Below are 270651 nucleotides of genomic sequence, written 5' to 3' on the forward strand. Positions count from 1 at the left end.
AATATATTCTCCAAAAGTAGATATTCGGTTGATTAGTTATAAGGGAATAAGTTAATAATCTTTAATTCATTTGAATTTAAATAGAATAGATGTAGATAATTCTGTTGCAACTGAATGTAGATATTCTCAAATTGTTAACGACGTAAACAGTGCACTAACTTCATCTTCTCCAAATGCATGTGTTCAGTAAATTATTAACATATTTTCAGAGCTTACAATCAAATAAAAATATCATGGGAAATACGTATATGAATGTCAAACTTGACACATACCAAAACTGAAATAATTAAATAATATGGGAAAGACGTAAATGAATGCCAAACTTGACATGAACTTCATATTTATTACAAATCAGAAACTGGATTTAGATTAGATATATAGACATGTGGATCTGAAAAACAAAAGCACTCTTGATTATTTCATATCTTTTCGTAGGCAATGTTATATATGTGAAGATGATATTAGTTCATTTGGATTTAGATTAGATATATAGTACATGTCGATCTGTATATTTAATTTTGTCTTTTATTTAATATAACTATTATTAAGGAATGAAAATGTATTGTGACCAACTCTAGTAAGTAGTTCATTTTTTAAAAAAATCACACATGAATCAAGGTTGTGACTTCTCTTTTAATAGAGAAGATTGGTATATGTCATTTTTCACAATTATTTTTGTGTGTTAATCCAAATAAAGTTAGACATTCAACTTAATGTAATTGATTTCTTATTATTTTAGCCTAGATAATATTTTTCATTGTTTCATATTTCGCTATCCAAAAAAAATGTAGATCTTTAAATTTTTAATGTTTTTTTTTGTTTTATGTGTGTTTAAAACCAAATAGAACTATATATACAAAATCATTGTGATTATATGTCTTTGTTATTACCTTAGTTGCAAAAGTTGTATTTTTAAACAATATAAAATATATTGGAATTTGATCGCGAATAAAAATATTTTATCATGAAGTCTGCCAAGGAGCTATGCACTAGAAAACTTCATAATGAAGTATTCTAATTTAGGATTATATGACTTCTTGAAGAAGTCTTATAACCTATAATGCACTAGCAAAATTCTCATAGAAGTCTTCTACAAGATGTAGGATGGTCTTGTCAATCATGTTTCAGTTTCATCTACTAGATGTAAAGTAAGAAAACATGTAGAGAGATGTTCTTGTGTTGATTGTTTATATAATGATGTAAACTATATATACACCCACTTGGTCTTCAATCCAATAAAAAAAACTTTTTGTCTAATGTTATTTTGTTTTAATTTTTTAATAATGTTTTAATAATATTTTAACTATAATATCAAAATTAATTAATTAAGAGGTCTAAATAATGTTTTTGCCTAGGGGCCCTTCATAACCTTTAGCCGGCCTTGGATGCAATGAATAGATGTAATGTTCACTTTGTAATCTTTCATTTTCTATTTAAACCTTTGTTGTTATGATGTACAACAACAAGTTAAGATTTCTATTCTATTAATAAAAAATGAAGTTCTTGTTCCTTTAGTTTGCAATGAACACAATCATATAGATTATGAAAAAATTATTTGTTCTCTCTTTCAGATATTAATCTCTTACTCTTTGTTTTATTCTAGAAACTACAGTTTCTTTTACATGTTATCAGAGTCAAAGACCAACTAAAGCACAAAAAGAATTAAATATTTGCAAAAAAATTCAAGAAAAAATTGAAACGATGGAAGCAACAATGCAACAAGTGATTCCCATATTTGATGGGAAAAAGTATGATTTCAGACAAATTAAAATGATAACAATTTTAAAAACTCAAAAACTGTGACAGCAGTGGAGAATGGAGTTTTAAACCAACCGGCACAAACAGATGAAACTCCGAGAGTGTTACAGCTGAGAAATCAATGGAAAGAAGCATCATCAAAAGATACGATGGCACTACAAGTTCTTCAAACTGATGTGTCTGATCTTATATTCTCTCGCATAGCACCATTGGTTTGGTTACTTCAAAAGAAAGAAGAGAAAATGTACATTGATGGCTAGGATTTCTAATTTCTTTGGAACTCTAAAGGGTCGCTATGGATTTTTGATGGGAAATAAGAAAGAAATTAGCTTTCTATTTATAAAAAAAAATGAGTGAAATCTTTAGGGTTTAATCCTAACAAGATTTTGACCCGCGCTTTGAAAGTGCGAGATATTTTATGATGAAAAATTCCATCCATAACTTTAAAAATATTTTGTTAATTTGGACGAATTTCGCTTATTTAAATTTTTTTGCATTAAATTAGCGTTTTTCTTAAATATGACCCAAACATGATGTCAAACCAGTTAATCCGGTGTTCCGATGTGTAATTCAGTTTTGGGTTTTGAAAATATACATATTTAAAAACCCGATAAAACCCTTAAATCCCTAAAACCTGAAACTAACCGTCTGAACCGATGGATGACTGATATGTAGTCCAGTTTGATTTATATTGTTATAGTTTCATAATTTAATCCAAATATTAAAGTTCATTTTTTCAATTTTATGATATTAGAATGTTTTTACAAAAAATTGATAGAGAAAATGATAAATATAAAACAATTAAGAGCTATAGAAAAGTCTTGATCATATTAGTCTCATACATATAATTTGGAAACATGCCTTATTTTATTGCTTTTGATTTTGTTGTTGGAAATATATGATGCAAATATTTAGGAAACAAAAGGATTTTAAAAAGGACCATAAATATAATAGTGGCATAACTTGTTATATTATTATAAAATTATGGAGATGTAGAAAATAATATTTCAGTTTTAATAGAATAAGTACAAAAAATTTGATAGATAAAATGATAAATATAAAACAATTAAGAGCTATAAAAAACCTTGATCATATTAGTATCATAAATATATTTTGGAAACGTGCTTTATTTTGTTTTGTTGCTCTTGATTTTGTTGTTGGAAAGATATAATGCAAATATTTAGGAAACATAATATATTTTTAAAAGACCATAAATACAGCAATGGCACAACTTTTATTATTGTTTTATAAAATTAAAGTGATATAAAAAAAAACATTTCAGTTTTAATAGAAGGGAAATTGCACTCTCTACATACTACTTTCTTCGTAATTAGGTGCATACACGAAAACACTGTGTTGACTGTTTAACAATATTTCAAGACACTGCTCCTCCTATCAATGCAATCTCCATTCTATAACCTAAAATATTTTGTAATCTCTGCGTAAGAATTTATTTAGATTTCCATATCTTCTTGTCTGACATAGTGAATCTTCTTTTTTAATTACACAAAACTTTTTTTTTTACAAGACTTCTTTTGACATCCAAAATCCTATTTCGTTGATTAATCATCCGTTTTCTTTCATTCCAACTTCGATTCTCTTTGATTCGGTGTATCCCTTTTCCTGAGTAGTTTTTGCATCGAAAATGGATCATGGAAACTAAACGCAAGAGACTCAAACAGAAGAGAAAAATAATATATTAGAAACTAAATGTCTAAATTTTTTTTATGAGATATCAAGAACAATACAAATCTAATACCCATGAACTTGAGATAAGCAAAATAATTGAGCTGTTAAAAGATATGAAATCTATAATCATGTATAATTTGTAATAAGAAATTGGTGAAACCATTGCGCTCCATGATCAAGATCATGTGAGCTACAGAGCGTTAAAAAGATGAAGTTGCAGAAAGTAAAAAAATTCTTAAGCTTTCCAACAAAACCCACAAACAAAGAACAAAACTTTAAAATTTACGAAACCAAAAGAGGCTCGAAATAAAATGAACACTAAAATCATAATGTTTATTAACTGAATACTTCTGTTTTCCAGGGGGACTTTTCTCTATTTCAATTGATAGATAGAGAGTGGATTTTGAGTTAATAAATGGAGAATATAAACGAAGAAAAAAATGAATAAATCGTTAGAGAAATTTTTGTAAGTTTTCCATTTGTTGTAGAAAGAAAGAGGAAAATAGAAAATATCTCGTTCAAATCTTTTAAAAAATTTACAATATTTTATATAATCAGCTGACAGCTATAATCGTACTTGCCATGCAATTGCCTCATTTACAGAGGGATCAAATTGCAATTCTACCTTTTCATATAACACTGTACCGCACATATTATCATGGTGGTAGGTAGATCATTAATTATACATAAGTTTTAGAGTTTTGACCCAATTGACTTTTAATAAAATAGATAAGCACTGATTCTAATGTATTTTAACAAAAGATACTTTTGGCTGTGGGATAGGGATGTTACACGTATTGGTGATCTCATGATTCACGTGCATTGATTCGATTGATTCGAGTTGTCGGATCTGAAACTATTTACCAAGATAGAGACCCATATTAAATGTTAAAGAGATAAGATTAACATTTCTTTTCTTTTTTTGGTAATTAAAACTAACATTTTTTTCCTCCGCTATCAATGGATCTCAAATCTTATTTCAAGGAAAACAAGTTTTAAATGGCACACTTAACGATATGCTAGTTTCGTTTTTACCATCCGCAAACGCAGCTTTTGCGATTGGTACCGATTGTTCGCGTTTTGCAACAATCAATCAAACAACTTTAAACCACTTCAAACTATTTTAAACTTCTTAATTTAAATTTAAAAGCTAGTTCCAGGTAGCGTTTACGATTACGAGATGATAATTTTTTTTAAACCAATATAAATTCGAAAATAAAAAGAAAACATTTAAATTGAAATAGTAAAAATACTAAAATAAATTTATCATATTTTAATTTATATTATAAATTTTAAAAATAAAAATATTTTCTATACTTTAAAAAAAATTAAAGTACAATTTTAGAATATAATTTTTATATTTATTATAATATTATGATGTTTAATATTTTTATAATTATATAAAATGTAAATATTGTTAATTTATTATTTAACCTTTGTTATATTTAGTGGTTAACTAGTCATATATATCTCGCCAACGCACCAACTTTTAACCATAGTACCAGTCCTACAATTTTTTTAAAACCGCTTAAAACCGCAACTACTTGTATCCACAAACTTCCACAACCGTAACCGCTCCAGCTACACTTGTGAAGTCTTTAGTGGGAGATTTTATGTACATATTATTTAAAAAAAAGTTTCTTAATTCTTATTATATATATCTAAATATTTTTCATAATTTGTTATTAAAACTACTCTAAGAGCACCTCCATCGATGATATGAGGTGGAGGTTCTAAAAAGATGATTAGTTGCTAGTTAAAACAAAAATGATTGATGGGGGGTTCTAATACCCATCCACTAAAAGTCTCAAAAGTTTGCTCTAACGCTACAGTTAAATATTTCAAAACAAAATTATTGAATGGAAACATATTTTAATATCAGTTAGGACAACGTACATTTTTACAGCTAGATTCTTAAGTTTAAAATCATATTCTAATCCATTTTAATCAAATGATTCACGTGTATTGGTTCCATTTGTCGGATCTCAGTTGTCGGTGATATAAATATATTTAGCAAGATAGAGACTCCTATTCAATGTTCAATAAAAAAAAAAGGAGACTATCAATGGCACTAAACGTGATCGAGAACGTCCGAGTCAGGCCCGCTACCAAACCGTCCGATGACTCAGTGGACTCCTTCAGTCTCCCTCTAAACTTCTTCGAGTTGCGCTGGATAAAATTCCATCCTAATCAACGAGTCATCTTCTATAGACTCACCGAGTCATCATCCGAGACATTCCACTCTCACATCCTCCCAAAGCTCAAGCTCTCTCTCTCCCATGTCCTCCACTACTACCTCCCACTTGCCGGCCTCCTCACGTGGGACCCACAAGATCCAAAGCCGTCCATCACCGTTTCCAAGAATGACACGGTGTCTCTTACAGTCGCAGAGACCGACGCAGACTTCTCCTTTTTAACCAGCAATGGACTACGTCCTGCGACCCTCTTTCATCCTTTGGTACCTGAGTTAGAAGTCTCTGATGACTCGGCGACCCTTCTTTCTCTGCAAATCACGTTGTTCCCCAACCAAGGCTTCTGCATGGGCATTGCATCGCACCACTCCGTCAATGACGGTACAACGTCAGCAATGTTTATTAAATCATGGTCTCATATTTGCAGATTGCATGAACACAGCAACGCCATGGAGTTTCCTCTTCTTCCGGAGGATCTTACTCCGACTTTTGATCGTACGGTCATCAATATTCCGTCCGGACTCGAGTCAAAAATGATTGACCTTTTGTCGTCTCGATCAAAGGACAACTTCAAAACCCTGAAGCCACCACCCCTCGATGAGATAAGCTCCGACGTTGTCCGTGTCACTCTTGAGTTAACTTCGGAGAAGATAGAGAAACTCCGGGAACGAGTCAGGAACGAATCAGCTCGCTCTCCGCTCGAGCTTCACTTGTCGGCCTTCGTCATCGCGTATGCTTACTCATGGACGTGTGTAGTGAAAGCGCGTGGAGGCAACCCGAACAGACCAGTACGCTTTATTTATACAGCAGACTTTAGGGCTCGTTTAGACCCGCCACTTCCTGCTACATACTTTGGGAGCTGTGTGCTGCCCTCAGGTTGGTTCCAGTACGAAGCGGGAACATTTCTGAAAGAAGGTGGTTTTGTTAAAGCAGTCGAGATTCTAGGTGATTCAGTCAAACGTTTAGGTTCGCAAGGGATAGAGTCGTTCTTTGAAGACTATGTGCAGAGAGGGAAGAATATTATAGCAGATGCACAGGCGGGGAGTGTGGCAGGGTCAACCCGATTAGCGATAAACAGGACAGATTTTGGATGGGGCAGACCTGTTAAAACCGAGTTTGTGTCCATTGACCGCAATGAAGCATTCTCTATGTTGGAAAGGAGGGATGACTCGGGTGGTGTGGAGATTGGAGTGTGCTTGAAGAAGGGCGAGATGAATACTTTTCTTTCTTTATTTAAAGATGGCCTAAGCGATTAGGCTTTAATAGTGAGGCCTAATTAAGCATCATCTCCCCAGACATATCGTGGACTACATCGCCTTGGATCTATCGTATTATGGTTGTATGGTTCTTATTTCGATTAGTTACTTTTTTTTGTTTGTTTGTTGGGGCTTTAGCTTCTATTTAAGTTTACATTCATTGTAAGCTTTCAGTGGCTTGATTAACAAAGAGAACTCCTTGGTCTCTACAAAGTAGATTTAGATATGTAATTTCTCCAGGCAGCTCTGGTGGTTGCTACAGTGTTGGAGACGTGCTTCTCTTCTTCTTTGTTGCGGGCCTTTCTGGGTATGTGACATGCTCAGAGTTTTCATCCCTGCAATAATTACTACAAGCACCAAACAATCACAATAGTATTTTGGGATGGGTTTCGAGCGAGTCCATAAGGTTTAAATCAAGCTAACACAAAACAATTTTTTTTTTTTGGTTTTAAAGAAAGTGTGAAATTAAATTAAACTAAAAAGGTATGAAAACGAGTAAAGACCGTTTTGGTTCGCAGAATAATAAATGCATAAATATCGATATGTAGGGTAACGGGTTCTAGAAATTCCAGAGTTTTGGGCGTTCATACAAAGGGTTTTTGCCAAAACTAACCCACAACTTGATTTTAATCCCAAACATATACCCAAACTTGAATCAAATGCAAAACTAACCTAAAAGCCTAGTGAAATTACAGCTCAGCCCCTTGTGACCAAACAAAAAAACAGAAGCCATTTTTACGAATATAGCCCCAGTAAATCGTCTGAGTCGTCTGAATTGTTGGAAGTCGTCTAGACGACTGAAGTTTCAGTCGTCTAGACGACTGAAGTTTCAGTCGTCTAGAAGACTGAAGTTTCAGTCGTCTGGTACCAGCTTATTTTAAAAATAATTTATAAATCTTGTAAAAAATATTTTGATGCGTGAAAAATAAAAATCAAGTAATTATAAACAGTTTTAAGTGATATAAATTAAGATATGATAAAATTGATTTGTTTTGAAGATAGATGAGTGGAAGTAGTGTATCATTATATTCTTTGGTTTAGGAGTTTGGCAAACATATGTTGTAGTATTGTATGTATTGTTAGGGTTAGATCTTGGAAAACTAAAATGTTTTTTTCAAAAATTAGTTTTCACCAATATGTGTTTATTTCTGTGTATAGTAAACACTTTTCAAGTTTGATTTGATTTTATGAAGTGTTTAATTAGATAAATAAGTTTAGGGGTTATGTTTAGGGTGTGGACGACTTATATTTCGGTCGTCTGTTGAATAATTTACACGGACGACGTATATTTCAGTCGTCCACATCGTACCGAACCTTTAATTTTACCAATGTACGTTTTAACCTAACCGGATCATTTACCGGACATATAAAAGCTATTTTTTTCACTGTTTCACAATTTTACGAAACCCTAGCGCCGTTTCTCTCCAACGGCGATTTCGAAGGCGATAAGACGAAAACCCTACCGTGGTCGTGTTCCGCCGTTATCTTCGCCGGTAATCTCTCCGATTACGACGAATCTCGTTTCTCCTTCATGCCGTAGAGTATTTTCGTAGTTTAAACTGACCGTCCGCTTCTTTTTTTCAGATCTGAAATCTCGTTTGCCAAACTCCGCCGCCGGTATGTTATTTCTCATGTATTAAGGCGTTTAGCCGCCGGAAAAACCCTAAATATTTTAGTATTGATTCTTCTTTTCCCTTCGATTTGCAGATCTGTAACGGCTTGGGGCCACATCTTCTCCGACCATATCTTCTCGGACAATATATTCTCCAACTGTAAGTCATTCGTCTTTTGTTTAAAAGATTTTGAGATTGTTGTAGTCTTTTGCTGAAAGATTACCCAGACGACTTCCAGGAAGTGAGAAGACTACTCAGACGACTTCCAGGAAGTGAGAAGACTACTTGGACGACTTCCAGGAAGTGAGAAGACTACTCAGAAGACTTCCTGGAAGTCGTCCAAGTAGTCTTCTCACTTCCTGGAAGTCGTCTGAGTAGTCTTCTCACTTCCTGGAAGTCGTCTGGAAGTCTTCTATAGCATTTGGCATAGTGCGCAACCTATGTGTTTGAGATGGTTGTTTGTGATTATTTGCAGGCCTTTAAATGGATTTACCAGAATTCCCGCCGAGGATGTTTACATTAGGAGAAGAGCCTGATGCAATCAGGAGCATTTCGTATCATTCTGATGACACGAAGTTGTTTAAAGCTCTATGTGATTGTCTCACAGCTGACGAATATGAGGATCTGAAGGCGTCGAAGTTAGGAGTGTTCATCAAATTCAAGGAGCTTGACTTTGGTTGGACTTCAAGGCTGGTACATTTTATGCTCTCTTTCCAGCTAGACATCAAGAAGAAGTTTGAGCTCTGGAGTCTTGTCGTTTCACAACCTGTGAGGTTTTCACTGATAGAGTTTGAATACCTCACTGGGCTGAACTGCGATTACATCAAGGACCTGGAAAATCCAAGGTGTGAGGTTACGACGGAGATGGCTGCTTTCTGGGAGAAGATGGGTGTTGATATCGATACTGGGCCAAGTATTGATCAGATAACAGAAGCATTTTACAACTGCGACGAGTGGTCTCGGGATGATCGCATGCGGCTGGGATACCTTGCCATCTACGCAGGGTACATCGAAGGGAAAAAGTTCTCATCCGCTACATCAGCTAGTCTTGCAAGGCTAGTGATGGATTTAGAAAAATTTGAGAATTATCCATGGGGGAGAGTGGCGTTTAAGGTGCTGATGGATTCTCTGAAGGCAAAAGACTTGACGCAAACTGGTTACACTGTTGATGGGTTCATACAAGTGCTCCAAGTGTGGGCGTACTATGCTCTGCCAGAATTGGGTGCTAATTATGGGTCTCCCGTACCAAACAGACCGTCTCCACTGTTGCTGGCTTACAAGGGTGGCAAAAGACAACGCAAATTTTTTAAGGCTGCTATCAATAAACAGGTACTTAACTTCACTCCTAAGACTTCTCAGACGACTTAAAGTTAAGTCGTGTGGAAGTCATCCAACAAAAGACCACTCAGACGACTTACTTATAAGTCGTCTGAGTGGTCTTTTTGTTGGAAGACTTTCAGACGACTTAACTTTAAGTCGTCTGTGATCAAAATACTTCTCAGACGACTTAACTTTAAGTCGTCTGTGAACAAAATACTTCTCAGACGACTTAACTAAGTTTATATCTTTTATTTATTGCAGACTATCGTGAAGAACTTCGTTCAGAAGGATTTTGATGAAATGTTTCCAAAATGGGACGGAGACGTAGATGACCCTGCCGCGGATAACATAATTAAAGTCATGTTTAATGATCCTGGATGGGAGTGGACCATGGAATGCTGGCCAGTCACCGGTACTCGCAAGGTTGTGAAGATGGAAGTGATTCCAGTGAAGAATGAAGTGAGTCCCGTGAAGTCAGAGAGTGTTGTGAAGGAAGAAAGTAGCAGACCTCGGAAGAAAGCTCGTAAAGGGTCTTCTGTTTCTGCTGAGAAACCTGCGGCGGGTAGTGAAGGTCAGCAGATTGAAAAGACCTTGAAGGACATATCTGATGCCATTAATCTTGGCTTTGGGACGTGTCTTAAGGAGCTCAAGTTACTGGCGGATAGGATTGAAGCTGTGGAGAAGAAGGTGGGAATCACCAACAGAGGGGGTTCATCTGATGATCGTCAACTTACAACCACTTCAAATCCACCAAAACCTGTTGACGAACCCGGGGTTAGTACCAAAACCTCTCCCAAAATTGCAGAGAAGAGAGTCACTAGGCAATGTGTTAGGAAGAGTCAGGACTGATGTGATTTGTTTCTTGTGTGCTTTGATGAACATGTGTGCTTTGTTTCTAGTGTGCTTTGATGAACCACTGTATGCCTTGATTCTGAACATGTGTGCTTTGTTTCTAGTGTGAATTTGATCTTTTGTTAATAGTTTTTAAACACACTGTGAACTCGAAATTGCAGAGTGAAAGTGTGAATGGGGCGAAAGCAGGACAGAAGGAAGCCAAAGAACCGAGTCTTACTACAGAACCGAGTTCCTCGAGAGAGCTCTGTCTTGTGAGTCCTGCAGACGACTTACCGAGTGAAGATCCTAGCCTTCTTATATTGGACAAACAAGTTTCGACCGCTTCAGATTTACTCGTTGAAGAAGCTAGAAGGCAGACAAAGAAGGAGACTGCTTTGGTGAATCTCCGTAAAAAAAGTGTGCGAGAAAGGAAGCTTGCTCCCACACAGCAAACTCCTTTTAAGGGAAACAGCACTGCCAAACAGATCATTCCAAACAAACAGGTTGGCGGAGGCTATGATCCTTTTGCACCCATTGACAAGATGAAGTCGAAGGAGCTCACTGCATGGGTGCAAAAAGATCCGTAAGTTGCTGTTAAAAATATGCTTACTTATATTTGATTAAGAAAAGCTTCCATTTGATTATTTACATTTTGTGTTTGCAGTTCTTATAAACTGCCTCTGAAAAAAAAACCACGTAGATGTCGAAGTCGATTCTATCAGGTCCTCCGAACCCCCTTAGAATGGCTAACCGACCATGTAAGTCTTCTGCTATTTTCTTACTCTTATATAAGTCGTCTGGTAGTTATCTGGTACTTTTCTGATTTGTATAAGTCGTCTGTGAGTCGTCTGTGAGTTGTCTGTCAGTCGTCTATGAGTCGTCTATAAGTCGTCTGGTAGTTATCTTACGTAAGTCGTCTGTAAGTCGTCTCTAAGTCGTCTCTAAGTCGTCTGTGAGTCGTCTGGTAGTTATCTTACGTAAGTCGTCTGTAAGTCGTCTCTAAGTCGTCTGTAAGTTTTTTTGACTTGTATTGTTTTATATGCAGCAAATGGATGCTTTTATTAATATACTGAGGCAACGGTACCAAAACCATCCAGAACATTTCAGGAGCGACAGAATGTGCTTTCTTGATCATGTCTTTTCTCGGCAGTGGAGGGCCTCCTACCCTGATTTTAAGAGCGACGCTCCTGATGCCAACGGTTTAGGAAGAAGACTCCCTGGTGGGGCGTGGAATTATCATGCAGGCTTGATACCTTCTTTTTGCCAATCTAAGAAGGTTTGGGGGGTGGATGTGGATGATATCTATGCACCTGTGAACTTCAAGAACGAGCATTGGATTGCTATATGGATATCGATCCCTAAGAGGCACATCGTCGTCTGGGACAGCATTGTCTCTCATATTAGGCCTGCAGAACTCGATGAGGTAATGGAGCCTTTTGTCACAATGGTCCCTTATCTGCTTGTTGAGTGCGCGCTCTCTGACGAACAAAAGGTTCAATACACATTGGAGCCATACACATATGCGAGACAAACCGTTGGAGTACCTCAGTGCCGAGCTGGTGATTGTGGGGTTTTCACTCTGAAGTACATCGAATGTCATGCTCTTGGGATAGAATTTCCCACCGCGTTTGACAAAAAACACGGGAAGACCATCAGGGAGAAGATGGCGCTGGATATATTTCGAGAGCTTCCTAAGTGCCATGAATGGGAAAACCAAGACAATGATGAGAACCTGGCAACGTATGATTAGATATTGGATGTGTTATTGCGATTGTATTTGAACTTGATGCTTTTGTGTACTGTTGTTAGGTAGATTAGGGGATGTTAACAGGGTCAGGATAGGATGATGTTTTTTGTAACCTATCCTCACACCAAACTAGAATTCCGTAGGAAATTAGTTTGGTAGTGCAGTAACCTTTCGGAATATGTAATGTTTAACTTGTATTTTTTAAATTGCACTGTTGGAATTAGTTTCGGAATATGTAATGCTTAACATAGAAGGTCTACAAAGAAAAGTTCATAAAACATATAAATTCATAACATAGAGTCTACAGAGAAGTTCATAAAACATAGAAAATCATTGGACGACTTACTTAAAGGTCTTCTGGACGACTACAGAGAAGTTCATAAAACATAGAAAATCATTGGACGACTTACTTAAAGGTCTTCTGGACGACTACAGAGAAGTTCATAAAACATAGAAAATCATTGGACGACTTACTTAAAGGTCTTCTGGACGACTACAGAGAAGTTCATAAAACATAGAAAATCATTGGACGACTTACTTAAAGGTCTTCTGGACGACTACAGAGAAGTTCATAAAACATAGAAAATCATTGGACGACTAACCAGAAGGTCTTCTGGACGACTTACCAGAAGAAAATTCTAATTAAGACGTTGGACGACTAACCAGAAGGTCTTCTGGACGACTTACCAGAAGAAAATTCTAGTTAAGACGTTGGACGACTTACTTAAAGGTCTTCTGGACGACTTACTTAAAGGTCTTCCACGTCAGTTCTTACATTGTGGACGCTTATGGCCAGTTTCTTTGCAGACTGAGCACCTATAAACCCTGTGTTGCTTCCGGGGTTTGCGTCCTCTCATCCTGGATAGCTCCAACCAAGATTGCCATCTTGATTTCTTCTGTCTCCCCGGACCACGCTTTACTTCCGGAGGAAAGCATGTGCGTGCCTCAACAAGTTGTCCAACACAAGGATATATATTCTCTGAGTATCCTGCAAACAAAGTATCCTTTGAGTAGACCGGCCACACAAGTGTGGAGATATGCACACCAGCTGCTGTTCCAGCTGCTATAGCATGAGAGCAAGGTATTTTCTCGACTTGATAGACACCACAATCACACTTTTGAAGTTCCAGATCAACATTACAGTCCCTATTGCCACCTTTCACAAAGAACTTCCATCCATCAATTTGTTGGACTCTCAGAGTATACGCGTTCTCCTCTCGGACAGCAAGCAAGTGTTCAACACCCCGACTATGTTGAGTTGTAAGACTCAAAGCATCTCCTCTCCTTTTCCAGTACCACCTTCCTAGCTTCTCCCTTATGAACTCCAGCAGGAACTGAATAGGAAATCCTCTTGCTCGCTTCAGTGCGGAGTTAATTGATTCAGCGATATTGCTCGTTTTTAAGTTGTACCTGTCTCCCTGACAATGAACCCTAGACCATAGGGTCACATCGGCTTCCTCCAGATACTCAGCAAGATCCGGATTTGCACTCCGTATCTCATCCATGTACCGATCAAAATCGTAAAGTGTATGAGCATAAGCAGCACCTTTCACCAAGTACAAGAGATGCTTCCCTTTATACTTTTTGACAATATTCTCTTGAAGGTGATAATAACATATTCCTCGGGTTGCCCAAGGAAACACCTTTTCACACGCATTTATAATGGAGGCGTGCCTGTCGGAGACTATCACCAGAGGATACTCATCAGATACACAGCTCGCCAATTTTGTGAAAAACCATTCCCAAGATTCATCATTCTCACCATCTACGATCCCAAAAGCCAATGGATATATCTGAAAATTACCGTCTTGTGCGGCTGCAACCAACATAGTACCCCCATACTTCCCACTTAGGTGAGTCCCATCTACCACAATGACCCTTCTCTGATACTTAAATCCTCTGATTGAAGCTCCAAAAGCAAGAAATAGATACTTAAATCTATTCAGAGAATCAAGTTCTATAGCTGTGATAGAACCCGGATTTGCTGCCTTGATTTGCTCCAAATATGAAGGCAGTCGCTCATACCCGTCTTCCGCTGATCCTCTCACCATTTCTTGCGCATATAACAATGCTCTGTATGAAGTGGTGTAATCAAGTGTCATGCCAAACATGTTCTTCATTGCATCTTTGATATGCTGCGGATTCAACCCATCAATGATTCCAACTCGATCTATGAAAAGTCGACCAATGTACTTCGGAGTACAACGTTTCCGCTGAGCGATTCTGTCTGGGATGGAACATGTATGAGTTGCCAAATACTTGGTTACCCAAAACGTTTTAGTCCCATGTTTCACACTTGCTCGGACCTTCCATTGACAACCACTAACACGACATGTTGCCACAAACAGAGTTTTCGTTGACTTGAATATTCTGAAGGAGAACCTACGCCTCACCGCTGTCAACCGCAACTCTGAAAGCAGTGCATCCTTACTAGCAAAACTCTGGTTGACATAGATTCTGTCTGCAGATGATCCTTCTCCTTCACAACCATATGCCCCTTTGTAATCATCAAAACAGATTTCATCATCTTCTTCCTCATCCTCATCTTTAACCTTTCCATACTCACTATAATCCTCAGCATCAGCAACAACAGGGATGTCAGCATCCTCCTCCCCATCATGATCCTCAGCTTCATCCCCCTCTTCAGCTTCATGCCCCTCCTCAGCTTCATCCCCCTCCTCAGCTTCATCCCCCTCTTCATCTTCATCGCTCACATCAGCTTCATCCCCCACCTCAGCTTCATCCCCCTCCTCAGCTTCATCCCCCACATGATCTTCATCCCTTTCCTCTGAAACCGTTCTCATCTTGCTAAAGCTTGATACACAAAGACGTACTTCATGCGTTTTAGTTATCTCGAGCAAGTTCCGAACTTGTCTATCACTTGTAACATGAATAGGAGGAAGGTCTGGAGCCATCTGTTGTAATGAGTAGGTTAGCTCCACAGACTCTGTGTTCATGTCCAGGTTATAATCTTCTTGAGCCATTGCAACAAGATCAGCATGTGTCGAACTTTCATTCAAAAATAACATTCTCGCTCCTTTGAAATGATCAACCACAAAATTCCAACATCCATCTTTCAACAACCATTCTCCATACACTGCATGTAACTGACGCATCATCTGAAAAAGTCAAAATATAACACATTAGCAAACTTAGAACAAAGAAAACGAAAGTTTATTAAAGACTGACGCGGACGACTTCAATCTAAGTTGTCTAGACGACTAAACTATATGTCGTCTGGTCAACGCAGAGGTTATTTTTGCAATTGACTTTGAAATCTGTTATTTCGGACGACTGAAAGTTAAGTCGTCTACTATTGTTTGGTTAAAAAAAAACTCCAAAAAAGCTAGACGACTTACATTTCAGTCGTCAGAGGTTAGTTTTGCATTTGACTGGATTATTTCAGAAGTTTGACTTTTTGGACGACTTACATTTCAGTCGTCTAGTGAAAATTAAAATAATAATATTTTTTTAAAAGTAGACGACTTACAGTTAAGTCGTCATAGGTTAGTTTTGCAATTGAAAAAAAAAACTTCAAGATTTAATTATATACAGACGACTTATAATTCAGTCGTCCACGAGACGACTGAAATGTAAGTCGTCCAGGATTTACGAGGTTTGACCAGAATCTCGGAAAAAAGTCCTGGACGACTTACAATTAAGTCGTCTGGTGGACGACTGAATTATAAGTCGTCTGTGTATAATTAAATCTTGAAGTTTTTTTTTTCAATTGCAAAACTAACCTATGACTACTTAATTGTAAGTCGTTTACTTTAAAAAAAATATTATTATTTTAATTTTCGCCAGACGACTGAAATGTAAGTCGTCTGGGGAAGTCAAACTTCTGAAATTATCCAGTCAAATGCAAAACTAACCTATGACGACTGAAATGTAAGTCGTCTAGGTTCTTTGGAATTTTTTTTGAAACCAAACAATAGTAGACGACTTAACTTTCAGTCGTCTCAGGTTACAGATTTCAAAGTCAATTGCAAAAATAACCTCTGCGTTGACCAGACGACTTCCAGGTAAGTCGTCTACAGCCAGACGACTGAAAGGTAAGTCGTCTACAGCGAGACGACTTCCCAAGTAAGTCGTCTGACGAACAGATCTGGAAAAAAACTCGATTTCATACCTTAAATTGGTGAGATAAGTTCCTTAGCATACATAAGGCTTCTCCAAGCACACAGAATCACAAACGAAAGTCACCCACCCATAATCGTTAGCTTCTATGACTTTATGAACCATAAAAATTTTAGAATCAAAATCTTGGGTTTTTTTAGCTCATTGTGGAGAGAAAGTGGGAGATATGTTGTGTTTAGTTCACAAGAATGGAAAAAGAAGAAGGGTAAATCGATTTTGGGAGCATTAAGAGCTTCAAATTGGTTGTTCATGGTGGTTGTGGTATTGATGACAATGGCAATCTTGTAATTACTTGAAGATGATGAGGGTGAGAGAGTAAAAATGTCATTTTCGAAAAAAAAAAAAAAAAAAATTGATGGCATTTTCGTAAATTATATGAACTTGTGGGGTGAATAGGGCAAAACCAATTTTCAAAAAAAAGGGAGGTTAGTTTTGTGTTTGACTTTAAGTTGTAGGTCAATTTTGCAAAAACCCCTTCATACAAAACGTTATTGTTTATTCTTCAGCTAGGACACTGCAAAGAATTTCCATAAAGTTCTTTATTTTGTTGATTGTTTGACTCCAATCTGGGATCGAGACCGCCTTGTGTTTAAGTAATAGATTTTATGATGTAAAAAAACATCAATCACGAATACTGCATAATCTTTTCAAGTTCGTGTCTCCAATCACTACACCTAACAAATCAAAATAATTTAAAATTTCACATGTTACTATAATTTAAAGATTAAATTGTTCACAATACATAACAGTTTGAACACTGAAGGTGACCGACCATACATTACCCATCAAAACCTAGCTCATGAAACATACGGATATTTTGGTGAGTATACAAGCGCGACTCATGGCATGGACAAAATAAGCAAAGCATTAGGGCTAAAATATTATTAATATTTTTTTTTGATAACCGTGGATAGTCTTGGGCATTCGGATATTCAGTTCGGTTTCGGGTAGGAACCATTCGATTCTGGGTATATCGGATAAATCATTCTTATACCCAATAGGTATTTATGAGATTTCAGTTCAGTTTAGTTTCAGGTACCCGTTTAATATATGAATCAAGTACATATATACAAAATATATAATTAACACGTTAATCTAAGTGGTCTTTTGGTTACATACTTACATAAATGTCAATCCAACCAGAGTTCGTGTCATTAAAATGCTAGTTTTATAAGTATTTATTATATTTTAATACAAAAATACCACATATATATGTATAATATAAAAGAGAAGATAAAAGATAATGTGGTTTGGTGTTAACAATGTTCTCACTCTTCCCGTCCAATCTGGATACGAGTCTGGTTGATGGCATTTTACTTTATATTAAAAAGCTGAAACTTGTTTTTTCGGATATTTGGGTACCTGTTCGGTTTTCAGTTGAGTTCTGTTTCCGGTTCGGTTATACGGATATATAAATATAGGAACCATTAGGGTATTTGAGAATATTGGTTTCGGTTAATTCGGTTTGGTTCCGGTTCAGTTTTTTTGGTTTTGTTTTTTTGCCCAGGGCTAATCGTAGGGATCCGGCGACCGAAGTCAACCGACTAATACCACGAGTCGCGCTGCATCCACATATTCTTACCATGTAAAACAGCCCGGGTGGCCAGTGGAGATCAAACCAGGATTAGTTTTTATTCTCCTTTATAGCCACTGGACTACTGCCGCTGATTATGTTATTAATTTTTTAGTAAAAAATAATAAATTTTTTGTTATATTTATATTTTGTTTGACATATAATAGAAAATGACACATTTAAAAAAAATTGAGTAGGGCATTTAATTTGTTTGAACCGTTGCTGAGAGTATGTTAACTAATATATGATGCTAGTTGGTTATAAAAGAATGCATTTTTAAGAGTATTTCTAACTTCATTCTATATTTTATTTTAAAATTGAGAAAATGGTGTGAGAAATGGAGTAATGAACAAAAAATAAAAGATTACTCCATTTATAGCGTAATGCTTTTATTTTTTTGTTCATCGCTCTATTTTCCACTGTATTTTTTATTTTTATTTTGGAGTAAGTAGAGTTGGAGATGTTCTAGAAAAAATAAAACAATAGAAGTTCCTAGCTGATGCGTGCATGAACCAATGATAAACAAGCCATTGCTTTAACCGGATAGACAAGTGCATGAAACGGAAGGATAAACGTGTCCGGTTTAGATAATGATCGAGATGCTAAACTAACAAGGATGCGCTGCATCAGCTTTTCATCCGTTACTGTTCTGATTTGTGCTAAGAAGGACGTGGAAGGAGGAAAACGAAAAAAAAAATAGATTTTGGTCAATTTTATTTAAAATTTAGAAAGAAATTTTTTTCATTAATAATTCTTCAATATATGCGGAAAAATGAAGAATGGCGTGAGATTCATGTACCAGAAACTTGGCAATGGTTCATTTGTTAAAGAGTATATCATTTGAAGAATGAAATAATTCATTTTAAAATCTTTCTTTAAAAGTGGTCATCTACTGAGACTTTAGTAGTCACTAATTTGAATAAAAGATTGACTAATTTTACCAATGTATATAATAAGCATTCTAGATAGGTTACTAATTTAATATGAAATGTAAGGAGACCCCAAAAAAAACTTAAAAATTGAATTACACCCTAGCCCGCCATTACTAGCCTTCCATAAAGATTTTGGTAGTGACGGAAAAGGTAAGAAATCTACAGATTTCGGATTCACCTTATCTAAAATCTACAGATTTCGGATTCACATTATCTCAAATCAAAGCCACATAAACGAAAAATTAACATCTGTCTTCGTTTTGTTTTTCTTATCGGATTTACCTTTTTATTTTGGGTTTGGGTGTGTGTTTTGTCGAGAGTATGGGCGACGAAATCATGAACAACATCTCTGAAACGAGGATCGAAGATCAAACCCAAATTAGACAATCGTCGTATTGCCACCAGGTTCAAACATTTTTTTTTTAACTTTATGATATTAGGTTTGTTTTTGCTTCGATCAACCTATCTTCAATAGGCACTTTTATATTCTCAATTGCTGTTATCCTTATTGATCCGAAATTGGGTGACTTCTTGGTTGCTTATTGGTATCGAATTTGATTTGTTTTTTTTTTGAGTCATTGTTTGAATCAGTGATCTTTGTGTTTTAGTGTCATCAAAGGAGATCGGATGTTGTCGGAAATTGCGTGACAAAGAGGCCAAACACGACATGTATGGTGAAGTATTGTAGTAGTTGCCTATGGAACAGGTTTGATTTGACGTTCTTGAGATTTGTATAACCTCTAGTGATTGTTTTATATATGACTACGGCTCTAATTTAAAGGTACAAAGAGATCCCAGAGGATGTTTCATCGAAAGAAGACTGGCTTTGTTACAAATGCAGGGGAATTTGCGATTGTAGTAAATGCCTGTAAGTCTAAATCATTCATTACATTTTGATTTTTTTTTTTTTGTCAAAAAGGACTGTGTACATGTTTTAGGGCTCACTTTGTAAATTTTAAGAGAAATTAAATTTTCTTTTTATTTTCCAGAAAGACACAAGGTAAGAAGCCAACTGGGTTTCTTAGAGAAAATGGTTCCAGCTCCTATGCCGTTAAAAACCCCAAAAATGCCAAACGCCAGCTGAAGTTGAATGATTCAAGTGAAGGCTACAACGAGGAGAATCCTGCAGCCGGAAAAAGAACAAAACCCATTCTCAAGAAGAAAGAGAAGTCTCAGCTTGAGGAGGTTAAGCTACCTCAGGGCAGCGAGTCAATCACTGTCTTCGGCATTGACTTGCCCTCTGAAAATGCTGGAAGAGTTCTTCAGTTTTTGGAGTTCTGTTCGAAATTTGGAAAGGTGTCTTCTATGTACTTTGTTTTTTTCTTTAACACTGGAAGTGTTTGCTATTTGCTCTTCTCTAATGCATATGACCTTTTGAATAGGCTCTTGGCATGAGAGGAGGGGAACCTCAACTTGTTGTGAGTGAGATTGTATCAGGGAGAAACAGAAGGAGCCATGAGCATTCTACCCTCACCCAAATGATAATCCAATTATTGACTCTTATATTGGTAGACACAGGAGACAAGTACGTATTGTTTTCTTGGAAAGTACAATTTTTTCTTTGATATATAGCTGATTGATATTATTTTTATGATAATTTAGATCAGTTGGCCTGAGTGCATCAGACGATAGGTGGTTCAATGTTCTTGGAGACTGTCTTGCCGAATCCGAAGTTAAGCTTGATGACTTCCCTCCTGAGATGTTTCAAAAAGGCATTGCTGAGTATGAGGAGATGGGTTCATCGGAAAGGCTGAAACTTTTGAATTTCTTGTGCGATGAAACGCTTAGCACAAAGTAAGTTATATTGTAATATATGTATCTATATATATATGTATATGAATCAGTTTTTCTTATTTTTATGTGCTTGAGAGTTAACATGTTGTAAACAATCTTTCAGGGTGCTGAGGGATTGCTTTGCTAATCCTGAATTTGTTGAAAAGAAAAAGGAAGCAAAAGAAAAGTTGAATGCAGCAAAAGCTAACGTAACCGTAAAATCTACTTAGGTCTTTACTATTTAAGTTTGACAATTCATATTAAAACCTTTTTGTTGTAGGAGCAAAAACTATATCAGAAGTTAGAAGATGAGTTCTCCAAAGCTCAAGCAGAGAATAATGGGGTTGAGTTGACAATTAAACAACGGCTTGCAATTGTATCACAAATGGAAGCTGAATCTGAACTAGTCTTTGCCGGAATGCAAAACGCGTTAAAAATGCAAAGTATAATTCTGAATTCATGTGATTGATTGTTTATAACAATGGTTTAGGAGCTTATTTTTCTAATTTCTTTCGCAGATGTTCAAGAATATGATAATGTTCTTAGAACCAGTCCGGTCGAATTGGATGACAATGGTCTTACTCTCTGGAAATTGAAGTCGTACAACAAAGAACCAAACATTTTACTTCAAGGTGTGAAAAATATAATAAACACTTTGCTTGTCTTAACAAGTATTATGTAGTAATTTTTGTTCTCTTACCATTGTTTCTGTGCAGATTTAGGAAGCTGGAGTGACGTATGTCCTCATGAAAGGTGGTTTGCGTTTAGCCCTGAGCAAAAACCACAAGTAGAGAAGTACATTGCTTGCAAAAAGGTAGATCATTTTCTCTCTCTGGCTCTCTCTAATAATATAATGTCAAGGAATTTATTATGGTTTGTAGGCTTCTAAATTAATTTTAGGTTAAAGAATTTATTAGAACTTCTTAGGTTTAAGATTACTTTGGTGAATGAATTCATTAAAAACTGTTTAGGTCAACGAATTTATCAACGCTTTTTAGGATTTAAGTGTTCTTTATTAATCTCAAATACATCTTCATATATGTCTATACAATACTTTACACACACACACATATATATATATATACTTGCAACTAAAGCATTTATCCACAGACTTTGGAATCGATGTCATGGTTTACATTCAAATACTAACTTAGCATGAAACTGTATACAATCAAATACTAGTTTTGCATTAAAATGTACTATGATTTTCTTGAAGTCTCAAGACATGTTTTGTTCATGAGTATGCATTTTCAGCTTTGCAAATCATTTCCTCTTTTGAATACTATGTACGTCGAATGACTCTAATTTGTTCACAGGTTTTCATATTCTGATGTGCATCTTAATTTTTCTTTTGATTTCTAATTTTGTAGAAAGAAAAGGCTTCTCAAAAATGGAAGGGAAATACTGCTCTTGAGTCTTAGCGATAATTTGACTTTTTTTTTCTGTGAGAACATAATAGAAAAATGATTATGATCGTAAAAAGGCTGACTCATTTGCACTGGATATGATTTGTTGTTTTATTTACATTTCTGAACAACCAAAAAAACTCTGTTTCGTAATTTCTTTTTATCTTAAAAACCATTTAGACTTTGGTCGTTGAAAATTGTGTAAAGATTTATATTCAGTAACATTTCTGAATGTCCGAAAGTGAATAGATTCTAGGGAAAATTGCTAAAAGAGAACAAAAAAACAAAGTTATTGTCCCTTTGGTATAAAACCAAATTTGTTCATTTTTTCTCATTTTTACCCTTTTTATTTCTGAAACCTAATTAAATAAATAATTTTGTTAATCAAAAAAATTATTAAAAATATAAACAATGAATAAAACGTCCATATACACAAGTTGGTAATTTTCTTTTGTTCAAAAACTTGGTAAACAAGATTTTTAAAATACGTTCTACTAAAAATAGAATGCATCTTCTAAGAAAAATAGTATAGTAGAAAACGATTTCTAAAATAAACACGTTCATCTACTTCTTTTAGAACGCTCATTTTACTATTTACTAAATTTCTAAAAAAGAGGAATGCGCATTCTACTAATCGTAAATATATCCACTTTCCTTCCGAATGCATCTTCTACTTTTATAAAGTATTCTAAATTTCGGGGAATGTGTTTTCTACAATGTACTCTTATGTCTACTCAAAGTAGAAAGTGTATTCAGAATTTTTATCATTCTTCTAAACTTTTAGAAGTCGTTTTCTACGGATAAAAATACCTGATTTTTTGCGAAAATTAATGAAATTTCAGTTAAGAAAATATTCTAAAAATCTCCTAAAAATATTCTAACTTCCTAAAACGTGTTATGGTCGATTTTACTTGAATTTTTTTAAAAAAAATGATTCTCCCTTCTCTTCTTCATCAATCTATGGTTTTTCCATAGTTTTTCTTTTGATTCTTCTCACAAACTCTTGTTCTCTATGATGCATATATATACCCTTTTTCTTTTTCTTTTTGTTTTCGGTTGCCTTTCAAATGTTTTTTTTTTCTTTTTTTCCATTAACTTTTAAAAAAAAATCAAATTACCTTTTAAATTGTGTTTAATTAGATTAAATATAGGGTTCGTTTTGGGATTATGAAAAAAATTATACTATTGAGACAACTTCATGTTGGTTTTATACCAAGGGGACAACAACCTTGTTTTTTTGTTCTCTTTTGGTAATTTTCCCTAGATTTTCTATAATACAAACATTTGTAATTTTGGATTAGTATCATTTAAATCTTTTTGGGTTTGTGTTATGGAAATTGAAACATGCTTTTTGTAGGTAAAATGCATTTACCACGACGCACCACAATAAATATTTCCTGCACTTGTATGAATCTTTAAGGAAAACATTTAAACAATGGCAAAATATAATATAAGCAATAAAGTAAAAGAGACTAAATTTCTTTATGTGGAGGACCCTCTAAATGTAAAAAGGAAAGCCATGAAACCATAATCCATTCAAAAATTCATTTATAAATTATTATAAATACAACCACATCCTTTTGTTCAACACGAATATGTCAAAAGACTCAAGGTGCCAAATAAAATCCCGAACAAAAGAAACAAAAACAACAAGAAAGCAATATGAGAGCTCAAAACCTACCTCAGTTCACTAGGATTCCAGAAATTAGAGACTAATCCCACCATACAAATCAAAGATGAACAAGTCAACAACATACAAATCCAGATGAACAAGTCAACAATACATCTGCAAAATTTCAGCTCAGTTATGAAATCTACACGACTTAATTTAGATTGGCCTTAATTCAATTCTAACATATTTCTTGAAAAAAAAACACTAACTTTGATCCATGCTTGATTAGGCTTGGATGCAATTCAACCAATTGATCTTCTCCCCTTTAACCTTCGCTTTGGTGTTTTCTTTGATGGAAAGAAAAAAACAAACCTTTCTTAATCTATCCTTTTGATAAACACTATTATTAGGGTGTATTTAGAGAGATTTTGTTCTTATTCATATAAAACGATGCACTTGTCTATTTATATTAATCATGTGTAACCAACACAACTCCTCCTTTTAACCGCACCACTCTTCGTACATATATATTAAATCTTATGGTAATATATTTCATTATTATTATACTGTATATACATGTATATAATAAAAGAATTAAGGATATTTATAAATTAAGGTAAAGAGGAAAGTTATCAATAAACCGTAAATCTAACTCATTAATCGAAACATTATATGAACTTGAAGTTTATATTGAACCTATATACACATAGGTCATATAAAATATAAAATATTCTTACATTCTTCTACTTGATCTTTGTGTCGACGTAAGGGTTTAATAACTTTAATTTGCACTTTTACTTCAAGTTCATTTGATTTTACTAAAATTAGAATTGATCGTATCATGGCGGTTGTATGTCATTAAACGACATAGTCCCTTCCATGTACCACAAATCCAATTTTATATCAATCCTTATGTACTCAAAGGACACTATACATCGCTGAACTTCTTCTTTAACAAAACAGTACTTTAACTCCATGTGCTTAGCACCCTTCGAATACTTGTCGTTCTTTGAAAAGAAGACAATTGCAAAATTATCGCAATAAATTCTCAGCGGCTTGGTTATAGTATCGACAATCCAAACTCCTAAGATAAAATTTTGCAGCCATAATGCATGAATTGTAGCCTCAGATCATACCACAAATTCCGCCTCCACAGTGGAAGTAGCAGTGACAAACTGCTTTCCACTTTTCCATGATATTGCTCCCTCAGCTAACATGAACAATTAGCCAAACATTTATTTTCTGCTATCAACGCTTCCGGCATAGTCTGAATCTGAATATCCATTGACTTCTAACTGATCGGATCTCTTATATGTAAGAATGTGCTCATTGGTGCCTTGCAAGTACCTGGAACCTTTTCTGGCATAATTCAAGTGGTCCATTCCGGGATAACCTTGATATTGACCCAACATTCCAACAACAAAGCTGATATAGGGTCGAGTACATGTCTGGACATAGTTCAAAAGTCCCAACCACCAAGGCGTAGGAAATTATTTTCATTTTTTTACGCTCCAATTCATTCTTAGGAAATTTCATTTTACTAAACTTGTCCCCTTCTGAATTGGAGCGTAAAAACTATTGCAGATACACTTTGCCTTCTTTCTTATTTCCTATCAACCAATGTCAAAAGTGCTTGAAATAGCTTAGAACCTGATCTTTCGTCCTCTTTGGAAAAAAACTAAAACTTTCTTAAATGATCATAAATAAAAGTGATAAATATGATGCACCACCAAAACATTTGGTCTTATTGAACCACACGCATTTGAATGCACCAAATCAAGTACCTCAAGTTTCCTCTAAGGCAAAGAAGACTTGAAAGACACTCTATGTTGTTCCCTACAATACAATGCGCACAATTCTGCAGGTATAAACCATAGATTGTAGAAATCACCTCTTTATTAGAGGACATAGATATTTCTTTTATTAGATATAGTTCGGTTAATGATAAGTCATGCAGATCTTCCATTTATCTTTTTGACGATACCTTCTAGAAGCGTCTGAATTTACGAGAAGAAGATATCCATCAAAATTAGTTGAGAAGACACCATTTGAGATGTGGACTAGAATGTCTCATATTGTCTTCTCTTAAAATTTGATGATTCTTATATAAAATGTATGTTTACTGATAAAATTGGAACCAAATTTGATAAATTATACTTCTTTGAATAGTCCAAAAAAACAAAGGTTGTTACTTTTTCAATTCTATTGAGAACAAAGTTTTTGTTTCTCGTAGTGGTGGTTTTGTAGGAAAAAATCTTTCAAAGAATAACCGTGGGAGTAATGTACAATTCAAAGGAATTCGAGAACTTGTCTAAGAAATTATCGAAAAGGGAAAGCTTAAGCTTCAAGCAACTATGGAAAGTGTATGTTTTATTGATAATAAGACCAAGAACAGATAATGAATACAGAGAGTATCTAAGAACAAAGGAATTTGAATGTATTAAGACTATCACTTAGCTGTGGAGAAGATTGGATCCCTTCTTATTGGCCTATCATCCTCCTTTTATAGATCTTCGGATGTGAACTCGATCTCCGGCGTGGATCATGCGTCTTTATGGTGATCTTTAATGCTTTTGATTCATTTACGTTCTATTTCGACTCGCCAAGTTTTGTATGCGAGACTCTTCCAATTAGAAGTATGCCTTGACCTATGTAGACTTATTATTCCTTCTTGGACATATGTGACACTTAATTTGGGTTTTAATTTGGGTTTTATATCCAATTGTTAACACGTAAGTTTTTGTATCCAATTGTATTCAACTTTCTTTTCTCAGCACAAATTCAGCTAAATGACGAACTTTAAAATTTAGTTCTCACAATTCACAATATGATTAAATCTCCCGGTAAATGTTAAATGGATATTACGAGTTTAAAGACAATTTGATTGCTGACTAAAGAATGAAAAAGACAATTTGATTTGTTTTGAAATTTTGCTCCCAGGTGGTGAGTTATCTTTCACAAGCTCTTTCTCTCTCTAGAATCGATGGCGTCTCACCACCACCTCGACTGTGACTGCCGCTGTCTTCACCAGCGTGAGAGCAGTCCTCACATACCCGCCACGTCATCACCATGTTTCTGTGCAGATTCTACTCCTTGCTGTACACAATGCTCGCCGCCTAATCTCGCTTCCTATCTCCAAAACCAACAGCCTTGCTTCGAAACTGCGTCCACGAGATTCAACTCCGTTAAACGACAACGTTTCGTTAACCAACAGAACACTCAACGAGAATACGACAATCTGCTCCAGAAGATCAACGATCTCGATTTGTCGCTCAACCGATTCTCCGCTCGTCGCGAATCTCACTCTACACTGAAGGACTCAGAGGCGCGTGTGGTTCAGACCCATTTCCGGTCTTACCTGGTTCGCAGATCCGTTTCACTCAAGGAGCTCACAATGATCGAATCAAGCTTCGTATCTCTCATCAGATCTTCGGTTTCTGGTAAAACGCGTTTCCCTCTCAAGGAGTTGTCAAAAATGTGAGCTTCGATGGGAATGGGAATGGATATAAGGCTTATGGAGATACGCCAGAGGCGAGTGGGGGAGATGACGGTTCTACAAGTGGATCAAACCATGAAAGTGGTGGAGATGGTTACACTGAGTCCTCTTCTTCACAGGGAAGCAAAGGGGAAGTACAAGTTTCAGGAAATGTCAGTCAGAGGGAGGTCCATCTTGGAAAATTAAGTTTGATGTTCTCTCCTCCGTTGCCACTGGAACCTTGAAACGAAACGATGGTGTCTTCTAATTACTAGGAGGGTTTCTCTGCGACATTTGTGAGGGTTTCTCGGTTTGTTCGTTTGGTTTTCTGTTTATAGCGTTCTAGTCTTGGTGGTTTTTCTTTTGAGAGAGGCTCTAATTCTTTTGCGTGTCAGTTTCCTTAAGATCAGCTTGCTTAGATAGATCTGTTTCTAGACTGTAATCTTGTACGTGCTCTCTTCCACAAGAATCTTCTGTTGTTTATGGTGCTTCTGGTTCTTGCTTTACTCGTCTCTTTGTATATATAAAAGAACTCATCACCTCCGTTGTAACATGTTCTCGAATCATACCTCAGTACTGTTGTAAGAATATGCATGTCATTCTATCAGCCTCATTTGCACTAGTTAGGCTTATGACATGCACGGACTCGCATGTTCTGTCCCACGTTTCTGACATTTACGCTAACTCACATTATCAAATTATGAGTGCACGTCTCTCACAAGATCTTGTTCACAAGTAAGGAAAATAACACTTTTTGACAAATAACAGAAGAGTTTTGCTACAAGGGCGCCATGACATGGATTTTCTTTATTTTTTTTTGTCAACTACCATGACATGGATAAAAGTCTTAGAAAATTTTGTTTATTGATAATTCTTTATTTGCGTATATACTCTTTGACGAAAAAAATGTTGGTTAATTCAGCAGGTTAAAGAAATGTTGCTTCAGTGTTCTCAGATCCGATCTAAAGATATTTATAGGGGATATTGCGGTGGTAACAAACTTACCCTACCAATACCATGACCTTAAAAACTCACACATAAAGACATATTTTGAAAAATCTAGAAAAAAACTCTACACTAGTAATGGTGAGTATCTAAAATAATAAAGCTGAGTTTTCTCTCACCACAGGCTTCCACGACATCAAAGAGAGGGGTGCTTTTCGCGACACGTGGCAGCTCGGCAGTGTGTCTGTGTTTCCCACGCTCTCTCTTCTTTCTCGCGCGTCATGGGGTTGTGTACTCGCGTTTGTCACACCAGCAAATAGTTGGGCTTCTAAATAAAGGCTCCTCTTTTGTTTCTATTGTTTTGTGGGCATATCGCGTTTTTCTGTTATATTATTTAGGCCGAACTCAGCCGTCGCTTCCTTTCTCTTCATGTTTTCTCTTCATGTGATTCCGTATCCGTTTTGATTTTCATGACCCGTGACAGATTAAAATTTTTAGTTTTCGAATGGTTTGGTTACTTCTGTTGGACTGGGCCTTTTTTATCTTTTGTTTCTATTTAAAATTTTATTAATATAACGAAGTCCAATCTGACAATTAAAGAAAAAAAAAACTTAACAATCAAGACCTTTCGTTGTCGATCTTCCTCTGCTCACATCCAGTAGACTCCAACACTGAAAACTTAACTGAGTTGTAACGCTTTCGTCGTCATTGAAACCTTCTCATAAAGTTTGGCCATTACTCTCTCATTCAAGCTTTCTCCCACGATGTTGATTTTAATACCCCTTTCTTTCATAACGTCCATCGCCAACCCCTAATTTCGATGAAGGGATGAAGAAAACTCGAACTCTCCTTACTTCACCAGATTCAACCCTTCTTCTTCCTTACACACACAGAAAGTAAGAATGGTTTCATCTCATATTTTTCTTTTTAATTTGAATCCCGGTTGTTGCTCTCTAACAGTGGTGATGTGTCTTCTGCATTTCTGGGAAGCACAAAGTGTTAAGAAAAAAGGCAAGCTGATGGGAGTTCACATGCTTCTGCTTAATGAGAAGATTTGGCTCCTCTTTTTACCTTGACTTTGTAGTAACAAGATTCGACAGATCTGCACTTTCTCCTTTTCCCTTTAGGCTATGAGTTTTTGAGCTATGCATCGTGGTTTAGATTTCTATTTCTTATTTGTTTTCAACTGTTTAAGAATCTCTCAAAATTCATTCCGCAAAGTCAAAAACTTTCTCCAGATTTTCAGGTAAAGTAACTTGCAAAATCTTAACTTCCTCTGTTCTCTATGTCTCTTTAATGTTTGATTGATATTTTTGCAGCTGAGGCCTTGCAACAACTTAATCCTACATTGAAGAGACTCTCAAGAGGCCCTTGCTGCTTAAAAAGCTTCTTGAATAGGTCTTTGATGCTCTCAATGTTGACCTGGTTTTAACCGTTCATTCTACTCAATCCAATCATTGGCCTTTGCTCCAAAAGTTTGGGAGGTCTGTAGACCTTTTTCTGAATGTCTATGCTTCATAAATGATGTGTTTTTTCAATGTTATCAGGATATGTGATTGTTTTACATAGTTATATGTAAAGAACTTTACTCCTAATGATAAAAAGAACTCAATGAAGCTCTGCAACAAGAGGTATACAAAAACAAAGAAAGCTTTCTTTTCCGCAGTAAATATACTAAAACTTTGTATTTGTTGCAACAGATTCAAGATGCTTTTCTCAAGGATGAAAGCTGAAGAATTCCAATTTCCACCTACACCACAAGATGAAATGAGTGCGGGTATGAGCTACTTCCATGAAACAAGCTGGAAGGAAGTTCTGAAATTCTTGAGACGTGATTACACGGCTCTGAAGAACATTTGAATCAACGAGATTTTTCTTCTTGCATGGGTGGAGACCATGATGGTTCACTCTTATTTCTTTCTTTTCTTAGATCATGAAAAGACAGAATTGTTTTAACTGTTCACATTTTTGAATCCATGAAACCCCCAGGTAAATGAAGTTACAAAAAATATATGCTTACGAGCCTGGTTCGAGGTGGGGGAATCGGTTCACTAACGGTTCTGTATATAAATGGCAAATTGATTAAAGGGGTGTTAGTGGGATATGGATTTGTAGTGATTGTTAAAATTCTCAAATTCTATTGTTATTGGTTGGTGGATTCTAAGATTCTTACTAAAATCTAGTGTTATTGGTTTGATGATTGTTTAATGACTTACAAAATCTCTTGTTATTCAAAAAGTTTGGTTTTTAATGATTCTAAGTTTCCATCAAATCTAGAGTTATTAGGAATTGAATTCTAGATAATTTTACTCATAAGACAAAACTTCAAAAATCTTCCATATTTCCTCTAGATTCTTAAAATCCTTGAATTAGAACATTTTCATAAACTTTTAAAATATGAAATACTCTTTATAACTCTTTACAAATTTACCAAATCTCTTGACTTTTAGAATCAACCAATTCTATAAAAATTTTACTCCCACTAACCCCCCTAAGTCTTTTTTTAACTACTACTGGATCACAATTTTATTATTCTCTTAGCCGTACAGTAACTACAGTTACAGTAATATATTACGGCTATAAAGTTCTTAGCAAATAAGGGGGTGTTAGTGGGACTTAGATTTCTATAGAGTTTGTTGATTTTAAAAGTTGAGAGATTTGTTAAATTTGGAAAGAGATGTAGAGAATTTTGTATATTGTGAAAATCTATGAAAATAAAGTAATGTAATGATTCTAAGAATTCAAGGTAAACATGTAGTATTCTCAAAATCTTAATTTGTGAGTTAAAAGGATAAGAATTCAACTCCCAATAACACTTACTTTAATAGATTTGTAGAATCATTAAAATCTAAACTTTTTGAATAACAAATGATTTTGTATAGAGTTATAGAATCATCAAACCAATAACAATAGATTTCAATGAGAATATGAGAATCTATAAACCAATAACACTAGACTTAGAAATTTTAAGACTCATTATAAATCTCATCCCCACTAACACCCCCTAACAATGCTATTTAGACATTTTCTCAACTTCCTGTTTATGATTGTATCTTGCCTTATGTTCCATTAGCAGTACAGTTCCAGGACCAATACAAGTTTGTTTCATTAGTAACAATAGATTGTTGTTATTGTGTAATGGAATTATTACTAATTCACAAAACTACTTGAAAATATCACTTTTGTACATTTAACATTTCCAGGTTGATGTGTTCATGTCCAATCAAACAGAGTGCGAATGATTACAGATGTAGCAAATCAAACATGATCCATAAAAACAATGGAGGCAGAGCACAATGTCAAATATACACGAGCACTGGTTTAGAAATTGCCAAATAGATCCACTCTTTATTAACATCATTACTTCTTTTTTCCTGAAGAAATAGAGCGTTTTTTAAAATGAACTACGTGAGTTTCATAATGTAGTGAAAGAAGGGCCAAATTGAAAATAGACAATGCTACTACAGATACGTTACTTCTACGTGAACTAATTCCTTGAAAAAAGTTTTAAGGGAAAATAAATAATCACTCCAAATAAAGACACGTTTACACAAATAGCAAGAATTTATTGTATCCACAAGTGAACTAATTCCTTGAAAAAGAAAATAAATAATTACTCCAAATGCAAGACACATTTACACAAATCTCAAGAATTTATAGACTCCATAAATAACAAACAGACGCCATGATCAGTAAAATTATCCCAAGAAAAACAAAGGACATAGAACAAGGTAAAAGATTTTCACAAGCAGTTGTCAGTAACTTGCCAATAAAATCCAGTTGTAACCAAAGAACCTTTCTTTCGATTAAAGAGAAAGAACTTTTAATAAATGCTTTTTATTCCAATAAATCTGTAAAACAAAAAAGATACGACAAGAATTACATAAAAAAAATAGAGATTTCTATTATATGTGAAAGAAATAGAGATATATTAGAATAATTTTACCTCTAAAAATTATTATATAAATAAAAATAGAAATGAGTTGAAAATACTTTAAATAAAACATCAATTTTATTTTATATATAAATTCTAACTAAATTAACTTTGATACGACTATCGTTTTTTTATTCTACTTTTATTGGATCTATTAGTCACAACCACTTATGCCATTCTTTTTTGAACTAAATAAATTTAAAACAAAATAATAAATACACCATGGTCGTTAACCGCTATCAAATGGATCGGGAAAAAAATATCATTCTTTTTCAACATATTCTCATTTTTATATTTTTGAACATTTTTTTTACTAAAACTATAAAATGAATTTATAATTTATTTAAGAATAAAATATAAAAACCCGGCGCGTAGTCTATATATATAAAGTTGGCTTGTCTGGCTGCTCCTGCTGCCACGTCAATCAGGTAGGAGAGGGCAACAAGGACACGTGTCCATCCATAACTCCCGTACGTTAGTTTTCTTGCTTCGATTTGGGCTGTTTATTTCTGCAAGCCCAATCTCTCATTTCAACAAAAAAGCCTAACTAAGATGTCTCTCCTTCGTTTTGCTTTTCCGTTTTGATCTCAGAAACCCTGGCCGTTCCGATTCCTTTCCCCATGCGAGCCAGCTGAGCAACGACAGTTTACTACATTAAAACCAAAATTTCCACTACTTGAACTTCAATGCTTCTTTACTTTTTCTTTGGCGTATACATATATGAAGGGTTTGTGAGTCTTCACATCCATCTATTGGTCTGCCTTTACTCGCATAACTCTAAATCTCTCCCAAAATCCGGTAATGTCTAAGCAACAACTCCATTTCTTTGAGCTCAGGGCAGGCCGGAGTAGGAATGTCAAGAAAGGTGGAGATTTGATGGGTATGGATCTGGTCCTGCTTGATGGAAAGGTAACTGAGACATTCTCTTTTCTCAGTTCTTGTGATTGAAACTCTGTTTTTGTGCTGTTTTGTTCAAATGATTTGTTGCCCATTATCCCTTTCCTCTGTCTATGATCTTACCATGCTATTTCTCTCTCAGTGTTTATATCGTTGATTTTGCTAGAGATTTCGATGTTCCAGGCTGTTGTAGTTTCGCAGTGAAAGTGAAAGTTTTCCTGAGTTTTGCTTCTTTATTTTTATTCTCTAGAGGTTTCTGCTGGTTGCCTCTTTTTTTAATGTACTTCTAATGTACTTATAATATTTTATCTCTTGATTTTGTATATGTCTGAAAATGTATCACATATTACTTTTTTGTTCATAGTAAACTCTGATCCATAGGTCAATCAGTGTGCACCAACTCAATACCTTCAGACATATTCTCAAAGAAGGAGGTTTTTATGAGCTAAGTCTTTATATTAGCTGATGCGCATGTTGCAATTCAATTCATAGAGCAGGTAAAGCTTCGCATATATAGTTGGTGAAATTATGGGTATTAAGACGACATACAATGAAGAAACACAAAAATTCAACGTCTCATGAATCATGGCAACCATACACATTCACAGGTCATACTAACTTATGTCCATTTCTATTTCAAACTCTCTACGATAAATGGGTTGTATTGTTTTTTTAAATCAGTTCGTTTCAAATCCTTGACAACGCATGGCCACTAACGTATGTGTGAGTGCTTTTGACGGGATAGCTATACAACTCCATGATAAGTTGTTTGCGGCTGGTGTGGCCAGCCACTGGTTTTTGTAGCCACTAATTTTAATCATGTCTGCTTGGCTTTTTGCTTTACATTCTCAGCCACGAACAATACACATCATCAAACCATTTTTTCTTTGTACGCTGGCTTTTCCTTGATGCCACCTCTGGAACTCATTTATACTTTCACAATGAGTGTGACGTGAGCTCCAGTTACCTGCAGGGGTAAGGGTTTCTCGGTAAGATATGTTTTCTATATTTGTTAATTTGGTTTCATGCTCACCGCCCTAACGTTGAGCTTTCCACGAGGTTCAGCGACAAGGAGAGGGTTCGTCGTCAAGAAGATAGAATCATTGACAGTGTCAGAACTGAATTCATATGTCCTCAACTTCCCACTGCAGGTAAAACTCAAGTCAGTCCCTTCCATTAAATATTTTCCTGCTTATCTTTTACTGAGTCAAAGTATCACAGGTTGCAGAGTTCCTCTTCACTGGAGAAGTATGCAACCTTGAAACAGCCAATGCGTGGTGCTATATCGCATGATCAAAGTGCTCACGTTAACTGCTACGGGGGCTTTCATTCTTTGACATGCGCTGTACGTAATGATGACAAGGCTTCCGGAGTTGTTAGGTGGTCCACTCCGCATTCCCTTTTGCATTAACATGTATAATTAGTAATAATCCAGTCCTCATCCTCGCTGCCCCCTAACAACTCATACCTGTTTTTTTTTCTTTTGCAACAAGGTACCGTGTTGAGATGAATATGTTGGATACTTGGATGTATCTGACTCTGTGTTAGTTGGTTTTGACATGAAATGAGCAAGGTGACAAATGTACCTGATGCTGCAATTTCAAAACTCATGGTAGCAGTTGTAAAATCTTCTATTTATTATGAGTTTTACTTCAACAAACTCTGAAGTACAGATACTCACAGCTTCATGTTGCACAGGCTGCTGGATAGGAAGACCCACATAACATGGCGCTTCCACAATGCCCTGCTGATATTGTGGGGGAGGACCTTCACATTCCAGCTCAAGCTTAAAGATTTTAATTTCTTACCAAAGATCGTTGACGATCTCATGCATATTTGATTGCAACCATCCCCTACCTCTTCCTAATTTTGAGAATCAGGTTTCTACATCAACTTCACTTTATAGGTTGGGTCTGCCATACATGGATAAGTTATCTAAATGTTGTTCTCTTTACAGAAAGGTCACAACAACCCAGGCGATGATATGCGAGGAGCTGGTCCGGTTTCACAAATTTCTTCAGCTGGTGTTCACATAGTTCTTCCTGACACCAGCACGGTGTTGACAATGTTGTTCCTGCTAACAGCAGAGGCATCACTGGAGTGGTCGTCGATGAAGGCATCCCATGAGATTGGTGTGAGCGCTGTGTCCAACATGTTATTACCGAACTATCTTCAGAGGATGCCTCAGTTAAGGAAGGTGGCTTCTCTGCGAAGAAGCAACGTCGTGGCTAAAATCTGCAGTATTGTACTCCATCTAGATAAAGAGTGGTCTTACAAGTACTCTACCGTCCCTTTTTAAAATTTCCGTGAAATAATAAAAGCATTTCTGCAACTATCTGCTTCCGTATTATTGATTGTTTGGTTTTCAAAAGTTTTATGTTCTCTGGAAGGAAAGTCTTTTGTCAACCTCAAACAATATCGATATTGAACCCATCTACTAGATCTTAAAGTATTTTGAAGTTCTCCGGAACATATTAAGTTAAGTACAAGCCTTAACTTTTAACTGAGCCTATAGGTGTTAATATTGATGATTGGCCGTTTACCAACAATTAAGCTTTTTTTCTTTTAAAGATTGTTAACATGTTTCATGTACATCAACCCAAATTACAACCTCCGACCAACAATGAAAAACACTTCCCAAACATATTACAACCTCCGACCACATATAAACATAAACATAAAATACTCACCAAATAATACAAATTCACAATCCTAAAAACCTTTAAAAAACCCATCACAAAAGTATTCCACACAAACGAAAAGACACATTTTAAAATAAACTCACCCAATAAACAAATAAACGAGTCCAAATTTATAACCTTTAAAAAAATATATATAACCTGACCAACAACACATATCACCTACACACCAATACAACCACCAAGTCTAATTTTCACACAAGAAAAACCCACCAAATCTAATTTAAAAAAAAACAAGTGTACAACTATTAATCTATTATTCTGCACCCACGTCGCGGCGAAGCTATAAACAAAAAAAAATGCACTGCTGACATATCAGATAGATCGTTAATTATTTTTTTTGAAAAAGTACATATCAGATAGGTCGACACCTAAAAACAAGTACCAACCCAAACCTTGCTATTTCACTTCTACAAACTAACTAAATATATTGAAAATTAATTTAAGCTATTAATCTGAACGTTTTAAGTAAAAAATTTGTGGGAGCATTCTTTTAATTATTTTAAAATATTATAGAAACTTAGTTGGATTATGATTAAATTCTCTGGATTATAATTAAATGGTGAATCAAGTAGTGCTCTGCATTTGTATATCTATCAAGGTATTTAAAAAAAAAAGATGTGTTTGTACATATATTCAAATGTAGTGAATTAAATTCCAAATAATTGGCTTCTAAACTTCCCATTACAGCATTCCATTGAAATAAATTGGAAAGTAAATACATTTTTCTTTTTCGAACATTAACTTTAGTTTATGTTTAAATTTCAACTAAATTAACTTTGTTACCATTATCTGCTTTTTATTCTATTTTTATAAAATCAATCAGTCACAACCTCTAATACTATTTCACTTTGACCTAAACAACTCAAAATAAAATAACTATGATTGCTAACAACTATCAAATATATCGAAAAAATATTATTCTTTTTCAACATATTTTTTTTACTAATACCATAAAATAAATTATAAATTTATTTTAAAATTAAGGATACAAACCCAGCGCGCCGGAAGACCACTAGTGTCAAATATAAAAATCACAAAAATTTAAGTTTGCCCACGGATAGCCTAATTATTTTTTCATGTTTTGTGACGAGTCGTTTGGTTTATTTTAAATTTTTATGTACCATGATCATTTTATTTTGTTTGTGATAAAGTTTAACTATTGGCTGGAAAATTAAATTTTTACATTTTTGATGAAAAACAAATTTGAGTTTTTAATAACAACTTTGAGTTTATGTTTGGTGAGACATTAACTTTTTAAATAGATCCCATAAAAAATGCAGTGTTTCAAAAATCAGACCATGAACCGGTTAAGTAGTTGACTTGGTTTTTAAAATTATTAAATGGAGAAAACCAATTAAGACTATTAAACATCCATGAACTGAATGAAAAAAATTAGTTAATATTTCCAATATTTTCTATTTAATGTATATTCTTATTCTAATTATTTATCATATATACTGTTATTATTTTTGAGTATATATTAAAATTAACACATATAATTTGTGAAACATGTTCATATTACTATATTAGACTTTGTCCTAAATAATTATGAACTAACTGTAACTTAAATAATTATCCGCTCCGGTTCCAGTCAGGTTAAAACATCGAAAAATGGTGACTCGTCTTTCTACAACAACAATGGTGAACTTGAATTAATAACTAACACAAATTACAAGAATCTGCAATTTTTAGGCATTGATGTTCATTTTTTTTGGTCAAGCCTTGACGTTTATTTTGAATTAAAAACTAAAAATTATTTCTTTTCTAAGGAAACAACGAAAAATGATGCAAATTTATCGAATACAAAGTATCGTCTGTTCAACAAAATTTGAAACACAAAATTACGAGAGCTTATATAAGAAAACAAACAAACAAAGGTAGAAATTATATGAAGCAAAAACGCAAAAACAGAAACAATCAAAGGTAGAAAGAAAAAGAATAAGCAAGATTATCATTATTGTTACCTTGTCCTCGTTCAGACGAAAGCAGGCATGTCCTTAAGCCATGCATCAAGTGGCTTACCAATGGAGTAAACGATGAAACCAATCTCTCTCAACTTGTCCACATTCAAAACGTTTCTCCCGTCGAAGATAAAAGCTGGTTTCTGCATATTGTCAAAGATCTTCTGGTAGTCCAACGACTTGAACTCATCCCACTCGGTCAGAACGCAGACCGCGTGTGCGTCTTTTGTAGCTTCATACGCATCCCATTTCACACTCACTTGTTTCACAGTGGTCGGGCTCATTGGCTGCAAGTGAAGCGGATGGTCCCAGTCGAACTTTTTCATCGCAAGGTCTCTCTGAATCTGCTCTTCAGTGACTTGAGGATCATAGATGCTGATCTGCGCCTTGTCTCCTAACAAACCTTTGCAGACATCAATGGCTGGTGTTTCCCTCGTGTCGCCGGTGTCTTTCTTGAACGCGAAACCGAGGATGGCAACCTTCTTGTTGGAGACGGTGTTGAACATAGAAGACACGATTCTGTTCACAAACCGGTTCTTCTGGTAATCGTTGATCTTGATCACTTGTTTCCAGTACTCCGCCACTTCCGGAAGACCATTGCACTGACAGATGTAGACAAGGTTCAAAATGTCCTTCTGGAAACAAGAACCCCCGAATCCGACACTAGCGTTCAAGAACTTGGGACCGATTCTTGAATCAGTACCAACGGCGTAAGCCACTTGAGTGACATCAGCACCGGTGGATTCACACAGAGCGGACATGGCATTGACAGAAGAAATCCTCTGAGCCAAGAAAGCATTTGCGGCTAGCTTGGAGAGCTCGGCGGACCAGAGATTGGTTGTGATGATCTGGCCTTCAGGAACCCAGTTGGCATACACTTCCTTAAGCGTCTGAACAGCTTTGAAACCTTCAGGAGTCTCTCGTCCCCCGATGAGAACACGGTCAGGGTTGAAAAGATCAGCGATTGCAGTGCCTTCCGCAAGAAACTCCGGGTTGGAAAGAATCTGGAACTTGATCCCTTTACTGTTATGCATCAGAATCTTCTCGATGGCTTCAGCTGTTTTCACGGGCACAGTGGATTTCTCAACGACGATCTTATCAGAGGCGGACACATCAGCGATCATGCGAGCAGCACTCTCCCAGTAAGTGAGATCCGCGGCCTTTCCAGCTCCAAGACCAGTCGTCTTGGTGGGGGTGTTGACAGAGACAAAGACGATGTCAGCTTCCCTCACGTGTTTCTCAACGTCAGTGCTGAAGAAGAGGTTCTTGCCTCTGCATTGCTTCACGATGTCTTCAAGTCCTGGCTCGTAGATTGGAAGCTGGTCACTGTTCCACGCGTTGATACGTGGAACAGAGATGTCAACCACTGCTACTTCAATGTGTGGACATTTGAGTGCGATCACTGCCATTGTTGGACCGCCTACGTATCCAGCTCCAATACAACAGATCTTCACCATTGTTTCTGAATCTCTCTCTCTCTCTCTCTGCAAAAATTGGAATCGTAACAACAGATCGCATCAAGATCGAATAGCAACAGAGATCCACGTTCGTATTTCAAAATGAAAGTCAGATCTGGACAAATACTCGAGAATCAACGTAGATCTACGCACAATCTAGCTTGATTTCGATAAAAATGAGCACGATTAATTATGGATCTATAAATGGATTTTAACACACGGGATGATGCGATCAATGAGATCTGAGAGATCAGCTAAGAATCAATTACAGTCTCGCGAGAACAAAAAAATTGAGAATGCAGCTCATAGAAATGTAAATGATCAAAAGTGGAGAGAGAGATCGGCGGTATTACCTCCGAAGATTAGCGGTGAAGGAATTGATCTCTTGGAAAAAGGAGAAGGAAGTGTCAAGGAGCGAAGGAGGAAGAAGACGAAGAAGAGAGGAGTACAATTTATAATAGACTCATTTCCGATTTTGCCCTTTGACGTCCCACCTTATGGTGGAGCAAGAATTCGATCACACGCAAGGGTAAAACAGAGAGTACGTTGGAAGTATTGCTATAGATGACGGGAATGCCCCTGTTTAAAGCAGACCATGTTTTTAACCCGTTCATCATGCAGTGTTATCTGGCACGACGAGCTCACTAGCAAACCTTCGTCTTCGCCAAAAAAAAATTTTCCCTGAATTTTTGGCTTTATAAATTTAAAATATTTGCTCTTTGAGAATTCATTACATCTGTGTTATTTTTTTCTGATAACCAAAAACTATTTTATTACTCAAAATTGAGGTGGTTAATCAAATTAGAATAAAATAACCAATATAAAACAATTCTCTATGAAAAGATCTTGGACTCTTAGCTAGAAAATCCGAAATTCCATTATGCACTCTTGTTATATGAGATATCTTGAAATACGGGAAACATATCTTCAACGTCTTTATCGCATCCAATTCAGATACAAAACTTGTCCATGCGTGAGGCTTCTTTATCTTCGCGATCAGATCCGTGCAATTCATCACAAAGTTCTGACATGACAAATATTGTAGCATATTTTTCATTGCCTATTGTAGTGCTTCCACTTCTGAATGTAAAGCGGTCTCTCACCGTCTTAAGTTCCGCATCTCCATAAATTGAATCTTCTCCCAAACTATCCATTCAAATCTAACCACAACCACTGAACTGTACCGAAGAGGTCCATGAACCATGCACCATACATATATTATCCAAACTTATGGCTTGGAATTCCTACATATTGTGTTCTTGTGGAATGGTTGTTATCATTTCATTTGCGTTAAACCAAGATTTGACATTCATTTTCTGCATATCTGACTAGCTGCAAGAGATCCTTGTCTATCCCTCTAAAGAGTTTATCGTTTCGAGCCTTTCAAATATATCAAATTATCCAAAGATAAGGATCCCTGTCTAATTATGGTTTGACGAAGCTATTCTTCCTCCAGAAAAAGTAATCCATGTTGGCATAAATACTTGGTAGCAGAAAGATATTAAGACTAGATGGTGTCATTGATAGAGACCATACTTGCATAGCTGGAAGATATCCGAATATGGAATGAGTAACATTTTCTTTTGGTTTGCCCTTATCTTGGACAATAATTTCAATGGAATTGGGATCCACGGGCTGAGTGAGCGGGCGCGGGTGGTCCATTAGCCGTGGACAATCAGAGCGTTACAAGTGGTATTAGAGCTGGTTAGTCATCTCTGTTCTGATCCGAGAGTCGTCTTGAGACCTGTCGTTGGGTGCAACGAGGACGTTGCGTTCTTTGGGAGGGGTGAATTGTAACATCTCGAGTTGTGATATATTGAAAAGTTTAAAAGAATTGATTTGGCTACCTATGTTACCGAAATTGACTTATTTTTTCCGTCACATGTCCGTTTAGAACTCCATGGTTAAGCGTGCTTGGGCTGGAGTAGTGAAAGGATGTGTGACCTTTCGAAAAGTGATTCGCGATACCGTGCCAGTGAAACCAAAATACAGAGTAAAGTCATGGGGTGACTACAGAGCCAGTAAACATGACTTTCGAGTCTCGGAAGAATTAATGCACCGCTCGTGGGATAGAATGGGACCCACGAGTTGAGTAAGAGGACGTGGGTGATCCATTAGCCGTGAGCGAGTCGGACGTTACACTAACGCTCTCAACGTCTCACCAGACGGATTCACCTCAATCTCCGGCAACTATTTAAAAAAAAAAATTCTTCGCTGATCGAGATATCGTTCGCTCAAAGTCGGAGAGTTGTTGTATTCACACATCAGGCCACTAAATCCTAAGTTCGTGGTTATAAAATTTGTTGGTTTGGTTTTGGCTCAAGTGTTGAGGATTTCAAGTTGGTTTACCGGGGTCCGTCTTTTGCGATTAATGTCATGTTTTCTTGCTAAGAAGAATTTATTGGTGGGTTCACCAGGCTCAATTCTGTTTTGATCATCCTCCTCTTCTGAGGAGAGGATTTCATCATCATAACTTCTTCCTAGGGAATTAGTTGTCTCCTCAGACTCGTTTAAAAATTCCCACCAAAACTAACCGTACCTAGAGAGAGAGAGAGAGCACCCTAAATTAAAAAAAGAAATGCTTTGCTAAATTTCAGGAGCTCCAAAAATGGAATTACGTAGTTGTTCATCGTTGCCTTGTATGATCATTTTCTCCATTTTCAGGTAAAGCAAACCCATTTTTCTCCAAAAAGTTAAAAAAGTTCTCCTGTTTTGTTTCGCCTTCCGACCTCTCTTATCTTTCTTTCTTTCTCGGGTTCCCATCTCCCTCAAATTGGGAACCTGAAAATCGATTCCTCAACTTCAAAATCATTTCCTCAGGTAAAGAAAAAACCTTTTCCCTCCTTCTCTTGCAACCTACGGTACCTAACCTAATTTTTATATCTTTCATCCTTCAGAATGGGTCTAAAGCTCTCAAGAGGTCCTGGAAAAGAGAAATCAGCTCTAGAACTAAGGCCTCACATTCTGACTTACCTAACCACAAATTCTTACCTACGTAACTTGGTGTCCAAGAAACGAAGACGGTTAACCATGGGTGGATATGATCTCGACATGTCTTACATCTCTGACAAATTGTTGGCTATGTCCTTTCCCGCTGAACGAATGAGAGCAGTTTATAGAAACCCTCTTTGGCAAGTCAAGTCCGTGCTTGATATGCGACATCATAATCACTACAAGGTCAATAAGACAATATAATCAAATCATTACCGTTTATATAAACAGATTAACCAAATCTTGTTTTGGTCAGGTCTACAACCTATGCATAGAAGAATGTTATGATCCAGAAAACTTTTACGGCCGCGTGGAGAGATTCCCATTTGATGACAACCATGTCCCAACTCTTAAAATGATCCAACTCTTCTGCGAAAGTGTTCATTCTTGGCTCTCATTAGATCCCAAAAACATCGCAGTGGTGCACTGCATGGTATTCTACAAATTATAAAGATTCTATCACGTTATTTAACCATATCAGATCTCATCTAATGTAACTTTTGCAGGCAGGAAAAGGCAGAACAGGACTAATGGTGTCAGCATACCTTGTCTATGGTGGGATGTCAGCTGAGGAAGCTCTAGAGATGTACGCAAGCAGAAGAACCACAAACAATAATGGAGTAAGTCCTCTACGAATAGAGAAAGCTTCTCTTAATAAAGCAAACCATTAATCTCTTCCTTGACAGGTCTCGATACCAAGCCAGCGCCGTTATGTGAAATACTGGTCACATTTACTCTCGTTTTGTAAAAGAATTGGAAACAGGCCTCCCGAGGTTAAATTACCTCAAGAACATAGCAGAGAGTTGCTAAGAATTAGACTTTACGATACCGTCAATGTCGATTCCGTCTTCTTTGTGGTCTCAGAACTTCAGGAGGTAAAAGTAACTACAGGCTCTATCTCTGCTTGATGTATACATTTTGAATGCATTTTAGAGTCTGTTTCTGCTTAAAATGTTCATTTTGGATGCATTATAAACTTTGTTTCTGCTTGAGATATACATTTTGATGTAAAGCAGACTCTATTTTGTACGTCATTTATATATGCATTACAGACTCTGTTTCTGCATGATATATATAGGTTCTGATGCATTGTAGATTTGTATCATCTGTTTCTGCTTGATATAAACATTTAATTTGATGCATCACAAACTCGGTTTCTTCTTGTTATACAGTCCAATGCTGATTCTGTTTCTGATGTTAGGTTTCCAATGAGATGTATCCACCTTCTGTAGAACTTTCAAGAGGTTGTTGTAGACAATTCAAGAAAGGCTACTGTAGAAGCTTGAGTCCGCGTTATTATATATCTCATTCCCATATGAACTGTGATTCCGAAGAAGATGAGGTGCTAAGAAATAGACAAGAACCGCGTCTTGTTGTTCAAATGGATACAGAGAGTTCCATCATCGACGAGAAAACATGCCTTGACTTCTACTTTGACAAACCTGTCAGGGTAAGTAACAAAAATAATTCTTTCGGGCAGTGTTTGATAAGACCTTTGATAAGTATATGGTTCTTGGATAGGTGAGTGGAGACATACGCATCACATTCTATCAGAAAATGATTGGAAGCCGTCTCTTTTATACTTGCTTCAACACAGCCTTTATAACCAATGGCTTGCTTCAGGTAAACTTCTCCAAAGCATTTAAGACAGTTTCGTTCTCCTTGAACATGCTTATCAGTCTCCGTTTTTATTTATGCAGTTTTCCATAGGAGAGCTAGATAAAGTTGGTGGTAATGGAAGATCAATATCTGGTCCTGACTTTAGCTTGGAGTTGCTTTTTACTCCAGCTAGTTCCAAATCAGGAAAGCTTCTTTCCCGAGAGGACCTTTGTCTCCCTTGAGGCCTCTGTTTTCAGCTCCTTCAAACCCGAGTTGTTGAAGCCAAAAAGAGTTATGAATACTCAGCTGATGCTACAAACACCTCCTCCATTGCTTACACCGGCATTTCTCCTGTACAAAAGCAGAGGCAAATGAGAAATCTTGAAACACTAGCAGCAAGTAGCTAATGCAAATGGCACATAACATAATAGTTTTCTCAACAATCTTTGTTTTTTTGGGTAGCAGGGACCGTAATTTTGGTAAATGATAGACATTAATGTAATATTGTTACTATCTTGCCATCCATTTTTCACTAGGATGGTCTGTTTCCAGTTTAATATTACTGAATAAATTTATCATTTCCCCCACCAGATATTCTGACAAGAGTTATGGAAACGGTTTATACTATCGAATACAACTTAACTTTAAACTGTCTTCATCCTGTCTGTGAATTTAAACAGAAGGGAAAAGCATGAGAAGAGATCTATTTTTGGTCATGAATCTTGTTATTTGAAATCACCTCAAAAGATATGCCATTGTCGTAGAGTCTCTGCTGGATATCAGTTGAACCAAACACACTGATGGGTGTGTCGTTAATAGGTTATGTTTTAACCCGATTATGTGACTGCAAGTGCAAAGTGAAGTTGATGAGATACAATGTGGAGAAGAAAATGACATGGCCTTGGATCAAAATAATGGTTTCAAACGTTTATCTTTATCTAATGTTTTGTTTAGTGGAAGGGTTTAGTGGATGTGTTAGTTGCCCTTGCCCATGCATGTTTCCGTAGTAGTTTGTTTGTTTCTTTAGTTTGGTATTTAAGCATGAGTTGGAAAGAGAATGAACAAGAAGAAAATATTGTGGTAACTTGTTTTATTTTATATTATTTGTTCTTTCACAAACTCTCTTAGGTTTGAGTAGGGACTTTAATTGGCAAAATCAAACTTGTGTTCTGAGGTAACAAAGGAGTTATTTTTTTAACATGTGTATGACCTATACAATGAAGATGTGGTGGTGTGCTTCTGTGGAGATGTAAATAACCTCTTTGCTTGATAGATCAATAAATTTGAAATTTCATCAAAAAAACTACTATCAAATACAATTTTACAATTTTGTTTTTTTTTTGTGATTTTAGAAAGAGGCAAAATACAATTAAATAATCTTCTGAAATTATGTTTTGCTTAGGATTTTAGAAAAAATCAAATTACTATCAAATAATTATCAGTCACTATTTAAATCATTACTATCATTACTATTTTTACAACTTGTTTTTAAAATTAAATAATCTTTAATATTTTTTTTAAGAATTTAGAAAATTAAAATTACTATCATATAATCTTATACAAATATCTATTTATTTAGGACTTCATAAATTACTATGAAATGACTATATCTAATTACAATTAAATAATTTTAACTATATTATTTTTATTTAGTTTTTCTTAATGTCATTACTATTTTTACAATTCGTTTTTTTAATTAAATAATTTAAATATTTTTTTATGTGTTAGAAAAAGGAAAAAACTACTATCAAATATTCTGTTATAATTTCTTTTGCTTAAGGTATTAGAAAGCAAAAATTAAAATCACATAATCTTGTACAAATATCTTTTTAGGATACATAATTTAATAAAATATTTATAATTAGTTTTTAACACATGTTACAATTTCATGTTTCTATTGACATGTATCACAAACATGTTAATTAGCTATTTTGAAGAACAAGACTTTATATAATAAGATCTCTTATTTAGGATTTTATAAAAATAAAATTACTATCAGATGACTATATTTAATGACTAATAAAGTATTTGAAATTTACTATTTTATTTGATTTTATTAATGTAAATACTATTTTACAATTCGTTTTTGTTAATTAAATAATTTTAATATATTTTGTTTATATTTTAGAAAAAAGGCAAACTACTATCAAATACTCTTTTATAATTTTTTTGGTTTAATATTTTAGAAAAGGAAAATTACAATCATATAATCTTGTACAATCATCTTTTATTTTAAGTGACATGTTAAAAAAATTATAAAATAAGATCCGTATACATTTTTAGAGCATTTTTTCTGGGATTAGCCAGCTTCTGTAATAAGACCAAGATTTATATAATAAGATCAATATACATTTTTGGAGCATTTTCTCCGGGGTTAGCCAGTTTCTGTAATGTTAAAGCAAGATGTGTTCAAGGAAAATTAAATCTGGAAAAATATCACCAGGTTTGTTTATCATGTAGTTAACGGGATGCTAAGCATGAGTATGAATTTGATAAGCTTTGTGTTGATTAGCCTAATGCATGAGTATTGTAATTACCCTACGTGGTTTTTTTGATAAAAGTACCCTACGTGGTTTGTAATGTTTATAAGCTTGTAGCTGTGTTGGCAGCATAATAGTCTTATAAGTTTAGTTTCAATCGTGACAATTTATACAAACTTCTTTTATGGTAAATGATCATACAAGTTTAATTTCAACCAGGACATTTTTCCAAAACATCAAATGTAAAAGACCTTACAGCCAAATTGCTCGAGGTGCGCAAAAGTTTCTTAACATTTACACCAAAAAAAAAATTGCTTGAGCTGCGCAAAAGTTTCAATCAAATATATATGTTCTTGTACTGTTAGTAATGTATGTAGTGGTAATAAAATTTATTGATATTATAAATTTTGATCTCCAATAAAAAATGCATAAAGAGTATACATTTCTTTCCTGCTGCTGAATTTATATAAACTAAAGTTCCTTTTGACTGAAGAAGACCCCTTTAAAGTAATGAACCTGAGCAACAATTACATTGTAAAACTTAAATAAGCTTTAGTATCCAACCCCACCTTCTGGTATAAGATATAAAAACTTTTTGAGAGCGGTTGTTCTGTACATTAGAAGATTCAAAGGCCAGTGATGATTTTCATTATGAGAACTCTGTTTTTTTTGTTAAGACATCTGAACAACTTGGGAAAGATTAGCTAACTAATCTACCTTAATTATTTCTTCTTTTTTTTAACCTATTGGTTAGGCCTTTTCTAAAACTTAACAGATTTGATTGATCTCTCTGTCAGACAGGTGACAAAGTAAAAAAAAATGGAGGAGGTGACAGAGCTAAATATGTCTTTTTCACTTTCTCTCTCTCTCTTTGTGCGGTTGTGTTTTTGCAGCTTCCCTTACCTCTCTTTCAGAAGAAGACTCAACCAAAAAAAAAGTTTCCTTTTCCTTTTAATAATTTTGTCATGTGATTTTTTTTCTTTTCTCTTTCCCTCCTTTTTTTAATCTTTGTTCTTTGTTCTTCTGTCTGCAATCCCATTTCATCTTTTTTGGCCTCATGAGGGGTTGAACAATTAATCTCTAAAAATGGGTTGCATCAGCTCCAAGAACGTCTCATACTTAGGGGACCAGAGTGCCTCACCGGTCCAAGACAGGGAAAACACCCCTGGACCGGACTTCTCCTCCACGAACCAGCACCATCGAGTCTTTGTTGATCATTCATTGGAGGCGAGTCAGAATATTAACAGACGGTCAAGGAAATCGAAAAGATTGGGCGGTTCTGATTCAAGGGTTTGTAAGAGCCTGCTTTCCGGGCTGTCTCATAGGAACATAGAAGCTGAGCATGCGGCTGCTGGTTGGCCATCTTGGCTTTGTGAGGTTGCCTCTGAGGCTGTTCATGGGTGGGTTCCTCTTAAGGCAGAGGCGTTCCAGAAGTTGGAGAAGGTTAACATTATGTTTCTTGTGATGGAAGGTACCACTAAAACATTTATGAAAAAAGATTTTGATGAATTTTTTTTTTTTGGGTTGTAGATTGGACAAGGAACATATAGTAGTGTTTTTCGAGCACGGGAAGTAGAAACCGGGAAAATGGTGGCTTTGAAGAAGGTAAAGTTTGATAATCTTCAACCAGAGAGCATTAGGTTTATGGCAAGAGAGATTTTGATTCTACGCAAACTCAATCATCCCAACATCATGAAACTTGAGGGTATTATCACGTCTCGTGCGTCGAGCAGCATTTATCTTGTTTTCGAGTATATGGAACATGATCTTGCCGGTTTGTCCTCAAATCCGGACATCAGATTCACCGAGTCACAGGTACTAAATCTGAAATATGTGGAAGCCAATAAATTTTGTGTCTTTTTTCTCTGACATTATATATAGCTTAATTTTGAGATTCTTTCTTTTTGATTCTTGTATACAAGATCAAATGTTACATGCAGCAACTACTTTGGGGACTAGAGCATTGTCATATGCGAGGCGTCATACATAGAGACATTAAGGCATCAAACATTTTGGTCAATAACAAAGGAGTTTTAAAACTTGGAGACTTTGGGCTAGCAAATGTGGTCACAGCTAAGAACAAACACCAATTGACAAGCCGTGTGGTGACTTTATGGTATAGAGCTCCTGAGCTTCTTATGGGATCTACTAGTTATGGAGTATCAATCGATTTATGGAGTGTAGGATGTGTTTTTGCTGAAATCCTCATGGGAAAACCAATCCTAAAAGGCAGAACCGAGGTAATATTACAAATATCTTGCACATGAAAACGATGCTTCTGTGTTTCAAAAAAAAAGAAAACGATGCTTCTAAAATAATTTGTTTTATTGCTGATTTTTTTCTTTAAACTATGTTTTTGGTTTTGTAGATTGAACAATTACATAAAATCTACAAGCTTTGTGGATCTCCACCGGATAGTTTCTGGAAAAAAACTAGGCTTCCGCATGCAACTTCCTTCAGGCCTCAACATACTTATGAAGCCACACTTAGAGAACGATGCAAAGAGTTATCAACAACTGGTGTTCTTCTATTAGAAACTTTACTCTCTATGGAAGCATATAAGCGTGGGACTGCTTCATCTGCACTTAACTCTGAGGTGAAGAAGATTTTCAGTTTCCCGTTGCTCCTTTTCTTTCTACCTCTCAATTTTTTTTTTTCTGGTTTCCTTTTGACTCTTAGTATTTCTTGACGAGGCCTTATGCGTGTGATCCTTCTTCATTGCCTAAATATCCACCAAACAAAGAGATGGATGCTAAAAATCGCGACGACATGCGCAGGTCAGAGTTGTTCTCTTTACTTGTATCCATTTTGTTTCAAAGTAAAATATTAAAGCCAAAATACCTACATTGGAGGACTCTGGTCTTGTTTTAGGAAATAGTATGTTTTAAGACTATAAATAAATATGTTTTTTCAGGAAAAGAGCAAACCTCAAGCTTAGAGAATCTGGAGTTGGCAGGAAACACAAAAGACCACATGGAGAAGAACAAGATCCAAAGAGTTACGCTAAGCTGCCAATAAGACAGGTTTTGACTGTTTCACTATATCTAAAACTCCTCTTTCAGCTTAGTTTCTTAAGTCTCAAGTAAGCGGTTTGCCTTGCAGGACACGTTTGAGGATAAAAACATAACAAATGAGGGTCCTCGAGCCACTACAACAACACATGGAAATTACTACAAACTCTCTGACCTCCCAATGACGACAGGACCGGCCAGTGGCTTTTCGTGGGCTGTGAAAAGACGAAAAGATCCTGATAATATCTCCACTCTTACCTACTATCAACCAAGCTCAAGGAGCCAATTGAGCGAAACAAGTGCCGCTTTTGCCAAGAACACTTTTGGTTTGAACCTCAAACCCGAAAATGAATCAGCTTACGAGATTCAGGGAGACAACGATGATCAGATTATGGAGGAGTTACCCAGTGAGGACAAGCTAAGCCGTACTGGTAAACGACACGGATCACTTGATGGGTCTGGTTTGGATTTCAGCCAAAGAGGGGAGGACTCTCCATTAAAGAAGAACTTAGTAAGTAATCTTGTGATCATATATGCAATTCTATGTATAAAAAAAAAATATGTGTGTGAATTTAAATGCTTGTGATTGTTGTTGTTGCTACAGGAGCATCTACAGTTCGGAAAACAGAGCATATCAGGACCGCTGATATTTAAATCAGGCAAGATCGACGAAATTTTGCAAAGGAACGAAAGTAATATCCGGCAAGCGGTCCGAAAATCCCACATCAAATTGGGTAAATAAATTAATAACTCAAGAATAAACCAAAAATAACCTGATGGTTTTGTAATTTATGAAACCACTTCTTTTTTTTTCCTCTCTTTGGCAGAACAAGATGACAGATAAACCGGAAACTCAGAATTATCGAGAAGCAAAATTCCACATTTCATCTTTGTTAGAAAAAGGAGAAAAAAATATACAATAATACGGAAATTTTATGAAACCGATTAATAATGTTTCTGAGCCTAATCTATGAGTGACCAACCTATGGAGGTTGCTAAACAATTGATAAGCATTCCCAGTTAGTACAAATGTAGTTTGTCCTACTTTTGCATCGTCATTGAACACTCTTTGATCATGAAAATAGTCATCATAAGGTCGAAACTCCATTCAATTGCATTTGTAGTACCATCATAAGGTGGAAACTCCATCTTTGATGGTGGCACCACACGCATGTCTGAACTGCTGCCTCCACCATCTTTGGTATCATAACTATCTCCCCAACAAACTCCTCCTTGAACCCGAATACTTGCGTGAGATCCACTTGCGATTATGTTAACAGAATTATGTTATATGTCACTCATCTTTGGTATCATAACAGATCCACTTGCGTGAGATCTCTCAAAATTATGTTAAAAATATTTTAATTTTTCTTTATTCTTTCAGTTGAGCAACTCATTACCAGTAAGACATTTCTCATGTTAATCTGTTTCATTTGGTTATGAATCTCTCCTCTCTTATTGTTTAATAATTTGTTAACTAAAATAAAGATGAGAACATGTGTTAGAGATCCTGTTCAAGTAAGGTCGTAAACATTAAGCTTTCCTCATAACATTAAGTTAATATAACAAGTCAAACGATAATACTTGACAGATTTGTTGGTGATACTCACAATTTAAGTTTGGCAATCAAAAAGAAACTTTACACACAAGAGTAAAACTTTTCACTCACACATCAAGAAAAAATGATATTTTTAATATTTTATGTAGTTTTTCTAATGTATCACAAAGCAGATGTCGAATGAGTATATCATCGACTTCATTACATTCTGAGTAATGAACGATATGAGAAATATATATCATATTCATTAAGTTTTTCAGAGTTTCAATATTGCTTTAAGATTAGATCACCTGTTGAATGAGTATATAATCAGTCAAGGTTGAAAGTTAATGAATGTCAGATGGAAAACTAGTAATAAAATATCATCTTACTGATCGTAAATAAATCTTATTTGGACGTTAGATATCATAATAAACGATTTGAAATTAACATTGACAAAAACATTCAACAATAAATGGATTGGGAACACATTTAATATGACACCCTTTCTTGCAGTGAATTTTGTTTGGGTTGATAGCCTCCTGCGAAGAAGCTTCATGGTGCAACAACACAGTTTGAGAAGCTTCATCTTGTAGTAACCGGTTCGCTCCAGTTTCTGTGATACTCATCACTAGAAAATCATAAGAAAACATATGTTAGCAATAATACACTATTATAAAAGATCTTACACATGGAATATGTAATATAAATATTTACCGGAGCTAATAGCTATGAAGATAAAGAATGCAAGTTTCATTGATATTTTCTCCATACCGTTTTAGAGATTGAAGAAAATATGAATGGTCTTCATTTAATTGTGAAACCCTATTTATAGATTAATAAAGTAACGGTACTTAATTTAGTCAAATTAAATTATAGAAAGAAAATCAATAAAGCTACTCCCTCCATTTTTTATTACTTAACGTTTTATACTTGCGCACACAAATTAAAAAAAAAATTTTATTACAGTTTTTTTAGAAATAAAAACATTATTAACTATCCACCTAACCAAATTTTAATTCATTAATAACAAACTGTAGGAAATAAAAGTTATATAACATGTAAGGTTACAAAAATTGCATTAAAATTTAAAACGTCATCTAATTTAATGCAAATAAAATTTTCCAAAACATAATCTATTAAAAGTATAAGAGAGTATATTAAATTTTGCCCAAAAGTTATAGGATTGATTGACAAATGATTTTTGGAGCATTACATAGCCCAAACAAATATACTGTTATTATATTGACTCGATCAAGCTCAAGTGTTCTTTTTTTTCGCTAAATCCAAATATATGATTTTAGTTTGCTATAAATGCACTTATTTAGAAAAAGAAAAAGATCCTCCCGCAAATACAGTTCTAAGAACATGATTAATGGAGGTTCTTACTTCTTAAGGTGGGGTTCTTATCGGAAAATAAAAAAAAACTGTCTCTTAACTTTTAACTAAAAAAGCTAAGAACTGGCTCTTAAATAAGATATTTAAAAGCTGGTTCTTAGCTTTTCTAGTTAAGTTAAGAGACGGGTTAAGAACCCTAACTTAAGAACTTTTCATTAATCATACTCTTAATTAGGGTGAGGTTCTTATCATAATATAAGATACAATCTCTTAGCTTTTAACTAAAAAACCTAAGAAACATCTCTTAAATATGATATAAGAGATCGATGTTTCTTAGGCTTTTTAGTTAAAAACTAACAAATTGTATTTTATATTACGTTAAAAAGTTCATTCTAAGAGACATGCATTAATCTAAAGCACTACAAAGTGATGCATCACTTTAACTCAAAAGCATATCTGCGACATGACGGTGAGTATTCTTTGGTCACCATTTACTTACAAGAAAAGTGACGTTGGAGCACATGCATGAAGCAAGGGAGTTCAATGGAAGTGGCTAAAGTAACCAAGAGAAGAAATCAGAGTGTTCACTATTATTATGCTAGTATGTTATGTCGACAATATATTGTCGTTTGTTATTTCTGTGTAATAAAGATGAGAACATGTGTTAGAGATCCTGTTCAAGTAAGGTCGTAAACATTAAGCTTTCCTCATAACTTTGAGTTAATATAACAAGTCAAACGATAATACTTGACAGATTTGTTGGTGATACTCACAATTTAAGTTTGGCAATCAAAAAGAAACTTTACACACAAGAGTAAAACTTTTCACTCACACATCAAGAAAAAATGATATTTTAATATTTTATGTAGTTTTTCTAATGTATCACAATGCAGATGTTGAATGAGTATATCACCGACTGCATTACATTCTGAGTGATGAACGATATGAGAAATATATATCATCTTCATTAAGTTTTTCAGAGTTTCAATATTGCTTTAAGATTAGTTCACCTGTTGAATGAGTATATAATCAGTCAAGGTTGAAAGTTAATGAATGTCAGATGGAAAACTAGTAATAAAATATCATCTTACTGATCGTAAATAAATCTTATTTGGACGTTAGATATCATAATAAGCGATTTGAATTTAACATTGACAAAAACATTCAACAATAAATGGATTGGGAACACATTTAATATGACACCCTTTCTTGCAGTGAATTTTGTTTGGGTTGATAGCCTCCTGGGAAGAAGCTTCATGGTGCAACAACACAGTTTGAGAAGCTTCATCTTGTAGTAACCGGTTCGCTCCAGTTTCTGTGATACTCATCACTAGAAAACCATAAGAAAACATATGTTAGCAATAATACACTATTATAAAAGATCTTACACATGGAATATGTAATATAAATATTTACCGGAGCTAATAGCTATGAAGATAAAGAATGCAAGTTTCATTGATATTTTCTCCATACCGTTTTAGAGATTGAAGATAATATGAATGGTCTTCATTTAATTGTGAAACCCTATTTATAGATTAATAAAGTAACGGTACTTACACTACAAGAAAACATCGGGATACTGAGGGAAAAAATCGTCGGTATGTCGTCGGAATAACGCTATTCCGACGACATACTGACGAAAAAAGTCCTCGGAAATATCTCCTCGGAAATTCATACTTCCTCGGAATTCCGTCGGAAATTTCCGACGGAATTCCGAGGAAACAAAATTCCGAGGAAACTCCGAGAAACATATGTTCGTCGGATGGTTCCTCGGAATATACCGATGGAATTCCGATGGTCAAATCCTCGGAAGTTTCGACAAAACATTCCTTGGAATGTTTATCGGAAAATTCCGAGGGAAATATGTTCCTCGGAATTTTCCGAGGAACATATTTCCCTCGGAATTTTCCGAGGGAATGGAGTTCCTCGGAAAATTCCGAGGGACAAAACTCCCTCGGAATTTTCCGAGGACTCCATTCCCTCGGAAAATTCCGAGGGAAATATGTTCCTCGGAATTTTCCGAGGGAAGAAAGTTCCTCGGAATTTTCCGAGGAACTCCATTCCCTCGGAATTTCGAAAAAATTTATTTTTTTTAAAAAAATTTAAATTTTTTAAATTTAAATTTAAAAATTTAAAATTAAAATTGAATAAAACATTAAATAAAACATAGTAGATAATATTCAAAGTTAAATAAAACTTTCAGAGTTTTTGGTAAAAAAAAAAAACTACGGGTCTTGGATGTTCGGGAACACCTCGTTCGGGTACATCCTCTTCATCATCTCCATCATCTGCTCGTTGAGCCTCTTCTGGGTCTCATAGCCCGCCTGTTGAGCTGCCATCTGGGTCTCCAACGCAGATATCCGATCATCCTTGTCCTTCAGCTGAGCCGTAAGAACTTCCGGATCAACATATGGCGGTGGTGCAGAAGAAGGAGCAGCCGACCGGGAGCGACGACCCAAACCGACCATACGTCCCTTCTTCTTTGGAACCGACTGAAATATAAAAAACCAAATTTAGATAATATAAATTGATGATAAAATAAAAATCAAGAAATAAATAAATTGAACTTTTAAAAAAAAACTTACCGATTCAACGATTTCGTTGATTCGAACCCGGGACAAGTTGGTCGAAGCCGTCGAATCGTCATCATCGGTTTGAAGCTGAGACACTTCGTCGTACACCTGAGTTTGGACCAGGTCGACCACGTCCCTCACAAGACCATCATCAATCTGACCGGTCTTCTTGTTGGTATACGCCCTTTTCATTAGGGCGAGATCATCAACCGGCTCGCCCTCATTTTCTTCCGCCTTGAAAAAAAATAAATTAAACAAACATTAGAAATTTGAAAAAATGCATAAAAAATAAAATTCTGAAACTTAAATAATTAAAGAAAAAGCGGTTGAACTTACCATGCGATCCGCGAGAGTGGCAATAGATTGGGCACCCAAGTTATGCTTGTAGATGCCCTTCCCTTTACGGTCGCTCCTGCGGTTGTTGGAGTTGGTGGAAGAAGTTTCTTTCATCTCTTCCTTATCCCAATGCTCACACAACTCCTTCCATACCGTGTCGTTCATCGACTTTGGGACCTTTTAATTAAAAAAAAAAGTTTAATAATTTAAAAAATAGTTTAATAAATTAAAAATTGTTAATAAATTAAAAACTACCTTGTTTACTTCCCACTTCTTCTTCCACTCGTACATCTGCTTCCCATAGTTGTCCATAACTTTATGGACAAAATGGTTATAGATAGAGAGCGTATCATCGGAATTCCAGTTGAATTCTTGCTGAAATAGTTTAAAAATAGTTTTTAAGCACAAAAATATAAATAGTTTAATAATTACAAAAATAGTTTTAATAAATAAAAAATAGTTTAATAAATATAGAAAATAGTTTAATAATTACAAAAAAAAAGTTTTAATAAATAAAAAATAGTTTAATAATTAAAAAAATAGTTTTTAAAATATTTAAAATGTTTAATAAATATAGAAAATAGTTTAATAATCACAAAAAATAGTTTTAATAAATAAAAAATATAAGTAAAAAATTTGAATACTTACCGCAAACTGACGAAACCACAGATGCTGCTTCTCGACGGGGAAGTGAGTGAAAGTCGGATGTCCCTTGTCGAGGGCAGAGTACATCATACGGTTGATCCATGCGCTGATCCCGTTCCCGGATCGGTTGAACCTAATAAAAAGAACAAATTATTAATAATCAATCAAATTTTAAGGAAAAAAAATAAAAGTTTAATTACCATGTTTGACCATGTCCATGTGGATACTCAGTGAGATAGGGAAGATGGTCACGACCGGGCTGTCGAACCAACTCCGCAACACTCATCACTCCCGGAGGACCCGTAGGAGCAGGAGCGGGTATAGCAGCGGGAGCGGGAGCAGCAGGAGCGGGTAATGGAGAAGGAGATGTATGGTAGGAGCTGTGGGGCGAAACGGAATCCTGAACATGGCTGGACGAACCCCGAGACTGGCTCCCCATACCACCCCGGCTACGACGCTGGCGAGGCCGGATCTGATCATCATTAGACCTGTAAATTAAAAAAAAATAGTTTTAATTAAAAATAATTTTTAATCACAAAAATATAAATAGTTTAATAATTAACAAAAAAAGTTTTTATAAATAAAAAATAGTTTAAAAATTAAAAAAATAGTTTTAATAAACCCCAAAAACAGTTTAATAATTACAAAAAATAGTTTTAAAAATATTAAAAATGTTTAATAATTACAAAAAATAGTTTTAATAATATTAAAAATGTTAAATAAATATAAAAATTTATATTTTATATATAAAATACATAAAACGTTTTATTACCACAAAAAAATGATTTTGAATATTATATATATATGATTTTTAATCACAAAAAAGTTTTATAGATTTTAAAAATCATTAATAAATATATAAATGATTTTAAAATGCAAAAAATAGATTTTATATACAAAAAACGTTTTGAATATATACATATATAATTACAAATTCGATTTTTATAACCACAAAATCAATAAAACCAAAAAAAAATCCAAATCAAGTGAAATACATAATCAAACTCGATTTTACACAATCCTACCATTCAACCTAACAAAAATCTATAAATCTCATTCCAAAATCATCAAATCTACTTCAAAACCATACAAATCTACCCTAAGAGAGTGGGATAGGGTTCTTACATGATTATGGGAGTGGAAATCGCGAGGGAGAAGAGAGAAATCGCCGGAAATCGCAAGGGAGAAGAGAGGAGTCGGCGGAAATCGCAAGGGAGAGAAAGTGAGGCGGAGAGAAATGGGGAAGAAGATCGCGTTCGACCTAATAAAATGACGCGTCCGACGGAAACTATCCGTCGGAATTTCGTCGGAATTATTTAATGAATCCATCGGAATTTCCTCGGAATTCTTTGATTCAATTTTCGCGAAATATTTGGCGGCTTGGTTTACCCGGTTAAATGAAAATATTCCGAGGAACCATGATTCCTCGGAATACCCTCGGTAATTACCGAGGAAATTCTGAGGAACCAGGGTTTGGGGTTTTAAAACATCGATTATTTTCGCCGTATTTCATTTCTTATACAATTATAATGCATACCATTGAGGATTCTTTGTATAGATGATCATAAACCATGAAATAACACAATTTCAAAAATAATTGTAAGTATTCCCTTTACCGTTTATTAAAGTGTATAAGTGTTTCTCTTATGTTGTGTGGTTTTCGTTCATGGAATCGTAAAAGTGTTTGTTATTGGATAAAACACCAAAGTTCCTAGTTCCAAACATCATAATCTGGTTAAGACACTTAATGAAGGTTATATACATGTTATTCAATCCGTAAAACGTTGTTTTCGGTTTAAAACCCCAAGTTCCTCGGAATTTCCTCGGAAATTTCCGAGGGAATTCCGAGGAAACAATTATCTTCGTCGGGATTTCCTCGGAAAATTCCGAGGAGATTCCGAGGAAAAAGAATCTATAATCAAATGCCCATGTTCCTCGGGATTTCCTCGGAAATTTTCGAGGAAATTCCGAGGAATTTCTTACTTCGTCGGAATTTCCTCGGAAACTTCCGAGGAGATTCCGAGGAAAAGGAATCTATAATCAAGTCCCTAAATCGAGAAGATCTATTCCGAGGAAATTCCGAGGAAAACCTATCTGTCCTCGGAATTTCCTCGGTATTTATATTTAAAAAAAAAAAAAAAAAAGTCGACGCTAGTCTGTTTCCGAGTCGTCATCACCAGATGAATCTGAATCTGGATCTTGGTGAAACTCTCCAATCACTGGTTCATCCTCTACGTGAACGGCGGCTTCCTCTCCGAAGTCGGTTAAATCGACTACAAGGCCAACTCCACCTAAATCTTCTGCTGCACTTAAGTTGCCGGATGTGCTTGGTTGTAGTGGGTCTTCCAGCTCAGAACTTCCCTGAACTCGGCCTCTCGGGTTGAGTCTTGTAACAGTAACCCATGGATCATCTCTGTTCCTTACCCGGGGGTACTTGATATAACAAACCTGATCGGCCTGAGAAGCAAGAATGAAAGGATCATAATATTGCAGCTTCCGTCTTGAATTTACTGATGTAACACCAAATGCATCTGTTCTCACACCTCGATCTGGAGTGTTGTCGTGCCAATCACAATAGAAAACAGTACAGCGCAATCCAACCATGCCCAAATACTTGATTTCCAAAATCTCATTTATGTGTCCGTAGTATACATCATCTCCTGATGCAGAACAAACACCAGCATCGTAAGTCGTACTCGAACGTCTCCTCTTCTGAGTTGTGAATGCATATCCTCGAGTACAAAATCTCGGATATGACTTCACAACAAAGTTTGGTCCAACGACCATCTCGCGTATCCAATCGTCAAATGTTTCACCTCTTGCCAAACCATCACTCACATAAGTAAACATCCATCCACCAAATTCTCTCTGCTTCATTTCTTCTAGTTCGTCCTCTGTGGCGTATCTATATTCGAACCGCTTTTCTGCCATGAAAATCCTTTCATATTGAAGAACATCTTCGCAGTTGGTGAGTAAATATGTTTGCAAATGACTGCGCTCCTGATCAGTAAGTCGACGGTCCTTTGGTTTTCCGCTAAGTCGTCCAACGTCTGTGAAAATGTCTGGAACCTTCCAATGATATGTTGCCCGTTCGCCTCTATCATCATGCCGAGCAGGTCTTCTGTTTTTGGTCTGAACTTCTGCTGGAAAGTAGTACTCGGCAAAGTTTGAAGTTTCTTCATTGATCATCTGTGCGACTATAGACCCTTCCACCCTACTTAAATTTTTCACCATCTTCTTCAAATGGAACATATACCGCTCATACAGATACATCCATCTATACTGCACAGGACCACCAAGTTCCAATTCTCTTACCAGGTGAATAACAAGATGCTCCATAACATCAAAAAATGAGGGAGGAAATATCTTCTCAAGGTTGCACTGAATCACAGCTATGTTAGTCTTCAAATTTTCAATACCTTCAAGAGTCACTGATCTTGTGCATAAATCGCGGAAGAAACCACTTATCCCTGCAATTGCTTCATGAACATTTCGTGGTAATAGTTCCTTGAAGGCAAACGGAAGGAGGCGCTGCATCATTACATGGCAATCATGGCTTTTCAAGCCAGTAAACTTTCCTTCCTTTCTGTCGATACAGTTACGCAAATTAGATGCGTAACCGTCTGGAAATTCCACATCGTTTGAAATCCAATCAAAGAACGCATCCTTTCCCGCTGCATCAAGTCGGTATATGGGAAAAGGAGCCCTACCACTCTCATCAACATGAAGTTCTGAACGATCACATATATCGACTAAATCGAGTCTTGACTTCAAATTATCCTTTGTTTTACCTTGAACATTAAGGATCGTGTTCATGAGATTGTCAAAAAAGTTCTTCTCAATATGCATGACATCTAAATTATGCCTTAGTAGATGATCCTCCCAGTATGGCAGATCCCAAAAAATACTTTTTTTGTGCCAGTTATGTAGGTTTCCAACACCATCTACCGGAAAACGCTCATGTCCACCGACGTCTGGCGTCCTTTCTGCACCAAAATCTCTAAGTTGTGTCTTCAAATCTTTCCCACGAATTTCCGGAGGTGGACTGTCAAACACCCTCTTGTTCTTCGTAAACAAATTCCTACTTCTACGATATGGATGATCTGGTGGTAGAAATCTCCTGTGACAGTCAAACCAACACGTTTTCCTTCCGTGTTTTAGTTGGAAAGCATCAGTGTTATCTTGACAATATGGACATGATAGCCTTCCATGCGTTGTCCATCCAGATAACATACCATATGCTGGAAAATCACTTATTGTCCACATTAGTACTGCCCGCATTTGAAAGTTTTCTTTACACGAAACATCGTATGTTTCAGCACCTTGAGCCCATAGTTGTTGCAACTCATATATTAGTGGCTGAAGAAACACATCAAGTGATCTCTTAGGATGCTCTGGTCCGGGAACGAGAATCGAGAGAAACAAAAACTCTCGTCGCAAGCACAAGTTTGGGGGTAGGTTGTATGGTGTAAGAATGACTGGCCATAGAGAATACTGTCTTCCACTCTTGCCAAACGGGCTGAAACCATCAGTACATAATCCAAGGTAGACATTTCTTCTCTCATACGCAAAGTCGGGATACTTTGATTGGAAATGCTTCCACGCTTTTGCATCTGAAGGATGTCTGATCTCACCATCTGTTGAGTGCTCCGCATGCCATCTCATTGGTTGCGCTGTGCGTTCAGACAGATACAGCCTCTGCAACCTTTCCGTCAAAGGCAAATACCACATCCTTTTATATGGTACTGGAACTCTTCCACTCGTATCTTTATAACGAGGCTTCCCACAAAATTTGCATGAAACCCGCTGTTCATCCGCCCTCCAATAAATCATGCAGTTGTCTCTGCATACATCTATTACCTGATACGATAAACCAAGACCAGCTACGAGTTTCTGAACCTCGTAGTATGAGCCAGGAGCTACATTATCTTCGGGTAGAATACCTTTTACATAATCAGCAATCGCATCCACACAGTCTTCAGCCAAATTATAATCCGTCTTAATGCCCATCAATCTTGTAGCAGATGATAAAGCTGAATGACCATCTCTGCAACCTTCGTACAATGGTTGCTTTCCAGCATCCAACATATCATAAAATCTCCTAGCTTCGGCATTGGGTAAATCTTCCCCTCTAAAATGATCATTTACCATCTGCTCAGTACCTACACCGTAATCTACATCCGTTCTAATTGGATCTTCTAATCTAACCGCTGGCTGAGGTTCGCTAGTACTACCATGTTCATAATCAGTTTCTCCATGATGATACCAAATTTTGTAACTTCGTGTAAACCCACTCAAATATAGATGAGTCCAAACATCCCATTGTTTAATAACTTTTTTATTTTTACAATTAGAGCAAGGACATCTTAACATACCTGTTTTTGCTTCCGGTTGTCGGTGAACTAACCCCATGAATTCGGTTATACCTTGTTGGTATTCTTCCGTAAGCAATCTCGTGTTCGGATCCAAATGAGGTCGATCGATCCAAGAACGAAAATAATTTGAAGAAGACATGTTTTTTATGAATCAAATTCGTGTGTAAAGAAAGTGAGAGGGAGGATGAAGATATGGAGTGAATGAAGAGGAAGAGGGGTGCTTGTATTTATAGTTGAAATCCTGCCGACAGTCCGAGGAAATTCCGACGGAATTCCGATGCAAACGGCTAGTTCGTCGGAATTTCCTCGGAATTTTTAAAATCCCCCAACGGCTCTCCAACGGCTCTCTAACGTCTATAATATTTCCTCGGAATTCATCGGTTTTTTCCGAGGAATACTAGTTTCCTCGGTATTCCGTCGGAATATTCCGACGAGATGAATTTTCCTCGGAATTCCGTCGGAATATTCCGAGGAAATTCCGAGGAAGCCAAATTTTGTGTTTCCTCGGAATTGCCTCGGAAATTCCTCTGTATATTCCGAGGAATTCATTTTCCGTCGGAACGTCCGTCAGAATACCGCTGTTTTCTTGTAGTGTTAATTTAGTCAAATTAAATTATAGAAAGAAAATCAATAAAGCTACTCCCTCCATTTTTTATTACTTAACGTTTTATACTTGCGCACACAAATTAAAAAAAAATTCTTATTACAGTTTTTTAGAAATAAAAACATTATTAACTATCCACCTAACCAAATTTTAATTCATTAATAACAAACTGTAGGAAATAAAAGTTATATAACATGTAAGGTTACAAAAATTGCATTAAAATTTAAAACGTCATCTAATTTAATGCAAATAAAATTTTCCAAAACATCATCTATTAAAAGTATAAGAGAGTATATTAAATTTTGCCCAAAAGTTATAGGATTGATTGACAAATGATTTTTGGAACATTACATAGCCCAAACAAATATAATGTTATTATATTGACTCGATCAAGCTCAAGTGTTCTTTTTTTCCGCTAAATCCAAATATATGATTTTAGTTTGCTATAAATGCACTTATTTAGAAAAAGAAAAAGATCTTCCCGCAAATACAGTTCTAAGAGCATGATTAATGGAGGTTCTTACTTCTTAAGGTGGAGTTGTTATCGGAAAATAAAAAACTGTCTCTTAACTTTTAACTAAAAAAACTAAGAACTTGCTCTTAAATAAGATATTTAAAAGCTGTTTCTTAGCTTTTCTAGTTAAGTTAAGAGACGGGTTAAGAACCCTAACTTAAGAACTTCTCATTAATCATACTCTTAATTAGGGTGAGGTTCTTATCGTAATATAAGATACAATCTCTTAGCTTTTAACTAAAAAACCTAAGAAACATCTCTTAAATATGATATAAGAGATGTTTCTTAGGCTTTTTAGTTAAAAAATAACAAATCGTATTTTATATTACGTTAAGAAGTTCATTCTAAGAGACATGCATTAATCATGCTCTAAAGCACTACAAAGTGATGCATCACTTTAACTCAAAAGCATATCTGCGACATGACGTTGAGTATTCTTTGGTCACCATTTACTTACAAGAAAAGTGACGTTGGAGCACATGCATGAAGCAAGGGAGTTCAATGGAAGTGGCTAAAGTAACCAAGAGAAGAAATCAGAGTGTTCACTATTATTATGCTAGTATGTTATGTCGACAATATATTGTCGTTTGTTATTTCTGTGTAATAAAGATGAGAACATGTTTTAGAGATCCTGTTCAAGTAAGGTCGTAAACATTAAGCTTTCCTCATAACATTGAGTTAATATAACAAGTCAAACGATAATACTTGACAGATTTGTTGGTGATACTCACAATTTAAGTTTGGCAATCAAAAAGAAACTTTACACACAAGAGTAAAACTTTTCACTCACACATCAAGAAAAAATGATATTTTAATATTTTATGTAGTTTTTCTAATGTATCACAATGCAGATGTCGAATGAGTATATCATCGACTGCATTACGAGTGGCCAAGGTAACGAGTTGAGAAATATATATCATCTTCATTAAGTTTTTCAGAGTTTCAATATTGCTTTAAGATTAGTTCACCTGTTGAATGAGTATATAATCAGTCAAGGTTGAAAGTTAATGAATGTCAGATGGAAAACTAGTAATAAAATATCATCTTACTGATCGTAAATAAATCTTATTTGGACGTTAGATATCATAATAAGCGATTTGAAATTAACATTGACAAAAACATTCAACAATAAATGGATTGGGAACACATTTAATATGACACCCTTTCTTGCAGTGAATTTTGTTTGGGTTGATAGCCTCCTGCGAAGAAGCTTCATGGTGCAACAACACAGTTTGAGAAGCTTCATCTTGTAGTAACCGGTTCGCTCCAGTTTCTGTGATACTCATCACTAGAAAACCATAAGAAAACATATGTTAGCAATAATACACTATTATAAAAGATCTTACACATGGAATATGTAATATAAATATTTACCGGAGCTAATAGCTATGAAGATAAAGAATGCAAGTTTCATTGATACTTTCTCCATACCGTTTTAGAGATTGAAGATAATATGAATGGTCTTCATTTAATTGTGAAACCCTATTTATAGATTAATAAAGTAACGGTACTTAATTTAGTCAAATTAAATTATAGAAAGAAAATCAATAAAGCTACTCCCTCCGTTTTTTTTATTATTTGACGTTTTATACTTGCGCACACAAATTAAAAAAATTCTTATAGTTTTTTTAGAAATAAAAACATTATTAACTATCCACCTACCCAAATTTTAATCCATTAATAACAAACTGTAGGAAATAAAAGTTATATAACATGTAAGGTTACAAAAAATTGCATTAAAATTTAAAACGTCATATAATTTAATGCAAATAAAATTTTCCAAAACGTCGTCATCTATTAAAAGTATAAGAGAGTATATTAAATTTTTCCCAAAAGTTATAGGATTGATTGACAAATGATTTTTGGAGCATTACATAGCCCAAACAAATATACTGTTATTATATTGATTTGATCAAGCTCAAGTGTTCTTTTTTTTGCTAAATCCAAATATATGATTTTATTTTGCTATAAATGCACTTATTTAGAAAAAGAAAAAGATCCTCCCGCAAATACAGTTTTAAGAGCATGATTAATGGAGGTTCTTAAGGTGGAGTTCTTATCGGAAAATAAAAAACCGTCTCTTAACTTTTAACTAAAAAACTAAGAATTGCCTCTTAAATAAAATATTTAAAAGCTGCTTCTTATCTTTTCTAGTTAAGTTAAGAAACGGATTCTTATATTCCGATAAGAACCTCTCATTAATCATACTCTTAATTAGGGTGAAATTCTTAGCGTAATATAAGATACAATCTCTTAGCTTTTAACTAAAAAACCTAAGAAACATCTCTTAAATAAGAGATATAAGAGATGTTTTTTAGACTTTTTAGTTAAAAGCCAACAAACCGTATTTTATATTACGTTAAGAAGTTGATTCTAAGAGACATGCATTAATTATCTAAAGCACTACAAAGTGATGCATCACTTTAACTCAAAAGCAATTCCAAAAGCATATCTGCTACATGACGGTTAGTATTCTTTGGTCACCATTTACTTACAAGAAAAGTGACGTTGGAGCACATGCATGAAGCAAGGGAGTTCAATGGAAGTAGCGAAAGTAACCAAGAGAAGATATCAGAGTGTTCACTGTTATTATGCTAGTATGTTATGTCGACAATATTTTGTCGTTTGTTATTTCTGTGTATTACTTAAGGAGATTAGTCTCCTATCTGTTAGGTATCAAAACTATTTAAAACAATAGCACATACATTTGCTAAAGCTCTCATCTCTCTCAACTCTCGATTCTATTTTTTTTTTTTTTGACCAAAATAATTTACAAGTTTAACAAATGGAATCAGAGCCCATGAGTCCTCTCGACCATGGGAACGAAGCGATGAACAACGTGACGTTTTGCTCTGAGCTGCGGAGGTTGTGTGAAATGTTGGATTGATCTTGCGATACCTTTGCTCGACAGCAAGAGGGTCAGGATCCAGGATATCCTAAACTGGAAGGAGTGAAGACATTAGTCACGACGCAAAGAAATCCGGATCTGGCAGCAACTCGCGATGGTCAGGTATAGGTGGAAATGGGTCTTTCTTGTTCAAGTGAACAAGTGGTGGAAGAGTTACCAACTCATGATCCTGATAAGGTTGGTATGGTGATGACACTGGTTTTACTCCTTAGTGTTGGAGCGAGACCTTGAGAGCAAAGGTCGATCTGAGTTTTCAAGGAAGGGGTTTAGTGGAAAAGATTGATGTGGTGTCTGTTTACGGTGGCGATGTAGAGACACGGTTGAGAGCTCAAGATCGTAACAGAACCAACCTTTTGAGAATGCTTATTGAGGTAAGACAGAGCCACAGAGGCGTCATGTTACAGGAAGAGCACCTCCATTGGATTCTGTGCTACGATCATTTGAAGGCCACAGGTCAATAAAATAAATCATGGGGGCCAGCTGGCCCCCCCTTCTCCTCACATAGCTCTGCCACTGCTCTTGCTTATTGTATGTCTTAATATTAATTATCTGCGTATGTAAAAATGGTGTTCTCATATATGTTTTAAACATACTTAGGAGTCTATCTTGTTATTTAAAACCATATAAGTCCGCAACGAACACTGAGTAAACATACGTAGGTGCCTATTTTCTTAATAACAGCCAAAAATCTGTAAAATCGGATCGTTATAATCAAACCCATCATTTACATATAGACATTTTTGTTGGTCCAAAAATTTTTTTTTTTAAGGAACGTAAAAAATAACAAACAAATATAAGATATTCTTTTATGCATAACTAGTATTTTATACTTTTTAATATTTCGCTTGCACAGGTCCAAACCTAGTACTTTAATATTTCTACTAATATCTTTTCATGTTCAAAATATTTTATCCTAAATCGACATCAATAAATATGATTCCTAACATGTTCATTGATGCATGCTTAAATTAACTCTAGAGTCAACTCTCTCAAATAAAAGATCGAATATAGCACTTAAGGATCAAATCCAAACAGAGCGGAGACAAACAACAGCTCAGATGAATAGTAAGATCAAACTAAGAAAACAATTATTAAAATAGTAAATATTAAATAAGCAGTAAATAATATAGATGAGATGTGTAAATGATGGGTTTGATTTTTGTTGGTCCAAACTATGATTATCACATGCACTTAGCAACATTTACTAAATCGTAAACCAACTATTAACAACCTAGCTCAACATAATTATTATCAGGTATGAGCCTACTCTCGCAGTTGTCACTTCTTTACCAGATCTGTCATCTACCATCGATGTTGTCAGCTACGCCATCTGCTGTCCTCCTCCATCCTCCACCATCACGAACTCCTCCACCATTTCTCTTTCCCGTTTCACCACAATCGATGAAAAATTACATAGGTAAAAACATAATTCAAAGACATATTTTTGTGAATAAAATAATAACTTAAATCAAAATATAAAAATATATTACATTTATTGTCATTTAATTTTTCTCTCCATATAATTATTTTACTAAATAAAAAAACTCTTTCGATTTCACTTAATTGAGCCAAACACATAAAAAGAGTCATTTTTATTAGTTTATAAAATCAGTTAGACATGAACACTGGCTATCCATTTATGTACGGGTTATTCTTTTCTGGTATCGTTTTTTTTTGAAGTTACCTCCGCTTGAATATTATAAATTTATGTGAGAGTTTTGAATTGAGTCTTTCTGGATCTGGAAGAGTTCGGTTTTGATAAATAGGAACCTTAAAAATATCTAAATAACAAATGTATCTGAAACGAGTTCGGATATTTGTACTAAAATACAATATTACCCGATTCGGTTCAGGTCTTTTTAGTTATATTACAACCCATCTTAAATATATAATACTAATTATGAAAAAAAATCAATGTATAAAAATATAAAAACCATTACTTGTGCGGATGCGCGGTCAATCTCTAGTTCATTGTTAAAGCTGCAGTGGTGAGAAAAGGAGGGCATGTTGTGTTTTCTTTGGGTCGGAGAAGAGAGATGGTAGCTTTCGCAATTCCGCAACTACATAAGAAAGAAGGAGATCTAGATTAATCTATAACATAGTGTTTATAAGTAGATTGGAAAGGTAAAATAAGTTCAGATTTGTTATACTTTTCAGTGTGATTAACTACGTCTTGGAATTCTCAAGGTGAGAAAGAACAAAATGTCGGCGTCTAGGGATTATATGATATCAGGGTAATGAGGAATTAGATGACGAGAAGGTAAAAAGATAACTAATCTCTTTTTAGTTTCAGGGGGTAATTTAGACTTTAACACATAAAAGGTCCCTGACATGAGAGAAGTACGTTAAAGTGATATGGAGTAAAGATAAAGTACGCCTAAGTAGAGATGACAATCAAGGATCTCGACCGCGGATCTGACTCGTAAAGACTTGCTGCGGGGCGGGATTGGTCCACCATTTGGTAAGCCCGCAAAATTACGGGCTTCGCGGGATGGGCTCAAAGCGGGACACCAAAAGCGGGATGGGCTACAGGTTAACCTGTGGGATTTTGAAGACCCGCAACCCTAAGTCTCCATTTCTGCTTTCACTTAAAATTTTGAGAGAGAGAGAGAAGGCGATTCGACGCTATGGAGCTCTGATGATGGTGGTTTCAGGGTCGATGATGCTTCCGGTCTCCCAAGCGCCTTCGATCTGCACTGCTGGAGTTTCTTCGAGCCATCATAAGAATTTCGAAGAAGAAGATCTAGTTCCCACCATGTGTTCTTCATAGTTTTTCCTATATGTATTTGTTCACATTATCATACATTTTGGAGTTTTAGGTTTCAATATATATTTAATTAACTTCTATTATTCTTATTTGCAGAAGATGAAGTTGATGGTGAAAAATAGAAATCCCATCTTTTTGTCGCTTGTTGGTGATAAAGTTGAAGAACAAGAAGCATGATTTGGTGTTTTCTTTTTATTTACTTTTGGGATTAACATCTTTGATTTGGTGTTTAGTTTTATTTAATTTTTGATTCAGAAAACTAAAGAATTTTTTATGCACTTATGATTTATAATATTTAGATTCAGCAACTAAAGCATTGTTTATTTTTAATATGTTTGGAGTGTAACAAAAGTAACTAAACTAGTGTTTTGATCCAACTAAAATCTTCAACTAACAAGTGTACTGTCTTATCCAGTTCAATCCTCCGACTAAACTCACTTACTGATGCATCATGAAGTTGAGCGTCATGAATCATGTCTTAAAGCGTCCAAGAGCCATACATCCATTTGTAATTCTATGTCCCGCAGGAGGACCACAGCCCGCGCGGCCCTGACCTGTCGTGACCCGCTCGAAGATGAGCTCGCTGCGGTATAGGACGAGACGGGACGGATCAACCAGTTTGACATTCCTAGGTCATAAGCGTAAAAAAGTTTCTTTTATTTTTGACCTAAATCATTTCCAAGCTTAACAGTTGATCGTATTTGAGGCCCATGAGATCCATGAGTCTGTTAAGAATTAACTGCAAAACCAAGCCCACGATTCGGCCCATCTCGCTCTTAGCTTCCACAGCCTTTCTCTTGGATCATCTCTCTCTCTCAGAACATCCGATGCTTCTCCGATCTCCATCATCGTCACACTTCACGGAGCCAATTCCAGCAAGGATCCACGTGTGATGCGTTGCTGGGGATCTTATCTCAGTTGAATTTTGGTGGGCAAGCTCTCACGCTACCGGATCGGCTCGTGCCTTCACTGAGAGCTTCTTCTTCCTTCACTACATACGCCACAGAAACACTTCATTATCTTTCTGTCTTTGTCGCTTTCAAAGAGTAGAAAGTGAATCTCTATTCAGATCCCGATCTCTCCTTCAGCCAGGTACACTGAGATCTTCTCTCGATCCAAGAAGCTTTTCAATTTCTCTGTAATGTGTGATTAGCTCTTATAGTTTTCGTTGGATCTGAATTGTTTGGTTATGCTATTCAATAAGCATAGGTGAAGTTTTAGTTCACTTACACAATGACTCCATTGAGATGATAATAACTTTTCTCTGTTTGTCAATGGAAGTTGTTTGGCTATTGTTACTACTGTCAACGTCTTTCTAAGCATGAAAGCTTTCAACTTTTGTTGCAGCTCTGCATGCTTCGTGTGTGTTTCGGTGTTTGAGCTAAGACGCTATGGAGCATCATCCTTCGGGAAGCAACTCGTTCCATGGAGGAGAGTTCAAGAGTTGTCACTCCAAACCGTCCAAGGTGGCTGTGGCGTCCATGATCAATTCCGAGATTGGCGCAGTTTTGGCTGTGATGAGGAGGAATGTACGGTGGGGTGTTCGCTACATTGGAGATGATGATGATCAGTTGGAGCATTCTCTTATCCATTCTTTGAAAGAATTGCGTAAACAGATATTTTTGTGGCAAACCAATTGGCAAAACGTTGACCCAAAGCTGTACATACAGCCGTTTCTTGATGTTATACTATCTGATGAAACTGGGGCTCCCATCACTGGCGTTGCTTTGTCCTCTGTCTACAAGATCTTAACCCTTGACGTCTTTACACTTGATACCGTGAATGTGGGAGAGGCGATGCATATCATAGTTGATGCTGTGAAAAGCTGCCGTTTCGAGGTAACTGATCCTGCCTCTGAGGAAGTGGTTCTGATGAAGATACTTCAAGTTCTTCTGGCTTGTATAAAGAGTAAGGCAGCTAATGGGTTGAGTAATCAAGATATTTTCACCATCATCAACATTTGCTTGCGTGTTGTTCATCAATCAACCTCCAAAAGTGAATTGTTGCAGCGTCTAGCGCGACACACTATGCATGAGTTGGTTAGGTGTATCTTCTCTCAGCTTCCTTATATCAGCCCGCTAGCTAATGAAACCGAATTAAATGTCGGTGATAAGGTAAATCGCGTTAAACTTGTATGTCAGCATTATTTTGTTTGTTCTATGGATAGAATTTTTAACAAATTGTACCATGACTAAGTTTTGAGGTGAATTTTGCTGACCATCTTTCCACAAATTTCATACGGTGTTCTTTCCTGTGTAGGTGGGAACAGTGGACTGGGATCAGAAATCTGGAGAAAGCAAAGTTGAAAATGGAATTATTGATAGCGTATCTGTTACTCTCGGCACTGACAAAGATCCTCGAAGTTCTGAGATGGTTACTCCAGAAACAGAGCTTAATAATGATGAAAAGGAAACTGAGGTCAGCGATGACTTGAATGTTGCTGCGAATGGTGAAAGTGCAATGTTGGCACCTTTTGGCATTCCATGCATGGTAGAGATTTTTCATTTCTTGTGTACTCTGTTGAATGTTGGAGAAAGCGGTGAAGTCAATTCTAGGTCCAACCCTATAGCATTTGATGAAGACGTTCCTCTTTTCGCGCTGGGTTTAGTTAATTCCGCTATAGAACTTGGAGGCTCTTCTTTCCGTGAGCACCCAAAGTTGCTGAGTTTGATTCAGGATGAGTTATTCTGTAACTTGATGCAGTTTGGTATGTCAATGAGCCCTCTGGTTCTTACTACAGTTTGCAGCATCGTCCTTAATCTCTACCTGAGTTTCCGTACTGAGCTTAAGGTGCAGCTTGAAGCTTTCTTCTCATGTGTACTTCTGAGAATTGCACAGAGCAAACATGGCTCTTCTTACCAGCAACAGGAGGTTGCTATGGAAGCTCTGGTTGATTTTTGCAGACAACATAATTTCATGGCTGAAGTGTTTGCGAATTTTGATTGTGATATAACCTGCAGTAATGTGTTCGAAGATGTTTCAAACTTGCTATCGAAGAGTGCATTCCCAGTGAATGGGCCTTTATCAGCTATGCATATACTTGCGTTGGATGGGTTAATTTCCATGGTTCAGGGAATGGCTGAAAGGGTTGGTGAGGAATTGCCGGCGTCAGATGTTCCTACACACGAAGAAGGATATGAAGCATTTTGGACAGTGAGATGTGAGAACTACGGAGATCCTAACATATGGGTTCCCTTTGTCCGTAAGTCAAAGCACATCAAGAAAAGGCTGATGGTTGGGGCTGATCATTTTAACAATGATCCTAAAAAGGGTCTGCAACAACTCCAAGCGTTGCACTTGCTGCCGGAGGAACTTGATCCAAAGAGTGTTGCGTGCTTCTTCAGGTATACATGTGGGTTAGATAAGAATCTTATAGGAGATTTCCTGGGAAATCATGACCAGTTCTGTGTTCAGGTGCTTCATGAGTTTGCCAAGACGTTCGACTTCCAGAACATGAATCTTGATAATGCCCTGCGTCTCTTTGTGGGTACATTTAGATTGCCTGGCGAGTCGCAGAAGATACAGAGGGTGCTTGAGGCGTTTTCTGAGAGATACTATGAGCAGTCACCACAGATACTGATTGATAAAGATGCTGCCCTCTTGTTATCTTACTCGATTATCTTGCTGAACACAGATCACCACAACACGCAAGTTAAGAAAAAGATGACTGAAGAAGATTTCATCCGTAACAACAGGTGCATAAACGGAGGCGCAGATCTTCCTAGGGAGTACCTATCTGAGCTGTATCATTCAATCTGCGACAGTGAGATTCAGATGATCCCAGATCAGGGAACCGGTTTCCAAATGATGACATCCAGTCGGTGGATTAGTGTGATTTACAAGTCCAAAGAAACCAGTCCCTATATCATATGTGACAGCACATCGCATCTGGACCGTGACATGTTTCATATCGTGTATGGTCCAACTATTGCAGCTACATCAGTGGTTTTTGAGCAAGCAGAGCAAGAATATGTTTTACAGAGATGTGTTGATGGGTTATTGGCCATTGCAAAACTTTCAGCGTACTATCATTTGAATAGGGTATTGGATGATCTGGTTGTGTCTCTCTGCAAATTCACGCCATTCTTCGCTTCATTATCTGTTGATGAAGCTGTTCTTGCTCTAGGAGAAGATGCCAGAGCTAGAATGGCTACTGAAGCTGTTTTCTTGATTGCAAACAAATATGGTGATTATATCAGCTCGGGCTGGAAAAGCATCCTGGAATGTGTCTTGAGCCTCCACAAACTCCAGATCTTACCAGCTCATATAGCTAGTGATGCAGCGGATGACCCGGAGCCATCAACTAGTAACACAGAGCAAGAAAGACCTTTAGAAAATCCCGTGTCAGTAGTAGTATCACAGGCACAACCCTCAGCAGCGCCTAGAAAATCCTCTAGCTTTATTGGTCGGTTTAGCCAGCTTTTGTCTTTTGACATGGAAGAGACAGAACCATTACCAACTGAGGAAGAACTGGCAGCTTATAAACTCGCTCGTGGGATAGTGAAAGATTGTCACATTGATAGCATATTCTCAGACAGCAAGTTTCTCCAAGCTGAGTCTCTGCAGCAGCTTGTTAGCTCTCTCATAAAAGCAGCCGCGAAAGATGAAGCTAGTGCGGTCTTTTGCCTTGAGCTTCTGATTGCAGTAACTCTGAACAACCGAGACAGAATCCTACTGATCTGGCAAACTGTTTATGAGCACATCTCGGGTATTGTTCAGTCAACGACAACACCTTGTCCGCTTGTTGAAAAGGCTGTTTTCGGTGTCTTGAAGATTTGTCAGAGATTATTGCCTTACAAGGAGAACCTAACAGACGAACTTCTGAAGTCACTCCAACTTGTTCTCAAGCTTGATGCAAGAGTGGCTGATGCGTACTGCGAACCCATTACTCAAGAAGTTGCTCGTCTTGTAAAAGCGAATGCATCTCACGTAAGATCTCATGTTGGTTGGCGAACAATCATATCTCTGTTATCAATCACAGCTCGGCATCCAGAAGCTTCTGATGCTGGATTCGAAGCTCTCCGGTTTATAATGTCAGAAGGAGCTCACTTACTACCATCAAACTACATTCTCTGTTTAGATGCAGCTAGACAGTTTGCTGAATCCCGAGTCGGCGAAATCGATAGGTCTATATCAGCCATCGACTTAATGTCAAACTCTGTGTTCTGTCTTGCGAGGTGGTCTCAAGAGGCGAAAAAATCGGTGGGAGAAGATGAAGCTATGATGAAACTAAGCCAAGATATTGGAGAAATGTGGCTCAGGCTTGTGAACAACCTCAAAAGAGTTTGTCTTGATCAGCGCGACCAAGTGAGAAACCACGCCATCTTGATGCTGCAGAGATCTGTAGCCGGTGCAGACGGGATCATGTTACCGCAACCTCTATGGTTCCAGTGCTTCGACTCCGCAATCTTCCCATTGCTAGACGAATTGCTCGCTGTTTCAGTCGAGAATTCAAGAAAGACATTCAAGAAAACGGTTGAAGAAACGCTTGTGGTCGCCACAAAGCTCATGTCAAAGGCTTTTCTTCAATCTCTCCAAGACATCTCGCAGCAACCATCGTTCTGCAGACTCTGGCTTGGTGTATTGGAGCGTATGGAGACTTACATGTCGACCAAGTTCAGAGGAAAACGAAGCGAGAAAGTCCATGAACTCATACCGGAACTGCTGAAGAACACGTTGCTGGTGATGAAGACAACGGGTGTTCTATTACCAGGTGATGATATCGGAAGTGATAGTTTCTGGCAACTTACTTGGCTTCATGTTAAGAAGATATCTCCTTCTTTGCAATCTGAAGTGTTCCCTCAGGAAGAGCTCGATCAGTTTCAGAGACGAAACGCAAAGCCTGAAGATACTCCACCTGCGGTGGTGGTGGAGTAGAAAGAACTTGTGTTCCATACAGAAGAGAAAAGCATATTAAAGAAGTTTTTTAGACACTATCCAAGTTTTTTTTTTTTTGCAGTATAGCTTTTTGTTTGGTTATAGGGAATTATTATTATTATAATACTTTGGAGTTTTGAGCTTTGGACTTTTATGGAATGCACGTTGAAATTATGGATTTGATTGGAAATATATTTTGGAGGCAATTCAGAAAAGTGTTGGGCACAAGCCCCACAAACCCTTTATTGAGTTGCGTATAAGAAGATGGATAAAATGAGCAGTTGAATTGCGTTTGAGAAGAACTTATTTACCGGTTTATTTTGGATTTCAGAAGTTTCTGATTGGTGAGGCCTAACATATTTAAGGCTTTGGAGTTTGTTATGTTAGCTATGTTAGCTAAAGAAGCAAGAAGAAAAGACCAAAACTATGTAATATCTTCAAGTTGTACTTAGGTTAGTGGCACTGTGGATGAAATGTGAAGTATGTAAGAACTTTCACAAGTTACTTATTATATTGGTTTGACCAAAAGAATTGTTCTCCTTTATCAACGAGTGGGGGCACACCAAAAAAAAAAGTGTATGTAGAATAATGCTTGCTCAAATCCTATAACATATTTCCGACGATCCCTAGAAAATACTAACTATTCATTGTCGCCTCATCTATTTTCCGATTCCGACACCGTCCGTTTCTGATCAGGTCTCATCTGACTCTTTTCTGATTGTGAATTCCACTTTACAATCTCTAAATTTATATTCCTAATTTCGGCAATGTCTCTTCAATCTATTGAGATCGGTGAATGCTTACTTTTTTCAATTCCTTTCACACCCGTAAACCTCGTGTTGACATGTGTTTCAGAAATACAAAACATATTAGGAAGATTCTCATTGATTGCTTTTAATTAGATATCAATCTTGGATCCTCGCTGAAGGGTGTGTGTTGTTTGATTCTGCAGAGAGTATCTAATCTATTTGGAACAATGAGTGAGGTGTTTAACGGATACGAGCGCCAATACTGCGACCTCTCTGCCACTCTTTCCAAGAAATGTTCCTCTGCTCTTTCCCTTGACGGAGGTAAAAACTATAGGATACTTGGTTTGTGTTTGTGTTTGATACCTTACTGATTGATTTGCAGAACAAAAGAAGCAGAAGCTCTCCGAAATCAAATCCGGCCTTGAAATTGCAGAAGCATTGGTATGTAATAATTAGGCATGCATGCATTGTCCTTCCTTTTTGAAGTTTTGACGGTCCCTTTGTACCAGATTAGGAAAATGGATCTTGAGGCGAGGAGCCTCCCACCCGGTGTTAAGTCCAGCCTCCTCGTCAAATTAAGAGAGTTCAAGTCTGATCTTAACAACTTCAAAACAGAAGTGAAGAGAATCACGTCTGCAAACTCGAACGCTGCTGCTCGGGACCAGTTGCTTGAAGCTGACACTAAAACGGTATCTAAAAGGACTTGGATCTTTTCTAGTAAAACATATTTTGATTGATACACGCCATTTTGAGGTTCAGGCTTCAGCTGATCAAAGAGCAAGGCTGATGATGTCGACAGAACGTTTGGGTCGAACCACAGACAGACTCAAGGACGGTCGTAGAACAATGATGGAGACTGAAGAGATTGGCGTTTCAATCCTCCAAGACTTGCACGGTCAGAGGCAATCTCTCCTACGTGCTGGAGACACGGTATTTGCTTTTGCTTTTGCTCTCTACAACATATTATTATTTTATATACTACATGATTGGTGCTCTTTAATTTTGAACTCTGTTACATAACAGCTTAGTGGAGTAGACGAGAATGTTGGAAAGAGCAAGAAGATCTTGACAGGCATGACGACGAGGATGAATAGGAACAAATGGACCATTGGAGCTATTATCGCCGCTTTGGTCGTCGCCATTATCATCATCTTGTACTTCAAGCTCACCAAGTAAGCCTCTGTAACTGAACGAAAACTCTTCGTTTGTGAATCTTTGATTTTTCCTTCTTTTTTTTTTGAATTTCTGTGTGGAAAGTTGTCTTTGCCACCTTTTGTATTACTGCCTCAAGAAAGTAAGGCCTCAGATTGTTTGGTTGAGTTTGCAAATGCATTTATTATATATATTTAGTTTATTTTTTTTGTCTAAATGATGCCAAATTACGATTTGCGGAGGCATAAATTACATTTAAATAATCAAATCGACATAAGAAGCCATTTGATAAATCCTTTGTTCATGTGGTGGGATTGAGAAACTGTACATAATTGAATATTTCGATAACTTGTGTAATTCTCTCTCATTCTTGAACCTGCTGTAGTCAGCGAGCGAGCAAGCTCCCATTAACCTTATGCTTCACATTCTCCACTAAACTGGTCAAAACCTGTAAATTTGTGTTCAAATCAGATCATGTGTACACACAGAGTCAAATAAGATTATTATATTTGACCAAAAAAATAAAATAAGATTATTATACAAAAATGTCTTTACCACATTGGCCAAGTTTCTCCTAACATCTTTGGGTACCAATTCGAGAACCGGAGGAAGAACAAAGCTTATGTTCATTTCTAGCTGACCTCTGAGCCTTGTATTCATTCCTCTTCGGTCTGGGTACAATGCTCCTTTCACTCCCAAGCTGAAATCAGATGGCTCCATGCCTCCATCACTCGGTAAAGCCCTTTAAGTTCTCATCTCGTCTGAAATGAAAGCAATGTAAAATATTATTAAAAGAAGATCATTTCTAACTTTTACATTTAACATTTTACCAAAAAAAAATATAACTTTTACCCTTTATGAAACACTAATAATTACAACTGCCATTACTATTAAACATTCATTAATGGCAAAATGATATTTTGGTTTCTGAATTCTGAGCCTCAACTATACAGTCTATACTTAACCTCAAGAAAAATCGGCCTTATTGGTTTATTTTAACCTAATTAATCTGTCGATATGATTTCTTTCAATTAACACAAGCATAAAGATTTACATGCATTTCTATTTTTTCAAATGAAACACATATACTGCAAATCCTTTATTAACAACATACAAACAACACAAAATCATTAAAATAATTACTTCAAGGACTTGCATTTGTCAAAGTTTTGCAACATAGCACACGGTTAAGCTGCTTTACAACAATTTCATCACATACATAAATAATAACGGGTTTATTTTAATTGAATTTTAATTCCAAAACTTACAAAAATAACTTTAAATAATCATTACAAAACCTATAAATTAAAATGTATAACATAAATTCAATGCAGTTACCTTATTTGAAAAGTTAAATAATGTATTTAATTTTATGTACTATTAAAAAATACATGAAAAGTTTAATCAAACTTTAAATAGATATTATCATATTTTCTAGGTTTTTATTGGGTCAACCAGTGTCAATTCATGGATTAGTGGCAGAGCTTTAGGTTTTATCATATTTTTAATTAATGAGTTTTTCATTAAATCAAACCAGATTATATAGTATATACAGTTGCCGGGTTACCGTTTTGACCGTCGATTCAGATCGGGTATAAAAAAATAACTATATCTTAATTTTGTCTGTATACCAGATATGTACTCCTATAAAAAGATTTATATAATATGTAAAAGATAATGATTACCAGATATGTACCCCCTCAACATTTGGTTTCAGTTCGGGTTAAATATATTTTTCACGTTTATATGTTTTATTTGTCTTATTAATACCTAATAAACCTAGTAATCCAATTTTTTCTTTTTAAAAAATTAGTATTACCTTGTATTCTAGTAGTCCAAATGTGTTACAACACAAGCATACAATAGTCTAGAAACCCAGTAGTCCAAATCAAAGCAGATGATATTGAAGTTCAGAGACAATGATATTATTATTAATCTCAGTGGAAGCAAAACTAAAGCATCTCATTTCTTTCGTAGAACAGAGAGTCACTTTGCCACATTTAGAGCTCGTTCCACCTTGGGACCATATACACCTAGTAACAAACAACAAGCCTTCCCAAGTTTGAATTAGAAAGGGCAAAAGGATAGAGTGTATACAAAACCTGCTATCATGACTGACCATAAACCTTAAAAAGTATGTTCTCCTAAATAAAGCCAGCTCTTTGATTATTGGTATTGAGGAAATTGCTGTTCGGACAAGAAGACTTCGTCCATAAACTGGATTCAAGGACGTGGAAAGCATGAGAACAATATCAAGTTGATATTTGATCTCATTCTCCTGAAAAAGCACAAAATCAAGTTGTTAGTTTGTTTTATCCGGTTGTTCTCAGCACAATACTTTTTCTTTTGTTTTAGTTTACCTATTAAACAATTATTATATATATTTTTGGTAAAATATTATAGCTTAAATATATTGCCTATGTTGCAACCAAAGGAAGACAACAAACATAACTTAACACATCAGATGGTGCATCACACGTTATATTAGATACATGGTTGAAAATGCCAATTCATTCAGTTATGATAACATGATATTCAAAAAAAAAAAAAAAATGATAACATGATATTCTGAACCAAAATAAGTGCATGACATTTCCTGTCGTAGTATAGATCATATTTATTTATCCATGACTGTGCTGGCTAAAGAAAGAAGCTAGCAAAGTCATGATTTTCTTTTCTTTCTCTAGTTCAGTTTGAATTAGTAAAGTGCTAATCATGTTTGGATCAAAGTTTATGGCGGTCCTCTGCGTTTTATTCTGTATTCCCATCTCTATCTAGCTCCATAGAAGAATTTTCTATGTGTTATGGGAGTAATATCGTGTTTGCTTCATCCATCAGTCCTAAGTGGGGTGGAACTAAGGTCTCCGAGTAGGAACTTATCGGAGATAACGACACGCTTCTCATCGCTAGAAGAAAAAGATTGGACAAGAGAGAAAAAGACGATCGAAGAGGAGCTCTAACAGTTGGTGTCGGAGAAGGAAGCCATGAAGTTTCTCATTAGAAGGTGAAACTTTCAACAACGACGAAAAAAAGAAATAGAGAGGCGATCTCAGAAGGTTCCGGTGATGGAAGTTTCACGGCGATCAAATACGCTGCTTTGCATGAAGGGCACGTGTCATTACGCATGTTTTGTTGTCGGAGAAGGAAGCCATGCATGAAGTTTCTTATGAGAAGGTGAAACTTTCAACGACGAGAAGAAGAAACAGAACGGCGATCTCAGAAGGTTCCGGCGATGGAAGCTTCACGGTGGCCGATTATACGCTGCTTTGCATGAAGGGCACATGTCATTACGCGTGTTTTGCTGAAGCCCTAGCCGACAGCACGCGGATGAATACAAGTCACTTACACCGTTTATTCTAGTTGGGTTTTAATTGTATTTTTCTTTTCGTTCGTTTATGGGTCTTATGTAACCGAAACCAACTTATAGCCCATTTGGGCTTATCAATGAACGTTAGTCGACAAAAAAAAAAGGATGGAAGTTTGATTCTTGTTAATCCCATTTGGTATTCAGCAACGTGTCAATTGTGGAGTTGGCTGTATTGGTGACGTGTCCAAGAGAATGGTTGGCGTTGGCGATACGCTTGAAACTCTTGCCGTTTCAAAGATAGAAGGAACACGTGTTAGGCTCACCACAAAATATAGAATTCTTTATATTTCCTGAAAAGGAAAGGACTACCAAAAGAAAGGATTAGCTTTAGAAGTATCAATTTCATAGCAAATGAAGCAACTCATCATCATTAGTAGCCAAAAATCCCCTATATATTAATTGAGGAACATTTGAAAAGATGTAACCTCAATTTTGTATTAATTAAAAGAGGTTCCAATGCATAGGTAGCACTCAATTAGGTAGTCAATTACATTCAATTAAAAAATAAATAGGTCCACATTCGATTTTTATATGTTGTTAGATACATAAGTTGGTCAAACTATATGATATAATGATATGATATGATATTTTCTTTCCTTAAATAAAACCTACAGAATTACCATAAATGACTAATATATATATATGACAATTAATGATTTTAATAATAAAGATTTGATAACAATTTATATCTCCTCCATCATTTTTTGTTTAATTTTATATTATTAAAATAAATTAAACAATCAAATTAGCTATAAAAATAAAATTTAGATTTTTTCGTATATGTTATATTTTGAATTTTTAAAAACGACAATAAATGACTAAAACTATTAAAATTATTATGTTAAAAATTAATGATCAATGGTTTAACATTTTTATTATAAGAAGATACACATGATTTTAAAACCATATGAGTAAAAAAATATCATTCAATAATAAAATAAATATATATATAGATTAAACACTATATACCATAAGATTACATAAATATTTTAATATCAAAACTTTCAATGAATTTTCAAGAACATTTATAAATTATAAACTTATTAAAGATTTCAGATTGAAAATTTTATTATCGATGATTTAAATATTTTGTTATAAAACGATATGAATGATCATAGAACCGTATGATTATAAATTCTTATTTAATAAATAACTATACAAAATATACTATTCTTAGAAAAATAGGTTGGTCCATCTTAACTTATATTACACTTTTTATTAAACTAACTATCGAATTGATAAATAACGTACCAAAAAATGTTTTGCACTTTCCTTAAATAAAAGATACGAAATTACCTAATATGATTAACGTATATGTGAAAATTAATTATTATGAATAATAAATATTTGATAACAATTTTTGTATCTTAGTTCTTTTTTTTTAATTTTATATTATTAAAAGATATTTAAAAATCACATTAAATATATAATAAAAGCATTTATATTTTTTCTTATATGTTATATTTTGAATTTTTCAAAACGTCTATAAATTATTAGAAATTTGAAGATTCCCACTCTGAAAATTTTGTGATCAATAGATTATTTTCTTGTCATAATAAGTTACAAATGATCATAAAATTGTATTAATATGAACTTTTATTTAATATTATAAGAAGATACACATGATTTTAAAACCATATGAGTAAAAAATATCATTTAATAATAAAACATATATATATATAGATTATACTATATACCATAAGATTACATAAATATTTTAATATTAAAACTTTCAATGAATTTTCAAAAACATTTATAAATTATAAACTTATTAAAGATTTCACATTGAAAATTTTGTTATCGATGATTTAAATATTCAGTTATAAAATGATAAAAATGATCATAGAACTGTATGATTATAAATTCTCATTTAATAAATGACTATATAAAATATACTATTCTTAAAAAAATAGGTTGATCCATCTTAACTTACATTATATTTTTTATTAAACTAACTATCGAATTGATAAATAATCTACCAAATATGTTTTTGCACTTTCCTTAATTAGAAGCTACGAAATTACCTAATATGATTAACGTATATATGAAAATTAATTATTATAAATAATAAATAATTGATAACAATTTTTGTATCTTAGTTCTTTTTTTTAATTTTATATTATTGAAAGATATTAAAAAATTACATTAAATATATAATAAAAACATGAGAAATTGGCGAGAATGACCCTAATTGCAACTGTATTGTGTCATATAACCTTAGTGTAGACATATACTTTTAGTAGACGGTTTTGCCCCTCCCAGATACGCCGAGCTACACACCATAGGCCTGTGTCGCGGTCAGCAAAATGTCTGAGCACTCCATTCAACTCATCGGACAAAGGAAGGGGTCACGACTGTTCAATTTCTGGAGAGGAAAAAGCATGAGACTACTCTGTTTTTTTTTGAACATCGAACAGTTGCATTTATTCCCACATCCCCAACTACTCATTCGCCTCATATATACCTAATTTTGTTCACTTTTCATTCTCAGCATACTCAATTAAACCCTAAAATACCCAATCCACCCAATTCTTCCCCCATATCGTTGCGATGGAAGATCTGTTGCTTCCTCCTAGAATGTTCGCCGCCGGCGAAGAACCACTTGGTGAGCGCGTCAACACGTATCACAAGATAAAGAGGACCGAGTTACTAATCAAGGCTCTTGAACCGGAAGAGTTAGTGTTTCTGAGAAATTCTACGTTTGGCAAGATTCTGGCGATAGAGGAGAACCCTCCGTTTTCGGGTGCATTTGGCCAATACGTCGTTGTCAGACTTCTGAAAGTAAACAAAAAATACGAGGTTTGGTTCATCTTCTCCGGAAACCCAGTCAGAATGTCACTCCGGGAGTTCGCTATCGTCACCGGATTAAACTGTCGGAAAATTCCAGAACCAACAAAGAAGAGAAAAAATCCTCTGAAAGAGAAGCTTTACTGGAACGAACTCCTTGGCTCGTTAAAGTTCTGCACTGTTGACACAGCCATCGACATGCTCAAGAATAAGGTTGTGAAGAGCAAAGAGGCGCGCATCAAGTTTGCTTGCCTTGCAATTACGTCGTCGATTCTATTCCCGTCCTCTCACACACCCCGCATCAGCCCTGAGCACGTCGAACTGATTCGAGATTTAGACGACTTCCTCGCATTCCCGTGGGGCAGAGCCGCATACCACACGCTTGCTACCTCTCTTATTTCAAAAGATGAAATAGCATTATCGCAGGCGTCTGTTGCGATCCGCGGTTACGTTGATGCTATTCAACTAGTTTTTCTTGCCGCCATCCCTCAGTTGAAGGAAGAAATCACACAGTCTGAGCGCACTGTTATTGTGGATTCCGAAAGCGAGAGCGACAACCCGGACGAGGAGTCAGCGTTAGAGGTTGACAACGCGGTGCCGCTAGCAGAACCTTCAGAGGCGACCAAGTATTGTCTTATCCCCGGGCATGCTAAGAGCATAGACATCGAGTGTCAGGTAACCAAAAATCCACTACCTTAGATTTGTGGGTTGGGAACTATGTCTTTAACTTGGTAAAGGTTGTGTTACTGTTATAAAATCGATAGTTACTACTAACGTAACACTAGTCACACGACGTAAGGCTTGGTAGCTCTCCCCTGTTATACTTGAGCGTTAAGATCATTTGTTTCTGTAAATCGTGTTGTTAGAGATTTACCAATTGTTGTAACGCAAGTTGTGTGTTTGCTTTAACGTACCCGTTTTGGGAAATTAAAAGACTTTGGTGATGAAGATAGATTGGCATATGTATTTGTGGGCAGTTAACTTATAACGGTGTCGCTTACATGTTTGTTTACGAGATGGACTTAAATTGCTAGATATATTGCTAGATATATTGTTAACCGGTAACGTTTGAGTTTGCTGGTTACCTATAACATTATAGTCCACTGATTAGTTAACGGGTTAAACCAATTTAACACGCATCTGCTTCATGGTTGTTCAGGTCACTGTTAAGTCTATCATAGATGAGCCGTACGAAGAATGGTCTGCTGGTTTAGATTTCTCGTGGGTCGATGAGTCCGAAGATCTCGCTGTAGATAACCTAGTTCGACTGATTGGTGAGGGTTATTCATTTCGTAAGGAAATGTTCAAAGGTGGTCTTAACGCAAGTGATCTGTCGCGTCTGCGGGGAGTGAAGAAACTCAAGGAGAAAGAACCGACGGAAAAAAACGACAAGGATCACGCCGCGGAGGCGACAGATGTGGAGGGTGCTGACTCTCAAACCCACATTTTAATAGCTAATTTGGTTGCGTCTCAGCTACTTGACAAGTCCAGATCTCCCGCCTCTGAGTTACGTGATGAAATCAGCTCACTGGAGAAGCGTATTTATCAAGCACTGGACGCCAAGATAGGGAAAATTGCCTCTTCAACTATTCATTCACAGCAGTTCGCTAGCCTTCAGACCACAATCGCTGTATTCCTACAGGACATTGATAAGAAGATTGGCGATGCTCTTGTTGGTCAAATGAAGATCATGCAAGCTTCGATACTGAACAGTGTAAATGAACTCATTAACCAGACCATTACAAGCCGCCGTGTTTCTGTGGAGCATACAGTTCCCGCTCTGTCTCCTGAGTTGCTTACACAGCAAGCCTCCACTGCCCCCCCTGTCAACGAAAAACCTCCAGCCGCGCCCGAGACTCGCACCCCATACGAAGATGCTGATATTCGCATCAGCGAGGTGCTGCGTGATCTGAACATAGGACCCGACCATTCTCTCCCTGCAAACACAGTTGATAATCTCGATGCTGAGCTGGTAAGATATTTCATGGCTAGCTACTTCAGACCTTTGTTAACCTGGATTCCCAAACTTATTTATTTCTACTTTTTATTTGACATGACCCTGTTAGGACACCGCCAACGGAGCGTCGTTGCAAACCTCAAATGCGGCTGAGTCTCAGCTCCCGGCCGACCACAGAGTTTTGCAAGTACAGGATTTAGTTTCAGCCAACGACACCCCTGAACAGGTAATTGTATGAGTTAGCAACTACAACCATACTTTGCTGCTAACAACTTCACGTTCTAATAACCATCTACTGTTTATACACGCTACTAATTTCCAAACACAGGGAGTTTCATCTTTCGTTGCTGAGAATCCTGTCTCAGAAGATCCTGAAGATAAGGAGGTAATTTTCTGTCTGTAATGGTCTCATTTAAGTATACATGTACATATCTAGGACCGACCTTCACATCTTGCTAATGTTTAATGTAATCCACAAACACTCAGATGCATATACCTTTTTATCTACACGATATGCCGTCTTTCTCACTCGGGCTCTCGCAGGAAGATGTCCCCGGTGCGGATGAGACGCCCAACCCGATTAACTACGTTTCACCACCCAAGGCACATGAAGAAGAGGCACCGGAGCTGAGGAAGAGCAAAAGGTCTAGGATAATCCCTGCTGGACTTCAGGACTACAAATGTGATCCAAAGGTCAATGCAGGGCATTGCCTTCTCCCTGATATTGACCACCGTTTTACGCTAATGGAGCAGAAGGTTATGAAGGAATCGTAAGTAACTCCCAACTATTTCGTTAGGCGCTAACAAAAGGTCTAGTTCATAATTCATTCTTTTTTTAACCCGTTAACTATTATGTTACAGGTCCATTATTCTGCCTAACGGATACTCTATGTCATCGGCTGAGTTCTTAGACATTGCCTACCGCAACACCATATTACCGACGGGGGTAAGCAACACTACTAAGATGTTGTGCTTTTTTTCACGCTCATGCTTAAATGCTTTCTTTCATCTCAGGTCGTTGACGCCCTTATCGGATTTGTATCTCGTGGCCCCGCGGTTGGTCCCAATGTTGTCATATACGACACGACCCTACCAGTTGCTCTGATGAACCACCACAATCGGTTTGTCAAGACCGCCGTCAAAGACCGTCCGAAGCTTAAGTTCGCTGACGTCCCGCTGGAGAAACACTTGGAGAAGTCGCTGGAGAGGTTATATTTCCCATTTAACATGGACAAACAACACTGGGTTGGAGTTTGTATCGATACCAAAGCGTCCACTCTCCATGTCCTTGATTGCAACACCTCGTTCCGCAGCGACAACTCCCTGAAAAAAGAGCTAAACCCTATTGCTACCCTTCTCCCATACTTTCTTAAACAGTTTGGATTTTCAGGAACCAATGCCGGTTTCAAGGCCTTTACCGTGTCCAGATGCAAGGGAATACCGCAAGTAACTACTCAAACTGAGTCAGGTGTCATGACGGTACTTTTGATCCAAGCTCACGCTGGGGATGGAATTGGTGCTTGCAAGGCAATCACTCAGCGTCTGCTTCCTGACGCAGCCAAACAATTGGCGGTCAAATTCTTCGATGCCATCTCGATCTAACCGTTGCGTTTCCCTTTTCCTTCTTACATTAGGCCTATGTGCCCGTCTTATGATGTTGTTTTAAAACTTTTCTTTTCGCACACTACCTACTTTATGCGAAGTTTGGAATTTAACGCCCGAAGTTAACATACAATTTCTATTGGGAACCGGTAATACCGTGTTCACACAGATAACACAAAATGTTACACTTTCTAAATACAAAGAAATACACATCGTTAACGGACAATGAATATAGTTAACGACCAAACAGTTTTGATCATTGATAACACCCAAACTAAATGACATATTGACTTAGGCTATGGTTTAATATAGCTGTTCTACAGTTCTTAGACTACACAAGAATAATTTTTTACATTGATAACATCCAATGAATATTGTTAGCAACCATGCAATTTTTTACATTGTTAACACCCAAAGTAAATGACATATTGACTTACGCTATGGTATAATATAGCTGTTATACAGTACATAGACTACATAAGAATAATTAACTTCGGTGATTCAGACATGACATGGTTATAGAGCAAATATTTTTAAAATTGCTAACACCCATTACCTTTAAGGACGTGGAATCAGGTATCTTACCATTTCCGTCCACGTCTCACTACTTAGCATTCTCACATATCATTCATTTCGTTTGCTTATTTCATTATCATGTTTACAGATAACAGCAAATGTAACGCGTAATATCATTTATACATAAAATAACACTATAGTTAACGGACAAGTTCTAGAAGTTAGCGTCCACCATACATTTTACCCCGGTCACACCAATTACCTTAAAGTATGTTGAAGCATTTTTCCAGCCGTTTTATATCTTAACTCGTCTACAAACATGACCACTTTTTCTTTAGTCGACATAAGTAGTTTACTACCATGACAAGTAACACGCGAGTTAACAGACAAATTCTCGAACTTAGCGATTAACAAAACAAAAACATAGATTTTATAACATAAAATGGGGGAGTCTTTATTCATACTCAACATTCCGCATACACATGCGTCAATGTGAGAAGCTTAGGGGAACTTAGTTTTAGTACATGATAACAAAAAAAGGTCGCCCCAGATCTGACCATTACAAAAGCATCACAACCACTCCACTCACCCCTACATACTTAGTCTTCATCTCGATCTTCAGATAGGCATCTTACAAGTGACCTTGTTATGGTCAGTTCCTCCACATCTGCTGCAGGTGCGGCGGCGCTTTAAAGCACCACCCATCTGCATTTTTTAAGGTTATTACATGTTAACAGTTTATTTAGTCCGTATTATACAGCGTAACAAGTTAAGTATGAAAAAAAGGAACAAAGATACTTACCTTGAATTCCCCACGCGATGGAATTCTTGCCTTTCTCGGTCTACCAGGTGGGCGGCGAGTTGCTGGAGGGAGAAGGTGTCCATCCTCTCCGTCCACACCAAACTTGTACACCTCAATGTTTGCTTCTTCCGCCGGGTTAATGCTTCCACTGTACGCTAATCCCCAGTACTTGTTGCTGTAATACACAGCCACCTTACTATCCACTGACTCCCGTGCAAATATGGCTGCAGCCACTGCATGCGCACAAGGGATGCCCAGCGTTTCGAACTGCTTGCAAGAACAAGTTGTCTTATCAAGATCCACACGATGAAACATCCCATTCCCATTAACAACTTCGTACTCATTAGTTATGATGTGTTTCACGGCATATCCTGTGGAGTCAGTGAAGTGGCTCATCACGATACCAGTAACTTTCGGAGTGAGCGCCCCTACATTGCGGGCTGCTGCTTCACGTCTTGAAGAGAACCATCCCATCATCATTGACCTAATATATTCCAGGAGCGGGACAATGGGGTATTCTCTAGCCTCAGACAGAGCTGCGTTCAGAGACTCAGCGAGGTTACTTGTCATTATGTTGTACCGTGCCCCCTCAAAATGCGATCTAGCCCAGTGCTCAAGTCCAATGCGGGTCAGATAATCGGCACAAGCGCCGTCAACCACCCTGAGCTCGTTGAAGTGCAAGTAGAAATCCTCTAGTTTGTAAGCTCTTGCTGCTCTCCCCAGAAGGTACCCCAAATGCTTCTTCTTGAAGATAGTCTGAACGTTCCTCTGGAGATGTAGCAGACAAGCACAATGCTTAGCCATCGGATACACCTGTTAAATGAAATGGTTCCAATTAGCTACTAAGTCTATACTTAACTGTTAATTAGACGTGTAGAGTGTTTGGCTTATACTACTACCAAATTAAATAACCGCTAACTGACCCAATCTAGTTTACACTTTATAAAAACACAAATAGGTTGAAAGTATGTGCTTACTCTGCGGATTCCAGAGTATATTGCGGTGTGTCTGTCAGAGACAAATACTAAGTCAGCAGTATCAGGTACGACAGCAAGGAGCTTGGTGAAGAACCATGCCCATGATTGGTCATTCTCGCTGTCTACTATGCCAAACGCGATGGGAAATATCTGATAGTTCCCATCTTGTGCACTAGCTGTTAGCAAACACCCTGCAAACTTCCCCTTCAAGTGCGTTCCATCGATTATGACAACTCTCCTCATGAAATCAAATCCTTTTTGGCTTGCTCCAAACGACAGGAAGAGATACTTGAAACGCCTGCCACTGCCTGGTCCTTTGTTTGTCTCCAATGCGACCAGAGTTCCAGGATTCGCAATGGCCAACTGTTGGAGGTAGGAAGGTAAAGTATTGTATGCTGCCTCAGCATTTCCACGCCCATTCTCTATAGCAATCTCTCGGGACTTCCACGCTGTCCAGTAGGATATCGGTACACTGTGATCCGTCCTCATCATCTCTCTCAACGCTCCTGGCCTTGGGCCACTCCCGGTACCAACGTACTTGCTCCTCATCATTCCCCCAACAATTGATGCTGTTGCATGTCTCCTAAACTCACCCCGCTCGCTAACAGTGCAACGGTGGTTACTCTCCAATGTCTTGATTTCAAACCGCGGACACCCCATGATTTTAGTTGCGTACACCCGCCATGGACAGTTAACTCCACTGCACTCCAGAACCATTTTGCCGGGCTCCGACTTCCTCACGAAGTATCTATACTTGTTTGCCAATGCATGTAAGGACATGTGAACCTTGAAATCATCTCGGTCGACAAATACTTGCCCCACAAATAGCTGACTATTGCTCCCAATTTTCTCTTCCCCTAAAATTAGCAATTCATATAATTTTAGTCCTTACAATTTTATCTACCGACTAACTTTTCAATTAATCGGTACAAATAAACTTAACCATTACGAGAAAATAAACCAATCTTCTTGCTCACCAGCATAACCAACATCCTCCTCAACTTCCACCTCATCCTCCTCACTGTTTACGTTGCCGGAACCAGAACCCCTCTGGAGCCCGAAGACCTTTTCACCAGTAATGTCTGGACCCGTCATTAACCCCTTGCCTTTTCCATATGAGTCTACGCGCCACCCATCAACCTCGCTCGTTGTAGCTACGAATATAATTACCAGTCAAACACATCATGTATCCGCTAACAACAATTATATCAGTTACCATTAAATTTACAACTAAACACTCTACATACCTAGCGCCAAGGTCAGGTTCGCTCCAGCTTGAGGTTCTGTCCCTATTTCCTCCAGCCGTATCATCCCTTCAGCATTGGGTGTGAACATATCCATTTCATCAAACGAATCGGTCTGAGATGAGTTCTCATCCATCACCATTAAGGGCTGAAATATCTCATCCCTTGTCACCCGCACGGCGTTCCTACGGATTTCCACCATCTGCTCACTGCTGCAGATGGTCATCATCTTTTCCTCGCTAACTTGCAGGTAACCACCAGTACGGAATCCTTTAACACGTTAAAGGTAATGTTAGCATATACATAAACATCTTATCAACAAAGTCTTTTCATATACAACAATGCTAACCTCTCCACGGTATTGGCTTCGGTGGAACAACATCTGTCCCGTCTTCTGTCACCCCGAACTCCTCCCTCCTCATGGTGTGGTAGCGGCCAACTTCCACGTTTCCATAGGCCACACACAAAGTCAAGTTAACGTAGTCCATCCTGACCGCCATGAAGAGCTCCACATCTTTGTCTTCTAGTATGTCAACAGGCGGTATGGTGTAGTCGCCAGGAACTTTCATCCACTCAGGGAAGTCATACGTCAATGAAACTGGTTCTGAAGGGAGCACTTGGTATTTACTCCTCAGCATAGCCACCAAATCGGCGTAAGTCTCATTCTCTCTCAACACAATATCGTACTTCACTTGTGTGTGATCCATGTCGAACCTCCAGGTCCCGTGGGAAAGTCTGTGCCATTCACCAACAACGACTCTCACCAGTTGCCCCATTGCTTGTTTCCTGAAAAAAAAAATAGAACACTTCATGTTATTCTATACTTTGTATCAGTGAACAGCACACATATTAATCATCAAAGATTTGTTTACTGAACACAAAGACACAAGACAAAGACAAAACTCTATATAGATGAACATATGACAATAATATACATACCTCTCTACTAAGAGATAACGAACACTGTCAAACGAGTTCCTAACCTCTAAACTCTCAATCACAGTTTTCGTTTTCACTTTGCCTCTCACACCAATCTCTCAACCCTCTGCTAAGTATATATATTATATTCTATGAACCCTAGTACCCAACCCTCAACCCAATACGCAACCACCGTTCCACTTACCGAAGCAATTGTCATCATAACAATTAAGGAGCTCCTTATTACCCAGCAGATCCTCGCCTCCGGCGCCTCCTTGTGTCAGTCACGCTCTTCTGTACACGACTCAACCAAATCTCAGTTTCTCTGCTTTCTGACACAGATGCGCGCTTCTCGGCGTACCCACGAGGTAGAAAGGAAGGGCATTTTCGTCTCACCCTCGCCAAATTGTCATGGCTTTTGGGCTTATACAAACACAGGGGCAGACATCCAATTTGGGCCTCATATGGGTATATATCGCCCATTAACCCTAAAAACATTTATATTTTTTCTTATATGTTATATTTTGAATTTTTTAAAACGTCTATATATTATTAGAAATTTGAATATTTCCACTCTGAAAATTTTGTGATCAATAGATTTTTTTTTTTGTTATAATAAGTTACAAATGATCATAAAATATAATGCATATGAATTTTTATTTAATAAATATTCAAACTAAATAATATATATATATATATATATATAAATACTAATGATTTAAAGCAACAAGATTGGCTGATCAATTTAGTCGTCCAGTTGAAATCTTTCAAAAGTATGTGAAAGACTAAAGTCAAAGTAAATATGGATTTAGAATAGTAGTTACATTTTACTAACCGAAATACCGAAAAAAATCGAACCAAACCGAAACCAACCCGATATCCGGATTGAACACCCCTAATCCAAATGAAGCCAAACTATTGTTTCATTCTCCAAAATATAATAAAAATAATAACTTAATTCCGCGCAAGGCGCGAATCTTATCCTAGTATCTCAATAAAAGTCCAACTGTTAATTACTTTTTTTACTTAGTGGCAATTTTATCTAGGTCAAATGATTTTACAAGAGTGTTTTTCATTGATTTTATATACCATTACGTTATTTTTAGTTTCAAATTAATACTTCAGTACAAAGTATTGCTAGAAGTGTTCTAGCGCAAGACGTTTTCAGTCTTATTTAGAATTTTATTTTTGAAAAAATAAAAGAACACTCTTATTTAGCATTAGAATGTTCGGTTATTCCAATGTTCTAAAATACATCCAACGCTGCTGTTCAAGCGCGCCATCTATACGTTGTGCGGAAGCATGCTATACTGAATTTCATAGTCCTGTTTATTTAGACGGCATAATCTATTTTGGAAATTTTGATTTGTATTAAACATGAGTACGGTAGGAACCAAAATTCGATTTTAGTTAATGGAAAAAAGTATAGCTTTTATACTTTTTGTGATGATTCAGTTTTCTGCGAAACAAACGACAAATGATAAATTATGAATGAAAAACAAAGTACAACAATACAAAGGAAGGGGTGTGTAAGTATACATTTTATATCCAATATGGATCAAAATTGAAGATTCATTTCATAAATAAATTTAATTGAAAAATACAAAGAATCAACGTATATATATATATATATTATATAAGGATTTATATTATTATTTTTGTCAAATATAAGGATTTATATAGAAATACCATAAATCAAAATAAGGATAATATTTTCTAGAGAATAATAAAGTGCACATGTTGTAGAAGTGACAAATGAGTATGGCAACCTCGTATGCACAAACGCGTGATTTGATCATAATAAAATAAGCAAATAATTCACATATGATATGATATGGTTAAGGTTGTTCAAAATGTCTTCACATCCTAACAGATTTTCATCATCACAACCTCATATCATCATTATCATTATTCATCTTCACAAGGGAAACGTTATTCTTCCAAGTTTTTTCCACGGAAATTCTAATTAGATATTAATATTATAATTTATTATAACGGTAGACAAATTATAACGGTAGACACTGGAATAGGACAAAATAAACAGGTCCTTTACTATTAAAAATCAGCTTTCCAAGGTTCATGCATGCAGCATGCATACTATTTTCATGAGATGGATAGCATTTGTTAAACAAATAAAACAAATTCTATCTTTTTTTTGCCAACTGGAAATTTATTAAACAAGGATCCAAATTTACAAGAGGCCCAACAAACAGAGCAGACAGTCCAACTACAAACTAAATACATTAAGGTCCAAAGAAAGACCACAAGGTCAACACAAGGTCAGCCCACACCAGGGAGAGGAAACGAAGCAACCTGACCAGCAGCGACCACGTGTACACCAACTTTGTGGAAACAGACACGCGTCAAAGAAAAAAACCGTCGTTTCCAATCCACCGCCGACCAAAGATTCAAGCCGGAGCTCTGAGGAACCACCGGAGACAAACTCATCGGGGGTGAGAGCATCAAACGCAGCTAAAATCTGAGTCGGTTGAGCATACCGCCGAGACAACCACTTCTGATAATCAGAAAATCGCTTGATTCAATCGAAGCCACCACGATCTAAACGCATCTAGAGCTAACCAATCCAAACATGCATAACCATCCATCTTTATAGATCGATATAGGCACGAAGATGAAACGACCCTAGAGCAGGAGAGAGGTTGAAAGCGGAAGATTCCGGTGAAAAAAAAAAAAAAAAAAAAAAAAAAAAAAACAAATTCTATCTAACCATGGGAATTTTTTTCTTATAGTTATCCTAAATACCAACACCAATAATAGTGACCCGTACCGTAAGCGTAAATGTCAAAGGTCATTCTTCAACCATTCAGACCAAGTTTTTATATGTAAAATATTGATAAATGTATCATGTATGCTTAAGCTTGTATATTAATACCAAATTTATTATTCTAAACTCTATAATACGTCATGTTTCTAAACCAGTAATCATAGTAATACTGATATCTTTTCGAACAACTATAATAATTAGTTAAAGAATGGGGTTAAAGAATGGACAATTTACATCATGATTTAATGTGATAAGAATGTGAGAAGATTGTACTTATCACATGAACCAAAAAGGGACAGGGAGCCACAGGTGAAGTGTTCCTGGTCAAATTAAAACTTGGAAATATTAAAGTTCTTGAAATAGAAAGGTTTATTTTTAATGAAAAGATTCTTGAAAATTACACATCTCAAGTTGCCTAACAATCTACGCATCTTCTTATTTTTCTATCCTACTAAGAACTAGTTATAGTATGTGTGGAGAGTCTGGAGACCCATGTTCTGATTTATAATATGATCTGATTGTTGTACGAGATTTAAATCTGAAACCCCATAAATATATATATACATACATAACAAACCATTTAGATAGAATATAGTGTTTTTTTCTTTATAGTAGGTAAAAATCTTGAATTCGTTTTAGCCAAAAAAAAATCTTGAATTCGTATTTTTATTTTCTTTATCGTAGGTAGAATCTTGAATTTCAATACGACCAATTGTTTGAAAGAAGAACTTCATTTTTTTTGGGCAAAAAAGAAGAACTTGATAAACAAAAGAATTGACTAATTATTGGTCAATATTACCAATAAGAATATTTTTTTTCTTCTTATTTCTCTAATGGAAATTTAGTATATAGAGGGGAGCTTCGTTGCTCAAACCCTTTCCTCTTCTTTCTTTAAACCTCAGCTTTCTTCTCTTTCTTTCTCTTCGAAAACCCTTTTCTTCATATCCAAAAAGAAAAATCTAACAAAAGAGATAATAGCTTGGATTGTTTCTGAGAACAATTAAGATAAAATGGATTATGATGCATCAAGAATAGTTGAAATGGTAGAAGATGAAGAACACATTGATCTACCACCTGGATTCAGATTTCACCCTACTGATGAAGAACTCATATCTCACTACCTTAAACCAAAGGTCTTCAACACTTTATTCTCTGCCACTGCCATTGGTGAAGTTGATCTCAACAAGATTGAGCCTTGGGACTTACCAAGTAAGTTTCTCAACCTTTCCATATTCTTTTTTTTTTATTTTTACAATTAGAGAATTCTAAATATGAATATAACTTAGGACCTCATATCCTTCATAAAAATCTGCACAAACACAACAAATGGTTTAAGACCATTATTATTGTTCTGTAATTATAAGCTCCCAAATTTTATTGGTATGGCTTTTGGTGGAATAGGGAAGGCTAAGATGGGGGAGAAAGAATGGTATTTCTTTTGTGTACGAGACCGGAAATATCCAACCGGTTTAAGGACAAACCGGGCAACTGAAGCCGGTTATTGGAAAGCCACAGGCAAAGACAAAGAGATTTTCAAGGGAAACTCACTTGTGGGTATGAAGAAAACTCTGGTTTTCTACAAAGGAAGAGCTCCTAAAGGGATTAAAACCAATTGGGTAATGCATGAATATCGATTAGAAGGCATATCTTCATTCCAAAATCTTCCCCAAACAGCTAAGGTAATAGAGTTTATGTTTTGCTTTCTTTTTTTTTTGGTGGACTTGAGTTTGATCTTTTGTGTGTTTGTTTTTTTGTGTGTGAATGTAGAACGAATGGGTTGTTTGTCGTGTTTTCCAGAAACGTGCTGATGGTACAAAGGTTGATATGTCCGATTTAATGTTTCTTGATTCAAATTTTAACCGAACTGAACCGACAAGATTACCTTCATTGATTGATTGTTCTCAAAGAGATTCCTTCCGTGGTTCGTCGACTCACGTGACCTGCTTCTCCGACCAAGAAACCGAAGACAAAAGACTCTTTTATCACGAGTCCAAAGACGGTTCTGGTACTCTGTTTTACTCCGATCCTTTGTTTCTTCAACACAATTATTCGCTAATGAAGACGTTTCTTAACGATCAAGAAACCTTATTTCCCGGTCCTGACTCCACCGGTTTAGGCGCCGGTACGGGAGAATTGGATTGCTTTTGGAATCCTTGAGGTTTAATTTCTGCTGTAGACTAGAAAGTCAATTTCTTTTGCAATGTGCAATTAATATTTTAATATACTTGATAGACTTGATAATATACTTGATAGACTTGTTAATTGGATTGCTTTTGGAAGCCATGTACAATACTAGACCTAACTCAATGCACATAAAAAAAATTATTAATGATTTTTAACATTATTATCTTGAAACTAGAGTAGTTAGCAACAAAATTGTTTACTGTTTTGTACCCAAAAAAAAATTGTTTACTGTTCTTCGCAATGACGAAAGACATGTGTTAGGCCACCAACCAAAGAGTTAATACTACGACTTATGAGTATTAAATAAAATTTGAACTTAACATGTTTAGGTGAACATCTTGTTTTCATACTACCTAAATTTTATGTTTTCCCAATTTCTAAGTTGGATATTTTTCGTTTAGCGAAACCATAACCGGCATTTTCAAAAAATAAAAAAAATATAAAACCATAACCGGCTGCCCCAAAACAATCCTGAGATCGGTAACCTGTTTCTGAAATAAAATGCTTATGTCAACGGAAATAAATAGAATGGACCTCTATCTTTCGTGGCCGTATTGTCTTTTTATTTGGGCCATCGTGTTATTGGTACGGGTTTGGAGTTGGGTTCAATATATTTAAACGTGTATTGTATAGTAGTTTGATCATTCATCGGAAGGTTTAGATCTGTAGTTTCTGATCTTAATTTAAACGACAGCTTGGGAATAATGGCTCTCAAAAGCGCTCTATCATCGGAGACACGATGCTGCGATGACCTCCTACTCAACCGACCAAATACCCTTGTAGACGTTCTTCATCGAGCTTCTAGATATATAGAGATGTAGGAGTAAAATAAGGCTTTCACCGGAAAATATTTCTCAACATTAGACTTGCCGGACAGAGGTCAATGTAACAAACACAAACCAAGGAGGCACATCAATCCATGGGAACCAACAAGTCATGCAACCGTGACATATATTCCAATATAAATCAGGATTGGAATTTCTATAAAATGTTGGACATTCAATTGTAAGGTGTCGTAGTTTTCATATTCACATCCTAACCAAGTATAAAGAAGAGAACCTATTCCATAGCAATAATATGCCCACAAAGAATCTCAGTATCTATAAACCAACGAAATGAGATCGGAAAGCAACAAGTTCAGAAGTATCTCATGTAACCCAAACAAGAATCAAGATGAGATTTGTTTCATGCAATTTAACTAACTTTCTCAACCTTTAATCAACCTAAGATCAATGAACTCAGTGACTGATGAAGTTCATGCATAAAGAACAATTCAGGTAAAGAACTCTACTATAAATTCTCTTATATATCAATCCTAAACATTTAATCTCTTTAATTCCATTGAAAACCTTCAACCTAACAGTGGATCTACTCAGACGTAGAAACAAAAACACAAATCATCATGGAAAACATAATCGGATTAAAAAGAATCTTATGGGGTTCAAAGAATAATCACTCGTCTCCCCTCACTCAAAAACTTAATAATCTGCTGCAAAAATAAAGCTTTTTTTTCTAATTTTCTTCCTAATATGTATTTATAGACCAGAGACAATTTTGGTAAAAAAAGCCAAACCAAAACAAGAAAAAATGTAATTTCAAGTCAGCATGCGCGGGTCCCATCAATCGATCCGAGTTTTGGATCGATCAATCCATTTTCGTCCTTATGATTCTTTGGTCGTCAGCTCGACCTATCAATTGATGCATAAGTCCAATTGATCGACCACATTGTTTGGAGTGGTCCAATCGATCGATTCCAAGTTACCATGCACTCTAATCGATCAACCAGTTGTGTGCCGATTCCAATCGATTGATGCAAGCTTGTTGGTCGATGGCTTTGCTTCTTCATGGGATCAGGGGATCGGTCGATCCGTCGATCCGTCTTTGCCATGGAATGTGATCGATCGATCCCCGGCTACCATGCACTCCTACTGCTTCAAATCATCACGGAAATCCCTTAAAATCCCTGCAAAATATCAACAAAGTCTCCCAAAGCATTCAAGGACCTATAATACATGAAAACATAGATAGAAAACTCCAAAAGCCTAGAAAACTACTAAAAATCATTTAATAAGTATTAAAAACTAGGATATATCACATCTCAATAGAACGGTATTGTAGAGAAAAAGAACCACACAATGATGAATATGGTGAGGTCTATGCTTTCAACAAGAAAGGTATCCAAGAGTTTTTGGCCAGAGGCAGTGATCTAGACATTCTATTTCCTCAATAGATGTCTGGTGAATGATGTGTAGAATGTTACAAAACAAAAGGCATGGAACAAGGTTAAGCCAAATGTAGAGGATTTTTTTGTATGGGAAGATGTCCATATTCTAGATGTAAACTATAGTAAGCTTAATTACAAAATTATATTGTGTTTCTTATTTTCTTTCTCAGAAAAACCAAGGGGTTACCGACGAATGTACAACCCAATCCCTAAGAAGCTTATTACAAGCATAGATGTGTCGATGTGGTGTTTGAGGAAACAAAAGGCTGGAACTGTGAAGGAGAACAAAATCACCATTCTGATGTTGAGTTGACATGTAATGATGAAGACAAGACTTGGGAAGAAAGAGATGATGAGGACAATGATGTGGGAGATTCAGGTGATGAATTTAACATTGAAACTCAAGCTGAATAGCAAGTATACATTGTAGAAAGAACTCAGAACGAGCTACACCTCAAAATCAAGGAGGGAAGAAGAACAATCGGACCTCCATGCTATTTGAATGACTATGCCACAAGAAGTGAAATCACAAGAGAAGAGGATGAAGTCAGCATGGTGGATTTTAACTCTTGTGATTCTGCAACATGTGAAGAAGCATAAAGAAGTTCAAAATGGAGGGAAGCTATGAATGAACAAATAAATTCCATTGTCAAGAATCAATCATTGGAACGTTAAACCTTATCAAGTGAAGAGAAATACATAGGAATAAAGTGAATTTACAAAACTAATCTCAATGAGCTTGGATAAGTAACCAAACACGGAGCTCGATTGGTAGCTAAAGGCTACACTCAGGATCATCGCATTGATTATGCAAGGATATATGCACTGGTTGCTCGGATGGATACAATCAGATTGATTCTAGCTACTATATAACAAAATTAATGCTTGCAACATCTACCAGATACATGTAAAGTCAGCCTTTCTTCTTGGAGTTCTCTTGGAAGATGTATACATACAATAACCAAAGGGATTCATGATTAGAGGGAGTGAAGACAAAATCTTTCAACTTCACAAGGCTTTATATGGGTTAAAGCGGACTTAAAGCAAACTTCATGTTGTATAGCTTAGATAATTTTGTTGGATTTTGAATAAGTAACCTGAATCTTGTGGTGAAACTAGTTACTAGCTACATATCTTTTAGGAGTCTTTGTAGGAAGTTTCAGTTATTGTAATGGTTATATAAGCCGTCATTCTATGATGAACAAAGATGTACATTAATAGTCACTAACAACAGAGATCCTTTCAGTTACCACTATCGATATAATAAATACAAGGTATTTCTTGTAAGAAAATAACAACAAAAACATTAGTTCAGTTGCAAATTTACTTAAACATTACATGTTCTTACTGAAAGGAACATGGTATATTTGTAAGTAAACTTATCTCACTCCGTAGATATCTGTGAACTTTTCTTGAACTTTATGCTACATTGGTATCATAAAAAAATGCTACATTGGTATCATAAATATAATAGACTATCGGATAATATACCTTTTATTCTATCAACCAATCCAAAGACGGTGCATTTTAAAATGAAAATCATCCTGAAGTAAAAAAAAATCATTCTCAAGGGTACGCCAGTTTTCATGATTAAAATTTAACTTCTACAAGAGGAATATTCTATGATCAAATTCAATGTAAATGATTAACATAATCAATTTACAGAAACAAACAAAAGAAACAAACAAACCCAACATGTTCTGCAGTCGTCAACGCGCGGAGCCAGCTTAGAAACGCGCTTTTCAGTTTTGAATTGTTAAAACGTCAACATTTATACAAACAGTGTAGCCGATTACATTGACTTCCACGTTATTCTTCGACTTCTCTTAATATCTTTATAAGTTGCTCACGTTCTGGTATCACTTCACATGCATCTAAGCAAACTCAAACACACACTTGAGAACTTTTCTAAACATGTCAAATAGTATGTTTAGAATAAAACTCTTGAATTGTATTGATGATCTAGGTGAGTTTATATACTCACCAAAGAGGGAAAAAGTCTAAAGCTAAACATGAATAGGAGAATCTAACATAATCTTTATCTAAACGTAAAATAGAAACCTTATCCTAAGATATAGAGGAGTTATCTCCAATACCCTCCCTCAAGTTGGAGCATGAATGTTGTTAATGCCTAACTTGAGAAGAAATGAATCAAATTCTTTGCGCCCGAGAGCTTTGGTTAGGATATCTGCAAGCTGATCAAGTGTTGAAACATGAGTTGTTCTGATCACTCCTTTAGTAATCTCATCACGGACGAATTGACAGATGATCCCCATGTGCTTCGTTCGTTCATGTAGAACAGGATTGGCGCTGATATGTAGCGCTGATTTGTTGTCACAGCAGATAAGCATCGGTTCCTTGTGTTCAATGCCCAATTCAGCAAGGAGCTCTTTGATCCAGATCAGTTCCTGAGTCATTGCTTTTAGTGCTCGAAACTCAGCTTCAGTGGAAGATAAAGAAACACAATCTTGTTTACTTGTCTTCCAAGCCACAGGAGACGACCCAAACTGTACTATCAGGCCAGTGAGAGAACGACTGGTTACGGGACATCCACCCCAATCTGAGTCACACCAACCAGTTAGAGAGAAAATAGCCGTCACACGAAATAAAACCCCCTGTCCGATAGTTCCTTTTAGGTACCGAACAACCTTCAAAGCTGCAAGCCAATGTTCCTCTCTAGGCTTTTGCATGAACTGAGTAAGAATATGTATTGAATAGGCAAGGTCCGGTCGAGTAGCCAAGAGATAAATGAGTCTTCCTGTCAGACGACGGAATCTTTCTGGATCATCAAGAAGAGGACTTTCAGATCGAGCTAGTTTGTGATTTTGATCCATTGGTGATCCAGCCGGTTTGCTACCGAGAAGACCACACTCCGTAATGATGTCAATCGTGTATTTTCTTTGGCAGAGATAGATTCCTTGTGGTCCTCGAGCTACTTCAAGACCAAGAAAGTATTTGAGAGCCCCCAAATCTTTCATAAAGAAGCATGTAGATAAATATGTCTTAAATGATTGTATTGCGTCTGATGAATCTCCAGAGATTATTAAATCATCCACGTAGACAAGAATACGAAGCATGATATTGTTGCGTGAATAAACGAATAGTGAATGATCCGAATGAGTCTGAGAGAACCCATACTTTACGAGTGCTGCAACTAGTTTAGCGAACCAACATCTAGGTGCTTGTTTTAACCCGTAGAGCGACTTCCTTAGACGACACACTCTATTATCGCCTGGAGATGCAAACCCAAGAGGAACCTTGATATATACTTCATCGTGAAGATCACCATGAAGAAAAGCATTATGTACATCCATTTGATGTATCTCATGATTTTTCTTTGCTGCAATGTCAAGAAATATACGGACCGTTGTCATTTTTGCCACCGGAGAGAATGTTTCTGTATAATCAAGACCTTCTTCTTGGTTATTGCCCAAAACAACAAGTCGTGACTTATGTCGTTCGACCTGTCCATTCGCCAGGAGCTTAATGGTGTATATCCATTTAGTTCCAAGGGCCTTTTTTCCTGGTGGGAGTTCTTGAAGATCCCACGTATGATTTCGTTCGAGAGCATCCATCTCCGATCTCATTGATGCCCTCCATACTTCATATTTCATTGCTTCCCGAAAACCCTTAGGCTCGATGTTAGTTGTGAGAGCAATAAGATAGCTAAGATGTGAAGGTGAGAAACGGTCATATGATATATGATCAGATAAAGGAAAAATCGAACCTGAGGAAGGCTGAGGTGCAGATGAAGGAAGAGAAGGAGTAAGAGCAGGGATTGTAGTGACGGTATTGACGACATAGTCGCGAAGTTTGGTCGATGGCATTCGTGTACGCTGGCCACGTCCCATATCTGCAGGTTCTGCGATAACTGGTTCGTTTGTAGAAGCTGTCGACGTCTCTGTTTCATCGTCAGTTTGTTCTGTTCTGACTAGTGGCTCAGGGTCTGATGTGTTCTGATCATCATCATCTAGAGTTCCTTCATGCAAGTTCACAGGTGGTTCGATATTTGAAGTTTCTTTAATCTGTATTGCCGGCTGCTTAGCAGAATATGGAAACACATCTTCTTGGAATTAAGTTTATCAGTGACTTGTCCCACAAGAAAGTTATCAGTAACGAGTTGACCGAAGGAGATAAGATTGGTATGAAATCCTTCAACATAGTACACATTCCGAATTTTTAATTTCGGTGTGAGTACTACGGTCCCTTGTTTTGAGGCTATAGCACCAGATCCTGCTGGTAATAGAACTGGAATGCTCGGAATATCTCGTATGTCCTCCATTGATTTAAGTTGTCCTGTCATGTGATGGGTTGCACCTGTATCCAAGATCCATATACACTCATCACTCTTACCCTTTAGATGATCTGTTGTTGATCCTTTGTTGATTAGTTTCTGCACAATGTTCCATTGGTCGTCGGTGATACCACTCAACCCGAGCCGATCTGCATCTGTAATAGTGATATTTGCATGAATCTCCTTTGGATTATTGTTCAAAACCGTTGCTGTATTTGCTTTTGGTGTTGTACTTTGACCATTGGAGTTGTTGTTTGTCGGCTTGAGATTGCGGTTGGTAGGTCGGTTCTTAGTGCTCCCTTCCCACCATTCAGGATAACCAATAACAGTGAAACATCCCGCAGCTTCATGACCTGTGCGTCCGCAAACCGTACACTGTCGATTTGGGTCTTTGTTTCCAGGTCGTGTATTAGAACGAGATATATTTGAAGGTCGAGCTTGTGATGCAAAGCTCATGACTGCTGGTTCTGTTTTTGTTGTTGATTGAAGAATTTCGTTTTGCGAGACGGTCTGATAGACACTATCAAGATCAGGAAGAGGAGAGATTGCACAAATCTGAGAACGTATGACTCCATGTGTGGCATCGTCAAGCCCTGCAAGGAAATCATGAACCCTCAGAGTTTCTGCTTCTTTTTCTTTTGCTGTATTCAGGTCGCATTCACACTTGCCGCAACTGCATTGTTTTGAAGTCATGCACTCTGCAATCCCGTCCCATAATTTCGTAAGACGTCCAAAATACTCATCAACTGGAGAGCCATCTTGTTTACAATTTGCGAGTCCGTTTCTTAGTTGTTGCAAGCGAGCTCCGCTTTTCACTGAATACCGCTTTCTAATGATGTCCCATAAGTCTTTTGCGACTTCTCGGGTAGATATGGAAGATCTTATCTTCGGTTCAATAGTTTGTTTTATCCATCCTACAATCAGATGATTGTTTGCAATCCAATCTTCAAGGTAGGATGAATCGGCTGCCGGTTTAGGAAGACTGCCGTCAAGAAAACCATATTTCTTTCGTGAGCTGAGCGCCATACGAAAGTTGATGGCCCATTCATCATAGTTTAACCCTGTGAGAAGTGGTTGTGAAATCACAGCTCCAGGATTATCGTTTGATGATAAATCATATGAGGATATTGTTTTGTATTTGATGTCGGTTGTTGCAGGGTTGATTGCCATTGTTGATGATGAGAGTTTTGGAGATGTTTTGAATGGATGTTTTGTGTATCAAAATATGTCGAGACACAAAGATTTTGAAGGATGTATTGTTTCTGCGATTTTTGCAAGAACAATGAAAGAATAAGGATGTTTTTATGTTTGTTTAGGCTCTGATACCATGTCAAATAGTATGTTTAGAATAAAACTCTTGAATTGTATTGATGATCTAGGTGAGTTTATATACTCACCAAAGAGGGAAAAAGTCTAAAGCTAAACATGAATAGGAGAATCTAACATAATCTTTATCTAAACGTAAAATAGAAACCTTATCCTAAGATATAGAGGAGTTATCTCCAATAAAACACAGAAAGAAAATATGTGTTTGGTCGGATCATTATTCTCGTTCATAGTCTTCCTTAGCTGTATCATTGCGGTTTGTGGCCAAGGTACGAGGATCGGGTTCTACTCAACCACATGCCCTGACGCCGAGACCATTGTTCGGACCACTGTGACATCTCATTTTGGTTCAGATCCAAAGATTGCACCTGGTTTACTAAGAATGCACTTCCATGATTGCTTTGTCCAGGGCTGTGATGGTTCAGTGCTTATATCAGGACCTAACACCGAAAGAACCGCTGGTGCAAACCTTAACCTACGTGGTTTTGAAGTCATTGACGATGCCAAGACGCAGCTTGAGGCCGCGTGTCCTGGTGTTGTCTCTTGTGCCGATATTTTAACCTTAGCCGCTCGTGATTCAATCGCCCTCGTAAGTATACAAAAGAATGAATTATGCTTCAAATTATATTAGAGCACCATTATCGCATCACTTTTTGCGTCTCTAAAGGGGTGGGGGGCCCATGTTTTAGAAAAAACCGTATGCAAAGTGGGCAGAATAAGAGACGTTTGCTGTGTGTGTTTTGAACTGTTCGCGGGCCCCACCGACACGTGGCGGCCCGCGATTGGTTCGAATTTTAATTTTTTTTTTTTTTTTTTTTAAATCAGAAAAAAAGAAAAGTTAAAAAAATAAGAAACCTTTATAGGGTATATGGGATAAAGATGGTCTTAGATGCCAACTTTGTGTTTCCTGTTTTAATGTGAATTAATCTTTATGTTATTATAGTAAAACATTTTGTTGGCAAATTGCAAACAGAAAAAAGGGTTTGTTTATTTTGTATATGCGTTTGGCGTTTACGTTTAGAATTAGAAGTTGGTCTTTTGGTTAAAACACTAAAAATTTGTAGAATCCTTTGAAGGGAAATACATAGTGCATGCAAGTTAAAAGCATCTGAAAAATATGATATGTAACACTAGAGATCTTAGTTAAACAGATGTATATGAGATACTTATTACTTATAAGTTTATATGACGTTTGCATGGGTGCATGTAGACGAAAGGACAAAGCTGGCAAGTCCCAACAGGACGCAGAGATGGACGAGTTTCATTGGCAACGAACGTTAACAATCTTCCTTCTCCAAGTGACTCCGTGGTTGTTCAACAAAGGAAGTTCGCCGCCTTCCGCCTCAACACTCGCGATCTTGTCGCTCTCGTCGGTCAGTAATTTTTACCAAATTCAAGATTCTGGTCCCAGACAACTAAACAAGTGTTTCACTCTTTTCACGCGTACTTTGATTAGGCTCATCATCTTAAAATTAACTTCATCTTATAAATTAGTTAACTGAATATCGATTTAGAAAAAAAAAGTAAAATTAGTCTAAACAATATACCAAGTCTATAAAAGATTTTCTAGATATTATTTAAGAATTGATTTGACATATGTCTTCTCTACAATCACTTTCACAAAAAATACGACATGAGTACTAAAATTGATGACATGGTTTACGGTTAAATATGATATGAACAATATAAATAAAAATTTATTTTTAAATATAAATAAAATTTTAAAAAACTTTACTCCACATGTGCAGGAAAACAAGCGTACTATGATATTAGGAAGTCCATCATATGATCAAGCGTACTATTTAGTTGTATGTTTCGTTGACATTTTTTTAGGAAGTTCATTGACACTTTTCATGTCGGGGTACTGTGATATCAGGAAGCTAGGCGCATAACCAAATATAATTTTGGTTCACTTTCAGCTTGAATTTTATGTTTTTAAAATTTCATTACCAAACTAAAGAGAAGTATGGATCGGTTAATACAGTTCCGGTCCAATCTTTTTAAAGACTATTCTCGGTTACATTTACCTATATATTTGTAGTTAAAGTGAATATATGGCTGTATGATTTTAATAGGAGGACACACGATTGGAACAGCAGCATGCGGGTTTTTCATGAACAGAATATTCAATACGACCGGAAACAGAGCAGATCCAACCATGGACCAAACATTTGTACCAGACCTCCAAAGACTTTGTCCTCTAAACGGAGACGCATCAACTCGAGTGGATCTTGATTTCGGAAGTGGAAATACTTTTGACACTTCATTCTTCAACAATCTTAGTCGCGGCAGGGGAATTCTTCAATCCGATCACCTCCTTTGGACTAATCCAACGACTAGAACTATAGTGCAAGAGTTTTTAGCTTCTAAAGACAGCTTCAATGCTCAGTTTGCGAGGTCGATGGTGAGGATGAGTAATATTGGTGTGAAGACAGGGGCGAATGGGGAAATTCGTAGAGTTTGTTCGGCTGTTAATTGAAATGTTTCATTAGGCAAACTTATTGCCTCGAGTGTTTATTAATTTGTTTAGAGTGTGCCTTTTAATCTCAGTACTAGGTGATTACCCGTGATGGAAATTTTATGGAATGAACGTTTCATAATTGGAATTATTATGCATTTGAAACTATCCAAAATCATTCTAACTACACAAACTCATTAAAAATCGTTATTCAGAAGCGTAGTGAACCAAATGAAATTTATTTGGGATTGAATTCATGTCATATCATATCGGTTGTCTCTATTCGATATTTTCAACAAGTTATATAATCTTCAAGCTTATACAGAACTGACCATGGAGAATTGTCCATGTTTATATGCCTCCAACTATATATATTTATTTTTTTTCTAAAACTATATACAGATCATATATATTATTCACAAACATAGTAAACGAAACCGAAATCAATTTAGAATACCGGATCACATTAAGAATCCAAAATAGACGTGAATCATATTGTGAGTTATGCCCATACATTGTTGGACAATAGAGAGGTTCGTAATGCTCAACAACGTGTGCTTGTTGAGTATCTCTTTCGTGAGATTGAAGTTGTAATAGCAGGCACTGTCATATTTGTTTTCTCGTTTAAAGATTGATTTATAATGTTCAAGCTTATATTTTGTGGCAGGGATTAACCAATGTAATTAATTAATAAATTGCAATGACGTGATGAAGTAGAAGAAGCCAGAAGGTGATCTAATTATAAATATACAGTGCACGTGTACCGGTCAGCATTTAACAAGCCAGTTTGCAAACAATTGAGAATTGATAACCATATAAAGTGGAGTTGATCGTATATAATTATTCAGTGGCATATTTCGTACATCCTTTATATATTACAAGGTGTTTTTCTGCACGATCTACAGTAGTAAAATTATAATTTTAAATTATATTTAAAATAAAATTTGTTATTATTTTATTGTTTTCTTACTGAAGTTTTAATATAATTTTGATTTAATTAAATATAAAATTAGGTTTTAAAAAACAATTTTTTTTTATTTTAAATTATATCTAAGAATAGATATGTAATATTTAAAACTATAATTTTAGATAGATTTTCTTATCTATTTTTTAGATAAAATATATTAAAAAATTGTATAAAATTAATAAAAAAATTGATATAAATTTCTATAATTATTAAAAAGTAACACTAAACAGTATTTCTAAAATTTGTAGATATATAAAAGAAACTAATAATATTAAGGTTAAAAATTTGTAATTTTAAAAAAATTGTTAAAAAATGAAAATATTTTTAGTAAAAAATTTGTATGATTATAAGAAATAAAAATAAATAATATTTCGAAATTTGTAAAGTATTCTTATATTTCTATTATTATATTATTTAATTTTATGTTTGAATGCAATTACTTTAATGAATATAATTTACTACCATATTCTAAAAAGTTTACCAAAAATATAATTAAACATTACATGTAATTTTCTTGTCATATTTAACCATAAGAAATGTCATCATTTATATCATGCCATATCACATTTATTTATTGAAAATGATTGTACAAAAGAGATGTGTCAAAATCACTTTGCAAATAATGTCTAAAGGATTTGAAAAGTATTACAATATCTGAAGAAGCCACGTGTCGTCATCAAAATTATTCAAAGAAATAGGTTGGTTCATCTAAATATATACTATTTTTTATAAACTAACCATAAATTCAATTATCAATGTTCTTCATACTTTTCTTAGATAAAAATTACTAAATTGCCTAATGTGATTAAACTATATATGACAATTAATGATTTTTAATAATAAAATCTCATTTAAGAATGCTTTGATCAAAAATACAACTAATTATAAAATCATATAAGTAGAAAGTCTCATTTAATAAGTATTCATATTAAAAGATATATATAGGATTTTTAAGTACATAAATATTTTAATTTCAGAATGCTTTGATCAAATACCGAGAACTTCATATTTCAATTTTGAACTTTTTATAGGATTTTTAAAAATGATAATAAATTACTAAACTATTAAACTTCACACATTGAAAATTTTGCTATCAGTGTATTAGAGTTTTTTTTTTAAGATACAAATAATCATAAAACCAGGTGAGTAAAAATCTTCATTTATAGATCAGCCATATTAAAAATACACTATATCAATGGTAATATCATTTAATTTTAATTATATACCATATAAAATAGGTTAAATTATTGTTTGAATTTATAAAATATTGTAAATAAACAAAATTGATTGTTTTGATTTATGTACTCACACCAATTTTATTATATAGGTAATAGTTACTAACTTCTTAAAATTTTAATACATATTAATTATTTTATTATTTCTTTTTGACTTTATTATTTTAAAACACACAAAAAGCACACTGTCATCAGACATGAATTTCTCATTACCAAATGTAAACTTAAAGACAATAAACAACAATGTCAATATACACAGAACCAAACACACACAAAGCACTACATAGAACGACATACATAAAACCAAACAACAATGTCGACATCAACGCCTAGCTTGCTACATCTTCCTTGCAAATGTCACAATACAAACACACACAAGGCACACTGTCATCAAAACTTTCTAATTCCTGATTTCTATCTTGCTTTTTGGTATTTGTATGTGAGGAGGTTGAAGATGCTATTCCTTCAAATTAATCTTCAATCAAAGTCTTTAACTCATCAACTTCGGTTATGGTAGTATTTTCCCTGTCAATGATTTTGAGTTTGGGAATAACATCTTCAACCTCCTCACATACAACATCCTCAATCCACTTAAATAAATGCTTTTAATTCATGATCAAATTAGATATCTTTATGTCTAAATAACATAAACAACATCTAAGAAGCTTACCTCTTTTTTTCTTATACAACTGTAGAAAGGTCTTCATGGATTATCTTGTGTCTTCGATAGTAAAAGTACCACACGTAATCCACATTCACACTTTGTTGGGAACCTACTCCAGATTGTACCTCTGAAGATGAACTCATCATGAAATCGAGACAAAGCTTTGAAGAGATTTTTTAGTTTTTGATTTTTAGAGAATTAGAGATTTAGTTTTCGAGAAAAAAGAATTTTGCGAGTTTTCTAATTTACAAAATGACAGAATTTTAGTTTAACAGAGATTATAAACGAAGATTAATCCGTATAATCAATCTGCTATCTCGGTAACAACGTTTTAAAATTGGTTTTGGTCAAATTAACTCAGGGTTTTAATTGGTTAGTTAAGATAAGTTGGTGATTTAAATGGTTCAAGAGAAAATACATGTTTTTTTCAACCAAAATTTGAAAGCTTGAAGTTTAAAAGATAAATTTCTCAATTGTTATGAGATAAAATTAGTAAAAAGTAGAAGTACAAAAAAAAGAAAAAAGTGCTGACCAGATTTAAAAGAAAATAAAAAGCCAAAATGAGAGGAAAAAAGAGAAAGAAATTCCCTTTTTATTTGTTTTTTTCAAAAGAAACTTGTGGCTGAGAACCCTAAAGACTATTGACGTGGCACACTGGGCGAATCAAAAGGTTGTACAAACTCGCGAGATCACAGCTTAACTGTAATCTTTTCTCTCCCATACACAAAAAGAAAAGGGAAATTAGGCTCTATAGCCACACAAAAACGCCTAATTCACTATCTACACAATTGCCCTAACAGATCTATACACGTCGTTACTTTTCTATATTAATACTGTTTTGCCCCTTATGTCAACCGGTGAAACCTGCAAAACAAAAAATAATTTTTAGTGTTAATTATTAAGCGTAAAACAGTAAATTGTGGCTTACCTTTCTCCACATCCTCTGGCACCGGAGTAACCCCGTCGCCTCCGTCTGCATCTCTTCAATTTTTGACATCTCCTTCACTGTTATAAACATCCGTCTCTACTCCGCTTCTGAAATCGGCTCCCAATCGGCGGCGTTAAGTCCGCAGCGGCGCCTTCCAACAACCCGTTAAGTCCGCAGCAGTTGCAAAAGATTTGATCACCTCCATCTATACGAACGACACCATCATCGCGTCACCACCGTATGTTCTTCTCTTCTATTTACTGTATCAACAACAAAATCTGTCTCTTTGATGCGGTTATATGTATTACCTCCACTAATATCGCAAGATACACTTATATTTTGTCGCCGTGGATGACCTAAGTTGATCGGAGAAGATGAACAATTTCTGTTTATTTTGTTCTATTCTATTCGCATATAGAATAGAAATGTATTATGTTTGTTATATTCATGTTATGAAATGCAATATATTATGCTACTTTTCTATTTTATTATGTTCCATTCTATTTGATGATTACTAAAGAGTGTTTTATTTTGTTTAGAAATATAGTTTTTGAACAAGTAAATATCATACTATGATCTAGATTGTGTAGTTTAATATTACATAATATAATTTAATTTACATAATATATGTTATTTTTTAGATTTTGATATTTGAGTTTAGGGTTTATATTTAGGTTTAGTGTTTATATTTGGGTTTAGGGTTTAGTGAATATAGTTTACGGTTTAGTATTTAGAAGGTGAGGGGATATGGTTGGGGTCAGCATTAACTTCTTCGATGAAATCATAGACATTTCATTATTTCACCAATATATACCATGCTATTTATTTTGTTCCATTCTATTTGGGTTTAGAGTTTATTTTTGGGTTTAGGGTTTAGTGAATCATATTTAGGGTTTAGTATTTAGAAAGTGAGGGGTTTTGGTTGGGGTAAGCATTAACTTTAATTTCTTCCATGAAATCATAGATATTTCATAATTTCACCAATATATAACATACTATTATTTTGTTCCATTCTATTTGGGTTTATAGTTTATATTTGGGTTTAGGGTCTAGTGAATAGGGTGTAGGGTTTAGTGAATATGGTTTAGGGTTTAGTATTTAGAAGATGAAGGGGTATGGTTGGGGTCAACATCAACTTTTTCCATGAAATCATAGATATTTCTTACATGCAATCGTATACATTTCATAATTTCACTAATATGTATTATGTTATTTATTTTGTTCCATTCTATTTAGGTTTAATATTTATATTTGGGTTTAGGGTTTCTATTTGGGTTATGGTTTAGTGATTAGAGTTTAGGGTTTAGTATTTAGAAGGGTTTATATTTAGGGTTTATATTTTTCGTGTAGGGTTTCGTGATGATTGGATAGGGTTTAGTTTCTGGAATATTGGGTTCACCATTGGGAAAGCATTACTTGTTTCTATTCTGTTTGGATATGGAATAGAACACTTCTGAACTTTCATACCATGTGTTTTAATTTTGGTGATATATTGGTATATTACATAATATAATTTAATATAACATAATTTAGTTTAATATTACATACCATTATGTATTTTTTAGATTTTGATATATGAGTTTAGGGTTTATATTTGGGTTAGGGTTTAGTGATTAAATTTTAGGGTTTAGTTTTTATCTGATATGGAATAAAACTTAGATGATATGGAATATAAATCTTGATGTTTATGTATGTGATCAATAAAGTTATACGTGGATAGCTTTTTCTTCTTTCAAAAAACCACAAATACATACTTTCAGTATTATAAGAGGTGTTACTATGGTTCACAAAATGACCACGTCGTTTTTTTTATGTGATCAATAAAGTTATACGTGGATAAGTTTCTTTACAAAACCTAAAAAAAAAAAACAAACGTAGACAACTAAATAATAAAATACTAACTCAATTTAGTTCAAACTCTAATCGATGCAATTTTCTTTGATGTTGATTTAACATCTTACTAGATTTTGACCCGTGCAACCGCACGGATGTTTGTTTTCACTTTTTTATACATAAATTATTGTTTTAGAACATAAATGATATATATTTTTAATGTTAATCATATACTTAAATATTTATATAACTATTTCAAATATAATTATTTTATAATTTACATGTTATAATTAATTAATTGTTTAAACCTTATGTATTTGCCACTTCTTATTATATATTTATCTTATTGTATTTGCATTTAGTTATTAAGCAAATTAATATATTCATGAGAAAATATATTTAAAAAATATTTTGTATTTAATTTAGGCTAAATTCTGACCCGTATTTCAAAACTGGATTTTTTTTACCAATATTTTTATGCTTATTCATTTTAGATAATCTATTATTGTATATATAAAAGTGTAAGATATGTTAATTTTTAGACATGTATTATATAGTTTGTTAATTTTAAGCCGTTCTATCATCATATTATATTTTAAATAAATAGTTTATATTTATGAAAATAAAATTTATAAATTTATCAATTGAATATAATTTTATCATATTTATTTTAGTATAATAATTATATTTTAACATGATCATGACTATAAAAGTAGATAAAATAGGATATAATTTATTTATTTTCATTTCTAAACGATAACTTAAAATACATTAAGTTATTGTTTAAATATTTTTACACAGATTTATTAGAATTTTTAAAATATAATATATAAATATATATTATATTTAAAATGAAAATATATTATGATTAAAGTAATTACAAAGATTTTATATTATTAACTATAAAGAAATACATGTTAATTTTTATACATGTATTATATAGTTTGATAATGTTAACCCATCTTACGAACATATTGGATTTTATTTTTGAACATAAATATTTTATAATTACGAAAATAAAATATATAAATAAATAATTTTAATACAATTTTATTATATTTAGCTCAATATAATAATTTTATTTAGCTCAATATAATAATTTTATCTTAATATGATTGATTATGATTATATAATAAATAAAATATTATAGAATTTTTTATTTTATTTTATTTTATATAACTGAATATATTAATGTATAATAATATTTCAAACTAATTTCGAAATTAGTAAAAATATTTAAATATAATTTCGAAATTGAAGATCTTGTAAAAATCTTTTCAAACAGATTTGTTTGACTTTTAAAATAAATATATTTATATTTAAAATGAAAAGATATCAAAAGATATTATGATTAAAATATTTTAAAAATTTTATTTATTATTAGTCTGAATTAAAATGTAGTATGAATTTCTATGAATATGTCCATTAGGTCCATTTTTAAAAAAATCACACATGAATCAAGGTTGTGACTTCTGTTTTAATATATAAGATTTGTTTATTTTGTAAAGAAGACAGCTCAAAAGTCAGCTGTCTTCTTTACAAAATAAAAAGAAAAAGACAACTCAAAAGTATATCTGTTTCTGAAAGCGGTTAGGACATAGTTGCGTGATATGAAAACCATACATACGACGTAAAAGAAAAATCAAACATGGAAATTTGTAAATTTCTGAAACTAGTATTAAAAAAAACTGAAATGTATCCCACGGTAGGAAGTAGGAACACGATTAAGCGAGACGTAACATATCTATTGACAATCGTAACTTTATATATATGTATAAAATACAGTTTTCCAAAAAGAAATACTAAATATAGTTTAACTTCATAGAAAAATACAAAAAATAGTATACTACCATGAATGGTGCACAAGAAACTTCCTCTCAACTTACTTTGTATTCTTCTTTCTTATATTAAGTTTCTATGTAAGTTTCATCTTTTCCTATCCGTCCTAATCTCTTCTTGCAACTGCAACTTCCTCAGTTTTGCATCTCCACCTAAAACTCCGTCCACATTGACTATATATATAACCTTATAACACAATTCATATCTCCCACATCTCTTCGAAAACATTTACTTCATTCATTTGCTAAGCTTTTTAGTTTAAGAATCTAACAAAAGTTATGACTGCAAACCACTTGTACTGTCTTATAACCATGGAAAAGAGTTCCTTGTCCCAATGCAAACACTCTTCTTCTTCTTCTTTCCTGGTGGAATTTTTCCTGATCGGTTTTTTCAGATGGGTTTCTTTCGCTCAGATCTTTTTCTCCAGGTTCTGTCATCTTCCTCAACACCAGCATTGTGTTTCGGAGAAGAAGAGCAAAGATCTTGAAATCCAGAGTTTGATCAAATATGGTAATGGTCTTTGTATAGAAGATGCAGAGATGGTGATGCAAAGCTTAGGACTTTTCACCGACCAAGAAAGCGAGGGACTTCAGAAACATTACAGTTCAGAGGAACTATCGAATCTGTTTGAAGAGCAAGAACCGAGTTTGGAGGAAGTGAAGCAAGCTTTTGATGTCTTTGATGAAAACAGAGATGGGTTTCTTGATCCCATAGATCTGCAGAGAGTTTTGTCAATCCTTGGTTTAAAGCAAGGATCTAACCTTGAGAACTGCAGAAGAATGATCAGATCATTCGATGGAAACAAAGATGGAAGAATCGATTTCCATGGATTTGTGAAATTCATGGAGAACAACTTCTGCTGAAATCATAGTTTCTGGAGTAAGAATCTATCAACTTCTGTTTTTGTTAATGTTGTTGTCGCATTACCTTTTTGTAAAATATTACTATAACTTTAATAATTATCACATACCTAGATAAAATTAAAACCAAAAGCTTCCTATAGTGTGAACTGTGAGACACTATTTACACCTAAAAATGATAACTAGAGAACATTAAGAAAATGCTAACGATGATCAAAGCTTGTGAGGCGGCAAATGATCGGTTTAAATCATCACCAGTAATCACAACAAGAACAGTGACCGTCTTGAAAATGATGGAACCGGTTGGAATCCCTGACAACTATTAACCGGTCAGAGAGCCTTGAGATAAGCTTGATTGCAGAGTGACAATCATCACATATCCTCACGTTTTTAGTCACGTACAACGGTGACTTGTCAGGCGTTTTCATCAGACCGTAAGCCACAGCTAGCTTCTCGCTATGATAAGAGAGGTTGTTCTCTCTCTGCTCTTCGTCTACATCATGGTAAGCTCCAGCAACATCAGGCGCATACCCTAACGGCCTGATCTTTGCCAAAACTTCCTTCACCTTTTCGTAAATCAGCACAATCTCGGCGTGTTGATTATCCTCTGAAAGAAACACATGGGTTTTGTTTCGTATACCTATCCAGCTTACTCCTGGCTCCTTCTTAACACGCCTCTCCTTCATCAAAGAACGCACTCTAGCCACACCGTCCCATTCCTTGGACTTGGCATGGATATTGGACAACAATATATAGATCCCTGAATCGTTCGGATGCATCTCAATGGCGTATTCCGCCACCTTCTTTCCTAAACTGTAGTTCCTGCGAACGTAGCAAGCGTTTAGCAACGCTCTCCATGCAACAACATCCCATCCTATAGGAGCTGTTCTCATGAAATACTCAGCGTCTTCGAACAAGCCAGCCTTGCTCAAGAGTCCAACAACGCATGTATAATGCTGTAGATCAGGCTCAACACCAAACTGCTTCATCAAATGGTTAAAGTAGTAATGACCTTGCTCCACGAAACCCATATGGCTACAAGCTTGCAACACGCCGATGAAAGTTATGCGGTTAGGGAACTCTCCCGCAGACATCATTTCCTCAAAGGCTTCAAGCGCTTCCATCCCCAGTCCATGATGTGAGAAGCCACATATCATTGTGTTCCAAGTAACTATGTCTCTAAAAGCCATGCCTGAGAACGCTTTCCACGCATCCTCGATGCTGCCGCTTTTGGCGTACATGTTAACTAACGCATTGCCAACCATTACATGGTTCCTAAAACCAGATTTCACGACAAGACCGTGTAGAAGATCTCCTTGTCTTAGAAGAGAGAGCTCAGCGGTCGAGTTTAACAAAACAGCAAAGGTGAACTCGTTAGGTGGAACCTCTTTGGTTTCCATCTTTGCAAACAGATTCAGAGCCTCCTCATAAGACTTGTTCTGGAAGTAAGCATCCATGATCGATGTGTTCAAGACGATGTTTAGAGTTTTCGTACCATTGTAAACTCTCTGAGCATATAAAGGGTTACCACATTTACCATACATGTTAATGAGTGCACCACTAACATCATCATGACAGTCGAAACCAAGCCTTACCATTCGGCTATGAACCTGCCGAGCCAACTCCAAATCTCTGAGACTGGAGCAAAGCTTTAAAGAAGACATGCACGTGAACTCGTCCCACACCAAATCTTCCTCAGCCATCCTTCTCAAAACATCAAGCCCTTCTTCTAAAGCACCATGCTCCAAATACCCACTAAGAGCCGAGTTAAAAGCAAGAAGATCACAACACGGAAGATCATCCAAAATCTTGATAGCCTCTCTCGTTCCAGAACATGACGCGTACATGTAGAGAAGAGTGTTCCGTACATACTCATGTGACATCAAACCATGTTTAAGAAAACATCCATGACACTGCTTACCTTCTTCGATTCTCCCAGAGTTCGAACAAGATTTAAAAACTATGGTGGCTACAAACTCATTAGGCTGCGATTCGCCAGAAAAAACCATACTTTTGAAAAGCTTCAAAACCTCGAAATCAAACCCAGAATCTTGATAACCTTTCATCAACGAACACCAAGAAACCACACTTCTCTCAGGCATTGAATCGAACAGCTTGTGTGCACGAACTGTCTTCCCGCATTTCATGTAGAGATTGATCAGAGATGTGATTTGCCATGCGTGCTCAGCTCGAGACGATTGGTTCCTTATGATCAAATGAGCGTGAATCGATTCACCAGTCCTCAGATAACTTGATTTGGCACAGACTTTTAAGTGAGCACAAAGGTGATCAACCCGTGGAAGAGCTTCTATTGGTTTGGGTAATAAAGACGTAAGCTTGTTCAGCTTTACCACTCTTCGTTCGAGTATAGGCAAGACGGACATGGCACCAAAGTTGCTCCTTATCCCAAAATCACCAAAACCCTCAAAAGGTTTAACGGAGAAGAAGAAACTCAGTCTCTTAAAGAGGTGTTCGATAAAATTGTCGGGTTTAATTTCGGTTTCAGTTTTTTGGGATTAAATATTCAATTTGGTTAGACCGGAAATCTGAATTCCGGTATGGTTTCGGTTTAACTTTGATTGAATATCATCGCAGCTGCTTCAAAAGGGTGAGTGACTGAGTGTGAATAGAATCAAGGGTTTAGGATTTGTGAATTTCGTTAAGCTTAGAAGAACACAGATCTGCAGCAGTTTTTCCTCTGCTAATTGGTATATATATATATCTTCAACGATGGAACCAATATTTTTAAGCTTGCAAGCTTATCCAACAACATTCATCCTCTTAAGCTTCAAGCTTGACCTCTATATCCACGTCCACTTCTGCCATGTCCTTTTTGCCTTGTGATGTAGTGAAACATTGCTGGTGAGTGTTTGCGTATAGAAGTTCCCCTTGTGTTTCTGCATTGATATCTTCATTCTTGATTCTCTCATCGTATGCCTTCAGCCTTCCAATAATATCTTCAAAACCTGTTGTCTTAGGACTTGTTCAAGTGAAGGTATTATGTGAATGAATTTGTTTCTAGGAACACTATTGAGAAACTTTCGAACAAGCTTGGATATATCTCATGTCCAAGCAAAGCCGATTTTGAGACTAGCTCTGATAACTTTCCCGCAAAGCTATATTGTTTATGAATCCTTTATCTTAATTATTTTGAATTTAGACATTAGGGTTTGTAATCTTGCTTCCTTGACACGATCAGCTGATAGGTTTCTTGATTTAATTTCGTACCATATCCCCTTAGGTCTGTCTTGTTCAACAACTTGCATAATAAGACCCTCTGGAATGGCTTGAAACAATAATCATTTTGCAATATTGTTTATATCGAAATCATCCGTACCTGGCTCAATCATATCCAACACCTTGTATATCTTCAGCAAGATCTTCATCCTCATAGACCACACCATGTAGTTTTTCGTGCTGCATTGGATCATCGGTGGTGAGAACTCCTTTGAACGTGTTGCAAGTTCGTCTCCCATGGCTCGTGATTAATGAACGTCGATCATACATCCAGTTGACCCATCAATCATATTTATCTGTGTCAAAAAATTTTTTTTTTAAAATTGAAAAACATAAGCGTATATGGAGCACCGAACTTGAGTATAAGGGTGTCAAAGCTTTAAAAATACCATGTGGACTGATGATTCTATAGAACTTACAATTAAAAAAATATTTTTATCGTTTCACCTGTGTCAACTCACACCCTAACAGAGCGGAAATAAAACAGAGGTAACTTTAAATTTTCAGAATACCTGTTATCTAAGTCTTTTTTGATCTGTTAAATTCTTATAGAATGCTCTAAATTTTATAAATATCAAATCAAAAGTGTCTTTGACAAGTCAAGAATTTCACTATATATAACACAATGAAAAGCCCTAAGTCGCTAGGGATTATAAGCTAATCTTTTATCTTGAAGTCTTACTCCTAATTAATCCTAAAAAAAACATATTAATGTTTATTTAAAACAATAAAGGAAAATAGAAAGCCAAAGCTTAATGAGATAATGATGTATGCTACGTCAGGATCCCTCCCCTACGAAAAAGCATCCACGAATCCTGAAAGTAAGTCATCGATTCGGTTCATGCTTGAAGAGATGCTTGACGTTGAAGAGTCTGTGGTGTGTATGTGTGATGGCAACGGTAATCTGTACGCATTTGGATTGATCTTCTCGAGTACTTCGACGGGTCCAATCTTACGCAGCTTTAACTTATTGTACTGTTCTGTTTGAAACCTCTCCTTACTATGCATGGCCCAAAGGTAATCTCCCACCTGAAAATGTATTTCGGGCCGAAGTTTATCTGCTTACTCTTTGTACTTAAACGAAGAAGCCTCTAGATTACCACGAGCCAAAGCATGGATGTGCTCGAGCTCAGTAACGAGGTCTACTGCTCGCCCATGAAACTCACCCGACTGAGGTCTATGAGGAACAAACCCATACACGACCTTGAAAGGACTGAAGCCTAGACTCCAATTATGAGTGTGATTATAGGCAAACTCTGCTTGACACAAGATAGAATCCCACGACCTGAGGTTATTGCCAACCAAACATTGTGGAACTCATGTTCAGACTGATCTTCAAAAGCTTCCACAAAGATTTTCAAAAGTGGCTTATGAAGCGAGAGTCCCTGTTGGATACAATCGATATGGGAATACGGTGTAACCTATAAACTTCGCGAAAGAAAAGTTGTGAAACTTAAACAGCATATATTTTCTTTTTGCAAAAAATAAAGCGAGTCATTTTGAAAAAAAAACGATCAACGCAAATATGGAATGGTTACCACGTTGGGCTCGCGGTAGACTAACAAAATCCGTACTGATATCGCTCGAAAACTGCGTAGGGATCGGCAGGCAACGGTGGAAAAAGGCCCGCGTTGGAAGCATAGTTATACTAATTTATATCTAGACAATGATATTACTTTAGACAATGATATAACTTGGTAAAACTATAATTCTAGTTATGCAAAGTTATACTATTATCAAAGTAAAATTTGGTATAACTAAATTTATACTAAGTTATAGCTGATATAATTTAGTATACTAAGCTTTATCTCGATGACTAAAGTCTAAATTTTGAAAATTTTAGTTGGAAGAAAAGGAGGAGGAAAACCATAAGGATAATATTAGAATATTATTATTTTATTAAGAATATGAGAGTGTATTGATTTAAAAAGAATAAATGTGGTTAACTTTTTCTTATTAAGAGCATTTGAGATTGCTATCCACATTTCAGTCAATGTGTTTTTTTTTTGTATGAAAGGTTGTTATTAGATAGCTATTGCCATTAGAATAACAGTTAAATTAAATTATGTGTATCATAATTGCCGACAAAAGAAAAAGAAAAAATCAAAAAAGACTATTAATAACTAAGGTTGTCGTAAGAGAATCCGTACCACGTGTTTCACCGGCTTCGTGTTCCTTTTTAAGATTTTCTTTCTTCCTGTTATAAAGTCTGATCTCTGATAGAGAGAGAACCAACAGAAGCAAATAAGAAAAGAAAACAGAGGAAAAATGAGTAGCTCCGGTACGCAGCTTCACAATGTTTTTGTCTACGGTAGCTTTCAGGAGCCTGACGTCACTTATGTCATGCTTGAACGTACTCCTGAAAGTATCTCTGCCACACTCCCTGGCTTGTACTTTTCTCTCTCTCTCAGTTTCTGTTAGTTGATTAAGTCTTTGTCGTTTAATAATGGCTCCACTTTTGTAGGAGTTGTTGCTTAGTTGTTACTAAGGACACGTTCAGTTCTGTTTCTTGTTGTAGAAAATCCTTCGTATGATAAGGAGGTGCAGTTGTTTTGCTTTGGCTATTTAAGAGCCTTGTTCAATAAGATCAAGAGTAAGCTTTGGTCCTGAAACCGTTTGTTCAGTATTTAACATCTGGTATCAGAGCAAAATTCCTTTCTGAGAGTTGTGAGTTTACGTGTTACAGAAGAAACAGAGTGAGAAAACATGTCGGGTGATTCAGACATGAAGGTGGTGACGACGATACCGAAGTTCGACGGAGATTTCGAACATTGGAGTATGCTGATGGAGAATCTCATACGGTCCAAGGAGTGGTGGGATCTGATAGAGGAAGGCTACGTTGAGCCAGCTAGAGGAGTGATTCTCACTGGAGCACAAAGACAGGAGCTTGCAGAGAAGAAACTCAAAGACCTGAAGGTGAAGAATTACCTGTTCCAAGCAATTGACAAATCCATCCTCAAGACAATCATCCAGAAAGATACCGCCAAGCAGATGTGGGATTCTCTGAAAACAAAATATCAGGGAAATGAGCGTGTGAAGCGAGCTCAGCTTCAACGCCTGAGAAGAGAGTTTGAGGTTCTAGAGATGAAGGAAGCTGAGACTATCACTGAGTATTTCGGAAGGGTGTTGCTGGTAGCGACGGACATGAGGAACGTCGGAGAAGATATGCCAGACAACAAGATCGTTGAGAAGATCCTACGTACTCTCTCTGAAAAATTCACCTACATCGTTTGTTCTATCGAGGAGTCCAAAGACATAGAAAGTCTTTCGGTGGATGCTTTACAAAGCTCATTGCTATGTCACGAGCAAAACATAGTGAAGCACTCCAAAGGATCCAGCAGTAATGACAACGTCCTGAAGGTGACCTCAGAGTTCAATGATTGGAGTGGAACTCGAGGAAGAGGAAGAGGAGGAACATTCCGAGGCAGAGGCAGAGGTCGAGGAAGACAAGGATTTAACAAAGCTCTGATCGAATGCTTCAAGTGCCATAAGCTGGGACATTATCAGTTTGAATGTCCAGAAGCAGAGAAGCAAGCGAACTACGTTGAATTCAATGAAGAAGAAGAACTTTTACTCATGGCGCATGTGGAGCTTAACGGGTCTAAGATGGAAGATTTGTGGTTCCTTGACAGTGGCTGCAGCAACCACATGACCGGTAACAAGAAGTGGTTCTCCGAGATGGACGAGAACTTTCGACACTCTGTGAAGTTGGGAAACGGTGCTAGAATGGTGGTGCAAGGAAAGGGTAGTATAAAGATCAGAGTGAGCGGTATGATTCAGATCATACAAGATGTTTACTATGTTCCTGAGCTAAGCAACAATCTCTTGAGCATAGGCCAGCTGCAAGAAAGGAGTCTTGCAATCCTCATACAAGACAATGTATGTAAGATCTATCACTCTGCAAGAGGACTTATCATCGAGACTGCAATGAGTACAAACCGAATGTTCATAATCCTAGCGCAAGTGGTAGGAACAGACTCTTGTTTCCAAGCTGAAACCACAGGAGATGCACACCTCTGGCACTGCAGGTTTGGACATCTAAGCTACAGCAGCCTACACATGTTAAGCCAAAAGAAGATGGTGAGAGGTCTCCCACACATTGAAGCAACGAAGAAGGTGTGTGAAAACTGTTTGGTGGGAAAACAAAAGAGAGGATCCTTTCCAAAGAAGAGCTCATGGAGAGCTTCAAGGAACCTGCAACTGATCCATTCTGACATTTGTGGACCGATAACTCCCGCATCAATTGGCCGCAAGAGGTATATCCTTACCTTCATCGATGATCATAGTAGGAAGATGTGGAGTTACATCATCGCAGAGAAGTCAGAAGCCTTTGGAACGTTTAAAGATTTCAAAGCTAGTGTGGAGAAGGAATCTGGCGTAGCTGTGTGTTGTCTCAGGACAGATAGAGGAGGGGAGTTCTGTTCCAAAGAGTTTGATGAATTCTGCAGAACAAATGGGATCAAGCGACAACTCACTGCAGGCTATACTCCCCAACAAAACGGAGTGGCCGAAAGAAGAAACCAAACAATCATGAACTTGGTTAGAAGCACGCTTACTGAGAAGAAGATGCCGAAAGAGTTTTGGGCTGAAGGAGTCAGATGGATAACGTATGTTCTGAATCGCAGTCCCACTACAGCCTTGGAAAATCAAACACCTGAAGAAGCATGGAATGGGTTTAAGCCAGATGTGAAACACTTCAAAGTGTTTGGATGCATTGGACACGTTCACATACCTGAAGCAAAGAGAACCAAGCTAGATAACAAGAGCTGTAAGTGCATCTTCTTAGGCTTCAGTGAAGAATCAAAGGCTTACCGTATGTACAATCCCACTTCAAAGAAAATTCTGGTGAGCAGAGATGTTGTTTTTGAAGAATCCAAGAATTGGGATTGGGGAAGGAACGATGAAGATGGTGCAAATACAGAAGTGCTTGTTTGGGAGAATAATGAAGATGGAGAAGAAGAGTTCTTGGAGGAAGAAGTAATGGCAAACGAACACAATGAAGAAGCGGTTCCAGCAGCTGCAGCTGACTCTGGTAATGAAGAAGATGATGGTGCCGTTGATGAAGTTGATGAAGAACAAGTTGTCAGAAACAGACGAGACGTAAGGCGCCCTGCTTACCTGCAAGATTATGAGTGTGGTTTAATCTCAGAGGAAGAAGCCATGGCTCACTTCATTGGCGATACAATGGCGTTCCAAGTTGTCACTGCAGTTGGAGATCCTACAACGTTTGATGAAGCAGTAGCATATGGGATATGGAGAGAAGCCATGAGAGCTGAGATAAACTCAATTGAGAAGAATCAGACATGGGAGCTTGTTGATCAACCTGAAGACACAAACATCATTGGGGTTAAGTGGGTCTTCAAGACGAAGTACAACGAACATGGAGAGATAGACAAGCACAAGGCAAGGTTGGTTGCAAAGGGATATGCACAGAAGTTTGGGGTTGACTACAATGAGGTTTATGCACCGGTTGCAAGGTGGGACACTATTCGGATGATCATTGCAGTCGCAGCCTATCAAAACTGGAGCATTTATCAACTTGACGTCAAAAGCGCATTCCTACATGGAGAATTGGAAGAGACTGTGTTCATTGATCAACCTCAAGGTTTCATGAAGAGAGGAAATGAAGGAAAGGTTTACAAGCTGAGAAAAGCCCTCTATGGATTAAAACAAGCTCCAAGGGCTTGGTTCAGCAAGATAGAGAGTTACTTCATCAGGGAAGGATTTGAGAAGAATGAATCAGAGCACACTTTATTTGTCAAAACAGAGAAGCAAGGTCAAATCCTCATTGTAAGTCTCTATGTTGATGACCTGATCTTTACAGGAAATTGCGAGAAGATGATCAACAACTTCAAGGAATCAATGAAGAGAAACTTTGACATGACTGATCTTGGCAAAATGAGGTACTTTCTGGGTGTTGAGATACTACAAAGAGAAGAGGGGATCTATATCTGTCAAAGGAAGTTTGCCAAAGAAGTCTTAGAGAGGTTCGAGATGAGTACGTGCAATGGAGTAAACAACCCCATCGTTCCAGGGGTTAAACTTTCTAAGAAAGGAGGCGGAGCAGTTCTTGACACGACTCTCTACAAGCAGATGATTGGGAGCCTGATGTACCTCACTGTCACACGACCAGACTTGACTTTTGTGGTGTGCTTAGCAAGTCGTTACATGGAGAATCCTACAGAAGCTCACTTTCAAGTTCTGAAACGAGTTTTAAGGTACGTGAAAGGCACTACAGAGCTTGGCATTATGTACAAGCGTGGGGGAAACAAAGGGTTTCATGCTTATACGGACAGCGATTACGCGGGAGACTTGGATGATCGTAAGAGTACATCAGGGTATGTGTTCATGTTAGCTGGAGGAGCAGTGTCATGGAGTTCAAAGAAGCAGTCAATCGTTGCACTATCTACCACGGAGGCTGAATACATAGCAGCTGTATCATGCGCAACTCAAGGAGTTTGGATGGCTAGAGTGCTTGACAAAATTGGAGAGAGTCTTGAAGAGTGCATCACAATCAAGTGCGACAACAGTTCAACCATTCAACTTTCAAAGAATCCGATTCATCACGGTCGTAGCAAACACATTGAGGTTCGTTTTCATTACTTAAGGGAGCTGACTGGAGAAGGCAAAGTGAAGTTGATACACTGTGGCACACAAGATCAATTGGCAGACATTATGACTAAGCCACTGAAGTTGGAGACGTTCGTGAAGCTAAGGAAGATGCTCGGGTTGGTTGAAGCACCGAAGTAAACTGCTCTTGCTTGCAGCAAACAGTTTAGGGAAGGAATTTGTTAGTTGATTAAGTCTTTGTCGTTTAATAATGGCTCCACTTTTGTAGGAGTTGTTGCTTAGTTGTTACTAAGGACACGTTCAGTTCTGTTTCTTGTTGTAGAAAATCCTCCGTATGATAAGGAGGTGCAGTTGTTTTGCTTTGGCTATTTAAGAGCCTTGTTCAATAAGATCAAGAGTAAGCTTTGGTCCTGAAACCGTTTGTTCAGTATTTAACAGTTTCTCTCTTAATACTCTCGATGATTACACTCTTGTATAGATGTGGTATTTTGGATTTTTGTCAGTACGAGGAAGAGGCTTAAAGGATGTTTGTATCCATGTATTGTGCCGTCTGAGGAAGGAGAAGTCCATGGAAAGGTTTGAATTTTTGATCATTTTTGTGACATCCAGCTGCTCTTTTTTCGTGGGTTTTACTTTTTGTGTGTTGTTTAGATTATTAGGGTTTAGATTTTGAGAATTTTTGGTGCAGGTAATAATGGGGTTAACGGATGAAGAACTTAGGAACTTAGATGCAGTTGAGGGTAATGAATTTGAGAGAGTGACAGTTGGTGTTGTACGAGAGGTGAGTCTTAAGATTCTCATCTTAACAAAAACAACGTTTAGATGAGATTGATTCTATTCTTTTTTGCATGTACAGGACAACTCGGAGAAGATGCCTGTCAAAACATATATATGGATCAATAAGAATGATCCTGATCTTGATGGAGAATGGGATTTCGAGGTTTAATTCATTTTCGTTAACTCAGCATAGGTAAGGTAATGTGGTTTGATCGGGGTGTGTTTTGGATTTTGGTTTTGATAGGAATGGAAAAGACTACACAAGAAGAAATTCATAGAGACTTTCAAAGAAATCATGGAATGGATGAAGGATCCTCAGGGAAAGGGACGGGATACATTCAGCCATGCCCTCCGCGAAGATCAAGTGAATCAATCGTCTTGAATATATTGTGTATGTTGAGTATGTCCTATACATCACCTTTGTTTCCAAATTCCGAATAAAACAAAAGGTACTGTGAAGATCAGTGAAAAAATAGTAATGATGACATGGGGTAGTGTAAGATTGATCATGGGGGTGTGGTATTATTCTGTTACACGTCTTTTAGAGATTTTGGCATATATATGTATGTGTTGTGTATGGTCTCGTTGATGCTAATGCTTATGGCTTCTATAATTACATTTGATAAGAGTACGGATTAAGGAACCAAAGAAAGTAGTAGATCACTGAACTAATCAGATAAAATAGTCCACAAAAGTTTCGTAGCATTGTCCACAACTGATAGATTTTAGGAGTCACGTGCATTGATTCCATGGCAATATAATCTTGACAATCATAATTCCTTGATAGTGATTATCATAAATCCTACCAACTTATATTAGTATATATTAAGTTTGATAAGCTTTCAGTTAACCCGTATTATTTACTATTATTTAAGATCGATGTCAAACTTATCTCTAACTCTTGGGATAATATTTGGAAAATGATAGATGAACAAATATTGGATTAGTAGCTTGTTACTGGTCAAGAGAGCAGACGTATTGGATAATAATGTAATTCTATAGTCAAAGTCTCGAATAGTTAGATCTCTTGTTATAGGGTTTGGGTCATTCCTTTATAGGTTCTCTTTAGTCGAAAATAAGGTTAAACTTTTCCATATCATCAAATATAAAAAAATTCTTTTTATTAAAAGTTTTCTATTTTACCTAGAGACAGGAATGAATCCGGCTCTAAAGCCAGAATTCGTTTAGACAGAAATCAAAAATCGGCATTAAGCGCGGAACAAGGAGTAGTGACTCCCTAAATTAGTTATTCCCAAACTCTTTATCTTTTTTCATGGGTGGCATCGAGAGATAATGCACTTTGGTTGACCACAGTCGTACTTTCTCAGCATGTCAATAAATAGTAGGAGCAAAACGTCGCTTCTTTAGGTTTTTCAGGATTATTTTGGCCTAGACTATGTAGGAACCCGATAGTAGATATCTACCCAAGAGTAGTCATGAGTAGTCAAAGGATATATGTTTTTCCTTAGGTGATTTAAGCTCCAAGCCAACATAAGATCGCGTGGTCGCATTTTAATGATTAACGAGATCCATTTTTTGGCACAGGCCTTGGTGGCTTGTGGTCTGAGAGCATCTGTATTGGTGGGATGAGGAGAGAGGGAGAGAAAGTCCCTTGTTCTGGTTTTTTTTTTTTTTTTTTTTTTTTTTGGTCATAGAAGAGTAAGGGACAGCCCTTAATTAAGGGCTTTTCCCTTCTCTTTCTTCCTCGGTTCCCACCCCCTTCCCCTAAGGGATGCCTTAAGGGCCTTCCAATACAGATGCTCTCAGAGGCATGTATCCTTCTAGGCATATAACCTAATAATATTCTGGAACGAATGGCAGGATCCGGCAAAGGAACTTTCGATGTACTTCAGTGGTACTTTGTTTTTCCAAATATTGTAGATGGATCCTGGCCTGAACCCGGAATTAAGTAGTAGGATGCTACAATGCACATACATTTTTGTCTGGCTGATAATGATCGTATAAATCTGCCAATGTCCTTCAAAGATCCAAGCAGGGGATTCCCAAGAAATACACACACACACGAGGAAGACCAGAGAAAGTTAGTTTAGTGACCCGCTTAAATATATCTGCTGAGGAAAGTTTATCATCTTTGCTCGAAAGCAGGGATTTCTAGTTTGAAGGTCGGAGCATGGAATTTGTGCCTTCGGTATTTTAGGAATGTGCCTTCCTGCTTCGTGGTAACTTTGGCATTTTGCTGATTATTTTTGCTCTGATCCGCTTTCTTGGTTCTTTGCGTTGGTGCTTGATAGCACTCATTTGTGAACGAGGGATTGCTTTGTCTTTATATTTCTACCATTTCCTAACATCTACTTATTCTGGCCAAAATATTCTATGGTAAGATGAGGTAAGTTAGTCTCCATCCTTGATTTTCTTTCAGCTCCGCACCTTTATTGGGCTAATGTTACTATGTCATTTTACATTTTTCTGACCAATAAAATAGGTTATCAAATTTCATATGATGATCGTTAGTACAAGAATGATTAGATAACTAAAATTTTTAGACCAGTCCTACCTATCAAATTAGATCATGTTTTGTTCAGTGTGAAATTAAAAGAGAAAAAGACATGTACAAAAATAAATGCTCTTTTAACTACTTCTCGTTTTGATACCCCATTTTATTGATTTTCAAATCTCAAATACATAAACCAACAAAAAGAGATTATGGTTCCTATATATATATATGTGTGTGTGTGTGTGTGTTTGTTACTATTATGACTGCACCGCCATTTTTTTTGCATGTTGCCATTTAGATGTTATAACCTGACCAAAATTTTATTCTGTGTTGAAACCTCCATTTTGGTTTGCTACTTGTAATGGAAAAAGAGAACATTTTTCTTCACCAAACAATTGGTCTCTTTCTCAAATATTTTTCCGCTACCTATAGAATTATAGGTTTTTACATTTATAGTGGATTTGATGATGACAAAGTCAATTTGAAGACATTAATCAGATAAAAAAAAATAGAGACACATCTATTTAGATAATTTCCAGACTTTACTTTCTTTTGAGAAAAATCGGTGATCATCTAGATCTATGCAATGATTACAGTTTCTATCAAGTGCCTAATCAACACATTCATCTCGAAGCTACATCATGTGGAAATCTACGGACTTAATCTGGATATCGAAACTCTATCATCTTATTTTTCATTTCTGCATTTCTTCTTTATTCCTCGTAGTCTGAACTCTATAGCTGATTCCAATCAGCGGTATGTAATCCTCACTTTGCAATGCCGTTTTAAGGCCTTAATTAAGTATTTGGTTGTTCAAAAAAATATATACTATTTTGCGGTTTTCTAAGCTGGCATTTTAACCATCTCCAATGATACATGAAAATGATCAAAAAATAAAAATATATAAAATTTCTTTGATTGGTATATCATTTTCAAAAAAATTAATAAGAACATAAAAACAGTAGTGCATCAACTAAAAACAATATTCACAAACTCATTTACACTACACTAATCCCTAAAATTTTGGACATTTTTATGTTACATATAAAGGTTAACGAATTTGTTAATACTTTAACCAAAAAATTTAGTACTTCCATTTAAAACTTAATATTGACACAAGTTGTTCCGCTAAATCCTTAAAATTGATTTTCTTTTCAAAACCGCAAATGTGAGTTTTTCCAAAACCGCACATATGAGTTTTTCCTCAAAATGTGTTTCCCGTCAAAACCGCAAAAGTGAGTTTTCCTGCAAAATCACAAAAATAAGTTTTCTGCAGTAATCACTTCAGATTATAAACTAGAAATATTTTAATCAAAAACCATTTACTTTGATTTATATTAATATATGAAATAATATTTTTTGCCAGAGATTATATAACATGTATTCACATTATTAAAAAAAAAAGATAAAGGGTCTAAAGAAGGTTGAAAAGGGTTCAACCCTATTTTACTTTTTTTATGGGTTCTAAAAGGGTTAGGGTACATTTATGGTTGAGCTTAAGTTTAAATAGGGCTTGGCTGGGTTGGATAAACCCTATATAATATCCCTAGACACAACCATTGGAGATGTCCATAGAGAAACTCTGCCATCTTGAGTTCTCGACTTTTGTGTAATACCGATTCATTGAAATCATAGTAGACATAATCTTAAGCAAAAGTTTTTCACAAATAAAGAAAGTAAACCAAAGTTACATTGTCCAAGATTAGGTTACTTCTAAAGGCCGAAGGCTACAAAAAGCAAAGCAAGTCTTAGTTTTTTTTCTTTCTTTTTGGTCTCCAAGAAACAAAAACTAAAGTAACATTAAAAAGGTAATTAAAAACTAACACATATCAGCGATGTCCTACACTAGCTAAGTGGTAATGGTACAACTTAAGTGTTAGGAGGGGAATACGTCGCCGACATCTCACTAGCGGTCGTCTCAAAACCAGTCTCGACCATTGATCTTACATTCGGAAGCTCGTGAGTCAATCCTCCGGCCAAGTTGTGAAAGTAGTTATCCTCATTGTTGCTAGGAAACAGAACATTCTCTGTTTCACTGTTTCTCAGAAACATAGCATCCCCTGTTCCGTTGTTTCTAGCTATGTTGTACGGAACTCCGAGCATCTGAGAAGCAAAATAAGCAGCAGCCGACTCTGTGAAGCTTGCGGGTTCGTCTACTGGAGAAGAGATAAGGTTTTGTCTTGTTGGTATGTTGCTGAAAACGTCTGTTGAAGCAAAAAGAGTTGTGGTTTGTGGCACTGAGTTGTATTGGCTGGTTTCAGGTATTGCCGGATGAAGCCATGATTGTGGGACTGATCTTTGTGATGATACTGAGTTCGTCTTCTTAAATATTCTGCAAATAGCCCAAGCATCCTACCCAAAAAAAAAAAAACACAAACACAAACGAAAGGTTATTTCTCCCGCGTGTAAAGCAAGTTAGGGAAAGTGTGGTTACTTACGCTTGAAGGAATCTCTTTATTGTTGATGTTATGGTGTTGCTTCTTGTTATTGTAACTGGGATACGACGATGAGCGATGAGAGTCAGAGAGAGAAGGGAGGCGAAATTCGTGCATCATCCAATCGGTTTTGGATCCTTTAGCAGCTCGACCACGGTAGAACACAAGCGACTTCTTCAAACCAATGCATCGAGTGGAGTCCAATGAGTATATAGGCCGGTCTGTTCCGGTTGCTTTCCAGAATCCACCTCCAGTTACACGGTTAGGCCTCGTGCTGTTTCGATATTTCCTGTCTCTTGGACAGTAAAAGTACCACTCTTTCTCCCCCATCGCTGCAAGCTCTTTTTAAACATTGATTCAAGAAAATGCATTCAAGGCTTTAGTGTCCATAAGTTTGGAGAAAAGTTAGTAATAAGAGTTCAGTGTGGCGTACTTGGGAGGTCCCACGGATCGTATTTATAGATATCGACTTTTTTGATGAGTTCAAAGGGAAGAGATCTGTGTAGAACCTTCCGTTTCAGGTAGAAACTTACGAGTTCTTCGTCTGTGGGATGAAACCTAAACCCTGGCAAAACGACGTCATCGAATCTTTCTACGTTGTTGCTTTCTTCATCATCCATAATTTAGTACTATTGTGATTATGAAATAAATCTACCAAAAGAGAATGAAGAGAGTAAGAGAGATTTATAGAAATTGTGTGTGAGAGAGCCTTGGAGCATGAAGAGAAGAAGACAGAAGTTGCTTAGATATCAAGAAATGTGTTCATGGGGAAATGATAATTGGACCAGAAAGTTATGCATAGCTATAAGACCAATGTCTCTAGGAGAAGTGGAGAGTTTTGCAAGAAAGATATGATCTTTGTTTTCTTCGTCATTTTATATATTTTCTTAAAATTTCGGGCGTGACGCAAATGAAAAGTGTACATTAATATTAAATTATAAAAGGTTATGGAAAAACATTTTCCTTTACGACAATTTTTATGTACGTATATTCGACCGACTTTTCGTAACTACTGATTGGCCTCGTTATCGTTTCTTGCTGAAGTGTATTGCTGCTCTGTGTTCGGAATTTCCTGTAGTCATTAATTTGCCAAACAATCATCAAAATCCAATATCGTTGCTCGAAAGTTTGGTGTCTTCTGCGATGGCAGGTTCTAGTTTTATCTTGCGTTAGGAAGATTTGCTTCATGACAGGATTCGCAATGAAGCATCGATCAATGGTTGACTCATTGATCTTTTCGTTAGGACTGAATCAGGGCTGAGGCGTTGCTGTTTTGGTGTTGTGCTTTGTATCAATTTTTGTAGCCATCTTAGAGCAACATTATTGGAGGTTTCTTGATCTTAGGTTCTTAAAATACATGTATGTGTATGTATATATTATATATACGTATGTAATTGCAGGGTTCTAAGCTTTACAAGGAAACCCAATCGAAAGTTTTTAAATAAGAAACTTTCGGTTGAGTTTCCCGTAAAGCTTAGAACCCCGCAATTATATACGCATATATAATATATATATACACATACATGTATTTTAAGAACCTAAGATCAAAAACCCTCCAATAATATTGCTCTTAATGAGAAGCTATCCCATTGCCCTCATAACTCTCATTCTATTTTGATAGCCATTCGTTTACCTCCTGAATTTGTTCTTAATTTATGAAATATCTCTTGAAATATCATAATATTGTATGTGATCTGTCTACCCGCAACAAAGGCTGACTAAGTTTCCGATATATGTTCCGGTAAGATTTTATTTAGTCTTTGACACAATACCTTGGAGACGATCTTATAGCTCACGTTTCATATCTCTAAATTAAAATGCCAAAACTGGGCTATCTCAGTTGGCTTATCTTTCTTTGAAATGAAATAAATGTTTGTGTCATTCAATCATCGAGGAATGAATTTATCGAAAAAGAATTCAGTAACCATACGGGTTAAATTCTTTTTCCTATATCTCAAAAATTTTGGTAAAATAATCTTGTTATCCCGTCTGGTCCTAAAGCTTTTTCTAGATCGCAAATAGGACTAATTTACACCACCTTCTAGAACTGAGGCTGTGAGGTCTTGATTTATCGAAGCTGTGAGGTCTTGATTTATCGAATTTCTCGTTAGTAAGCAAGTAATCAACAATTTAAACGTAGAAATATTTTAAAATTCAGTTAAACAACTTCCAAGTTAAGCCTAAATCAAATTAGGCATCGGTTAAATCGAATACATTACTTAAGCTTGCTATGTGTGTCTCCAAGTTTGAGACATGTAAAAACATAATGTAGAAATGAAGATCTCGTGGTAATTTATTTTTAAAGAAAAATAAACAAACAACGTTCAAGATGAGATAAATCCAAAAAAGCATGGGTTTATTAACCCACGCAACACAAGTTCAGAAGTTTGGTCAATTGCTTTCAACCTAAGTTTTCTCTTTCTCTTTATATGTGAAAGTCCATTAATTTCAGCAACCCATATTTTAAAAACTTTATTTACTAATACTGTGATTATCAAAGTACATGCATATATATAGTAGTACTAGCACATGCATGTTAAATAAAAAAATCCATAGGTAGTAAATATTAAATATAATGGTTTAGGTTTGTGCTCAAAAAAACAAAACAAAAAAGAAAGTTGACGTACTAAACAAGTGTTCAGTCTTGGGCAAGTTGTGAAATTTTTTTCTTTTTCTTTTTCTTTTTCCTTTAGAAAGTTACGTGTTAATAAAAAAAAAGTTACGTGTTAATAAACTCTCTAGTTTGCGACAAATGTTCTCTGACGGAAAATATATGAAACTAAGTCCAAAATTCCTTGAATGATTTATTAACGTGAATTATTGTCAAATATGAATGTAACAGGATGTTAGATATATGTAGGTGAAATTATTTACACCTTCGACCATATTTTGTAGCAATGGCTAACATCACTACGACTATATATCACAGATTCGATTAATCAGGATTTCACAGCTCCAATAAAATAATGGGAAGTAAAACTTTGTTTCCATATGGTTAATGAATTTCTATTTGATGGTGTCAATATTGTTTAAGGATTGAATGATACAAACATTTGTCTCATTTCGAAGAAAGATAAGGTCGTTATAGTGGCCCGTTTCGAACTATCTGTGCAATTTGAGTTATAAAATTGTTTCCAATTTTTTAATGCCAGACACTGAAATAGTCTTAGATGCGCTTATCTTTGAAATTCAATCAGCTTTTGTTACTGGTAAATAGATCACATATAATAATATGATCGTTTAGAAGATGTTTCATGCACTAAAAGCTAATCAATGTGGGAGAAATAAGGGGATGGCTATTAAAACAGATATACACAAAACATATGATCATATGTCATAGAAACTTATTAGATATGTTATGAAGCATATGGGTTTTTCAGAAACGTGGATCGAGTGGATAATGCTATTTGTTACATCTGTGTAAGTATCGAATCCTCATGAACGTCCAGCCCAAGGGGAATATTGTCCCATAGAAAGACATATGTTATGGAGATTCTTTGTCTCGTTTCATCTTTATTCTATTTACAGAAGCGATTGTTAGCCTTTTAAATCATGTGGAGAGTCAAAGTAAGATATCGGGGATGTGGGTAGCACATACTAGCCCTCCGGTGTCATACTTAATATATATTCCCTGATGATAGCCTTTTTGTAAGACAGATTCATGTGCTTGTGGTGAAGTTATGAAAATAGTTTTGTTATATGGGAAAGCATCAAGACCTAGTATTTATTTTGAATCGTCTTTGAAAGGCCTCTATATCCTTCGGTTCTGTTTAGATAGCTGGTCACGCTTTAGATTCTTAACGCTAGTTATTTATCTAATTAAATTTTAACATTAAAAAATTGCACAGGAAAAACAAGGACATTTATAGAGCTGGTTTGTCTCTGTTTGTTCAGAGTCACTATAATAAGAAACGTCTATCACTTTTTTTTTTTTGGTAAAAGTTTAAATAAATCTGTCTCACACAAAAAAAAAAAAATCTCTCATCATATTTCATATAAAAAAGTCTCTGAAGCTCTTAGGAGATCACCAATAAAAGTGCTCAATTAGTGGTATGTGTATTTAGATTCATCTCAGATATAAGTTAGAGATCTCTTTAAAAAAAAATAGACGCATCGGTGTGAGATTGGTATGATCATAAGAGCAAAGGAATTGTCACGTGAGAAGCTAACGAGCTGTCCACCTGCAAGTGAGAAGAGAAGAAACGGTTACACTAAGAAAGTATAAATAGATGAAATTGTAATTGGGAGAGGAGTTGGTTAGTAGGAGCCTTGTGGCTTGGGATTGTTTCTCCTAAGAGATTCAAGATAGATTTCTCTGTAATTCCGTTGTAACCTCTGTTTTTGGTAGAAATATACTTGAGTTCTATCAAATTGGTGCGGTGAGCGTGAATCAAACACGATCATGAATAAGTAGTACGCTTGAAGAAACATTCATAGTGTTCCCCTGACGAACAAAAACCAAATCTCATATATTTTTTCAACAATCTAAAGAAAGAAAAAATAGAGCATGAAACTGAAACTGTGATAGAAGAAAATTGGGGGGAAAATGGAAATTAGCAAGGTTATATAGTTCATATTTACAGAAAACGATATTAAACTAGGGAAAAAATGGAGATTATCAAAAATAAAAAGGTTATATAGTTATACTTACATAAGATGCTCGCGGATGTCTTTCGCTTGGGGAAGATATGTCTCTTGAATACAAAAAGCTATTTTTTAAGATATGTGAATATCGACTTTTCACTTCTCTTTTCAGTATTTGTATAGAGTAGGTTTAATAATTATATCAAGATATACGTATCGACATCTTCTTATTTCTGACAGCAAATCTATCATAGGATTACATAGGATTATAGGGAGAATAGGGGTGTTAAAGTGCATAGAGGTCTAAACAGGGAACGGGTATTTAGCTCTTTTTTTTTGGTCAAAGGAACGGGTATTTAGCTAATTTCGGCTTCTTTCGTGTATATCCCACCTAATTTCTCTATATAAAAGTGTTTTTTTGTGTTCATGCAGGGACATATATTTTTACAAAATAAATATATTAAAAAATTATTAGTATCTAATTTAAATTTTAATTATTTTATGAATAATATTATATTATTTTAATTAGATATGTAATTTGAATATATAATATCTAGTTGAATTGGTTATTACTTGAATATATTGAATTGTATTTATTTCTCTAAATTTAACCGTAATATTTTTTTGTGCTGAAATAGATTTAAATTTTATTAGTTTTTTTTTGCATTTAGACTTTTGATTTGGCCATAAAAACTTAGATTGTTTAAGTTGCTCATTTTGCGGGTTATACTGAGTTACACATATTTTTTTTTAAATCAAAGCACTATTACTTTTAATTCTAGTTAGAACTAAGTTTTATTAGTTTTATTTCCTTAATTTAGTTCATTTGAAATATGTATATATCCATATTTCATGTGTACTTCCCATTAGGTGAAGTGTCATACATCTTTATCTTTTGTCTTTGTCCAGCTCAATGGTATGCTTTCTATAATCTTTACATCATTGGGATCCACAAAAAAAAACCTGAATTGCTTGTAAATTCAATGTTTGCGAAGTTACATTGATAAAAAAAAATTCACTGTAAGATCAGGGTAAAGGTTGTGTTAATTTCTATTTGATGGTCTTGGGCGATTGGTTGGAAGCAAAAGATTATTCCATACTGAAATAGATGATCTTGATCCAAACTTTTTGATTAGTCTTTAGCTAACCAGAGATCTAGCAAAGACGATACTGCGCCAGCCATATGACGGTGAATATGATCTAATTGGTTTCCGGGGGAGGCGTTCCTGGAGTACTGTCCTTTGAATACGCGAGGAAATAATGCAGTTGATTTCTTTATCAAGCGCCAAAATTGCTTTCCAATTATGGTCTTGTTTAAATTTGTAAGATCTTTAAACCACATGCTTCCTTCATCCTTGGGATTGCATAATTTTTCCCATGATTTCCAGTCATGCCTTTTGTATTTTCCTTTAAACTCAACCAAAATTGTGCCACTGCACTCGTCAATTTATTTGTTACGACCTTTGGTAGACGAAAACAAGACATTATGTGATTTGGTAAAGCAGTAAATACTGATTTTAGAATCAATTTCTTTCCCCATTTGGTGAATAATTGAAAAGTTCATCCATTAGCCAGATTATTTAAACGGTCTTGGATAAAACAAAAAACTTGTGTCTTTGATCCCCCAAATTTTTTATGGCATTCCCAAATATGAACCATCCCATCTATGTTCTAAATCCCTAAAATATCCCCAAGCTTCTGCCGAATGGATTCCTCAATCTTCTGTCCAAATTGAATATAAATTTTTTGGAAATTTATCATTTGGCCCGATATTTCCTCATACTCTTATAAAATCCTGATAATAGTTTGACACTCCTATTTTTGTGTCTTACCAAAAAAAGACTATCATCTGCAAATAGCAATCGAAGGGCATACCCTTGCAACCTTTATTCATGTTAGTTGTTTCTCTCCCTCAACATTTTTAATGTTCGCAATTTGGGACGCTTATATGTTTTTATGGTCATAAACTTGTTCTTGCATAACTTATTAGTCATTAAACCATGAAAAATCTATTGTGATATAAGGATTTTGTCTGAAATCAACCTTCCAGGTACAAAACCAAACCCGATTGTGTTTCCGAAATAAGTGTGGGTAGGCAGGTCTTAAATCTCTGGCATAACACCTTAGAAATGATCTTATATTTTACATTGCATAGACTAATCGGCCGTAGCTCCGTCATCCTTGTAGGCCTCTCCATTTCAGGAATGAGAAAAATATTTGTAATGTTTAAATTATTGACCATACCATGCAGGCAGTGTTTTGAAACCCGACCCGGACCCGCGGTTGAACCGGTAAACCCGGTGACCCAGAAAAAATCCAGTTTGAATTTTGTGAAAAACCCAATATTTAGAAACCCGCAAAAGCCCAGTAAAACCCGAAACCCGATACCGTATTATGTTTTTAGATTATGTTTTATATTCTAAATTTCCAATTAAGGTATTAGGTGCTGACAAAAAAAAAAAGAGGTTAGGTTTTTCCTTTTTAGTTTTATATTTGTGATTTTTAGATTTTGATGAAGATTTCACTATGCCACCTGAAAAAAATGAAGAGAACGATGGTAGAGAGAACCAAAATTAGTTGATGTAATTTGGTGTTAGTTTATTTCCGTTATTGACAATTTAGTATAATGATCTTTTACTTTTGGTTTATTTTGTATTTGAAGTTTAATTTATTATTCACATTAGATATTTAAATATTTATAAATTTTATGTCTTGATATTTTTAGATGTCATAACTCTTACCTTGTAAGAGAAAATTTTAAATAGTCTAAACTATTTTTTGATATTTTGTATGTCAAATGAAAATAAAAATATAAAAACTAAAGTTAAGTATTTTCTAAATGTTTTTAAACATAAAATATATACATATCCAAACTATTATCTTATGTTTTAAAAAAATTAGAAAATATTAAACTTTAGTTTCTATATTTTTATTTACATATCTGATATATTATTATATAATAAAATTAATTCATTTATTAACCCGTGGTTTATCCGCGGTCGATCCAGTGACCCAACAACCCGGTATGTCGTCCGATTCAGTGTCCGGATCGGGTTTAAAAACATTGCATGCAGGTCATTCTTTATAATAGGCCAAGAGTGCTGGAAGAAAAGTGATGTCATGCCATTCAATCCAGGGGCTTTATCTGGGTGCATTATAAACAAAGCTTGTCTTACCTCTTTCCTCCGTTGCTATCCTGATCAACCGCTGACTCATCTGATAAGTGATGCTTGGTGTGATCCCTTCCAAAAAACTTTCAAAGTATGAGGGAGAAGTGGTACTGAATAGATTATCAAAATAGTGCACTGCAACCTTTTGTACTTCTTTTTCCCCTGTTATCTAATGTTTGTCTGCGTCGTGTAAACTGACAATCCTATTGCGAGTACGATGTTGTTTCCTTAAAGCATGATAAAAGTTGGTGTATAGATCCCATGATGTATGCCACATAGTCCTACTCTTCTATTGCCATTACTCCTCCTCATCATTGTACAGTTTCTGTAGTTTCTTAGAGACATCCATTATTTCCTCCTGATTTCTACTGTTATCTGTTTGTACTTCTTCCAAAGCTTGTTGAAGCTTGCTAATTTTCTCTTTTCCCATATGGTGGATTATTCTTATGCCATCTAGCAATTTCATGATGAAAATTACAAATTTTTGTAACAAAATCCTTTGAACTTTCTTCCTCTGAATCTACCCAGGCTCTACCAATGGATTTCATTAAACCATCTTGTCGAATACATCTTTTATCTAATGAAAATTAACCCTGTCGCCTGGGTACTTTATCCTCAAGATAAGCCATTACTGGCCGATGATCAGATCCTATCAATCCTAAATATTATGGAAATCTATTTTATCATTAGAGAGAATTTCATGTTTACCACATTGTTTGTACTATTATTCATGTTTACCTTCATTAAATGAACATTTTTACAAATATCTCATCCATTAAAGAGGCAAAACACTTTTATACCCATTGCTTTATTAATTTCTAAATATATAATTATTTAAATAAATAATATTAAAAATAATAAAAATGAAATTATAATAATTTTTATATTTTTTAAATTTGAACTTTTTATACTTTTCGATAATGTTTTCAATTTTTTTCTAAGGTGATGATTGTTTCAATAGTTTTTAGTTTTAGTTTTTGGTTTTTAGATTTTAGTTTTTGGTTTTTAGATTTTGGTTTTTGGTTTTCAGTTTTTGGTTTTTAGTTTTTAGTTTTTGGTTTTTAGATTTTGATTTTGGCTTTTTGTTTTGCAGTATTTTTTTATTTTCAAAAATTAATTAATAGATTACTTTAAAATAATACAACAAAATAGCCATAAATATTTAGATTTTACAATTAAAACTTATCAAAATACTGTGATTATTATTTTAAAATAAAATACAATAACATATTTTAATTATTATATTTTTATGAAAATATATTATATAAAATATAAATTATAAAATATATATAAATTACACAAAATTAAAAAAAAATTTAAATTTTGAAACTACTTAGAAAATTTTCTTATATAAAATATTTAATTTTAAAAACTTGAATAAATAGTTTTTCTTATATAAATATTATAAATTATACAAAAATAAAAGCACATAAAATTATGAAATTAATTAAAAATAACAAATATTATAAAAACATAATATGTTTTATTCATACAATATATTGTATAATCCTGAAATATAAAAAATGCCATTCAACTTTAAGAAAATATAAATAATTTATATAAGAAAATTTATAATTAATTTCATAATTTTATGTGTTTTTATTTTTGTATAATTTATAATATTTATATAAGAAAAACTATTTATTCAAGTTTTTAAAATTAAAATATTTTATATAAGATAATTTTCTAAGTAGTTTCAATTTTTTTTTTTTTAATTTTGTGTAATTTATATATATTTTATCATTTATATTTTTTATAATATATTTTCATAAAAATATAATAATTAAAATATGTTATTGTATTTTATTTTAAAATAATAATCACAGTATTTTGATAAGTTTTAATTGTAAAATCTAAATATTTATGGCTATTTTGTTGTATTATTTTAAAGTAATCTATTAATTAATTTTTGAAAATAAAAAAAATACTGCAAAACGAAAACCAAAATCAAAATCTAAAAACCAAAAACTAAAAACCAAAAACTGAAAACCAAAAACCAAAATCTAAAAACCAAAAACTAAAATCTAAAAACCAAAAACTAAAACTAAAAACTATTGAAACAATCATCACCTAAAACTAAAGCAAAAACTACAAACAATCGAGCTCTAATTTTCTTTTTGAAATTATTTAAAAAAAATTCTAAAATTTTTAAATATTTATTAATATCCTAAACCTCACCTTCCAAACCCTCACCCCTCAACTATAAACCATAAGTCTAGATTAGTTAATCCTAAAGTTATAAATGTATGTTTACCTTTTTAAAATTGAAAGTAAATATGGTTAAAGTAAACATGAAAAATGGTATTAGAAATGTGGTTGTTTAGAAAATTTCCTAAGAATTAACATATTATTTAGGAAAATATAAATCATAAATAAAACAAGGTATTTTCCAAATTATCTCTTTTATCAATGATACCAATTTCATAAATAACTAAACTGCTCAAAAGATTGGGGGACACGTGGCGTCTATATCAAAATTTCTCAAACGATAAATCTTTCTCTCCGAAAAAGCAGGTGGAATACGTAATACCAACTATTTTATCTCCGTATAAATTAAAAGAACAAAAGTTACAAACTTGTTTCCTTTTTAAGTGGGATTTTCCTCTTCTTATTTAAATCGACTTTACTTGTTACCATGTGAATAAAAGTTCACTTGTTTCCTTTTCTATTAATAATGAATTGACATATTATTTTAAATAAAAAGAGGATATCTCAACAGTTATATATAGAGAATATATCCAGAACGACTTTAGGGTTTTGATTCTCTCTTGGCATATCTCTCGGCCACAAAAGCTCAGCCGTTGCACTTTAATTTCTGCATGATGGCCAGGACGATTGACTTTGCGCAAGGATGGAGAATTATGCAGATTGGTATCACTAAGCTGGAAAAGCATGTGGAAGGACTTCCTGGGAACTCAATTAATAGTGAGCAATATATAAAACTTTACACGACTGTCTACGTTATGTGCACCCAGAAACCTCCTCATGATCACACAGAGAAGCTTTATAACAAGTACTGTGAAGTACTTGAGGAATATACTAAGTCGACAGCTTTGCCTTCTCTAAGGAAGACCTATGACGATGAATATATGCTGCTGCGAGTACTTCTTGAAAGATGGTCTATCCATAAAAAGATGGTTAGACGCCTATCCAGGATCTTCCACTATCTTGACCGTTACTTCGTTTATCGCAATTCACTCCTATCTCTGGAAGAAGTTGGATTAGCATGCTTCGTTGACATGGTTTATAACACGTTGCAACGCAGGGTCAGAGAAGCTGTGATAGCTATAGTTGATAAAGAACGAGAAGGTGATGATACTGGTATTGATAGGGCGTTACTTGAAAACATTAAAGACATTTATGTAGAGATTGGAATGGGTAATATGACAAGATACGAACAAGATTTGGAGAGCTTCATGCTTGAAGGTACAGCGTCTTACTATTCTCGCAAGGCATCAAGATGGATTCAAGAATATTCTTACTTTGATTACATTCGGAAGTCTGAAGAATGTGTAAAGAAGGAGAAGAAGAGAATGTCTCACTACCTTTACGCAAGCAGTGAGCCAGAGCTGGTTAAGAAAGTAGAGCATGAGTTGTTTGTAGTGTATGCAAACAAGCTTCTTGAGAAAAAGCACTCAGAGTTCAGGGAAATTGCGGGAGGCTTGGAACCTATAACAAACATGTTCAAGCAGCATGTTGAAGACACAGATGGTCAAGACACGGCTGCAATCAGAAAAGTGATTGAGGTACATGATAAGTACATAGTCTATGTCACCAAGTGTCTCGAGAATCAAACCATCTTTCACAAGTCCTTGAAAGAGGCATTTAAGTTCTTCTGTAGCAAAGCAGTGTCTGGAAGCTCTTTAAGTGCTGAATCACTGGCAACAATTTGTGACAGAATTATAATTCTCAAGAAATGGGCAAGTGAGGAGCTGAGTGATGAAGCTATTGAGAAGGTGGTCAAGTTTCTTGCGTATATAAGTGATGACAAGGATCTTTTTGCAGAGTTTTACAAGAAGAAGCTGGCACGTAGGCTGCTATTGAATCGTGATGCTAGTGATGATCATGAGAGAGGGATCATTACAAAGCTCAAACAACAGTTTGGTGGGAATTTTACTTATAAGATGGAGGGAATGGTGACAGATTTGACATTGTCAAGACAAAACCAAAACAGCTTCGATGAGTATGTAGCCAGTAACCCTGCTGCAAAACCAGGGATTGATTTTAACGTCACTCTTCTTACAACTAGTGTTTGGCCAAGTTACAAAACGTTTGACGTGAATCTACCTAGTGAAATGGTCAAGTGTGTTGAAATTTTCAAAGTGTTTTATGAAGCCAAACACAAACGTAGGAAACTTACTTGGCTCCACTCACTAGACACTTGTCACATCAACGGAAAGTTCGATCAAAAGCCCATTGATTTGATCGTGTCGACTCACCAGGCTGCTGTGCTTCTGCTTTTTAACACAAGGGACCAACTGAACTACACTGACATCCAAACTCAACTGAACCTAAGCCATGAAGATCTTGTGTGGGTGCTTCATTCCTTGTCATGTGCTAAATACAAGATTCTTATCAAGGAGCCAGCCACAGAGACTGTCTCCAAGACTGATGTCTTTGAAGTCAACTCCAAATTTACCTCTAGAATGAGCAGAGTAAAGATTCCTCTCTCACATGTTGATGAACGGAAGAAAGTTGTTGAATATGTTAATAACGACAGGCGCTATGCAATTGAGGCTTCTATTGTCAGGATCATGAAGGGCAAGAAAGTATTGGGACATGAACAACTTGTTTCTGAGTGTGTCAAGCAACTTAGTGGGATGTTCAAGCCTGATGTTAAAGCGATTAAAACACGCATAGAGGAATTAATAGCGAGAGATTATTTGGAGAGGGACAAGATGAATCCTAACATGTTTAGGTACTTGGCTTAGGGAACAAAGCATATATCTGGTAGTGTTATCCTCTTGTTGTTTGCTTAATTTTGCTTTCCTGTTTTTTTTTTTAAACACGGTCATGTTTTATTCTTGGGATGCAATTGACCTTATGGCGGTTTGTTTCTTGGATATGATGGGAACTGGAGCTGGTTCTAATAAAAAGTAGATTTTTTTTTCTGAGTCTTCATTAGCTTTAAAAACTATGTTCTATGATTCTTAATCCTTTTGTTAATAGAGTCACAACTGTATGATTTGGGTTCAGAAACTACAATAAGCTACTTATGGAGATCTGAGTTTTCGATCGACCTGATGTTGTTCAATCGATTTGTGTTGACTTTCTCGTTCGCCCTTTTGTCCGTAAATCTATACAATACTAAAAGTAACATATCCTCACCGTTGAGGGTATCCACGTTGGAAAAAAAAAATAGACCAATGAGACTTTTAAATTGACAAGTCATTAAAAAAAAACACATCACCAAATCACTCTTTTCTCGAACCTTTTCAACATTACGCCGATTTTCCAATATCTCTTTGGTCTTCTCCCGATTCATCTACCTCTGCAAAAACAATTTTTCTCAATTTTTTTCAGCTTTCCTCCTTCTCTCCTTACTCACTATATAAGACGGTGGTTGATTTACGAAAGATTCCTCTCACTAAAACCACCAGATCTCTTCATGGCCTCCGGGGAAAACTAGTAGTTAGTAACGGCGTTCGGTTTTGGTTCCATCACTTTACCTCTGTATACAGTTTACTGTAAAAATAAATTATTCCTTCATATTTGGTGAGTCACTGAACGCCTTGCTCCTGGTACATAAAAAACATTACTTAACTTTTGTACACTTTTCTTTGAAAAGTGTTCTTCGGAGTTGTCTGTGATTTCTTTTTTTTTTTGATATTTTTATCATATTGTGAGAGAGATGGAGGACTTCGAGTTCCATCACTGGTGGAGCCTACGGTTAAAGTTTAGTTCATTATTTCACTTCCTCTGTTTCAGATCTTTGGTTTTGTAACTGGTGAAAGCTCTTGATCTGGTGTTTAATTAGGTTGTTGGAGATTTAAAAGGAGGAGATGACGCTTTACAGGAGAGGATTTGTCATCTGTTTTTTCAGGTTTTGTAATTCTCAATCTCTGTTTTGATGATAAAACAATCCAAAACCGAATTTGAGCAGTTCAGTTTGTTTGCTTTGTTTCTTTTACAAAAGTTGTGATCTTTTGTAGAGTTTGTTATACTTATAGCTTTAAAGTTTTGGGTCTCTAATTTCAAAACTATTGACCTCTAAACTCATCAGAATCATACCGATTGTTTCTTTTTCCTTCCTCTTACGCTTACGTTTTCTATTGTTATGTGTTTCAGGGACCAACGGAAAATGGGCAAATTGATGTTCACTTTCAGGATCTGTATAGCGCAAGAACAACGTTCGAGCAGGCCCGACTTCATTTGGTCATCACTTTTTCTTATGCTATGAGAATTTCCAAGATATTTCCTTTGCTTCAATCTGCGAGTCAACACCATCACATGTAGCGCAACATGAGTCATCCTTGGTATCGTCCCGTTATCTAGATCCTGAATAGAAACTAAATGGTTAGTTGGTTTAGCACCTAAATCTAAAACTGTTATTTTGTTTGTTTGTTTAGCCATAAGCTTTCTCTTTGTGTGTTTGGTATAATCAGAGGATCATGGTGTGTATTGCCTCTCTCTCTCTCTCAAATACTTGAAACAGAAATCTTTAGCTCATTCAAGTCGAAGGCTTTATCTAGAGTTCCCTAAATGAGCTTTTGCTACAATATATGTACAGTATGCTCTTCACACTTGCTTATCTCTCATAAAATCTTATGCAACTTCTCTTAACTTATGAAGTTTGTAGTGTTTTGTTTTCTTACAGGTTATATCGTTTTTGTTAACGGCTTATGCTCAAACATCCATGCGGCAGATTTTCCTCTTCCATGTTATTCTCATAAGAAAGGTAACCCTTATTGTCTCCTAGCCATAAAGCTGGCAGAATTACTCTGCTTTAGATTTCGTTTAACAAGTAGTGCTCAAATACTAGAAGGGGATGAGAAAATATGACTATATATATTAGAAATGAGGGAGGAGAATCAGTTTACAGTAATGGACCCTTTTGATGAGTTGGATTTGTCTTCAGATGAAATCTTCGATTTCTATTCGTCTGAAAGCCCAAAACAAACGTTGATCTCGAAGTTTATGTGCAGCAGATGAGGTGAATACATAAACTCTTTATCTGTGTATACATCTTTTCTACTCAAAGATAATATTTTGTTGTTGACAGAATCAGCAGGGACTATCCATAAAGATATAAGGAGATGGGCATTCAACTTCTTCCACGCTGATCAACAAGAAACCAGGTTTCTATGGAAGCATAAACCCACGGAAACTGATCACTTTAAGCTGATATGGATGAATGCAGACCTCTGTGTAAGAGGACATAGCGTTTGATGCGTTGTGTTATCAGATCGTGAGTACACTCATTGCAGTCACTCAACTTCTCTTTGTTGAGCGTTCTAGAATTGTTTTGGGCCTTATGCTAACTTTTATTGGTTGCAGTGGTTGAAGATTTAGAGGATGGGGATCGTACTTCTCAGGTAGGATCCTTACACTACAACACATCCCTTTTGACTCTTGAGCTGTAATTTTTTGTGGCAGATAATATGTTTTTGCGTCTGTATGTGAAAAGAACTAACTGTCCAACTCATTTTTGCTTATTCATATTTGTAGCCAAAGGACAAAGTTGTGACATGGAACCTTCCATTTCGAAGTGATACCTCATATTTGGTCCAGTCTACAACATAAGGTTACGTGGAAGATTTCAACATTCAAATATTGAGCTGTGTTAGTGATTCTGATTAGATGTAGAAAAACATTGTAGAGAAGTACGGAGTTAGGTACTCGAGGCTGAGATACTTACATGATGCAAAAGAGGTTATCATAAGCCATGGGGCGGATCTCATCTCAGGTATTATTCCCTGATCTCCACTCAACGAAACCTGACGCGTAACAGAAGGAATCAGAGGACAACAAGGCCAGTGGTGGATCTGATGAGAGATTTTTCGTATAGCCATATACAGAGCGGGTGGGATATGAACCAGTAGCTGTAATGTTTTGCATTATCCTTGCATTATCAGTAAATGACAATTAGAAGTTACAGCTACTTGCCTTTTTCTTCTACGGTTAAGTTTATAGTTGTTTTAACGTACAAGATAAATCGGAAGAGTAGACGTGTTGATAATTCTGTAGTAGAGTCTTAGGTGTATCTCTTTAGTTTGAGGGTTAGTTTCAGTAGAATCTATGTGCCATCTTTTGGTTGTATCTGGTGAAGCTGAAGTTCTTGGTGGGAATATGAAAAAGCAGATAATGGATGAGTCTGAGAATTTGAGTTTGAACTGATTGGTGCCGCCTCATCCTCCACCGCTTCCACCATCTCCAGGATATGAATCAAGAGAGGTTGAGGGAGACAGCATAACCTAAAAACAGATCAACAAGTTCCCTCATCCTCTTTGCTGCTATTGAGGCTGCAGCTCAGAGGCCTAATCTCCTTCTTGGTTTTGACAATTCTTGTGAAGGTTTTATATCACTGAAGAGGAAAATCAAAATTTTCTCGAGTTTTTATAATCTTCTGCTATAGATTGGATAGAGCCTCTTTAGATCAAACTAATTATGAAGGTCGATATCAATATCTATTGGTGTCTATTGGAGATTCAAATTTTTATGTACGGTTACAATAATATGAGTTCAACTTTCAAGTCTAGGAAACTTTGTTTTCGCAAAAAAACTAACAATTAACTGATTAGTCGAAGCTAATATACTCTTTGAAAGTCTATGAGAACATTGAAAAATATGCAAAAGCATAGATTTTTGTTTCGATGACAAAGTTAAGATATGAACTAAATTTGGTCGTCCTGAACTGAGCACAAAATATTTTCACATACGTGTTCGAGTTAAGTAAGAGTAAGTTTAATATATTATTTTAGTTCCTATTTAAAGTTTAAAATTTTGACAAAACAACTCAAGGATATAGTTCTCTAAAATCCTTAAAAGAATATTATTTAAAGATGCATTAAACATATCAATTCAATAACTTTTACTAGCTTTATATATAGATTACATATACGTAAATATATATAATATAACAACATAAGTTTGCTTTCCGCGATTCATTTGAAGACTTTTTAAGTTATCGACCCAAGCAAATTTTTATTAAATCAATCAAATTGTTAGAAAATAACATGTCTTCTATATTAGAACTGGGTATAAAATCCGGCTCCAAATCCGCGATTCAAAATACTAGAACTTAAATTTGGTTAGATCTAAAAAAATAGTGCAACAAATATTAAATTGAAAGAGATTAAATAACTGAACCCGATTAGATAATACACGATATCCAAAATTAATCCATAACATATCCGAAATTATTTAAAGTGCCAACCTTGAATATATTTATTTCCTCAATTTCAGATATTATGTGTCTTTTGTTGATATATTAAGTGTTTTGATAATTTGAAAATAAATTTATTTTTGGATATTTGTGTTAGTTCGAGCACAAATATGTTAGTCCAATATATATATAAGCTGATGGAAAAACAAGATATCGATATTATATATTTTGAATATTTAATACACAGTTTGGGTATATCCAATAATATATGAATGTGAATTTAACCCAATCTTAATAAGAAAAAAACATGAACGGATTATAGATCATTAAAAATTGAAAAACCCAAATATTCAAATATTAATGAACGGGTATATGAACACCACAGCGACCCTTATATATAATATAATAATTAAAAATACCAATAAATACAGCAAATTAATATTATAATTTTATTTTAAATTTTATTATTTAAAAACTGTATTTTCATAAACAAAATTATTTAATGGAAATTCACTTGACATATATATATATATATAATATATATATATTAACTCTTTGAAAGAAATAGAAAAATTAACAAAACAAACTAAGAAAAAATAAAATATGATATTAAAATATCACTTGAAAGCTTCTTAGATAATATCAATAAAATATTTAAACGGTAATAAAATAAGTCCAATTAATATCATATTTTTCGTATTAATAAGTCAAATTAAAAACAAGTTTGATTAAAAAGTAAGTAATTTTCAATTTTAATTATTTTATTACAAGTATATAATTATTTACTGATTATAAAAATTAGAGATATTCATCTGTCACAAATATTCATAAAAATATGTAAATCAAGTACAACAATCAAACAATATAATGATATCCAAGAAATTACAAAGAAAAATTGCAAACTATATTTGTGCTTTATAGTCTTCTTTTAGATATTATTTAAATAATGTAAAAAAATATTATACATTAAATTATTTGAAATGAAAATATATATAATATCTTATCCGCGCGTAGCGCGGTTAAAAAATCTAGTTATTTAATAAAAGTGATAGACCGATCTCGGAGATCGACCAATCCTGACTTAAAAGTGTTGGATACAATAATAGCCATTAGGCTTTTATTAATAATGTGAATACAAATGACATTGGACCTCAGATGCTGTGAGCCCAAATGAATATCAATTTAATGAAATATGGCTAAGGGGAAGAGTTCCACATCGGCCAAAAGGAGAGAATAGGAGTGATATAAATATACCTTCTCACTATAGGAGCTTAAGCGGCTTGGTGAGAGAGAAAGGCTCTCCACGCGCGCCGCCACCGTTCGGCTCGGCTTGGGCTTGGGCCTTTGGCCTTTGGCCCGATAAGAATTATTTTTTTTGGACCAAGTTAAGCTCAACGTTTTGCCATTTATTTCGGAAAAAAACAGCATACAATTTTATTTAAAACGACAAGTAGTTTGTCTAGAAAATAAAAACGTCATGCATTTTATCCTCTCGAAAGTTTAAAACGAGATAAGAGAGAGTCTTGAGGAAGAAGTTTCGGAACTCAACTTCCCTCGATCTCGGCGAGATTCTCGCCCACGTGCAGCAGATGTTGCGGAAAGTAGGTCATCTCCGTCTCTTTAAATATCGTCTCTCCTCTTCCTTCATTTCTTAATTTTTTCGGTATCAAAATCCAACAGCAAAAATCCCTCTGCGTAAGTCTATATTGCGAGAGTGTTTCGTAGAGTTTATAGTTCGATAGGGCGATCACGAGTGAGGCGTGATTCGTCTGCCATGGTTTTATCCTGGGACTCTATATTCGTACAGTTTCGTCTCACTAACGGAGCGAATATTTTGAGTTAAGGAAAGAGATCATATCTCGACTCCATGTCTCTTTGAGAATACAATTTCTTATCGTTCTTGTATTCGCTTTATACATTCGTATATTTTTCCTTAACATCGCTTTTATTCTATCGTTTTATATCAGTCCGGTTTTCCGGCTTCTACAAAAAGTGCCACTTTTGCTCCATTTTTCTCCAGTCCTTGCTTCTTGAGCCCAAAACTCCATCCTAACGTATTCCAACCTGAAAAGAATTTAAAGACATCAAGAAGACTTGAAAAAAAAATGAAAACACGATAATGCAATACATCAACTCCTCTAGACTTAGTTTTTTGCTGGTCTCCAAGCAAACTACCAAGAACCAAGAGAGAAGTTTGGAAACAGGGAACTCACAAAACTCTCAATAACCATATCATTGACTATGACCTACAGACCACATAAATTACAAACAAGAGATGCACATACTAACCAGAGCACAACCAAAATGTTCTGACACAATTCCATACTTATGATCCCAAAACCAAAGAAAATCTCGACTTCCAGACAATCAAATCTCTAGGTTCATTCGTAATGGCATGGGATTCTTAATACAAGTGCTACTTGGGGTATACGACGCTTGGAATTAGGGAGGCTAATTTGATGGTGAAGCTAAGAGTGTTTAGGGATGACCAAATTTTCGTAGAGAATGCTAAAATTATGTAGAATAGCAAGAGGGAATGGACTCATTGATGTATACAGCCTGTAACTACTCTCTTCTTTTGATGTTATTTTCACTTCTTTAGGTGTCTTTCTTTCCAGGGGCTCTTTAGTACTGAAAGATACAATTTGATCTTATGGTTTCACTCTTCACAAAGTCTTTTTCGTCAAAAACTTGTGTACTTAGGTTTTACCACTAAAACCAACCGCAAGTGCATGGACATGCGCGGTAGTATATAAGGATCAAATTCCTCAGAGAACAAAGTTACAATATGAGTATACGAGAGAAGAATCAAGCTAGAACGAAAATAGTTTGTTTTTGTGGTTTCCATTGCAATAAATGTAATGACATAATGTAAACGAAGTTTCACTTATGAATAAAAGTGCCAGTCAATGGGAAACTTTCAGGAAAAACATCAATCATTGAAAAATAGATAAGGAATATGATTTAAAGCCGTTCTTAACCTCAAAAAATGCAAATAGTTTAGTATACTTCCGCAGTACTAAACCCTATGATATAGAATTCTAAACACTAATTTCCATTGATTTTAGTATCCTAATCATGTGATCTAGCAGGTTTGATTTTGTTCACAAGTTCCCTAATAAATTCTGTTGGCTACTAATACTTGTTCATCTAGATTCGTTTCAGGAGTTTAAACGTTCACTTTCGGTGCATTTAAACAGCCTAGAGATAGATGACAAAAAAAACAGCCTAGAGATAATGAACTAGGTGCACAGTCAAGTTCAAGCAATGAGATTAATCTAGATGAAAAGCCGAATGATTTGTTCCATATCAAACATATTGGTTTCAATAATTCATGGATTCCCTTGATTCACGCTAGCCTAATTGATAGATTACGAGCTCATGGATTGAAGAACACAAAAAAATATTTGGATAATTTATTGAATAAAAGAAAAAAAAATAGGGTTCATAAAAGCTTCTCTAAGAAGAGTGTAGATTTCGTCTCCATAACGCTTACAATCTCCCAAAGGAAAACAATCCAATCTAAAAGTAATGTAGTCTGAAAAACTGCTGAGAAAACATGAAAATAAATGTCTCTAAACACGTCTGGGTCGAATGCCTAGGCTAAACCGGTTTAAAACTGAATTAAACAAAAAATCTATTTTTCCACGCGCAAAACTGGCTCGACGATCGACCGATCCATGGTTTTCGATCTTGGACTGGACTGATCGAACATTCGGCGTGATCGATCGATCTGATGTTGGTTGACATATTTTTGTTGACTTGCTCTTTCATCTTTTGGTCCGCAAATATCTTAATGAAAGTGATCGACCAACCCAAAAGGAGGTCGGCCGATCCAAAAGGAGGTTGGCCGATCCTGACTCAAAAATGCCATTTTGCTTTATTTTTCTCGAGTCCTTGCTTCTTTAGCCCAAAACACCAAGAAAACTTGAAAAACACTTGAAAACATGAGTTAAACTGCGTTGAAGAACGCAACACATCATTTATCATCATCTAATCCCTTCAAAGCTATTTACTGTCAGCAATTTGAAATTAGAAAGAAAGTAGCATCACCTAGCAAAATTTCTCCCCAATCATGACTAAAGCTGACGGCTGCATGAATATATCGATATAGATGTATCACTGTCTCCTTAACTGTCATTGTGATAACACTCCATAAGTATACTGTTTATAAGCAAAATATTTTACATATGCACACATTACGTTTTAAAGGATATACTCATCCAATTCAGGATCTCTGATGCTAAGAAAAACATGGTGCATCAAATTTATAATAACATTTTTAATTTTTATGTATATTCCGAAATGAACAAAAATATTATAATTGAATAATCCGAATCTTCGAAGTTAGAGCATAGAATAGAAGATGCTTTTTGACGACTTTTATAATGGTTTTTATTTCACTGCGACAATATGATTGGTGTTATTAATGCACATCTTCGTACTATATAGTGTTTTTGCTATTCATTGAAAAATACACCCTCAACTTTTTCCAAAAGTAACTTTAATTTATGAGTGTTCACATGTTACTTATTTAACTAGTCGTTCATTTCCAGATGATTAGTCGTTTTTACTAGTCACAACATGCATTTTTTTGTGAAGATGTGAAATCAATTGCAGAAAATCTAGACATAAAAACATCGTGGAGCCTATGAGACCAAACATTTGGTACCCGAACCCACATGGACTAACATGTAAAATCTCCCTTTGCAATTTATTAGAATGGTCAAGTTCTTTAATAATCTTGTATATTTAAAACACACGCAAACACACTTAAATTTTTATTTAACTTATGTTCACATATCTTCAGTTATGTGCATTATTGATGTAGAAGTATGTGTATTATTTTAAGAAAACAATATAAATAAAGTTTTCTTTTAATATATGTGGTAGCAAGATCTTTAGTGACTTATGAGTGTATGATCCACATATCATTCTCTTATCAATGCGAATTTCTTGTCAGATGATATCAGCTAGAGTAAATGAAAATTTTGGTAATAAAACAAACTTGAAGATAATTAGAACTTTACATAATACTAAGTGAGAAGTGCTTTTAATAATTCACATTTCTTTTGTTGTAAATTACAATTAATGTCTTAACTTTGCAAGTCTTTTTACTAAACATGTCATTGAAATATACTGTATAAATATATTCAATCCATTTCACGACGCGATACTTTGACACACTCTACGTGATTTTAAAAAACTCTAAATATACTACTATGCCTTTGTTTAATATATATAATTAATTAAATGAAAATAATTTAAATAAAATTTTATTAGTTATTTAAAATACAAAAAAAAATAAAATAATATTAGAATGTAGAATAATTTTTTTCCGAAACAAAATCTTTGATATTTTTGTGAAACAAATGAAGTATTATATAAGCCTTATAAATTAAATATTATAAGGGAGAATTAGGGATTTTAATTTTCCGAAAATGAAAACGATATAATATGTCCACTTAAATAATTATATTTTTGAGTGTTACATACTTGTCGGATTTTTATCGATAATGTTATTGGAGAACAAGAGATCTAAAGTTTTGATTTATGGACCCTGAAGGCAGCATGTAGCATGAGACATGGATGTGACACGTGTTACAGTCGATTGTTATGAGATTTCTTTATTAATTGCACAACCAAAACCAATAATAGACCAATCCATCTCAATTCTTAAATTTATATGAATGCTACATTATATATAACCAACTAATATCACTTCAAAATCAGACTTTAGTTATATAATTAGTTTAATATTAATACTAAAATATGTATTCGACTTCAATATAAGTCCAGCTTAGTTAACAGTTTTCTTGATTAGTTACTTAGTTGAGCTGATTTTCTTTTAAGCATAATAAGAAAAAAAACTGAGGGGGCGATTGGTTTTCCCGCTACCACCCGCAAACGCAGCTTTTGCGGTTGGTAGCGGTTGTCGGCGGTTTGCAACAATCACTCAAATCGCTCTAAACCGTTTCAAACCGCTCCGAATCTCATAAATTCAAAAGCTGGCTCCAGCTAGCGTTTGCGGTTGCGGGCGGTTGCGGGAGGGTAAAATTTTTTTTTTTTAAAACAATATATATACAAAACTAAAAATATTTAATAAAAAATTTAAAATTGAAATTATTAAAATATTAAAATATATCTATTAAATTTTAATTAATATTATAAAATTTTATAATAAAAACAATTTCAATAAATTTTCAAAAATTAAAATTATAAGTTTTTAAATATATATTTTATATTTATTATAATTTTATGATTTTTGATATTTTTATAATTATATTAAATGTAAATATTGTTAATTTATTATTTGACTGTTATCGCATTTGGTAGTTAACCAGTCATAAGTCACCCGCAAACGCACCAATTTTTAACCGCAGTACCAGTCGTATAAATCTCTTAAAACCGCTAGAAACCGCAACCGCCCGCATCCACAAACTCCCGCAACCGCAACCGCAACCGCTGCGTTTGAACCAGTCAGGCCCTGAGTCTCTTTTCTGCAATTAATTTGGTTGTCGCACCTTTTTTAAAGTTGATTTTTGTTTTATATATTCACTAACTTTTTTATATCTATTTATTTCTTTTCTTAAAATATCAATACACAATATTCTGAATGTGAACTGAAGCTACTATATATGGCTTGGCAGCAATGAATGTTTCACATGAGTGTCACATATTGTGGTGCCTCCGTCTAAAAATTGCTTATATTTTAATTGAGAATCGTTACAACTTTGTTTCGTAAACACATGTTATTATTACGATGATTCTTAAAATTCCTTAAAAAAAGTAACTATTACATTGATTAGTGTTGTACAAAATAATAGTTTATATTATTTTTTAAATAAATGCAACGAAATTACCTAATATGATTAACATATATATGACAATTGATTATAATGAATAATAAAAATATGATAACAATTCATATATGATATATTTAAAAATTTTAAAATGACTATAAATTACTAAAAATGTTAAAATACTACTTTGAAAATTCTGTGATCAACATTTTAATTTATTATTTTTATAGCAAGATACAAATGATCATAAAATCATATGAATATGAAGTTTCATTTAATAGATATTCATATTTTATATATATATATAGTTTTTAAATTAACCTATGACCATATAAAAGTACATAAATATGTTAATTTTAAAATTTGTATTGAAAAAATATCACATTGATTTTTTTTATAAATGGTTATTTTTTTTACAGAAAATATACAAATATTGATAAAATAATATGAGTAAGAAGTCTCAATAATAAATATTTATTTCAGACTGGGACATCACTCTGTCTACAATGCTGTCCAGACCATATGACCGTTTGACGTTCATACTCCTCCGATTGGTCCTGCAAGTCACCATTTATTTCATCTGGCGTGAACGCAACGAGAGGAAGCACGGTACGAGCCATAAGACAGTTGAACAGCTTGCAAAGTTGGTGGATAAAACAGTTCGGAATCGCATCTCCTCTACAAAGTACACTCTCAGCCTGCGACTGCAAGGTTTAATGATCAGGTGGTTTGCAGCTCATGACACTGCAAATTAGAGTTTTCAATTTTTTCAGAGATAGTTATATGAACTACTCATAGTTGTACATATACTCATATATTCTTTTAGCGATGATCAATAAATTTAAAATTTCATCAAAAAAAAAAAATAATAAATATTTATATTAAAATATACTATATATCTATGTCAATATTATTGAAATTTAATTCGATACCATACAAAATAAATAAAACGATTATTTTGATTTATTTACCATTAATATCATAAATAAACAAGAGATATTTTTGACGTATGTGATTATTTTAATTTAATTTTATATATAATACGTAAATAAACACAAAATAAATAATAATATGTAAAAATCATTTGTATACATCATGTTCATCCCGTGCAAAGCGCATGTCTTAACCTAATATATATTTAAAAAGGGAAATTTGTCCCTTACACAAAAAACTCAAATTCATTATCTAACAAAAATCAGGTCCTCTCTCCTCTTTTCTCTTCTTATCTCTCTCTACGCTTTCTCTACAAAACAAATTTATCTTTTTCCGTTATCTCACAAATAAGCCCACAAAAATTAGTTTGAAAAGGTAAGATTAACATTTTTCTCTCGATCCTATTTTTTATATAATTTTGATGCAACTTGAAAGCTTCCATGAGTTCCTCCCAATATTCAATTTCACCATCAACCGAGAGAGTGCAATGGCAAGAAAGCTGGATTAGTTCAGAATGGATGTGGTTGATTTATTTGTTTATTTGATAAAAATGTAACTTTGGAAAAACAATGTAGTTAAGGTGTTATAAGAGCATCTCCAATGGTTTACCTCATTTTTTCCTTCAAAATGAGTTTTTATTTTGCACCAATGGTTTCTTTCATTATCTCCCTCAAAAATAATATTTTAAGTATATTATATTATTACTTATTATTAATTCCAAAATACTTATTATTTTATAAGAATTATGAATTTTAGCCAAATAGAATTTTATTTGAACTAAATCTTTCATTATATACTTATAAGTTTAGTTCTAAAAAGATATACTAATTTATATAAACTTATAATTGTATTAATAAATTGTTAATATTTTTTTTAAAGTATAAAACATAAATATTGAATCTTTTGTGATATAAAACAAAATTATAAAAGGTATAAATAATAATTTATAAATATAAAAGCTAAACACTCAAATGAGTTTGTGAATAGTATTTCCTCAACACTATTCACAAACTCATTTTTCTTCAAATGATGTACCATTGTAAAGGTTTTTCCTCATTGTTTGATGTTTTCCTTCAAAATGAAGGACTATTGGAGATGCTCTAATGTGCGGGTAAAGAATTGTGAAACAGATGTGAAATTTGTCCCATAGTAAAAATAAATAAAATACTTGGAAACAAAAAAATATCTGAATTCTCAAAAACTTCACCTTGTAAGTATCCATAGCAAGAATATGAACTTGAAAACCCGAAAAGAAGATGCTGCTCAGGTGGACACGTAGGAGAGGCAGGAAATAGAGGTGTTAAACACTTGCACAAAAAAAATCGGAAATTGTTTCATCTGGGTACAAGAACAAAGAACCATCCTCAATAGACATGTGAGGCTCAATTGAAGACTCCCCTCAAAGTCTAAGACACAACGCCAAGACAACGATACCAAATCCAGAAGTAGCACAAAAACAACACCAACTAACAAATCTTAATAGTAGGAACTCACTCACAAGCCGAGCCATATCACCACTCAAAGACTAAAATGTAATGGTGTTAATAGCAGGATCTCGCTGACTGAGTCGAACCCCATCTCCACTTTGAAGCCATTGAGTAACAAATCTTAACAGCAGAAACTCAGTTATTAAACTGAGGTGCATCACCACTCCAAGACTACTAGCTAACAGTGATTAACAGTAGGAATTCGCTGACATTGTCGAATCGCATCACCAATCTAAAAGCCATTTAGTAATTTTCTATAGCCACGACATGGCCACCGCAAAAATCCTGGCTATGTAGAAAAAAACCCACTATATAGTTTCGTGGCTAAAAAACATTTTTTAATCGTGGCTTTTTAACCACGGTTTTTCCACTACAATTTTATGGCTATTTTAGCAACATTTTTTCCACTGACTAATTGGGTACCTATAGCCACTATTTACTCACAGTTTTTTCATGGCCATTTAAGAAGAAAATCAATAATTATTTATAGAAATAAATATAAATTAATTTTAAACATGTATAATATACTTATACATGTAAATACACACATTCATAATCAGTTAAATATAATCATGTAATATAAAAATACACAAATAAAAATATACAAATACATAAATAAAAAATACAAAAAAAAAAAGTTGTCAGTGACATCCCGATGGAATCACCGGCGCTTAAACAGATAAGGCAACAGAAGCACCGCCACTCCACACATCCTGAAGATGTATATATTATGTATCAGTTCGTGAAGTACTACAGGAGGTAGTACATGTGTATGTCATGAAGATAGGCTGAGTTGGAATTCGTATTTTGTGATGTCTGTGGGCTTGTTAAGCTTAGAAAAGAGATAATATATTTATTGGGAAGTCTACATTAAGCGTAAATAATATTACTTGAAGAGAATAAAAATGGAGTTATTCCATGAGAAAAAAAATTGCTTAAGTTGCATTTGGAAGAACTTTGGGAGCAACTTCTGTTTATGTATAAAAGGAGGATATGCTTCTATGAAGAACAATATCTCTGCAAAATAAGAAAACCGAGATATGTTTGTTTGGTACTTGTGTGATCAAGCATTTGGGGTTAGTGGTCGTGAAGTACTTTTTGATGAATTTCCAGAGTGTTGGAAGATTGAAGTCTAGATTTAGTGTAATTTTGCTCAGGGTTAGGGTTCTGTTAAATCAAAGACTGGACTCTATAGTGAATTTTACCTTAGGATTGGATTATCCTAATAAATTATTGTAATAAAAAGGATGATATTTCAGGAGGGTTGTGCATGATTTATGCATTAGCATATTGGTGTATTTTGCTTTCTTTGTTAATTCGGAAAGAGAAACTTGTGTCAATTACTTTCTGCTGTTTATTTTCTAGTTTCATATGCTCTTACAATTGGTATTTGAGAATGTCACCTAAGTTACTAGTAAAATAATGAAGGCTAAGGAGAGAAACTGGTCCGGTCAGTTTTATTAGCATATGCGCGAATTTCCCAATACTATGATACAAATTTGGTAGAATTTTCTTTAGATTGAGAGTAATTAGTCAGACCATAATATGAATTCTAGTGCTATGAAAATTTTAAATGAAATGAAATGAAATGAAAAGTCATGTCATCACATGGTATTTGCTTTATTGTGACATCGCAGATGCTGGGCCACAATGTTAGATCAACATGAAACACTTATCTTAAAACCCCTTGACGTTCATCAACCCATCTCTGGGAACTCTTCGTTTTATTTATTTAACTATTCAAAATCTCCTTCAATTATTCAACACATTTTAAATATTACAACCTTTTTAGGACCCCACTTATTTATTTATCATATATAGGAAACTATATTAGTATAAGAACTAAGAATCTCGAACTAACATTCATATAATGTTTTCTTATATAATTTCATTGTAAAACTTCTAACAACGACTAAAAGCATTTCCAACTTCATTTCAATTTTCATTTTCCATTTTGCAATGGAATAAAAATAAAATTTACTCCGAAGTAGACTAATCATACACATTACTCAATTTTTATACCTAAATTAGTGGAATTAGAATAATGTGTAGTTTAATTTTGAAATTACTCATTTTTAGAGAACAATAGAGTAATACACTGTAGATGCACTAAACATTTGCAATTAGTAGTTTTTGATATAATATAAGAGTTATTCTTGAGTTCACGCTTTAGGATGAATCTTTAGATTTACCAACCAATAGGATTTCGTTATTTCATATTTGAATTTTTTTTTTAAAAAGAAACAAAATATTGTCAGATTATATTATGTTTTTAAAATAAAAAAGTAAAAAAAAATTAATAGTAGTTACAAAAAAATATTTTTTTAAAAAAATATTTTTAACATCGTCAGCAAAACACTAAACCCTAAATCCTAAATTTTATAACCCTTGGATAAACTCTAAACCCTTGGATAAATCTTAAACCCTAAACATTAAAACACTCAAGGGTTTAGGATTTAAGATTTAAGATTTAGTGTTTAGAGTTTAGGGTTTACAATTTGCCTAAGGGTTTAGGAATTATGATCTAAGGTTTAGGGTTTAGTGTTTTGCTGAAAACGTTAAAAATATTTAAAAAAAAAAAATTCTAACTAATACTATTTTTTATTTATTTATTTATTTTAAAAACATAATATAAATTTACAATATTTTGTTTTATTTTTTAAAAAATATCGAATATAAAATAACAAAAACGTATTGATTGGTGAACCTAAAAGTTCATCCTAGGGTGTGAACCTAAGAATAAGACATAATTATAACCAATGAATATAATCAGATTATGGGTTTGATTAGTATTAAATAGTTATCAGTTGGAAAAATATAGCAACTGATAACAAGAGAACTAATTTTCAGAACGTATAGATATCATCTAAGACACACACTATGAGTATGAGATGATTGAAATGTAGTGGAAAAACTTCGACACTGTCGTTGGTACTAAGATCCGTTAAAGTCGACTTGATGCGAAATGAAAACGTAAGGCTCGGAAATATGTGATTATAGAAAAAGAAACAAAAATGATTTTGAGATTTGTGGTTTAAGTGGCATTGAAACATATCGCTTTCTTCCCCCGTGACATCATTGTCGAGGTTTATTGCTCTCTCTTGTGGTCCTTTGGGACTATTTAAATCTCTCTTATCACAGTCTCAGTTTCTATATATTTCAAGTGTGTATTCAAAGACCCCAAAACACTCCCTCTTATATTCATCCTCCTCTCTTTTTTTCATCTTAGTCTTTTCTTTTCAACTTTAAACCTTATCAAATCATAAAGGCTATATACCTACTTGCCACGTAACTCATTTTTCAATTTCTTAAACTATTCTACAATCCAGTCAGAATATATAAACAAACAACTAAAGAGTTGTTTTGCTACATTGTTGAATATGTCAAACAGAAGATCAAGGCAGTCTTCAAGTGCTCCCAGGATCTCCGATGATCAAATCATCGACCTTGTAACTAAGCTCCGTCAGATTTTGCCGGAGATTGGCCAACGTCGTCGTTCCGATAAGGTATCACACATAGATTATACGTTAACATATTCACTTTTTTGTGGTCAAAAATATTCATTTTTTGGGTTAAAAGATAGAGTAATATATTCATTTTTTAAGACCATTTAACATTATCCCTCATCTAAACCTCTTTTATCAAAAACAAACGTTTTATATAAAGAATACAGGACACAAAAATGAAACAAAAGAAAAAAAGAAGTCGGAACTTTTTGACCCCGGGCATCAAAGAACATAACAATACTCGCAAGATTTTCCTTCCACATAGACATACATTTCCATCAAAACCATCGACATTATCTACATATACAAAACATGCATGGATGTAGATATATATACATTAGTCACAGTGCCGGCCCTGGATTTTTTTCAGACCGGAAGCAATAAAAGAAAACAAGGTCTATTATTAATTCACCTTTAATAAAAAGGGATATGTAAAAAATATATATATTAAAAGAAATTCTAGTGTAGAACATCGAACTCTGCACCTCCGTCTCTACTTATAGCTTTCAAAATTCAAAAAACCACTAGACTAAAAAAAAGATATTTACAAATTTGTGGCCAATTATTTACTTAAATCAATCGAGGCCGGAAGCCTAAGCTTCCATAGCTTCGTTCAGGCCGTTTCTGTTAGTCATGACACTTTTTGATTAATTATATAATAGGTGTCAGCCTCCAAAGTTTTGCAAGAGACATGCAACTACATACGAAACTTGAACAGAGAAGTTGACAACCTCAGCGAGCGTTTGGCTCAGCTTCTCGAATCTGTCGATGAAGATAGCCCTCAAGCGGCCGTCATTAGAAGTCTACTCATGTAATCTGTTATGAGTTTCCATATAATATATGTAAGCTAATCTTCCTTTATTTTATGAACTTTTAAAAGAAATGAGAATGATCTTTAGACCTAGAAGCAGAACCGTTTTGACTTATGTTTCTTTACCCGCCATTTTGGCTACATTATAGGGAAATGGTACTACATTTCGATAATAATATAAACATAAAATGTTACAATTAAAAAAAAATGAAGTACAAAGACTGAACAAAATTTAAGCCGCACACCATTTCTGTTTGGATTGGACATATTACCTGTTAATTTTGATTTGATTTTTTTTTTTCGATTTGATTTGAAAAAAATCAGATATCAGTAAGTCTTCAAAGCAAAGCAAATATTAAAATTTATTATCCATTAGAAACAAAAACATAACAAATACTACAAAATTTAGAGTCGGATATTCGCTTGCTTCGACTTTTATACGAATAGATGTATATCTACAATTGAATATATAATTTTAAATGTATGATTTATGTTATTATTTTAACATATAATTTTATTTAGAAAATTAATTATACAATTGTTAAATTTAGAAAGGAATATAAGATTTTCAGTTTTCTAAAAATTTCTGTTTTATAAAAAATATCTAATTTAAAATTTTTATGAAACTTAAATTACTTATACAAATATCTAATTTAAATTTTTTTATGAAACTTATAGTGAAATCAAATTGCTTATAGAATTATTAAATTTAGAAAGGAATATAAGATTTTCAGTTTTCTAAAATTTTCTGTTTTATAAAAAATATCTAATTTCAAAAAATTTATGAAACTTATAGTGAAATCTTATTACTTTCCTAAAACGTGTACCTGCAATTGTCTTGTCAAAAAAAAAAATTGTAATTAAGCATTTTTTTCTTCTTCAAAACATGATTTCTCCATTGTTTTTTTTGTGATTTTGACAAACTCTTCTTCTATGATGATTATATATACGACATGTGGGGCTTTCGAGGCTTTTGTTGTTTTAATTTCTTTTTATATCAAAATTTATTTTAAATTTTTATTTATGTTTATCCCTAATACGTTTTTAATTTATAAACTACTTTTAAATTGTATTTTATTTGATTAATCATTGATTGTTTTGGGATTATGAGAAAATCTATACTATAGGCACAAACTAAGGTTATAGGGACAAAAAGTGTGTTTTCATTCTATTTTGGCACAATTCCCTTAGTTATATAATGAATTTTGTAAAACACATCATCATCATCCGGTCGGCTTCGAGAGGAACATATTTAGTGTTACAGATTGGACTTGATACCATATACAGTGAAAATTTGAAATATTACATCTACTGAATATTCGAAATGTTACATACAGTGAAAAATTCGGAAGTCACATTCAGTGAAAATTCAGATTTTTACATTTAGGAAAAAATTGAATATTTTACATTTTGTTATTTATTAAACATTAAATAGGAAAAAATGGAAATGTTTACGTATATGATGTTTTATTGATTGTTTATCACTCATATACCTTTAGATATGTACACTATTACATTATTTCCCCATCAGATCAGCCGTCACGAGTTGGCAGTCTCTCTTCCGTTCAGAGGATAAAGAGAAGCGTGGAAGTGTTGTGTACTGAACCAAGAACGTTCGATCAGACCATTAAGCACCAAAAGTTATAAACATTAGATGTAAGGGTGGGTGTTCGGATACCCATTCGGTACGGTTCAGATCTATTCGGTTTCAGGAGGTTAAAGATTTCAGCCCATTCGAGTATTTCTAAATTTTAGTTCGAGTTTGGTTTGGATCTTTGCGTGTTCGGATTACCTATTTAAATTATTTTAAAATTTTAAAAATTCATTATATACTTTAAATTTCTCAAACTCTATAAAAATAATATATTACATATAAATTTAATATATGTCAAAATACCTAAACTTAACATATAATTTAGTTTGGTTTGAATATTTTGGATATAAATCAATAGATATTTCAAGTATTTTTGGTGTTTTGAGCATTTTTAAACTATTTAAGGCATTTACTTTGACTATTGGTATATAATTTCAAGTATTTGGACAACTTTAAAGTATCTTATATATTTTGAATGTTTTTAAGTAATAAATTAAATGTAAAAATAATTAATATATTTAGGTATATAAAATCTTTTTTTGGATATATTCGAGTACCCAAAATACTTCGGTTCGAGTTGGGTTCAGTTTCGGTTTTTTAGATACTAAAATTTTGAACCCACTCAAATATTTAATCAATTTTGGTTTGGATTTGGCACAACTTTTTCGGATCAGGTTCGTTTTGGTTCTTCGGATTCGAGTTTTTTTTGCCCAGCCCTAATTAGATGAGCGAATTCTGTCTTAAACAATTACGCAAAGCAAGACCAACGACATCATTAAGATCGGTCCACACCCCCGTTAAGGTAAACCAGTGACTGGAGTACTCATCAATACTATTAAAACAGAAGCAATTTTTATCTACTTACAAATAGTCTAGGTTGCACCATTATATTTAATTATATTTTTTTATTATTTCTACTCATATCTAATTTAATTGTTAAATATACATCATACCTAAAACTAAGGAACTAACTAACTAATCTATTATTTTTTAAACTAATGAATTTAATTTATATTAATTCGAAATTCAAATAACTAATCAATTATATTTTACTTATTAATGTAATAAATAATTATATATATATATATATATCTATTCATTCATATATATACAACTATATATTAATCCAAATGCTAAAAAAAACAAATTGTTCAAAACCCTCGCCAAATACATAAAAATATAATTCTTATAGTTAGAGTATTAATATATATATATATATTATAAAATAAATATTAATAGTAATTATATGATGAAACATGTTACTATTGATAGTTTAATGAATATATTTTTTACGGGTTACTCAAACAAACATGTAATATATATATCAAATATAAACCAATTGAACAAATATATTAACACAAATATATCATAAAACATTACATTACAAAGAGTTAATATTTTAATTGCTTAAAAATATAATTATATCTATAAATTATAAAATTAAGAACTAAATATAATAAAAATATATATCAAAATTAAAATAATAAATATTTACATTTCTAATGCGAATAATGAAATTAACTTTTATATTTAAAATAAGCCATAGACAAAACATCAAAAAGTATCTAATAATATGTGAATAACAAAAGTAAACTAACTAAATAAACAATTATATTTTTTTTTGCAAATGTAAATCATTAATTTGTAATAGACGTATACACATTATTGATGCTCAAATCTATTTTATTTTTTAGTATGCATCCACTCAAATATTAATCCATTAACAAGATGGAATTTTAGTTGGACTAAAATTGTATTAAAATTGGAATATCAATTTCATAATATATTCACTATTCATTTGAACGTTCATGAATATATATTACAATACTCTAAATATAATAATAAATCAAACCGGATTACATATTGGGTCATCTATCAGTTCAACCGATAACCAGATCTCGGGTTTTAGCGGTTGTTACGGGTTTTATAGAATCTTTAAATAACAGTTTTTTTTTTTGAAAACTAAAATGGATTACATATGAACCATCGAATTTGGCAATTTAACTGCGGGTCGGGTCGGATTTCAAAACATTGAATATAATTTTTCATTTGTAATATCTAAGTGTAGATACAATTAAAATACAAATTTATATCAAATAAATTTGGAATGTGAAAATAATCCCGCGCTTTAAAAGCGCGGGTCAAAATCTACTAACTCATTAAGTCATTAGTAACTGGTTTACCTAAACCGGATGTGGTTAGGTAAACCAGTGACTAGACTACCCGACTGTAATTTGCAACTAAGCTAGAACAAAATATGCAATCAATCGCCACTGCTAGTCTGCCACTATCCCAGAGATGTACAATAGTAAATTTTCCATTGCTGCATCGGTTGAGTTTGTCATTAACAACAACTATTGGTTTATTTGGTTACAGAAATTGTAAGAATAAAAAAAAAGAAACTTCTGAACGGTTTTATAATTTTCCAAAAAGAAAAATCTTGAATTGCATAAATAAACTAGTACCATATGATTTCAGTCTTTTTGTCTTCTAAGAGACTTTGAGTATTTGTTGAAAAGCCTCATGTGGTATATCAACAGAACCAACTCTCTTCATCCTTTTCTTCCCTTCTTTCTGCTTCTCAAGAAGCTTCTTCTTCCTAGTTATGTCTCCTCCATAACATTTCGCAAGCACATTCTTCCTCATCGCAGAGATTGTGTCTCTCGCAATGATCTTTGAACCTATAGCAGCTTGTATCATCACTTCAAACATCTGCCTCTCTATGAAGTTCTTAAGCTTCTCAACAAGCTCTTTACCCACACGGTAAGCTTTCTGGTTGTGAACAATAGTAGCTAACGCATCAACTGCTTGACCGTTCAAGAGGATGTCAAGCTTCACAAGATCAGATTTCTGATACTCTGCATCCTCGTAGTCGAAAGAAGCGTAACCTGATGTTATGCTTTTCAACTCATCGTAGAAATCAACAACTATCTCCCTCAAAGGTAGCTGGTACTTCAAGAAAACACGTTGCGCGTCTATAAATGTGTACTCTAGCTGCTGGCCTCTTCGGTCAGAGCAGAGGTTGATCACAGCTCCTACGTACTCACTAGGAAGGATGATTGTGGCGATCACCGTTGGCTCCCAAGAAGCTGTGACTCTGTATTTGGGGTTTGAAGGTAATGCAGCAGGATTCTGCACTTGCAACTTGCTCCCATCTGAGTATTCGAAGGTGTAAGGAACGGTAGGGATCGTGGAGATCACTTGTGTACCGTACTCTTGTTCAAGCCGCTGATGAAATACATCCATGTGAAGCAAACCGAGGAAGCCACATCTGAATCCCATCCCAAGAGCTGCGCTTGTTTCCTTAGCCACCGAGACACTTGCATCGTTACACGTCAGTTTCTCTATTGCATGAGTAAGTGCTTCAAAATCAGATCCATCAGCAGGATACACGCCTGAGAACACCATATGCCTCACCGGCTTGAAACCTACATTCCACCCATAAGCTCATCAATATTCTCAATTCTCAGTTCCAAGACTAGCATAGGAGAGACACAAGTACCTGGAAGAGGCTCCACAGTGGTTTTTGTTCTGTAGATTGTGTCACCAATACGTGCCTCTTTCGTAGTCCGCATGCCGGTTACTATATAACCAACCTGTCCCGTGAGAAGCATTCCCGTAGAGGTAAGCTCAGGGTGCATGATCCCGACATCTAACACTTCATAAGACTGGCCAGTGGCAGCGAACGAGACCTTATCTCCTTTCCTCAGCATTCCATCAACGACAGAGACATAGCAGACGACACCTTTGTACTCATTAAAAAAGGAATCGAACAAAAGCATCCGTAGAGGAGAGTCACTGATCCCAGGAGGAGGAGGTATCCGTTCTATAACCGCGGGAAGCACATGCTCGAGCCCCAAGCCGGTTTTGGCAGAGACTAGAAGAACCTCATCCGTGTCGAGATCAAACATGGACTTCAACTGAGCTTTGACACGGTCAGGATCAGCCGTTGGTTGATCGATCTTGTTGATAACAGGTACAATAGTGAGGTTAGCTTCAAAAGCTAAGTAAAAGTTAGCCACTGTTTGCGCTTGAACACCTTGAGCCGCATCAACGACCAAGAGAGCTCCTTGACAAGCGGATAAAGATCTAGAAACCTCATAGCTAAAGTCAACATGGCCTGGTGTATCAATCAGGTTCAGAAGAAAACCGCTCGCTTCTTGATCTTTAACTTTGTTTTCATAGAACATTGTCGCTGTTTGAGCTTTCACAGTGATTCCTCTCTCCCTCTCTACCTAAAACAAACATCCACAACTACTTCATTTTATGAAACATTTTCTTCTAGAGCCTAACTGTACGAAAAAGACCAGGTTCTTAACTCATGATTTGATTTTTTGGTTTCTTTTTTTTTTTTACATTTTTTGGACTGGGGTTCTTATATAAGAGACTATTCTTAGTTTTTCTTAGTTAAAATAAAAAAAAAAAAGTTAAAAACCATTTCTTAACCGAAACTAAGAAGCTAACCTCACTCTCGTACCTGCAATTTATCGAGATATTGAGGCTGGCCATGGCCTTTCTTGATGGTGCCAGTAAGTTCCATGAGACGATCGGCCAAAGTAGATTTGCCATGATCGATATGAGCAATGATGGAGAAGTTTCGGATCTTGTCGGAAGGAAACTGTGTCAGATCAACGGCGGGTTCTTTTTGCTTAGAATCTGAGCTGAAGCCGTAAGCTTGTTGCGATCCGACACGTAACGGATCTCTTCGGTTGGGTTTGGCTGGATTGAACAAGAGTGAGAATGCTTGTCTCGATGACTTTAGGGTTTTAGAGGCTCTGTACATAGAACCCATTTGGGGGTTTTGCGGAAGCAGTGAGATTTGGGGAGTTTCAACTTTCAACACAAAGATGTGTTTAGAGAACTCATCGTCTATACGACACCGTTTAGAGGCATTGCAGATTTACAATAAACAGATGTTAATGTAACAAGTCATATTTTATAAAGTCACACCCTTTGGATCATCACAAGTCATATTTACCATCTTTTGAGTGGATGAGGATATGCTCTCTGCTAGAACTCTAGTTAAAAATGACTAATCAAAAGAATATGTACAAGGAAATCCATTTCAAGCTTTGATTGGTACAACTAATGACAAAATGATAGTAGAATACTATAGAAGTTGTATGCTCTAAAAAATGTGTTAAATAAAGTGACTGGTATCGCAGTAAATGATTCATATATAAAAATATTATATAAAATTAGTATATGATACATAATTTTTTTATTTCTAAATAATATAGATATATTTATATTTATAATATGTATATATATATATATATAATTTTATTTATTTACAGTACTTAATCATATTTTCATATATATTTAATTATATTTTAAATGTAAAATATTATTCTTAGAAAGTAATAATTTTAGTATATATATATAAATTTTAATACAAGTACAAATTTTTGATATTTAAAATAAAATAAAATAACTTTATCAAAATTATTTGAAATTCTTATATATTTTTAATGCAAATTCTCTACAAAAAGTTTCATATTAGAAGATTAGAAAAAGAGCATAATCAACCCTACAATATGGACAAATCCTTGGATTCTTGCTCTTCACACGAGGTCAACAGTATTAAAACATTAAATCAGTTTGAACCACCTACTAAAGATTAAAAATCTCATTAATCCAGTAAATTTTTCTAGGAACATAAATTTTCTAAATGCATACATACATCAAGAAGATGTGAAAGTTATCAAAGTTTGGGTGATAAGTCGCATATCTAAACCAAATACTAATAGGTGAAATTTTACAGTGTCAAGTAAGTATACAATTAAATCGAGATATATGATAGATGTATCTGATAGGAGGACTAGATTGGCTTTTTATGGACCAAGTACAAAAACATTAATGGATTTTGCGTAAAAACTAAAGTGCCCACCAAAATTACATCATTTTGTTTGACATATCATATCGGGTATTCTATCGGTGACTAAAAGATTGCAATCAGGTAATTAGGTTATATTTGAATGTCCACCAGCTTTCCAGGCATGGGCGCTATCACAAATACTTTCAAATCGAGGAACTTTTTCAACGTCATGAGTTTTCACCATTATGGATTATTTGTTTCAAAGACTGTTGAAAGAGTATGAGTTTAGATACTTTTCTTAGATTATGTGGTATATTTGGAAGAATATGAATAATAAGATTTACAAATAATAAAAACAAAAACAAACAAGATATTTTAAGTATAACGGAAATTGAAATAGCTTTGTTGCAATTTGCAGTTTGATAAAAATTTGTCCGGAACAAATCAGAGGAGTGTCGGTGACGGACCACAATTCTGATTTGTTCCAAACAAATTTTTTATCAGATTTTGTATCACCATCTTCGTTAATTTAGAACAATATGTGTGAAAAGTGAAAACAACTTCCGAAAACTATAAGGTTTTCATGCACTCTATGCACCACGTGAAGCTTTTTCCGTTATGAATCTCATATGGACAAATTTTGACGATTTAAATAATTTTTCCATAATTTCTCAATCATGCATATACAAAGAGCAAAAAAAATATAATGAAGGAAAAAAGCTTCACTTGGTGCATAGATTTCTCCTTATGGTTTGCTATATGTTGATTTTGTAGCTCAGATATTATTGTCAAGAACAATTTACAGTATTGCTTTTTTCTTCATGAGTAAACGGTATTATCAAAATTTAGAGCTCAGATGACACAATCAAATCAAGAGTAGATGCATAAACTTAATCATCATAAAGAAGAGTCTAAAACATTTTCAACAAACCATTTCAATCAATCACAAAGAAAGGACAAAGAGGAATCAACAAAACCATTTATTAGTATAGGTTTTACACAATGGCTTATTGGTGAGGTGTTAACTTAATGGATTACTATGCCCTGTGTTTGAGAACTTTCTTCTCAAGTTCATCTTTCCTTGCTCCAACGATCCTTTCAATCTCTTTACCATTTTTCACCAGCACAAAAGTTGGCATCCCCGTCACATTGAACTCTTTAGCCACATCCTGAAAACATTGAAATTGTAGTATGTTTTTAAACCTTTTTTCTCATAACAAAAACACAAATGAATGTGGCTGAATCCATCTCAAACAACTCGACTGATCTGCAGATGTACCATACCAAAAAAATATATATATATCTACCAGACACAAAAAAAACAGTGAATACTGGAGGTCAATTCCAGTAATGGTGGATACAAATGTACAGAGAGCAGAAAGTTGAAACCTTGGTCGTATATTACAGTATAACAATAACAAAATGCAGTAAAGTTTCAATCTTTATCTCACTACAGAACCAAGAAAGTGCGGATAAAGAAGCAGGTGGCTAAACCCAATTCCACAAGATCATATCTTATATAATCAGAACTATATCTACCTTCATCTTCCCAACACTGGATCAAAATGAAAACTCCTTACCAGACACAGAAACTGTGAACGATGGAGATCTACCCCAGTAATGATGGATACAAATGTCGAGAGAAACCGAAAGTTGAAACCTTGGTCGTACGTACATTACGACAAAATGCAGTAAAGTTTCAAACTTTTTTCTCATAACAAAACCAATAAAGTTCAGATGGGTAAACCCATTTCATCAAACCCGTATCATATATCATCAGAACTCGATCCCATCTACAGCTATACTATAAAGCTACCTACTTTATCAATGGATCTATTAAAGTTTATTAAACTTACGGGAAGTTCATCGACATCCAATTTGACGAATTCAACATCAGTGAACTTGGCAGACATGGCGATGAACGCAGGCTCGATCATCCTACAAGGTCCACACCACGATGCTGAAAAGTCAACCACCAGCTTCTCTCCCACAGTTCAAAAACCCAATATCAGTTAACTCGATTTCACATCTAACACGAATCGGATCTGATCGGATCGGTACGTACCAGTTTCGAGGATTCTTTGATCTCGTTGAAGTGAAGCTGCCACCGAGCCGATGAGCTAAACTTCATGACGCGACTTTGCTCGGATTCATTCCCGGCGACTGCTTCATCTCCACCACCACCTCCTAACACAGATGATAATACACCTCCCATTTTCTCTCTTCTCTCTTCTTTCTAAAAGAGTCTTTTATGAACAAGTAAGCGGCGGAGAATGTTATTCCGCTTAAGAACCACGCTCTCTTCCCTGGTCAACGATGGTATGCCCACACACATCCTGCCGTTTTATGTTTTTACTTTTGATTCCACACGGATGCACATCCTGACGTTTTTATGCTATCTCTATTATTCTCTAAGCCAGGGGTGGGCGTTCGGGTCGTTCGGGTCGGGTATTTCGGTATAGAGGTGTAAAACCCGCTCGGGTATTTATCGTATGAGCCAGCTATTGTATTCACTTTCACCATCCAAATTGAACATTTAATAATCAAATGCATGTGGATCCTGTTTATCCAGAGCGACGACTTAGAGGACAAGATAAGCAAAGGTTAATTTCAAGCACCATAATGTATTCACTTCTTAAGCTTCCTTCGCATTTCGATTTGCAAACTTCTGGTCATGCTATCTTCACTCTTCTACGGTTTTATTACATGATTTATACTGATTAACAAAATTTCATGGCCTCAGTCAACATTCTTAATCGGCTCCCGAAAACACCAAATTTTAAACATGATATATTAAAATAGCAAATATTACATCCATAAACTGACTTATTAAAATTAAACACCAGTAAATAAAGTTGCAATATTATACAGATGCATATATATAACATGCTACATATAAGGCATATATCCGTCATATGCAACGGTTTATTGTGCAGTTAATAGAATACTAAGTGGGAAATATTTAATAGCTCCACATACTCATTTTTTTTTCATTTCTTATTAAGCTGACGCTGGTTCTTGAAGTGATCTCTCGGGTTGGCTTCGAAAGGTGCCCTAGGAATAATCAAACCATTCCCACCAGGAGCCTTCATCATCTTCTCTTTCGGGCCGTTCTCATCTGAGCCTGAGGTCATCCACGAGAATAGACTAACGGCCGCTCCAATGGCTCCAACCACGCCTATGACTTTGGTCGCGGTATCGTAAAATGTCGAACTCTCATCTTTGTCATCTTTTCTCTCGGTGCTGTTCATATTGATATGGTCTCTATATGAGTGTTTTGATTTGTTGAGTTTAAAGAGGGGACTCAGGAGTGAGTTATATAGAGTGGCAAGCTAGTGTACCTTGCCCCTCAGGAGTAATGAAGACTTTAATTACATAGTAAAGGGAGGTTTAAACATTTCTACTATTATTATTTAAAAAATGAATGAATTATTTTACATTATTGTACTACTAGGTTAAAGCCACTTTCTTGCTATCGGTCAGAGGAATCTTTAGTACAAGAAAAGCTTTTTGTTTGTCTAATGGTTAGAATGAAGATGCTTTCGTACGTGCATCATGTTTGGATAAATTTTTCAATGGATTGCAAATTTGAATTATTACTAAAGTGACAACAACTTTGAATCATTGAATGCAAATTTCAGTCGCTAAAATTAAAACCACAAATGGATTTAATAATTTCAGTGTACCTTCCCCCTCCGGAGTAATAAAGACTTCAGTTAATTACATACTAAAGTCTCTATATTTATCTTTTGATCAGAAAAAGTCTCTGTATTTAGCTAAAGGGAGGTTTAAACATTTCTATTATTATTATTTCAGAATTAATGAATTATTTTACATTGTACTATGCTAGGTTAAAGCCACTTTCTTGTCTTTAGTACAAGAAAACCTTTTGCTTATCTAGTGGTTAGAATAAGATGCTTTCCTACGTGCATCATGTTTGGATAAATTTTTCAGTGGATACTTTGAATCATTACTAAAGTGACAAAAACTTTAAATCACGGAAAGCAAATTTGAGTGGCTACAATTAAAACAACATAAATGGTTTTAATAATTTCAGTTGCAAAAGGAACTACTGCCAACAATTAATTAATACTAAAAAATTTCGGTGGAAGTTGTGGGAATTAAACAGTTTTTGTTTTGTTTTCGAGAACTGGCAAGGGATTTAAACAGTTAAAGAATATGTTCTGTAATTATATCAATAGTGAGTATCTTTTTTACATTATATTATACTCTCTCTAGATTTTAAATCTTGATGTTTTAAGATTTGTATATATTAATAAAAATTAAATATTATTTTAATTTATTAGTTTGTTTAATTCCCAATAAATTTGTACCACTCAAATTTTTAAATTTTAATTTATGTTATAATTTTAAAATAAAATACATTAACTAAAATTAAAACTTCAATATTTTGCATAGATAAGTTAAAAATTAATCGCTTATAGATGGAGAGATCACTAGATTAAAGCCGCTGTTTATCTTATTTAGAGCCATTTCTTACTTAAGATTCGTATTTTTAATGTTAAGAATAAAAAGCATTCGGTGTTTAATAGGATTTTACTTTTTCAGTGGACAACGATTCCTATAAAGAAGATAAGTTAGGCGCATGTCTTTAGGAGAAACATAGTACATAAAGTTGCACTAGTGGTACTGGTATCTAATCTATTAATTTATGATCTTATTTTTATCTATCATTAACAAGTCATGGTAAAATCTATTTAAATAATTAATTAATATGACATATTTGATTATTTACATTAATAATAAATCAATTATAATTTTTTTTATTTATAACAAAATCCGTTGACAATAAATCTAACAAAATCTTATTTAAAATTTTAAATATTTTTATAAAATAACATATTAATTAATTTCGTAATTAATAATATAATATTGTTATAAATAAATGTTAACTAAAATTTTATTATAACACAAGAAAAAAAAATACTATTCTTTACAAATTCTATAATTATATTCTATATAGAAAATAGAAGTGCTATATAAATTAAATATGATAAAATTATATTAAATAGATAAGTTAACAAACTTTATTTATTTAAATTGAAAAATAAATTTATTAACACAGGTTAAACTTTTATATCTACAACTATATATTATCTTTTTATTTATTTTGAAACTCTCAACAATATATTGTTTAAACTTTTTAATACAAAAATATAATAGTATATAATAACATTTAGTTCATATACTATTTAAAAATATGCTATTAGTATGAGATTTTAGTGATTCATTTAATTTTTTTTATATTTTATTTTATTTTAATTATAACAGATCTGTTGAGAAAAAAAATAGAAAATATTACCAAAAATTAAAATATTTTCTTAGAAAATAATGTATTAATGTAGTAACAAAAAATGGAAAATTTATGTTTACCACTTTCATGGTACCACTTTTCATCTTTACCACCACTAAATGGACATTTTTAAAAATATATTATTCATTAAGTGGCAAAAGACTCTTATACCCTTGTTCTCTATATATATAATATAAACTAGATTTTGACCCGCGCTTGGAAAGCGCGGATTTGTTTTTGTAATTAAATATATTGTAAACGAATTTATATATAAGATAGTGTATAAGTTTGAGCACATTTATCCAAAACCACGGACCAAACCGTACCAAGCTGAAAAACCAAAATTGAATTGAATTGCATAAATAATATAGCAAATCATAAATCTATGACCGAAAAATTGAAACCAAACCGAGAACCAAATGAGTACCTGAATTTTTAAATAAAAATTATATATTTAAAAATATTAATTACATTCAATTTTTAAATAACCATATATCCTAAAAATACTATTTATAAACCGGATAACACGAAAACTTGAATTACCCGAATATTTTTATTTGGTTGATAAATAATTTAGTTAACCAAAAGTATAATTTATGTATATAATTATTTATTTCAAATATATATAACTATGTTTAATATAACACATAGTATCAAAACTATTTTCAAAATAATATTATGTTTTAAAATAAGTAAATTTTGTTCTAAAACACAATTCTACTGCTAACATGTTTTAAAGTATCGATATAGTGTTAATAAATAACAAAGTGTTTTCAAAGTTTTAGAAGTTATCACTAACCGATTTATAATTGGTTAGACTAAATATCTAACAGAACCGAAGATAAATAGTCATTTTCTGAAAATATAGCAGATGGAAAGATTGAACCGGTTTTATGTAGACCATAATCATATATATGGATTTTTATAGGAACTGGTTTGGTATTAAAATAATACAACCAACTTGGAATATTAAGTTGTGACAAACATCTTTTAGTTTGTGAATGATAATGTTGAAGTGTTCATATATATAATATGGTTAATGAAATCAGTTTAGTTAATAAGGTTAGTATAAAATAATGGTTCATCTCTGTAAAAATATATTTTTTACAATGGATATTATATTTTGTTTATAGTCTTTGAAGGTATTATCTATTAAATAAATCACAAGTAACCATATACTATATAAATATAGGGTGGACATTATTTAATATTAGCTCAAAATATTTATGATGGAATAATGCGTATATAGTAAACGTATAAGTAGATAATTAGGTTAGTACCATTTTTTATGACTAATTTGCTTTTAATGAAGAATAATTAAGTTAGTAGTATGAGAAATAATAGGAATTCTAGTTAAATGAAATGGTCCAACTATGACTTGTTTTAAGTAGATTTTTTAGGACTCCTTCCCTTTTAATAGTATTGATAAAAAAAGTTTTACCACTAAACTTTTTTTTTATGTTTTCAAATTATACTTTTACAAATTCAAACTTTTTTATAAATTTATTTTTTGAAAATCGAAAATTATGTTTGAAACTAATTTTTTTTGTCAAAAAAATAAAAAACTATTTTTAAACTTTTTTTATATGTTTAAATATTTATTTATATATTTATTAGAATCTTAAATTTTACATTCCAAAAACCTACCTCACCTCCTAACTTTAAACCCTAAATCTACAAACATTGTTATTTAATTCTCTTTTTACTGCTTTCTAAATTACTTTCTAGTTTTATTTAAAAGACAATAAGTGGGGCTTATTGGAATGATGATTTGTTAGGATTTCATTTTTTCTTTAAATCACACCTTATTGGATCTAGTATTTATAAAAATTACCTCAAATCCTTGCTTATTGAACTTATCATTTTAAAAACTTCCATCAAATCCTCCCTTATTGGAAAATTAGGATTTCATCTAACAAAATATACCCAGGATTATTTGGAATTATTTGAAAATGATTTCTAGTTACAATCTAATGAAAATAAATTCCATCTCATGAGTTGGTATTTGAAAAAATTATAGTATTTTTTCTCAATGAACTTTCGAATGGTTTAAAAAAGTCTTACTCTTCTCTCAGCCTTTATGTTTCTTCCTATGAAAAAAAAAAAAACTCATTTGAGAACTAGACCTAAAGAATGAATACGAAAATCCACAAAGCTAGATAATGAAATGGAACAGAAACGATAGTCTTACCGTAAGTTTCTGGGTTCTTCAAGTTTCACTTTCAGACAAAGCTATAAGGCTTTAGAAGCCACTTGATGATCAACAAGGGACATAACCAGAGACGAACAACTATGTTCGTAGTATGACGCATCAACCGGATCCGGGAACAGCCATTTTGTTAATTCTTTTTTTTAATTAACGAGTTTTAACGATGTCGTTATGTATAAAGATAATCCCATCATTTGAACAGAATCCTGCCAAAATCCCCCATCAAAATAACTACCAAAATCTTCAAACCCCTATCAAAATCTTCAAATTCTATCTAAATTCTACTAATTTAAAAACTCCCAAAAAATTTTCAAACCCTCGATTCAATAAGCCCCCCTAAGTATATTGTGTAATCTTAGAGTCTATGTGGAGAAGAACCCTAAATATTATAACTGAACCTTTTACATTGAGCAAATCTCTCCCGCCAACATTCATATCTTATGTTTTAATGTACTATGGTTATTGTTCATCTTACCATTGAGATTAACACCGATTGAACATGGCTCCAGCTGTAACCACTTAAAATTTTGAGTTTTAAGATATTTCGTTGACAAAAAAAAAAGAGTCCTCGGAGTTCATTGTAGTCACGGGTTGTGCCTAATTTGTTTTTTCTCACAAGTCAAGTGTTATTAAGAATACATAAGACGTGCTACAAAATCAATAGGAGAAGCTGCTGAATGTTGCTCAAGAAGTCAAGATGCTACCATGATGAATGTTTAGCCTTTACCACTATAAAGTGGAAGTGTGGAATGTAAGAGTTAGACAAAATTAAGTGCAGGTGATATATTGAGCGTATATGGACGAGAGTAAGAGAGATTTGTGTAAGAAATTAGAGAAAGAGAAACTCTGAGGAGAGAGAGAGTGTTCTTGAAAGTGAAAAAAAAGAGGAGAACTATTTAATCTTTCATTGAAGATCAGGTTACAATATTGAAGAAGAGCTTGCGACATTAGGTTACAAACAAAGAAAGACTAAGCATGTTGAGTCAAGATAGAAGGAGCGTCCCACTCCAATTTGAAATACTTGAGCCTCAAATGCTCATACGCTTTGGTCTTTGGTCAAATGGGATAGCTAATAGGGACAACTAGGCTTGGACAGCTCACGGACCATACTCCACCTTATCCTTGCAAATGGTCACAAGGAAAAAGAAGCTTCCCACTGGTTTTCTTCTTCTTTTCCCTAAGTTTTCACAAGTGTTATCCGAGTAGAATGATAGCCGCACAGTCGACCCTAAGTGTCGTCCGTACACTCCGCCCTATTTTTGCAGAGCGTCCATTTCACTTAACAGGTCGATCTTGAACTCTTTGAGTCAACCTTCATCCGTACATGCTTACCGTACGTAACGTCCGTACCACTTGCTCATTTCTCACTCCTTCTTATCATAAACTTTGGTCAAGCCTCTTTTTCTTTATTCTTCGTATGCAATACTCCTCTTCAAACTTGACCATGAGAACCTGTCAAGTTTGGAAATCATGAAGATCTTCCTCATTCAAAACCTCATTGGAAGTAAACGTTGATGAGAAAAAAAGAGTGGAGACTCCATGACTAAGAAAATCATTTACAGGAGAGGTCAATGCCAAGTCTGGTATAGATGGGCTGAGTCACATTGATTCTTGCGGATTTGGTAAAGACATCCACAAGTTGGTCTTTACTTCTTGTGTAGCATGGTAAGATCACACCCAAAACAATTATTTACCTAACCTTGTAACAATCAACCTCAATGTGCTTTGTCCTCTGATGAAATATTGAACTTGAATCACTATGGATCACAGTTTGGTTGTCACAATGCATGGTGATAGGAATGTTGATTTCAATCTCCAAGTTTTTTGAGAAGGCCCTTAATCCATACCATCTCGTTGGTCAGCTCTAGGATGGCTTTATACTTATTAAATCTGTCGGTTTTCTGATTTCAGATGAGAATCGTTCGACACTCATGTGGTGTCGTTCGACACTCATGTGGTGTCGTTCGACACTCATGTGGTGTCGCTCGACACCTTTCAACAACCTCGACAGCTTTCTCGAGTGTGTCAGACCGACCACTTTTCAATAAAACGAACATAACTTTTGATCCAATTGTCTGATCGACCTCAAATCGATGGCATTGGAAAGTTAATTCTTTATTTTGTGTCTAAATATAGGCTCAATTTCACTGTAGGAAATCTTCCAACCATTACTAAACTTTTGATGCATCTACGTAGTTCTGTATCTCAAATAGTTCTAAAATCTCTAAGGTTGTCGAAAACGTACATGAATCTGAAACGACTCTGAAACGCTCGAAATAAATAATAAAATTTATAAAGAAATTATTACCATGGTCAAAAGGTGGTAAAACCATGGTATATCATCGCATAGTTGAAAGTCTTGAAGAGGTTAAAGAATCTTTCGAAGTTTTTAAGCTTTGGAGGAAGACTTAGGTCTGAAAATCAAGGTTATTCTAGCATCTTATTTTAGTCAACATTTGTTTGCGCCAATAATTCATCCTAATATTATTTTATTGGCGCAAACCTATTTGCAGATTACATAATTAAAGATTCGGCTAGCTGTCAACTAAAAGATCTCCATTCATTTTTATATGTATCATCAGTTCTTGTCTGGAGCTATAGTCTTCTCTTTGGTTTCTTTCTTGGTAAGAGTTACATATCTGTGGAAGCAACCTGTATGAGTTATTTTTATATCTCAGATCCTAAACGTATTGCTGAAAACTAAAAAACCAAATTATTACTTGTTGATGAAGAAATGAATTCTCTCTCTTCAGTAGCAGTCTTGCTTTCTTGCCTTGTGTTGTTTCTTGCCAAAGAATCTTTGTCACATCCATTATGTAATGATTTGAGTAGGTGTCTCTTTTCTTTGTTTCTCCTGTTATCAGATTGATGATAACTATGTGTTTTGTGTCATTTTTTGTTTCTGATTTTATTTGGTTTGGTCAGCTGCTCTGTTTATTTACAGTTAATTTTTTTTCTGATTCTTTGAAATTGTTTTGGTCAGCTGCTCCGCTTAAACGGAAGCAGCCGCTCTCTTTTTGTCAAGTCAATGGAAGTGTATGCTGTAACTCCCATGAGGACTTGAAGTTGCAAAAGCAGTTTAAAGCAGTCAATGTATCTGGTAGCTGTTCTTCGCTTCTCAAGTCATTACTTTGCTCGGTAAGACCCTACACAAATGTTCATTTGCTTTAGCCTTTGCTCGGTAAGACCTATCTTCATGATTACTTTTTTCTGGTTGCAGAAGTGTGATCCTTTCGCAGCAGAGCTTTTCCGTGCTGAGTCAGAATCTAGACAAGTCCCTGTGCTCTGCAACTCCACAGTTTCTTCTCACAAGTCAACACAATCTCTTGCCGGCATTGATTTTTGCACAAGGTTTTGGAGTGAATGTCAGAATCTCTCTGTAACCAACACTCCTTTTGCATCTCAATCTGGAGATGGAAATAACTCCACAATATATGAGATATGGAAATCAAGAAATGACTTCTGCAAGACCTTTGGTGGATCTTCAGATGAATCCTCTGTGTGCTTCGATGGCCAGGCGGTTTCATTCAACATTTCAAAAGCTACTAGTCCTTCTCCTTCAGGCATGTGCCTTGAGAAGCTTGCAAACGGGTCTTTTCTCAACATGGAGCCTCATCCTGATGGCTCTAATCGCGTCTTCCTCTCTGATCAAGCTGGGATGGTATACCTGGCTACAGTCCCATCTCAAGGCTCTAGAGAAGTTTTAACAATAGACGAGACTAATCTGTTTCTTGATCTAACTGAAGAAGTGCACTTTGATGCTGAGCTTGGTCTCTTGGGAATAGCTTTTCATCCTGATTTCTCGAGGAACGGTAGATTCTTTGTTTCTTTCAACTGCGATAGAGTTAAGTGGCCAGAATGTTCTGGCAAATGCGCATGCAACTCAGATGTTGATTGTGACCCTTCAAAGCTAGATTCTGATGACGGAGCAACCCCATGTCAATACCACAGCGTCATATCAGAGTTCTTTACCAATGGTATCAAACTATCTTTACCTTACTTTTAATTAAGCTTATAGTTGGTCTCACTGAGATGTTATCGATATGTTTTCAGGGACTTATGTTAAACCGGTGGAGGTAAGGAGAATCTTTACGATGGGTCTTCCTTTTACAACACATCATGGTGGACAGATCTTGTTCGGGCCTAAGGATGGGTACTTGTATTTCATGATGGGAGATGGAGGAAGCAAAGGAGATCCACACAACTTTGCACAGAACAAGAGATCTTTGCTTGGGAAGATCATGAGACTCGATGTGAATAATGTTCCAGGTAATAATAACATGCTACACATTAGAAGCATCTTCACACATATGAACATGGAGTTTGATCTCGGTTCTTGTTTATTAGATGCAAAAGCAATGAGCCAGTTTCAGCTATGGGGAAACTATACTATACCAAAAGACAATCCGTTTACACAAGATAAGAATATGCTTCCTGAAATATGGGCCATGGGAGTTAGAAACCCATGGCGATGCAGTTTTGACTCAGAGAGGCCGTCTTACTTCCTATGTGCAGATGTTGGAGAGGTATCACCGAAACCGAAACCAACATTTTCTTGATATTCACTGTTCAGATTCTTGATGAAGTTAACTTGCAGGACAAGTATGAAGAAGTGGATATGATCACCAAGGGAGGAAACTATGGTTGGCATTACTACGAGGGACCTTTACCATTTACCTCTTCTAAAACCAGCAAGAACTCAACAAAGATTACAAATCCGATCTTCCCGGTTATGTGGTACAAACACTCGGACGTAAACCAGAAAGAAGGATCTGCTTCAATAACTGGCGGATATTTTTATCGTTCAACTACTGATCCATGCTTGTATGGAACGTACGTTCACTCATTCCTCTTCTCTTTATATATTTGCTGATTTTCGAGTGATTTAAAATTCAGTGTACCAGTAAAATGATATATGGGTGATTAGGAAAACCAGATTTAGTAGATAAAGATTTATAAATATAAGTCTAACTAATTGTCAATTATTAATTCAGATAATCAATATACAAATTCTAAAACGGGTATTTGCCTCAGTTGTATTTTTCCTCGAAATAAATGTTCATGCCTTTTTGATGTTTGATTCACGTGTTTCACGATATTATTTAAACCAAGATTGTAGATGAAGTTTGCGATGATGTTTGTTTTGTTTATATAGGTATCTCTTTGCAGACTTATACGCTGGAGTCATTTGGGGTGGAGCTGAAACTCCACTGGGTAGTGGAAACTTCACGAGCTCTCTTATTCCATTACAATGCACTTCGGATTCGCCGATCTCTTGCTCATCTGATACAGACTCTTCTTCATCATCATCTCCAGCCCTTGGCTTTATATTCTCCTTTGGACAAGACAACAACAAAGACATCTACTTACTTGCAAGCTCTGGCCTTTACAGAATCGTTCGTCCGAGCCGCTGTAACTTCCATTGCTCTCTTGAAAACGGAACTTCATTGGTTCCTTCACGACAGCCTGATCGTTCTCCGCCATCTCCATCATCTTCTCAACGACTACACAACAGCGTTAGTATTCTTGTAATAAATTTCTTAGCTTGGTGTTTTCTTTTGTTTGTAATACAAAGAAAATGAATATGTTCAAAGATCCGTACATACTAGAGAAGCAAATGGCTGGGACTATTTCTATTGACACAGTATCCTGAGGTGCACCAACAATCAAGAGAACAATACATATCAAAAACGTGAGACATCTTCAATAAGCAAATTTTTTGTTACTTAACTAGTATACACTCACTACGGCGATCACTTTTTTGCTTATTTACATAATTGAGGTTGACATACATTCTATTATAGCAGCCGATGTCGCAATTGCGGTACTTCACCTTTTCTGGTCAGATGAAAAAATTGACAACCTTTTTTTTTTTGACACAAAAAAAATTGACAACCTTGTTGATAACATCAAGGTTATATTGTTGCTCAGTTTAAATTTTGACTATTGTTAATCTGTCTAAATGTAAGCATATTGAAAAGTGGATTAGCAAGTAAATTGAAAATTTAATGTACAACACATTACTTAATGAGAAAACCAAAATAAGAAGATTGTAAGTCATTTAAGATAACAAATAAGTTCCCCTGTTAAAACGATAGCAATACTATGATCATGAGGATACATTACAAAAACTAACATCATTTATGTCACAACAAAACAATTAAAATATTTTTGGAGTATGCCACATGTTAAAGTTTTTGTGTGTATGCTCCGAGTCAGATCACACAATCTGATCGAACAAATGGAAAAAATGGCGATGGAGGTTTGTTTATGGAGATGGGTAAACCGGCTACTGGACAATCCGGTATGCTCTGGGTGATTGAAGATGGAATTGATGGTGAATCTCAAACAGATGGAGATGGATGATGTGAACCTGAAGACTGTTCAACTCTCTTCTTCAGGCTCGTTAAATGGTTGATGGAAGGAAGTGATCGGATGGGTTTTAAGTGAGTACTACATTTTGACCCGTGCAACCGCACGGGTGTTTGTTTTCACATTTCTATACATAAATTATTGTTTCAGAATATAAGTGGTATATATTTTTAATGTTAATTATATACTTAAATATTTATATAACTATTTCAAATACAATAATTTTATAATTTACATGTTATAATTAATTAATTGTTTAAACCGTATGTATTTACCACTTCTTATTATATATTTATCTTATTGTATTTGCGTTTAGTTATTAAGCAAATTAATATATTAATGAAAAATATATTTAAAAATTATTTTGTATTTAATTTATGCTAAATTCTGACCCGTCTTTCAAAACTGGATTTCTTTTTACCAATATTTTTATGCTTATTCATTTTAGATAATTTATTATTGTATATATAAAAGTCTAACATATGTTAATTTTTAGACATGTATTATATAGTTTGTTAATTTTAAGCTGTTCTATTATCATATTATATTTTAAATAAATAGTTTATATTTCTGAAAATAAAATTTATAAATTTATCAATTGAATATAATTTTATCATATTTATTTTAGTATAATAATTATATTTTAACATGATCATGACTATAAAGTAGATAAAATATGATATAATTTATTTATTTTTATTTTTAAACGATAACTTAAAATACATTAAGTTATTATTTAAATATTTTTACACAGATTTATTAGAATTTTTAAAATATAATATATAAATATATATTATATTTAAAATGAAAATATATTATGATTAAAGTAGTTACAAAGATTTTATATTATTAACTTTAAAGAAATACATGTTAATTTTTATACATGTATTATATAGTTTGATAATGTTAACCCATCTTACCAACATATTAGATTTTATTTTTGAACATAAATATTTTATAATTACGAAAATAAAATATATAAATATATAAATTTAATATAATTTTATTATATTTAGCTCAATATAATAATTTTATTTTAATATGATTGATTATGATTATATAATAAATAAAATATTATAGATTTTTTTTTATTTTTAATTTTATATAACTGAATATATTAATGTATAATAATATTTTAAACTAATTTCAAAATTAGCGAAAATATTTAAATATAATTTTGAAAATGAAGATCTTGTAAAAATCTTTTTAAACAGATTTGTTAGAATTTTAAAATAAATATATTAATATTTAAAATGAAAAGATATCAAAAGATATTTTGATTAAAATATTTTAAAATATTTATTTATTATTAGTCTGAACTAAAATGTAATATGAATTTCTATGAATATGTCCATTAGGTCCATTTTAAAAAAAATCACACATGAATTAAGATTGTGACTTCTGTTTTAATATATAAGATGTCATTCAACTCTCTTTATTTGGAATAAAAATAAATTAGTTATATTTGATCAAAAAAACAAAAATAAATAAATTAGTTATATTATGACACATCTAAAATATATAACACTAATTATAAAAAAATCAATATTAATGTATAAAAATGTAAGAACGGATACCACGCGGCGCGAATCAGTTTATAGTATATTTCATCTGTTTCTTATTACTTGATGTTTACTCTAATGCACACATATTAAAAAAAATTATTGTTTATCAAAAGTGTCACTAAACTACAATATAAAATTAGTTTATTTAATTATAAATAAAAATAATAAAAATCTAGTTGGTTACACAGTTTTTGATAAAGTTAAAGTTACATAAATTTATGCAAACTTTATCTACTATGAAACAACAAAATTGCTCTAAAACATCGAGTATATTGAAATAGAAAGAGTATATTATAGGTATTAGAAACACATATTTGTAATTATGCTGGAAAGGTGATTTGGATAGGGGTTGTCTCTAGAGCCAGGCAGCCAGCCAACCCAAATCCTCGCAGGCTTTGTGATGAGATTGAATATTGAAAAATTTACTCTAAGAGACACAATTAAAGTTTCCAATTACGCTAAAAGACACATTGGATATTGAAGGCATTTTCTCATGTTAAATTGACCAATAAACCCTTTAACTAGTATGTAAGTGAACTTGGTTACATCTCCTAACCAGAAATAACTGATTAGAAACTGAACCATCCAATAATTCATTTTTCTTTCTTTAAAAAAAAAAATTCAAGTCTTCTTCTGGAAACCAACGAGACCAACTCCTTTCTTTTTTTAAATTCAATTCTTTTGCTCTAGATCTAGAAATTGTAAAAATGGAATGTGCTAAATCTTCACCTTTATAATTTTTATTTTGTTTTCGTATTCTTTTTTTCTTGTATCATGATTTGAAATTTAAAACTTATATATATAAGAATCAAACAAGTTAAACGACAGTGACGGTGATGACCACCACAAGACATCGGGGCCGGTGAGTCAGGCTTCGTTGCTTTAACAGCCATGAAAGAACATTTGTCTCGTCAAAAGCTTTTTTTCTTCATCCATGACCATCTGCTTCGATCTATACTCCACGCTACAGAACGCTCTACCATCTCTGATGTATTCAAACCAGAACAAAACCACATCTGGAAAACATAAACACAAGTCGTATAATAAAGAGAATTGTGGATGAGAGAATTGTGGACGTCAAAGTTGTGGAAGAAAGATTTGTGGACAAGATAGTTATGGACAAGATACTTTGTGAACAAGAGAATTGTGTTAACAATTTTTATAGAAAAGCTATGCAATTGGCTGTTTTTATTTCAAATTTTTGTACAATCAAGTGGAAACTCAAGTACGCAATGTCTTAGACTTTGTGATCTTACGAACCATGCATGAGAGCATGTGTACTGATTCAAGGATATCTGGAAACTTTCCTATCATCTATAAGGCTCATGAACGGGTGATATGTGGATGGTGGTTATAGATGAATGTATCGTGGATGGATTTCTCATGGATAGTGTGTCGTGGATGGTGTCTCGTGAATAGTGTATCGTGGATGGATTTTTCGTGGATAGTATGCTGGGTAGTTCATGGATGAATATATCGTGAAGAGTATAAACATAAGTTGAGGAAAAACAAGTTACTCACAATAAAAAATATTAAAAAAACATTGAATTATTAGAAAACAGAGCTTTTGTGTGGAGAGTATGAACATATGCTCAATCTCCATCGCTTTCCACTGTTCACCATCTCTTTCACTATAGCTTCCAAGATAACAAGCTCTGACGAAAACTTTAAATTCTTCACTAACTTTCTCAACCTTTGCAACCCATTAATTACACTCCATAAAGCATGTTTTCTTCCAGCTGTTGATCTACTTTCATCAAAATGATCCGACGTACACGATCAATTCACGTAAATCCACATATCTAACTTTTTGCTTTATGACTTTATCATTAATTGTAACTACAAAGAAACTGAGTTTCCTTACATTTGCATTTTTAAAACAAACAATATTTTCTTTACCAAAAGCAAGGTTATTTCTGTCATGAAAAAGACAGCTGTCAAACTAAAGTGTGTCAAAGTTACATTGTGTCTTATAGAGTAAAGTAAACTCAGAAAGTGTCTTTTTATGTAAGTCTCTCTTGAATATTCCCTGATATTGCTACGAAACCTGCTCTCTCAGATCAGAGGATTACTCTGATAGCTGTGAATATCTGTCGAAAACGGCGTCGTCGAGTTGACAACAATTTTGGGATTATATATGAAAAAGATAACGTTGCTTTTTGCGAAAGGTTTGCAACTCTTCCTAGGTGGAAGATGTACATAGACATCTGCTCATCATCATCTTCTCCTTCTCTTCCATCACTACCCTTAACCAGACCTCATATTCACACCTCCATACCCTTCTTCACCATACCTCCTGAGTCAACACAACATCGCAGTCTCATCTTCACAGTCTCTGCATCATCTTCACAAACTGATAACGTATGGAGAAAACAACCAGAGAAGTCAACATCGTCGAAGAAACATCGGAGGTACCAAAGATCCACTTTTCTCGACCACAAAGTCGACATGGACGAGCTTCTAGCTTCAATTCACCAAACCCATAACGAGGAAGACCTTTTCTCTCTCCTCTCTTTGTACAAAGACAGACAATTGTCTATACGCTTCATGGTCTCGCTTCTTTCCCGAGAACAAGACTGGCAGAGATCACTCGCCTTGCTCGACTGGGTTCACGACGAAGCTAAGTATACACCTTCCGTGTTCGCCTACAACGTCGTTCTCCGAAACGTGCTGCGAGCTAAGCAATTCGAGATCGCACACGGACTGTTCGACGAAATGCGTCAGAGAGCTCTTGCTCCCGATAGGTATACTTACTCGACGCTTATTACTTCGTTTGGTAAAGAAGGTATGTTCGATTCGGCTTTGTCTTGGCTTCAGAAGATGGAACAAGACCGTGTTTCTGGTGATCTCGTCTTGTACAGTAACCTCATTGAGTTGTCTAGGAGGCTTTGTGATTACTCCAAGGCTATTTCGATCTTCTCGAGGTTGAAGAAGTCCGGCATTACGCCTGATCTCGTTGCGTATAACTCGATGATTAATGTTTATGGAAAGGCTAAGTTGTTCAGAGAAGCTCGTTTGCTTATGAAGGAGATGAAGGAAGCTGGTGTGGAACCAAACACAGTTAGTTACTCAACTCTTTTGAGTGTTTATGTGGAGAATCAGAAGTTTCTTGAAGCTTTGTCCGTTTTTGCAGAGATGAAAGAGGTGAATTGTCCATTGGATCTCACGACTTGTAATGTAATGATTGATGTTTATGGTCAGCTTGATATGGTGAAAGAAGCTGATAGGTTGTTTTGGAGTATGAGGAAGATGGATATTGAACCAAACGTTGTTAGCTACAACACGATCCTCCGCGTTTATGGTGAAGCTGAGCTTTTCGGTGAAGCTATTCATCTTTTCAGGTTGATGCAGAGGAAAGACATTGAGCAGAACGTTGTTACTTACAACACGATGATTAAGATCTATGGGAAGACTCTGGAGCACGAAAAGGCAACGAATCTTGTTCAGGAGATGCAGAGCAGAGGAATCGAACCTAACGCCATTACGTACTCAACGATTATCTCAATATGGGGTAAAGCTGGTAAACTAGACCGAGCTGCAACGCTGTTTCAGAAACTGAGGAGCTCAGGTGTTGAAATTGACCAAGTTCTGTATCAGACAATGATCGTGGCTTACGAAAGAGTTGGTCTAATGGGTCATGCTAAGCGCCTGCTACAGGAGTTAAAGCGTCCTGATAACATACCTAGAGAAACCGCTATCACCATTCTTGCTAAAGCTGGGAGAATAGAAGAGGCCACGTGGGTTTTCCGACAAGCTTTTGATTCTGGGGAGGTAAAAGACATATTTGTTTTTGGCTGTATGATCAATCTTTACTCGAGAAACCAAAGGTACGTGAATGTCATTGAAGTGTTTGAGAAAATGAGAAGCGCTGGTTATTTTCCGGATTCAAATGCGATAGCTACAGTGTTGAACGCTTATGGGAAACAAAGAGAGTTCGAAAAGGCGGATACGGTTTACAGAGAGATGCAAGAGGAAGGATGTGTTTTTCCTGATGAAGTTCATTTCCAGATGCTGAGTTTATACTCGTCCAAGAAAGATTTCGAGATGGTTGAATCTTTGTTTAAGAGATTGGAGTCTGATCCTAACATCAATAGTAAGGAGTTGCATTTGGTCGTGGCGGCGTTGTATGAAAGAGCAGATAAACTAAACGATGCTTCAAGAGTCATGAATCGAATGAGAGAACGGGGACTTCTAAAGCCCTTTTCTAGATGAGATCATGTAACATGCTTCGTCTTGTGTTAACTTGAGTAAAACAATCTGGATGTTTGTCAGCTTCAGTTTTACACTAATTTATGATTTTAATTTGTTGATTAGATTATCCAGAGACCAGAAGCATACTACATTCGGGACCCAGTAATTTATTTATCTTTTGTCTATCAAGTATGAATATTGTTGTTGCACACACAAAAAAAAAATCAAGTATTAATATTGAAAGTTCCAAACAAAAACAAAAAATATTTATCTTTTTTTTTTGCCTGTTGTTGCTTAATGTTGTATTAGTTTGTATCCTCCTATGGTTTTCTCAATTTTCCCTACTCTTCTTATGAGGTCTCAACCTTGGAGAACACATGGTTCAGAGGAAGTCTTTTTATTTGTTGACAGTTAGTTTCAATTTATTTTTGTGTCTATTATTGAATAAATATCGATTAATTTCTTTAAACCAAAGTCTGGGAATCAATTTCTTCACTTCCAAAGTCTGCAAATCAGTTTTGGTTTATTCGAGAGACCAGACCAGAAAACTCAAAAAAGTGAACCGAAAACCGGTTCGGAACTAAACATTATCCAGATTTGACCCGCCCGTGACCCTCTCGCTTTAGATTCACAAAGCAAGTTATGAACCCTAAAATCGATTTATGATTCTCTTCTCCCCTATTTTCCGAAATTGAGAGTTAAGCAGTGATGTATGGGTCTTCACAAACTGTGTCTGGAGCTTCTTGTCATTGGACGTATGATTTTGTGTCTGAAATTGAAAGTAAACAAAGATGAAGAAGATGATGGCTGTGTCATTGGATGTACGATTCTGGTTGGCGTTTTGGTGATCTTAAGTCTAAAGAAATGGTGAAGAAGGTGCTGAAGAATGGTGAAGAATGTGTTTGTGTTTGATTTTTTGAGAACTTGAATCTATTCTCAGCTTTTGTAATAGTCCTATCCATGTGTTTGTGTTTTCTAGTAATGTAAGAATGATTTTGAAATTTTGATGACTTGAAGCTTTGTGGTCATAACATCGAAAAGAGACAATTAATATATCATAAAGAAAGATTTGTACCCCCACAAAGCTTTGTGGTCAAATCCATTCAGCTCTACCTTCTTCTTCTTTAATATCTTATTTTCTCTCTACCTTCTTCTTCTTCAATCTCTTTGTTTCACCCTTTTGTGATTAGAGATTTTTCGATTTAGGGTTCTTAACTCGGGTTAAAGGGGTTCTTCGGTTCTGGGTTTTAATTAGTGGTTTAGCAGGTGTAATCGGATCTTAATTGGGCCATAAACCGATTAATTTCATTTTGTGTGGTCTGAGATTTTGATCTTTTATTTCGTGGAGATATGAGACGTAATCATAAGTTTGATGGAGAAATAGGTTTCTAACTTTAAATTTGGGGACATCTGGAACGAGGTCATAGTTTGATGGAGATTTGGTGCTATACGATACTTTTCGTGGGGAAATAGCTCGTCTTCCCGAAGCTTATTCCTATTTTCGCAGCTCCATTGTGGTGAAGAAAGAAATATGGACAAATAGAAGATTAACTCCTAAAGAAGCACTTTATGAAACCTCCCACAATATGGCTGATAAAAAAATAAATGATGACTTTACAACTTATAGAAACCGAACAGACGGTTCGGGAGCAGTTTTCAAGAGTGTAAATATATTTTCTTTTTATTTAAATAAATCTCGACCACATGTGAGAAATAGAAATCACGGTGCGTCAAATCAAAGGTGACAATACTTGACTAATGTTAATACCTTGAAACCGCATGAACCAGACTGTATATCTTGAAGATCTCGAGTTAACGACGAACTGATCAGCTGGATAAGGACCTGGATGTTCACCCCTTTTAGATGCGGATTGCGGAAAGTCACTAAAAGGGGCTGGGGGACAATTTTGGAACCCTGAACCAGCATCAAAGTTAGGTTGAACAATTGAGCTCAGAAACAAGTGACTGGGCCAAGATCAGGAGTAAGTTGTCAAGCTCAACAATAAGCCTCGAGTTCGATGTCGACCAAGTCCAGGAAACCCCAAAGAATCCAAAACTGTGTGAGAAAGAGGAGTTGATATTTGAACGAAGGCAAGTGTAAAAAGAGAAGAAGACGAGTAAAGAGAACATATGCAACCGCATTCATACACATACACATCGATCATGCATCGAGCTGCATCACAAACATATCGACCTCGCTTTATTCATTTTACTTGGGCAATCATACCGATCCTTTGTGCCTCCTATGCAATCAAGCTCCGGAATCCAGAGACCATCTCTTCTTTCAACGCTCCTTCTCAAGGACTCTATGGAGAACAGTCGCTAACATGTATCATCTGCATATTAGTTTGGGATATGAAGATACAAACCATGATAACTTTAACCCGAGACATCTGTCGAGGATACCTAATTTTATTCTCTTGGCAAGCTCACATTTATGAGATATGGAGAGAAATAAACAATCATCCCCACAGATTGACGCATAACAACAAACTTCATCTTGAAACAAGTTATATGTAGCAACTTATGCATGCATGTTGTCTGGCACTTTTAAATTTTAATGCACCGAAAAGCTCGAATCACATTCCAACCTAATGAATATCCAAATATGGTTAAATTTCATGTCCTTCAAAAAAATCAAAACTTAATTCAATCCGAACCGTACGCCCATTTCTATCTTTTTTTGAGTGCACCGACCCTTTCCATCTTTAACCATTCATTACGTTGACTAATAAGTTCCAAGATTAATGGGCTTTTAGATTGGCCCGTCATCTAGATTCCAGATTTGTTTTTCCCTTTTTTTCCCATTAAGATCTGAATCTGATGACATTAATTAATGCACTTGACCAGTAAACCTTACAGTTTTCGTTATTTCCACATCTTCGGTCTCTGTCTCTGTCTCTGTCTCTTCTCCACTAACGTTACTTCTTCTCCCTCATTGATCATCCCAACAAAACAAAACAAAACCCTAATTACATTCCAAGTTTCAGTTTTAAAAAAAAATGGGTTTTAATTTTCCAAAAAGACAATGAAACTGTGTCGACTTTGAATATTAGATGCGATGAAGAAACTGAGAAGCTATTACTCGAATGCGAGGCATCATCATAACCATCACCACTCAGAGAGGAGATGGATTCTCTTCCCTATAGTGATCGCTTCAATCTTCGCCGTCTTCTTACTCTTCCTCACCACCCTCACTTCCCCAACCGGAGCCCGTCTCCTCCCTTTCACCCGACCCGTTTTGCTAACCGGATCTGGGTCATCGGCCTTCGTCGAGTCCAAGATCAAACCCAGACCCGTCTCCTCCCTCCCCGATCCGCCGCGGTTCGCTTACTTGATTTCCGGATCCGCCGGCGACGGGAAGTCTCTCCGGCGAACCCTTTTGGCTCTCTACCACCCTAACAACCGCTACGTTGTTCATCTGGAAAGAGCATCTTCCCCCGAGGAGAGAGAGGATCTCCATGGATACATTCGAAACTCGTCCTTGTTCCGAAGGTTCCAGAACGTTCACGTGATTGAGAAGGCTAACCTCGTGACGTACCGTGGGCCTACGATGGTGGCGAATACGCTTCACGCGGCGGCGATTTTGCTCAGGGAAGGAGCTGAGTGGGACTGGTTCATCAATCTCAGCTCCTCTGATTATCCTCTTATGACTCAAGATGGTGAGAATATTCTGAAAGAGTCGAAAACTGCTTTTTTGGTTTGGTTCTTTTATTACAAGATTTTGAATTTTTGTTGTTTTTTTTTAATGAGCAGATTTGTTGCATATATTCTCGCATTTGCCGCGGGATTTGAACTTCATTGATCATACTAGTAACATTGGATGGAAAGCGTAAGAGAAGAGAGAGTTTCAAGTTTACATCTTTTGTATATCATTTCGTAAAACTCGGGTTTTGATTTTTATTTATTTATTTTTATTTCAGATCACAGAGAGCAAAACCGGTGATTATAGATCCTGGACTGTATTTGAACAAGAAGTCTGATGTTTTTTGGGTTACGCAGAGACGAAGCATCCCAACTGCATTCAAGCTCTTCACAGGTTCTTGATAGACTGTAGTCATCATCTCTGAGCAAGTTCTAGACTTTATTGTTTTTGAACTGTTATTACTAGGCATATGCAGACTTGATTGGTTATCTTTAGGTTCCATAGCTGTTCTGTTCGGTCGGTATTTCTCAAATTTACTCCTTTTCAGTAGTTCAACAACACTGAATCCTTGTGCTTAGATTGCTAGGGAAAAACTTTCATGATTTACAAAATGTGTGGACATGATCTTTAAAAGTAGTTTGTTGTTGCCTTTGATTGTGTGGAGGACTTTTGTCAGAATCAGTCAGCCATTTGATTCTCTTGAAGCTAACTTGTGTTTCTTGGTAACAGGCTCTGCTTGGATGGCGTTATCCCGGCCATTCATCGACTATTGCATTTGGGGATGGGATAATCTACCTCGGACCGTGTTAATGTACTACTCGAATTTTCTCTCTTCTCCGGAAGGATATTTTCACACAGTTCTCTGCAACGCTGAGGAATTCAGAAACACAACTGTAAACAGCGACTTGCACTTCATAACGTGGGACAATCCGCCTAAGCAGCATCCACACCATCTCACTCTTGCAGACATGGATAGAATGGTCAATAGCAATGCCCCCTTTGCTAGAAAATTCAGAAGAGAAGATCCTGTTCTTGACAAGATTGATGAGGAGCTTCTTAACCGAGGTTTTGGGATGCCTACACCTGGTGGTTGGTGCATCGGGAGCCACGAAAACGGGACTGACCCTTGTGCTGTTATTGGTGATACTGATGTTATCAGGCCTGGTCCAGGTGCTAGACGGCTGGAGAGTCTTGTTACTTCGCTGTTATCTACTGAGAATTTCCGACCAAAACAGTGCAAGTAAATCACATTGCAGAACATCACAGAGATTGATCTAGCAGCTTTTTGGGAATATATGTGATTTAGGATCTGATTGTGTATCTCTCTTTTAGTCAAGAGTATAAGTGAGGACACTGAACAATTTAGGCTTTGGCTCTTGGGAAGCATATTATCACAGATTAATGTATTGTTGTTGTCACATTTTCACAGATTTCCATATTACAGTTTTGAGATTTTCAAATATTATACTTCTCTTCTAACTCTCTACTCTGGCCAGGCCACAAGTTCTCCGCAAGCTGGAGAAATTTTTGTAATTCAAATATTATACATCCGTGTAATTCCTGGCAATAACCTCGAACATTTACTCTCATTATTGTTTTTTTTTTCAAACGGACTCCATGAATTAAAGAGAAATTGCAAGCTATATGATGCAAAAAAAAATTATAATTCAGTGTACTAAAGAATACATCATATATTTTATATACATTATACTAGGTGATTTTTCCGTGCTCATGCATATGTATAAATATTTCTAAAGTAAATATACTATAATAATTAATTGCTATTTATTTTTAATTTTAAATTAGTTTATAATTTGTATGCATCATTTATATTAATAATATTATATTACTTTAATTATACATAAGATTTTATATATGTTATATCTAATCGGTTTTGTTGTTTTTACGGTCGATTTAGTTATTATTTGGATAAATTAGATTGCATCTCTGAATTCAACTGTAATATTTTTTATTCTATATATTAAAATTTTGATTAATTTCTTATTTGAATTTTGGTAATTGTTGTTTAGAGATGTAAATATATTTTATGAAGATTATGTATAACTTAAGTTGTATTGTGTTTAGAATGAAATAAAAATAAACTAAAGTGTATTATTCCAAATTACATAAATTAATATAACGATAATATTCTAAGTCTCATGCATATATATATATATATTTTACAATAAAAATAAATTGTAATAGTTGGTTAATATTTTATTTTCATTTTTAATATGTTTTACGTTGTCCTATGATTTATATTTATAAAATAAATTAATATTCTTTTAAAATTATATATTCTTATCGTAGTTAAATATATGATTTTAGATATAAGTTGGATTAGTCGAGTCACTCATGTTGTGACTATATTGAGTTACATATATTCTTTCAAATTCAAAATGAATTATAATTATTTTTATTATAATTAAGTAAAATCAAATCAGTTTTATTTATTGTTTAAATGTTCATGTATTTTCATAATATTTATCAAATTACATTTTGATGTTTAAAAAAAATAATAATAATAAAGAGATGATCAATAAAAAGTTACATGCATAAGTAGCTGATACATTTTTGGAAGCTCGTGAACATATATCAATATTTACAATAATTAAAATCTTTTATAAATTCTAAATAACTTTATGCCTTTGGTATTTTGATTATGGTTCTATTAAGTTCCACAAACATAAAAACATAAAATTTAAAAAAAAATTTAATATTAAGAAAACAAATAACTTTAATAATGATAAAATATAATATATCTCGCTCATAAACTATTTTGTAACTATTTGATCAAACAATGTTTATTTTAAAAAAAAAAATTAGTTTTTTAATATATCTCTTAAAATAAGAATACTACATGCATTTAACACAAGTATTAAACCAAATCGACCCAAAATTTCCATATCAGCGACATGAACATGTTGCCCTCAAGTTTATAAACAAGAAAACATAGGTTAGAAGTTCCCATAAATCTTGGAGCACCAAGGATGATATTACACAATAAGCCCAAGTAAGAAAAATTTGAAGAGAGTTCAGCCACTTGCGTCAGTCATATCATAATGGTGTGGGTAAGCAACAAAGGTGACTGCTCAGAACCAGCAACAGTTCTGGTTGAATCCTCTCTTGATTTACCCCAAATCACAGTGTAGAAGCCTAAGCTCAAAATCACTGATCCAACGACACTGCATATGAAGTATGGATGCAAAGTGTAACTTGGCATAAAGAAACCATGTAACTCTTATAAGATTTAATTCCTTAGATAGACACATGAAGATCAATCTATAGATAAATTCTTCTGAGTGTGCAATTAATTAAGGATGATTGTGAAAGATATAGTACCTCCCTAAGTAAAGTGCATCACCGAGAAAGATAGAACCCATAGCGACTGCAATGACAATAGACAAAGGCTTGAACAAGGATATATAGACTGGACCTTTCAGATGAAGACCCCAAGTGTGTATAACTGAAGATGAAACTAAGCCTCCCTGAAACAAAGTGCTAAAATCAGAGCTGTGACTACTTGAAGTAACATACAAGGTTTGATTCTCACCGAGAACATGACTGAAGCGAGGGGGAGACCCGGTTTAAGCAGAAAAGAACTCAAGTCTTTTGTAGCAAATAGACACACAGGTGCTGAGATTAATGTTGCGCATAAATTGTATAAGAAGACTACATTTATTTCTTCAGGGTATACCTCCATGATCCGAGTCTGCAATCATATATGAGCCTGAATTTAGAAATAGTTTTATGTGTCACCTACATATCCAAAGTCTTTTTCATGTACCTGAAGAATCAACCAGATTGAAACAAGCAAATATTGTGCAGCGATTAATAGACCTCCAATGATCCAACTTGACTCAGATATAGTCAAATGCTGGTCATGCGAGACGGTTGTTGATGAAGCTAGAATTTTGGGGCCTTTATAAAGAACAACAACCAAAGCACCAGACATAGATACTATCGTGCCAATGATTTTAGCCTGAGTCGCAGAGCTTCTTAACACGACTTGTTCCATCCTTTACAAGTCATCCAAAGGAAGAAGAACCAGTTAGTGCGAAATGATCGGATGCTAGTAAGCAAACCATATCTTTATCACTACACACATCGAAAGATAAAAAGGTGTAACCTGAAGATGATAGCAAGAGTGAAGGTAAAAGCTGGCGTGAGGTTACTGATAGCAGAGGCAAGCGTCGGGGAACTATATTCTAGTCCTTTGCAGCCAGCTACCACCGACATGAACCTGTTCCCTCTAAGTCAGAAAAAGTGTATAATATGAAAATACTCATAACTCTAGGAGTATATAGTTAATTACCCGACAAGTGCAAGTAAGAAAATCTTGAAGAAGACAGAAGATTTGGCTGAAGGTAATCTTCTTGACCTGCACATTGTAATATATGTTCACATTCTTTGAAATTTTATAACGATTTGGCTCAAGGTAATAAAGAGTAGTGTTAGGAGATCAAGTACCTTCTAAAGAGGAGGGAAAGTGGAAGAAGGACAAGTGTAGCAATGACATAATTGTAAAAGACAAAGACATAGAAGCTCAATCCTCTCATGGTCGCAGCCTTGAACAGTGTGTTGGCTCCAACCGTGACACACTCCACAGCCACCATTGCAGTGAATGGCACAACATCTCTGCAAAAATATCTCCATGCCACCTCTTCTTCTACTCCTCTTGCCATAAGATCTGATGTTCAGACTTTCTAAAAATCTCAGAAGTCAAAGCGACTTCATCAGCAACCATAGTAATTAAACCCAACACGTTTGCTAAATGCTAAATTAATTATTCTCAACTTGACCATACAACTAACATATTTATGATAAAAGGTCCCATTTTTTCCTCCATAACATATTATCATCATATGTTTGGTCATATGTCCCTTTTCAAAATCATTGCATGAATCAAAAAACATTAAACAGAAGATTTTTTTGACTCAAATTCTTATATAACCTCCAAACAATACTAGAAAAAAAAATAACAGAAACATCTTATACTGTACGTAAAATATAGACATATAAACATAAACAATGACCATATTGTAAAGGATCGTTATTGATAAACGAACAGTATAATGATTTCACTTGCAACAATCTTAGCTTAATGACAAGGCTTCATCTTCTACGACGTGTGTAAGCAACAAAGGTGACTGTTCAGAACCAGTCACAGTTTTGCTAGCATCCTCTCTTGCTTTTCCCCAAATCACAGTGTAGAATCCTAAGCTCAAAATCACAGACCCGATGACACTGCCCACAACACATACATGGAAAAGTCTGTATTGGTTATTACTTCCTTGAAATGCATATACGATATATATGGAGGCATATAGTACCTCCCAAGGTAAAGTGCATCACCGAGGAATATAGCACCCAAGATGACTGCAATGACTATAGACAATGGCTTGAACAGGGATATATAGACTGGACCCTTCAGATGCAGACCCCATGTGTGTATAGCTAAGCCAAATGATGAAAGCAAGACTCCCTGAAAAAAAAAAACAGTGTTAGCTTCTTAACTTAAAAGATAGTCACTGATTGAAGCGAACATATAAGGTTTGACGACGCTCACCGAGTATACAATTGCAGCCAGGGAAATATCTGGTTTAACCACCCAAGAAGTCAAGTTGCTTTCCGCAAAGAAACACACTGGTGCTGAGATTAGCGTCGCAAATAAGTTGTAGAAGAAGATTACTGTTATTTGTTCAGGGTATACCGCCATGACCTGAGTCTTAAACCACATACAACTATCAATTTAGCAAGAGAGAGACTCTAAGAACAACCAAAAGTCTTTTTCTGAACTTTTTTTTCAAGTGTCTCCCCCATACATACCTGAAGAATATACCAGACTGATATAAAAAAATACTGTGAAGCAAGCAAAAGGCCTCCGATCATCCAACTTGAATTGGAGGAAGTCAAATGCTGGTCAAGCGAAATGGTAGATGGCGAAGATGCAGCAGTGAGAACTTTAGGGCCTTTATAGAGCACAACAACCAGAGCACCAGATATGGATACTAACGTGCCAATGATTTTCGCCTGAGTCGCAGAGCTACTTAACCTTACTTGTTCCATTCTAGAAGAAAAGCACAACCAGTTAAAAATTACATGATTCGATGATAGTAATAATCAACCTCACATCCATTCCTATTCAACCAGGAGGTGGTGCTTATACATCTTCTAAAACAGAATCGAAAGAGGAGGAGGAGGAGGAGGAGTAACCTGAAGATAATGGCGAGGGTGAAGGTAAAAGCTGGGGTGAGGTTGCTGATAGCAGAGGAAAGAGTAGGAGAACTATATTCCACTCCTTTCAATCCAACTAACCCCGACATGAGCCTGTTCCCTCCATATTTTATAAATTCGGAAATGCTCATTAAAGGCCATAAATCTAGAGTTATATAGTAGTTAGTTACCCGAGAACCGCAAGAAAGAATATCTTGACGAAGACAGGAAATTTGGCTGAAGGTAGTCTTCTTGACCTGCACATAAATGTAAATCATATTGTTGAAAAAGGTATATATAGGGTGAGAAGATCAAGAACCTTCCAAAGATGAGGGAAAGTGGAAGAAGGACAATTGTAGCAACAACATAAGAGTAGAAGATATAGACATAGAAGCTCAATCCTCTCAAGGTCGCGGCCTTGAACAGTGTGTTAGCTCCAACCATGACACACTCCACTGAGACCATCGCAGCAAACGGCACAACATCTTTGCTAAAGTATCTCAATGCCACTGTCTTTTCTTCTGCTCCTCTTTCCATAAGATCTCTGTTGTCTATAGACTTTTCGGAGGTCAAAAGTGAGTTTCATAGGTAAGCATAGTGGGTTAACCCACCACGTTTAAGAATATATTATTTTATTTATATAAATATTCCAACTTGACCAATATTATAAAGCAAGGTCATTGGACGAATTGCGTGGATTATTAAAAAAAAGAAGAAAAAAACTAATATTTATTGAAGAAGGGAGGTGACTTCGCTGAAGGACGTAACCAAACCAATTCCAAACATTACACAAATATGTGATGAAGATTTTGGTAACATTTGTATTGCGAAGGTCTTTTTTGAAATTATTTGCACACTGCAATCATTTACAAATGAATAATATAAAGATGATCGCTTGCATCAAGCTTATCTTACTGACAAGGCTTCATCTTCTACGATATGTGTAAGCACCAAAGGTGAACAATGCTCAGAACCAGCTACAGTTCTGGTTGAATCCTTTGTTGGTTTAAAAGGGAAATAGATTTAATGTATGAATTTGCATTAACTCGTAAAATGACATTTATTTTAAAAAAACAAAATATAAAATATAAAGAGACACTTATTATAATATAGAGGGAGTATGATTTTTGGATTACTGAAAAACGTTTTTTTCTTTTTACAAATTAATAACATAAGGATTATCACTTGCATCAGTCATATCTGACTAACAAGTGTTCGTCTTCAACGACGTGTGTAAGCAGAAAAGGTGAGTTCTCAAAACCAGCAGCAGCTTTGGTTGAATTCTCTCTTGCTTTGCCCCACATCACAGTGTAGAATCCAAAGCACAAAATCACTGATCCGATGACACTACACACACCACATGAATGATAAAATATAATCAGGTATTACTTAATCAATAAGCTTATTCTAACATAGATAAAATCTTCATAACATGCTAGAAATGAAGAATATGAAAGGAACGGTACCTCCCAAGGTGAAGTGAAGCGCCTAGGAATAAAGCACCCATGGTAACTGCAATAGCAATAGACAATGGCCTAAACAAAGATACATAGACCGGACCCTTCAGATGCAGACCCCAAGTGTGGGTAAGTGCGCTGAACAATGAAACAAAGACTCCCTGAAACAAAAGGTTTTAGTTTCTGATCTGAACACATGGTCAGTAATGGGAGCATATTATAAGATTTGATGCTTACCGAGTATATGATTGCAGCCAGGGACATATCTGGTTTAAGCACCCAAGAAGTCAAGTCGGTTTCCGCCAAGAAACACACTGGTGCAGAGATAAGTGTTGCAATTAAGTTATAGAAGAAGACTACTCTTATTTCTTCAGGGTATGCTTCCATGATCCGCGTCTACACCATATACAGCTACTTAGCAAGAATGTGCCAAGAATAACCCAAAGTTTTTTAATGAAATTTTTCTAGTACTTGTACCTGAAGAATATACATGATTGATATAAGAAAATACTGTGAAGCAAGCAAAAGGCCTCCGATAATCCAGCTTGACTCGAATGAAGTCATCTGCTGCTGGTGAAGTGAAATGGTAGGAGGTGATGAAGATATAAAAGACGCAGCAGCAAGAACCTTTGGGCCTTTATAGAGCACAATAACCAGAGCACCAGATATAGATATTACTGCACCAATGATCTTAGCCTGAGTCCCAGAGCTCCTTAACCTCACTTGTTCCATCCTTATAAAGTCACCCAGGGAAGTAGAACCAGTTAGCGTGACATGCACGGTAATAAGATTGATTGTAAGTTTGTAATGATCAGACCTCAGAAGAAAATCTCAAACATTCCACACAAAAAAAAAAGCCAAATAAAAGGAGGTAGAACCTGAAGATAACAGCGAGGGTGAATGTGAAAGCTGGTGTGAGGTTGCTGATAGCAGAAGAAAGAGTAGGAGAGCTATATTCTATTCCTTTACAGCCAGCTATCTGCGATATGAAACTGTTCCCCTCAAGTTAAGAAAGCAAAACAACAAAAAATTCAGCAACACTAATCTATAAGCAGTTGTATACTATATATTACCCGAGAAACCCAACTAATAAAATCTTGAAGAAGAGAGGAGACTTGGATGGAGGCAATCTTTTTGACCTGCATGCAAAAGAAGTTCATATTCTCGAAAAGTTTATACTGGGAAAATAGTTGATGAAGAGATCAAGTACCTTCCAAAGATGAAGGATAATGGAAGAAGAAGAAGTGTTGAAACAAGATAAGAGTAAAAGACAAAGACATAGAAGCTCAATCCTCTCAAAGTGGCAGCCTTGAATAGAGTGTTGGACCCAACAATGGCACACTCCGCCGTAAACATCGCAGCAAACGGGACAACATCTCTGCTTAAGTACCTCCACGCCACTGTCTCTTCTCCAGCTCCTCTCATGATATATATGATATTGATATGATCAGTGGCTTAGAAGATTGATCTCAGAATGAGTTAAGTTGCAGTAATGGTGTCGGTGGGTTAAGTATTTATATGGTCATATTTAGCAACCAAGACACTTGGCAGAAACATGCGATTCTTAGCTGACAGTTGGTTGTAAAGAAGCGTTACAAAAATGATGAAAGTACCCACAAACCAAACGAATCAAATCAACCCACTATTGTGTTGTAAATTGTAATTTTAATATTATAAAGTTTAAACTTCTATTTGCTATGGTTGGTAACTTTAATATTTTCAGAGTTGTATTTTTTTGGGTGTAATTTTCAGAGTTGTATTGTTTTTGGGACCTCCACTTGTCATTATTTACAATGCATAATATTTACTTGCATCAATCCTATCTTAATGGCAAGGCTTCATCTTCTATGATGTGTGTAAGCAGCAAAGGTGAATAATGCTCAGAGCCAGCTACATTTTTGGTTGTATCCTCTCTTGCTTTTCCCCAAATCAACATGTAGAATCCAATGCACAATATCACTGATCCAATCACACTGCATGAAAACACATATTCGTTATTATAATTACTCTCTAAAACGTGGAGGCCAAGTTACAGAAGAAGAAGATGATGAAAAATAATTATACCTCCCGAGGTGAAGTGCATCGCCAAGGAATATAGCACCCATGGCTACTACAATAACGATAGACAATGGCCTGAACAAGGATATGTATACTGGACCCTTCAGATGCAGACCCCATGTGTGGGTAAGCCCACCAAATACCGTAACGAAAACTCCCTGAAACAAAGTGTTACTTTCTGAGCTTACCGGTTATATTACATGAAAGCAGATTGTAAGAACTGATTCTCACCGAGTACATTATTGCAGCGAGAGAAATATCCGGTTTAAGAGTCCAAGAAGTGAAGTTCCTTTCCCCCAATAAACATACTGGTGCTGAGATTAGTGTTACGCATAGATTGTATAAAAAGACAACAGTTATTTCTTCAGGGTATATCTCCATGATTCGAGTCTGAAACATATACATAGCTACCGAGTTTAGCAAGATTTTAATGTGCAACCTAAAAATATTTTTAACCAACTTTTCAAGTGTTTGTACCTGAAGAATATACCAGACTGATGTAAGAAAGTAATGTAAAGTAATCAAAAGGCCACCGATTATCCAGCTTGACTCTGATGAAGTCAGTTTCTTGTGAAGTGAAATGGTAGGTGAAACAGATGCATCAGCGAAGAGTGTGGAGCCTTTATAGAGCACAACAACCAAAGCACCAGATATTGATATTATTGCACCAATGATTTTAGCCTGAGTCGCCGAACTCCTTAACCTTACATTTTCCATCCTTTAAGAACCACCCAAGGAACCAGAACCAGTTAGAGTTACAAAAATAGCCTACCATAAAGAAAGAGGAGGAGGTGTAACCTGAAGATAACTGCGAGGATGAAGGTAAAAGCTGGTGTGAGGTTGCTGATAGCAGAGGAAACTGTAGGAGAACTGTATTCTATTCCTTTACAACCAGCTAACACTGCCATGAAACTGATCCTTCCAGATTAGGAAACTAAAACAAGAAAATTCCCATAAAATCTAGAAACATGACCATATATATTATTATTACCCGACAAGCCCAAGTAAGAGAATCTTGAAGAAGAGAGGAGACTTGACTGAAGGCAATCTTCTTGATCTTCATATATGTATAAACGAGTTCATTTTCTTGAAAAAAAACTTAATACAGATCATCAAAGAGTGGAGAAGCAAAGATCAATACCTTCCAAAGATGATGGAAAGTGGAAAAAGTATTAGTGTTGAAATAACATAAGTGTAGAAGATAAAGACATAGAAGTTCAATCCTCTTAAGGTAGCAGCCTTGTACAGTGTGCTTGACCCAACCGTGGCACACTCCACTGCAAACATGGCAGCAAACGGCAAAACATCTCTTCTAAAGTACCTCCACGCCTCTGTCTCTTCTCCTCTCATGATCGGTAGGTTCTCAGAAAAATAAACTCTCTCTCTTAGCTTAAATGAAGTTAAGAAAATAAGAAACAATCCTGTTGTTGGTTGATCAGTTCCACCACGCTTGGTAAATGGTTAACGTTTATCTTATTTAGGACAAAAATTATTATCAGTGAAAGACAATATGAAAATAGTTAAATTCCATAAATAGAAATCTAAGTTGACTTGGAGCAATACTACACACCACAAGAATCATATTAGCCATTATATAGCTCTCTCTATTAACCCATATTAGCTCAACCATCCAACTGAAGGATATAATAACTTCCATTCCATCATTTTCCTCCAATTATGATGATGATTGATAAAGACATCCAAAAACAAAAACCGAACCTAACTGAACCAAATTAACTAAAATAAAATCGAATTAACTAAAATAAAATCGAATTTGAATTGGTTTGTAAATTGATTGGTTTAATAAAACAGATAAACTAAACCGTAACCAGATCGCGTGTCCGCTTATCCAACGGTTAGATTTGGATTATAATTGGGCTGTGTGGTCCGACCCAGTACGGATCTTACATAAGACCAAAGACTTACGAAACCGTCATTTCTTTTGTCTTCGGAGTTGACCATCTGACATGAACTAGCTCATCTATGCACGTGGGCCCAAATCTAAAAGCTTCAATTAATTTTAATTTAATTTTGTTTTTCATTTTCAATGGTTTCACTTTATTTCCTTATTACATGTTGTTTTCCAACTTTGCCTCCCACTTCGAAAAATTACATCATCACTTTGCCATTTTCTTGTGGTTTTCTATTTCCACCATTAAAGCTCAACAAAAGAAAAGGTTAAGAGAAAGAGAGTGAGAGAGAGAGAGAGAGAGAGAGAAAAAAAAAGAGTTACTTTAACTCTCTTCTTCCTCTGCAAATCTGACAGAGGAGAAGAAGAACCAAGCCCTCTTTGATTAGGGTTCTTACTTCACGTGAATCTGTGGGGGCTTTGAGGTGAGTGTTTCTGTCGATGCTGATGATGTTATCGTCTTCTTCCTCCACTTAACTTGGGAGCTCTTGTTGATATTCTAACTCCTTTGTCTAGATCTTGAGATTGAGGATCTTCTTCTATGGTGGAATCTTTTTTCTTCTAGATCTTTCTCGCAAACATGTCTTGGGTTCGATTCACAGTTGAGCAAAAAGACGGCACCTTTGCGTACCCACCACCGCCACCACCACCGTCTTCTTCCGGTAACAGAATCAGCCCGGCGGTTCTATTCGTGATCGTGATTCTAGCTGTCTTGTTCTTCATCTCTGGCCTTCTTCATCTGCTCGTTAGGTTTCTCACAAAGCACCCTTCGAGGTCTAATAGATACCCAGAGATCTCAACCAGTGATGCTCTTCAAAGACAGCTTCAACAGCTCTTCCATCTCAACGACTCTGGTCTTGACCAAGCTTTCATCGACGCTTTGCCTGTTTTTCACTACAAAGAAATGGTCGGTGCCTCCAAGGAGCCGTTTGATTGCGCGGTTTGCCTCTGCGAGTTTACTGAGAAAGATAAGCTGAGGTTGTTGCCAATGTGTAGCCACGCTTTTCATCTTACCTGTATTGACACTTGGCTTCAGTCTAACTCCACTTGCCCTCTTTGTCGTGGCACTCTCTTCTCCCCTGGTTTCTCCATGGACGACAATCCCATGTTTGACTTCGATGGTTTAGGAGAAGACGAAGAGCGTGTACCCGAGAAAGCTGTGGAGATTCAAGAAATCGTTGTGGAGAAAGGGGTTTTACCGGTGAGGTTAGGGAAGTTCAAGAGGCTTGACAATGATGGTGCTGGTGGAGAGACTAGTAGTAGTAATCTTGATGCGAGGAGATGTTTCTCAATGGGTTCTTATCAGTATATACTCGGTAACTCTGAGCTTAAAGTCCCGTTTTGCAAAGATAGGCAGCGGCTTTCGAAACCTCAAGACAAAGAATCTCAGGAGCAGATTGGGGACTTATCATCATCATCAGAAGAAGAAGAGAAGAAGATTAATAGTGTTGTGGCTAAAGGAGAGAGCTTTTCGGTTTCCAAGATTTGGTTGTGGCCAAAGAAAGATAAGTTCTCTTCAGATGCTCAGAGAAGGTTGCCTTCTTCATCACTTAACGTTGATGATCTTCCAAAACTTCCATGGATGGAAGATCATAAGAAGCTGGAGAAGGACGAAAGGTAGTAGTAGTATCTTTTTTTTTTTTTTTTCCAATTTGAATCATGGATAAGGAATAGTGTTTACTGATTATGTTTTGGGGGTGTTTGCCAGTCATCTGTTGTAACATATTTGCTTAAAAGGTTGTTAATGATATGAGATCAAAGTTAATGGATTCCTAAAGACTGATTCTTTAGCTTTATTTTTATTATCTTTGCCTTTTTTTTTTCTTCACTTTAGAATCACTGCTTCTCTTCTTTTATTTCCTTTTTTTCAATATACTTTACTCTCTCAACAAATTCACTATTGCATATACATATCTTTGTATACATGGTGGTTCTTGATTACTTTTGTATATTTTTCTCTTAAGTTTTCTTGATTAGTGGTGGAATTTTAAGTGATATACACTCAATTATATGGATAGAAAACAAACTATAACTTTTGACTTGTGGTCACACACAATTTAGTCTTTGGTTTAGGTTAAGAGTTTTTGGCTCTTTGTGTTACCCAAAACAAAAAATGAAATCTTGCATAAACCAATTACTTTAATTTCAAAGTCTGTGGCTCTAATGGTTTATGTTGGTTGTTGTAGGGTCAATATGTTATTTCTGACTCCTAAAATAAAAACCATCACCCACTAGATTTTGATTGCATGTACATAAATAAGAACTCAAAAAATAAAAAAAATGAACAATTAGTCAAACTCTAGTAGATTTTCATATAATATATTTATTTAAAATAGTGATTGTAATAGCTTTTTAACATTCTTATTTCGCATATGTCAACACTATTAGTCTATTCAACCTCTGCCCATGTTTAGAACGTAAGCTTATAGAATACTAAGTCTTTCTCTCTTGGATTCTCATATTTTTACATAAGATTCGATGGCCAAACCCACCAGCCGAATGATTCATCAACGTTGGTGAAGTACTGGTCATTTGACAATGGAACTAAAGCTGTGGAAGAGCTCATAGTTTCATCATCACCTTTAGAGTTAAGCTTGCCTTGGTGGTTTCTTTGGGTTTGGTGTGCTGCAGGAAGAAGCATCTCAGTCAAAGTTAAGACCTGCAAACACAAAGTTTCGTAGAAGCATGTTAGAAACTGAGCTCAATGGAAAGCCATACTAAGAGGAGCGTTTGCTATTACTTTAGATTTGAGTTTGTCATTCTCTGAGATGACTGATTCATGTTTAGCCAGGAGGGAATCATAACAAGCCTTGAGAACATCGTAATCTCTTTCGATCTTCTTGATCTTACACCGAGCTTTTCGATTCTGAAACCAAACAGCTACTTGTCGTTGAGGCAATCCAAGCATTTTAGCTAGCTCAGTCTTTCTCTCTGGTTCCAATTTATTCTCTTCTTCAAAGCTCTTCTCCAACATATTCACCTAACAATTTAAAATAAAAATAAAAAATACTAAAAGTAGCAAAGACCGTTTCATTCTCTGACTCTTGTCTTATCATATACTTACTTGTTCAATCGTTAGTCGACGCTTTTTCTCAGCCGGTTGACTATCGATTTCACCTGTTGGAGCCGATCTTGATCTTGATTCTTGATCGTAATTGGGATCCATTGAGATGTTTAAAGTAAAAAAAGAAGAAGAAACTAAAACCTAAAATGCGGGATTATGTGATGAAACAATTCGTTAGAGAATCAAGATTTTGTGGCGGAAGAAACTCGTCGTCCACAACAATGTCGCCGGAGTTGCTAACAAACAGAGGCAAAGTCCCATCGTTTTTAAAAGAACAAAAAAAAAACAGATCAAGAAACAAGAAAATCAAGAACTAAAAATCAAGAAGAGGATGAAGATCAAAATGAAAGATGGAAGTTAATATAGTGACATTCCGAGAGAATCTTCATTCATCTTAGAGAATATATCAAGCTATTTTATTTTATTTTCTTGAGTTAGATTTGTGTATAGATCTTCGCGGGTAAAGCTTAGGAGGAAGAGTGGCGACTGTATTTATACTGAGAGATTTGGAATTACATTATTGGAATTACATTTTTGCACGTTACGCGGTTTGTACATGTAGTTTTGAATTTTTGAAGAATAAACGAATTGTTGGAGAACAAATAAAGAAAGTGACAAAAAAGAGAGAATAACTGGAACTTTGAAGAAGAAGAAGAAAATATACGGTTCTTCAAAAAGAAAAGAATTTAAATGTACGTAGCACATATTCATTCTTATCGTTTTTATCACTTATACAAAATGGTATTTTGTTCTATATTAAAAGGATTATAATAGCAACACTTCCAAAACGTTAAACAAAATGAATTTCTACAAAGACTAAAATTGGGAAACTTATCAAGAAACTTCAAACCAAAATGAATTAGAACAAATCAACCCAAAAATACTTCCAAGGGCATGACTGGTTTTGCTGTTATCATCCGTAAACGCAAAGTGTTATCACCCATTATGTGCAGTTTATGTATTTTTTTTGTTCAGATGAATTTTTACAAAGACTAAAACTGGGAAACTTATCAAGAAACTTCAAAACAAAATGAATTAGAACAAATCAACCGAAAAATACTTTCAAAGGCATGACTGGTTTTGCTGTTATCACCCGCAACCGCAAAGTGTTATCACCCGCTATGCGTAGTTTTATGTATTTTAATTTTTTTTTTGTTCAAATGTATTTTAGTTTTGTTAACTTTTCTATTTTATTACTATGTGAGAGTGGTTTGTTTGATTTTCCTTATTTTATATTTCTTTACTGATTTATATTTTCAATTATTTTGATATGTTTTCAGTAAATTCTTGGTATATTTGGTTCAGTTTTTACTCTATACCACATATTTTAGCTATTATAAAATAGATATACCATTTGTGAAGCAAAAATATAGTTGCACAACTATAGACTAACTAGGAATTTTCCTGCGCAATGCGTATAAATAATAATTTTAGTTATAAGAATAATATTGTTATTATTTTAAATAGTTTAAATTTTAACATCATTATTTTTATATTTTAACTTGGAGAAAAACATAAATATATTTTGTACTCTTCTTCTTTCTTTTTATTTGGTATATAACTCTTCCTGTTTGATTCTATTTAAATTTCAATAGAGTTGAAACTACATTTTATAAAAATAATTTTTGTATTTATATTATATTGTATTTATCTTAATTATATCTCTTACTCCTTAGTTTTAAATATGCCTTTATTTAAATATATAAATTATAATAAAAATTTAGATTTTTGTTTGTTTTAGTTAATAGACGTTAAACTTGTAAACATTAATATTTAATTAACTTAATTAACCAATAAATTTAAATAAAATTTAATCATTTTGACTATCAAAAATTTTCGTTTGATTAGTATTGCTTTAGTTTTGTGTTTGTTAATGTATACTTATATTGATATATAAGTTAATGTAAGAAATAGATGTAATTATATCTTATCTTTTATTAATGTAATATTTATCATTTTAGTGGTGGTATATGAATTTTTAGTTATTAATATATTTCAAAGATTATGCCAAAAAACTGGTATAGAAAGTTTACTTTAATGATGATGAAAGAGTTATTAGTTATTACCATATTTAAAAATATTTGCCGAAAAATAAGTCCTTAAAAAAATTATATATGTCATAATTACATTCATGTCATGTCATATTTTTCAAAAGCCATATCATTATTTTTCTGTTGAGAATGAATGTGGTGATGACACATATACAAATCACTTCGCAAATAATATCTAGAAGAGGGACTGATTTGAAATATTGCATGATTTGAATATATTACAATTTTCTGAAAATATTATTAGTTACATTCATTAAAAAGGTTTATTAACAATTAGGTCACACCAATATTATCAGAAATATTTCTTTTTACATATTTTCTAACTTAATCTTTCACTTTTGATTATCTTTAGGAAAAATGAATGTTTGATGTTTTACAGATATTCTAAATATATTTGCAAATCTACATTATGATCTAGTAACTGTGTTGAGTGAAGAAAGCATGTATATTATATAAGTAAAAAGCAATTAGCGTATGCGACATTCCTTTCTTGCAAATAAGCGTGTGCAAAGCAAGAAATTACCGCAAATTCAGAGTACTCTAGCTCGGACTCAGTCTGAACAATCACAACATTCTTATGTACAGAACCAGAAAGAGTAGAGATCTGAGCCACATTACCAATGTAATCGAGTCTACGCTAACTTCAACCTCTCCCAAGTTTTCTTTCCAATAGCATATTAAAAAGTGATAGATTTCAAATTTTAAGATACAAACTTCGCAAGATATATTATAGATGAACAAAAGCGTGTTGCCGAGATTTACATGTATTATGGAGAAAAATAAGCTAAGACAGGTAATCAACTCTACTTCTTCCAAGTCATCGCTCAGTATATGCATGTCTTAAATCGACAAAATGTAAACACATGTTGTAATGCTGAGATCTACTTGTACTTCTGTATTGATGACAAATTCCAAGAATAGTATTTGACACTCATAGAGATGATCAAGCTCCAAATGATTACACACCAGTGATCATAGCCTACTTGTCTAACCAAAACAATAACCAACCTTACTTGCGGTTGTGCTGGTGGTGGTTCTTGTGCAACAGCGTAGATCTGTGGCTGAGACATTCTATAATAGGGTTCCTTCAAGTTGAGCTTGCACAATGATATTTGTGAAGGAATCCACCTTGATTGGCATCAGTGACCCTTCAAGAGAATGGTACTACCCAAAGCCCATGAATGTAGTTTCTCAAAGTTGGTAAACTTACAAGTTAGTCAAATGGCAAGACAAAGACATTTGTTCAAAATTTTGTACCTATGCAACGATAAAATAAATATCATCAACTTCAGAAAGAGTTTCTTTTTTTTTTTTGGCAGAAGACCAGAAATATCCTAAAAACCTGTAAAGATCTCTTGAAAATTCTCAACCAACATAAGAGACATAATCCTAAGACATAGCTTTTTTGCAGCAAATTCACAATCTCATGTAAACGTCTCAACCAACATAAAAAAAATATAATCCTAAGACAATGGCATCTTTCTTACTTCCTCGAGCAAATTCACCATCTCCACTTCAAGTTTCACTCTCACTTCTTCAGTCATTCCTCCTTGAGATTTATCCACCAATGATATCATCTCCTCAAACTTCTTCTTCAAGTGTTCCATCTCCACAGTTTTTGTCTCTGCAGCTTCAGCTTCGCCTTTCTTCTCCCCTGCTCTCTCATTGGGATACTTGAGTCTGAATTTAATTGTGGAAGCAGAAGCGAAAGGAGAGTTCTCTTGTGAAGACTCAAAGGCTTTCTCTCCATCGTCCACGTTCAAGAAGGCAACACGGGCGCATAAGTTGGAGTCTGAAACATAGCTTCTCTCTTCATCCAAAGCTCCAAACTTTCCATAGATTTCAATAAGCGCTTCCTTCTTAGGTAGAGTTGAACCAGGACCAAATGTAACAAACAGCTCAGCTCCTGAAAATTCCTGCTTCTTAGTCTTTCCCTCTCTTTCCTTCTTCTCAGACTCATTCAGCGTTTCCTGTTCCTCAAACTTAGGCTTCTTACCTTTTTTATCTTTCTTCATTGACCCACTCGCCTCTTCTTCTTCATCCCCTTGCTTCCTTGATTTAGGCTTCTTAGCTTTCCTCTCTTTCTTCGTAGACTCTTCTTCTTCATGAGCTTTCTTCTCTGATTCATGCTTCTTACGCTTTCTCTCTTTCTTCGTTGACTCAGTCACCTCTTTGCGGGATTCTTCTACTTCATCAGCTTGCTTCTTAGATGTTGGCGTCTTTGGTTTTCTCTGTTTCTTTGTTGCCTCATTCTCTTCTTTTCCAGTCTGCTCAATCTCCTCAGGTTTGCCTGTCCCATTCATTTCTTCCTTCTCTGTACCTGCCGTACTATAACTCCCTAGAAACTTGCTGTTAACACCCTCATGGTATGTGAAGCTTCTGTAGATGGACATGAACTCTCTTACCATGTCCCTTGAGCTGCTGTCTTTAGGATATTCTGTACCAAGAGCAGATACACGAATCAGATCCCGAATTTCCTCAGTTGTAGCTCCCAATCTCAGAAAATCGACAGCGTTACTAAGCTCCTCTGACAATTCTTGATGGCCTGCACCATTCTCCAATAGTAATAATTCACCAGAGTTATGATCCTCTTCTTCCACCACCACGAGGCTATTACTCGCATTGGCCATTAGCTCTCCTCCTTGGCTCTGACTTGGAACTTCGGAAGATTCAGGTTCGGGTTTGGTCCTTTTTCTCCCTTTGGATGAAAAATCTGACAAGAACTCAGGCGAAAAGTACTTGCTGCTCTTCTTCCTCTCTCTCTTTGTTGTATTTTGTGTGGAGGTTCCGCCATTTCCAGCACTTGAAGCATCATCAACCTTCGCCCTCTTTCGCAGTGAAGCTAACGGAGTTGAATCATTATCAGCTTCATCCTCTTCTCTCTCTCCACTCCTTTCCTCATCCCTTTTCTTCCTCTTCCTTTTGCCTTTGCTATCTTCTTCAATTGCAGCAACTTCTTTCATTCTTCTACTCTTCGGATTGGTGGTGGTTACAAGTTCATCACTGCGCTTCACCTTTTTCCTACTCGACTTCCCCTTTCCATCCTCTGGTTCTATCTCAAATCTCACCTTAGCACAAGACTCATTCTCCAATATCTCAGCAATGCTCTTCTGCTTCCTCCTGTGTTGCAGCCTGTGATCAGGAAACCCTGAGCACTTCTCTAACGGTCTTTGAATCGACTCTTCAGGATCCAACGCTTCTTCTTCTTTTCCTTTCTCTATGGTTGAACGTCTAGCACCACCATCATCAAAGTCCTCGTCTTCATCATCATCATCATCATCATTGTTCTTGTCTTCAAGTCCCGGGACTGGTTGGGGCTCAGGAAACTCAGTCAGACCATATCCTCTTTTAGACCGAAAAAACGCAGACACCTTCCTTTTCACAATCTCAAGCTCAAGCAAACCGCTGAAACTAACCGTCTCTGCAAATCCTTTAACATCTTGAAGAATCCCTTCAGGTTTACCAACCAGCAAAGAAGAAATCATCTCTCTTCTCACATCACGAACAGCAACACCTTCCTTTATCCCAGCGTTCTTAACCACACGGTTATCAAGCTCCACTGTGCAATCGCGTATCAGTAAGCGCTCCATGTGTCTACCCATTTCTTCAACCGCCTCTTCCACTGCAGTTACAATGACCCTCGAGCTGCTTACGTTAGAACACTCTTTGAAACTCTCTGCAAACGGTTTCAACTGCGAGGGACCGCACCAAGCGAATGTCCCGTCTCCAAAATACGCAACGAGCATCTTCCCCTTTTGCTTTATCTTCAACGCCAAATCTGAAGCTTCTGATGGATCGTATATTTGACCTGGCCACCATGGATGATTCTTGATTTTCCCCCAAACGAAATCTCCTACATGGTATCCATGCTCTTCCTCCTCCTCTTCCTCCTCTTCTTCTTCTTTGGCCTCACTATTATCACTGACATCTTGCTTCAGCTTTAGCAAAGATGAAACTCCATTCATCACACAATCTTCGATAACACCAGACTCATCAACAACCTTGTGCTCTCCGTTTTCAGTAACCCTAACACCGTTCTCTTTTAGGGTTTTCTCACCTGAGGCGGCGACGTCGTTTTGTTTAGCTGACCCAGTTTCTGAAGAACTAGCTCTCGGTCTGGTCTCTTCAACAGTTTCCATCTCCATATTTCCCTAAAACATTCCGACAACAAAAATTCAGAAAAAGACAAACTAATTTTTCAACCGAACACACATAAACAATTCAAAAACCCTTCACCAGGAACGAGCAACATCTACAAAAACTAGGGTTCATGAGAATCAAACAACATCTCCAGAAACATAAACAAGTAAATCACCTGAATAATCTTAGCTCGAGCGGGGAAAAAAAAAACAAAACTTTCCAGAAGCGAATCCTTTAGATTTCTCGTAAGAACAAAACCCACAACGAGAAAATCAGAATCTCACGAGGAAATTCATTTCTTTTTTTTTTCTCTTTGGTTTGAAAGAGATAAACTTTGAGGGTTGTAACGCGGCGCAAATCTTTGGGAAATTAAGACACATAAAAAGGGTATTTTCGGTATTAATGGCTTTTTTACTTGTTTTAATAAGAAGAACAGAAAACAACAATTACTCAACCGGTCGCTTTCACGTTAACAAGCAGATGAGACAACAGCTGCGCGAGTATGAACCCTATAACCTACTCACTACATACTTATGTTGGTATGCGATACGTCGGTATCCAGATTCTTACGTGGCGGAAAAGGATTGGATCGTGTAAAGCACGGTAGCTGTTACACTAGTGGGATGAGTTATAGATGACGCATCACAAGTTTCCGATGCTCGACACATGTCAGTGTTCCGACGGTGTGTACTTAGCGGCAGTAAAAGCAAAGAGATCCTTTACTTTGAACGGGAAACGACACTTCTCTTTGCCGTTTTAGAGAGTATTGATTATCTGATTACTGAGTTAGGCACAAGCTATTATTACACCAGTATCTAAATTTAGTGATTTTAGCAATTTAGTGTTTATCCATTTTGTACTCCACCATTTTGTACTCCATCGAACTGAGTTCATTACTATTGTCTTAACAAAATATGATAAATAAAAATAAAATTTATTAGAGAAAATTGAAAAATAAAACAATGATTCATTACTATTGTCTTAACAAAAATAAAATATTATTTATCATATCTTCCTGTAATTACCCTTTTAATTAATAAAATAAATAAATAATTTTATTATAGAAACCAAAAAAAGGAAAAAAGTGAAAATAGTATAAGAAACTCACATCAAATTAGTAGTGTTTTCTGGATCTAAACTTGTTTATTGTTCTACATAAAATAGATGTCATTTTCTAAACAAAATAATATAGTAGAAATTGTATTCTATGATTTGTTAAACAATGTACATTTATTAGAATTAGTAACCTAACTTTAATAATATGAATCTTTTATCAAAATAAAAAAAGAACTTTAATGATATATTTCACATTTGAAGAATATTAAATATATTGTTCTCAACGTTCTTCGAATTTAGGTCGAATGATTTATTTACGGTTTCCTATTCTAAAATAATTTGAATATGCAATGTTGAAACAAGTGAAAATGCTAAATTTAGGTTTTGATTGTTTAAGCATTAGCATTAGCATTATGTTCTACATTATCTATCCAATCAACAATTGTTATAAAAATATTTAGAAAAGCATTTACTAAATGTTAATGCTTTCCAAATGTTCTCTGGTCAATGTTTTCATATGAAACTTTTAAAATAGCATTTGCATTTATAATTTATAAAATTAAATAAAATATATAATTTATTTATTTATTTTAGTTAATAATATCATTAAATTATTTTTGTATCCAGAAAATAATATTTTGTTTTCTAAAATTAATTTACAATAAAAATATTTGTTTTTAAAAAATATTTCACATTTAAAATATAATTTAATTAATATAATTAGTTTATATAATTTAATTAATATGATTTAATTATATTTTAATGTTTTAATTGTAAATTTATTTTAAAATAATTTTTTTGATATAAACATATTTTTAAATTATTAAATAAAATTAATTAAATATCTTTTTAATTTTATATGTTAATATATTTATATATATATACATATTAGAAATATTTATATATATATATATATATATATTAGAAATATATTCAGTAAATAAATATATTATATATTATATACTAATTTTTACAATAATTTTAAATAGCATACTCATATTACTTTACCAATCATCCTATTAAATAGTTTCACAAAAACGTACATCTTCTGCAGCATATTGTTTCTACAGCATACTGCTACTGCTTTATCATCTTCTCTGCCAATCAAAGCCAAAGCTATTGGTTTGTTTATACATGTGGCAGAAACTATAATCTATGGATTGATCATGATTGAATCTTTGATAATCTAGATAATATTGTTACCAAATATTTAAAAAGTATTTGAAAATATTTTGTATTTTCTTTTCTACCTTAAAAGTGTTTTTTTATGTTATATTTCTCTATTATTTGGTTTTTATATAATTTATGTAAATAACTATCATATATGTAAATATCTTAATATATGCATTACAATGATTTACACAACAGTCCACGAGTAGCGAAGGCAATCTATCAACACCAACTAGCCACTAGAGTGAAATAGCCTTCTTATAGGTATGTTGCACCAAAGACCTAACCAGAGACGGAAAAGGGAGAAATATGCCACTGAAGAACCACACAAACCTCGACTAATCCATCATAACTCCATAAAAACCCATGAAAAAAAAAACAAAGGAGAAAAGGAATCCTCGTCGAAGACCCAGAATGGGTCCTCAGCGAACTAGATTTGTTGAAAAAGAGCCAATTTTTCTTTTCGCCTCTCAAAGGCCAACAAGTTAAACCACAAATGTATGCACTGTTTTATACTTTTTTGTATTTTATTGTTAGCTTATACTAATAACTTATCATTATTTTATCTAAGGTTATGAATGTTTCAGCTGCTTAACACTAAACGCACTCAAATTTTACTTTATGTTACCATTCATTCCATTTCACACACAAAATACAGAGTGGTTTCAAATTTAAAAATAAAAGAAAAATATAAAATAAGATGTATAAGTTGTCTTTGGCAATGTTAGGTGATCTCAATGAGGTCCTAAACAACGATGAAAAGATTGGAGGATCAAGACGAAGTGATATGATTCTTTCAAGGCGACGAAGTGATAATTATTTCAGAGTCTTCTCAGAAATATTGGAGGTGTGTGAGATAGTGGAACAGAGACTTATGAGATGAAGGTCAGCCATCAAGGCATAGTTACTAAGACATGCTCAAAGTGAATGTCATGCATGGTTTGATGCAAACAAAAAGAACTCAGAAGATGCTCATCCACAATACCAGACACATGATACATAAGTCTTATGCTTGCAGCGTATTTTTTTGGGTAGATGGATTGTTGACTTCGAATTCACTGTTTAGTAGATATGGTTGGCCAGTTGGGGATGAAAAACTCTTAGGTTTGAGAAATAAAGGGAGATGCTTGTCATCTTTGCATTCAGAATTGGATGTACTCATTTGGTCTATGGAGAATGTGCTTCAACACATAACATGTCAGTACTTTTGAATGGACTGCAAATATATCATTTCAATAATTCAAAATCCGACAACATGGCTAAGTTTTTCAACAGAATTGGCTAGAGATAGCATTTCTACGAGGACGATTCCAAGATTTCAAGATCACTCACATACAAAGAGAGAAAACTGGATATCATACACTTTAGCCAAAATCAAACGTGTTTTTCATTGAAGTTTAGTTTTAGCTTTTTGTTTTATTTCCGTCTAGATTCTCATACCACATATACCATGAATAATATAATAGATTTTTGATGTAAAACAAAAACAAAACTCAATAGTTTTTTAATCATTGGTTATGCTTTGTCAGAATTGGCGGAAATAGTATCTCTACCAAGATTGTATGTGTTTTTCATAGAAGTTCAATTTTTGTTGATCGTTCCGATTCTCATATCACTTTTACCTTGAGTAATATAATATATATTTTTATGTCAGATATAAAAACTCAATACACACACTTCTTAGAAAACAGTATGTTATACTTGACTCGAGAGATCATGTCCATCTATTGGAAAACTTTGTTAGTAAGAGAGTCATATATATATGTAATGTTGTATTCCGGTAATGAGTGCCAATCGAGTCAAGAATTAAGGCGAAGACTGTTGAATTTGCTGCGCCACCCAACCTAACCCTACCCCACCGGTCCGACGAGTTAGCCACCGACACATAAATTAGGACGGTTCATTTTTACATTTTTCTGAAAAAGATACTCGTAATTGTTAAGTGTGTACGTGATTCGTTCTAAATTGATTAAACGTCAACACTGATCACACGTTAGTAATTTTTGAAACAGTAGTACAGTAGATTCTTACTAACAAAATACAGCATGAATACTTTTACAAACAACTGTTCGCGTTTTTCCATCATCTCCTTAACTCCAGGATTCCCAGCCAGGATCCATGTCCCTTTCGTTTATCTATATCCATTCGTTTATTATCTTCCTAATCAATTTATTCGCATATCTGTCTATAGTTAGGTGAACAATTAAATGATGCTATCAAGTTGTAAAGCTATAAGTAGAGGTACAAAAATTGTAAAACTTGATTAGGCTGGGTATTCGATTTAATCTGAAAAACTCTGGATATTTATAGGGACATTTGCTAAAACTAACCCAAATATTCAAGTCAAATGTAAAAGTATACCCCACTTTCAGTCAAATGCAAAACCAACCTAAAGGAGTAATGAAAGTACTATTTAACCCTTATGACCAAACAAAAAACAGAAATGTATTTTACGTTTCTATCCTTTGCAAGTCTACATGTAATAAAAGAAGTCTACATATATATAGACTTCCTACGAAGTCTACACATTTATAGACTTGTTTTGTAGTCTACACTCTAATTTGATCTAATAATTTAATTTTGAAAATGTATAAAAATAATTATTGTGATATTTTTAACTAATCATCAATATAATGGATAATATGAAGTAAATAAATTAAAATTTCATATAATCGAACAATTTTGAAGAATATATACTAATTTAGTTATCATGTGTTAGACTATGTTCATAGTTTAGAAACAAAAGGTTCTAACATGTTATGTCTTTTAGTAGTTGATTTCATAGGGTTAGATTTTAGATTTTGTTTTTTTTTTTGTTTTATTAACTTAAATCTGCATACTAATTTTTAGTAGTTTATATTTTGTATAAATGAGACTTTTGATTATCAAGCAAAACATTTAGGGTTTGAGATTTGTGGTTTAGGGTTTCGTAGACCTACAATAAAGTCTATTTATCTGAAGACGTCTTTTTCAGTCTATATTTTTCAATTTGTTTTACAAAAAATTATTATATTTAAACTAAGTTAAGTTCCTTACGAATAAAAAAGTGAAATCATATACTATAACTATTAAAAAATAAAGAAATAAATTTAATAAATCATATATTAAAATTACTAAAATAATAAAGAATAAATAACAATAATTAAATTATTATAGTAGACTTCCAAAAAGGACTACTATGTTATAGTAAGATCTACTCCAAAATTTTAATTTTAGTAGACTTCAAACGAAGTCTACAGTATCGTAAATTTTAACCTAGTTACATTTGTGTCTCCCTATATAAACAAAATTTATACAATCTCTCTCTAAAGTGGCTGCACAAGTTTTTAAAACTCTCTCCCTTCTCTCTAAAACTTTCTCTCTTCTCTCTAAAATTCTCTCAATTGTTTCCAAATCTCTCTCATTATCTTCTTTCTCTCTAAAATTTTCTCAAGTCTTTCTCACAATATTATCTTGTCATTTTAGATATTATGATTCATGGTTTTCATCTTCTCCTTTAAAAAATGTAAGTTTTAGATCTATAGATTTTAAATGTGTATTTTTATGTTTATTTCTCACAATATTATCTTTTTTTGGTAGGTATTATCACTCATGGATTTCATCATCTCCTCTAAAAATGTAAGTTTTAGATTAATAGATTTTAAATATGTATTTATATGTTTATATTCAAATAAATTTATAGATCAAGCTCTCTACATTAATTTGCTACTAGTTTACCTTATAAATTCTATTATGAAAAGTATTTTCAGATTTAAAATTATTTTCACATTTCAAAATATATAGATTTTTTCAGATCTGAAAATTATCAGACAGTGTAGACTTCTAAAGAAGTTTACTAAAGCTTGCAGACTTCATATGAAGTTTACTAAACCACAAAGTTTAAGCATACTTCATTGGAAGTCTACAAAAATATGACTTTAATTTTTTTTCTATGTTTTTTAATATTTTTATCTTATTTTGCAGGTATTTTCTTCCATAGTTGTTCTCTTCTCCTCCTAGAAATGTAAGGTTTACATCTATAGATTTAAAATATGTGTTCTAGTATTTATATTCAAATAAAGTTACATATTAAAATTCATATTAATATGTCTTTAATTTATAACTATTTTGTCTACTAAATATTTTTAAAAGTTTTTTAGATTTAAACTTATTTCATATTTTTAGTGTATTTATTTTTCAGATCTATTTTTTTTTATAGAGTAGACTTCATTTGAAATCTACTTAAAACTTACGGCTGGTAGACTTCAAACGAAGTCTACTAGCCTTGACTTTTAAGCATATTTCATTAGAAGTTACTCAAATATGATTTTAATTTTTATCTTATTTTTCATAATTTTATTTTATTTTGCAGGTATTCTCTTCCAATGTTTTCAAATCATCTTCCCAAAAATGTAAGCTTTCCATATATTCATTATAAGATATTTTGTGTTTATAATGAACTAAATTTATAGATTCATACATTATCTTTTTGCTTTGTTACAAGGATGACAAAAAACTATTTTTGAAATATTTTCCAGAACAAAGTATTTTCAAATTTTCTAAATGCACACTTTTAGATATGAAAATTTTCCATTAGTGTAGACTTCAACTAAAGTCTACTAAACAATAACTTTACGTAGACTTAATAAAAGGTCTACTAAAATATGATTTCAGTTTTTATCTTATGTTTTTCTCATAACTCTATCTTATTTTGCAGGTACTTTTTCCAAGACTTTATTTGAAGCATCAAGATTATGAAAAATCAAACATACTCAATAATACTTTTTAATATATTGCTTTGTAATAACTTTCATAATAAAATATTAATTTTTAAATAATTTTTTAATGCATAATCTATAAACATTGTATTCATTTTTAGTTGTTTTCACTTGTATGATATTATTAATTTTTTGTTAGATATCAATTTTTCACAAGATCTAACCAACCAAACAAGTAAAACCACCATAAGCTAAAATAAAAACTAACATACATGTGAGAAGAAGAAAATCTATACAAAATTTTCCCAAAATTTTTCAAGAATAACACTAATCAAAACAATTTGCAATAAGTATCAAGTGTATAATTATAACACATTAAATTGTGAAATTCATCCAAGACCATTAAAATTTTACTAACATACACTGTAAAATAATTAAATCATGAAAAAATATGATGAATAATACACAAATACACTTTTAATAGAATTTACGACGTAGACTTCAACTGCAGTCTACATTTGTAGATTTACAAAAACGTCTACACTTATTATCTAAAATATAGTCAATCCAAAAAAATTTAGTGTATTTGGCGCAGGCTTGATACACAAAGGCGTACAAAGTGTGTCTTAGATAACTCGATCAAGTTCCGTACTTGTCGATTATTCGTGACTGGCATAAGAGGAGTATTTTCCTATTCAGAGTCATTTGTTTTAAATGATGTTTGGTAAGGAATAGGTTAGCACAATCTTCTCAATTTTGTTGTCCAGATCATAATCTTCTTGTGTCATTTCAAGAAGTTTACCATGTGTACAGCCATCATGCACAAGGAACATTCTTCAACCTTTCCGATTCTTCATCCTTTTCGAATATTTTGTCACCCAAAATATCTTTGACCCATGCTTCACACTCGCTCTAAGTTTCCAACCACATCCTTGAACACGATACTTAGCCACATACAGAGTTTTCGTTGTCTTATATGCTGAGAATGTAAATTTATATTCCACAGTCACCGACTTCAGCTTTAAAACAAGTTCAACCTTATTAGCAAAACTATAAACGAAGACTTACAAATACGTCTACAATTATTAGCTAACAACATTGTCAAATTAAATGAATTATACCTTCATAATTATTAAAAAAATTCTTTTCAAAATCACTCAAACCCATTAGGATTAACTAACACACACTGTCAAACAAAAAAACTAGAAAAATTTAATGAATAATACACAAATTCACATTTTTATAGATTTTTCTATGCAGACTTAATATTCAGTCTCTGAAGATGTAGACGTTCTTTTCAGTTTACAGACGTAGACTGTCAAATAGGTCTACTCTTTGGGTTGGTTTTTGCAATTGACCATTTTACGGGTTGCTTTCTATAGTTGAATAAAAGTTGTGATTTTGTACATGTAGACTTTCATTTCAGTCTACAATTTAAAAAGGTTACTTTTTGCAATTGACCAGAATTCATCCAAGATTTGACTTTCAGAACTAGACTTCATATGCAGTCTACATGTTTGAATTTTTTTGAAAGAGGTTAGTTTTGCAATTGACCAAGTTTGACTTCAAATCAGTAGATTGAAATGAACGTCTACGGGTGTGTAGACTTCTTGTGAAGTCTACTCTCAAATCCGACAGGTTGGTTTTGCATTTGACCAAAATAAAAAAGTAGACTTTATACGCAGTCTACATTTTTTTTTTAAGATAAGAAGACTGCATATGAAGTCTACAATTTAATAAATTTTTTATTGCTTTTTAAACTTTTTGGTCAAACACAAAACTAACCTATTCCACGAAGTCAAAGTTTTGGTCAAATGCAAAACTGACCTTTTATAGACTTCGGTGGCAGTCTACATTTTGTAGACTTCCGTTGAAGTCTATTTTGAAAAGTCAAAAGTTCGGTCAAATGAAAAACTAACCTCTTTTAGGTAGACGTCTTAGTAAGTCTACCGAAAATTTTATTTTTGTTGTCAAAGGTAAAGACGGAGACTACTGGGGAAGTCTGCGTTAGAAAAAAAAATTGTCTGGTCAATTGCAAAACTAACCCGTGCGTTGACAAATAGACTGCATCGTAAGTCTCTACGGAGGCGTAGACATACAAAACAGTCTACCGTCGCGACACAGATCTGAAAAAGAACGAAAACCATGTAAATAGTTACCTTTTTCATGTGTAAAGCTCGTTTCCAACCTTTTCAACCGTCCAAACTCCAAATATGAGCAAAAAAAAGCATCTTTAACGATTCACTAATGAAGAAACTCGAAAATATGAAGTTTATGATTATGAAAATGATAGTTATGAGAGTTTTTTAGATGGAAATGTAGAAGAGATGAGAAGAAATGTAGTTTTTTGGGTTAGAATGAGAAAAAAAGTGGTTGAAAATTGAATTCTAGAGTTTTAGAGCTCAAAAATGGTGGTTCATGGTGGTTGAAAAAATTGATGATGATGGCATTTTTGTAAATAAGAAGAAATTGTTAGGGTGTATTTGGTTTTTTGTTAATTTCAAAATTAATAAAAAAAATAAATAAAATGGCAATTTTGTGAATAATTCAAAAATATAAGGATAATATGGAAATTTTATTGATGAATAGTATGGACAAAAAAAAAAGGGTTGGTTTTGGGTTTGACTTGAAAATATGGGTTGGTTTTGAAAAACACCCATATTTATATCATTATGGATCACACAAAATACTACTATCCAATATTTTTAAAAGAAGCAAATTGCAAAAAAAAAAACTCATACAAAAAAAAGATATTTAATATATGATTACCTAAAATATAAAAATATAGATTTTATTATATGGTTTGAGTTTGGATTTATAGATTAAATTTTAGGGTTAGCATTTAAGGGTGGGATGAGATTAAAATTTACAATTTAGAGTAATTTTTTTTTTTGGTTAAATGAGTGCTATTTATATTTTTCATCATTTTAACGTTATTCTGATTAACTTTAAAAGCTGATATTTTAGAGATTTTTCCAATCACAAATATTAAATTTTCAAAAAAATCCACTATGATATATATATAATATATAATATATATATATATAATATATATATAATATAGTTATTTATATGTGTAAGTTTTATGATATTTTTTATTAAATTAATTATTTGCTACTAAATTTCAATAAAACTTATTTTTATTTTGTGTTGACATATTGTTATTTTTAATCATATAAATATAGTTTTTTTACAAAATCAACTATCTGATTAAAATATGAGTTCTCGGAATCATACTTCATATGTCTAAGCAGCTCGGCATGTGTTGTGGATAAAGAATAAAAAGGAATTTTATAAATATTTTGTCGAGCCCTAGATTACATTATTCGAACAGAGCAAAAGCAAAACCAAAAAAAAAAATCAAAGAAATGCTTTCCCACACAAAAATCATACTGTTTCAATACGTCCTCGTTTCATATTCTTTCTTCACATTCACCTTCTCGTCTTCTTCCTCCCCGTCCCCGGAGCCAAGAACAGCCGTGTCCGGTCTCTTCTGCGGCGTACGCAACAGCTCCTCCACTGATCCAAACTACATCCCAACTTTCGTCGATGATATGCAATCACTCTCCTCGAAACTAACTACACGCCATTTCGCAACCCAGTCCATAAACTCCCTGTCGTCCAACTCTCAAACCCAAACGACGTCGGTTTTCGCACTGGTCCAGTGCCACAACGATCTCTCACCGTCCGATTGCCAGCTCTGCTACGCGATTGCACGCACGCGCATCCCTCGTTGTCTCCCTTCCTCCTCCGCGCGGATCTTCCTCGACGGCTGTTTCCTCCGCTACGACACTTACGAGTTTTACGACGAGTCGATCTCCGCCGCCTCGGACAGATATTCATGCAGCAACGACACCGTTTTGGATCCCCAGTTTGGAAACCGCGTTTCCGAAATGGCGGTGAGAGCCGCTGTTAGACACGGGGGTTTTGGAGTCGCCGGGGAGAGTGGGGTACACGCGCTTGCTCAGTGCTGGGAGAGCGTGGGGAAAGAAGGTTGTAGGGATTGTTTGGAGAAAGCTATCGGACAAGTTAAACGGTGCGTTTCGAGGAGAGAAGGGCGAGCTATGAATAGTGGGTGTTATCTTAGATACTCTGATCATAAATTCTATAATGGTCATGGACATAGTGTACTTCATGGTAAGTCTTATTTCTCAAGTTAAGTTTGATGTATACATTTGAACTTTTAACATAAAAGTTACACAAACCGAAGAAAAACAAATGCTTGTTTTGTTTATATGTTATGATCTAGTTTTTAGTTATGAGACTAAACATTCCAAATGTATTCTTTTTGGGTAAAAATCATTACAGAAGTATTTTCTCGTTTAATTTGATTTCGGTCTCCAAACAACTCAATTACAGTTCAAATTTGGTTTTATTTATTTATCACAACATTAATTCAAATCTTATATATTAAAACAAAAGTCACGAACTTGATTCATATGTGATTTTTTAAAAAATAGATATATTTCTATAAAGTCATGTTACATTTACTCTCTAATCTTATTATTTAAATTTTGGGTCTACTAGAAATTTTTATTCGGCTAGCAATAATTGGATTTAAAGAATAGATGATCCATTGGATTTAAAGAATAGATAATCCATTGGATTTATAAATAGTAAAATTAAATAGATATAATTTAATGTTATAATATTATACCTCTATATGTTAAATATTTAAATATTTATCGATGTTAACTTTTAAAATTATAAAGATTTTTTTTTAAATAGCAAAAGTCATATTATCTAACAATGATTAATCTTTACTACCTTAAACCAATGAAAACAAATTTTAAACTATATAGTTTATTTTAAAAATTAAACAAAAACTAAATGTTTAATTATTTACTCGATAATATAAATTTATGAAGCGAAAATTTTAATTTTTTAAAATCTTTCTAAATTTTTGAAATGTTAAAATACCTTTGAATATGACAATACAACAATATTTTACTAATCTTTGTATATATAGTTACAATTTTAATAATGAAATAATAATCCGAATATATATATAGAAGAAGATACAAATACATGTGAAAGTTTAAAACAATCTATTCAATGAAAAAATATATAAAAATAAATAAAAACAAAAACCCGCGCAGTTGCGCGGATCGAGATCTAGTTGTTTTTTAAATTTGATGTTTTCTACACATTTTTTATTTATTTCGGTTAATTTAAATTAAATTAGTGGAATACACATATGTATTTATACACACACTTGTGTAAAAAAACATTGGTGGCAGGGCTTTATAACAAAGGAGTTGTCGTGGCTATTGTCTTGACCATGTCAGCAATCGTTATGCTCATTCTACCGGCAACGTATGTCATTATTGTCAAAGTATCAAAGAAGAAACAAGGTAGACATTTTAATCACATGCACTAGTTCACTATGTTTTCTCCTTATATATAAAGAAAACATTTCAATCAAAACGTAAAAAGTTCTTTTACGTATGTGCACTAATTATCATACCACGTGATCATGTATATACCCAACTTACATATCATTTCTTGAGGAGCAGAACAAAGAAATCTTGGGTTGGTTTCAAGAAGATTCAAGAACTCAAAGACTAAGTTCAAGTACGAGACTTTAGAGAAGGCAACTGATTACTTCAGCACCAAGAAAAAACTAGGGGAAGGGGGAAACGGCACCGTATTCTTAGGAATCCTCCCAAATGGCAAGAGCGTGGCAGTGAAGAGACTAGTGTTTAACACACGAGAATGGGTAGAAGAATTCTTCAACGAAGTGAATCTGATAAGTGGAATCCAACATAAGAACCTCGTCAAGCTTCTTGGCTGTAGCATTGAAGGACCCGAGAGTCTCTTGGTCTACGAGTACGTCCCTAACAAAAGCCTCGACAACTTTCTCTTTGGTAAGTCTTGCACTGTTTTTTTGTCAGAGTTTTGGAAGCTCTGTGACTCTTAACAAGTAGTTTTTTTTTGTGATTTACAGATGAGAGTAAAAGCAAGAGTTTAAACTGGAACCAGAGGCTAAACATAATCCTTGGAACAGCGGAAGGACTGGCTTACCTACACGGCTCCTCGGTTAGGATTATTCACCGTGACATTAAAACAAGCAATGTTCTTCTAGACGACCAACTCAATCCCAAAGTTGCTGATTTTGGTTTGGCTCGATGTCTCGGTGCGGATAAAACTCATCTTAGCACCGGCATCGCAGGAACCCTGTAAGCTACTAGAAACTAGATGGTTCGAGTGATTCATGTGTTGGGCTCGATGATAAATTTTCACACTCACTCTTAATTTGCAGAGGTTACATGGCTCCAGAGTATGTTGTTAGAGGACAATTAACGGAGAAAGCTGATGTTTATAGCTACGGAGTTCTCGTTCTCGAGATCGCTTGTGGAACAAGAAACAACGTTTTCGTGCCAGGAGCTGGTCATCTCTTACATAGAGTAATTAAGATTCCCCAAAAACAAAATTTAGTTGTTTTTTTTTTTTGGAATCTTGAATTTGACGAACTTTTCTGGTTTCTAGGTCTGGAACCTCTACAGACTGAACAGATTGGTAGAAGCCCTAGACCCATGTCTGAACGACGAGAAGTTGCTTCAAGTACAAGGCAGCCAAGCTGAAGTTTGTAAAGTTCTTTGTGTAGGATTGTTATGCGCACAAGCTTCTCCATCGCTGAGACCATCGATGGAAGAAGTCATCAGTATGTTAACGGAGAGAGATTATCCGATTCCATCTCCAACCAATCCTCCTTTCTTAAGAATTAGCTCTTTGGCTACAGAGTGCAGTAGTACTGCATCTTGCAGCTCCAATAGTACTACAATGGTCAAAACCGATCTAGCTTCGTATACCTCTTCAGAATCTTTTGCAACTCGTCTTGTTTCGTAGAAGTTTCACCGTTTTCTTGAGGTCCGAGGTCTATGTAAATTTCATCCAGAACTAATGTTGCATATGAGTGCATTAAGGGAGAAAGTAATGTTTTCATATCTGACCTTCACATTGAACCATATTACTCTTCGTCACCGGATCATATGGTCGACCGTGATTGAACCACATGTCAATAGATTAATAAATTGTAATATATAGTTATATATGAACATAATATTATTAATCATTGTAATATGAAATTATTGAGAAAAAGACCAAAATAGCACTAAATCAAGTTTTTGTTCCCAAAGTAGCACTCAATGCCAAAAGTCACAAAAATAGCACTCAAGGGATGGGATTTAGGGTTTAAGGTTTAGAGTTTAGGTTTTAGGGTTTAGAGTTGAGAAGTGAGGTTTTGGGGATAAGATTTCAAATTTTGAAAAATAAAAAAATTTAAATTTTTCAAAAGATAAAATGCTATTTTGGTCATTTTTGTTTTTGAGTGCTATTTTTGTGATATAAACTTAAGAAGGTGCTATTTTGGAGATTTGCCCAAAATTATTTCAAGTATTATTTACAAAATATAATTAATATTAAAAAATTTTGTTTTACTTTCAATTTTCATCCACCATAAACTTAGTTATTTGATTAATTTTTTAATACCAAATAGGAACTTTGGGTAAAAACAAGATAATAAATAATTAAATAAAAATATTATATAATTAAATTTTAAATCTAAAATAAATATAAATATAAACGTATAATTGATTTTCAATAAAAATATATAAAATAATATTTTTTTAGTGTTATATCAATAAATTTATGTCTTCTTTGTTATTATTTTCTTCATTTTTTTTTGAATACATAGTACATCATTCATTAAAGTCTAAAGTTGAAACATATTTTTTTTATAAATACATATTAATTTTGTTGAATGCATAGAATCACAACTTTTGTGGTTTATTAATTTTTTTTGTTTAAAAGTATATGAAAAGTTCAAACAATCTTTTTTTATATATTTTTATAAATATTATTAAAAATTTTGTTTAACCGGATCAACCGGTGTCATGTAACGAGTTAGTGCTGGATTTTTAGTTTTTTTACTGGATTTATCAGTTTTTTTATTTACGGGATTTTACGAAAACTCCGAATCAGATTATTTATGGATTACCCCGTTTACCGATTCAAGTGCGGATTCGGATTGGGTACGAAAACATGGGAGAAAGCATAAGAGCAAAATTGGAACTGTCTTTGTATCTCACATTCTCACATTTAGTAAGAGTATATCTGATTATTTTTTGCTTGTTACGAGCATTTGAAAATTTTGTCCATAATATCGACATTCAGCCGTTAAAATAACAATTGAAGATGTCTGAATATAACAGTAGAAGATGAGACAAAGCTAAGCTAAGTATGAGAGACGACACAACCAAATGTGTTTTCATGTTCAAATCACAAACTTTTGAATCGACGGAGCTTTTCTTGCGGACCTAGTTTTGTTCAAGAACGAACTTCTTCTCGGCTGTAATGATTCTAGGAGTTTATATGGCAAATATTTCATCACTAATAGCGTCTATAGCCTCTTGCGTCTCGATTTTCAAATGCCGTGCGCTTCACTGTAAGGTAGTGAAGACTATGAGTTACCGCCATGGGTTCATTGGAGACCAGCTTGTCGGATGTTACTTGAGACTGGGTCATGAAGTTTGCGCAGAGAAGCTGTTCGATGAAATGCCTGAGAGAGATTTAGTCTCTTGGAACTCTTTGATATCCGGGTTTTCAGGGAGAGGTCATCTGGGTAAATGTTTGAAGGGTTTATCTAAGATGATGAGATCTGATGTGGGTTTAGGGTTTAGACCTAATGAAGTTACGTTTTTGTCGATTATCTCGGCTTGTGTTCATGGAAAGAGTAGAGAAGAAGGACGTTGCGTTCACGGGCTTGTGATGAAATATGGTGTGCTTGAGGAGGTGAAAGTTGTGAATGCTCTTATCAACTGGTATGGAAAGGCTGGAGATTTGAGTTCATCTTGTAAATTGTTTGAGGAATTGAGTGTGAAGAATGTGGTTTCGTGGAATACAATGATTGTGGTTTACTTGCAAAACGGTTTAGCTGAAGAAGGTCTGGGTTGCTTCAACGTGAGCAGAAGGGTTGGGAATAAGGCTGATCAAGCTGCTTTTCTTGCTGTTCTCCGTGTCTGTGAAGATATTGGGGCAGTGAAAGTAGCGCAAGGGATTCACGGGATGATCTTGTGTTGTGGGTTTAATGCAAACATGTGTATAACGACGGCGTTATTAGACTTGTATGCAAAACTAGGGAGGTTGGAGGATTCGTCTAAAGTGTTTCTTGAGATTACTTCTCCAGATAGTATGGCGTGGACTGCAATGCTTGCTGCTTATGCCACTCATGGTTATGGAAGAGACGCTATCAAGCACTTTGAGCTCATGGTTGATCACTATGGTATTAGTCCTGATCATGTGACCTTCACCCACTTGCTGAGTGCTTGTAGTCACTCGGGTCTTGTCGAAGAAGGGAAGCATTATTTCGAAACAATGCTGGAAAGATACAGAGTTGAGCCGAGGTTAGATCACTACTCATGTATGGTTGATCTGATGGGTCGATCCGGGTTTCTTCAGGAAGCTTATGGATTGATCAAAGAGATGCCAATGGAGCCGAGTTCTGGTGTTTGGGGAGCTTTGCTTGGTGCTTGTAGGGTTTATGGAGATACCAAACTCGGTAAAGAAGCTGCAGAGAGATTGTTTGAGTTAGAGCCTTGTGATGGTAGAAACTACATAATGCTAGCAAATATCTACTCAGCTTCTGGTCAATGGAAAGATGCTTCAAGAGTAAGGAATCTGATGAAACAGAAAGGTCTTGTAAGAGCTTCAGGGTGTAGCTACATTGAACATGGTAATAAGATTCATAAGTTTGTTGTTGGAGATTGGTCTCACCCTGAATCAGAGAAGATACAGAAGAAGCTCAAAGAGATTAGAAAGAAGATGAAGAATGAATTAGGATATAAATCAAGAACAGAGTTTGTGTTACATGATGTTGATGAAGATGTGAAAGAGGAAATGATTAATCAACATAGCGAGAAGATTGCAATGGCGTTTGGGCTTCTGGTGATTAGTCCAATGGAGCCAATAATCATAAGGAAAAATCTTAGAATATGTGGAGATTGTCATGAAACAGCAAAAGCAATATCTTTGATGGAGGAAAGGAGACTCATTATTAGAGATTCAAAGAGGTTTCATCATTTCTCAGAAGGCTCTTGTTCTTGCAGAGATTACTGGTAGTATCTCAATTCACACCCTCTTGAATGGTTAGTTATACTATTTTAACTGTATATGAAGAGCATACACACAGAGAAAAAAATTAAGTGTGTCAATCAAATATTGCATAACATAGTAACAATGAACCATTCTGAGTTTTTGACACGAAGAAATTATTGAACATTCAAGTACGCCACTTGCAATCTTGCATGAGATTACACAGACGCTACATTTCATAATTTTTACTTGAAACAAAAAAGAACTTAATCATTGTAGTGAAAAGTCCAGGAGAAGTAAAAGGACATCACAGTGAAAGTTACATAACTTGCCCTCAAAACAGAACTTCATCATGCTGCGGCTGTCCTCTGAGTAGTCTCATGACCCTTAGTAGTAGTATCATGGGTCTTAGAGATATCATACTGTTTAGCTTCATGTGCCTTATTCTGCACGTGCTGCCCCATTTCTTTTCCCTTCTGTCCAGCGTAGCCAACAGCATCCGCCATTCTCTTCTTAGCATACTCCAACTGCTCAGGTACACTACTCTTCCTGGTCCCACGAAGGTAGTTCATGACCCAAGAGACTGAGCTAAGCCCCGTTAGACCGAACATTCCAGAGGCCAAGAAGCCTGTCGCTGCAAGCCCGATGGTTAGAGCCGCTGGGACTATGACCGGGCTGAAGAGGAGGAAAAGTGGTATAGAGATCAGTAAACCTATCACCGAACCCGCCAAAAGTAAACCGGCTATGGCAAGCAGCGAACCAACGATAGGGACCCCCACCAAAAAGGATAACACCTTTCATAAATGATTTTTGATTAGCGACCATCATTATAGAATCAAGAAAAGCGTATATAAACATGCAAGCATTTTTACAACATTAATAAAATCTCGAAAAGCGTGTATAACCAATTATTTTTCATGATAAAGACACGCTTTTCTGATAGGTAATGCTTTTCAGGTAATGCTTGGTTAATTAACAACCGTAATAATAAGATTGAGAAAATGTATAATATATTGTATTATCGATTGGACAATTTTAGGTAGACATTTTCAAAAAACTTTATTACATAAACATTCATAATAGTTAGACATGGACCATTTTTGCAGTATCAAATTTTGTCTAAAGAATAGTAACATGTAGTATGCGTGTCATCAACTTCCTATGTATTGGGATTAAACTTCCTATGTATTCGGAGATCAATTGGTTATAGGGCTTAATCTCTAAAGAATGTTAAAAATATAAACTACCATATCAAAATGGAGTCCAGTAAATTTAAAATACTATGCAAGAAATTAAGAAAATGTATTTAACATTGACAATGTACAAAAAACGTTACTTGGGTGCTAGATGGGCCACGTTCAGGCATCATGCTTTTGTAACCTCCAGCACTGTATCCTCCACCCCTGCCACCATAGCCGCCTGCACCACCACCGCCTTCATACTGAATATTAACTCGTCCGCCTTCATACGGCGATTGAAATTGCAAGTGTCTATCAGTACGGTCGACGCGATGTGTATCCGCCATTAAGATGATATTGAGTAGTGTCTAGTTTTTCTTTGATCGTCTTTTTGTTCTTAGTTTGCGAAGGTTTCTTTATAAATGGAGTTGGAGCGATGAGAAGAGGACACCTAAGACGGTGAGATGTTAGAGTAGTAGAGAAGTGGCTTTGCATGGTTTCCAGGTTGCAACTTCTTTCTTCTTTCTTCTTTTCCTTTAAATATTTTATTACACGAGATATCTAAAAGATGTTTTCGCTTTTTCCGCTGACATAAATTTAAAACAGGTCAAAAGATATCTCGGCCATGCATTAGTTCAGTTCGAAGTTGTCTGAACGTTTTAAAGATGTGAAATTAACTTTTAATGCATATAGTCTTTGGCTCTAAATAGTGACCAAAGAGATTGGTGGGAATATATAATTTCTTATCATTCTTTACAATTTACACCATTTAGAACCAAAACAAATTCCGGATGATGCAATCTCAGATTCATCGAGCCACCATCTCGGCTCCCGAAGTAAACATTCATTGAAGAGATACAAAAGACTCCGTACACGGATCGAATAACCATCGTACTTATCCCAAGCATCAAACTCAAGCTCCCACTATTCAACGGAAAAAAGATCTCCGGGCTTACATGACTGCCTTTTGCCTTGCAAAGATCTAGCAAACTCGCTTCAACAACAGAGAACGCGATGTCGACGATTGCCAACTCTTCGTTGAGAATTTGGCAGGAGTTCAGTTATGCAATAGCTTTGTCAAAAGTATCTCTAGCATAGGAGTAAAAGCAACTAGGGGATTATTGAAAATTGCAGTGGTTTTCCATATAACTAATTTAGTTTTTTTTTTTTATAGGTATCTAGTGAAAATTTCTAATAAATTAATATATGTTTTATCAGTTGCGAATAATGATATTAAATATAAATTACATATAGTTAGTATATTGTTATAATTTATAAACGACTAAGCCGCCTAACTAATAATTTAGGGGTCCATTTAGTCAATTTAGATGCTAGGCGTTGAGTCACCGCATGCTTAGCGCCTAGTGATTTTTTAATACTGGATATATGTATCATTGTTAATTATTAATGAGAAATAAAATATAATTGATGTGGAAGAGAAAAATGACATTGATTTTCTTACGAAGTAATTGTAGTTTTCTTATGTACGATCCAATTTGTTGATATATGACTTATAATTACTAATATTTCGTTGATTGTTTTGAGAGTTTGAATATTTGGGGGATGTCGTCAGTTTATTTGTTATGTCTATCCAAATGATCTCTTTGGATGATCCATCTAAATATTCCAGATGATCCTTCTAAATACTGTTCATTTCTCTATTCAAATGATTCATATATATATAACTTCTAATGATTTTTTTTAGTTTACTTAGTTGTTTTACCCTACAAGTAAAATATAATTTTACAGTTTAGTGGACAATGCAATTTTACAGTTTAAAGAAAAACATGATTTACATACAGTTTTACTGTTTCAGCGGGAAAATATTTTTTTGGTGTGGTTTTTGTAAAATAAATAAATTTTATGGTTTTAGGGAAACATATGGTTTTGTTTTCTAACGAAAAAACTGAAATTTTGCATTATGGTGAAAATGCATTTTATGGTTGACATGAATTAATTTAGCTAGAATAGGTATTATCTTTGGCAATAAAATGCAATTATACGGTTTCGGCGAAAAATATAGATTTATAGTTTTAGCAGAAAAACTAATTTTACGAATTTGACAGAAAATATAAATTTATGGATTTGGCGGAAAAATGCGATTGTTCAATTTTGGAGAAATTTCTATATTTGAAGTTTTATTGAAAACTGTTATTTACTAGTTTTGGCTGGTGGGAAAAGGTGTTTTTACAGTTATGGCTGAAAATGTGATCTCACGGATTTGGCAAAATTTTGATTTTTCTATTTTTGAAGATAATTAAAATTTTGTGTTTTACTGAGAAATGAGATTTAGTGGTTTTGCTAGAAAAATATTTCTTACACTGTTGGCTTGAAAATATTTTTGTTTTTGTTTTTGGCAGGAAAATGTGATTTTGACAGAAAATATGATTTTATGGATCCGGTGGAAAATATGATTTTACGGTTTTAACTGAATCTTTTTTTTTTTGAATTTTGTGATAACAAAATTTATTTTAGAGTTAGAGAAAAAATAAATTTTAATGTTTTTCATTTGGATAAAGGTAAATATGTCTTTTTTTTAACAGAAACCATCTCCAACAAGGTGCACCAATTAGATTTATTTGGATGATCCATTTAAACGATCCATCTGAATTAGTCTAAATTAAATCTAAATTTTTAAATGTCAGGCAGTGGTTGGTAACTTCCGAAAAACAAAAAAAAATCTACAAATATTATGCTTGTAAACAAGTTTGCAGAATTAAAAAAAAAACACAAAACCTCAATTCCGAGTTTTAGCTGATAAAAATACTGAGAAATTTCATTATGTGAAAGATGAGTATTTAGTAGATTACTTGCGGAATTAACATTTTCATATTATCTCCCTTAGTTATGTGATAATAAAAATTTAAGCTCTTAAATAAACACTACTAAGTTTTTGAATTATAAACAGTCATACAATAAATAAATTACACTATAATTTGATTTTTAATATTATAAAATGTTAATATAATATTATAAACATATTGAAAAATGAACTAAATAATTTTAATTAGAAATGAAGTGATTTTTTTATAAATTTAATTTTTTTTTTTGTAGAAAGGGTAAGTTTAATTTATTTCCATATCTTGTAATAATTATTTTTATTATTAATATTTCCTTTTATAATAGGTAAAACTAGGTAATAACCCGCGCCTTGCGCGGGATGTGATTATTAGTTTCGTTATTTTTAATAAAAAAGACAATAAATCTGTTTAATCTGGATATTGGTTAGGTTTTACGTTTTTTTGTTTTTAATCTTCTAAAATATAACTATTATTTTAAATTAATATTTATTTTAGTTTATTCGGTTAAAACATTTGATTTTTTGGTTTTTTCGGATAAAAACCTAAAATTAATATTATATGTTTATTTTCATATTATGAAGTTTAGATAGTTGTCATGTCGAACCAATAGTTTCATATTATAGTTTTTAAACAGATAATAGTTTAAGAAAAAGAAAAGAAAATTATTAAGACAAATCATTTCACTACAATTTGGTCGGTAGTGAAAGAAACATTAAGAAAAAATATTTCAACTTTCAAAAAAATTAGATACTTCAGCTGTGGTGAATACTTAGTTATAAGATGCTCACATCAAGGTGCACATGTATGTTTATGTAAGAAGTATATAAAAATAGTTAAAAAATATATAAAGATATTGTTAATTAATATTAAATGACATTTTTGTTCAGAATAATACATGAAAGATAAAATTAAAATTTATTTAAAATAAAAAAGACCTTGACATTAGTCATTTTTTCATTAAAAGAAAATAAAATTATATTCGTAAATAGAGGTGGACACATATCAAGTATCTGGATATTTGGAAGCATTCTTGTCAATTCGATCTTTAGCCACCTAGATATTCGGTGACTCCGATATCCGAAATGTTTTAGAATTTTAAAGAATATCCGATTTGATTCGTAAATAAAATAAAATTTTAAAAATAATTTAATAATAACATTTTATTACAAAAATAAAACATTATATAACCTTTTAATTTTAGTACCTAATATAATAAATTTATATTGTAAAACTGATATAAAGTATAATATATATAATTCTTTTCATATATGTATATATATGAATATAACATATCGAATTAGATATATGTTCCTAAAAATATTGGTATTAGTGATTTGCTTCTTTTTTGGATATTGTATTTTAGTATTTGATTTGTTTCGTAAAGTTTCAAATATCAAGATTTTTTGGTTCAAATCAAAACGGATAACAAATCGAATCAAAATTTATGAATATTTTGCTCAATTTTATCTGTAAACAATAAAAATAATATATATATAGTTTGGCTTTTGATTCGTTATCTATTTTTATTCGAACCGAAAAATCCAGAGTTTTATTGGAACTATGTATGTGAGTTTTATATTAAAAAAATCACAAAATACATAGTGTGAACACATTTATGACTATAGTGTGAACGCGTTAGCATATTTATTATCAAATCATTGTGAAGCTGCCACTTGTCTATTATAATGTGAATGCATTTATTACAATGCTTCTCTTTTAATATATAAGGGATAATATGTAGTTATGATCTTATATAACTTCGTTGTTTGCTTAATCAGACTCCGTATACGAAAGCATACGTAAATGTAATAATACCTGTTCATTCTGAAATTTATATGGAAAAAAAGTTATGAAAAGAACAACCCACAAACAAATCTGTAATATTCACAAAAGCCAATCAAATCAATCAACAAACGAAAAATATACAGAAACCATTATATATATATATATATATATATTTTTTTTTTTTTTTTTGAATTTCTCACTGTGGTGATGAAGGCTTTGTTGTGTGAGAAGATTTTCCAGTGAGTGCTTTCTTCACCTTTGAAATTGAATGTTTGACCTTTGAGCCAACACCAGAGAGAATGCCATGTGATTTCTTTTGAGTTTTGATGATGTTAACTGTATCTTTAGCTTCAACCATCACAATGGAATCTGGACTTGTTTTATCATCTTTATGTTCATCTCCATCCTCATCTTCTCCCTCTGCCTTAGCCTCTTCGTCAATACGAACTTCTGTTGTTGCAACTTCAGTCTTGTCTGTTACTTTCACTTTTTGGATGAGGTCTGATAGTGACTTCCTAGCTGGTTCTTCTCCATCTTTTTGCTTCTTCTCTTCTTCAATCTTTGGATTCTCTATCTTTGAAAGATCATCAGCTATTTCCCTTTTCTGTTGGGTTGGAACTTCATCTTCTTGCTGCAAAAAAAATGAAGATAAAGCTTTTGTTTGTGGGAATTACTTGTGACTAAGGAAGAATTTGTGTCCATCAGTCATGAAAAAGGCAAGATGATTATACCTTTGGTGGTTTGTCTTGTGTTTCGCTGACAGAAGACAGTTTCTCAATCTCTTGAATCTCTGGTTGAGTTTTCTCTGTCGCATCATCGGTGTTCTTCATACTGTTTAAACAATTCTCTGGTGTTTCCTTCTGTAGAGAAATAATTCAGTTTAGATATAGATGACTGTTAAAACAAAAACAGTAAGATACTGCATAATTTTTTTATTTCAGACCTCTTCTTCTTTGATATCTTCCTTGATAGCAGTTACAGTATCTGTTTGCTTACACTCCTCTTGATAGATCTCTTTTGTTGGTTCCTGGCCAATGTTTTCAGGCATCTTGTTCTTCTGCATTGACAATATCACATTAAAAAAGTTTGGTTAGCAAGGAAGGACAAAATATAGTTATGTAAGTTAACTAAAATATAGTTATGTGTCTTTGCTTTAAATATTACCTCTTCTGTGGATTTGATTGCATCTTCCGGCTCTGTCTTCACATAATCAACCTCCTTCTTCTCCTCTATTAAGTCTGAATCTTTCTTATGTGCTAAAAGAGAATCATGGCCATCATCTTTTATTTCATCATCAAGATCTTCCTGGACATATTTGAGAACAGTCGACTGTGTCTCTTGTCCAAAGTCCTTGGACTGATCGTGCAGTTGCACTTTTTCGCTTGTGATCAAAGCATCAGCAGTGTCCTCATTTATATCTTCTGGTACCTTCTTGACTTCAAATGACGTTTCTTCAGCCTCTTCTCTTAGATCCTTTGGTATTTGTTCAGAAGGAAAATCCAACTCATTACTGCTCTTTGTATCATCATCTGATACGGCTTGAGACTTCTTAACATATTCTTCAGTTAATTCTTTCTCAGCTACACTCAGAAGAGGCTCTGTGATTTTCTTCTCTGATGTTAATACCTCGTTCATCTCTTCTTTAACAGTTTCTTGAGCCTCTGCGTTGTGCTCCTTCTCAGAGACTTCAAAGTCTCTGGAATGTGCTTCTTCTTGTAGGCTTATCTTCTCTGATGGTGAATCATTTACGACTTCTTGTTTCTTTCCTTCTTCTTGATTTGATGGAATCATAATTTTCTCACTAGGTAACACTTGTGTAAGTGACAAATCAGCTGGAGTTTCTTCCTTGCACTCTGCAGTCTCTCTAGTCTCTTCTTGTAGTTGCTCTTCTACATTGACTTCAAGCTCCCTGCTTATGCTGTCTTGTAACATGCTTGCTTCTATTATCTCAGAGGCTGGAGTTTCCTCTACGACAAGACTCTTCTCCAGGGTTTCTGGTTCTGCATTGATTGAATTCAAATCATTCCCACTTGAGTCACCCTCATGAGAAACATTGGTTCCTCTCTCCTTCTCCTCCAATGTAGTCTGGAGTTCTTTCAAGATTCCAACAACTGGAAGAGTTGAGCTATTTTCATCTCCCTTCTCTGCCTCTCCTATTGACTTTGAGAAAGTAAATTCATCTGAGCTATTTTCGTTCATTACAGAATCTTGATCTTCCATAATTGCACCGGGTTGTGGAGTTCCAAGATCCTTCAACTCTTCCTGCTCCAGGCATGCATCTTCAGGAGCATGTGATGAGCTTTGTCCTTTCACTGTATCAGCGACTTGGGTATCAGTTTCCTTTGTATCTTCCTCATCTTCTACCTTTGTGACTTCAGTTGAAGTCTCAATCTGATCATCTGATTCTTTTGGTTTTGTTTCTCCCACACTCTCTCCTGTTACTGCAGAAACATGCCGTTCCTCTTGTGTTTCACTGAATGATTCACTTGGAACACTTTCAGTAGGGAGGATTTCTTCTTCTTGTTGTAACTTATGAGCATTTGTTTCTTCTTGATGAATCTCCTCAACCTCCTTTGCAGTTTCATCATCAAGTTCTGAAACTAGTTCAGTGGATGGAGTCTGATGTGCATGTGATGCTTCAACTGGAAGATCCTGACCACTCAAAGCTTCTATCTTGTGTGGTTCCTTTGTTTCTTCATCTTCTTCTTCATGAATAATCTCTTCAACTTGTTCTGAAACTAAGGATGAAATTTGATCAACCACAACTTCAGCTTCCTTTATTTCTTCTTCATGAATCTCCTTAATTTGGTTTGGAATTTTGTCTTCTAGTTCTGTAATAAAGGATGGAGGACTCTCATCACCCTTAGATTCTATTTCTTCCATGGTCTCGGAAACTTCCTCGCTCTTGTCCTCTACCTTTGGGGTTTCAAGATCCTCAAGCTCTTCTTCTTGCTTAGTGCATTCATTTTCTGATGTCAATGAAGCATCTAAACCCACTGTTTTGTCTTCATCTTCTTTCTTTGTCTCTGCAGTTAGAGTCTCATTATCATTCTCCTCAACCATATTTTCTTCTTCAAGCTCTCTTTTTTGTGTTTCTCCTTCCTGCTCATCTCTGGGGGTTTCCTCGTTGGCTTGTTCCTTCTCCTCCTGATCTATAGAGAATTTATCAGTCAAAGAAGTTTCAATATCTCTTGTCTGTGCAACCGTTGCTTCTTCCTCATGGCTTTCTGTTGCTGCATTATCTTCTGTTTTTAGTTGAACCGCCATCACTTGTGGAATTGTTTCACTAGAAGGAACTTCTTCTGCTTGAAGTATCTCTTTGTCTTGCTTCAGCTTCTCTTCTTCAACCAGTTTAGAGGATTCTGTTCCCGTATCCCCCATCGGTTCTGTCTCCTTCACTTTTTCTTCTTCTTCTATCTTCTCAGCTTCTAGAAATGAACTATGAGGTTCAACAGCCTCTGCTACTTGTTCTTCCTCATTTTCTTTCATGTCGTCAATCTTTTGGGCTTCCCGTTCCTGTGGAAGTGGTGCAGCTGAAGCTTGATCAGATTTTTCTTCGACAGGAGTCTGATGTGCACTAGTACTATCTTCTTCACTCATTTGCTCTTTCGTTTCACTTTTTTGCTCATTTGTTGGGCATGATTCTTCTTCTTCTTCTTCCTTGGCTTGTACTTCAAGCTCACTACTTTCTGGAACTGTTACTGTCTCTTCACTTTCTTGATGCAGAGTTACTTCTTCTTCTTCTTCTTCTTGTTTTTCTTCGATCTTCTCATCAACAGTTTTGCTTGTTTCCTCTGATAGTTCAGAAGGAGATTCAAGGGATGGCATCTGCATCTTCTCAAGAAGTTTTGCATCCTTCTCCTTGTATTTGACCTCATCAGACTCTTCTCTTCCCTGGCTCTCATCAGATAAAATGACTGTCTCTTGTTCCTTATCCTCTTTCAGGTCCAGTCTTGGTTCTGTGTCTTCTTTTGTCACTTGTGTTTCTTCTTCTATTGGGCTATGCACTGCCTCTGATTCATTGATCCTTGTCTCCAATGTGTTTAATACTGCAGCTTCTTGGACTGTTGAAGTATCTACAGCCTCAGCTTCATCTACAATGGTCTCACCTTGTTGCGTGTCGCTCACTTCGGTCTCCTCATCTCCTTTCTTTGCCTCAGCTTCAGTTACATGGCTTTTTATTGCATCCTCCTCACTTAATATTTGGACAATAGGTTCTTCCTCCTTGACTTTTTCATCTTCTATCTTCTCGGAAACAGTTTCACCTTCTTGCTCCTCTGGCTCAAGACTTCTCTGGATTTCTTCTTCTACTTGTTCTTCCTCCTTTTCTATTATCTCTTCAGGCTTTACGGCGTTAACAATGATACCACCTTCATGTTCCTCTGAAGGTGATGCAGATACAGGACTCTGCTGGTCATTTGTTGGTTCATACTCCTCTATATGCTCTTGATGCAACAATGTTTCTTTTGGCAAGCTTGATAGTTCTTCTCCATGATCCTTACTTTCTGTTACTGAAAGTGTCTCCTCTTCTTTTATCTCTAATCCATAGGCAGAAGAACCTTCTTGTTGCAGTGTTACTTCTTCTTCTTCAGAAGGACGCTCAAGAGATGAAGACTGCATCTTCTCAACTGATTCTACAAGAAGCTTTTCATCGGTTTTGGTTAGATCAATTTCCTCTGCCTCTGGCTCATTCGGTTCTAGGTCTCTCTGTTCTCCCATAACTTGAGTTCCATCTACCTCCGTCTTGTCATCCTTAAGCTCCTCTTTCAACACAAGTTCTGATGGAATCTCTTCAGTTGTATCCTGGCTTTCTGTCTTGGCTACTAGGACTGTCTCGGGTTGAAGTTTGTCTGAATCTCCAGATGGTACATCAAGAAGATTCTCATGCTTCTCTTCAGTGCTTTCGACTTGATGGGTCTCCTTAGATTTAACCTCAACAGATTCTTCTGTCTGAACATCATCATCAACTTGATCAGAAGGTCTCACCTGTTGAATTAAAATAATATCTTCAAGAAATGCAGACAAGGTAAAAAGACAGGCACATACAAAAAGGTTAAGAACTTTCCATCTATGAAAAGTGAAGGGAAAAAAACACACACAGAATCAGAAGCTAGCTCTGTAGTAAGAAAAGTAGTTTTGGCCTTGATTAACTCATGTCGTTCATTGTGTCTTAAATCTAACCTCAACATCAAAATATCAGACAGAAAAATAACCAGCACATGAGGATGCCAAAAAAAATAAAATAAAATAACCAGCACATGAGAAAATAAAAAAATATCTATAGAGACTATGTATCCTAACCTCATCAGATGAAATGACCGTCTCTTTTTCCTCTTTTTCGAACTTGTGGACAGTTGAAGTGTTTACATCCTCTGCCTCAGTTACAAGAGTATCAATCTGTGGCACATCCCTTACCAACACATGTGCATGCTCAATAGTATCCTTTGAAGATTCTGATTCGGTGTTCTCTTCTTGTAACAAAAGATTCTGACTTTCTTGCGTCTGCATGCAAAAAGGGATAAAATAGTTAGTAACCTTTTCTGAAACATATATTTTTCTCAAATCTCTAAAGCTACTAAGACAAAAAAAAAAAAAAAAAAACCTCTTCTGTTTTCAGGGTTATGATGTCTTCTTCCTTTTCTCTGTCTCCAGTCACCTCATCTGAGTTTTTAATTTCTTCTGAAGCTGTTTCAGGCACAATGATCTCACTGATCTTTGAGATCCCTTCTTCTGAAACTGTAGCATTGTGCTCATCTTCTGTTTCATTCACAGAGGTCTCAGGAGTTCTTGAAGCTTTCTCTTCACCAGTCTCATCTGTTTGTACATTCTCTCCATCCTTGCTTTTTGTCTGTATATCTTCACCGGCCTGTGTAAGAGTACCCTTTATTAGTTCTGATGATAAGAGGAGGAGGCTAAAACGCAGGGAATAATGTAAAAAACGAAAAACTTACTGAGATTAAGCTCTCTGCTATGTCATCTTCATTGGATTTTACAGGCTCGGTATCAACTGTTTCAACAGTCTCAATAATGCTTTGGATCTTGTCTGCTACTTGTTCTTCCTCATTGTCTTTTGTTTCTTCATTCTGTTTGGCTTCAACATCAGTCTCACCTTCAGGTGATGCAGATGAAACTTGTGTAACTTCATCAGATTCGACTTCTTCATGCTTGTGGATTTGCTCTTTTGTTTCTTCTTCGTCTTGCGCCGTTGGCAAGCATGATTCTTCTTTCAAAGGAGTCAGATCAAGACTCCTTTCTTCTTGTGCTTTTTCTTCAACCTCACTACTTTCTGGTACTGAAACTCTCTCTTCACCTTCTTGATGCGGTGCTACTTCTGCTTCTGGTTTTTCTTGGATCATCTCGTCTAAGGTTTTGCTTGTTGCCTCTGAAGGAGACTCAATATATGGCTTCTCAACCAACCTTTTCTCTGTTTCATCGGTTATGTTTTGATCAACAAGCTCTGCCTCTGACTCATTCAATTCTAGACCTCTCTCCATATTCTGACCTCCAGCAACTTCATCTGCCTCTTTCTTCTCATCCATAACCTCCTCTTTATCTACCTTTACCGCAAGATCTGATGGAATGATATCAACCTGTGGCATGCTACTCCCCAAAACATGTTCACCTTCTTCAGTATCTTTAGATATTTGTTCTTGTGAGAGTTTTGGCGGTTCCATAAACGTAACACTTTCTTGCACCTGCACAAAAAAAAAGGATAACTAGTCTTTATCAAGTTTTTTGAACACATGTTTTGCTCAAATCTGATCTTTATCTTTTATAAATTAAAGACTAACCTCTTCTGTTTTCAGCTTTTTGATAAATTAAGACAAAAGTAGTTTTGGCCCTTAACAAACTCAATCAAGCCATTCACCAATTAAACATTTTTAAATTTAAGGTTCTTGATATCTATCAAGATTATAATATCCTTACCTCATCAGATGGTGTGACAGTCTTTACCGTTTCTTCTTGCTCTTTCAGGTCAAGACTTGGTTCTGATGACTCATGTACTATTGAAGTATCTACAGTCTCAGCTTTAGGAACAAGGGTCTCCTCTTGTGGTATGTCTCTCACCAACACATGTTCATGTTCCTCAATATCCTTTGAAGCTTTCAATTCAATGTCCTCACCCTGAATTGTCGGCGTTTCGACAACCGTAAGACTTTCTTGCAGCTGCACAGAAAAAAGATGTAATAACGTTACAATAAAGTTGTCTTTTCTCAAATATGATCATTAGCTTTTGGGAAACAAGACAAAACCTCTAGTGCTTTGTGGATGGTGATGTCCTCTTCCTTTTCTCCGTCTCCAGTCAAGTCACGTGAGGCTTGCTCTGCATCATCTGAGCTTTTGATTGCTTCCACTGGGTCTGAATCATCTTTCAAGCTTATAGATTCATGAATCTTGTCTGGTACGTCTTCTTCTTCTTCTTCTTCTTCTTCTTCTTCTTCTTCCTCATTGGCTTTTATTACTTCAATCTTTTTGGATTCAACAAGTGTCTCTCCTTCAGGTGATCCAGATGAAACTTGTATAACTTCATCAGATTTAACTTCTTCATCTTGCAAAGGAGCCAGATCAAGAAGCCTTTCTTCTTGGGCTTTTTCTTTAACCTCAATACTTTCTGGTACTGGAACTGTCTCTGATCCATAACAACCTTCCTCTTGGTCTTCTTGATGTGGTGCTACTTCTTCTTCTTCCTCTTCTGGTTTTTCTTTGATCTTGTCATCTAAGGTTTTTCTTGTTTCCTCTGATACTTTAGAAGGAGACTCAAGAGATGGCTTCTCCATCAGCTCACCTGATTCTACATCCGCATGCTTTACAACTGGGGTTTCCTCTGCCTCTGACTCATTCAATGCTAGACCTCTCTCCATAGTCTGCGCTCCAGCAGCTTGATCTGCCTCTTTCTTCTCATCCATCAGCTCCTCTCTATCTACCTTCAATGCAAGATCTACTGGAACTTCAAACTTGTCTGTTTTCTCTTGCTCTGTGTCTTCTTTGGTCACCAGAGACTCAGCTTCGCCCTGTGGCATGTTTCTACCCAAAACATGTTCATCTTCTTCAGTACCTTTGGATCTTTGTTCTGGTGAGGGTTTTGGCGGTTCGATTACTACGTTAATAGTTTCTTGCACCTTCACAAATAAAAAAATATGTATTGAGTTTTCTGAAACATGATAAATTAAGACTAAACCTCTTCTGTTTTCAGGCTTTTGATAAATTAAGACAAAAGTAGTAACAAATGTAACAAACTGAAAACATTCATTCACCAATTTAACTTGTAAAATTTAAGGTTCTTAACATCTAATATGAAAATCATATCCTTACCTCATCAGATGGCGTGACGGTCTCTTCTTCCTCTTTCAGGTCAGGACCCGGTTCTGCATCTGTTTCATCACTCTTCTTCTCCAAAGTCTTCAAGATTGCAGATTCTTGTACTGTTGAAGTATTTACAGTCTCATCTGTAAGTACAAGGGTATCGTCTTGTGGTATGTCTCTCACCAACACTTGTTCATGTTCCTCATTCTCCTTTGAAGCTTTGGATTCAGTGTCCTTTATCTCTATTGTAGGCGTTTCGACAACCGTAAGACTTTCTTGCACCTGCACGGAAAAAGATGTAGTAATGTTACAATAAAGTTGTCTTAATCAAATCTAATGTTTAGCTTTTTGAAGGAATCAAGACAAAACCTCTTCTTCTTTGTGGATGATGTCATCTTCCTTTTCTTTGTCTCCAGTCACCTCATCTGAGTTCTTGATTGCTTCCACTGTGTCTTCATTCTCTTTCAGGTCATGAACTGTAGTTTCTTCATTATTACCGATCTCAGGGTCTTTTACAACTGTATTTACAGTCTCAGTTTCATCTTTTTCTGCTTCAACAAGGACTCTTTCTGTAGTTTCAACATCTTGTTCCGGAGCTGTTTCTTTGACAATGTTTTCACCGAGGTTCCTCGAGATTTCTTCTACTGAAACTGTTTCATTGTGCTCAGCCTCTGTTCCATTTACAGCGGTCTCAATAGTTATTGAATCTTTTTCTTCTGTTACTTCATCAGTCTTTATCGGTATCTCTTCAATGGCCTGCGATAGAGTACTGGTTTCTTAGTTCCGCAGATAGAGAGCAACATAAATAAAAATAAATCAAAACATGTGCGGTATCAACCAGAAACCTTAGAGATGTACTTCTCTTGTTCTTTTGAGTTCTTGGTTTCTGTTTGACCTTCTTCTATCACCGGATTTTCAACACTTACCTGCACAAAACAGAACAAAATATTTACTCTCTTGAGCATCAAGCTTCAAGGAACTCGAAAGAAATAGTAATACCTCTTCTGGTTTTTGGGTAGTTTCATCTTCTTTACCCTTCTCTAAAGTCACATCAGTTAAGATTATGTTCGCATCGTCTGTGTTTTTGGGTTCATCCGTTTCTGTCTCACTTGCTTTCTCTTTGACGATCTTACTAACCGAAATAGTCTTCATCACTTCTTCTTTTTCGTGTTTTGATTCTTCTGTTTCTTTATTCCCTGATCATATAGAAAAACATTTTTTTTTCAGTATAAATTTTCATGTTTTTTTAACAACTCTAAAACGTTCTGAGTGTGTGGCAGTTTCTTGATCCATTACCTGAACCATTTACAACCTCAGCAAGAACCGTACTCAGGTTTACTTTGTCTACGTCCATGGTTGAGTGGTCAAGTAGTACTCCTGCATGAGGTTCTTCCACACTTGTCTGTATGTATAAGAAACATGTTAGTATCTCAAAACATTTTATTTTATCGATTCGAGCTATACCAAATCGCAGACTCATCTTCAGCCAGAAAAGTTTGTGTTGAAACTTATCAACTTTTAGATGTAATATTCTCAGACATACAAGTTCTTGAAAGATCTACTTTTCTATGTGTGTTTTGACACAAAAGGTGTTCTAGAAATACAAAATCTATAGATTTACAAGATCTAGTTTCTAAGATCATTTTAAAGTTTTCAATCATCAGACTGCAAAAGGAAAAAGGTGGACGAAAAAGAAAGAAGAAAACTACTTTTTTCAAATATAAGTACTTGTAAAATCAAAATTCTGAGGGAGGGAGATAAGATTTATACATATGTACTTATATATGTATCATCATCATCATCATCATCATACCTTTGTAAACACTGGTTCTTGGGTGATGACTACTACAGTATCCATATCTCATGCAGGAAAGAGTCTTTGAATCTGGGAGAAGCAAGGATTTGGAGGTTTATGGTTTCAAAACAGTTCTTTTCTCTGCAAGAAACCTTCCCTGACTACTGATTCTGAATCGCAGAGGTAATTAGGTACATATGATATGATCACTTGATATGTATAAAAATGATTTGAAGTCAGTGTGAAGACAGATAGATAACGAATAGTGACAAAAGGAAGCACATTTGTTTGATGGGGTTGGCTGAGTTGGCTTTTAGATTAATCTCTTGTGGGCCTTTTGATTTGATTATTCCACATGCAATTGGTAGGATCCTCAATTACAGCTTTATTATTCTCTGAAAGGCAGTCACAAAAGTAGAACTAAATCATAAATTGTATTTTCGAAAAGAAAGTTTTCATATTTAGCACTATGAATAATAGGAAAAAAATAGAAAAAACATCTTCTTTGTACAAAGTTTATCGGAAACATAATAACACTATCATAAAAAATTATTTAGCATACTAACAAAAATTTGTTATTTGTAACTAAATTATACTGTTTTAATGATAAAATTTGATACGTAAAAGAGTGTCTTTGCTAAGCAATACTATATGTAAAATTGTAATTTGATAGTTTAAATACCCGATAAACCATAAAGATAATCCCATTTCAGCCACAAAAGATCTAGTCACACTTTCGTGAAAAACATCAGTTACTAACTAAACAAAATGATATATTTTATATATCCTAGCTACAATGATGATTTTTGATAAAGTTGACCAAATTTTTTTAACGATGAAGCCAACAAAATTAATTTACAACAATTCTATTTATTTAAATAAGACACATCTTATTATGTAATTTATAGAGTTATTGATAGGTGTAGACGCGATTATTTAGTCTAAGAATGTCTAAAAAAATCTACAAATTTAAATGTGTTAAGATCATCAATCAATGATCTAACCAGAAATAAAGGTCTAAAACAAAGTTTTTGTTTATAAATTTAATAATAATGTTTATTACAAAGGTAAGAGATCACTATATAGCTGATAGAAAAATCCTAAATCCATAGAGATTATGATATAACAACATATCTATAAATCTTATTCTTAATCGCATAAGAAAAGAAAAAATAATATCCCCTATACATTAAAAGAGAAGTCACTTTAGTAATTTCTGATGACGTGTCGCTCATAGGTGAAGTTTCAAAAAAATTGTTATAATTTGATTGGTCGATTGTTTTTAATTTTTATTTATTTAAACTAGATCTAAAAATTAAGGTAAGTCTAAAAACATTTAACATCACTTGCCAAATAATCTAAAGAATATTACAAATAACAATTTATGACAACTAAATCTCAAAATTATAGAAAGATTAATAATGTTATATTTTATTACTTTTAATATTTATAAACTATAAAATATAATGAACAAATTTTATATAAGATAATTATAATAGTTTTATATTCTACTTGATGAATTGTATTCGAATATAATTATATAATAACTATTTTAAATATTACAAAATCTAAACATGTTTATTAATATGATTTTTAAATTATTGATCGTTGTTTACAGAATAAATTTATCAAAATTTTAAAATTATTTATATAACGTTATAAATTATTTATAAAAATAAAAATCCTACTATATATTGATTTAAAAGTCACATAAGTGATTTTTTATTACGTGTTGATCATAAATGAACTCTTAAAATTGTTATAATTTGATTGAATGATGATTTTTAATTTTATTTATTATAATTATATCTAAAAGGAAATGATAATTCAACTACCACTTTCCAAATAATCTACATAATATTAGAAATAATTATTTATGGTAACTAATTGTTGAAACTATGAAAGAGTAATAATGCGATCAATTTTTTTATATATTTATAAATTACATAAAATAATACACAAAAGTGTTTATTAAAATTGATATAATGATTTTATATTCGTATAGAAAGAATTATATTTGTATATAAAGTATCATAATAACTATTAATGTCTAATAATTAAATGCATGCTTTATAAATCATTTATAGAATTATAAATACATTTATAAAATTATAAATACATTTATAAAATTATAAATACATTTATAAAAATAAGACGTTTTAAATTATTATAAGAGGTTCTAAGTCACTTATAGAAGCTTATACATTAATTTATAAAATGTATTTTGAAAATTTATCCTCCTATTACAATATTTTGAATTTTTTTCATTTTAATGGTAAAATTCCTCAACTATGTTTACTTATCGTAGAAACCCCTAAACTAAAGATTTACTGGTAGTAATAATAATTATGACCTATCAGAGTTTAATTCATTAAATAAAGTTAGTTTAAGGGTTTTTTGTTAAATACTTAGTTTGGGGGTTTTGCCCAAAACAAACTTAATTGTGGGGGGGGGGGGGGGGGGGGGGGGGGGGGTTAACGTTAAAATTCCTTATTCTTTTCTTATTATCTATTATTTAAATCCTTATTGTGGGATTTGTTTTATCAAAAATCAATTGAAATCAACTGACGAAATATCTTCTTTCCTAATATTATGCATTTAATATTTATATTTATATATATTTATATATATATAACAAGATTGAGTTACCAAAATTATGTATATATTATAATCAGAATAGTTTAAAAAAATTATTAGAAGATATTCTATCTCATAGCTGAATTAAAATTTATTAGAGTATATTATATCTCATAGTTTCTCTTGAAAACTAGGTCATTTAGAAGCTTAAACTAATTTGCTATATAAATATCGCGCCACCTCCATTAGTTTCACGCATCTATCTTTTAAGTTTTCATATGTTTTTGATCGTTATAATTTAAATTCTACTTTTGTGATCTTGCGCAGGTGTATGATAATCAATAAGTAACTCATAGACGGGAACACCATTACTGGTAATTTTATGGGGGATTCTTCTTCTCCGTTTATTTTTGTTCTCTTCTTCTCCACGTTTTATCTCTATCTATATTTTTGCATCAGTAGTGATTCAACTAACAAAAAGAGACGACTATGTTTATCCAGGAACTGATCATCCCTTTCGAAAAAGGTAATTCGTTTTTTTTATAAAGTTAAATCACTTATCAAGAATATAATATAAGATATGTATGCTAATCAAGTGCAATTTATTTATTGTGCGTGATCCTCTTCGGTACGTCTGAGAACCAAACGTAATCTCAAAGCTTTTTAAAAACTTTGAAACTCATTGATGTTGTCCTATCAATTATATAATTTGTTATCTTTTGGGGATTGTTTACATCTTTAAATATTTTGGTTAGAATTACCTCTTTTCTGACTCAAAGCTTAGAGAAGGAAACCGTAAATCATATATGCTGTTGCAATGAAACCAATGATAATAAATCTCTGATAATTCAAATCTCTCTTTTATATTTCATGGCTGATTTTTTTATTGGGTTATGCGTGAAATATTTATTTTTTCTCAATTATATTTTTCTGATGTTTTAAGATTAGTGTTAAATGTGATTGTTTCTAAACGTTCTAATGAATTCTTTGTTTATATGAACATATTATAAATATCAATATGTAACATCGAATCTTTTATATTAACCATATACATGTAACATAAATATTATAATTCCTTATTCTTTTCTTATTATCTATTATTTAAATCCTTATTGTGGGATTTGTTTTATCAAAAATCAATTGAAATCAACTGACGAAATATCTTCTTTCCTAATATTATGCATTTAATATTTATATATATATATATATATATATTTATATATATATAACAAGATTGAGTTACCAAAATTATGTATATATTATAATCAGAATAGTTTAAAAAAATTATTAGAAGATATTCTATCTCATAGCTGAATTAAAATTTATTAGAGTATATTATATCTCATAGTTTCTCTTGAAAACTAGGTCATTTAGAAGCTTAAACTAATTTGCTATATAAATATCGCGCCACCTCCATTAGTTTCACGCATCTATCTTTTAAGTTTTCATATGTTTTTGATCGTTATAATTTAAATTCTACTTTTGTGATCTTGCGCAGGTGTATGATAATCAATAAGTAACTCATAGACGGGAACACCATTACTGGTAATTTTATGGGGGATTCTTCTTCTCCGTTTATTTTTGTTCTCTTCTTCTCCACGTTTTATCTCTATCTATATTTTTGCATCAGTAGTGATTCAACTAACAAAAAGAGACGACTATGTTTATCCAGGAACTGATCATCCCTTTCGAAAAAGGTAATTCGTTTTTTTTATAAAGTTAAATCACTTATCAAGAATATAATATAAGATATGTATGCTAATCAAGTGCAATTTATTTATTGTGCGTGATCCTCTTCGGTACGTCTGAGAACCAAACGTAATCTCAAAGATTTTTAAAAACTTTGAAACTCATTGATGTTGTCCTATCAATTATATAATTTGTTATCTTTTGGGGATTGTTTACATCTTTAAATATTTTGGTTAGAATTACCTCTTTTCTGACTCAAAGCTTAGAGAAGGAAACCGTAAATCATATATGCTGTTGCAATGAAACCAATGATAATAAATCTCTGATAATTCAAATCTCTCTTTTATATTTCATGGCTGATTTTTTTATTGGGTTATGCGTGAAATATTTATTTTTTCTCAATTATATTTTTCTGATGTTTTAAGATTAGTGTTAAATGTGATTGTTTCTAAACGTTCTAATGAATTCTTTGTTTATATGAACATATTATAAATATCAATATGTAACATCGAATCTTTTATATTAACCATATACATGTAACATAAATATTATAATTCCTTATTCTTTTCTTATTATCTATTATTTAAATCCTTATTGTGGGATTTGTTTTATCAAAAATCAATTGAAATCAACTGACGAAATATCTTCTTTCCTAATATTATGCATTTAATATTTATATATATATATTTATATATATATAACAAGATTGAGTTACCAAAATTATGTATATATTATAATCAGAATAGTTTAAAAAAATTATTAGAAGATATTCTATCTCATAGCTGAATTAAAATTTATTAGAGTATATTATATCTCATAGTTTCTCTTGAAAACTAGGTCATTTAGAAGCTTAAACTAATTTGCTATATAAATATCGCGCCACCTCCATTAGTTTCACGCATCTATCTTTTAAGTTTTCATATGTTTTTGATCGTTATAATTTAAATTCTACTTTTGTGATCTTGCGCAGGTGTATGATAATCAATAAGTAACTCATAGACGGGAACACCATTACTGGTAATTTTATGGGGGATTCTTCTTCTCCGTTTATTTTTGTTCTCTTCTTCTCCACGTTTTATCTCTATCTATATTTTTGCATCAGTAGTGATTCAACTAACAAAAAGAGACGACTATGTTTATCCAGGAACTGATCATCCCTTTCGAAAAAGGTAATTCGTTTTTTTTATAAAGTTAAATCACTTATCAAGAATATAATATAAGATATGTATGCTAATCAAGTGCAATTTATTTATTGTGCGTGATCCTCTTCGGTACGTCTGAGAACCAAACGTAATCTCAAAGATTTTTAAAAACTTTGAAACTCATTGATGTTGTCCTATCAATTATATAATTTGTTATCTTTTGGGGATTGTTTACATCTTTAAATATTTTGGTTAGAATTACCTCTTTTCTGACTCAAAGCTTAGAGAAGGAAACCGTAAATCATATATGTTGTTGCAATGAAACCAATGATAATAAATCTCTGATAATTCAAATCTCTCTTTTATATTTCATGGCTGATTTTTTTATTGGGTTATGCGTGAAATATTTATTTTTTCTCAATTATATTTTTCTGATGTTTTAAGATTAGTGTTAAATGTGATTGTTTCTAAACGTTCTAATGAATTCTTTGTTTATATGAACATATTATAAATATCAATATGTAACATCGAATCTTTTATATTAACCATATACATGTAACATAAATATTATAATTCCTTATTCTTTTCTTATTATCTATTATTTAAATCCTTATTGTGGGATTTGTTTTATCAAAAATCAATTGAAATCAACTGACGAAATATCTTCTTTCCTAATATTATGCATTTAATATTTATATATATATATATATATATTTATATATATATAACAAGATTGAGTTACCAAAATTATGTATATATTATAATCAGAATAGTTTAAAAAAATTATTAGAAGATATTCTATCTCATAGCTGAATTAAAATTTATTAGAGTATATTATATCTCATAGTTTCTCTTGAAAACTAGGTCATTTAGAAGCTTAAACTAATTTGCTATATAAATATCGCGCCACCTCCATTAGTTTCACGCATCTATCTTTTAAGTTTTCATATGTTTTTGATCGTTATAATTTAAATTCTACTTTTGTGATCTTGCGCAGGTGTATGATAATCAATAAGTAACTCATAGACGGGAACACCATTACTGGTAATTTTATGGGGGATTCTTCTTCTCCGTTTATTTTTGTTCTCTTCTTCTCCACGTTTTATCTCTATCTATATTTTTGCATCAGTAGTGATTCAACTAACAAAAAGAGACGACTATGTTTATCCAGGAACTGATCATCCCTTTCGAAAAAGGTAATTCGTTTTTTTTATAAAGTTAAATCACTTATCAAGAATATAATATAAGATATGTATGCTAATCAAGTGCAATTTATTTATTGTGCGTGATCCTCTTCGGTACGTCTGAGAACCAAACGTAATCTCAAAGATTTTTAAAAACTTTGAAACTCATTGATGTTGTCCTATCAATTATATAATTTGTTATCTTTTGGGGATTGTTTACATCTTTAAATATTTTGGTTAGAATTACCTCTTTTCTGACTCAAAGCTTAGAGAAGGAAACCGTAAATCATATATGCTGTTGCAATGAAACCAATGATAATAAATCTCTGATAATTCAAATCTCTCTTTTATATTTCATGGCTGATTTTTTTATTGGGTTATGCGTGAAATATTTATTTTTTCTCAATTATATTTTTCTGATGTTTTAAGATTAGTGTTAAATGTGATTGTTTCTAAACGTTCTAATGAATTCTTTGTTTATATGAACATATTATAAATATCAATATGTAACATCGAATCTTTTATATTAACCATATACATGTAACATAAATATTATAATTCCTTATTCTTTTCTTATTATCTATTATTTAAATCCTTATTGTGGGATTTGTTTTATCAAAAATCAATTGAAATCAACTGACGAAATATCTTCTTTCCTAATATTATGCATTTAATATTTATATATATATATTTATATATATATAACAAGATTGAGTTACCAAAATTATGTATATATTATAATCAGAATAGTTTAAAAAAATTATTAGAAGATATTCTATCTCATAGCTGAATTAAAATTTATTAGAGTATATTATATCTCATAGTTTCTCTTGAAAACTAGGTCATTTAGAAGCTTAAACTAATTTGCTATATAAATATCGCGCCACCTCCATTAGTTTCACGCATCTATCTTTTAAGTTTTCATATGTTTTTGATCGTTATAATTTAAATTCTACTTTTGTGATCTTGCGCAGGTGTATGATAATCAATAAGTAACTCATAGACGGGAACACCATTACTGGTAATTTTATGGGGGATTCTTCTTCTCCGTTTATTTTTGTTCTCTTCTTCTCCACGTTTTATCTCTATCTATATTTTTGCATCAGTAGTGATTCAACTAACAAAAAGAGACGACTATGTTTATCCAGGAACTGATCATCCCTTTCGAAAAAGGTAATTCGTTTTTTTTATAAAGTTAAATCACTTATCAAGAATATAATATAAGATATGTATGCTAATCAAGTGCAATTTATTTATTGTGCGTGATCCTCTTCGGTACGTCTGAGAACCAAACGTAATCTCAAAGATTTTTAAAAACTTTGAAACTCATTGATGTTGTCCTATCAATTATATAATTTGTTATCTTTTGGGGATTGTTTACATCTTTAAATATTTTGGTTAGAATTACCTCTTTTCTGACTCAAAGCTTAGAGAAGGAAACCGTAAATCATATATGCTGTTGCAATGAAACCAATGATAATAAATCTCTGATAATTCAAATCTCTCTTTTATATTTCATGGCTGATTTTTTTATTGGGTTATGCGTGAAATATTTATTTTTTCTCAATTATATTTTTCTGATGTTTTAAGATTAGTGTTAAATGTGATTGTTTCTAAACGTTCTAATGAATTCTTTGTTTATATGAACATATTATAAATATCAATATGTAACATCGAATCTTTTATATTAACCATATACATGTAACATAAATATTATAATTCCTTATTCTTTTCTTATTATCTATTATTTAAATCCTTATTGTGGGATTTGTTTTATCAAAAATCAATTGAAATCAACTGACGAAATATCTTCTTTCCTAATATTATGCATTTAATATTTATATATATATATATATATTTATATATATATAACAAGATTGAGTTACCAAAATTATGTATATATTATAATCAGAATAGTTTAAAAAAATTATTAGAAGATATTCTATCTCATAGCTGAATTAAAATTTATTAGAGTATATTATATCTCATAGTTTCTCTTGAAAACTAGGTCATTTAGAAGCTTAAACTAATTTGCTATATAAATATCGCGCCACCTCCATTAGTTTCACGCATCTATCTTTTAAGTTTTCATATGTTTTTGATCGTTATAATTTAAATTCTACTTTTGTGATCTTGCGCAGGTGTATGATAATCAATAAGTAACTCATAGACGGGAACACCATTACTGGTAATTTTATGGGGGATTCTTCTTCTCCGTTTATTTTTGTTCTCTTCTTCTCCACGTTTTATCTCTATCTATATTTTTGCATCAGTAGTGATTCAACTAACAAAAAGAGACGACTATGTTTATCCAGGAACTGATCATCCCTTTCGAAAAAGGTAATTCGTTTTTTTTATAAAGTTAAATCACTTATCAAGAATATAATATAAGATATGTATGCTAATCAAGTGCAATTTATTTATTGTGCGTGATCCTCTTCGGTACGTCTGAGAACCAAACGTAATCTCAAAGATTTTTAAAAACTTTGAAACTCATTGATGTTGTCCTATCAATTATATAATTTGTTATCTTTTGGGGATTGTTTACATCTTTAAATATTTTGGTTAGAATTACCTCTTTTCTGACTCAAAGCTTAGAGAAGGAAACCGTAAATCATATATGCTGTTGCAATGAAACCAATGATAATAAATCTCTGATAATTCAAATCTCTCTTTTATATTTCATGGCTGATTTTTTTATTGGGTTATGCGTGAAATATTTATTTTTTCTCAATTATATTTTTCTGATGTTTTAAGATTAGTGTTAAATGTGATTGTTTCTAAACGTTCTAATGAATTCTTTGTTTATATGAACATATTATAAATATCAATATGTAACATCGAATCTTTTATATTAACCATATACATGTAACATAAATATTATAATTCCTTATTCTTTTCTTATTATCTATTATTTAAATCCTTATTGTGGGATTTGTTTTATCAAAAATCAATTGAAATCAACTGACGAAATATCTTCTTTCCTAATATTATGCATTTAATATTTATATATATATATTTATATATATATAACAAGATTGAGTTACCAAAATTATGTATATATTATAATCAGAATAGTTTAAAAAAATTATTAGAAGATATTCTATCTCATAGCTGAATTAAAATTTATTAGAGTATATTATATCTCATAGTTTCTCTTGAAAACTAGGTCATTTAGAAGCTTAAACTAATTTGCTATATAAATATCGCGCCACCTCCATTAGTTTCACGCATCTATCTTTTAAGTTTTCATATGTTTTTGATCGTTATAATTTAAATTCTACTTTTGTGATCTTGCGCAGGTGTATGATAATCAATAAGTAACTCATAGACGGGAACACCATTACTGGTAATTTTATGGGGGATTCTTCTTCTCCGTTTATTTTTGTTCTCTTCTTCTCCACGTTTTATCTCTATCTATATTTTTGCATCAGTAGTGATTCAACTAACAAAAAGAGACGACTATGTTTATCCAGGAACTGATCATCCCTTTCGAAAAAGGTAATTCGTTTTTTTTATAAAGTTAAATCACTTATCAAGAATATAATATAAGATATGTATGCTAATCAAGTGCAATTTATTTATTGTGCGTGATCCTCTTCGGTACGTCTGAGAACCAAACGTAATCTCAAAGATTTTTAAAAACTTTGAAACTCATTGATGTTGTCCTATCAATTATATAATTTGTTATCTTTTGGGGATTGTTTACATCTTTAAATATTTTGGTTAGAATTACCTCTTTTCTGACTCAAAGCTTAGAGAAGGAAACCGTAAATCATATATGCTGTTGCAATGAAACCAATGATAATAAATCTCTGATAATTCAAATCTCTCTTTTATATTTCATGGCTGATTTTTTTATTGGGTTATGCGTGAAATATTTATTTTTTCTCAATTATATTTTTCTGATGTTTTAAGATTAGTGTTAAATGTGATTGTTTCTAAACGTTCTAATGAATTCTTTGTTTATATGAACATATTATAAATATCAATATGTAACATCGAATCTTTTATATTAACCATATACATGTAACATAAATATTATAATTCCTTATTCTTTTCTTATTATCTATTATTTAAATCCTTATTGTGGGATTTGTTTTATCAAAAATCAATTGAAATCAACTGACGAAATATCTTCTTTCCTAATATTATGCATTTAATATTTATATATATATATATATTTATATATATATAACAAGATTGAGTTACCAAAATTATGTATATATTATAATCAGAATAGTTTAAAAAAATTATTAGAAGATATTCTATCTCATAGCTGAATTAAAATTTATTAGAGTATATTATATCTCATAGTTTCTCTTGAAAACTAGGTCATTTAGAAGCTTAAACTAATTTGCTATATAAATATCGCGCCACCTCCATTAGTTTCACGCATCTATCTTTTAAGTTTTCATATGTTTTTGATCGTTATAATTTAAATTCTACTTTTGTGATCTTGCGCAGGTGTATGATAATCAATAAGTAACTCATAGACGGGAACACCATTACTGGTAATTTTATGGGGGATTCTTCTTCTCCGTTTATTTTTGTTCTCTTCTTCTCCACGTTTTATCTCTATCTATATTTTTGCATCAGTAGTGATTCAACTAACAAAAAGAGACGACTATGTTTATCCAGGAACTGATCATCCCTTTCGAAAAAGGTAATTCGTTTTTTTTATAAAGTTAAATCACTTATCAAGAATATAATATAAGATATGTATGCTAATCAAGTGCAATTTATTTATTGTGCGTGATCCTCTTCGGTACGTCTGAGAACCAAACGTAATCTCAAAGATTTTTAAAAACTTTGAAACTCATTGATGTTGTCCTATCAATTATATAATTTGTTATCTTTTGGGGATTGTTTACATCTTTAAATATTTTGGTTAGAATTACCTCTTTTCTGACTCAAAGCTTAGAGAAGGAAACCGTAAATCATATATGCTGTTGCAATGAAACCAATGATAATAAATCTCTGATAATTCAAATCTCTCTTTTATATTTCATGGCTGATTTTTTTATTGGGTTATGCGTGAAATATTTATTTTTTCTCAATTATATTTTTCTGATGTTTTAAGATTAGTGTTAAATGTGATTGTTTCTAAACGTTCTAATGAATTCTTTGTTTATATGAACATATTATAAATATCAATATGTAACATCGAATCTTTTATATTAACCATATACATGTAACATAAATATTATAATTCCTTATTCTTTTCTTATTATCTATTATTTAAATCCTTATTGTGGGATTTGTTTTATCAAAAATCAATTGAAATCAACTGACGAAATATCTTCTTTCCTAATATTATGCATTTAATATTTATATATATATATATATTATATATATATAACAAGATTGAGTTACCAAAATTATGTATATATTATAATCAGAATAGTTTAAAAAAATTATTAGAAGATATTCTATCTCATAGCTGAATTAAAATTTATTAGAGTATATTATATCTCATAGTTTCTCTTGAAAACTAGGTCATTTAGAAGCTTAAACTAATTTGCTATATAAATATCGCGCCACCTCCATTAGTTTCACGCATCTATCTTTTAAGTTTTCATATGTTTTTGATCGTTATAATTTAAATTCTACTTTTGTGATCTTGCGCAGGTGTATGATAATCAATAAGTAACTCATAGACGGGAACACCATTACTGGTAATTTTATGGGGGATTCTTCTTCTCCGTTTATTTTTGTTCTCTTCTTCTCCACGTTTTATCTCTATCTATATTTTTGCATCAGTAGTGATTCAACTAACAAAAAGAGACGACTATGTTTATCCAGGAACTGATCATCCCTTTCGAAAAAGGTAATTCGTTTTTTTTTATAAAGTTAAATCACTTATCAAGAATATAATATAAGATATGTATGCTAATCAAGTGCAATTTATTTATTGTGCGTGATCCTCTTCGGTACGTCTGAGAACCAAACGTAATCTCAAAGCTTTTTAAAAACTTTGAAACTCATTGATGTTGTCCTATCAATTATATAATTTGTTATCTTTTGGGGATTGTTTACATCTTTAAATATTTTGGTTAGAATTACCTCTTTTCTGACTCAAAGCTTAGAGAAGGAAACCGTAAATCATATATGCTGTTGCAATGAAACCAATGATAATAAATCTCTGATAATTCAAATCTCTCTTTTATATTTCATGGCTGATTTTTTTATTGGGTTATGCGTGAAATATTTATTTTTTCTCAATTATATTTTTCTGATGTTTTAAGATTAGTGTTAAATGTGATTGTTTCTAAACGTTCTAATGAATTCTTTGTTTATATGAACATATTATAAATATCAATATGTAACATCGAATCTTTTATATTAACCATATACATGTAACATAAATATTATAATTCCTTATTCTTTTCTTATTATCTATTATTTAAATCCTTATTGTGGGATTTGTTTTATCAAAAATCAATTGAAATCAACTGACGAAATATCTTCTTTCCTAATATTATGCATTTAATATTTATATATATATATATTTATATATATATAACAAGATTGAGTTACCAAAATTATGTATATATTATAATCAGAATAGTTTAAAAAAATTATTAGAAGATATTCTATCTCATAGCTGAATTAAAATTTATTAGAGTATATTATATCTCATAGTTTCTCTTGAAAACTAGGTCATTTAGAAGCTTAAACTAATTTGCTATATAAATATCGCGCCACCTCCATTAGTTTCACGCATCTATCTTTTAAGTTTTCATATGTTTTTGATCGTTATAATTTAAATTCTACTTTTGTGATCTTGCGCAGGTGTATGATAATCAATAAGTAACTCATAGACGGGAACACCATTACTGGTAATTTTATGGGGGATTCTTCTTCTCCGTTTATTTTTGTTCTCTTCTTCTCCACGTTTTATCTCTATCTATATTTTTGCATCAGTAGTGATTCAACTAACAAAAAGAGACGACTATGTTTATCCAGGAACTGATCATCCCTTTCGAAAAAGGTAATTCGTTTTTTTTATAAAGTTAAATCACTTATCAAGAATATAATATAAGATATGTATGCTAATCAAGTGCAATTTATTTATTGTGCGTGATCCTCTTCGGTACGTCTGAGAACCAAACGTAATCTCAAAGATTTTTAAAAACTTTGAAACTCATTGATGTTGTCCTATCAATTATATAATTTGTTATCTTTTGGGGATTGTTTACATCTTTAAATATTTTGGTTAGAATTACCTCTTTTCTGACTCAAAGCTTAGAGAAGGAAACCGTAAATCATATATGCTGTTGCAATGAAACCAATGATAATAAATCTCTGATAATTCAAATCTCTCTTTTATATTTCATGGCTGATTTTTTTATTGGGTTATGCGTGAAATATTTATTTTTTCTCAATTATATTTTTCTGATGTTTTAAGATTAGTGTTAAATGTGATTGTTTCTAAACGTTCTAATGAATTCTTTGTTTATATGAACATATTATAAATATCAATATGTAACATCGAATCTTTTATATTAACCATATACATGTAACATAAATATTATAATTCCTTATTCTTTTCTTATTATCTATTATTTAAATCCTTATTGTGGGATTTGTTTTATCAAAAATCAATTGAAATCAACTGACGAAATATCTTCTTTCCTAATATTATGCATTTAATATTTATATATATATATATATTTATATATATATAACAAGATTGAGTTACCAAAATTATGTATATATTATAATCAGAATAGTTTAAAAAAATTATTAGAAGATATTCTATCTCATAGCTGAATTAAAATTTATTAGAGTATATTATATCTCATAGTTTCTCTTGAAAACTAGGTCATTTAGAAGCTTAAACTAATTTGCTATATAAATATCGCGCCACCTCCATTAGTTTCACGCATCTATCTTTTAAGTTTTCATATGTTTTTGATCGTTATAATTTAAATTCTACTTTTGTGATCTTGCGCAGGTGTATGATAATCAATAAGTAACTCATAGACGGGAACACCATTACTGGTAATTTTATGGGGGATTCTTCTTCTCCGTTTATTTTTGTTCTCTTCTTCTCCACGTTTTATCTCTATCTATATTTTTGCATCAGTAGTGATTCAACTAACAAAAAGAGACGACTATGTTTATCCAGGAACTGATCATCCCTTTCGAAAAAGGTAATTCGTTTTTTTTATAAAGTTAAATCACTTATCAAGAATATAATATAAGATATGTATGCTAATCAAGTGCAATTTATTTATTGTGCGTGATCCTCTTCGGTACGTCTGAGAACCAAACGTAATCTCAAAGCTTTTTAAAAACTTTGAAACTCATTGATGTTGTCCTATCAATTATATAATTTGTTATCTTTTGGGGATTGTTTACATCTTTAAATATTTTGGTTAGAATTACCTCTTTTCTGACTCAAAGCTTAGAGAAGGAAACCGTAAATCATATATGCTGTTGCAATGAAACCAATGATAATAAATCTCTGATAATTCAAATCTCTCTTTTATATTTCATGGCTGATTTTTTTATTGGGTTATGCGTGAAATATTTATTTTTTCTCAATTATATTTTTCTGATGTTTTAAGATTAGTGTTAAATGTGATTGTTTCTAAACGTTCTAATGAATTCTTTGTTTATATGAACATATTATAAATATCAATATGTAACATCGAATCTTTTATATTAACCATATACATGTAACATAAATATTATAATTCCTTATTCTTTTCTTATTATCTATTATTTAAATCCTTATTGTGGGATTTGTTTTATCAAAAATCAATTGAAATCAACTGACGAAATATCTTCTTTCCTAATATTATGCATTTAATATTTATATATATATATATATTATATATATATAACAAGATTGAGTTACCAAAATTATGTATATATTATAATCAGAATAGTTTAAAAAAATTATTAGAAGATATTCTATCTCATAGCTGAATTAAAATTTATTAGAGTATATTATATCTCATAGTTTCTCTTGAAAACTAGGTCATTTAGAAGCTTAAACTAATTTGCTATATAAATATCGCGCCACCTCCATTAGTTTCACGCATCTATCTTTTAAGTTTTCATATGTTTTTGATCGTTATAATTTAAATTCTACTTTTGTGATCTTGCGCAGGTGTATGATAATCAATAAGTAACTCATAGACGGGAACACCATTACTGGTAATTTTATGGGGGATTCTTCTTCTCCGTTTATTTTTGTTCTCTTCTTCTCCACGTTTTATCTCTATCTATATTTTTGCATCAGTAGTGATTCAACTAACAAAAAGAGACGACTATGTTTATCCAGGAACTGATCATCCCTTTCGAAAAAGGTAATTCGTTTTTTTATAAAGTTAAATCACTTATCAAGAATATAATATAAGATATGTATGCTAATCAAGTGCAATTTATTTATTGTGCGTGATCCTCTTCGGTACGTCTGAGAACCAAACGTAATCTCAAAGCTTTTTAAAAACTTTGAAACTCATTGATGTTGTCCTATCAATTATATAATTTGTTATCTTTTGGGGATTGTTTACATCTTTAAATATTTTGGTTAGAATTACCTCTTTTCTGACTCAAAGCTTAGAGAAGGAAACCGTAAATCATATATGCTGTTGCAATGAAACCAATGATAATAAATCTCTGATAATTCAAATCTCTCTTTTATATTTCATGGCTGATTTTTTTATTGGGTTATGCGTGAAATATTTATTTTTTCTCAATTATATTTTTCTGATGTTTTAAGATTAGTGTTAAATGTGATTGTTTCTAAACGTTCTAATGAATTCTTTGTTTATATGAACATATTATAAATATCAATATGTAACATCGAATCTTTTATATTAACCATATACATGTAACATAAATATTATATAGTTGTAAATATAATATCAATTTAATATTAATGTTAATGCCCGCACATGCGTGCGGGCGGTCCACCTAGTTTATTTTAAAACAATAACGAAAAAGGAAAAGAAAGCTAAAACCGAAAAGAAATGTATGATCCACACTGCATCAGTAATCACATTTTATATATAATTTCTCCTGAATCAAATTAATGTTTGTTAAGAATATAATTTTGAGTAGTATACTATAGAAAACCTTCCATTTGAAACGTGAATTGGTGTTATTAATATTTTAAACGAAACATTATAACAAACCTTGTAAAGAAAAGATGGTAGAAATTAATTTTACTGGTAGCACTCAGGAATTTAGTGCATGGTCATCTTAATGCATGGTTGTTCACAGATCTTTTTTATATCTCACATTTTTTGTTTAGAAAGATATATGAACGATAGATCCTACGTACTTTTCTCTATTAAAGGAAACGAAAAAGATGGATACCAATACATCTTCTAAAGGAAATGAGAAAATTTGCCAACATAAGTAAGGGTCTCACTGGTCGAATGTAACGGTTGCGGTTGCGGGAGTTTGCGGATGCGGATGGTTGCGGTTTTAAAAGATTTGTACGACTGGTTCTGCGATTGAAAATTGGTGTGTTTGCGAGAGATACTTATGACTCGTTAACTACCAAATGCAACAGCGGTTAAATAATAAATTAACAATATTTATATTTTATAAAATTATAAAAATATAAAAATATCAAAATCATAATATTATAATAAATATAAAAAATATATTAAGAAAGTTATAGTTTTAAATTTTTAAAAATTATAAAAATATTTTTATTTTAAAATTTATAATATTAATTAAAATATAATAGAAGTATTTAGTATTTTATAATACCAGTTTGATTTTTTGTATTGAATTTTTTTTTTGTATTTATCTTGTTTCTTTTTAAGAAAAAAAATGTATTCTCCTGCAACCGCAAAAATTAGATGGAACCAGCTTTTGAGCGGTTTGAAGCGATTTAGAGCAGTTTGAGTGATTGTTGCAAAACGCTAACAACCGCTACCAACCGAAAAAGTTGTGTTTGCAAGTGGTAGCGGAGAAACCAATCATACCTTAAATGAACAAAAAACTAGAGTCCAAAAATCTGAATCAAAGAGATCCAAAAAAGTAAATTCAAACCAAACTGAATCGGATATAATATCGAAATGGATCTTGTTCTTTGGTATTCAGATTTTGGGTTTTACCCGAGACATGAACCCAAAAGGATATATGAAAAAACCCAAAAACATTTAGAAAGCAAAAAAAAAACTTATATCAAATCCAAACTTAATCTTGAATAAGTACTTTTAACAAGTATCTATAACTTGTAAAATTAACTCAAATACTTAGTTTAATATATATTTTTACTATTTAGTCAAATATTGGGATTTTCTTTTGTGTTTGGACAATTGCAATTGAAGTTTGATTATGGAAAATTTGTGAAAATGGCTGTTTCATACCCAACGCGTTATGTTTAATTCATACCCGATTTATATGGTCGTGCTAAAACATACCTGAAATTTTAAACTTTTCAAATTACATACCTAATGTCTATTTGTTTGGCCAAATCATATCTCAGTCGCCGCATCAACTGCCACGTCATCTAATATTGTTGATTTGAATGTAATATTAGTTAATTTTGCTGACGATGATGCCACATGTACTTTTTTTTTGAAAAAACAAAATAATCGTTTTATAAAAGTATTTTTTTAGAAAATATAAAATTTTATTATTTAGTAAAATATAATCGTTTTATTATTTAGTAAAATTTTGTATAAGAAATATATTCGTAAATATTTTGATCATATCATAACACCATCCTTATAAGAGTTATATATATGTTGTAATGATTCAAATTCAATACTAATGTTGTAGTGTGTTACTCTTGATTAATCACAAGTACGCTATTTACATTTAAAAAAGTTAGATTAACATATCATAAATTTTTCAAATAAACACAACCATAATTAATCGAAAGTAACACAGCTGCAATACTAGCATTGAATTTGAATCACTACAACACATATATATATATAACTCTTATAAGGATGGTATTGTTATATGATCGGAACATTTACAAATATATCTCTTATATAAGATTAAAATTTAGTTATTAAATTAAATTTTCTTAATTTCACTAAATAATAAAATTTCTAAAATTTTATGTTTCCTAAAAAAATATTTTATAAAACGACTATTTTCATTATTTTTTAAAAAATGTATATGTGGCATTCTTGTCAGCAAAATTAGCTGACATAGTATCTAAGACAGTAAAATTAGACCATGTGGCAGCTCATGTGGCGTATAAGGTATGATTTGGCCAAAAAAATAAACATTAGATATGTATTTTAAATTTGCGAAAACTCAAATATGTTTTAACACATCCATATAAGTCGGGTATGAATTGAACATATCGCGATATGTTGGGTATAAAATGGCCGTTTTCCCAAATATTTGCTTATGAAGTTTCAGTGATATCTTATTTTAAACTTTTAGTTGATCCTTCTTAACTTTATAGAATTATTAGTTTAAACTTGTTTGTGTTTTTTCTTTCCTTTGAGCAATCACGTTTTAATCATACGACCAAATCTTCGTAAATGTAAATTGTTTAAAGCTTTTCGAGTTATATGAACTAAAGTATGTGCTTTCAAATCACAAATAACTATTTAAATAATTAAAACCCAAATTTAACCGAATTCCATTTTAAAATGGGTTTAACCGGATTTTCTTGCCTTTCGATATTCAAATTAAACCTAGTAAACCCGAACCAGTATCAAACCGAAATTTTATAATATTCTATGGGACTAAATATTGTGTCTCCAAAAATTCAAACCCAAATTAACTTCCAACCAAACCTGAGTAGTGAGTAGTCACAGGAACTCCCATCTAATAAGAAGAAACTTAAAGTGAATGGCAAACTGACTAGTCACCTGAGTTTGTTAATGGATAGGATGCAAATATATTATATCATAATTTCTTCTGATTTAAACTCGTGCATATCCCTGATTTCAAGCATAATCTATGACATCTAATAGATAATTATTGGTTTTCGAAGTAGATAAATGAGTTTTAGAAATGTCTATTTATCTTGTAATTAGTCTTAAACGTAATCAATTCAAGTTTAGAAATTTGTGGAATAAAGTATTTGGTGATTAACCTTGTCTGCTCTTTTTTTTCATTTCACCATTTTCTGCATAAATATATTCTACATAGTAATAATAATAGATCGCTATGATCATTTTTAAAAAAGAAAAGGTAAGGTAGCAATGATTATAAATTAAATCACATCATCATTGATCATAACGTTAGTGGATTCTTCTGCCAATGTTAATAAGAGATCGTCCATTTCAGTTTCAAAAAAAAGCTGGCCGCCATTAGGAGGACCGACCAATTATACTCAACTTGTATAATATAGGCTTTCTATATTTAAATATATGTTCGCTGTTGACAAAAAAAAAATGTGCGCTACTATATATTATCATCCCTGCTACCAGGCTCCAAAAGGGTTAGACATCAATTTTCTTCATGTACTACTTGCACCAACACGCATTACATTCAAATTTATTTGTTCTTCAATTGTTTCCCGAAGCAAATAATTTGATCAGTTTTCCCTAACTTTTATCAAATATGATGCGCCAGATACTAAAAATTATAATTTTCCCATAAATGAAGTAAAAATTATGTTTAAGAAAATTATTTTTTCAATTCATACATAACAATAAGCGGATTGAGATATGCTTCGTATGGTTGCCCTCTCGTTTTTGAGTTAAAAATAGGAAAAATATTTAGGATAGCACTAAATTTATTTTTATTAAAAAAGTAGTTTCTAAGGGTTATAATGACAAAAAAATTTATTAAAGAGGTAAAAGATATTTGTACTCCTCTGGGTTTAACTAATTTAGACTTATAATTTAAATTTTAGGTTTATAATATAAAATCAAAGTATAAAATTTTAAAATATTTTCGGAAAAGTTGAAAAAATAATTTCAAAATTAAAAAAAAAACCAAAAACAAAAATTGCGAGAAATAAATTTTTAATATTTTTCTACTGAAAATAAAAAATCAATTTTTATTTTTAATATTTATTTGTTTATATATATAAAGTAAATGTACAAATATTTTTTCTCTTTAATGAAACTGATTGTCATCATTTTTCTTCTATGTATTTTTTTTCTCATAATATACCTTTTAGTTTTTTTTTTCGGAAGATTTGGTTTTAAAAATAAATTAGTAATCAGATCGATTAGTTGGATTATATAATGGGTATAACTACCTTTATGATAAAACAAATTTTAATGTCTCGATTATTGTTGGATTGGTGCAATCAGACAGTTTGGCTCAGTGTTAAGAATGTTGATTTAAAGCAATGTTCTGTGTTATTTTTGTCATTTTGTGTTTGTTTGGTCAGTAGCCAGCAATGATTTAGGAAAAGTAATGACACCATAAATTGTATTATATGTACTGCATTTTTATTTTGGCAACACACGAGAATTATTTATATTAGTTGTAAATTCACTTTCCTTTAACAAATAAACTAAGGTAGACGGTTTGTCCACCCATATTAAGACATTTTCCAATGATTTACTTTATTTTTTTCTTTAAAATAGAGTAACTCTATAATGAAGTTGGATGTTGCTCCAATGGTACTCTATTTTAAAGTGAAAAATAGAGTGATAAAAAAAAAACTCTATATATGAAGTAATTTTTTTTATTTTTTGTTCATCACTTTATTTTTCACTCCAAAATAGAGTACCATTAGAGCAACATCCAACTTTATTATAGAGTTACTTTATTTTATATTAATTAATTATTTAGTCATCATATTATTTAAATAGTGGTATTTAAAAAAATAAAAAACTGTGGTATTTTTTTAAAGCATGCACAAATGTTTTTAGATAGCTAGATTTTGAATAATAAATGATTGTTAACAAATACATGTATCAAGAAGATCATGTATATTAAGTACAGATCCAACGGTTTAAGCAAAATAAGTGTTAATCCAACGTGACAACCTTTTTAGTCTAGTGGTTTAATTGAAGGTTCATTAATGTTTTTACAACAGGAATTCTAGGTTTCAATACAAAGGATCTTTAGCATGGTATAAGTAAACTCGGTTAGACGTAAATCTTCAAAAACGGCTCAGGTGATGCAGTTAGACATATATCCTCATAAAACATGTAGTATTATCAGTTGTAATTGTCTATAGCATATCACTTTCTCTACCATAGCATCAATCCGTAGCCTAATAAAACTGGATCCTCGTGTATTATGTATATGAACATCAATTTGGGTCTTCCCTCTTCTGTGTTTCGTGGTGTGAGTAATACAACTCGTATCCGAATATGTATCCTTACCTTAGGCTATAACTGAAAAATAAATTAATATGTATGCAAATTGCAGATTGATAAAAGAAGCATCAATCAAACCGTCCAAACTGAAAATTATTGTCAAATCGCCGTCCCAAGGAAGGTTATTGAAGATAATTCCAATTTTGCTTTTGCAACCCTTTGCCAATTATTTTTTTTTTAGATAGTGATAACTATCGGGACCGTAAAGGAAATTAATAGTATATGATGGAATGTGCTTTGGTGCGATGTAACTTTCTCCTCGTTTGAACTTTGTGACCTACGCGATTGCGTAGACGATTGAATCACTTTTTAAGTAATTAAACTAGATCTCGATCCGTGCAACTGCCGGATTATTGTTTTTATTTATTTTTATATAAATATTTTATTTTTAATTCAAAATTGGTATATATTATAATATATATGTGTTTATCAATTTTTAAAACATAATAAGTTTACGGTGTATTTTTTATTAAATAAATTGTTTCAAACTTTCACATGTATTTGTATCTTCTTCTATGTATATATTTTCGGATGATTATTTCATTGTTAAAATCGTAACTATATATATAAAGATTAGTAAAATATTGTTTTATTGTCATATTCAAAGATATTGTAATATTTCACAAATTTAGAAAGTTTATTAAAAATTAAAGTTTTCGCTTCATAAATTTATATTATCGAGTAAATAATTAAACATTTAATTTTTGTTTAATTTTAAAATAAACTATATAGTTTAAAATTTGTTTCCATTGGTTTAAAGTAGTAAAGATTAATCGTTGTTAGATAATATAATTTTTGTTATTTAATTTTTTTTTTAATAATTTTAAAAGTTAACATCGACAAATATTTAACATATGGAGGTATAATATTACAACATTAAATTATATCTATTTAAGTTATACTATCTATAAATCCAAAGGATCATCTATTGTTTAAATCTAATTATTCATATATAGCCCATTAAAATTTTTTTGGTAGGCCCAAAATTTAAATGATAAGATTAGAGATTAAATGTAACATGACTTTTTAGGAAGATGTCCATTAGGTCCATTTAAAAAAAAAATCACACATAAATCAAAGTTGTGACTTATGTTTTAATATATAAGATTTCGAAAAGGATCTCGATGCATTTAAGGATTCATATTGCAACGAATTATAAGTTCATGAAAAACAAATATATATATATATATATAATTTTCGTTCACCAAAAACAAATATATATATATGGATAAAGATTATAAACAAAACCACAAATGTTTATCTTCAACTTCAAGCCATTAGATTCTTTATCATGATTATCTTATAGTTAATAGTTTGGTCCATTAGGTTTGCTAAAACTAAGTTAAAAGAAAAATGAAAATCAAGTACCTTCGTTTTTCCTAAAGACTGTTTTTATTGGCGATCAACTCTGAGTGTATGAATATATCTAAGTCATAACTCATAAGTACTCGATGCAGAGCCTATCATTTTGGTATGGTAAGTCACAATCTTTATAGATACCTATGCATATATAAATTTCTGTTTTATGGTTCATTTGTATACCGGAAAGAGTCAATTCGGTAACCGATAAAAAATACTCTCAGTTAAATTAAAAATAATATAAATATATCAAAACTTCATCTATTTTGAAACAACAAACATCTTTTAAAACATCAACTATTATGAAACGAAAAGAATAGTAGACAAGTAACTGTATAAAATCATCTTAAATGAATTTAACTATTGGTAAACCTAACTTCCACTGAAAATTATGTTTACCATTCTAAGAAAAAAACATGACAAAGTTTTTAATACCAAGTGAAAATGATAAAGCACATAAGAAAGGTGCTATTTCATTTTTGGTGGATCAACTACGAAAAGTGAGATTAAAAAAATAGAAGTTAGAGGCGAGAACATTACCAAGTGCTATGGGGATTGAATATGGACAAGAGTGAAACACTATATATGTTATGGTTGGCTAACGAGAAAGGTGCTATTTCATAGTGCTAATAAGAAGAAAATACAGTAAATAATCATGGTGATTTGTACGTTTAGTCGATATATATCTTCTAAACATTTCTTAATGACGGAATTTTGTGAAGAGTGAGATGGAGGAAGCAAAAATCAGCTGAAAGATATGAAAATGTCATGGAAAACAATCGAAACTCTATGAATCATTCTAATTTAAGCACGTTATAGATTTAATTTTATTATCTTAATTAAATGGAAAATCTTCATATATGAAAATCAACTATGAGAGGAGAGGTTAAAAAAAAAAAGCAGAGGTTATCCCGAGTTGGCGAGTTGGATATAGGCTCCAAATGGTAACTGTGGTTTGAGCGGTGCGGGACAAGCGGTTTAACTGCGGTGCGGTTTTAACAATTATAAAAACGTATAGATATATGGTATATGTAGAGATTTTTGTTACTGTTAACTGCGGTGCGGGGCGGAGCGGTTCGTAACATTCGGAGCCATAATCCGGGTGTAATAGTAATATGTGTCAACGTTATGGAATTTTCTATATGCTTATGAAAAAATGTATACATTCTAAGGGGGGTGTTAGTGAGAATAAAATTTACATCAAATTTATTAATTTAAAAAATTAGGAGATTTGTTAAATTTGGAAATAGTCGTAAAAAGTTTTGTATATTATGAAATTCTATAAAAATACTGATTTCTAAAATTCTAAGGTATATAAATAGTATTCTCAAAATCTTGTATTATGAGTTAAATGGTGAAAAATACAACTCTCAATAACACCAATTTTAATAGATTTAAAGAATCATTACAATCTAAACTTTTTGAATAACAAAAAATTGTTTATGAAATTACTAAATTATGAAATTAATAATACTAGATTTTAATGAAAATATAAAAAATGTATAAACCAATAATACTAAATTTTAGAAAATCTAACAATCATCATAAATCATCATAATAACTCTAGAAATTCTAACAGTCATCGTAGAATTACTAAATCTTTTTAATGTAACATTTAGACCAAAAAAAAAAAAAATTCTTTTTAGTCACTTTGGATTGTAAATAGTAGAATTGGCGAAGCAGCCGTATTGGTTGAGTTGTAACTTTAGAAATTTAATTTAGAATTTTATCTGTAGGATTTTCTTATTTAGCTTTAAGAGCTGTAGCTTTAAAATTTCCTACAGCCAAAAAGATGGAACTTTAGAAAATAAGATTTTTACAGTTAGTTTTTTTTGTTTTTTGGCTGTAGCTTTAATTTTTTGGTTGTAGCTTTAAAATCTAATGTAAAGCATGATTGGTGGTTTTAAAACTGTAGATAAAAATTAAAACTAAAGTCACTTGCTAAATCCCAACCAATCACCCCCAAAATCTGGTTGACCAAAAGGGTCCCATTTCTTCCACACTAAAATAGATAAGGTCGGCTGGTTCACTATGATCTACGTTACTTTCAATTTTGATATCAATCTTAAAATATTTCAAATTAGTCTTCTTCATTATGTTAATTACTAATTTAAGACTCGCACAATTACACATGATGAATGTTATATATAAAATTATTTTTATCTATTATTATTTATTATTATATTAATTACTAGTTTAAGACCCGCACAATTGCACGGGATAAATGTTATATATAAAATATATAAATCAAAACAATTCATCTTGTTTATTTATGATACTTTTTTAGTAAATAAATCAAAACAATCATTTTATTTATTTTATATAGTATATAACTAAATTTTAATGACATGGACATATATATATAGTATATTTTAATATAAATATTTATTATTGAGAATTCATATTCATATGATAAACACAAAATTTCTAATGTGCGATTTTTTTAATGTAAATTTCAAAATTAAAATATTAAGATTTTAATACTTTTTCAATACAAATTTAGAAATGATCATATTTAAGTATTTTTCTATGTTATATAGTTTAATTTTAAACTATATTAATATATAATATGAATGTCTAGTAAATGAGACTTCATATTTATAGGATTTATGATCATTTGTATTTTGTTATTACCAAAAAAAGTTAAACCATTGATCACAAAATTTTAATGTGAGACATTTAATGTTTATAGTAATTTATAATCGTTTTAAAAATTCAAAATATAACATATAAGAAAAAATTTAATTTTTTTATTATATGATTAATGTGGTTGTTTAATATTTTTTAGTAATATAAAACTAAACAAAAAGAGCTATGATTCAAATGTCATTATCAAATATTTATTATTCATAGTCATTGATTGTCATATATACGTTAATCATATTAGATAATTTTGTAGATTTTATTTAAGAAAAGTGAAAGAATATTTTTTTGTACATTATTTATCAATTTAATAGTTAGTTTAATAAAAAAATATAATATAAGTTAAAATGGACCAACCTATTTTTTAAAAATTCTGAATTTCATTCTCATGTTGACACGTGGTTATAAAAATGTTATAATATTTATCAATTAATATATATAAGGGATTATAATGTTTTGAATGCGAATAAATCAGATTCGCGTTAGACCCAAAAAAACAAAATTTCAGATGCGTATGTGACACCATGTCATCACTAGCTAGTCCGACCTTCAACTTGACTCTTTCCCCATTCACATCTCTCAAGGGTCCATTGGTCCTACAGCCTAATAATTGAATATTGATCACTGTTTACACAATTAAATAAATAATGTATAACATCTAATATAGAATAGCCAATAACGAAGCCTAAACGATGGATTTGAATACATCATGTTCTTATCTGAGAAACAAATTAGGACGCCGTAGATCCCAAAATCCACACTAAATATTTGATAGTGTTGTCTAGTAAGATTATAAAAAAAATAATGTAG

General features: G+C 33.9%; 34 protein-coding genes and 3 long non-coding RNA genes across 68 annotated transcripts; 22 read left to right on the plus strand and 15 right to left on the minus strand.

The window, feature by feature from the left end:
• The first annotated feature begins 5464 nt into the window (after positions 1-5464).
• LOC106356650 (BAHD acyltransferase At3g29680-like) lies at positions 5465-7204 on the plus strand. Its single transcript, XM_013796387.3, has one exon. The coding sequence runs from the start codon at positions 5483-5485 to the stop codon at positions 6893-6895; it is 1413 nt and encodes a 470-aa protein (XP_013651841.2). The 5' UTR covers positions 5465-5482; the 3' UTR covers positions 6896-7204.
• A 1787-nt stretch (positions 7205-8991) lies between these two features.
• LOC106355998 lies at positions 8992-10910 on the plus strand. Its single transcript, XM_022689626.2, has 2 exons — positions 8992-9837; positions 10090-10910. The coding sequence occupies exons 1-2, from the start codon at positions 8992-8994 to the stop codon at positions 10675-10677; spliced, it is 1434 nt and encodes a 477-aa protein (XP_022545347.1). The 3' UTR covers positions 10678-10910.
• A 7676-nt stretch (positions 10911-18586) lies between these two features.
• LOC106355457 lies at positions 18587-22460 on the plus strand. Of its 2 annotated transcripts, XM_048736921.1 has the most exons (11): positions 18587-19459; positions 19663-19760; positions 19836-19922; positions 20044-20350; positions 20437-20579; positions 20657-20848; positions 20952-21036; positions 21108-21270; positions 21346-21459; positions 21544-21641; positions 22198-22460. In XM_048736921.1, exons 1-11 carry the CDS (start codon positions 19376-19378, stop codon positions 22246-22248), a joined length of 1422 nt encoding a protein of 473 aa, XP_048592878.1. In that variant the 5' UTR covers positions 18587-19375; the 3' UTR covers positions 22249-22460. The 2 variants fall into 2 exon arrangements, with proteins under 2 accessions (XP_048592878.1, XP_048592877.1); XM_048736920.1 differs by having other exon boundaries at positions 21544-22419.
• A 6395-nt stretch (positions 22461-28855) lies between these two features.
• LOC125576562 lies at positions 28856-30467 on the plus strand. Of its 2 annotated transcripts, XR_007314998.1 has the most exons (4): positions 28856-29511; positions 29585-29749; positions 29813-29896; positions 29966-30467. It is a non-coding gene; the product is annotated as an uncharacterized LOC125576562 (long non-coding RNA). The 2 variants fall into 2 exon arrangements; XR_007314997.1 differs by having other exon boundaries at positions 28858-29511; positions 29585-29896.
• A 2233-nt stretch (positions 30468-32700) lies between these two features.
• On the plus strand, positions 32701-35548 carry LOC106352668. 20 transcript variants are annotated; one of them, XR_002656248.2, is made up of 9 exons: positions 32710-32954; positions 33036-33108; positions 33478-33819; positions 33949-34071; positions 34162-34247; positions 34318-34476; positions 34590-34708; positions 34795-34976; positions 35054-35548. It is a non-coding gene; the product is annotated as an uncharacterized LOC106352668 (long non-coding RNA). The 20 variants fall into 20 exon arrangements; XR_002656255.2 differs by having other exon boundaries at positions 33478-33704; XR_007314999.1 differs by having other exon boundaries at positions 32728-32954; positions 33041-33108; positions 33949-34085.
• Positions 35549-37567: 2019 nt separating this feature from the next.
• Positions 37568-39727, minus strand: LOC106352667 (UDP-glucose 6-dehydrogenase 4-like). The gene is made up of 2 exons (XM_048736922.1): positions 39570-39727; positions 37568-39243 (listed from the first exon to the last, which is right to left on the minus strand). The coding sequence occupies exon 2, from the start codon at positions 39214-39216 to the stop codon at positions 37774-37776; it is 1443 nt and encodes a 480-aa protein (XP_048592879.1). The 5' UTR covers positions 39217-39243; positions 39570-39727; the 3' UTR covers positions 37568-37773.
• Positions 39728-41700: 1973 nt separating this feature from the next.
• On the plus strand, positions 41701-44400 carry LOC106355458 (phosphatidylinositol 3,4,5-trisphosphate 3-phosphatase and protein-tyrosine-phosphatase PTEN1-like). The gene is made up of 7 exons (XM_048736924.1): positions 41701-42393; positions 42464-42640; positions 42714-42827; positions 42894-43082; positions 43409-43657; positions 43729-43830; positions 43908-44400. Exons 1-7 carry the CDS (start codon positions 42115-42117, stop codon positions 44046-44048), a joined length of 1251 nt encoding a protein of 416 aa, XP_048592881.1. The 5' UTR covers positions 41701-42114; the 3' UTR covers positions 44049-44400.
• A 2881-nt stretch (positions 44401-47281) lies between these two features.
• LOC106352664 (cyclin-dependent kinase C-2 C) lies at positions 47282-50672 on the plus strand. Its single transcript, XM_013792295.3, has 9 exons — positions 47282-47729; positions 47817-48101; positions 48209-48526; positions 48655-48882; positions 48966-49063; positions 49201-49309; positions 49389-49808; positions 49902-50031; positions 50125-50672. Exons 1-9 carry the CDS (start codon positions 47373-47375, stop codon positions 50139-50141), a joined length of 1962 nt encoding a protein of 653 aa, XP_013647749.2. The 5' UTR covers positions 47282-47372; the 3' UTR covers positions 50142-50672.
• An 18022-nt stretch (positions 50673-68694) lies between these two features.
• On the plus strand, positions 68695-73949 carry LOC106352670 (ARF guanine-nucleotide exchange factor GNL1). The gene is made up of 3 exons (XM_013792300.3): positions 68695-68986; positions 69242-70008; positions 70154-73949. The coding sequence occupies exons 2-3, from the start codon at positions 69286-69288 to the stop codon at positions 73769-73771; spliced, it is 4341 nt and encodes a 1446-aa protein (XP_013647754.2). The 5' UTR covers positions 68695-68986; positions 69242-69285; the 3' UTR covers positions 73772-73949.
• A 280-nt stretch (positions 73950-74229) lies between these two features.
• On the plus strand, positions 74230-75874 carry LOC106356651 (vesicle transport v-SNARE 11). The gene is made up of 6 exons (XM_013796388.3): positions 74230-74467; positions 74724-74841; positions 74903-74961; positions 75030-75209; positions 75280-75450; positions 75544-75874. Exons 2-6 carry the CDS (start codon positions 74748-74750, stop codon positions 75694-75696), a joined length of 657 nt encoding a protein of 218 aa, XP_013651842.2. The 5' UTR covers positions 74230-74467; positions 74724-74747; the 3' UTR covers positions 75697-75874.
• A 5715-nt stretch (positions 75875-81589) lies between these two features.
• Positions 81590-85385, plus strand: LOC106362555. The gene is made up of 7 exons (XM_048735539.1): positions 81590-82501; positions 82986-83798; positions 83893-84009; positions 84112-84168; positions 84270-84553; positions 84645-84729; positions 84798-85385. Exons 1-7 carry the CDS (start codon positions 81590-81592, stop codon positions 85383-85385), a joined length of 2856 nt encoding a protein of 951 aa, XP_048591496.1.
• A 1134-nt stretch (positions 85386-86519) lies between these two features.
• LOC125576150 lies at positions 86520-89700 on the minus strand. Its single transcript, XM_048735540.1, has 6 exons — positions 89274-89700; positions 88928-89194; positions 88658-88834; positions 87681-88537; positions 86704-87516; positions 86520-86606 (listed from the first exon to the last, which is right to left on the minus strand). Exons 1-6 carry the CDS (start codon positions 89698-89700, stop codon positions 86520-86522), a joined length of 2628 nt encoding a protein of 875 aa, XP_048591497.1.
• A 3512-nt stretch (positions 89701-93212) lies between these two features.
• On the plus strand, positions 93213-94971 carry LOC106352671 (NAC domain-containing protein 92). Its single transcript, XM_013792301.3, has 3 exons — positions 93213-93836; positions 94029-94306; positions 94395-94971. Exons 1-3 carry the CDS (start codon positions 93638-93640, stop codon positions 94782-94784), a joined length of 867 nt encoding a protein of 288 aa, XP_013647755.2. The 5' UTR covers positions 93213-93637; the 3' UTR covers positions 94785-94971.
• Positions 94972-102824: 7853 nt separating this feature from the next.
• Positions 102825-105255, plus strand: LOC106356652 (peroxidase 62-like). 2 transcript variants are annotated; one of them, XM_048736925.1, is made up of 3 exons: positions 102825-103244; positions 103866-104032; positions 104731-105255. In XM_048736925.1, the coding sequence occupies exons 1-3, from the start codon at positions 102855-102857 to the stop codon at positions 104888-104890; spliced, it is 717 nt and encodes a 238-aa protein (XP_048592882.1). In that variant the 5' UTR covers positions 102825-102854; the 3' UTR covers positions 104891-105255. The 2 variants fall into 2 exon arrangements, with proteins under 2 accessions (XP_048592882.1, XP_013651844.2); XM_013796390.3 differs by having other exon boundaries at positions 102827-103244; positions 103866-104028.
• Positions 105256-112279: 7024 nt separating this feature from the next.
• Positions 112280-113544, plus strand: LOC125576564 (probable calcium-binding protein CML46). The gene has a single exon (XM_048736928.1). The coding sequence runs from the start codon at positions 112858-112860 to the stop codon at positions 113440-113442; it is 585 nt and encodes a 194-aa protein (XP_048592885.1). The 5' UTR covers positions 112280-112857; the 3' UTR covers positions 113443-113544.
• Positions 113545-113637: 93 nt separating this feature from the next.
• LOC125576563 (pentatricopeptide repeat-containing protein At5g39680-like) lies at positions 113638-118120 on the minus strand. Its single transcript, XM_048736927.1, has one exon. The coding sequence runs from the start codon at positions 115821-115823 to the stop codon at positions 113691-113693; it is 2133 nt and encodes a 710-aa protein (XP_048592884.1). The 5' UTR covers positions 115824-118120; the 3' UTR covers positions 113638-113690.
• Positions 118121-118355: 235 nt separating this feature from the next.
• Positions 118356-124649, plus strand: LOC106356653 (AIG2-like protein A). The gene is made up of 5 exons (XM_048736929.1): positions 118356-119066; positions 123750-123822; positions 123935-124027; positions 124103-124186; positions 124268-124649. Exons 1-5 carry the CDS (start codon positions 118945-118947, stop codon positions 124403-124405), a joined length of 510 nt encoding a protein of 169 aa, XP_048592886.1. The 5' UTR covers positions 118356-118944; the 3' UTR covers positions 124406-124649.
• A 3567-nt stretch (positions 124650-128216) lies between these two features.
• On the minus strand, positions 128217-130234 carry LOC106356654 (putative NAC domain-containing protein 94). Its single transcript, XM_013796392.3, has 3 exons — positions 129347-130234; positions 128917-129254; positions 128217-128830 (listed from the first exon to the last, which is right to left on the minus strand). Exons 1-3 carry the CDS (start codon positions 129531-129533, stop codon positions 128348-128350), a joined length of 1008 nt encoding a protein of 335 aa, XP_013651846.2. The 5' UTR covers positions 129534-130234; the 3' UTR covers positions 128217-128347.
• A 2640-nt stretch (positions 130235-132874) lies between these two features.
• On the minus strand, positions 132875-136003 carry LOC111208308. Its single transcript, XR_002660294.2, has 3 exons — positions 133565-136003; positions 133247-133357; positions 132875-133094 (listed from the first exon to the last, which is right to left on the minus strand). It is a non-coding gene; the product is annotated as an uncharacterized LOC111208308 (long non-coding RNA).
• Positions 136004-138808: 2805 nt separating this feature from the next.
• LOC106352675 (cullin-1-like) lies at positions 138809-145344 on the plus strand. 5 transcript variants are annotated; one of them, XM_048736932.1, is made up of 10 exons: positions 138809-142562; positions 142645-142710; positions 142956-143183; positions 143273-143396; positions 143467-143565; positions 143746-143820; positions 143890-144075; positions 144165-144202; positions 144336-144411; positions 144487-145344. In XM_048736932.1, the coding sequence occupies exon 1, from the start codon at positions 139487-139489 to the stop codon at positions 141596-141598; it is 2112 nt and encodes a 703-aa protein (XP_048592889.1). In that variant the 5' UTR covers positions 138809-139486; the 3' UTR covers positions 141599-142562; positions 142645-142710; positions 142956-143183; positions 143273-143396; positions 143467-143565; positions 143746-143820; positions 143890-144075; positions 144165-144202; positions 144336-144411; positions 144487-145344. The 5 variants fall into 5 exon arrangements, with proteins under 5 accessions (XP_048592889.1, XP_048592887.1, XP_048592888.1 ...); XM_048736930.1 differs by having other exon boundaries at positions 138809-142710; XM_048736931.1 differs by having other exon boundaries at positions 138809-142710; positions 143485-143565.
• A 13023-nt stretch (positions 145345-158367) lies between these two features.
• LOC106356658 (transcription factor PRE1) lies at positions 158368-163080 on the plus strand. Of its 2 annotated transcripts, XM_013796395.3 has the most exons (3): positions 158368-158721; positions 159384-159563; positions 161064-163080. In XM_013796395.3, the coding sequence occupies exons 1-2, from the start codon at positions 158596-158598 to the stop codon at positions 159534-159536; spliced, it is 279 nt and encodes a 92-aa protein (XP_013651849.1). In that variant the 5' UTR covers positions 158368-158595; the 3' UTR covers positions 159537-159563; positions 161064-163080. The 2 variants fall into 2 exon arrangements, with proteins under 2 accessions (XP_013651849.1, XP_013651848.1); XM_013796394.3 differs by lacking the exon at positions 161064-163080 and having other exon boundaries at positions 158369-158721; positions 159384-159625.
• Positions 163081-163425: 345 nt separating this feature from the next.
• LOC106352677 (translation factor GUF1 homolog, mitochondrial-like) lies at positions 163426-166139 on the minus strand. Its single transcript, XM_013792305.3, has 3 exons — positions 165604-166139; positions 164629-165361; positions 163426-164554 (listed from the first exon to the last, which is right to left on the minus strand). The coding sequence occupies exons 1-3, from the start codon at positions 165916-165918 to the stop codon at positions 163617-163619; spliced, it is 1986 nt and encodes a 661-aa protein (XP_013647759.1). The 5' UTR covers positions 165919-166139; the 3' UTR covers positions 163426-163616.
• A 1675-nt stretch (positions 166140-167814) lies between these two features.
• LOC106352678 (thioredoxin H2) lies at positions 167815-169270 on the minus strand. Its single transcript, XM_013792306.3, has 3 exons — positions 169010-169270; positions 168801-168923; positions 167815-168113 (listed from the first exon to the last, which is right to left on the minus strand). Exons 1-3 carry the CDS (start codon positions 169157-169159, stop codon positions 167982-167984), a joined length of 405 nt encoding a protein of 134 aa, XP_013647760.2. The 5' UTR covers positions 169160-169270; the 3' UTR covers positions 167815-167981.
• Positions 169271-177103: 7833 nt separating this feature from the next.
• On the plus strand, positions 177104-180265 carry LOC106352679 (HIPL1 protein-like). Of its 2 annotated transcripts, XM_013792307.3 has the most exons (7): positions 177104-177295; positions 177451-177605; positions 177688-178444; positions 178521-178736; positions 178815-178993; positions 179065-179300; positions 179623-180265. In XM_013792307.3, exons 1-7 carry the CDS (start codon positions 177202-177204, stop codon positions 180047-180049), a joined length of 2064 nt encoding a protein of 687 aa, XP_013647761.1. In that variant the 5' UTR covers positions 177104-177201; the 3' UTR covers positions 180050-180265. The 2 variants fall into 2 exon arrangements, with proteins under 2 accessions (XP_013647761.1, XP_048592892.1); XM_048736935.1 differs by lacking the exon at positions 177104-177295 and having other exon boundaries at positions 177336-177605.
• Positions 180266-184435: 4170 nt separating this feature from the next.
• LOC106352680 (pentatricopeptide repeat-containing protein At5g39980, chloroplastic) lies at positions 184436-186717 on the plus strand. The gene has a single exon (XM_013792309.3). It carries the CDS (start codon positions 184598-184600, stop codon positions 186614-186616), a length of 2019 nt encoding a protein of 672 aa, XP_013647763.1. The 5' UTR covers positions 184436-184597; the 3' UTR covers positions 186617-186717.
• A 2721-nt stretch (positions 186718-189438) lies between these two features.
• Positions 189439-191703, plus strand: LOC106352681 (beta-glucuronosyltransferase GlcAT14A-like). Its single transcript, XM_013792310.3, has 4 exons — positions 189439-190257; positions 190352-190427; positions 190519-190634; positions 190971-191703. The coding sequence occupies exons 1-4, from the start codon at positions 189657-189659 to the stop codon at positions 191483-191485; spliced, it is 1308 nt and encodes a 435-aa protein (XP_013647764.1). The 5' UTR covers positions 189439-189656; the 3' UTR covers positions 191486-191703.
• Positions 191704-193119: 1416 nt separating this feature from the next.
• On the minus strand, positions 193120-195071 carry LOC106356659 (WAT1-related protein At5g40230-like). Its single transcript, XM_013796396.3, has 7 exons — positions 194712-195071; positions 194557-194622; positions 194371-194484; positions 194029-194260; positions 193795-193953; positions 193584-193729; positions 193120-193426 (listed from the first exon to the last, which is right to left on the minus strand). The coding sequence occupies exons 1-7, from the start codon at positions 194924-194926 to the stop codon at positions 193294-193296; spliced, it is 1065 nt and encodes a 354-aa protein (XP_013651850.2). The 5' UTR covers positions 194927-195071; the 3' UTR covers positions 193120-193293.
• An 80-nt stretch (positions 195072-195151) lies between these two features.
• Positions 195152-197060, minus strand: LOC106352682 (WAT1-related protein At5g40240). 2 transcript variants are annotated; one of them, XM_048736936.1, is made up of 7 exons: positions 196777-197060; positions 196649-196714; positions 196458-196571; positions 196071-196311; positions 195811-195969; positions 195597-195726; positions 195152-195488 (listed from the first exon to the last, which is right to left on the minus strand). In XM_048736936.1, the coding sequence occupies exons 1-7, from the start codon at positions 196992-196994 to the stop codon at positions 195472-195474; spliced, it is 945 nt and encodes a 314-aa protein (XP_048592893.1). In that variant the 5' UTR covers positions 196995-197060; the 3' UTR covers positions 195152-195471. The 2 variants fall into 2 exon arrangements, with proteins under 2 accessions (XP_048592893.1, XP_013647765.2); XM_013792311.3 differs by having other exon boundaries at positions 195575-195726; positions 196777-197058.
• A 496-nt stretch (positions 197061-197556) lies between these two features.
• LOC106356660 (WAT1-related protein At5g40240-like) lies at positions 197557-199410 on the minus strand. Its single transcript, XM_013796398.3, has 7 exons — positions 199125-199410; positions 198988-199053; positions 198793-198906; positions 198392-198647; positions 198152-198310; positions 197924-198075; positions 197557-197804 (listed from the first exon to the last, which is right to left on the minus strand). The coding sequence occupies exons 1-7, from the start codon at positions 199337-199339 to the stop codon at positions 197648-197650; spliced, it is 1119 nt and encodes a 372-aa protein (XP_013651852.2). The 5' UTR covers positions 199340-199410; the 3' UTR covers positions 197557-197647.
• A 149-nt stretch (positions 199411-199559) lies between these two features.
• Positions 199560-201633, minus strand: LOC106356661 (WAT1-related protein At5g40240-like). 2 transcript variants are annotated; one of them, XM_048736937.1, is made up of 7 exons: positions 201114-201633; positions 200964-201020; positions 200771-200884; positions 200450-200690; positions 200204-200362; positions 199979-200130; positions 199560-199887 (listed from the first exon to the last, which is right to left on the minus strand). In XM_048736937.1, the coding sequence occupies exons 1-7, from the start codon at positions 201320-201322 to the stop codon at positions 199734-199736; spliced, it is 1086 nt and encodes a 361-aa protein (XP_048592894.1). In that variant the 5' UTR covers positions 201323-201633; the 3' UTR covers positions 199560-199733. The 2 variants fall into 2 exon arrangements, with proteins under 2 accessions (XP_048592894.1, XP_013651853.2); XM_013796399.3 differs by having other exon boundaries at positions 200964-201029; positions 201114-201628.
• Positions 201634-202069: 436 nt separating this feature from the next.
• Positions 202070-203683, plus strand: LOC106352683 (RING-H2 finger protein ATL46-like). Its single transcript, XM_013792312.3, has 2 exons — positions 202070-202306; positions 202398-203683. Exon 2 carries the CDS (start codon positions 202462-202464, stop codon positions 203500-203502), a length of 1041 nt encoding a protein of 346 aa, XP_013647766.2. The 5' UTR covers positions 202070-202306; positions 202398-202461; the 3' UTR covers positions 203503-203683.
• Positions 203684-204179: 496 nt separating this feature from the next.
• On the minus strand, positions 204180-205421 carry LOC106352684 (homeobox-leucine zipper protein HAT5). Its single transcript, XM_013792314.3, has 3 exons — positions 204946-205421; positions 204622-204861; positions 204180-204540 (listed from the first exon to the last, which is right to left on the minus strand). Exons 1-3 carry the CDS (start codon positions 205045-205047, stop codon positions 204346-204348), a joined length of 537 nt encoding a protein of 178 aa, XP_013647768.2. The 5' UTR covers positions 205048-205421; the 3' UTR covers positions 204180-204345.
• Positions 205422-208326: 2905 nt separating this feature from the next.
• Positions 208327-211531, minus strand: LOC106405971 (PWWP domain-containing protein 3-like). Its single transcript, XM_013846540.3, has 2 exons — positions 211312-211531; positions 208327-211147 (listed from the first exon to the last, which is right to left on the minus strand). The coding sequence occupies exon 2, from the start codon at positions 211139-211141 to the stop codon at positions 208460-208462; it is 2682 nt and encodes an 893-aa protein (XP_013701994.2). The 5' UTR covers positions 211142-211147; positions 211312-211531; the 3' UTR covers positions 208327-208459.
• A 9769-nt stretch (positions 211532-221300) lies between these two features.
• On the plus strand, positions 221301-225004 carry LOC106352686 (cysteine-rich receptor-like protein kinase 42). Its single transcript, XM_013792317.3, has 6 exons — positions 221301-222196; positions 223300-223413; positions 223576-223926; positions 224007-224238; positions 224322-224466; positions 224549-225004. The coding sequence occupies exons 1-6, from the start codon at positions 221428-221430 to the stop codon at positions 224906-224908; spliced, it is 1971 nt and encodes a 656-aa protein (XP_013647771.2). The 5' UTR covers positions 221301-221427; the 3' UTR covers positions 224909-225004.
• Positions 225005-226175: 1171 nt separating this feature from the next.
• Positions 226176-228245, plus strand: LOC106352687 (pentatricopeptide repeat-containing protein At5g40410, mitochondrial-like). The gene has a single exon (XM_013792318.3). The coding sequence runs from the start codon at positions 226415-226417 to the stop codon at positions 228176-228178; it is 1764 nt and encodes a 587-aa protein (XP_013647772.2). The 5' UTR covers positions 226176-226414; the 3' UTR covers positions 228179-228245.
• Positions 228246-228331: 86 nt separating this feature from the next.
• Positions 228332-229716, minus strand: LOC106352688 (oleosin 21.2 kDa-like). Its single transcript, NM_001315767.1, is given in 2 exon segments — positions 228332-228945; positions 229488-229716. Coding segments are annotated over 2 exon segments (633 nt in total). The 5' UTR covers positions 229677-229716; the 3' UTR covers positions 228332-228501.
• A 4214-nt stretch (positions 229717-233930) lies between these two features.
• On the minus strand, positions 233931-244299 carry LOC106352689 (trichohyalin). Of its 2 annotated transcripts, none has more exons than XM_013792320.3 (15): positions 244033-244299; positions 243516-243621; positions 243219-243415; positions 243065-243145; positions 242589-242975; positions 242229-242501; positions 241169-242035; positions 240843-241082; positions 239867-240610; positions 239518-239781; positions 239217-239417; positions 235080-238901; positions 234859-234972; positions 234647-234775; positions 233931-234546 (listed from the first exon to the last, which is right to left on the minus strand). In XM_013792320.3, exons 1-15 carry the CDS (start codon positions 244075-244077, stop codon positions 234112-234114), a joined length of 7905 nt encoding a protein of 2634 aa, XP_013647774.2. In that variant the 5' UTR covers positions 244078-244299; the 3' UTR covers positions 233931-234111. The 2 variants fall into 2 exon arrangements, with proteins under 2 accessions (XP_013647774.2, XP_022553057.2); XM_022697336.2 differs by lacking the exon at positions 244033-244299 and adding an exon at positions 243684-243702.
• Between the last annotated feature and the right edge of the window lie 26352 nt (positions 244300-270651).

The sequence above is a fragment of the Brassica napus genome, chromosome A7 (genome assembly GCF_020379485.1).
Source record: "Brassica napus cultivar Da-Ae chromosome A7, Da-Ae, whole genome shotgun sequence".
Taxonomy (NCBI): domain Eukaryota; kingdom Viridiplantae; phylum Streptophyta; class Magnoliopsida; order Brassicales; family Brassicaceae; genus Brassica; species Brassica napus.

Bases quoted from the DNA above. Each gene is read 5' to 3' on its own strand.
- LOC106356659 (XM_013796396.3), bottom strand. From the start codon at position 194,926: ATGGCAAGAGGAGTAGAAGAAGAGGTGGCATGGAGATATTTTTGCAGA. The intron at 193,954-194,028 runs GTACATGAAAAA...ATATGATTGCAG, and splicing joins CAATCTGGTTGATTCTTCAG to ACTCGGATCATGGAGGTATA. The intron at 193,427-193,583 runs GTACTATATCTT...CTTCATATGCAG, and splicing joins GATGCACTTTACTTAGGGAG to TGTCGTTGGATCAGTGATTT.
- LOC106356661 (XM_013796399.3), bottom strand. From the start codon at position 201,322: ATGAGAGGAGAAGAGACAGAGGCGTGGAGGTACTTTAGAAGAGATGTT. The intron at 201,030-201,113 runs GTATTGATCTTT...ACATATATGAAG, and splicing joins CTTTCCATCATCTTTGGAAG to ATCAAGAAGATTGCCTTCAG. The intron at 199,888-199,978 runs GTATAATTATTT...GTTTTCATGCAG, and splicing joins GATGCACTTCACCTCGGGAG to TGTGATTGGATCAGTGATAT.
- LOC106352689 (XM_013792320.3), bottom strand. From the start codon at position 244,077: ATGGATACTGTAGTAGTCATCACCCAAGAACCAGTGTTTACAAAG. The intron at 242,976-243,064 runs GTTTCTGGTTGA...ACTCTATCGCAG, and splicing joins AAGAGAAGTACATCTCTAAG to GCCATTGAAGAGATACCGAT. The intron at 242,502-242,588 runs GTTTTGTCTTGA...TTTTCCGTGCAG, and splicing joins TCATCCACAAAGAAGAAGAG to GTGCAAGAAAGTCTTACGGT.
- LOC106352664 (XM_013792295.3), top strand. From the start codon at position 47,373: ATGGGTTGCATCAGCTCCAAGAACGTCTCATACTTAGGGGACCAGAGT. The intron at 48,883-48,965 runs GTGAAGAAGATT...TTTGACTCTTAG, and splicing joins CATCTGCACTTAACTCTGAG to TATTTCTTGACGAGGCCTTA. The intron at 49,809-49,901 runs GTAAGTAATCTT...TTGTTGCTACAG, and splicing joins CTCCATTAAAGAAGAACTTA to GAGCATCTACAGTTCGGAAA.
- LOC106352667 (XM_048736922.1), bottom strand. From the start codon at position 39,216: ATGGTGAAGATCTGTTGTATTGGAGCTGGATACGTAGGCGGTCCAACA.
- LOC106356653 (XM_048736929.1), top strand. From the start codon at position 118,945: ATGAGTAGCTCCGGTACGCAGCTTCACAATGTTTTTGTCTACGGTAGC. The intron at 119,067-123,749 runs GTACTTTTCTCT...GATTTTTGTCAG, and splicing joins TCTGCCACACTCCCTGGCTT to TACGAGGAAGAGGCTTAAAG. The intron at 123,823-123,934 runs GTTTGAATTTTT...TTTTTGGTGCAG, and splicing joins AAGGAGAAGTCCATGGAAAG to GTAATAATGGGGTTAACGGA.
- LOC106352679 (XM_048736935.1), top strand. From the start codon at position 177,336: ATGATAACTATGTGTTTTGTGTCATTTTTTGTTTCTGATTTTATTTGG. The intron at 177,606-177,687 runs GTAAGACCCTAC...TTCTGGTTGCAG, and splicing joins TCAAGTCATTACTTTGCTCG to AAGTGTGATCCTTTCGCAGC. The intron at 178,737-178,814 runs GTAATAATAACA...CTTGTTTATTAG, and splicing joins CGATGTGAATAATGTTCCAG to ATGCAAAAGCAATGAGCCAG.
- LOC106352682 (XM_013792311.3), bottom strand. From the start codon at position 196,994: ATGGAAAGAGGAGCAGAAGAAAAGACAGTGGCATTGAGATACTTTAGC. The intron at 196,715-196,776 runs GTTCTTGATCTT...ATTTATGTGCAG, and splicing joins CTTTCCCTCATCTTTGGAAG to GTCAAGAAGACTACCTTCAG. The intron at 196,312-196,457 runs GTTACTCCTCCT...CTTTTCTTCTAG, and splicing joins ACCCTCGCCATTATCTTCAG to AATGGAACAAGTAAGGTTAA.
- LOC106356660 (XM_013796398.3), bottom strand. From the start codon at position 199,339: ATGAGAGGAGCTGGAGAAGAGACAGTGGCGTGGAGGTACTTAAGCAGA. The intron at 198,907-198,987 runs GTAATATATAGT...TGAGGGGAACAG, and splicing joins TTATTAGTTGGGTTTCTCGG to TTTCATATCGCAGATAGCTG. The intron at 198,076-198,151 runs GTAAGCATCAAA...CTTTTGTTTCAG, and splicing joins TGGCTGCAATCATATACTCG to GGAGTCTTTGTTTCATTGTT.
- LOC106356654 (XM_013796392.3), bottom strand. From the start codon at position 129,533: ATGGATGATGAAGAAAGCAACAACGTAGAAAGATTCGATGACGTCGTT. The intron at 129,255-129,346 runs GTACGCCACACT...ATGTTTAAAAAG, and splicing joins CGATCCGTGGGACCTCCCAA to AGCTTGCAGCGATGGGGGAG. The intron at 128,831-128,916 runs GTAAGTAACCAC...TTTTTTGGGTAG, and splicing joins ATAAAGAGATTCCTTCAAGC to GATGCTTGGGCTATTTGCAG.
- LOC106352684 (XM_013792314.3), bottom strand. From the start codon at position 205,047: ATGGATCCCAATTACGATCAAGAATCAAGATCAAGATCGGCTCCAACA. The intron at 204,862-204,945 runs GTAAGTATATGA...TTAAATTGTTAG, and splicing joins GTCGACTAACGATTGAACAA to GTGAATATGTTGGAGAAGAG. The intron at 204,541-204,621 runs GTAATAGCAAAC...TTGTGTTTGCAG, and splicing joins ATGACAAACTCAAATCTAAA to GTCTTAACTTTGACTGAGAT.
- LOC106352675 (XM_048736930.1), top strand. From the start codon at position 139,487: ATGATGGCCAGGACGATTGACTTTGCGCAAGGATGGAGAATTATGCAG.
- LOC106356651 (XM_013796388.3), top strand. From the start codon at position 74,748: ATGAGTGAGGTGTTTAACGGATACGAGCGCCAATACTGCGACCTCTCT. The intron at 74,962-75,029 runs GTATGTAATAAT...CCTTTGTACCAG, and splicing joins TTGAAATTGCAGAAGCATTG to ATTAGGAAAATGGATCTTGA. The intron at 75,210-75,279 runs GTATCTAAAAGG...TTTGAGGTTCAG, and splicing joins TTGAAGCTGACACTAAAACG to GCTTCAGCTGATCAAAGAGC.
- LOC106355457 (XM_048736920.1), top strand. From the start codon at position 19,376: ATGGGCGACGAAATCATGAACAACATCTCTGAAACGAGGATCGAAGAT. The intron at 19,460-19,662 runs GTTCAAACATTT...TTTGTGTTTTAG, and splicing joins AATCGTCGTATTGCCACCAG to TGTCATCAAAGGAGATCGGA. The intron at 20,580-20,656 runs GTACGTATTGTT...ATGATAATTTAG, and splicing joins TTGGTAGACACAGGAGACAA to ATCAGTTGGCCTGAGTGCAT.
- LOC125576150 (XM_048735540.1), bottom strand. From the start codon at position 89,700: ATGGGGCAACTGGTGAGAGTCGTTGTTGGTGAATGGCACAGACTTTCC. The intron at 87,517-87,680 runs GTAAGCACATAC...TTCATTTAACAG, and splicing joins TATACTCTGGAATCCGCAGA to GTGTATCCGATGGCTAAGCA. The intron at 86,607-86,703 runs GTAAGTATCTTT...TAAAAAATGCAG, and splicing joins CATCGCGTGGGGAATTCAAG to ATGGGTGGTGCTTTAAAGCG.
- LOC106355998 (XM_022689626.2), top strand. From the start codon at position 8,992: ATGGATTTACCAGAATTCCCGCCGAGGATGTTTACATTAGGAGAAGAG. The intron at 9,838-10,089 runs GTACTTAACTTC...TATTTATTGCAG, and splicing joins AGGCTGCTATCAATAAACAG to ACTATCGTGAAGAACTTCGT.
- LOC106352678 (XM_013792306.3), bottom strand. From the start codon at position 169,159: ATGGGAGGTGTATTATCATCTGTGTTAGGAGGTGGTGGTGGAGATGAA. The intron at 168,924-169,009 runs GTACGTACCGAT...GTGGGAGAGAAG, and splicing joins TCAAAGAATCCTCGAAACTG to CTGGTGGTTGACTTTTCAGC. The intron at 168,114-168,800 runs GTAAGTTTAATA...CAATGTTTTCAG, and splicing joins TGGATGTCGATGAACTTCCC to GATGTGGCTAAAGAGTTCAA.
- LOC106352670 (XM_013792300.3), top strand. From the start codon at position 69,286: ATGGAGCATCATCCTTCGGGAAGCAACTCGTTCCATGGAGGAGAGTTC. The intron at 70,009-70,153 runs GTAAATCGCGTT...TTTCCTGTGTAG, and splicing joins AATTAAATGTCGGTGATAAG to GTGGGAACAGTGGACTGGGA.
- LOC106352683 (XM_013792312.3), top strand. From the start codon at position 202,462: ATGTCTTGGGTTCGATTCACAGTTGAGCAAAAAGACGGCACCTTTGCG.
- LOC106352671 (XM_013792301.3), top strand. From the start codon at position 93,638: ATGGATTATGATGCATCAAGAATAGTTGAAATGGTAGAAGATGAAGAA. The intron at 93,837-94,028 runs GTAAGTTTCTCA...TTGGTGGAATAG, and splicing joins TGAGCCTTGGGACTTACCAA to GGAAGGCTAAGATGGGGGAG. The intron at 94,307-94,394 runs GTAATAGAGTTT...GTGTGAATGTAG, and splicing joins ATCTTCCCCAAACAGCTAAG to AACGAATGGGTTGTTTGTCG.
- LOC106356650 (XM_013796387.3), top strand. From the start codon at position 5,483: ATGTTCAATAAAAAAAAAAGGAGACTATCAATGGCACTAAACGTGATC.
- LOC106405971 (XM_013846540.3), bottom strand. From the start codon at position 211,141: ATGGAGATGGAAACTGTTGAAGAGACCAGACCGAGAGCTAGTTCTTCA.
- LOC106352681 (XM_013792310.3), top strand. From the start codon at position 189,657: ATGAAGAAACTGAGAAGCTATTACTCGAATGCGAGGCATCATCATAAC. The intron at 190,428-190,518 runs GTAAGAGAAGAG...TTTTTATTTCAG, and splicing joins AGTAACATTGGATGGAAAGC to ATCACAGAGAGCAAAACCGG. The intron at 190,635-190,970 runs GTTCTTGATAGA...TCTTGGTAACAG, and splicing joins TGCATTCAAGCTCTTCACAG to GCTCTGCTTGGATGGCGTTA.
- LOC106362555 (XM_048735539.1), top strand. From the start codon at position 81,590: ATGGAAGATCTGTTGCTTCCTCCTAGAATGTTCGCCGCCGGCGAAGAA. The intron at 82,502-82,985 runs GTAACCAAAAAT...ATGGTTGTTCAG, and splicing joins GCATAGACATCGAGTGTCAG to GTCACTGTTAAGTCTATCAT. The intron at 84,169-84,269 runs GTAATTTTCTGT...ACAAACACTCAG, and splicing joins AAGATCCTGAAGATAAGGAG to ATGCATATACCTTTTTATCT.
- LOC106355458 (XM_048736924.1), top strand. From the start codon at position 42,115: ATGGGTCTAAAGCTCTCAAGAGGTCCTGGAAAAGAGAAATCAGCTCTA. The intron at 42,828-42,893 runs GTAAGTCCTCTA...CTTCCTTGACAG, and splicing joins GAACCACAAACAATAATGGA to GTCTCGATACCAAGCCAGCG. The intron at 43,831-43,907 runs GTAAACTTCTCC...TTATTTATGCAG, and splicing joins TAACCAATGGCTTGCTTCAG to TTTTCCATAGGAGAGCTAGA.
- LOC106356658 (XM_013796395.3), top strand. From the start codon at position 158,596: ATGTCAAACAGAAGATCAAGGCAGTCTTCAAGTGCTCCCAGGATCTCC. The intron at 158,722-159,383 runs GTATCACACATA...ATTATATAATAG, and splicing joins AACGTCGTCGTTCCGATAAG to GTGTCAGCCTCCAAAGTTTT.
- LOC106356652 (XM_013796390.3), top strand. From the start codon at position 102,855: ATGTGTTTGGTCGGATCATTATTCTCGTTCATAGTCTTCCTTAGCTGT. The intron at 103,245-103,865 runs GTAAGTATACAA...GGGTGCATGTAG, and splicing joins CTCGTGATTCAATCGCCCTC to ACGAAAGGACAAAGCTGGCA. The intron at 104,029-104,730 runs GTCAGTAATTTT...TGATTTTAATAG, and splicing joins CGATCTTGTCGCTCTCGTCG to GAGGACACACGATTGGAACA.
- LOC106352677 (XM_013792305.3), bottom strand. From the start codon at position 165,918: ATGGGTTCTATGTACAGAGCCTCTAAAACCCTAAAGTCATCGAGACAA. The intron at 165,362-165,603 runs GTACGAGAGTGA...TGTTTGTTTTAG, and splicing joins AATATCTCGATAAATTGCAG to GTAGAGAGGGAGAGAGGAAT. The intron at 164,555-164,628 runs GTACTTGTGTCT...GGTGGAATGTAG, and splicing joins CACTGTGGAGCCTCTTCCAG to GTTTCAAGCCGGTGAGGCAT.
- LOC125576564 (XM_048736928.1), top strand. From the start codon at position 112,858: ATGACTGCAAACCACTTGTACTGTCTTATAACCATGGAAAAGAGTTCC.
- LOC106352687 (XM_013792318.3), top strand. From the start codon at position 226,415: ATGATTCTAGGAGTTTATATGGCAAATATTTCATCACTAATAGCGTCT.
- LOC125576563 (XM_048736927.1), bottom strand. From the start codon at position 115,823: ATGTCCGTCTTGCCTATACTCGAACGAAGAGTGGTAAAGCTGAACAAG.
- LOC106352686 (XM_013792317.3), top strand. From the start codon at position 221,428: ATGCTTTCCCACACAAAAATCATACTGTTTCAATACGTCCTCGTTTCA. The intron at 222,197-223,299 runs GTAAGTCTTATT...CATTGGTGGCAG, and splicing joins TGGACATAGTGTACTTCATG to GGCTTTATAACAAAGGAGTT. The intron at 224,467-224,548 runs GTAATTAAGATT...TCTGGTTTCTAG, and splicing joins CTGGTCATCTCTTACATAGA to GTCTGGAACCTCTACAGACT.
- LOC106352680 (XM_013792309.3), top strand. From the start codon at position 184,598: ATGTACATAGACATCTGCTCATCATCATCTTCTCCTTCTCTTCCATCA.